The following is a 243,793-nucleotide window of genomic DNA, read 5'->3' as shown; positions in this document are numbered from 1 at the left end:
AATGTGTATCCACTACAATTTTCTTTTTATTAGTGTCACAAGTAGGCTTACATTAACACTGCAATGAAGTTACTGTGAAAATCCCCTAGTCATCACATTCCCACACCTGTTTGGGTACACTCACGGAAAATTTAGCATGACCAATGCACCTAACAAGCACGTATCTCCTCATGAACCTGCTCCTGGGCCTGGCGAATCTCGCCATTAACAGGTCCAGGCAGCGGGCGATCGACAGGATCATCCATCCTGACTATCTGCCCCATCTACCGTGGCTACATTCGGGGCCAGGTGTCCCTGGAAAGAGAGCATACAGTGTCGGCGGGCGTAGTTGATGTGTTCCACGCCTGTTGGGCACCGCAGGGGCTGGGGTGCATTACAGACTCCGATAATCATATTTTGATTTGATGTTTTAAGTTTCCTTTGTATTTCTGTTCAGGCTGTTCCCCCTCGTTTTGGGGAGCTGCCCCTTTTACTTCATCCCTGAGTTAATTTGAGTCGGTTTATTTGGTTTGCCCTAAAAGAGGTCTAACCAGCGCGACTTTCGGACTGTGGGAGGAAACAGAAACACCCAAAGAAAACCTACATAGACATGGGAAGAACAGTACCCCAAGCCAAGAATCGAACCCAGGTCCCTGACGTTATGAAGCAGCAATACTAACCACTATGCCACCATGTCACACCAAGTGACATCTATCTGGAATGCATTTACATACCAAAGACAGATTTTAGTAATCTTGTCACCAAGTTATTGGCGACCTATTACACTTCCTTACATAAAAAGGAATATTTTGAACATGGAAAAGACTTACACAAAACCACTCATATACGAGTGGCAGTTCATATGTCTGTCATTGTTGGAGCACCGATTTTCTTTTCTAAGAAAACATAATGTTTGGGAATAGAAAACAGGGAAACATTTCAAGGGCAAGAGAGAGATGATGCCTTAATTGTGATTACTGAGTGAGCCACCAGGCGTTGAGACAATCAATTCAATGAGTTGGAGGGAGAGTGGTCAATTGTTTTGGCTGCTTTCGGAGGTAGCGGAGCCTTTAAATAGAGTGGGAGGGCGGGATGAAGGAAATGACGATCCGTTTTAAAATCCGATTCATCTTTACATACCATCTGTGATTTGGAGCAGCAGCGTGAGTTAGCAGAGTTAGTCGAAGCGCAGTGCTGCTAGTGGAAATTGAAGGGATATGGACGTGGCAGTGGATGTGTATGTGGCTGTCCCACTGCTCTTCACCGTGCTGGCTCTCATCATCGCCTCTCTGTACATGAGGTCCAGAGCCCCAACTGCCAGCACTGGGGAGCAGGCGGCCGCTGCCAAAGTTGATCAGAGCGGAGCCGCCGGGGAGCCCAGGCGGAGCGGGGAGGAGGCAGCGGCGGAGGCAGCAGCAGCAGCGGGGGAAGCCGGCGGGGAGGTGAAGGCAGAGACGGCGGCTACTCCTGCTGCTGCCTCCCAGGAAGAATCCGGGAAAAGCAAGGGCAAGCTGCCGGTGGAGGAGATCGGCGCCGGAGAGGGAGAGCCCCAGAAACAGGAGGCGACCCCCAACAAGGAGAAGGAAGCGGTGCCCGCTGAGGAGAGGAGCCCCCAGGAGCAGGAATCACAGCCAGAGCCCAGCCAGCCCCAGGACAAGCTGCAGAAGGTGGGGGGAGAGCTGCAGAGAGAGAGACAGAATTAACACTCCTTTTGTTGTGGAGTGGGCTGGGCTGGGGGGGGGGGCTGCAGCTACTGCTGCTGGGGGCTGAACTTGGCCATGGCCTTTGAGGGAAGGGGGTGGGGGAGCATTTGGAAATGGTTTGTGGTGGGGGGGAGGAGAGATGTTGGTTGTAGTAGGTGGGGACTGTTGCGGGGGTAACACAATCCTTACCGGGAAGGGGGCTGCAGTTGGGTATGGTTTGGGGTGGGGTGGGGGGGGGTGTGGGTGCTGCAGTTGTTATTAGCAATAGGGCAGAGTGTCTACAACTGTTGGTTGAAGGCGGCAATGATTGGGGAAATTTCTCTTTTCACACGGTTATCTTGTACTGAAGGTGACGTGGAACAGAAAGCTGTGGCCAAGTTTTTTGTGAAAAATAATCTCTTCCTATCCCCCTCCTCCTCGGGCTCTGTCGGGGGGTTGGGGGGGAGGGGGCTGATTTCTTCCTCCCTCTCTCCCCGGGTAAGGGAGGGATCTGGGCTGCACCATTGCTGCATTCGAGAGGCGGCTAGTGCCATAGCCAATACTGGATCAATAACCTTCCAATGCCGCACTCCCCCAGCCCTGCACACTGACACAGCCAGCCCACCCTCAGTGTCAGACAGAACCCAGTCCACTCTCTCTCCTTCACCTCCCAGACAAAGCCTGCCGCCCCCCCCACAGTCAGAGACTGGGGGTATTGTCTTGAGTCAGCCAGACTTGTCAGCACTGTGTCCAGCGAGTGCTAGGCGAGCTTCGCTCTCCAAAACACCTTCATTTGTGCTGTGGTTTTGGATATTTAATTACAAGGGTGACTTTGACTTTTGTGTGCCTGTGTTTTTTTTTTAGAAAAGGGGTGGGCTTGATTCCAAGCTGGAATTGGGTGGTGGGGAATTTCCAATCACACCCAGACATTGCAGACAGGTCCCGGTGCCAATACAGACGGAACTGGACCAAGTGTTGGGAAGCACTTTCCTGGTTTGGCGGGGGGGGGGGGGGGGTGGTATGGACGGCTGGAAGTGAGCTCGGTTCATTGCCTCTGGGGCTGGGATTGTATTAGGATTCGCCCCCAAACAGAATGAAGTTTGAAGTCTGTAGTTGGCGCACCCCACCCCCCACCAGACACACAGCCAGGGGGTGTACTGTGATATCACTTTGCTGTGTTGACCGCAGCTTGGGGCATCAGTTCAGATTTCGATTTTGTTTTTCTTTTGACTTCTGGCCAGATGTTATTACCCGGAAGATCGCAAGAGTTGGACCATTTGTTTACATCGCAGCGCCAGCTTGACCTCTTGTCTGACTTGAGCAGCCAGCTCCCCATGTTAGACATCGGATGGAGTAAAACTCTTGCTGCGATATCGTGTTTTTTTTTAAAAAACGATGTTCCAGCATCTTCCTTTATTTTCCTTTTAACAATTGGCCTCAATCGAGATGTGGGGTTTTTGTGTATACAGATCTGGAGCGATCTCTGGGCAGGGGGATTCCAGAGTTGGGAGCTGCTAGTCAGCTCCTGTGTAGACTCAAGTCTTGGGACAGTGAATAGTTTGCCCAGAGAAGGGGCATCCCTATTTGGGATAGAAAAACGCTTGATTTCATTTACCCCTTTTTTTGGGGGGGGGGGGGGGGGGGAGGAAGTGGCATCCAATTCAGTGTATTGTCTATCCTCAATGTAATTTTCCAATTGTTTACTTTGAGGCAACTAGTTTTGCAACGGAAGTGATCCTTGTAGTTGAAGTCATCACTCAGATTTCTGTTTTAAATCTTTTGACCTTGGGATTTTTCTGTGGGGGCGGAGAGGATATGAAAGAGCCTAGTTTGAATCTTGCAGTGGGCTACGTATATTGATGATGCAGATTGCTAAAATTACAAATTGAAATGTGCTTCTGTCCCCTTTGGAGAGAATAAGGGGCATGTATGAAATTGATTGGTATCAAACTGTGCACAAATGTTAGATATCAGGCATCAAGCAATAGATGTGCAAATGGAGCTGCTTCAGCTATTGGTATGCTGCCTGTGCCTTAGGGAGTTTGTTCTTTCTGAGCTGACTATTATTTACATTGATAAGATGGGCTCAACATCCTGAAGCACGTACTCCCAAGGTGATTCTGCACACTTGAACAGATAAGATGGTTCCCTGTCTGATTCTGATTAGTGCTGAGTTAAACTTAAATCTGAGGACTAGCCTTGGCAGCTGTTCTGAATGCTGCTGCCTTAAGCAGGGAAAGCTTGGCTGGAGTTTCTGATCATCCTTTGATCCCTGCTGAATTTTGTGGCTTTTTTGAGATTGGGTGTGCTTTCCTCCACCTCCCTGAAGGATCCCTGAGAACAATGGACCAAGGAAAGTGGGGCAGAAACTTCTCGCTAGTAGTTAAAACATTTGATGTACAATATTTAGGAGAAGATGACACATTTCTGCTTTCTCTCCCTTGAGAGAAATTGGTGGTGTCCAATACAGCAGAATTGGAATGACTCAAATCACAAATATGCAATTATTAAGAATCAGGTGTACAAAGCTGCACAGTATTGTTGAAGAAATGCCAGTGTTGGGCTGGGGGCACAGTAAGAAGTCTCAACAACAGGTTTACTTAATCACAACCTTTCAGAGCACTGCTCCTTCAAGTAAGTCACCTGATGAAAGAGCAGCACTCCAGAAGCTTGATTCCAAATAAACCTGTTGGACTTTAACTGGTGTTCAGACTTCTTAGTGTCTCTTTGGATATGTTTACAAACATATTTCCTATGCATGTATACAAAGAGTTGCAGGTGACTGATGTTGGTTGTCAATAACACTGTTCTTGGATTTATTTCAATGGATTTTGGCTAAATGTTGGGCTATGTAACAAGTTTGGTTTTCTCTTCTGGTTTAGTAACTGCCTCTTGGTCACTTAAACTTGCAGAAATTGGTCCCAAAATGTGAATATTCTATCTGAAGTAAGTTGTGGCAAAAGTAATTGGAAAGGCAAATATTGTTCAGTCTGAAACACTCTTTCAGCAAGTTAGTTGGATCACTTTTGAAGAGTTGTGTGACAGGAAGACTAGCACTAGTGATTTTAATTGAATGAGGCTTCAAGGTCTTAAACATTTACAAATATTCTTAGAACATTAGAATTGGGATTTAGTGCTATATGTTTACTATTTCTTGCACTCATTCTTTGCAGTGAGAATTGTTAGCAGAAATTTTACAACTTGAAAATGAGGCAAGAGTTTGGGGGAACACAAATTACTTGCAACTTTGCCTCATGATTGCGTTCTGTTAATGTACCATGAACTAACATTTAAGGCCCTTGTTCTTGTAACTGCCATCTAATGATCACATTTCGGAACCTTTGTTGAGAGACCCAGAGTTGCAGCCTAACAATCTCCAACAAAAATTGTTTTTAGTTGGTGGTCCTGATTTTATGATCAACCACTTAGAAAACTTGGTTATACAGTGCCTTTATGGCTTTGGTTGCAAAGCACTTGGGACATGCCAGTGCTGTACTCTTGAGGTAGCTGCTAATGTATGAAATTAGCCAATGCTATTCCATCATTCACTAATTTTAAACTTAGTAGAGCCTGGGGCAAACTGTGTATTGAGAGGCTTTGCCAGCTGAGAGCACCTGCTGGGAATTCTGCATAACCTATGATTTTTCATGCATTAAAAGTCTTCAGTAGGACAAGAAATGAATTTAAATGGTGAAAACACAGTTGGTGCTCTTAAATGCTGTAAAACTAAGTGGTTTACCACTTTCTTGTTTCCTTCCCAAAACAAGACTGACAATTTATATGCCTTTGAACAGGTCTTGATTTTTAAACCACTGCTTGTCACAACTGCAAGATGTCTTGAGTGTTTTGTAGTCTTTGCAATAGAATGTGGGAAATATGGCAGCCAGTTTGTACACAGGAATGTGGGGATCACTTTTTAGCTTGCTGAAGGATAGATGTGGGCCAAGACAAGAGGGTGAGGATACCAGTTGAGGATTAGTAGCAATCCTAACCAGTGAAGTTGGGGAAAGTACATATAGCTTGTACAACAGTATCATAGTTAACACCAAGGTCTTTGAGGACAGGAAGTTTTTGAAACTTTTTTGTAAATTTATTTTGGGTCTCCTTGGCAGGAAGCAATCTTTTCGTGGGAATGTCTTATCTATACTTGGCCCCTTGCAAACAGCATGAAAATCTGAAGCCTTACTCATGTGAAGTAGGATTCACTTGTTTTTTGTTTTGCTCTGGGGAAAATAAATATTTGCATGCATTTGGAGTTGGTTCCCTCTATCACTAAATCTGTCCTCCAGTGTTTTTAACCAGAGCTGACTGCTGTACTGATAGACAGCTAGCTTTGCCTGCTCTAGTTGGACTCGTATCTGGAGCACCCCCACACCAAAAAAACTAGACTGTTCACAGTAGCATTCTGAAGATGAATTATAACTTCTAGGGCCTTGACAACCCTATTGGCAGGTAGGAATCCCAAAAGTGAATGCCCCCCACCCAACACACCATCCAAGTTGATCTGGTAATTGAAAAGGCTTGATGGCGGTTGAGATGGAAAGGCTGAGCAGCCAATGGTCCACATGGTTTTTTGGTTTAAGATGCATTTGTTTGCACAAGTGACAAATCATCACTTAGACTTTTTTCCCCCTCTGGCTTGGATGTTGACTGGTTTTAAATCTTAAGTAAAAGTTGCCATTTATGCACAAGAGTTTCTATAGGAGTGATTTTTATTTCTTAGCAATCTTTTCTTTAACTTCCCCTTTTTCAATGGTATTATGTTCTAAAGTGTGACTGGAAATGGCCCTAAATATTGTCCTTCAGACTAGGTGCAAATTTCTTATCTGCCCATTAACTCTTTTCTATCAGACCAAATAGCACTCTATAGTAAGGCTAGTGATTTCTTGTTCCCTGCTTCAAGACTTGTGTTGGTAACTTGGCATACACAAGGGGCATGCCATTTTTAAGGCTGAGGCATTTTTTCAGAATGGAGTTCTCTACCAGACAGCTGTATTCAATGGGCATGTTCAAGACAAAAATCAATGGATTTCTGGAGGGATACTGGGTTATAGGGGGAATATGGCATGGGAGGTATGTCAGCCATTATCTGTTTGCATTGCAGAGCAGGGTTGACTGGGTGTGACCTGTTCCTATTCCCTATATATGGCTTCAGATCTCTTTGGGAGAGACCTAACTTTAACTATTCCAATGCAATGTTCAGCTGGCATAAGGTTCATGTCTTTTAAAAAGTACAAAAAAAAGCATTTAGATGGTGCTTTTTGCAACTACTGGTTATCTCTGACTATTTGCAGTGTAGTCATTTGTCTGAAACATCAGCCAGTTTGCACATCAGCAAGCTTTTGAGGTGACCCTGTTCGAGGATAAATATTGATCAGGACACATACCATGGGTGGAATGATAGCAGTGGTTAACATTGCTTCACAGCTCCAGAGACCTAGTTTTGATTGACCCAGCTTGGGTCATGGTCTGTGGTGTTTGCAAATTCTCCTTGTGTCTGTGTGGGTTTCCTCCCACAGTCCAAAGATGTGCAGTTTAGGTTGATTGGCTATGCTAAAATAGTGTGCAGAGGTGCATAGGTTAGAGGGATTAGTGGGTAAATATGTGGGGCTTGGGCCTGGGTGGGATTGTGGTCTGCAGATTTGCTGGGTTGAATGGCCTCTATGCACTGTAGTATTTCCATGACTTCTATAACTTTTCTGCACTTCAAAATGGTCCCATAGAATATTTTTCATCCATTTGAAAACAAATGGAGACCTGATTAATGTTTAATTCCTAAAGCTGACAACTTTGATATTGCAGCACTCACTGGCTACTGCACTGAGTGTCAACCTTAGTTTTGTGCTCTGGTACTGAATTGCAATCCTGTATCTAAAATTGTGGGGTGGGGGGGGCAGAATTTTTCCTTGATTTTTAAATTTATTGTCCTACTTGATCTGTTCACAATGTGATCCATCTTCACCCTATCACCACTAATTGATGTCTTCAAAAATGAAGGAACTCTATCCAAGTTTCCCAAAAATGAAAACAAAGGGGGGGAAAAAGTCATGTATTAAAATGTAGGCTAAAGAATGGGTAAAACATGTCCTAATTTTTTCATAAATACATGGCATGTTCCTGCTCCATTCCACATCAGATTTGGGAAGTCTGGCAGGGTGTGAATATACATAAACCAGTATGTTGTCAAAATGCTGCCTGTTTAACATGTGACAGCCATATTTGACATGCAGCCCAGTTGAAAACCACATTCAGTTTGTTTACACAAGGGTCTCTGGCTGTAAATTGATGTTTTTAAAATGATCCTGGCAGTCTTAACTAAGAACATGCTCCACGTACAAAGCTGCCTTCAGTATTAGGCTGGCAAAATCTTGCATCTAACTGTGCACTTTACAGTATATTTTTTCTACTGATTGATTGTAGGAAGAATTGGAAGAAATGAAAATTCTGCCTCAGTGAGCACTATTGTTAGTTACTGGTGGGGCAGGGGTGTGTCAGATTCTGACTAGCAGCATATTTGGGCAGCTTTGAGAGCACTTGTAGCTGTGCTTGCATTGATCTTTTGTACCTCGCAAGGGTTATGGGGAGAGGGTGGGAATGTGGAACTGAGCCACGACAGATCAGCCATGATATTGAATGGCGGGGCAGGCTCGAAGAGCTAGATGGCCTACTCCTGCTCCTATTTTCTTATGTTCTTGTGTTCAGGGTCAATTGCAGTAGTGACTTAGGCAGGTGGAGAGAGAGAGAAGCCACTCAGGAAGCCTCACTGGTTGATTTGTTCAAGATAATTTTCACCATGTTTGTCACGTTGAGTTTTAGGGTTCCAGTGCATGTGTAGATATGCAAGGCTGACCCATGTTTTGAAGGTTCTGTCATTGTATTTGTGTATGTATGCTAATAGCTAAAACTAAAGGCTGGTCCTGAGTGGCAATCACCAGCAGATTGCCAGTCTGTTCTTGTCTGCTTGAGGCCTGGTCTGGTGCAGTGTGAAGCATTGCAGTTCTGTTCTGGAGCCCTTCCTCATATGCAAAAGTGTCACAGGCAGACAAACTAATGCATAAAGTGCAAAAGCCACATTGAGAAGCTGAGGGGGCAAAATGGGTGGCCAGTGAGTCCCCACTGGGGAGTTGGGGAATGTAGAGGGTTCCAGGTACAGGAATCAAAGGCATTGTTCAGGAGTTTGGGATGATGGTGAGTTTTCCCCCAAGCACATCTGGGGCTGGAGGTGGTGTACATCTGGGGTATGACTATCTGTAGGTTGGAAGTGCTGGGCTTGATGATCTACATTTAAGTAACAAGATTATCTATCAAATGATAGGTGCTTGATCCATCATGTAGTTAACATTTAGAAATCCCCATGTTTGAACTTTTTAAAAAAAAAACTAATCATCTTTGTCCAAAATGCTGGACAGTGTATTCTTTGTTTAGATGACATGCTCAGCACTAAGGAATAACTCCAATGTCTGACTCATGATGCAGAAAGCTGAGTCACATGTTAGTGATTTCAGACTCTTCTGATCTGGTTATCAGTTGAAGTTACAAGACATGTTTCTAACACAACACTCCCCAGTCTTTTTTTTAAATGGATTTGATGTTTTTGGAATGCCATCTAAAAAGGATAATCCTACTAATTTAGTTTCTAGTTTTTTTTCCTCTTGGCCTACTCAATTGCTAAGGTACCTGTTGGCTGTGAACTGCAACACACTGGACATTTGAAGTATGTGCACACAAAATAATTTGACTCTTGAAAGGCCAAACTCTTTTATGACTGTTCATAATCTTGAAGCTTGAATTCAATTCTTGTTGATTTAATGACATGTTTGGGGAGATGTGGGCAACAGAATTCTGATACCAATAAGCACAAGTCAACCCTGATGGTGTTTGGTGGGGGGGGCAGAGGGGAGAGAGAATAAGGAAGTGTAGGCTTCAGAATTGAAGGATTGTGATCCTTGTGACACAGCATATTGATAAGCTCTGAATCTATCAAATGGTTGGCTGAATTGAAGCCCTGTTGAATGTGGCCTGAGGGAGCAGCTTGGAAAACTGGCCCAGAGGCGTTGTGCCTGTTACTAACAGGAATTTTTGACTCCTTCAGTATTCTTGGTTAAATTTGATGTTGAACAATCAAGTCTTGAAGTTGCGTAGTAGGCAGAATTGGCAGATTGAGGAGGCTACCATCTAAAGCCAGGTGACAACACATCACATGGACCTTTTCATAATGACTGGAATGTTAGTAAATTCTGAACAGTTGGACAAAACACAGCTGAATGGAGAGTGAAAGTTTGAATTGAGGTGATGGCATGGTAGCATTATCACTGCACTGTTAATCCAGAAAATCAGCTGAAGTTCTGGGGACCTTGGTTCAAATCCCACCACGACAGATGGTGGAATTTGAATTTAATGAAACAAGTCTGGTATTAAGAATCTGCTGATGACCATGAAACAATTGTTGGAAAAAAACCCATCTGGTTACTGATGTTCTTTGGGGAAGGAAATCTTTGCCCTTATCAAGTCTGATTTTGGAGCCACAAATGTAGTTGATTCTATAAATACTAGCCAGTCAGCAATATTCAAGTCTCAACAGATTGAAGTCCAACAGATTTATGATAGCACAAGCCACTAGCTTTCTTTCAGAATGCTACTCCTTCATCAGGTGAGTGGGAGTTCTGTTCACACAGGGCATATAAAGACAAACTCAAATTGCAAAATGGTTGGAATGCAAGCCTTTACAGGTAATCATACCTTAAAGGTACAGACAGTGTGAGTGGAGAGGGGGTTAAGCACAAATTAAAGAGATGTGCACTGTCTCCAGGTGGGACAGTGACTGACTGTCCTGGCTGGAGATGATGCACATCTCTAACCAGTTAGTGTCACTAACTGTCCCGGTGAGGGAGCAGCACTTTGAAAGCTAATGGCTGCTATCAAGTAAACCTGTTGGACTTTAACCTGGTGTTGGGAGACTTCTGATTGTTTACCCCAGTCCAGCAATCAGTTAGCAATGCCCATGGCCCAAGAATGAATGAATATCTCTAAAAAGTAAGAGATTTAGAAGTCCAGGACAATGCTTCACATATACTTGGCATTATATAGGTTACAGTTCAGCCTTGCATACTTTCAGGTGTAATATTGAGTGGTCTGATGGGCCTTGCATGCAAATGTATGCTCACATAAGTCAGTATCTAACATGCAGCACAACCCAGACAATGACATCCCCATATTTTTCAGACATCCAGTCATACACTGGAGGTGGTGCACAATATTCTTTGCAGTGTGAAAATCTTGGCTGCTTTATTTGACATCCAAAGTGAACAATTAACAATGTTGTCTTGTTGGAACCAACTACACAACTGTTCTTGAACACAGCCAAAAAAAGTTCCCCTGTGCTCCTATTTACCTAATCCTAGTCAGCCTTTGATTCTAACTGAATATAGGCTGGAGAGATTGAGCATCCCATCCCATTGCCCAGCAAGATTTCTTCCAGTAAATGGAGTTGCTTTTTTTTTCCAGTACCCAAACAATCGAAGGGCGTTATCCATTTAATCACCATATCTCATCTCCCTTCTAGTAAAAGATTGGAAGAAAACAGTTACAGCCAGACTTAATGGGTTTGCTTTGTGGCAAGGTCAGTCATCCAGACTATACCTCCTGTTATCTCCTCAGATGCTGTCAGAGGTGCTGAGATTCTCCAGTATCTGCAACAACTTGATTTAATGGTGTGGAATTTACTTGGTGCTTTTCATGACCTCCAAAGCATTCCAATTTTATCCTCATTGTATCTGTTTTGAAATAATTGACATTCCACAAACTGGTTTGTCTCTCAATACATTTTCTTCTTTAAAGAAAGCACTTCAGGAGTGGTACAATGATTAGCACTGACTCAGTGCCAGAGACCCAAGTTCAATTCCTGGCTTGGGTCACTGGAATTTGCACATTGTCCCCAAGTATATGTGGGTGCTCCCAGTTTCCTCCATAGTCTGAAGATGTGGGGGTTAGGTGGATTGGCCATGGTAAACTGCCTCTTAGTGTCAGGGGGACTAGCCAGGGTAAATGGATGGGGTTATGGGACAAGGGCCTAGGTGGGATTATGTCAGTGCTGACTCAATGGGGTCAAATGACAGCCTTCTACATTGTAGAATTTTAACCTTTTTTTCATGAAGATGAGAGCTTGAAATGCAACAAGTGAAGATTTGAGCAACTATGATGCCAATTGGAGGATACTTTAAAGATGCTATTGAGTTTGTGGAAATTAAGGTGAGTTTTGCAGTTAATGGAGGCATAACTTGAGGTGGTGATATTGGGAATATACACTTAGCAGAATTTGAATGCACAAGGAATCCAAGAGTTGAATTGATATCCTGCACTAATCATTGTAGCTAAAATGATTTGTGGAATACCTACAGTGTGTAAGAGGTGGCCATATATGCCATTGTGTCCACACCAATAAGAGGCAATCTAGCATAGCCAATCCATCTAACTTGCACATGTTTAGACTATGGGTGGAAACCAGAGCACCTGGAAGAAGCCTGTGCAGACAAAGGGAGAATGTGCAAACTGACCCAAGGCTAGAATCAAACATGGGTACCTGGTGATGAGAGCAATTTGCATAGACTGGTGTGTGGAAGGTCGAAACAAGAACTAGACTTGATCCTCCCCCTCCTCCTACTATTGGTCAGTTTATTAAAGTGCACGTCAGCATGGGTGACAATAAAACATTGAATAAATGAGCTGCAAGGTTTAATAAAGTTCATGCAGGAGGTTACAGTTCCCCTTTGCTGCAAAATGCTATTTTTTTTAGCTAGTGGAGTTCCTTCTGATTAACAAAAACTCTTCAAACTGAAGATCAAAATTTTGTCTCAGTGAACACATTCTGTTACATGCTGGGTGGAGGCTATCAATAGCTTGCTTGAACTACCCTTTAGGAAGAGATTTCATTTGTTTCTTTCCCAACAAATCTATTACTGTGCCTAATTCAGTTGAAGTGCTTATCCCTAACTTTAACAATTATTTTGGTCATTGTCTGATTTCCTTAAGTTAATACTTGAACTGAATCAACACTTTTGAAATCAATAACTTCAAATATCAAGGCTTGATATTAGAAACATAGCTGCATTTCAAACTAACACAACATTGCAAAATTGAAACATTTTTAGCTTGCCAACTGTATGGGCACAAAGGTATTTTGCAAAAATACTAAATTGTAAAAGTACATGGTCAAATTTTAATTGTTATATGAATTGTAATACAAATTGGTTTCTTTCCAATTTTAAAATCTGCAAAGTTTGGCTCTTCTCATGGTAAGACTGAAACAAGATATTTTCTCTACTGAGCTGCCCTGTCTCCAGGCCACCTGTTATTAGTTACTCTGCTTCTGCACTCTTGCTGTTATTATAACCTTAACCCTTATGATTCTCTCCTCCTTCTCCTCCTCCCACCCCCCCCTCCATTAGCAAGGGTATTTTTCAAGTTTTTCTACAAAAATTAGTAGTTTACTTGTTAGGTATTCTTGTGCTAGCATTAAAGACATTCACTGAAAGTCTGAAGTAAGTATTTAATGTTTTGAGGGGGAAAATAGTAATATTAAGGATGTTTTTAATCACATAAGCAGGTGATGGATGAAATGTTCCTTTAAATTTGGCAGCTATCTGTTTCTTAGCAAAGATTTTTAAACCTTAAGTACAGACTTGTGTGGTGATGCTGCCTTTTGCCCTTAAATGTGAACCAAGGATGATGCAACTGATTTTATTTAAGTTCCAACTGTTTGCAAGTCGTCTTTGCTCCTAAAGTATCCTGGAACTTTCACTCACCAAATGCTGGAAGTGTTCCTCTGCAGTTCTTTGACTGCTGGAATATGCAGGCAATTTCTCGTCAGTATTTTGCCAAATGACTGAGTGGAAAATAGCAAGTTCCAAATTCTGGTGTATCCATTATTCTGCTGTGTAACATTTTACACATTGGAAGTTTCTGCACCCTTAGTTCACAGGCATTCTGTTTGGGGGTGGGGGGGGTTATACCTTGATATACTGGAAATGGCCCTGGAATTGAGTTTCCAACACTCTGTATCTAATGAGACTTCAAATCATTCTGACTCTTAAAGTCATCTAATACCTGGGTAACCATGGACCTAACCTGACTCTCTGTACACTTGGCTCCTCAGGGACCCTTAACTTCATGACAGCTAGTGCAGTGAAAAGGGATGTGGCTTCACTCATGCTGACACTGCAGCCCTGGAGGCTTCCAGCAAAATGCAGGGCAGGCCTGGGTGAGGAAGGATACAGCTCCTGACCTGGCCATCTGACAGTGGTTACCATGGTAGATATTCAGGCCCAATATTAGCTTGGAAAAGGGAGCTTGCTCACTGCTGCATGGGTGGGCTAGGAAAAATTCACTCAAGTTGTCAGTCACAGTGCTAATAGTCTTTCCTGGGTACAATAACATTTTGTCTTTAAGCCCAAAACTGTTCAATTTCTGCTAATGGATTTGTAGGTGCAAGTTTAATCTAATCAAGTCTCCATTTTCTTTGAAAAAATGATTTTTCAATGAACAGGACTGGCCACTACACAAATTAAAATAGTGCATTCTCAGTTTTATCAAATTCTCTCCCTTCACCCCAATTGAAATTAAATTTTAAAATGGAAACTGAAGACAGCCCACAAGTCAAATTTTGGGTATGGGTCACAAAATCCAAGATGGTGCTAGGATAGCACATGACTGTGTAAAACTCCATTCTGCACCCCTTTTCCTACTGCTCAATATACTCTGGTATGCTTTCTGTACAGCAAGCAAGAAACAACACTTCACTTTCTATCTGTACACATAACAAAGCAAATCTCTTGCTTTGTACTTGTAGTGCCTGTTTCTCAGAACATTATAGATGGTAATTACTTTAGTGCAGAGGTTGGGAATGTTCTTTAGATGTAAACTTGTAGTGTGCCTCTGACACTTGAACAGGAAAAGCATCACAGAACAATACAGCACTCCATCAGTGAGCAGGAGTCAAACTTTAGCTGAGAAATCAAAGACACAGCATTAGAGCTTTTTATTTTGCTTATTTTCCTCTTGTCTATGTCCTCCTTCCTGGTGCCAGATAAAGGTTAGCACTGCTGCCTCACAGCACCAATGACCTGGGTTCAATTCCTCACTTGGGTCATTGTGCAAACTCCAGACATTGTCCATGTCTGTGGGTTTCCTCCCCAGTCCAAAGGCATGCTGGTTAGGTGCTATGGCCAAGCTAAATTGTCCCTGTGTACCTGAACAAGTACCAGATTATGGTGACTAGGATTTTCAGTTACTTCATTGCAGTGTGAATGTAAGCCTACTTGTGACTAATAAATAAACATTTTGTTTTCCTTGCCTTGTATAGTGACCTTCATGTTCCTTGTCATGAAGGTCCTTGCTGTTCTGTGACTCTGAACAATGTGCAGCAAATCTGAAGTAGGATGAAGGTCTGTGTTAAATAGCATGGAAAACTGAAGCAATTTGGTTATTTAAAATGATCCAGACAATGGGTGGTTATACTCTGCTTGAATGCTGAACCATTAAGACAGAGCATAGACAAAATATAATGTCCATGATAAAATAATGGGCAGCATGGTGGCATTGTAGTTGGCACTGCCTTGTAATGCCAGGGACATGACATTCTCCCATCTCTACATGGGCTTGCTCTGGTTTTCTCCCATCGTCCAGAAGGTGAGCAAGTTGGATGGATTGGCCATGTCAAATTGCCCCTTATTGTCTCAGTGTCTGGGTTAGGGCAATTAGCAGGCTAAACCATGTGGGATGTTCGGAGTTGGTGCAGACTTGGTGGGCTGAATGGCCACCTGTTCTGGTCAGGATACTAATTCCAGACTTGTGTAAGTTTTAGTTGATTCATGTACAATGCATCTGGACAATATTTTACCAGAAAAACTTGACTTCATCCTAGAGTCTTCTGCTCAAATTTAATGAAGTAGTGACAAAAAGAAGCATTACTCTGAACAACTCTTTTCCAGGTTTTGAACTACCAGTTTTGCTTTGTGTATTTGTAGGTTGGCCACAAACATTGGTTTGGCTCAATTAATTCCTGCCCTTGAAGAAATGGGGAACATGCTCACTGTCTTCATTCTCAATGAACTGTGTAATCAAATTCAGAGCATGTACATGGTGACTTGATCTGGACATGGAAACCACATTTTTGGCCTGAATGTTTCCCTTGAATAATTCTAGAGCATTCTGATTATAATCCCTTAAATTTGTTTCAAGCAATTTTTTATTTGGGTTTTCTTCAACAGAGAAACTAGTTCCACTTAGAAATGTTGTTGGTGTGATTGGGGGAAAAACAAGCAATCACTGCAAAGGAATGTTATCCAACCAGCTGAGGTGCTTGCCTTCAGTTCCATTTCCCCACCTTCTCCTGTAACCCTTGGGTTTCCTTGCTGATTAAAAATCTTTAAACCATGAACACATTCACTACTCAAATTCCTCATGGGCACCACTTACTCTACCTCTGGCTTGAGCTTGTTCAACATGGAGGAACATCATCTCATGTGGATGAAGTTTCTCTGTATAACATTTGAGAATTATACATTGCCTCCTGACTTTTGAAGTTTTTAACAATTTGTGAATACATGAGCTAATATGTGAAAGGGGCTCACAGCTCTTGCAATCCTAATGACTGCTCTCAATCATGTCATTTGAGTAGCATGGTTATTCTGGCCTGGGTCAGTGGTAGAGTCTTCACTCCTGGAGACATTTTTTTACTTGTGGTGGGGAAAAACAAAGCATATAGGAATGTCAACATAGTTTTGGGCATTTAAGGAAATGACAATCTACCTTCACCAGTCTTTTTATTTAGAAGGAAGAAATTAGAAACTCTACAGCACAAGGCCATTCAGCCCATCAAGTCTGCACTGACCACAATCCCTCTGAGGCCACACCCCTACATATTTTGCCCACTAATCCTCTAACCTACACATCTCAGGACACTAAGGGGCAATTTCTAGCATGGCCGATCAACCTAACCTGCACATCTTCAGTTTGTGGAAGGAAACTGGAGTGCCTGGAGGAAACCCACAGACATGAGGAGAATGTGCAAACTCCACAGTGACCCAAGCCAGGAATCAAAACTAGGTCCCTGGAGCTGTGAAGCAGCAGTGCTGAACGCTGCTTCCGTGCCACCCAGTAGTCTTGCTAGTGATCGGCGTCTGAGGATTTGCTACTAACTCTCCTCGGGTCCCTATTACTATATTTGAACTATTAGTCTGAAAAGACTGGTATACCTTTTCAAATAAGGCAGGGACTGACTGTTCCTGTCTTGAGTGTGACTGTTTTTGGGCTGGTTCTTCAAGTATTTGCCTCAGGTGGTCTTCTGGGTCAGTCTCATGAGATGCAAGGATCTGGAGGTACAGTACTGCTCTGCCAGTTAAAGGCACACTTGAGATGCCATTGAGTGCCAAAGGCAGAGCTAAGGTTCCAGGTTGCTTGCTTCACGCCCTTCTGTGCTCTGGACAATCCTTGGCGCATTATGCCACTGGCTTCACACTGATCTGGCTGCTGCCAAGTCTGTGTAGCATTCTTCCAATGAAACAATTTCACTCAAGTGTAAATGGCATTTGGGCCAGTCTGGCTTTGATGGGAAGTTGATTGTCCAAGATCATGAAAGCCAGCTACTCCAGCCCTCCCAAATTTGCAAATTGCTTAGTGTGGCTAAGTTTAAACTTTGCTTCCATAGCTTTTATCTGTGCTCATGAACAATCCCAGAGATCATAGGTCACTGGTCCACCAGCTCATCATAGGTCTTGGCTGTGGCTCAGTTTTCCAAGCAGTTTAAAATTGGTTCATAACAAACAATGCAGCAACCTTCTCTCCCACAAATTGTTAAAATTCCATTACACTGGCTAAAAGCTCTAGCATTGTAGTGAGTTGAACTTCTGAGATAGCCTAGTTGAGAAAAGAATGCTTTAGATATAGGACTTGACAGTTGAAAGATATTGGAACCAGGAGGTGGCTATGATTAAGATTCTAGCAATGCATGTGTTGAATGAGAAGTCTACACTATGTGTTAGAGTTGAAGGACAACTTGGCCAGAAATAAGTGGCAGGCCCAAGAAATTGTGAAACAGTGGATAAACCACTTGGTTTGAGGACTTTCAAATTGGGGTAACTCATATAACTAGCTTTGTCATTACTGGTATTCATGTTCTTTGACTTTGGTAAGATTTGCATTTAAATTGTGGCCTTGTAACTTAAAACTAAACATTTGGTTTCTGCTGAGATCACTGATAAAGCACAGATGCAGGGCTGTTGGGTGGAGGCAGTATACTTTTTTGCTTTGTTTTTAGAGGTGGGAGTAGCCTTGGCAAAATGAACAAACTGGTATGAGAATTGCACTTGTTTTCTGTTGCTGTATTAAATGTTTTTGACAGTAAGGTGCAACAATTTAGCAAATTTGATTTCACTACAATCTGAGCAGTCATGTTTTAGCCATGGAGACAGGACTGATCCACAAGTCTCTGCACAAATGACTGTAGATTGAGTTGAAGAGATTGCAAGTACTTGGTTCTGAAGTTGGAAACAGGATGGATGGGTGAGAGGAAATGACTTGCAGTTTTTGAGATGGCTAGATAATATAGAAAAGATCATTGGAGGAATATTTCTGTGCAAATAACAAGTACAATAGTCAAATGGCGAAAGAAATTTGGGGATAATTTTGTGAGGTGCTTTAGTGATAGGGTGAGTAACAGGGAACAACCTTAAGCCATTTACTATGGGGGAGTTAATGTCATCTGTATTTGTCTTCTGCTCGTAACCTAGCAAAAGTTTATGCTCACGTATATTCAAACTAATTGAACTAGTATAATTATCAATAAGCCTGCCTTTTAAAAGGGCACAGCAATTGCTCCTTCACTCCAAACAGATGAGCTGTTATCTGTTACATTTGCTCAAGTAATTCAACTTCCAAAACACAAGTCCTACATATTTTTAGTGTGAAGGTGCATCTGTATGTCTAAAACTCATCTCATTCCCTGACAACTGACAAATTTTCTACCAATCTTAAAAGATGAAAAAAGTTATTAATTAAACCACTCATTTTCTCAGTAATTGCTGTTTGAAGTGTGGGAGAGCAGTTAAATTTGGTGGTTTCCAGTGCCTAGTAACTGGTGTCAACTCCTGCTAACTGTGCTTGTGGTCATAGGGATGACATGCTGAAGTATTTGTTTTAAGTGTTAATTTGGTGCTTGTATATCTCCCAACTGTTTACAAGTTGGAAGTAAACTGGTCACAAGTAGAGATGAGCCCAAAATGTCCTTGGAGGTGGATTATGAATAACATCTCCTGTATTGACTAGTGGAGATTAGTAGAGAAATTGGTTTAAATTCCAGCCTTGATGCTGGAGAGTTCACTAATTCACTCAGAACAAACCTGAAACTGACCTGTAGTTGCATTGCAGCTTCTCTAGATTCCCACCAATGTTAAAATAGGTCATGCTGCTCACTTGAGAGCCTAGCAGATTTCTACTGAAGTCCTGGTGAATGGTCATACTTTTATCCAATATTATGCCAGAAACAGTGATTTTTGACTATTTTTGAGCAGGCCACTAGGGTTCATCAAGCCTGCACCAATTCTCAAAGCATTTTACTCAACTCCGCTCCCCTCTGCATTTACCAAGGGCTAACCTATCTGGTCCACACTTTGGGCCACTGCAGGCCAATTTAACATGGCCAGTCCACCTAACCTGCACATCTTTGGATTGTGGGAAGAAACCCACAGGTATGGGGCAAATGTGCAAACTCCACACAAGCAACAGTCATCCAAGGCTTGAATCAAACCTGGGTTCCCAGCAATGAGGGGCAGCAGAGCTAACTGTGCTACTGAAATGTGGGTTATGCTTAAGGCTGCATCGTTTTGTCCTAAGATTGTGGGCCAATCTTATTCATGTGCAGCTGGGAGTTGCATTTCACTAAGTTTGAATTGTTATTGGCTATTCTATGAATAGTGTGGACTACAGGCACTAACTGTTCTGGTAATAGGTCACAAGACCTGAAACCCTAACACTTGTTGGGAGCTTGGCAGAGTTATCTGGCCTGCTGAAGATTTCCAGCATTTTTCTACTTGCTGTATCAGCAGATTTTGCTTTTGCGTTACTTTAGTGTCTAGCTTGCAACTGCAGCAATTTGAGCTAATGCAGGTGTTCCATCACAGCATGACTAGTGTTGAGCAGTGAAGATCAGTTTAGTTGCTCTTTGCACTTTTAATATTTGAATGCCTGCTTTACGAAAATATAGACTACTGGATTATGTGCACTGGACATTGGGTATGGCTGATCCAGTTCCCTGTTCACTTTTGTGATCACATCCTCCAGATGTCCAACTGAGTTGCTAATTGATTTACCAGGATATAGTGCTGCAGTAATTTTTTTATGCTTCTGCTCTCCTAGGACATCAGCCTTTCCCATGTCTTGCAGATTAATACATTCAACTTCACTCTGTAGTAGAAGCATGAAATGTCTTGACCTATTTTAAGAATATCATTTTTACTGATGGTAAACTGTTAGATGTAGTCAGGATTAAGGTGCTAATATTTTTGAACTAATTGGACCTGTCAGACTGAATCAAATGTAGAGATGTACCAAATCAAGTGGTGTTTTATGTCAATAAGCCTTACTCTTGCAAGGTTTACTCAAGATGTCACATCATTGCAGATGGTTAAATTTTAAATAGCAGCATTGGGATGGCAGATCATGCCACAATTAAATGCCGCTGTTTTGATTGAACCAATTCTCATGCATTAAATCAACTGTATCTAATGCCATATTTTTCTTAAACCAGCCAAATCCAGTGGAGGCAGGGGAAGAAACAAGTTTAATGTGTGCCTGTACTTTGTATATATTCTTGCATGACATCAGTTGCAAGTAACAAACACTTTTTCTTAACTCCAAATATAAACCAGCAAGCAAATACAATGATGTTTTAAATTGTAACTTCATTGGTGTATTTATCATAGAAGTGGAATGTTGCCTCAAAGTTTACTTCAGGAATGAGCAAGGTGTGTATATTCAGTTAAGTTGCCTAAGATTGAGTATTTGGATCAACAAGTCACTCTGTTCATGGAAAATGGACATAGCAGTGCAACAGCATATAATGTTCCAAGTTACTTTTTGAGGAAAACCAGAGGTTTGAAAAATCTGTTTCCAATGCCTTTGATTACAGGCAGCTCACACATCAGAACTAACTCTGGTTACAGGTTGGTGCTGCTTCTATTCCTGTGTGCAAATCAGTTGTAGCTAGGTTTGAAGGGAAAACAAGCGTAGATTAATTATTGGAACATATGGTGACCTAGTTGATTTATCCTCCCCAACCCCACTTGATTGGAAGAATGCTGTTGACAGGAAATCCAGTTGTTCAGAATGGAGAATGAAAGACTCATGGCTGGTCTGGAGCTGTTGGAAGCAGGAACCTCTCTTAGCTGATTTTGGATTGTTGTGTGAAGTCATGTCCTTTAGAGAATTGGGATTCTTTGTGCAGGAAGATTGTTATATTGCATTGTCTAACCAGACGGCTCACTGGGTCAATGGCTGGGTGCCCCCCTCCCCCTGCTTCTACTGCTACCACCTGCTTATGAGTGACTTAAAGCTGAGTCTTCTACAAAATGGTGCTTTTGTTAAAGGCAAAAGAAGCAGACTGTTTTGTAGATTAACCTTAATTTTGCTGTGCATTTAGAAAATTGTGTTCTGTTTATATGTCTGGACATGTGCAGTGTGACCCAGCTGCTGTCAGTATTCTAAATAATGGCTTGCTTTGTAATCTGCTCCAAGCATAGTCACAGCTACCAACAGACAATCTATTATTGAACCTGGCACTATTACTCAAATGAAATGCTTTCCTTAATAATTTTTTTAATGGAAGTTGAATGTTTTCATGTTTTTTGCTCTATGTAGATTGACATTTTCTCTGGAAAGGAAGACCTGTTCATTTAGACCTCCATTACAGCAAGGTAAAATGTTGAATTAAACTGTTGTAAAAAGCCTGTTTTGGCAGGGGGATCAACTCCACCCTGACTGTCCTTGACCACATTGCAGCTTGCACTGCATTTTCCACACCATCTACCATTTTTGGTTTTTATCCACCAGCTGGTGTGTATAGTTGTATAATTATTTTGTAAATGTGAACTAAATAGATCAAGATTCAAATATCTGGAGCATCTTTTCTCATCAGCTTGGATCAGTAGATCAAGCCCAAGACAGGAGGTGAAGCCCTGTCTTGGCAGCTTGTGTCAAGAATGTTTTGACTTGTTGAAACTCAACTGGACTTGATTTGGAATAGAATAAAATTGTAGCTAAGTGTCTGCAACAACTGAGTCATTCAAGTATTTTAGGTAAAATGATCACAAAACAAAGTTAATGTGGTTTTATCTCATCTCTCATTCTACAGGCGAGAGAGGGTTAGAAACCAGATGGTCTGGATATTTTTCAGAATAAGCTTTTTTGTATTTTTGGATTTGATCCAACCTAACGGATGTGGTCTTAGTAATGATGCAATATGTACTACAGGTGCCTGTATAGGAATTCTGAAATCATTTCTCGTATGACAGTCTAACTGGTTATCGTGTGATTGATTTATTAACTGCTGTCCTGAAGCTGATGACAAATCTTAAATCAGTACAACATTTTAGAATAACTTTCTCAAGTCCCAGATGGCTACAAATGGGAGATGGTTTGAGCTTTTCATCGAAAAGAGGGAGGCAAGGAAGGAAATGTAAGCTGAATGGGTCATGAGCAGTACTCAAACTGAGCAAAACTACCAAGTATTTTACTAATTTTTGATGCGTGAACTTGTTACTATCACTGTTCTGGTGCCAGTGTGGCTTTAAGATATGGGAAGAGGAGACTGAGGAAATTAATTTTTAAGTCCCCACTTCAATTTTGTTCTCAGCTTATTGTCATCTTGGGCACTTTTAGCAGTGCCCCAGAAAGCAGTGTAGACTAAGTTGGATGCATGAATGGCTAAAATAATGAAACTACTGGATTCTCTAACTATAATGGAGTCTTACCTGTTGAAATTATGTAACATGCTTGCAAAATTTGATCTGGCAGCAGCTTTCATTGAATCCCTACAGTACTGAAGGCCATTCAGCTTATCAAACATGTACCAACCACAATCCCGTCCACCATTTTACTGTAATGCAGCACATTCCCCCTCATTAAGGGACAATTTATCATGGCCAATCAACCTAACCTGTACATCTTTGGACTGTGGGAGGAATCTGTAACATGCAGGGGATACACAGGGCATGCAAACCACAGACAGTGACCTGAACATAAGAACATAAGAACATAAGAAATAGGAGCAGGAGTAGGCCATCTGGCCCTTCGAGCCTGCCCCGCCATTCAATAAGATCATGGCTGATCTGTCGTGGCTCAGTTCCACTTTCCAGCCCTCTCCCCATAACCCTTAATCCCCTCTCTTATCAAAAACCCATCAACCCGCTTCTTGAAAATATTTCGCGAGGCAGCCTCCACCACTTCAATGGGTAGAGAATTCCAGAGATTCACCACCCTTTGGAAAAAAAAATCAGACCAACCCTATTTTAAGAAAATTGGTACGTCATCACAGGTATAAAAGAGAGTGCAAGGGGAAAAAAACAGGAATTACCAACTGCCACTTCTCAAACCTCGAGAGGGACAGAACACCTATCAACTCTGAAGCTGCAATTGAACCCAGGTCTGTGGAGCTGAGAGGCAGTAGTGCTAACCACTACCATCTGTGGGAGCATTTTCTTTCACATTTCTAGTATCTACCGTTTTCTTGTAGAATTTGTAAATCTGTTTGGGTTGATACTTTCCCGACACTTTCTATTCCCATGCTTGATGCCATTTATTTCTAGTTTTCCCTGTCTAGATTAATATCTGTACAAACTTTCACCATTCAAAATAATGTCCTTGCACCAATCCTTGTTGAAGCTGCTATTGACTCAGATGCACTAAATGTTTCTCTTACAATCTCAACTCAAGTACTGGTTTTTTAACCTTTTTTGAATTTGGAATACAGTTGCTATTTTCTCCATGATTGTATTCCTATACTGATTTTTAAGTCCCTCTGTCATTGAACATGCTTTATACTAAAAGTTAAGCATACTGACTACACTGACCCTTGTGCAACAGATCAGATCAAGAGCAGATGTTAATTGGTGCAGCATTCCATAGTGGAGTGGTTCTGTGGCTGTCTTGACGTGTACAAGTGTACTTCATTATTTTTGTCACTGACTTTTTTCATGATCAAAGTACTTTTGAGGTAATGTATTTGCTTGCCCTCAATGATTTGCCCCAGTGAAGTGATTCAAGCATCATACTCCTGCAAATTCAGATTATTTCATGATGTCTCTTGCACATAATACAATCTGGAATTTGTCTTCTGTAGCAGGCCTCTCCCAATTGATGATATTTTAGCTGAAGTGGAGGTATTTTAAGAGCACAAGATTAGTTGTAATGCTTAAAATTGCTAGGAGGTCAGTGCTCAGTTGTTTGGGGGGGGGGGGGGGAGGCGGGAGGGGGGCAGGCAGAATCTGACCCAGAGCAGCTGCTGCTATCTTTTGAGTAACAAACATGGCCTACCCATGTGACCTTAAGTCCTTCTCCAATTTAAGGTGGTGTTAGACCAGAAAATGTCATCCGTTTCAGACAACCATCAAATACAAAAGGTCTGAAACCCATTGTTTTATGTAACTCCTGGAGTCTATTGTCCATGGTGGAACAGTTTTGGTTTATTTGTCTTTTTTATTTCATCCTTAACAGAAGGGTGGGCGAATTTAGGGGGCCATGATTTCCCATATTTAATTGGGGATTGATTTTGAATTTCAAGGCTCTGGAGCTGTGTATACATACATACTGTATCCATTTAAAATGGAGCTTTGGGTGTGATTTTTTTTTCTTCCTCCTTTTCCCACATATTCCCCCTTGAGGAATTGGCAAATGACAAATACTCTATCTTGGCTATATTTCAAAAATTGCAGTTACTTCATAATGCATGAGAATGCAGTCCAGCATATTTTTTAAAAGATACGTATTTTCTTCTGCACATAATGGTATATTGCTCCCCACAATATTGGAATGTGTGAACATTCTGAATTTGGGCATCCAGAGGCTAGGTTTACACTTGTGCTAGCCCATGGGGGTGATTATAGAATGGCTTATTTACATTGTGGTGATTCCTCATTTTGACAGCAGTAATTTGGTCAGGGATGACCAGTATCTGCTGTGAAACCAAAGCACAACCATAAATGGCAATGTGCTTTGAATAGCAGCAGTTGCTCTCTGAATCATGACTAAACAATATTGCTTCACTGTGATTTCACTTTTGTTCTCCTTTGTCAGAAGTGCTTTAGTTGAGGTTAGCACTGAAAGGGAGAAGCATTTTGTCTTGTCTCATTTTTAGTGTGGAAGTTTGCTTTGGATATGAAGTGTACTGAGGGGCACCACAAAGCAGTTTGTTTCTACTAACCTATTAGCTTTTAAACACAAATCCAAGCTTCTGTGTTTCAACAGTAATGCTGGATATATCCTCTTGGACATTAGAATAGGAAGTGGCTTGCAAGGGTATAAACTGATCCCTGAAATTTGTCAGATTCATTGAACCATAAAACCTTGCATGTTTTGGAATCTAACTTTTTTATTTCAGATTTGAAATGCATTTTAAGTTGCATTCAAGGCCCACTCCCAAGAAACTAGAGCACAAAACTTTGCACCCCCAGCACAATGACTTGTGTTGAAGTGCCACACTAGTGTTGGTGTTTGTATGAGACATTAATCCCAAAACCCCATTTGCTCTTGGATTGCATGTGGTGCTACTGAAGCAGGAAGTCCTGTCCAACATTTATTCCTTGATCAGCATCGTTGAAGATTTGGCTTGGTTTGCTATTTGTAAACTTGCTGTACACAAGCTCCTGTATTTGCTACATGACCATCGTAACCACTTAAACTACTTCATTAGTTGTGAAGCTCTTTGGACATAAGTCTTGAATGCCTGTACTGTAGGAAAGTTGTTTTCTTGTGCCTTCCCCCATCAGTGTTGCAGAACTTCTTGGCCTGTTCTACAGGAACATCAGTGGAGATGGATGAGGGAAGGCTTATTAGTAGCACCAAGAGCCAAAAATTATAGCTTTAGTATTCCCAACGTGCACTGTGGTCTAAACAGCAGTCATGTAAATTCATTGGCGAAGTAGTGGAACAATTAAACTTGGTGTCATTGTGTTTTTAGATGTTATCCTAGACACTAGTCATAATAGCATGCTATTTAATTTTTAGAACCATACCAACTGCAGTGGTTGAAGTGTATAGATGTCACATTGGCTTGCTGTTTGAGCTGCCCTTAAGTAAGCCAGGAAGAATTGACTGCATTGTTGGTAGATATGCATTGGCCAGCTGAATATAGTTCAGCTGTCCAATTTTCAGTACCCTGAGAGATTAAGGAACCATTTGCTCAGTGAAACAATTGTACCATTTAATTCCTCTTCTTGCTTGGTCTCCAGACTTAGAATCTTGCCATGCAGAAGGAGGCCATTTGGCCTGCATTTATCCTGGTAATTGCTTTTACTCTAGGGGCAATTTAGCATGGCCCCTAACCTGCACACATTTGGAGTGTGGGAGGAAACTAGAGCAAACCCATGGAGGATGCCATAAAACAGCCACTCAATGCTGGAATTGAATTTGGTCCCTGGTGCTGAGGCAACAGTGCTAACCACTGCCACCATGCCACCCAAATTGGGACACTTCTGTGGAAGATCCATGGTCCATTTTTTTCTTGGAATCTAATTCAATGGGAGTAGTTAGTCCATGGCTTGTGTGCCTCAAATTGAGTTGCCAGTAAGGGTTGAAATGTGCACCTTGGTAAGCTGGGCAACATTAAACATCCAATATGGCCTTGTAGATCTGTAAATGATCAAACATTGATTTTAAATATCTGCTGCACATGGCAGCTAACAGCTTCCAAATACCCATTTTCAGAAATAGACTGAAGCAATCTTGCTTGTGGAACTAAAACCTGAACACAGTCAAGTGGAACACTTCAGTTAACAGGTTGACACCACCCTTTGAGAATAGACAGCAGGTTTGCATTGCAACACCCAGTGAATCTGTTCACTTTTAAAACAAAAAACATGGTCAATTATTATTGTTTCTTGGATTGCCACAATTATGGAGAGCACATTCTATTGAAAATTTAATGAAGGGGCAAGAATCCTGCTGAATGGCAAGAGAAGTTCAGTGGTGGTGGTGCAGCTGAGGCAGAGAAACTCTTGTTAACACCATTGGGTAGATCTTTGGAACCAAAAGAGGACAGCCATGCTGAGATTGGAGATGATTTTAGCAAATTTGGTTGAAAGCTCAAGTTGTTGCTTCCCCTGTTTTCTTTTGCTTAAGGCCAGAAGAACAAAGGGCTGTAGCTGGCAAGGACAGGAAGGAAGTGATGACAGAGGACAATATTTTAATGGAACATTTGGTTGGTTTGGGTGACATGAGCTGAAAAGTAATGAAGAATCTAGACACCCACCCTGCAATGGGAAGGGAACTGGGGTGGGTAGAGGTGTGACTTTAAGCTGATCTACTGAATGTCCAGATAGTTGCATAATAGTAGTCTTGCTGTATGAATTGAGTTCTTCTGTCTCTCCTAGTGAAGGAGCAGAGGTGTCAATGCTTAGCATTGATCAAAGGAGCTTACCTAGAGATGAATGTCTAAATTTCAAACTTGGTTTCTCTGCTCCTGGTTCTGACTGGAGAGTTGCTCTTGGGCAATTTTTTTTTTGTGGCTTCACCATTCCTTTAGTGACCTTGATCAACCTACCATTGTGACCTGCTTTCCTTCCCACAGTGCAATTCCAGTTAGGAACTGAGACCTATTGGGCTGAGCCAAGCCTTCAACTCTGCCAATCTGCCCAACTCAACAAAAAATGTTAAATGCATTCTGGCCATCAATCTATATTCCTTGTAGTAAAAGTGGATACTGCTGTTTCAGAATTGATCAACTGGGCAATGGTTAGGGGGAGCTTGGGTGGTGATTGTAAGAACTTTATGGGAACTGAGACTTGAAGAGCTGAGTTATTTTCATTGCTGTGACATCATACACAACTGCCATTTGTCATTAGGAAACTAGGTTTGCCAAGAATGTTCATGCTCAGCCAGGAATTCTAAACTTAACATCAGAATATCTGAGCAGGAATTTGTAAGTGGAATCTGTAGATAACTGACTGAACAAAGCCTGATTTTGTTTTTGGGTGATTTGAATATATAGCAAAATTGACATTCTACACTTTCTAAGCTGTAGTGTTCAATATAAGCTGTGAAGACCCACTTAATGTGTTTTTTGCCAACCAAATGGTTTCATAAGTCAAACTACAACCTGTTGGGAGGTATTTTTGACTTGGTCAAAGAGTCCAAGTGGTATCTAAATTTTGTTGACTTTGAATACGTTATCAAGCCTGTTTAAACTGCATGCCCTGGCCAATTATTGACTAAGCTGCTTTGGTCAATGGTGATTCCTGGGGTGGTGATACTGCCTGCCAGAGGTGAATAAGCATACTATTGTTGGAGATAAAGGTACTTGAGACAAACTTTACTCTGCATTCATCAATGCAGGCTTCAGCTTACATGTCTGCATGCAGACATTATCTGAGGAATTGAATTGGGTTTGTGTGGAATAAAGATTCTTTTGTTTTGCTCCAACATGTGCCTCCATGTCAATCCCCTGTAGAATACTCCAAACCCTCCTGTTGAATTCCTCTGCCACAACAGAAATCCAATCCTGTATTACTTTTTTTGAGTCACAACACAGACAATGAAGACAGTTGACCCTCTGTCTGAAAGTTATCCCTTCAAAACAGAAATATTGAGTACCGGGAATGTTGCACCTCAGACCATAAGACGTAAGAGCAGAATTAAACCACTCAGCCCAGCTGTTCTGCCATTCAATCATGGTTGATTCTTTTCTCATTGCCATTCTGCCTTCTACATAACCCCTAATCAATCAGGAACCTATCTCTCAAAGTCACGTGCTCAAGGAGCTCCTAACAAACTTGCTGGAAGTGTACAGACCAATTTCATCAGGAGTAGTATGCAATTTGCATTTTCAGACAACTTTTAATCAAAGCCAGTGGATCTGTTGAGACGGTGGCACTTTACAGCATCACTCATCTCACCCACCCCAACTGTAAATTCTCACCTTTTCCACAGTCTGCTCCTTAGCTCCAACTCCAGTAGCAAGTGGGATGGTAAAATTTCAGCCAATGGCTTCCCCAAACAGCAGACCCCCACAAATTAACCCATAATGCTGAGGACTGATTCATTTTGAATAAAATGAGCATTCAAACACTAGCATCCAACAGAGCAACCATTAACCTTTCACTGGAAGTGGTACAAGGGATTTGTTTTGAATTCATTTAGCTAGAAATTTGGGACTCCAACCTTAAATTGGTTTACAGAATGTGCTTCAGCAGCTAGCCCAGCATTTGTTGGCTTTTGAGAAGGTATCAGTGAGATCTGCCTTCAACCACTGCAGTCCATGTGGTTAGATACACCCAGAGCTGTTGCTGAGTTCAGGACTTTGACTCCAACAGGTGAAGGAATGGCAATTAACTTCTAAGTCAGCATGGTGAGTGACTTGGAGAAGAAATCAAATAGCTTATCTCTAAAAGGAGCAACTTTTGCTGATCAGTTGGTCCAGTTGCATTGAGCAAAATGTGCTCTTTCAGCATTTATTATCCGTTTCAAATGCAGAGTATCGAACATCCTCAAAGTGACTTAGTGTGTACTGCTGAGATTTTAAACTCTAACTAGTTGAAAATTGAATTTTAGCAGTTAACAGCTCCAAGCACTTCACAATAACTTGGGGCTTGAGCATTTGAAAAGGTGACCGACTGGTGTGATATTTCATTAGTGGTATAATGTCAGCTCTGGCTGTAGACATTGGCAAGTTCCCAACAAATAGCTGCTAATGCTATATTCACATGGTGCTTCAATTGCATTCTTGCATTTGTTAGTTGGGTCATGATTTAAAAGTTAACAAGGTAATGACATCCCTGTAATAAAGGGCCCCCTTTAGAATTGCACTCAAAAGCCCCTTGCATGATTTTGGATGTAGTAGTTTTCTGATACTGTAACTATGGGATAATTGCAACAAGTTCCCATGCATAACTTGATGGAATGTATGACTGGCTGGCTTATCTGAACATTGGTAGTGTGAAAGCAGTTGCCTCCCCACCCATTTGGATGTAATACAGGGAGTAGGATTCCAGCATCTCACGAGTTGCATTTTGCAACTCGTTTTTTTGAGTAATGACTGTGCCTGTACCTAATTTGAGAATTTAATAATATTATTGCATTTTTCTTTACAAGATCTACATCAGTTTAATTACTTGACTTTCAAATTGACTTGCAAATATTTTGAACTGAACCCACCTCACTCATGCCAATGTGTTGCTGTGATCAAAGATTAACATCATTCTGTCACTGGCCAAAGTTCAGCTTAGACAAAATGGCCTGTTTTCAACTATGCTGGTGAGTAGGAGGAACAAACCATTCAATTTCTCATGTAGGAAGCAAAGTTAGTGTATTTAGCAGTTTAATATACAGTGGAGAGTGCACAAGCCATTCTCCCTGTTGCTAGGGAATGTGGGTGGAAAGGAGTGCAGAGGGGAACAAATGGCAGATGGGCACTAAAATGGTGGTTAAGAATGTACAAAGTTGAAATAGGCATGTCGAATTACAACAAGATGCAAGTGTGTGCTAAGTATACTCAGTTGACTGGTTTACTTAGGAACACTGCTATGATCTTTCACTTAGGAATGTTGGATAGGCAAATTCCAGAAAGCTTTTCTGTAAATGTTAATTCAATGACTATCTTTGGTTTACTTCTGGCTCTAATCTTTTACTCACTTTCCTTAAGGAGTCAGAGTCTTGGTTTTAAGAATTGCTAATTTGGGAGCTGGAAGACTAAGGAAAATGTAGCATGGAATGTAACCAAGGATTTGTACCAGTGTGGTTGTATTTCTTAAATTGAAATCACAATTGTCATTAACAAACTTGGGTATGCAAGACAAACCCATAATAGGTTGGGTAGATAGGAGCAAAGGGGAATAAACAAGTTTTGATTGGGCAAAATTGACATTCATATGGAAGGAGTTATGATTTATTTGCAACCTGGGTATTTCTTTGAGAAACGAGTTGAGGTTTATGAATCTGTGTACATAACTTGAAGTTAGTACACAGGTTTGTAATAGCAAATGAGTTTTTGAATAACAGTACCCTCTGGACTGAACTGTGGATTCCCATTTAAGTTACAGCTAGTACAGAGAATTTTAAGACAGCAGAGCTGTCACCGGCGCTCTAACTTAAATTTTAAATGAAAAGAATTAGACATCCTAACAAAGTTCTCAATTTCTATTCCTTAAATGAATGTAATTGGTTTAACCATGCAGTAAATGCAAAATAATGCACTTAACCATAAGTTGGGCTGCAATGCATTACACAAACCTCTTGCAAACAAATACTAGTCAGTCACTTGTGGTCCATTTCTCATTCCCAACTTGCATTAAATTGCCCACATCCCATGAAAGGAAGTGTAATGTCAGCATTTGTCACCCATCCCTAATTGCCCTTGAATGGAGTTGGTTTGCCACATGCACTGTCTCTGGTCATTTATGCCAGACCAGCTGAGGATGGTAAGTATCTTAAGGGCACTGAATAAGTTTTTTTACAATTGTTTCATAGTCTCAGCTTCTGAGACTAGCTTAATATTATAGGCTAATTGACTTCAGATGCAGTCAGCTGCCTTAATGGGATATGAACCCATGACCAAGAGTGTTGGAAAATGTCAGGTCTGGCAGCACCTGTGTAGAGAACAGAGCTGATGTTTTGAGTCCAGGTGACCCTTTGTTAAAGCTAAAAGTCATAGAAAGTGGGAGATATTTATACTGCAGGGTGAGGGAATGAAAGATGAGTCAGCCACAGAAACCAGGGAAAAGACTGCTCGTAGCCATCCACAGAAAATAAAGGATGAGTATGGCCAAACAGATGCTAAAATGTAGCAGGGGGAAGAGAAAAGAAAATGGATGGGACAGGAGTAAGATTTTAAAGGGAAAGAAAATTGAGACAAAGTACAGAACAGATTAAAGAAAACAAACAAAGGGTGCTGAGGTGGAGTAGAGCAAATCTCAGACCAGACAGCTGTAAAGTGCCTAGCTGGAAGATGAGATGCTGTTCCTCCAGTGTTGAGCTTTACTGGAACATTGCAGCAAACCAAGGACAGATGTGGGCATGGGAGCAGGATTGTGTTTAAAAGTCAAACAACTCTAAGGTCAGGGTCCTGATGACACTCAGCAAAGCCATCACCCAGTCTTGCTTGGTTTCTCTGATTTTTAGAGTAGACCACATTGGGAGCAGCAAATGCAATCCACTAAATTGAAAGGGGTGCAAGCAAAATGCTGCTTAACCTGAAATGGATGTTTTGGACCTTGGATGGTAAGCATAGAGGTAAAGGGACAGGTATGACACCTTCAATTGCATGGGAAGCTGCCATGAATAATGGGAGAGGTGTTGGGTATAGGGGAAGAGTGGACTAGGTTATCCCAGAGGGAATGGTTTCTGGAATGCTGATAGCAAGTAAAGGAAGATGTTTGGCATACTGGAGTTGGTAAATGGTGGCTTTTGCTTTGCGTGCAGAGGCTGATATGAAATGAGAACAAGAGGCACTCCCCCTTGGGAGGGGGAATTGCAGCACAAGAACAGGGCTGTGTGCAGTCCATTTATCAACTGTAGATGAGAATCCATGGTTGAGGGGGAAAAGGAGCATATGTGAGAAGCACCACTTTGCAAGGTGGCATCATTGCAACAAAGACAAAGGAGCCTCTGTACAGATGTTGCCAGATCTGAGCTATTCAGCATTTTTCTTTTTGGTTTCAGATTCCAGCATCCAGAGTAGCTTCCTTTTTGAACCCATGTCCCCTGAGTAATAGCCTGGGCCTCTGAATTTAATGCATGGACAGTACTGCTTTTATCCCCCACCCATGGCACTACTCAATTTAAAAAAAACTATCTGAACTGCAGTAGAATGCTAAACCTCATGCCTACCTAATTACTTAAATGTGCTTTCCATTTGGTTAACAGCACCACTGAGCTTTCATGTTGTTCAAGTGAAGCTGATATGGGGATCTTGTAGGCTGGGGTGCAGGAATTGTTGGAAAAGTATGCAGACTTGTGGCAAGAGCAGTTGTCTTTAGTTTGTTGCAGTTCCCTTGGCTGGTGTCCATGTTAATGGGGCAGCCAATCTTTTCTGAGCTTAGTGTTTTGACAAGTCAACAAGGATCTGACTTGCTAATTGAGGGATTGCTGTCATTGCTACTACAACCAGAATATTGGGCATCACAAGCTTTTTTATAAAGGAAAATGGTTTTTGAGTTCATTTGGAGTTCACAGTACCTGGTATCACCCCAGGCAATTTGACTAATTTGCTGCTCTTGTGTAGTACATTCTTCCCACAAATTAAACTTCCTTGTCTATACATATTGAATTTTGTTCAGGAAGCATTTGGAGGATTGACTTGAGCAGTAGGGATGGGTGGCTTATTTTAATCAGTAAAGATTTTTAAAATTCTGTACTTTGCATATTCCTGTTGACTGACTAATGTAAAATGTGTAGTCTACCCACAACTCTTTCCCCCCTGCCCCAATACCTGTTGCACAGCTGAGCAGTGGTATCCTTTTTAACTAATCCATTTGGGACATTGACCAGGTAGTTTTTTGTACCATTACCAACAAAACTTGCCAGCCAAGTCGATGAATGTTTTTGGGCAGATTATTTTAATGTCCTAATGTGTTTGGATAATTGAAAATTTGCATACTGGCAAACATCACCTGGAGACACATTTTGCAACACTAAGTACAAGATCAAGTCGTTGCTGTAGCTGATGGATGCATGAAGTAGCATTTGGTACTGGTATGACTAACCTATAACTGTTTTATCCAATTTGTTCTGGCACTTTTGGCAGGATTGCAATTATAACTATTTTCTCTTAACCCAGATGTAATCTACACCAAAGCAGGCATGTGGAATCTGTTGCTGTACAACATGGTGTTAGTTTGAAGGTGAATTGATGGGAATTGGGCTTGGTTTGAAGAGCTTCCGACATCTGATTTGCAGTTATTAGCACTCTTGTAAAATGAAATTGCTTGGAGTGTTTCCTTCCTGTTGTATTTTGTTTAGTCACTGTTGGAAACTTGAAAATAAATGTTCGACTTGGTGTCGAGGAAAACCAGGGGACAATCCAAAGCTGTGTACAGGGAGTGTAACTTGCCAAGTTCAATGACATTAAAATCCCTTCTATTTAAGGCAGCGCATTCTTTCCATTCATGCCTTTCTTATCATCCATTAGTAATCCTTCCTAGAGAAGGAAGTGGAAAAAGATGAATGGAAAAGTTGGTGTGGCTTTCCAATTTTGGTGCTCTGTCACTTTGGATAAAAGTGAAGAGCAGGAAGCAGGGTGGGGGTTTTGTCCCATCAGTTTCCCCCCACAAACAATGGTAACTGAGTATTAGTTGCATCTAATTTAAACCTTGCACCTGTTGTCATGCTTGAGGCACTCATTAATGAATACATATTATCACAATAACCCTCAGGTAGATTCCTAATCTTGGATTCAAATCTGTGTATATATACACTGCTGTCAATTGCTATTACATGCAAGGCACCTGCCAGCTAATTGTGTGGTGGCTAGTTAATTTTTTTGGTTTGGCACTCCTCTGCTTTGGGATGTTTTTATGATAAAAGCTACTATGCACAAATTATCCTTTCAAATGTTCAGGGGAGAAGTTCTAACAACCCTTATTAATAGTTCAGGAATTCCCAATTGTGCAACACTGTACAACCTTCACTTTACCAAGTAAATTGAGGAGAATAATGCTTGGAAGGTGTATCCACCCAGAGCACCAATTAACATGTTCACTATTTCCACTTGTGTTTTAGTGGTCTTCAAAATGGTGAAATGCATGTAGTTTCAGGTCAAGCTCGCAGTTGGAATGTAGCAAATTAACACTTTAATATTGGCTGTTATTGTGCAGTTTTAGCCAAGCCTTTACAATAAGAACTTCACTATACAAAAGTTGTGCACAGCACTGGTTATCACCAGCTACAACTATTTGATATCAAACTTCAGTTGAGTCTAAGCAACCTCTTCTGCTTAGCATTGTAGTAATGTTAAGATCCAATTGTATGGTGTCCTCTGCTTTTGGGAGTTTTATATTGATCCCTTAATTGGGTTTCTTGTTTGGGCGGGCTGAAAGCAATTTCCTGTTCAGTTGCAATTGATCATGTGACCAAACTGCCTTGGAGATTAGAAATGGTTTTTGAAGTAAAGTGATTATAGGAGTAATAGATTCTTGGCTGTGGTTCACTTTTCAAGTAGTTTGTCTACAGCCAACTTGTTCTAAACTAATGTAAAATTCCTGTTGGCTAAAAATTTTCAAAGGACTGAGCTAACCTCTGGGATGGTCATGCTCAGGGTGTGTTAGATACAAGATTGTATTAGAACCCAGGAAGCTCAGATTCTGGGATGGCTATGCTCATGATGGCCATGTACAACCATGAAACAGACTTTAGACTTATCCTTTATGCCAAATTTTCTAGTTAATCTTCCAGTTCATTGTATCTGTTGCACTTCAATAGCTTTTCGCAGTTGCTTTTTTGATTTTTGTCACAACTGTCTGATCAAAGTATTTTTGTAGTTGCTGTTTATTTTGTCCACTAATTCCTGACAAAATTCTAGCAGCAAGCTTTTGTGAACTAAATGATTTTGATCTTTGGCAATTTAAAATGTGATTCTCCCAAGTGAAAAGTAAACACAATTGGTCTGTCATATCTTTCATAAGCAGACCAGTAGTTTGTAGCTCAATTCATTTTTCAAGGTTGTCCATGCTTAATTGGGTTGTTTCAAGAGTTTAACTGTCAGTCACATGCTGCAGCCATCTTAAACAGGTTTTGGTGTTGACTTTAAAATAACTTTTAAATTCCTAATGTATGCTTATATTAGGCATGACAAGTTGTAAAGTACCAAAATCTTGTGGCTTTGTGATTTTAATCAATATTCAGGTTTCTGGCTTTCTAAAATGAGTTGCTGGTCTCGTGATTAAGCATGAACCAAAATGGTGCTAAAATTTTGTTGGAATTGTGTATGGTAAAAATGTGCTTACAGTTGTGGTGATATTGTGCCTTAATTTCTTGTGCCAGATTTGTTGTAGCAGTTGTATGAACTGAGCTGCTGTCTAAGTCATCCTGTATTGATGTTGCAACAGCATAAGTGCTTGGTTTTAATTTGCAAAATACTGAAAACAATGAGTGGAGCTTGATTGGGAGGTATGTCATGTGATGAGCTAGTCTGAACTTCACAGTAAGAAGTCTCCCAACACCAGGTTTATTTGGCAACACTAGTGTTTGGAATAAGTGAAGAGCTGTTTGTAAACAGCATATACAGACAAGCTCAAGTTACAAAATGGTTGGAATGCCAGTCTTAAAGGTACAATGAGTGGAGAGGTTAGAGATGTATGTTGTCTCCAGACAGGACAGTGAGATTTTTGCATGGGGGTTACAGATATTAGTGACATCAACCCAAGATCCTGGTTGAAGCTGTCCTTGTGTGCTGAACTTGACTATCAATCTCTGACTGTCATGTCATGAAGGCTACCTTGAACACTTGCCTGAAGATGGGAGGCCAAATGCCTGTGACTGCTGACGTGTCCCTTGACTGGAAGTGAACACATGCCTGGTTGTCAAGTGGTTTTCATTAATTTGTTGTTGTAGGGTCTTCCCAATGCACCATGCCTTAGGACATCCTTTCCTGCAGTGTATCAGGTAGATGTTGGCTGAGTTGCAAGAATATGCACCACTTACCAGGTGGATGCTCTTGTATGAGATGGCATCCATGTCAGTTTGGCCCATCTTGAGAGGTTGTGGTGGCAGGGTTGTGATGTCATGGTCACTGGTCTCCTGAAGGCTGAGTAGTTTGCTCCAGACAGTGGTCTGTTTTTGAGGTTGTGCAGTTGTTGGGAACACTTCAGCAGTCACCAGGCATTCAGCCTCTGATCTTTTGGGAAAGCATTCTCCAAAGAGGCCTCAACCAGGATCTTTGGGTTCATGTCATACACTTTATAACCACCCCCCCCCACCCCCAAAACTTGCCTGGGCTTGCAAAACCTCTAACAGCCCTGGCTGGAGACAAAACACACCACCTTTTTAACCTGTGCTTGGCCCTCTCTACTCTATACCTTTTTCAGACTTGATTACCTGTAAAGACTTGCATTTGAACCATTATCTTGTAAATTGAGCTTGTCTGTAATATGCCTGGTTTGTCAACAGCTCTTTGCTGACCTGATGGAGTCTGAGACCCAAATTAGTGCTGCCAAATAAACCTATTAATCTGTCTGGAGATGACTTTTTCTTGGAGATTCTGTTAGATGACAGTTGGAAAATTGTGGGTTTCCTCCCACAATCTGAAAGACATGCTGGTTAGGTGTGTTGGCCATGCTGAATTCTCCCTTGGTGTACCCGTAATAGGTGTCAGTGTGGCAACTGGAGGGTTTTCATCATAATTTCATTGCAAAGTTTAAGTTAAGAAATGCGTGCAGAAATGGAACAGTGATAATTATGGAGGATTTCAATCTACATATTGATTGACCCATGTCAGACATGGTGGGCTTGAGGAAGCGTTCTTGGAATGCTGCGAGGATAGTTTTCCTTGAACAGTGTAATTGAACCGACAAGGGAGTGAGCTATCTTAGATCTGGTGTTATGTAACGAGGCAGGTAGAATTAGGGATCTTGTTGTGAGGGATCCTCTTGGGACGAGTGATCATTGTATGGTTGAGTTTTTGATGTAGATGGAGGATGAGAAAGTAGGGTCCTGGATCTGTGTCCTCTGTTTGAACAGAGGGGAGTACAATAGGATGAGAGGAATTGGCGAATGTAGATTGGGGGCACAGATTGGTCGGTAGGACTGCTGAGGAACAGTGGAGGATCTTTAAGGAGATCTCTTTCAGTGCTCAGCAGAAATTTATTCTGATGGTAAAGAAGGAACATAGAAGGGATAATCAGCTGTGGTTATCGAAGGAAATAAAGGAGTATTAAATTAAAAGCTGTGTTGAGTGGCTAAAAGTAGTGAGCAAATAGAAGATTGGGAGAGGTTTAAAAATCAACAAATTGAAGATAAAGGAAGGATAGACTATGAAGCTAAACTAGCACAAAATATAAAGGACAGTAAGAGATTTGATAGATAGAGGAGGAGGCTGGCTAAAGTGAATATTGGACCCTTAGAGGATGAGGGGGATTTAGTGGTGGGAGATGAGGAAATGGCTGAGGCCTTAAGATTTTTTTTGCCTCGGTCTTCACAGAGGATGCGAATAGTTTGCTGGGTATTAAAGATGGAAGGATGGTAGGAGTTGAGGGCGTGAATGTGATTACTGTCACTAGAGGTAGTGCTTGATCAACTAGCAGGACTTATGGTGGACAAGTCCTCAGGACTGGATGGAATGCATCCCAGGGTTCTGAAGGAAATAGCAGGTGATAGTGGATGCCTTAGTGATGATTTACCAAACTTCACTGGATTCCAGGGAAGTGCTGGAAGGTTAGAAAATGGCTAATGTTACGCTGCTGTTTTTAAAAAAAAAAGGTAGCAGGGAATTATAGGCCAGTTAGTTTAACATCTGTTGGAAAAATGCTTGAATCTGTCTTCAAAGAAGAAATAGCAAGGCACCTAGAGAAGAATTGTTAGAGCAGATGCAGCACGGATTCGTTAAGGGGAAGTCGTGTCTGACAAATTTAGAATTGAGGATGTGACTAGTGTGGTAGACGGGAACCGGTGGATGTAGTGTTTCTTGGTTTTTTCCAAAAGGTGTTTGATAAGGTTGCTTCAGAAGGTTAGGGGACATGGAGTTGGGGGTAAGGTGTTAGCGTGGATGGAGGATTAGTTGCCTAATAGGAGGCAGAGTTGGTATCAATGGGTGCTATTCTAGAAGTTGGTAACTAGTGGAGTGCCACAGGGATCAGTGTTGGGGCCTCAGCTATTTACCATTTTATATAGATGATCTGGAGGAGGGGGCTGAGTGTAAGGTGTCAGTTTGCTGATGACACAAAGATGTGGAAAAGCAAATTGTGCAGAGGGTGTGGAAAGTCTGCAGAGGGATCGAGATAGGCTGGGCGAGGACCTGGCAGATGGAGTACAATGTTAGCAAGTGTGAGGTTATCCACTTTGGCAGGAATAATAGTAGGAGGGCTTACTATTTAAAGGGCAAAAAGCTGCAGCATGCTCCGGTGCAGAGGCACCTGGGGGGTCCTTGTGCACGAGTCGCAAAAACCCGATCTGCAGGTGATCAAGGCGAATGGGATGCTGGCCTTTATAGCGAGGGGGATAGAATATAAAAGCAGGGAGGTCTTGCTGCAACTGTACAGGGCACTGGTGAGGCCGCAGCTGGAGTACTGTGCAGTTTTGGTTGCTGCACTTGCACAAGGATATTTTGGCCTTGGAGGAAGTGCAGAGGAGGTTCACTAGGCTGATACCCAAGATGAGGGGGTTGAACTAAGAATAAATAGACTGGGTCTGTACTCGTTTGGAGTTTAGAAGGATGAGGGGGTTCTTATAGAGACGTATAAGATAATGAAGGGGATGGATAGGGTAGAGGTAGAGAGGTTCTTCCTGCTCAGAGGACAGCAGGACTAGAGGGCACAGCCTCAAGATAAGTGGGGGGAGGTACAGTTTAGAACAGAGTTGAGGAGGAACTTCTTCACTCAAAGGGTGGTGAATCTCTGGAATTCTCTGCCTGTTGAAGTGGTGGAGGCTACCTTTGCTAAATATAAAGACATGGGTAGATAGGTTTTTGGTGGGCAAGGGAATTAAGGGTTATGGAGAAAGTGGAACTGAGCCACTTCAAATCAGCCATGATATTATTGAATGGTGGGGCAGGCTTGAAGGGCTAGATGGCCTACTCCTATTTCTTGTTATGTTCTTTATGTAAGCCTACTTCTGACAGTTAAATTCTATGGGACATTCCTTTAAGTTGGGACATCATTAGCTGTTAAGGATTGCACTTGCTGTAAAGATGCTCATTTTAATTTTTTGCTAAAAGCTTCCTCGAGGATCATTTTTAATCATACCTGGAGTGAAACGTGTCTCACCCAAATGCCAAAAGCAAAAGTTGATCTAGACTAACTGCATAATATGCCCTGTGGAGTTTCAGGTTTGGACCTTAATAGTTTTCATCTGCTGACTTGGCTCAGCCAAGATACATAGTCTTTTCAGTTAGAACCTTGGGCCCAAAGTCAGAAGACTAACACTGCACTCTTTTTGTGTGGGAGCATACCAAACTGTTGGAAACAACAGTCATTTCCACTGTCTGAAGAAGCTGCTTTCTTTTCAAAAGGAAAGATCGTGAAGTGTTAGTAAGCCTCCTCACTATTCTTCAACTGTCAAAGGCAGGCTGGAAATGAAGTGTTTGAAAACAGTTTTTGTCATTTAAGATTTCTATATCAATTGACTCTCTGGACTGATGTGCATCTATTGGTTCATGGCAGGCTTTACTGCTTTTTGATCTCTATTTAAAGCATGGACTGACTTGTCCTAATGCACCAAGGATGAAAGGTCTAATCTGTTTTATTTATACAACACTTATTAATGCTGCAAATTTCTGGGATTCTGAGCTTGTTTGAAGAAACATGCTGTGCTGGATTTGACTGTACCTGTCAATCATATCTAATAGCACAGAAAACATTTATGGTCAGTTTTGATTCTGGACCTGAACTGTACAATGCCTGACTCATCCATTAATTTTGCAATGGCACATATGGATTATCCTTTGCCAGTGAGATGTTTATCTATCAATACATCAATCCATTCTCTGGATGAGGGTATTGCAAGTTAAGGTTAGTGCTTTTTTGCCTTTTTTAAATGCTTGCTTGTATCCTTGAAGAATGTTGCAGGACTTTGAACCCACAATGAAGGAACTGATATGCATGTGGAGGAGACTTGGATGTGCTATGACCTGATGCCTGAAGAGTTAAACTGTAAAGATGCCCTCCAGTTCAAGTCTGCAGCAAACAAACAAGACCCATACTCAACAGACCATAGTCTTGAATGTTATGATATGAAATGTTCACCCATGTGTTTTAAGGTTAAGGTTTCCTGCCTCTACTATGCTCCCAGCCAGGGAATTCCAGACTTCCACCCTTCCTCTGGGTGGGGAAACAAGTTTTTCTGATTTGTTTTTCCCTTGCCTTAAAATACCCTTGGTTATTGACCCTTCAGCTAAGGAAAACAGCTGCTTCCAATCCATCCCTTCCATGACCCTCAAATACCTCAGTCAGGTTCTCCCCTGGCTGCCTCTGCTCTAAAGAAAACAAGCCATGTTGGAACTTGGCAAAGGTATTGCTGAAATCCATATAAACTGACAACTTTCTACATGATCTTCTGACAAAGCTACACAAACTATCCTTGATCAAACTTTGTTTTCAATTGAGCACTAATTCTCCATAATCCACTCGTGAGCCTTGCTGGTCTGAAATTCCCTGGTTTATATATCACCTTTAAAATAGAAACATGTTAGTTGTCCTCCTGGCACCTCCCTCCGCGCCTAAAGACTTAAATTTGGGTTAGAGCACCTGTAATTTCCTCCCACACTGCCTGAGATACAACTCATCTGGACCTGGGAATTTGTCTACTTCTAAGCCTGCCAAAACCTCATTACTTAAGTCAAACTGTTCAAGAATCTCAGTTCATCCCCCTGAATTCTGTATTTACGTCCTTTTCCTTAGTGAAGACAACTGTGAATCTCCCCTTGTACACAATGGGCCCTACCCTTCCCCTTTTTATACTTTTTTGCTTACTTTAAAGTATAAACATACTTGAGGATCTTGATCACAAATCTTGCCCACCATTGCCACCTCTTTGCTCTCCTAATTTAAGTTTTCCCTGCACTTTCTGTATCCGTTAAGGCCTCTGTCAAACTGATCCTCTTGCACCTGCTAAAATCGTCCTTATCCAGTCCTGACTCCTCCTGGACGTGTGGAGGTGTCAGTATTGGACTGGGGTAAGCACAGTAAGAATTCTCAACGCCAAATTGAAGTCCAGCAGGTTGCTTTGGTAGCACAAGACACAAGCTTTCATTTGGAGCACTGCTCCATCAGGTGGGTGGGAGTTCTGTTCACAAACAGGGCCTATAAAGACAAATTCAATTTACAAACTTGTACTGTCTGTACCTTAAAGATTTGCATTCCAACCATTGTAAATTGAATCTGTCTTTATAGGCTCTGTTTGTGTAGAACTCCCACCCACCTGATGAAGGAGCAGTGTTCTGAATGAAAGCTTGTGGCTTGTGCGACCAAATAAACCTATTGGACTTCAACCTGGTGTTGAGACTTCTTACTGTCCCTAGACATCCAGGGTTTTCAGCTGCATGTCCCTACATTTCGCTCTAAAGGAACATGTTGGGTCTGTACATTCTGTACCCTTTGGAAGCTGTACCACCATAAGACTTATTTCAGCCATCTTTTTAATTTTTCATTTCAAACTTCAAAGCATTGTGACTATTAGAGTAATGCTTCCCCCACTGCCAAAATGAACACCTGTCCAGCTTTGTTTCCCAAACTTTGATCCAGCACTATGCTGGACCATGTTCAGATTGACACTAAGCTCAAATTTTAAGAAATTTACCCCCTCTAAACCCTTGATACCCTGACTATTGCAATTAATGTTGCTTTGAAGTCCTGTAATATAATTACCCTATTGTTACACAACAGTGAATAGTTGACATAGCTGCTACTCTATTGCCTGCTAACAATTTGGGGACCTATAATAGACTCAGCAATGTGATCGTCCTCTTATTCTTAAACTGCAGAGTCTTTTAGAGCCTTCCAGCTATCTTCACTCATGGCAGTAACTGACTCCATAACAAACATTAAACACTCCCTTGTCTCACCTGAAGATCTTGTACCTCAATGTTGCCAGTCTGGCCCTTCTGTCAGCCATGTCTGTGGTGGCAATGTTTTTCCACAAGTCAATCCATACCCTTAACTCATCAGTCTTGCATGTACTACTTCTCGTATGAAAGTAGCTATCCAACCACAACTTCTTCCTCTGTCTTGGTTCCTTTACTGTAGCGTGCTGTGTGCCCTCCCCCACTAATTTAAACTCCTGATCCTTCAAGATATTTATTAACCATCTTCAAGTGCCTTGCCAGGCTCCATTGGAGGAACTAAAATCCAAACAGGAGTTTTTCCATGCAAAAGGAATACAGTACTGACAGTGGAACCAGGTGCTTGATTTTTAAATTGCAGTCCTGGTGGATTTCTAGAGGATGTTTTCCTGGGTTAAATTTGAGCAGCTTCTGTTGATGCTGCATAGTATAAATTGTGCCACTAATTTTTCTGCTGATCTGAAGAACAGTCTGCCAGAAATGTTGAGCTGTTTGCTTTCAATAGACCTTGGTAGATCTGTTTGCTTACTATTTTAGCATAAGGGAAACATGGTAAAACTAATAGTTCTAAACTTGATGTTTCTGCATGTTCCAAGTGTCTTGCAGACAAAGTACTGTAAATGTCACATGTACAAGTCAGCCCAACCCATGAGACCTCAATGGGTTGACTGCACTGGACACAAGTGAAATGTCAGTGAGTGGTCATATCTTCCATGGGAATATCTTGACTCCTGAACAGCCCACATTGCCTGTTTGAGCCCTTGCATCAGTCAGTAAAACATGCAACACAAAAAGTGCTGGATAATCTCTGCAGGTCTGACAGCATCTGTGGAGAGAATAGAGCTGAGGTGACAATGTGATTTTGTGACCAGATAGTACTGAGGGACTGTTGCACAGGACACTGGGTGATCTCCCCTTTTCAGAAATGTGCCTTAATTTCCATCTGAGAAACCAATGCCCTCTGAATATCCTAATGAGGGCAACACAGTGCCATTTAGTATCAGCATAGATTTTATGCTCCAGCAATGGAGACTCTTTCCAGAAGTATACTCAGTGCATTCTAGCTCCTGTAGAAAAGAAGGATGTAAAATGATCTATGATTCTAGAATGCATTATATTGAACCTGGGTCATAAATTTGCCATGCCTTGGGCAACTTGCTTTTTAGAGATCAGTCTCCTAAACAGAAGGATCAAGCTTCAGCAGTGTAACAGTATTTTAAAGTTGTCACCAGATTATTTTCACAGCTGTGTTTATACAGCCATCCTATTGGCATTTGGATCACTATTCCAAACAATACATGAATTATTTTTGAAGGCTGGTCTTGAGTTAATGACAAGATCGTGCATGTTCTAATCAAATGGAGGAAACTTGGGGGGCTGAATAGCCCACTAATGTTTCAATCCTCTATATTGGTAAATGTCTTCAGGTCAGATGCAACAAGATATCTGTTAAAGAAGCTGTCCATGCAAGTAGTTGCCCCAACTACCTCCCTCAGATTTGAGGTACATAAAAATTGTCTCCCTGGTTAATGTACCTCAAATGGCTTCACCTTAAGAACGAGACAAAAATTCGCTCCCTAGTTAGTCTCGTTCTTGTTAGGGTGAAGCCATTTGCTTGTACCCAACATGGAGGCAAAATCCTTTTGCCTAACAAATTTTAGGCAGAGAAGCTACACTGTGGTGTTCCAATGAAAGACTAGTACGTACAGTTTTTTTCCTTGATGCTGACAAGGGCAGCATTTGTTGCTTACCCCTAATGACTTTCAGGAATTTGAACTGTTGATGCTGAGAATGGCAGCTCTGAGCCAGGATGGCATGGCTTGTGAGGCAGTGTGGTGTTTACACTTGTGCTGCCTTTCTCCTAGATAGAGGCTGTTGGTCAGTACTTTGTCAAAGCAGTCTTGGCTGGTTGCTTTCATGCGTGTTGTAGACATTTGATGCCACTGCAAGTGATGGAGTGCTGATCTATTGGCATGAATTTTGTCCTAGATGTTAAATATTGAAGCTGTGTACACACCAAGGCAAATTAGTCCCTCAAACTCCTGACTTGTACCTTCTACTTTGAGAGTTGGGAGATCAAGTGCTCTTGCTGCCATGGTATTTTATGGCTGGTTAGTTCAAATTTTTGCCAGTGGTGAATTCAGAACAAATTTTGGGCAGTCACTCCATTTTTTTTTGCAGCCTTGATCCAAACAATGTGTTTCATATGGCCACAGTAGAACATTGTGGTTGTGAGCAGGCTATTGAAGATCCCTAGGCTGCTTGCTAAATGTGAGCAAGTTAACCAGGTTGCTAATCAAGTACAAGCTGTACTTGACACAAGTGCAAGATGTAACTTTTTAAATATTAAAAACGTACTTTGCATTCTTGGGTTCCAGCAGATTGTTCTAGTAACACTTTTTTAATTCTCTCAATTTTGCTTTTCGGGTTCAACTTGCTACCGTTGGTTGAAGGAGAAAGAGGCAATATTTTTCTCTTGAACCATTTTTAGTTTTGCAAATTGTCTTGACCTATTCCTCTACCCCCTGTGGCCGCACCCCCCCCCCCCCCCCCCTTTGCTGTTCTCGTGCGTCACTACTGTATGCTGGTGCCTCTGGGCTTTTGATGCAAAGTGCTGAAGCGTGGCAGGCAGAGAAGAGTAAAACCCATGTCTGTCCTGAATGTGTGGGCTTTCCAAAGTGCAGGTAAAAGCATTAGACCTGCAAAGGGTAACAAGTTGCACTTTAGGATGGTGATGGGAATTTCTTGTGCTTGCCTTGTAACAGGCTTACTTGTGCACTGCAATTTTTTTTATTGTTCCTATTCAATCAAATCAAGTCCACGTCAGAGTCTCAAGTTGAGACACTCCTGACCCAAGCTGACAAGATAGGGCTGTCACCTCTGTCTTGGCTTGATTTGCATGATCCAAGTTGATTGGAGTGGGCATAGCTCTTCCATCAAGGCTTGATCTTATTTGTCTTAGCCAAAAGGCCAAGTTGCCACTTTTAAAAATTGCTTCAAATGAAGCTAAAATGTAACCTAATGACTTCAACCAAGTACAGCATGTCAATACTACACTTGGCCTACTCTTCAGTTTGTTTTTATTAACCTCCAGGTTGCTGCCTTGTATATTGCCCAGAACTGATTGTTTGTATAATTTGTACAGAAAGCCATTAACAAAAGCATTATTATTCACAGCAATCTGCTTTATTCCTTCGCTGTTGCAACATGACATCCATTTCCTTTGCACTAATTCATTTGGCAGGTTTTTACTGGCTGTATGAAATGATGGGATGCTTGAGGAGCTGCTGTCAAACTGATTTGAGATAGTAGAATGAATAGCGCTGCAGATATGCAGAACTAACTGTGTAAAAATGCTGTTCAGAACTGCAGCTTTGACCACAACAGTCCCTATCCCACCATTGTAAGTCTATTAATAGCACAGTAGGGTTGTGCCCAAATGGTGTTAAGGTGCTCATGTCTTTCACTAATGTGGCCACTGAACAGTTCAGCCTGGCAAGCTTTCTGGAAAGGCCCAAATTTTATAATGGTCAGGGTTCTCTTGAATGAACATGCTTAAACAGCACTCTTCTGTGGAATTTCATACTTCCCATTGTAAAAGTTTATTCAACACAGATGCTTCAAAATACAAACTCCCAAACTTGGTCCGCCAAGTCACACAGGAAGGCTATTGAGATAATGGCATTTGATCATGGTCTCAATGATAGGATAGCAGATAAGTAATGGGACTGAACTCCATTACAATCAATGCAGGTAACTGTTGAAAGTGCTCTCATTTTGAAATCTTGTTTTATTCAAAGTGAAAGCAGGCAACTTGCAAAACACCAAAAATAAGGTTGTGCCCACCAAACTTGGTCTTCGTTTCTCTCCCTAAACCTTTGAACCCTAATTTCCCATGTTTTTCCTAGGGGAAAATTGGATGTCTGATTATTAGCCACGAGGTTCTGTCTGCAGGATGATTAACTTAATCTTGGGTGTGATCCTGGCTGTCTCAACCAACATCAATCCCAAAGTAGGAAAAACTCCCTCCTTCACTGGTCTCTCTGCAATCACCTGTTAACTATTTGGTTTTGATGGTGCAAGTGCAATATTCTTAGTTGTCTATCTTGGGTCTGTTTGACTAATTCAGGGGGTGGGAGGTGTTTTGAATAGTGTACAATAAACTATAAAATGTGCTACCAACTTCAGCTCCAGAATTGATTCTGCCTGAGAAAGCTCATACTAGTCCCAGGAATCCCACTGTTTGGCCCAATTGACTGGTTTATCATTGTTTGAATCCTCTGCTTTTGAAGGAGATCACTACAGACAAATCTGTTAATAGAATGGGGAGGGATTTGGAATACCTGCCTTATTAAAATTAAATTACTGATTGGGCAAGCAGGAAATTTTGGGGTGCTTTTTAATAGGAAGCTGGAGGCACTCAACAAAAGGAGACATTTCAAATGAGTTGCACAAAGAGAACACAGTGTACATAAAAATGGCTGCAAGTACCTTATCAAGTACTGAGCTTCATGTAGCCCAGTGAGCACACCCCTTGCACCAGGAATCTGTCTGAAGAATTCATCAGTCCTGTACATGCCATTGAAATGAAATTGTGTACAAGTGAATTGTATTGTCTTGTAGACCTATGCAAATACGTTTCTGCGCACATGCCTTTTCCTGTCCCCTGGGGTCCATTGTTTTACAAGTGCTAGCACCTCAATTGAGTGGGATTCAAAAAATAATGAAGGATTAGCAAATAATATCAAACAAGATGTTGGCAACTTGACCAACTGTCAGCAAAACCATCCAGGCAAATTCATGTAGCTTAATGCAACTCCCAGAAGTTATCAACTTGTGGGTTGTTTTTGTAAACTGTTTCTACCTTCAGGACTTCTTGGGTTTGTTCTCTCCTGTCATGCTTAGCACTGCCAACCTTTCCCTAGCTGTGTACTTCATCTTAAATGCTCTTCAGTTACTGCATGCCTTGTCTCTAGCATTTTGTTCAAATTTTAACAGGTGTCTGTCACAACTGCAATGTGGGATTGAACAGGTGAATTTTCAAATACTGGCTAAATTATAAAACTCTGGCTGGACAAGAGGGCAATGTGGAAACAGTGCATCACTTCTTATTGCCCAATACCCCCACATGAATGATAAATAAAAACTAGGAAAGTGGCATGGATTGAAATGTGCTGCATCTCTTGTCTGGCCAATGGCCCAGCAAAGATCAGGAATGTGTTATGTAGGGATTTGCAAGCATGAACCTACATCCTGTAACCATGGGCAACTGTGGATTTATTAACAATGAGTGACCTTATTTCAACAAGATCAAAACAAAATTCAAATGGTTTAGCAGATCTTCATAAATGTGCCGAGGAGACTATTTGGCTGGAGTTTTAATTGCTTCTAGAACCTACTCCAACCTTCAGGTAAAATTAGAAAATCATCCTTGCCGTTTAACACTTGTCCCACTTCATTGAATCACTGCAAGATAAATGTTAGGTTCCAGACCAGAACCCCAAATTAAATCAGGAAGCCAGACTTGACTACCAACAACCTTTTCTATTTTCACAAATCTGAGGAAAGAATGCTTTGTTCCTGGAGTTATTCCACTGACAAATTGGGATCTTCAACTAGCTGTATTCATAACAGTTGAAGTATAATGCTAACAAAACGAAGCTGTTTTAAATGTGAAGAGAAACAACTTTCTAACTTGTCACTTTTCCAGTTCCAAATAAACATTCTTAGCCATCCATAAAGTTTCAAATCTATCTCAAATTTGCCATAAGTGTGACAGATTTCCAAGATAAAGCTTTCAGAAGCCTCCAGTTATTTTCAGCCAAACTCTGCAGGGTAGCACAATGTTTAGCACTGCTGCCTTGGTGCCAGGGATCCTGGTCAAATTCTGGCCTTGAGTGACTAGTGTTTGCATGTTCTCCCCATGTCCTGAGTGGGTTTCCTCCAGGTGCCCCAGTTTCCTCTCATTGCACAGATGTGCATGTTGGGTGGATTGGCCCCTCACCTTGGTGAGGGGGACTGGCAAAAGTAAATGTGGGGTTATGGTGATGGGGTCTGGGTGGGATGGTGGTCAATGCAGACTTGCTACTTTTGGCAAAAGCCTGTTTCTTTCCCTGCTGCCAACCCATCTCTGCACATAAAACCACATCACATGGAACAAAAAATACAGCATAGGAACAGCCCTTTTGCCCACCCAAGCCTGTGCTGATTCCTAGTCTCTAACTCATACTTATTGCCCATACATGGTTCACTCTGTTCACCTCATTTGCATCAAAACGATGCACCTTGAATGTTGCTAAAGTGCCTGCTTTCACCACCCTCAAACTTTCCCAGCACATCTCACCAAAACCTTGAACTGGTGCCCTCTTGACCTTTCCACCCAGGGGGGGTGTCTCTGACTATCTACTACTTTTTTTGTCAACTCCTTTCCATCTGAGTTTAACTGACCTCTCTTTTTGTACCTAAAACCTTCCTGTCCAGGCAGTATCCTGCAGGGTGTCGTAACCCTATCAATCATTCAACTAAAATCCCAGGGAGTAAACAGTCCATTTAACTCAGCATAACTGCTTGCAAGGTTGAAATGAGCAAGCATTCTGCTCTCCCAGCATCTGAGCTGCATGTCTACCAGACATATTGACCATCTTTAAAGCATTTTCCTGAAACATATTGGCACACTTCCATCACAGGGCACCATGGATTTTGTAAGCAAGCTAATCCAACATAGCAGTGTCTACAAGGGGGTGGTGCCAATGTTCTTGTATCCCTTTCTTCAATAACACCACTATCTCATCCTTATGGCAAGCATATTAATGGACATAGCTTTTCTCCTGTTTTTAAGTTCACATTTCTATAATGCATGGCTCTTCAATTTGAGATGCTGCATGGATTTATTTCCTTTGCTTGTGCTGCTCCCTCCCCCCAAACTTGAAGGCATTTAAGTTTATAGCATTCCAGTTGCATTCTGAGCTGTGGCCATTGCCCCTGCAAAAAAAAAACTGCCTGCCATCCATCCAGGTATTCACTTGTAGCAGGTTGTAAATTGTACTGATCAGAACAGGAACATTTGGCTGATATTTATTTGTCTCCCTCACAGCAGAGGTGTTGATTATTCTAGTCTTAAAATTTTAGTGGTCTGTTTAATTCTGCACTAACTGATTTGAACAGACATTTTTGTACACCTAAGGCCAATTCTTCCTGTCCTAAACTGCTAAAATGTGCTGCAGAGATAGTGGTGGTAAGTTACTGTAATATATCTACTTTTGTGTCTTAAGCAACCAGACCCCCAATGTTTGGGCAGGACATGTAACCTGTCCAAGATCTATTGAGATTGCATGCGTACCTTCACTGCAGAGGGTCTAAGGGAGGGACACCCCCATGGAGTTTGAAGTCATAAGAACGTAAGAACATAAGAAATAGGAGCAGGAGTAGGCCATCCAGCCCTTCGAGCCTGCCCCACCATTCAATAAGATCATGGCTGATCTGTCGCTGCTCAGTTCCACTTTCCTGCCCTCTCCCCATAACCCTTAATCCCCTCTCATCAAAAACCCATCAACCCGCGTCTTAAAAATATTTAGTGAGGCAGCCTCCACCACTTCAACGGGCAGAGAATTCCAGAGATTCACCACCCTTTGAGTGAAGAAGTTCCTCCTCAACTCCGTTCTAAACCGCCCCCCCTTTTATCTTGAGGCTGTGCCCCCTAGTCCTACTGTCTTTTTTGAGCGGGAAGAGTCTTTCCACCTCTATCCTATCCATCCCATTCATCATCTTATACGTCTCAATGAGATCTCCCCTCATTCTTCTAAACTCTAACGAGTACAAGCCCAGTTTATTCAGCCTCTCCTCATAGCTCAACCCCCTCAACTCCGGTATCAGCCTAGTAAACCTCCTCTGCACTCCCTCCAAGGCCAAAATATCTTTGCGCAGGTGCGGCGCCCAAAACTGCACACAGTACTCCAGCTGCGGCCTCACCAATGCCCTATACAGCTGCAGCAAGACCTCCCTACTTTTATATTCAATCCCCCTCGCTATGAAGGCCAGCATCCCATTCGCCTTCCTGACCACCAGCTGCACCTGCAAGCTGGGTTTTTGCGACTCATGCACAAGGACCCCGAGGTCCCTCTGCACCGTCGCCTGCTGCAGTTTTTCGCCCCGTAAGTAATAGTTCTTCCTACCAAAGTGGACCACCTCACACTTGCCAACATTAAATTCCATTTGCCATTTCCTGGCCTATTCACCCAGCCTATCTAGATCCTTCTGCAGACTCTCCACACCCTCCGCACAATTTGCCGTTCCCCCAATCTTGGTGTCATCAGCAAATTTTGACACTCTACACTCGGTTCCCTCCTCCAGATCATCTATATAAATGGTAAAAAGCTGAGGCCCCAGCACCGACCCCTGGGGCACTCCACTAGTCACCATCTGCCAATCCGAATAGCACCCGTTGACCCCCGCTCTCTGCCTCCTATTTGACAACCAATCCTCTATCCACGCTAACACCCTACCCCCAACTCCATGTCCCTCGACCTTCTGCGATAACCTCTTGTGAGGCACTTTGTCAAACGCCTTCTGAAAATCTAGAAAGACCACATCCACCGGCTCTCCTCTATCCACCGCCCTCGACACATCCTCATAGAACTCCAGTAAATTTGTCAGACACGACTTCCCTTTAATGAAACTGTGCTGCGTCTGCTCTATCAAGCAATTCCCTTCAAGATGCCTCGCAATTTCCTCCTTAATGACAGATTCTAACATTTTACCTACCACAGACGTTAAACTAACCAGCCTATAATTCCCCGCCTTTTGCCTGGCACCCTTCTTAAACAATGGCGTAACATTAGCCGTTTTCCAATCATCCGGCACTTCCCTGGAATCCTGTTTTAAAGTCCTGTTTTTTTTTAAATCCTGTTTTAAAGTCCTGCTTTAAATGGTCATTCCATTAAAAATATGGATGATATTGCAATATTGTAGGTTAGATGGGCTTTAGATTGGTTTCACAGGTTGGTGCAACATCAAGGGCTGAAGGGCCTGCACTGTTAGGTTCTGTGTATAGTTTACTTTGATTTTTGGAGGGAAGGGTGTCGTGATAGATAAACAAATGACATTCAAGCCTTAAGAGCAGAACATGGAGTGGGAGTTGGGAAACGTTTCAAATTTCAGGAACATTAGGACCAGTTCAAACTGTGCAGGTTGCACCTGGACAGGACCAGGACTGAGTCTGAGGAGTATTTGCTAGCATGGTTGGGAGAGTTTATGTAGCAGGGAATGGAACTTATGCAAGAAGGGGAATCTGGGGCCAGAACACAATGCAGAAAGAGGGCAAGAGGTGACGGGCAGAAATCGAGAGCTAGTGGGAACAGGATAAGGAATGTTAGAGCTTGAAGGCTTTGTACCTTGTGGCAGTACAATAAGAAGCTAACTGCACAAATGTAAACTGGTATAATCTAGTTGAGTTATGGAGATATGGCTGCAGGGTGACCAGAGATGGGAACTGAGTAGTCAATATTTGGGAAGGACAAAAGATGGTAACATTGCTAGAAATTGATCTAATGAGGAAAGGTAAACATTATTGGAGGCTGTAAACCCAAAACTGAAACATTGATGTTGGGAATGGCACTAAATGTAACGATGGATGTCATAAAGGAACATCAAATTCATGGGGTGTCTTTAATCTGCAAATGGACTGGGCAAATCAAATTGGTCAGTACTGTAGAGAAGGAATTCGTGGAGTGTATACAGATGGTTTTCTGGACTAATTTTGAGGAACCAACTAGATAGAGAACAGGCTATCCTTGACTGAGAAATAATTAATAACAATCTAAGATTCCTTGGATGAATGACCATAAAGTCTGAGACGAGTCCTGAATCTTGAGTTAAATTTGCAATGACGGATTGGTGGATATACAATGGCAAACATTCAAACTACACATAGATGAACGACAACAATTTGGTGCAAAAGTAAAATCGTGTGACAAAACCAGGCTTAGTGTGGGAAATTCCAGATAATATTCAGTCCAAGGAAGAGGCATACAAATTGGCCAGAAAGAACAACCGATGTGAGGATTGGGAACCATTTAGAATTTCTCAAATGAGGACTAATAGATTATGAAGGGGGAAGAAGTACAGGAATAAGTTTTTGCAGTGAACAGTTTTCTATAGGGGTGTGAAGGGAAGGAATACAAATGTATTCCTTCACTCAAACTGGGAATTTATAATTGGTAACAAAAAGGCTACCCAACTAAATACATGTTAATTATCTTCACAAAGGAGAGAGGACACATACCAATCTTGGGAGACAACAGGGTTTAGTGAGGGAGGAGCTTGAGGAAATCTAACAGCAAAATGGTGTTCAGGAAACTGGGACTGAAGGCCAGTAAATCCCCAGGGCCTAAAACTATATTCCAGCATACTTGAAGTGGCCTCAAACAGTGGATGCATTAATCTTCAGATCATATAGACTCTGGAACCAATCCTACAGATTGGCGAATAGCTAATATAACGCCACTATTAGAGGTAGAGAGAAAATGAGGAATTGTAGGCCAGTGAGCCTGACGTCAAAGTGAGAAAATTCTAAAGTCCATTATCAAAGATTTCACAGCAAAACAGTGGCAGAATCAGGTAGTCAGTATGGTTTTTGGAAATCATGCTTGACAAATCCAGCAGAATTCTTCATGTGTAACAATAGATGTGAGGGAGTCGCTGGATTGCTTAAACATTTCAATGCTTTTTGACAAGATCTCACAATAGATAGCATGTAAAATTTAATGCGTAGGATTGATGTTATAATAGATGGATACACTGGCAGGCAGTGACCAGTGGGATATTGCAGGGATGGGTGCTGGGACCCCAATACTCATGTATCTCCCAATTTGCAGATCAAAGCTAGGTGAGAAGGTGAGCTGAGGGATGAGGTTATCCACTTTGATTTAAAAGCAGGAAGGCAGATTGTTGTCTGGCTATAAATTGAGGGAGAATGTGTGCAAGGGGACCTGGGTGTCCTTGTACACCAGTCACTGAAGGTAAGCATGCAGCAGGCAGTAAAGAAGGCAAATGGTATGTTAAGAGGATTTGAGTACAGGAGCAGGGATGTGTTGCTGCAATATGCTTAGTGAGGCCACACCTGGAAAATTGTACTGTTTTGGTCTCATCTGAAGGACGCTACTGATAGTGGGGGTGTTCAGAGCCAGGGTCATGTCTAAGGATATGGAGTAAACAGTTTGGGACTGAGCAGGAGAAACTACTTCACCCAGCAGGTGGTAAGCCTGTAGAATTACCACAGTAATTCAAGCCAATACATTTGAGTTGTATAGCTCTTGGCTGAAAGGATCAAAAGATGTGGGATTGGGCTGTTGAACTGGATAGAAGCAACAAATGGCCTCCTGTCCCTATTTCCTGTTTAAATCAAGCATTGATTGAAAGCTTCCTTATATTATCTCACTGTAAATAGCTATATTAGTTGAGTATCATAGAATCCCTACAGTGCAGAAGGAAGCCCATCGTGTCTGCTCTGACTACAGTCCCACCCATGCCCTATTCCCATAACACATCATTATGCTGCTAATCCCCCAACATGAGTTAACTTAGCAATCAACCAAATGTCCATATTTTGGGAGGAAATCTGCAGATGGAGAATGTGCAAACTCTGCACTAACCTGTGAGAAACACAGCTCACAGTCAAACAATTTAGTCAAGTCAAGTTCTGAAGGAGCAAGATATTTTATTTAACGTTCTTGCAAGACCGGGTGTCCAATAAAATAGGCACACCTTTACATCGATTTGCAGCACATTTTTATACTTTTTTTACAAGCATTGTAATGGCTTTGCAATGTGTTGTTCTCCCCTAATTGGTGGTCCCTGTCCCATCTATGTGTTGTCATTCCCCTATTGGCTCGAGGTGCCCCAAGTTTCCATCCCCTCTACTCCCCATCTAACAATGTCCCCTGTTATCACAAGAGTGCATTAGCAAACTCATCCATCTTATCCAACACTGTTACATGTCCAGTTCAGATTGGCAGTAATCAATCCTTTGCCAACTTAATCACTGCTGTCCTGACTATCTGTGACCTTTTCCCCCTTTTATGCTTAGTTGTAGAAACAACACATCTTGCAGACCATTTGCTTTTTGTAACTTGGACCTCGTACATTCCTTCAAGATGTGGTGTATGCTTCACTGCACACCACACCTCTGGTGTTATTTGTACACCACAGGCAGTCTTTTTATTATCCCTAACTATTGCTCTGTTAGCAGCAGCGAATCTTATGCCCTTTGTTTGACTAAACTCAGTTGTTTCCATAATGTGGGTTATCAATGTGCCTGGCTATATCCAGTCTACCTGACTTTAAGCTATTTCTCTAGAGTACAGATGTGTTAACAGCATCTTCACCTGTTGCTCACATGACCCAAAGTTGGAATTGAACCCAGGTCCCTGGTGCTGCAAGGCAGCGGTGTTGGCTACTGTGCCATCCTGACTGTTTGAGCAAACTTCACATAAATCAGCATTTGAAATCATTTTTTGTGCTCAAGTTGCTGTCATACAATATATTGGTTGGCATTTTATGGGAACCTAATTGTGGAACTCATTCTGAATCCTCAACCAACCTTGTCTCTATTCTAATCACTATCACCTTGTAAACAATTTGGAATGCTCAGGAAATTGCCAAATCATTGCAAACACAATGGTCCCTGCAGATGCTTTACTACTTTCCACTTGTGCTGTAAGATGTAGCAAAAGCTGTGCAGATTTTCTGGATATGGAGGTGCCAGCCTTTGTGCATATTTACAGACATCAAGTCGTCTTGGAGGTGCTCTCCACTTGGAGCTGGCAGTTTGTAGTGTTTATTATCAAATAAACCTGTTGGACTTTAACCAGATGTCATGAGACTTCTAGATTTTCTGGGGCAGCAAACAGACAAATCCATGCCTCGGCCTCATTTTTCTGACTGTTGTAATTGCTCAAATATTGGCAAAACTTAAGGTAGGGAATTGCTATGTTTCCCTCATGGCTTCCTCTTGATCATCTGGCTATATACATGACTCAGCACTGCAGTCAGCTTCCCAGATGTATATGTACAAGTGGATCTGGGTATCTGGCCTTCAAGCTCAGCAAATAATGCAACAAGAGTGGGAAGAGGGGCACACCCCAATATGTTCTGCTTGGATCATGGTGCTGAGAGGTGGAGTTGCTGTTCAAGGGATTTTCTTTATCAGAGTTGAAGTAGGTTTTAAGCCACTAGCTGGTGAGGACATCTGGTTTGTACTTTGCCGTAAGTGCTGTTTTGGTTGAGTATGCATGAGGAAAGCAGTCATAGCTGTAACATTCAGGCTTGCTGTGTTTTTAATAACCAAGCAAAAGGTTTTTGCATATACAACACCTTGTTTCCTAGTTCCATTATCAAAATGGATAATGCTAGATGGTGACCTGTAGTTTTCAATATGGGCTGGGCATGGAACAATACTGTTTAGTATAACTACTGCTATTGGAGGTTTTGGTTTACAGCCAGCTACATTTCAACTTCAAGTCAAATCAACTTGCCAAGTATGTTTTTTTTTCTTGATATTCAGCAGCATGTTAAGGCAATGTTGCCAGTATTTAGTGGCATTTTACAGCATCTTTCAATGGCACTTTAGCAAACATTTGCTGCTCCTTTTGCATATTATCTGGGAAAGACCTGGAATCTTGGTTGAAACACCACTGCAATGGTCTTGGACTCCTTTTTGGATGTGATTTGTATCTTGATGTCTTTGATATCTTTTTGGCATGGAGTCAGCAGTTCAAACTATTTGAAACACTAATGTTTGTTTGACATCTGAACCCTTGCAATCTCTTGGAGATGCTTTTACTTGTAGTTCAGTTTCAAACTAGTTTTGCTAAGCCATTTGTGGTTCATTATTAGGGATTATTGATTAAGATTTAGTCACAAGTAGTCTTTAACAGTGCAATGATTTTCCTATGAAAATCCCCTACTTGCCACACTCCAGCACCTGTTTGGGCATGCCAAGGGAGAATTTAGCATGGCCAAATCACCTAACCTGATGGCCATGAAGTCAGTGTCCTGTTTGTAGTGGAATGCTCAAAATAGTGCAAAAGTAAATGTAAGACAAAAATCAATTTCAAATCATGGGTTCTGGGTGTTGCTTAAGGCCAGCATTTGTTCTCAGGAATGTGGTGGTTGGCCATTGCCTTGGGGTCACATTTTATTCATTGTGGTGAAGGTAGTCTGACAGAGTCTCAGGATTTTTGACCATGGCTGAAGAAATGTGACTCAATCTCCAGGTGGTGCTCCCTTTTGTATTGCATCCTTAGATGAAGGAACGGTCTCTGCTGTATTGGTCAATGAGATGCTGATTCAGCAGGCTTATTTTATTCTGGATAGTGAAGTTTCTTGCATTGGAGCTGCAACCCAGCTAGGCTCTTGCTCTTGTGCCTTCATGCTCCTGATCTGACTGTAGCCACAGGACTTGTGTCCAGTAAACTTGTGGGCATTAGTGATCCCCAGGGTGATAGGAGTCCAATGGAGGTGATTGACCCTTTTTCATTGGAGTTGGTCATTGTGCCACACAAAGCATGAAGCAAACATTGACTTTTGGCTGCCCATAAATGTCCAGACCTTGGTACGTGCACTCAAGATTGCAACTTGTATTCAAAAGCAGATCAGTGAATACCTAGCCTTAGGACACTGCCTTTGGGCTGTGATTATTATTGGAGGCCAATCATCATAACTGCCCTTGTATTAGGGGCCCTGGATTTGCATTGACTTAATTTTTACAACACTCCTTGCTGCTGCATTTGGCAAAAGCTGCTTTACTGTTCACCATCTTGACAATTCTGGTCGATGCAGCCTTGGTCCAAACTAAGTTCTGGTTCCAGTTGCATGCTTGAGCAGGAAGGGAATTTGTGCCGTTAAACAAAATTGCAGTATCTTTTAGAAATAGGCTAAAGGACCAGTCCAAACAATATAATGCTGGCCTTTTGAGGTGCAGGATGTTTTACTGAGGGGAAAGTATGTTCTTTAGCTAAATGGAGGAGTTTGTGGAGTTAATTGCCTTCAATTCCTTGAATGTCTGTGCTAATTGGTGTGAGAAATTGAAGTACCACGGGGATAATTTTTACCCAGTTCTTGGATCATAGCTACTTGAATGTGCTAAATGCAATACATGGTAATTTGGGGTGCACAAGCAGGTAGCATTCATGAATGTAATTCTGATCTTGTGTAATATCATTTTCACGGGTGGGGTGGGGGAGAGAATGTTTCATTGCTGAATAGCCATGTGACCAATGCAGATGTACTAACAATACAAAGCAGAAAAGCACTCCAAATTACTGTCAATTGACTTTCAAATCCTTGTAAGCACTTATTAGGAAACAGGTGGCTAATTCTGGTGTTAAATCATAATTTGGGTGAGAAGCAAATTGTTTCAGATTCCAGCATGTATATAATGTTGGAAAATGTTAGCAGGTCTGACAGCAGCATCTGTGGAGAGAACATAAACATTTTGAATCTGACAAAGGTTATCCAGACTTGGGTCTGTTCTTTCCCAGCTGCTATCATCAGACCTGCTGGCAGTTTCCAGCATTGAGTTTAATTTGATCTTTGTAATAATGGGTTGTAACTTCAGATTCTTGAAGCAAACATTTTCGGTGTTTTGGTTTCACTTCAAGCTCAAAGTTGACAGTGTGGAACTAAACTAATGTCAAGGGCCAGCTGTTGCTAAGTAACTAGGGGCCAGCTTTAAGTTGGACCCAAGCAATTCTAGCTTTTAAGCTAGATGGAAAACTGCTCTGCTAGAAGTAGAAGCCAGAAAAGTAATGGGAAGGAAGTAGAACAGAGTTCGGAATACCTGTGAAAAGTGGCCCCAGGAAGACGAGTCAAGGGAAACCAGAGTTTGAACAAGGTACTGTTCACCTGAAGTTAAAAGGAGCAGAAAGGTTTCTGGTTGAAGACAGCTGAAAGATGCAGATGAGGTGAAATCAGCTGGCAAGAAGCCAAATCTGATGTAATCCTGAGGTGATATTATGCTACAGCCTCCGGAAGCAGTAGTGTTCTATTCGTCTGGCTGGATATCAGATTGTGTGAAAACTTGAATGCATGGGGCAGTTTTATGTAGAGGATTACTGAGTTTAAAGTCCTGGCAATGGGTCCTTGCTTTACAGCTGGGGGGAGCATTGTTTAGAAGATTCTGAAGCACTTGAGCAGTTTTGAAACACTTGTGGAAGCAGGGGTGAGGTAGAGAATTTGAAAGGTTGGGTTGTGATGACATAGCCACTTTGCTTCAGTGGGTTATATCTGACCAGAGTCAGGCTATTGGTTTAAAGACTGAAATTACAAGACAGGAACAGGCCCTTTGGCCCTCCAAGCCTGCACTGACCATACTGCCCAACTTTAACTATAGCCCCCTACTCTTCCAGGAACCATAATCTCTTCTTTCCCATTCTGTTCATGTCTTTTGTCAAGATGTCCCTTAAATCACTAGTGTCTGCTTCCATTACCTCCCCTGGCAGCAAGTTCCTGGCACTTACCACCCCTTTTTAAAAAAAACCTGCCTGTGTATCTCCTTAAACCTTGCACGCGCACGCACGCACACGCACGCACATGCACACGCACGCGCACGCACACGCACACGCACACACACACACACACACCCCCACCCCTACCTTTTTAACTGTGTCCCCTGGTAATTGACTCTTCCACCCTGGGGAAAAAGCTTCTGACTATCCACTCCATCCGTGCCTCTCAATCTTGTAGACTTCTACCCAGTCACCCCTCGAACTCCATCACTCCAGTGAGAACAAATCAAGTTTCTCCAACCCCTCGTAGCTAGTGCTGTCCATACCAGACAACATCCTGGTATATATTTTCTGTAATCTCTCCAGCCTTCCCATCCTTGTAGTATGATGGCCAGAATTGAACACTATATTCTAAGCGCAGCCTAACTAAGGTTCTAAAAGCTGCAACATGACTTGCCAGTTTCTAAGCTCAGTGCCCCAGCCAATGAAGAAAGCATGCCATATGCTTCCTTGACTACCTTCTCCACCTGTGCCACTTGTGACCTGTGTACTTGTACACCCAGATCCCTCTACCTATCAATACTCAAGGGTTCTGCCATTTACTATATATTTCCTATTCGTGTTAGATCTTCCATAATTCATTACCTCCACGTCTCAATTAAACTCCATCTGCCATCTCCACCCAAGTCTCCAACTGATTCATATCCTCTGGTCCTCATCGCTATCTGCAAATCCACCAACCTTTAACTGGTTTGATTAGTAAGTTTGTGGATGACATTTTCCTCAATCATATTACAAAGGTCCCAGCGCTGATCCCTGAGGAATGCCACTTGTCACAGCCCTTCATTCAGAAATGCACCTGTCCACTGTAACCCAGCCAGTTCTGAACCCACCTTGCCAGCTCACCTGATCCCATGTGACTTCACTGTCTGCACCAGTCTATCATGAGGGACCTTGTCAAAGGCCTTAAAGTTCCTGTAGACAACATCTGCTCTACCCTCATAAATCATCATTTGTCATTCCTTCAATTCTATCAAGTTAGATACTCAGCCTCCCCTTAACAACCATGTTGCCTCTTGCTAATACATCCATTTATTTCCAAGTTGGAGTGAATGCTGTCCAATTTCCCTACCATTGACTTAAGGATCACCAGCCTGTTACCTGGATTATGCTTGCTACTCTTAAAAGAACAACATTGGCTATTCTCCAATTCTGAGACCCCCCCATAGCCAGTGAGGATACAAAGATTTCTCAAGGCCCCAGCTATTTTCTCCATGCCTCAGTATTCTGGGGTATATTCCATTAAGTTCTGGGACTTGTCTACCTTAATGTTTCTCCAGAACCCCAATACCACCATCTCTTTGGATCTCAACATGACTCCAAACTATCTACACACCCTTTTTCCCAGACCCCTCATCCATGTCCTTCTCTTTGAATACTGTCATTTAGTACCTCACCCATACATCTCTAGTTTTCCTTGGTTCTCAGAACTTGCCATAATCTTATATCCTACAATGTGCCAGTCCTGGATCCCTATCAGCTCTACTGAAACACCAACCACTGGCCAGGCTCATTCCCCAATACTGGGTCCAGTATTGCCCCTTATCTATCAGCATACTGTTTCAAGAAGCCCTCCCAGATACTCCTTACAAACTCTGCCACATCCATGCCCCTAGCACTAAATGAGTTAATATAGGGGAAGTAAGTATCTCCCACAACCATGTTACTTTTGCACCTTAGCAAAATCTACCATACTATTCTTCTATCTCCCTGCTTGCAGTTGGGTACCCTATAGTAAACCACCAACATTGACTGTTTTCCTGAGCTCTATGCATACTGCCTGACCTGTATGAAACCTCCCACAGTAGAGCTGTGATATTCTCCTTTTAACCAAAACCAACAGTGATACTCCCTCACCCCTTACATTCCACCCCCCCCATCCCACCTGAAACATTGGTATCCTGGAATGTTCAGCTGCCAATCCTGTCTCTCCCCCCCCCCCCCCCCCCCCCACTTCTAATGGCAACAACAAAGTTCCTAGCACATTGAAACAAAGGTACTTAAGTCCACCAGATCCTCCTTTCATTGGCTACTAATGCTTTTTCTGTCTTAGCAGCCTTACTCTCTGGTTTCCCTCCAGCAAATTCACCTTTTTGGTTTGCTTTGGTTGCTACCCTGTGTCAAAGTAGCTTGTATCCTCCCATGTGACACTATAGTCATAGTCAGAGGTTTACAGAACGGAAACAGGCCCTTGGGCTCAACTAGTCCATGCTGCCTTTTTTAAACCTGAAGCTACTCCCAATTGCCCATATCCTTCTATACCCACGTTTCCCATGCAACTTTCTGACATTCAACATTGTACCTGCCTCTTCTACCTCTAGCAGCTTGTTTGAGACACTCACCACCCTCTGGAAAAACTGCCCCTCTGGACACTTCTGTATCTCTTTCCCCCTAATGCTCTCTTGTTTTAGACTCCCCTACCTTTGGGAAAAGATCTTGATGATCTAGATGCCCCTCATTATTTTATACACCTAAGATCATCCCTTCTACACTCGAGAAAAGTCCCAGTCTATCCAGTGCCTCATAACTCAAACTATCAAGTTGCAGTAGCATCCCAGTAAGTCTCTTCTGCACTCTTCTTCTAGTTTTAATATCCTTTCTATAATAGGGTGACCAGAACTCTGCACAGTATTCCAAGTGTGGCCTTACCAATGTCTTATACAACTCCGAGGCATCCCAATTCCTGTAGTCAATGTTCTGACCAATGAAACCAAGCATGCTGAATGCTGCCTTCAATCATGTCCACCTGTGACTCCACTTTCAACAAGCTATGGACCTGTATCCCTAGATCTTTGTTCTGTAACTCTCCCCAACACTCCTAATAACTGAGTAGGTCCTATCTGGGTTCAGTCTACAAAAAATGCATCACCTGAATTTATCTAAATTAAACGCTGCCATTTGTCAGCCCACTGGCCCAATTGACCATGATCGTGTGGCAATCCTTGATAACCTTTACTGACCACTGCCACAATCTTGGTGTCATCTGTGAACTTACTAACCATGCCTCCTATATTCTCATCCAATCATTAATATAAATGTGCCTCAGGGATCAGTGCTGGGTCCACTTATGTCATTGGTTGCAGGCCTCCAGTTTGAAAAATAACCCTCCATTGTCTTCTGCATTCAAGCCAATTTCGTATCCATGAGATTTAACCTTATGCAACAAGTTACCATGCAATAGCTCGTCAAAGGCCTTGCTCAAGTCCATGTTGACAACATCAAGTGCTCTGCCCTCATCCACTAGGTTACTCCTTCAAAAAAACTTAATCAAATTTGAGACATGATTTTTCACTCCAAGCCATGCTGACTGTCCCTTATTGGCCCTTGCATCTCAGAGCCTGTAGATACTATCTCAAAACACCTAACAACTTGCCCACCACAGATGTCAGGCTCATTAGCCTGTAATTCCCAGGCTTTTCCCTTCAGCCCTTTTTAAACAAGGGCACAACATTTTCCACCTGTAACTATTGATTCAAATATCTCTGCTTGGACACAATTTCCTCCTGAGTCTCCTACAAACCTCTCGACCAGAATATTTATGCCCTTCCAATTTGGATGCCTTGTATATGCCCTCCCCTGGAAGAGACTCCAATGGTCTAGAGATCTGAAACCCTCCCTCCTACACCAGCTATTTAGCTACATGATCTTCCTATTCCTAGCCTCACTCTTGTGGCACAGATTGTAATCTCAAGTTTACTTGCTACTTAACTTTCTAAACTGCTGCAGGACTTCATCACTCTTCCTACCTATGTCATTGATATATATACCACAACCTCTGGCTTGTTCACCCTTTCCCTTCAAAATGCTTTCTGCCTGTTAAGACACATCTTGGACCCTGGCACCAGGGAGACAACATACCATCCTGCAGTCTTTCATATCCACAAAAGCACTATCTAGTCCCCTAATAACTATTGTAGTAGTGATCTGTCCCTCCCTGCTTAACAGCCAGCCATGGTGCCTCTGCTTTTGGCAGCTGTTGCTGTTATCCCCTGATAGGTCAAACCACACCACCACAGTATCCAAAACAGAATACTTGTTAGAGGGGGGCGACCAGAGGGGATTCCTGCACTGACCTGTTTTCTCCTTCTAGCAGTCTAATAGTGTTCCCAGCAAGTCCTTGTAAACTATCCTGTTTTGTCATCTGTGTCCTTAATCTCCAAGTGCAGATATGGATGGGATATTATAGTCAGACTTGTTCAATCTTATAAATTTAAAAGCTACTTGGCAGTTCTGACACTTCATGTTTTCCAAGAAAAGCAAGTTACTTGAGCCAGGGTTCCATCCAGCAGTAATATCAACTGGGATTGTACCACTTCGTCCTGCCTCTTCTGTTTTCAAATTGTTGCATGCTGCCACTACCTTCACCATTTTTTAAGATTACATTTTGTCATTCACTTGCTAAAAGCTGGATGTGGGCACATGATGGATGTTTCTGTTGCCAAACTCGCCATGGATTTTCTCTGCGCAGCTTCTGTTTTTAAACCAATGTAAAATGAGTCTGTGTTACAGCAACCTTGATTTTTTTCATGAAACCCTAAATGGTTTAATCTCCTGCAAACTGATTTTTAAATGTGCTTCCTTGATTTTTTTCTCCAGTACTTGGCAACTCAAATTAGCTGCCATTTGCAGGTCAACTAGACATTATAGATTTGTAATGTGATAGCTGGCAAAATGGATTGCTTCAAATGTAGTATTTCCATGTAGCTTGTGTGATGCTTGGTGTATAAGCACAGCTAATTCTCTAAGTTTACCTGACAGTGGAGAAATGCATCTTGGGCATTTGCAAATAGCTTTGAAATGGAGGGTTCTAACATCAGTGTAGAATCCAATAAATTGATTCTCTTCATCCAATGTTGTACCTGTCCTGACCTCTTCTGTAGGAATCAAGACAGCTATTGTTTATAGCCCCTATTACTACTATACTGCAAATTCCTGATTTTGGATGAGGCATTCCATCTTGTCGATGCAAAAATCCCATGAGGGGAGTTCTTTTGGCATCTGTTCACTACAGAGCAATTGGGTGCAAATCTGTATTTGTTAAGAATTACATGCTGTAAATACTTCCAGGTCTTTGCTGTCTGACCTTTTCCCTTTTTTGATTTCTAACAAGATACTGAAAAATCAAAGGCCTCCTGTGAATTGTGAACCTTTCCTTCTCTCAGATGCTGGCCATTTTTGGCTTGTATTTTGTTTTCAGTGGCATTTAACCTTCCATGGTTTTGAACAACTCTTTGAATCAAGAAAATATTGGCTATTAAAACACATGAATTACACAGTGGACCACTTCATCTTAGCAGTAACCTTTTTAAATTGCCACTCTAATTTTTTTTCATATTGTATGGGTATGAAAGAATGTGATACATATCCATGGCCTACAAAATTAAACTTATTGGTTTTATGAACTGCCTAGTTGACTTTAGCCTGTCAATAAAGGTAGATTATTACTAAGCTCAATAGCTATATGCTGTACTTGTACTCTGCCTGAGATCCTGGGAATGGCTCCTGCCACATGACACCTTGTTGCTGTGGTTCATAGACTGCTCTGTAGATTTTGCTGGAATGGGTGTAGGTCAGAACATGTCATTTTTAGTGTGGGCAATAGAATTTAGGCAAGCATGCAAGGTTGTAGGCTGGCTAGATAATTTGCAATGGCTTGCTTCCAACAAAATTTAGAGCAGGAAATCATCTTTTTGGTCTTGGGTGTTGTAACAGAACTTAAGATTTTGAGCTAATACCCTAATCGGTTTGATAAATGACTTGTGGCTTCTATCACCACCTGGCTAAGATGATGCCAGGAGCTTGCCTGTCATGGAGACTGTTCCGAGTTGAGCTGTCACTGGCTTCAGACATTTCCTGCCCTGCCCACTGCCCTGTTCAATTTTCTGGCTTGTCCATCAGCTGATGCCTTCTGTCTCAATTTACAAATGGAGTTGAAACTGTAGCCTTTTTCTTCAAATAATGTTAGGACTCTGCTTGTTTTTAGTCCCCTTGTTCAATAAAATAGTTAAACATTTGTTACAAAAGCATGGGGGTAAAAGCCTCCATCTTGAGTTGCTGTAAAATTGAACAGGATCAAGTCATGGGGATGTGGCTTGTCTCTTTCCTTTATGTTCCACTTGTGTATTTGACTTAATTTTGGGTTGAGGGAGGGGGTGTGATTTTTAAAGTCCATTTTAGCACATTGAGTATTTTGTGCATTTTCTTTTTACATGACCCTCCAGACTAAAGCATAGATTAGTTCCAAATGTACTTTTTTTTTGAAGCTTCAATGGCATTTTAAGAATCTGAAACATCTTGCAGCATTGGAACATTGTTTTCAAACTGAACCTGCCTGAAAATGATTTAAACTTATACCAGGTGGTGTTTTGAAATCTCAGGCCATGGATTCATGGGACAGATGAAGGCTTTTTCTGTGCAAATAATTAGAAATGAGTTGGCTGCAACTTGGCTCTTGGCTTAATGTCTGTAAGGGGGTTTTCCTCTGGTTCCAGGTATTGAACCAAACTTGGCTAATACAAAGGCTCAAAGACAGTCGTTGTTTATTTGACCAGCAAGTGTTGGGAGAACTGGAAGAATCCAACTTCTCCCTGACATAGCAACAGATATATCTTTTTTGTTTTTGAAGGTTCATTTCTCCCACCCAACCTGTTATCCACACCTGGATGATCCAAGTACATTAATTACCTTGGCCAATAGCATTCTACTTTTAGCTGAATTGGGACTTCATTCTTCAACTGGGCACAGAAGGTTTGTTTCCCCCCCCCAGAAAAAACATTGCCTGGCAACCTTTAGCTGCATAAATCCAGTCATCCACCTTCCAGTCATAGCAATGGAGAGTCATTTTTCTCTAGCCTGCAAGCTACACCTGATCGGTAGAAGTGGAATACTTTATTCACTGCAATTAGAAGCTAAATACATCCATTTATTCTAAAGCCTTGGCAGCTTCCAGCAGCATGGTCTTCCACTGATAATAGTAAATATGTCCTAACCTTACTGCTTCCAATTGTATGGCCTGTCTGTTTCTGCTCCATCTCCCACTATGCTTTTGGGGCAGGCTGCATCTTGGCCAAAGCTTACAACCCATTGAAAATACAGTTTAAATCTCTAATACTTAAAATTTTCTAACAATAATTGCATCCATGCAGACTAACTTTGTATAATGTGTGGGAGCTGGAAGAATCCAACTTCTGACATATTCCCAAGGGGTTTCTTTACCTGCTTTTATAATGTCTCTAATCTCTGGCCTGTAACACTTTTTTGCAGCAGTATGCTGAACTGGACTAGTCAATTAGAAAAAAGTACATTCCCTTTCCTGTAAAGGGAACTGAATGCAAGTATGAAGTTTCTCATATAAAAAATGGTGAGGCTGCACCTCAGACAGGGGACTATTTTGGACTCTACACTGGGGATATATTTGCCTATAGGGAGTTTAGGTCATGAAAGTTCACAATTCCTCAGATGTAATTGTCCTAAGAGGAGAGTAAGGCGACCACGACTATATGCCCTAGAGTTTAGCAATGCGAGATGTGATTTCATTTGAATAAAGTTGCCAAAGGGCATTAATAGGCTAGATGCCAAGAGAATGCTCTGCCTCACTGGTGAATATAAAATTACCTGGTGTTAGAATAAAAAGTCAGCCTTTTAGAATTGAAATTTCTTCAGTGCTGTGGTTCTTCGCAATGACCTGCCTCATATAATTTCAGATGCATGTATTGAGTTTTTAATACTTCAGGAATAGTTAGGGAATGAGTCTTGTTTTCTGAAACCTTTACAAAGTGCCAATATCAAAATACAATACATTGTAAAATGTGGAAATCGTTGGGAGGCAATTTTCTTCACCAGCGTTCAATTTAACTGAGTAACAGTGATCATTATTGAAGAGTTGTACTGAATTTTTCTTTTTAGTGTAGTTTACCAACCTACTCTGCCCTCCTAGGGATTAGAAATGTCTTAAATGACAACAGCAAGTATCCCAGAACAGATGACTGGAAAATTCAGCTAGTCACTGACCTTGAGGGAGTCCTTGAACTGAGGCTGGATTACCAAATGAACTGAAGACCCAAACCAAAAATATATTGCATGGGAGAAATTTATGGCATTGACATTTTTTATTGGCTACATTTCTTGAGGCAATATTTGGTTTGCACACTTGAATTATGCTGTTGAAATGGAATTTTTAATGCACGTTCAAGCCTAGCAATTAACTTAATGGCTGACCACTTTACCTTAAAATAGTTTCTTTTTTGTGAAAGAGCAATATTCATTTTAATTCTGAGGATCAGTGGTTTATTGTTTTTTGAGTACAGACAAAATCAAGTCATGAGTAAATTGTGACTACTTTTTAATGTGCTTGTTTGGCATAGCTCCCATTAACATTACAACTTTAATTAAACTAAATGTTGGCATGGTTTCAATGTAGCTAACCATTTTAACTTGAAATTTCCTTTTTGTTTTCTTCAGGAAGCTGATGAAGCAAGGATTGAAAGTACTAAAAAATCCCTTTCTGACGAAGGCACAGGTAAGTTTTATATTTGAAAACATTAAGCTTATTTTTTTTTTTGTCCCTCCACTTTAATGCATCTTGAAAGGATCAAGTGTGGTCCATTTTTTGGGTAATTCAGAGTTGAGGCTGTGGTCATATTGACTGGACAATTTTGTGAAGTACACAAATGTTTGATTTGTAGAAGGCATTCTAAAAGACTAATGTGGCAATGCAGGTCACCTAGAAGATTGGATGTGGAGCATACTAAGAACTTTCAAGATACAGAAATTTTCATTGTTATTGTGAATCATATCCTCTGCACAAACTGGTACATGGGCAGATCATTTTGAGGCACTTTTCTTTTTGGATCATCCTTGGACTGAATATGGGGTAATCACTTACTGCCCATCACTAAATTCAGGCCCTATTTTCTCTAATTTGGCTGGCATAATTAAAAGCTAAATGCACAGTTGCTATGGACATATCTGTTTTGTGCTTCTGTGATGGTGGTGTCTTTTGGGAAACCCCTCAAATCTCATTCCATCTTTATTTTAAACGTTCTATTCAACTCCTTGTAACCTTTGATTTTAGGAGCCTGTTAACTCATAGTATGTGGTTCTCGAGCAACTTGCCCAATGTGTGGGAGTTGTCTGATCACTTTCCAAGTGCATTTTTAAGAAATCTGTATTCATTGGTCCATTTGATAGATCCACCCCAAGAATGTAACTTCAGTATTTCAATGTAGATGCTCAAATTGATATGAACAGAGTACAGCACAAGAACAGGCCTTCGGCCCTCCAAGCTGTGCCAATCATGATGCCCTAACTGGTGTAAACCACCTCTTACTGTATCCCTCTATTTCCTCCCTATTCATGTACCCATTCAGATGCCTTTACACTTTGTTAATGTGCCTGCTTCCACCACATCCTCTAGCAGCACCTTCCAGGTACCCAGCATAACCCTCAATCTTGAACCTGTGCCCCCTGTAATTGACACACCCACTGTTGGAAACCAGCCTTTAACTATCCACCCTGGCTACGCATCTCATAATTTTATAGACTTCAATCAGGTCTCCTCTCCACCTCTATCTTTCCAGTGAAAACAATCCATGAACCACCTTTTGTGCACACAAGCTTCCACGTCCTTCTGATGTGACCAGAACTACACAATACTCTGTGTCCTAACCAAGGTTTTATACAGCTGCAACATGATTTCCCAACTCCTGTATCAGTGCTCCAGCTGAAGAAGGCAATCATGTTTGTTTGCTGCCTTAATCACCTTAGCCACTGTGGTTCTACTTTGGGGAACTGTGGACCTGCACTACCAGATCCCTCTTAATCTTCCTAAGAGTTCCAACACTTGCAGTATAATTCAATCTTCCCAAATGCATAACCTTATTTGTCCAGATTAAACTTCATCTGCCATTTGTGCCCAAATTTCCAATCTATATCCTGTTGTAGCCTTGCCACTTTCAGTAATTTTGCCCATCTTTGTCATCTGCAATACTTGCAAATCAGACCACCCAATCACTTGCATGTACTAGCGGACCCAACATTTAATCCCTGCAGAGCACCACTAGTTAGAGATCTGTGACAGAAGGACGTTTTTCTGAACTATCTTCTATAACCAAGCTAGCTCTGTATCCATCGAGCAAGCAACCTTGAATCCCACAAGTTGGGTGGCCAGAACAACCTTGATCTACTTTGCCCTACAATGACCACCAGGTTTCTTTCAGCAGTTCTCTAAATTGATTCCAAGTTTTTCCTTTTCCCTTTTTCCTGGGAATTGTTAACTCTGGGTAAGTAGGTGCACATAACTGCCCCTCCATCTGGCTATGGCTTAACTGTACTGGAAACACTTGCCCTGTGTAGATTTTCTTGTCCTTCTGTTCATACAACTTGTATTTCACGAGCATCTTGTTTGTGCCCATGGAATCATTGAATGAGCCAGTAGGAAGGCAGGAAACTGAAGTCTGAAAGTTTAAGGAAGTCAGATGGTAACAGCAAGTTCAGAACTTAAAGTAGGCAGCAGAAGGCAAGGTCCAAATGTTGGTGCAGGCACAGAGTGATGGAAAAATGAAATTTGTGCATTTTACCTGCATGTGGGCAGCAGAATAAACATTGGGATGTTCGTCTGGGAAGCAAAGCTAGTTCAGCAATAGTCTGGGCCTCAAACTACTTGTCACCTTATTAATGACTTGGATGAATAGCCAAATCTACTGAATACAAAGATGGATATGAAAACTAGTTGCAAAGAACCATGGCCTACAAAGAAACGGAGGTTAGTGAGTGGGCAAAAAGTGGCAGGAAGTTTGGCAAAGCTGAATATTAAACAGACTGCAGAATGCTTAGGGCTGTGTGCAGGTACAGTAATGAAGGCAAATGGAAGTTGGCCTTTATTTCAAGGTGTAGCCATCAGATATATTTAAGGCAGTTGCATTTAATTTGAGTCTAGGGTTGGGAGGCAGACAAGAAAATGGAATTGAGTCTACATCAAGTCAGCTATAATCTTGCTGACTCACCATGAAGTCAGCGCACATGCTTGCTGAACTGCATAATGTTTGGACAACAGCAATTGAAGCAGTTCATGTCTAAACATAGCAAGATCTGGACAATACCCAGGCTTGGGCTTGAAAGTAACTTGGGTGCCAAGCAATGACACCATCCCCAAAAGCAGATCTAACTACCACCCCTTAACATTCAGTGGCATCACCAGCTTTGAAACCCCTATATCAACATCCTGGGGGTTACTATTGACCAGAAACTGAACTGGACTAGTCGTACAAATGAAGGCTCAATTCTGAGCTGCTCACCACCAGACTCCCCAAAGCCTGGCCACCATTTACAAGGCACAAGTCAGTGTAATGGAGTACCCTCCACTTGCTTGGATGAGTGCAGTTCCAACAACACAAGGAGATCAATGTCATCCACAGGGCAAAGCTTGCTTGATTACCCTCTTAGAAAATTTCAATCCCTTCAACTAACAATGGTGGAGTGTACAAGATGCACTGGGGAAACTAAGGTTTCTTGAGCAGCATTTTTCCAAACCCACAACCCCCTCCCGCTTAGAAGGACAAGAGCAGCAGATATTTGGGAGCACCATGACCTGGAGGGCCCCCCCCCCCTCCAAGTCACTATCAGAAATATCACAGTTCCTTCACTGCCATTAGATCAAAATCCTAGAACTCCTCTGTAGCAGTACTGTGGGTGTACCTACACCTCAGTGACTGCAGCAGTTCAAGAAGGCAGCTCACCATCACCTCAGGTTATTGGGGCTGGACAATAAATGCACATCCTGTAAAATGAACCAAAACACCTGTTAGTATTTTTGAAGTCTAGATGGGCAATGAGGTTAACTGGGCTGGGATTAAAGAAAAATGCCTGTTAGTAAACCAACTGGTTCAATCACTGGTATTAGCCAGGTGGAGGTCAGAATTGGTGCCTATGGGTTAGAGGTTTTTGCTAAGTGGGAATGTTTCTGCTGTTTCATCATGGCCTGACAAGCCATATGACCAATTAGTGGATTTGTGAAGTGAAGCTCAGTTGATTGGTGTTCATGTGGAAATTTCCACAATTGGGTCACATAACCAAGGCAGCAGACATCTCTTGCATGACAAGAAAATATGTGGGCTTTGCTGGCTAGGTCTGCATTCATTACCCATCTCTAGTTGCCCTTGAAGGTATGCTGCTGCCTTGAACTGCTGTAGTCATTGCCATGCATACACTTGTAATGACATTGTGGTACAAATCAGGATGGTGTTATTTGGAGGTGAACTTTTAGTAGTATTTCCATATTTTCTTGCTTTTTGTCCTTCAAACAGCAGTTGAGTTTGGAAAGCACTGTCAAAGGAACCTTAGTGAGTTCCTGTTGTGCCTCTTTGAAGATGGTGTACACCACAGTTATCGTGCAAAGGTGGAGGAGTGGATGTTTATAAATGGTGTGCCAATAAAGCAGGCTGTTTTGTCCTGGATGGCTTGGATATTGTTCAAACTGTTTGCTTTTTATATTCCAACTTGTGCCTTGTGGGTGGCCAGGCTTTGGAGTGGTCAAGTTACTGCCATAGGATTCCTAGCCTCTGACCAGCTACTGTAGTCACTGTACATGCATGGCTAGCCCAGTTCAGTTTCTGGTCAATTGTTTTCTGTTCATTTTGAGGCATGCATCACTGGCTGGCCAGCATTTATTGCCCATTCTCAAGTTGCCCTTTGACAGTTGAGTCAACCACACTGGCCTGAGATTTCAGAGCCACAGCAATGTAAGATTGGCAGATTTCCTTCCCTCCAAGGGACATTAGTGAACCAGAGGTTTTTTCTGACAGTCAATGGTTTTATGGTCATCAGCTGATTCTTAATTCCAGATTTTTTTCTGAATTCAAAATCCACCATTTTCTGTGCTGAGATTTGAACCCAGGTCTCCTTTAACAATAGCTGATTCTAAAGAGCCTGGCAATAATACCACAAAGCCATCGCTTCCCCAGTTGGCTAGGAGCAAGGCAAATTCTGGAGCACAAGTCCTCAGGACTAGTGCAAAATGTTGTCAGGGCCCGTAGCTTTTTCAGTATCCAGTACCTTCAGCTTTTCCTTGTGCGGAGTGAATCAAAATTGCTGAAGACTGGCATCTGTTGTGCAGGAGACAGATGGATCATCCAATCATCTAGCTGAAAACTGTAGCAAATACTTTTGCCTATAGATAGTATGTTATTAATAACTGTGTAAAAAGTCTGACAACACCAGGTTTTAGTCCAACCTATTTATTTGATAATATACTCACTAGCTTTCGGGGTTACCCCCTTCGTCATTCACCTGACGAAGGGGGTAACCCCGAAAGCTAGTGAGTATATTATCAAATAAATAGGTTGGACTAAAACCTGGTGTTGTCAGACTTTTTACTGTGTTTACGCCAGTCCAACGCTGGCATACCCACATCATTAATAACTGTGTACAGGGAGATAGAGTAAGTGTGGGAGCAGCAACTGGGTTGTTTCTTTGGAGAGCCAGCATAAACAATGGGTGAATGGCCTCTTGTGCTGTAACTACTATGATTCTAACAGGAGCTGAGAAGCCAAACCAAGAACAGACCCAGTAAAAGCAATTCCATCAGCTGTAATAAAGATTGTTATGCAAAAGTGTCAGACTGTAGTCATGGATAGCACTGCCTCACAGGGCCAGGGACATGGTTCAATTCCCATCATGGAGTCTGCACATTCTTCCTGTGTATGTAGGTTTCCCCCAGCTGCTCTGGTTTCCTCCTACTGTCCAAATAAGTGTATTGGCCATGCTAAATTCTCCTGCGGTGTACTCAGTCAGTGTGGTGATGAGGGGATTTTCACAATAACTTTGCAGTGTTAGTGAAAGCCTACTTGTGACAAAAATTTGTCTATTACAAATGGAACAAGGCAGCATTTGAGTTGCTTGCTATGTCTTTGTGCTGTTTTCCTGGAGTATGTCTTGTCACAGGATGACATGACCACATACCCAACGTGCTGTGTAATCTCTCAACCTTTTGGGGTAGTAGTGCTATTTTGTTAAGGAACTTTCCCACTGCTACCCCCATGCTCTAAATCTCATAGCTCGTCAGTTTCACTTGGCCCTCCACCAGAGCTGGACTGTATTGGGGCCTGCAGTTTTTCAGTGCAGGCTCCAAGTAGCTTTGGCATTTGAAATTTTATCACTGTTTTAAGAGCAAGCAGATGGCAATGGCCCAATAATGAATGTTTTAAAGTAGCTGTAACTTCAATTCAACTGCCCTGCTGCACTCCAAACTAAACTGATGGGAATCATTTCTATTGGCTGTCAGGGCTGAAAATGAAAAGCCATGCAAAATAAGACATCACTTCAAGTCTTGTTTTCCCCTTGACCCTTTGATCTGTTCTCAGACTTCCCATTAGATATTTGTGCTGAAGCTCAGGAACCAAATGAGATTTATACTGGTTTCATACATAACTGATCTTTAGTAATTTACCCTATTCTCATAATGCCTCCTCTCATCTTGATCTCCATGCATAGCAGTCTCCAGCCCTCAACGTTAAATAACACTCTGTACTCGTCCCCTGGGTGACTGTCTGTAAAACATGCCTTGTCTGCAATGCTTCTTTAATTATTTCCTAACATGATTAAGTAACTTAATGCCATTCTGGCCCACTTTAACAAAAATTGTTTCTCTTCTCTGCCCAATGCCAAGTACTGATTGCATTACATCCTTGATTGATATTTATTACAGGATATGCAAAAGATATTCTAAAACTTGTATCAGATTGACCTGATTTTGTACTACTTCATTCATTCTAGTATGCATTAGACTGAAGTGCATTTTCTGGTTAAATTCCCTTGTCCCAATAATAAGGGGTTCTTAGTTATAGAATCCCTTCAGTGCAGAAGGCCATTTGACCCATCAAGTCTGCACTAACCACAATCCCACCCAGGCCCTATTCCCACAACCCCCAAATATTTGCCCTGCAAATCCCCTGACACTTGGTCAATTTAGCATGGCCAAACAACCTTACCATACATCTTTGGACTGTGGGAGGAAACCAGAGCAAACCCACACAGACCCGAGGCTGGAACTGAACCTGGATGCCTGACATTTTAGTGCTAGTAAATTTGAGACCAGTGGTGAGTTTATTGACAATAACATTTAGGTTTCTTTCATTTCAATAACTTTTTGGGTTGATAGGTCACAAATTTTACTTAGCAAGATGAATCTGTCTGGATTTTTTTGGAAGCTTCTTTACACTAAAATTGAGAGGCGAAACAAAGGAGCATTATGAACACAAATGTCAGTATTGCTGTTTGGGATTGTGTTCCAGTGTGACTTGGGCACCATTTGCCCAATTCAACAACGTTGTTCACTGGAATGCTGGTTTTGCCATTCTCACCTTATCCATAATTGGATATCATTGCCCTGCTGTCCTTTTTTCCTGCAATTGAAGCTGAACCTTGCTGCATTAACTGGTTGCTGTATTCAAAAGCAGCCCAATGGGTGGCATGGTGGCACAGTGGTTAGTACTGCTGCTTCATCTCTCCAGGGACCTGGGTTCGATTCCTGGCTTGGGTCACTGTTCAAACTTTGCATAGACATTCTCCCAGCATCTGCGTGGGTTTCCTCCCACAGTCCAAAGATGTGCAGGTTAGATTGTTTGTCTGCACAAAACTGTCCCTTAGTGAACTGGGATGTGTAGGTTAGAGGGATTAGTGGGGTTGATAGGATAGGACTTAGGGTGGGATTCAGTACAGACTTGAGGGGCCAAATGGCCTGCCCTGTTGGGCTTCAATGAAACGTAGCAACATGTTCATTGTGGAAGTGTATTGTATGTTGACCAGTTGCCACAGGTAGAATTGTCTTTATCATCTGATCAACAAATTCTTTTTGTGGTTCTCCCCAATTTAAATTATCCCAGCACCATTGTTTTAACTTGAGGTTAGTCACTTTCCCACACTTGCCCTAGAGGTCAAGATTGTGGATGAAATAAAAAGCAAGTTACTTAGTTCAGTCCTTGCTGCAGACCTCTACAGGTCTTGGGTGAATTAGCCCTTTTGGTGGGAGTGAAGGCCTTCAATAGAGGATTGAGTAATCTATGAAAGCATCTGTGTACACTTGTGAAGATAAATGGCTGTGAAGGAATATCTTGCTGTAGTCAAATTTGTTAAAATGTTGAATACTAATTGGCAGTACTGTTCATTTTAAAACTAAGTTATTATCTTTTGAGCCAGGTTCCATCTTGGGACTTGGCTTCCCAGTCATGTAACAAACAGAATTGCTCATTTTGAGATTAGGCAGAACATTCCACATTATGAAATGAACTAGATCAATTCACAAGCTTAAACTAAAGCTTGTTGTGCTTGTGCTGGCACTTTGTAAAAAGCTCTCCACTTTCTTCCCACAACTCATATCCCCACCCTCTGGTCCTGATCAGTCAATGCTGTTATACATATCCAATTCAATTTTGAAAAATTGTCACCATTTTGGGTTGTGGTCCCACCCCTGAAGATGTTTGCCCTTATCCCTTGTCTGAGAGCTCTGATTTTCCCAGTAATGCTCCATTTGTCAGAACACTTTTTTTTTTCTCCTCGTGCTCTAGCCCCCTCTGACCTCGTTCCAAGTAAAGCCTGATCTTGTGTGATCGTTTTTGGCTGTTCTGGTGAGCATCAGTTGTCTCCCCTTGTGTGGTGCCTGGAGTTGTGCACCAATTAGTCTTTTTCCAAGGGTTTCCATGGCTTCATTTTTGTAGCTGGTGCTTGTTATGAAACCAAGTATTCTGTACACTTTTCAATTCCCTTGACTTGCCCTGCCCTTTGGGATGTGAATATGCATTTCCATCCCTTGCATCGCACCTTTTTTTAAAATGGTGCAGTGTAGATTGAGGAACACAGGGTGCAAATCAAGGCCATCTGATTCCCTGGACTTCATCTAGTGATGCTAACTCGATTTGATTTTTGAACACAAGTAGTAACCATCCCCACTCTCCAACAATGTGATCTTCCTGCATTTTCATTTTCCTTTCTATTTCCCATGAGCTCCTCAATGTTCCAATGCAATAGGAATTGGAACGAAACTGGCTGATTCCACTTCATTGGCCTTTTGTCTGATCTGAATTCTGGGTTGAAGCCCAGACCCCAAAAACATCTTGGGTCAGTAAATTGTCCATGGAATTTGGCTAAAAGCAGAAATGTCCTTATCTTGCCCTTGTGTTTAAATCTCATAAGCTACTAAACTCAGTCACACAGGAAAACCCAGGTCTCAATTCAAACAAAGCCAGATAAGAGTGAGGGGTCACTTGGAGGGGATGAAAGTCCAAAAATCAGCTGGACAAATTGTTCTGCAACACTTTTGGACATAGTCAGTATGACTGGAAGGCTGGTTAACGTAGCAGATTGAAGTTGTCACCAGTTTGAGCATGTATCTTTCCTTTTTCTGCTTGATTTTGCTGAGCTATTAGGGATCCTTCTGCCACCCATCTGAAAGATACTTGACGTGCAGCAAACAAATGCACTTCAGAAGGGAAAAACAAATGCTGGAAAATCTCAACAAATCTGACAGCATCAGTCAGAGCTCTGAAGGTCAGTCAGACTGGACATTGACTCTATCCTCTCCTCAGATGCTGTCAGACCTGCTGAGATTTTCCAGCCTCTTCTTGGTTTTTGTTTGATACCACATGTGGAGTATTTTGCCTTACTACCTTGTAAGGGATGTCTTGATATAACACATCTTTACTGATAGCTGAAAGTACTGCATGAGTGTTTTGGCATTGAGCAGTAGCTAGGCAACAGATGCCATTGTTGCAAGTCTCGTCACTTGTGACATTCCAATGCCATGGAGCATGGAGATGGTGCTGGAGTATAGCCCCATTTCACCTTTCTCAAACCGTTGGCAGTGGAGCCATTGAGCTGTGCAGTGCATCATGAATGAGAAACCTTGGTGATCAACTTTCACCATCTTGCAGAGCTGTGCTTGACTGGCTGTGTCAATGCTTTGAGATTTGCACAAATAAGGTAAATGTATACCCAGAAGTGCCATACAGTTCTGGTGCTGGCAGATTGACTAACGTATATTCTCCATCAGTTATGAGAAGTGTTGGGAATCCTAGGCCCAGTAATTTTAGATACAAATTTCTAATGGGTATTTAAAATCACTGCAGCAGATAAAGCAAATGCTCCAGAAAATTGGAATAACAAACCATCTGAAATTGCATGTACCATCCCAGACAAATAGACTAGTGAATAATCTGAACTGAAATAATCCAGAAGGAAAGCAAATCTAGTGATGCTAACTCAGTTTGATTTTTGGACACAAGTAGTAACCATCCCCACTCTCCAATGTGACCTTCCTGCATTTTCATTTTCCTTCCTATTTCCCATGAGCTCCTCAATGTTCCAATGCAATAGGAATTGGAATGAAACTGGCTGATTCCACTTCATTGGCCTTTTGTCTGATCTGAATTCTGGGTTGAAGCCCAGACCCCAAAAACAAATATGCAAAATATGGCTGCATTTCTTTCCTGTTTTGTTAAGAGTTGTGGCATACATATTTTTCCAGACATTTGACTTTTGTGCTCTCTAGGGCATCACAAAATGTGTGCTTGTTAAATTCAAAAGTTTGTTTTTGAGAAATTTTTAGAATAAACATACTAATGGAAACACTCCTCATGCCTCCCAGATAGAATATTGGATGTTTTTAGACTAGCACAGCAAGCTATTTAATGGTGCCTCACTGTGCACTTTAACCATGTCACCTGTTGCAATATTGTTCTCCCTTTGAACTGTGTATGCCAATCTTTGACAAGCAGCACAGTGGTTAGCACTGCTGCCTCACAGCACCAAGGGACTTGAGCTCAAATCCAGCCTTAGGACACTGTCTTTGCAGAGTCTGCACATTCTCACCATATCTGCATCTCCCACAGTCCAGAAGGCATGCTGGTGAGATGCATTGGCCATGCTAACTTCTCCTTTTTGGTGTACCTGAACAGGTGCCAGAGTTTGGCAGCTGGGGGATTTTCATTAATTTCTTTGCAGTATTAATGTAAGCCTACTTGTGACACTCCCCTGTTTCTAATGACTTTTCAATTTATTTCATACAGCTTGATTTGGTTAGCACTTGACAGCCTTTTGGGGAGGGTGAATTAGCAGTAGGATTTACATTGACCTTCAGGTTTACACTGTCAAATACCAAAATGATAAGTAAGTGTGAAAGCATGTCAGCTTTCCTGTCTAGCTAATGCTAATGGCAACTGAGGAAAATGACAAATGGGTTACTTAGCCCATTGATAATGTTCCTTCAATAATTTGAGATTGTAGCTGATTTGACCACTCCATGCCTACCTTCTGGCCTGTAACCCTTAATAGTTTTACTTAATCAATTCCTTGACATTAACAATTCATCTAGCATTAATTGCAGTTTGCATGTTTTCCAAATCACTTTGGTTCAGCCCTAACTTAACTTTTTAGACTAGACTTAGACTCCACCCACTGCCCCCCCCCCCCCCCCCCCAAAAAAAAAATCAGTGACAGGGGAATTGTTGTCAGTGTTCTGAACAAAGCACCTGTTAACTTTCTAAAATACCAAGTACATTTCCATGGTTTGTGTAATCTTCAGTGCAGGTCATTCTGGTAAATGTATGCTGCACACCCTCCAAGGTGTGGTGACCCTCTGGTTATCAGGGACTAACTTCATTTTTCACCTAAAGCCTGCTGGATATACTCATGAACAAGCCATGTTCATGGCAGCATCCATGTTATGGTTCAAGTTCTCTAGGAAGGCTGAATCTCTTGTGGACCAAAGTGATCACCCCTCTATTTCAAAAATTAATAATGAGGCACTGACCGGAACAGACAGTTGGACAGATTGTTACAATTCTGGCTTTGGGTTTTAAACTGCAGTTTTGTCCAGGGTGGAAAGGAGTGTTCAATGATTTGATTAGCAAGTATTTTGGAGGGAGCTTTATTAACTAATTGCCTAACAACATCCTTGCTAAAAGCAAATGGAGGTCAATGCTTTCTCCCTTTTGTAAACACTCATTCATTCTCATCAATGACCACAGCTTAGGAGATATTCTGTAATTTGCTCATGGTGCAGTTGTGACAGCATCTCAGGCCACACCATTTTGTACTTGGGCTGGTTCATAATGAAGTACCTTGTGTTCTTGTATCTGTCAAATCAATGTCAGACCCTAAGTTTTGATCATTTAATGATGTCATCTTGTGTGCCAGAGTGTAGTCTGATTCTGACTTCTGATCTTGAGTGGATGATGGTTTTGGGCATCTCCTACATGGAATCCATTCATTTTGCATTCAGTTTGCTTAGATGCTAGTGCCAAATATTTGAGGTTTTAGTAAAAATGCATTCTTTTGATTTGCATTGTAGACAATAAACAGAGATTGGTTGTAGACTTTTTTGGGTTAGCTGAATGGGCTTTATGGCAAGTCTGATTTCAAGACCCTGAAGTCAACAATGACATGAAAATATTTTAACAGCATTGGGAGTTCCATATTTTGCATTTTTTTAAATCTCTGGGAGCCTTGACAAGTGGTGTTGCAGGGGGAGCAACCACTCTCCCTGTGCACATTTTTCCGACGTATACCTTTTTATACTCACTAACTCCCACCCACGTACAACCCCGTGACAGCTCAATAAACCAGTCCGCAGCATGCTTCCTCACCTGCTAACTGACAAGTTTGAGGCTGGAACCTGTATTGGGTATGTAAGTAACATCAGAACTGAATGGCAGAAACAAGTGCAGTGAGGTGAGCGGGTAAACACACCAGTCCTTGTTAGTTAATTACATGATCTTTTTAATTATCACAAAATTTGAGCCAGAAATTATCAAGTTGAAATGTCCTATTTCTCTGAAATTAACTATCTTGCAGCACTCCTGAGATCATAGTGTCAGAAATATTCATTGTCCTTCCTACTGTAAGTGTCCACACAAAGGGATTTTGAATGCCTTTCAAACCCTGTAATTAGAGCCTGTGATTTTTTTTAAAATCAATATTGTGGCTTATGGGGAAGATCCACACCCAACCCCCTGACAGCTTCAAAAAACAGTCCTCGGACAATACGTCACCTCCCCCTGCTCTGCCAATCCAGTACACAGCATCTCACTTAGTGCTGACTGACAGCTGAGTTCACCAATCACATGGTGTGTCCACAAGCTCTGCCAATCTGGACATGGCTTCTCAGCCCTGCTGTCAGTGGGACAGCCTGGTCTATGGATGAACATCAGGATTCACAGTAGTCATTCTTGAAGTGGTGCCTTTTCAAGAATCCTTAAAAGAAAAAAAATAAATTACTGAGAAGAATGGTGATTTTGTGTGCAACATGTCAGTGTGGGGTGGGGCCTAGATAGGGCAGGCAGGGACTGGCAGAATAGTAATGAGGGCAGTCATTTTTTTTATTTCAGTGCCTTTTTTGTGCTTGCTCCCCCTACTCTTTGAACCTGGCTACACCACTGGCCTCAACTCCTGGATATTGTGGATGACTATTGTGGGTTATTAATAGTTGGCAACTAAATGACTTGATAAAATTTGAATAGTGGTCCTGCAGCTATTGAAGGCTGTAAGGTTGTATTGAACTGCTGGTTGAACCAAAACATTGATTCTACACCCTGATATTTGAATGCATGCATTCAATGATAAATAAACATTGCTTAAACTTTAATGAGAGGTGAGCATTTTGTCCAAGCTGTGCTTAATACTAAATGATTTGGACTAAGCATAATACAATTAGGTTCCTGCTACAGATGGCTTTTGTCTTGCATCATCTAATGATATTGCAGTGCATTATCTTTTGGATGTCTTCCAGACTATGACACAAAGCTTTCTGGTTTGTTGTAAGCAGTCAGCAATTCCTGCTGCTACTGTTAATGACGACCACGTAACTGGTCATTTGACTGGCTTCAGTTCAACAGGAAATACAAATTGACTGTCGTTTTAGTTTTTTCAAAGTAATTCTTTGAAACTTATACCAGAAATGTTGTAATGCAGTAGCTCGCAATAAGGATCCAAGAAACCTTTTGCAAGCAGGATATTTTAGATGAGCTGGAGTAGGCCATTCAACTCTCAAGCCTTGTCATGTAATAAGATCATGTCCAACCTTATCTTTTGTCTACTCTTGTGCCAACATTGCAGACTTGTAAGGTCTAATGGGTTCATGCTTTTGATTTTAATTGAGGAAGCTTTCAAAAGTCTTTTACAGACCCTCCCAGCCCAATCCAGTTTTGTAAATTTTTAAATTCAAAAGCAGTGCAGGATACAATTTTTTTCTCATCTCTCGTAACATTTTGGGTGCCTTTACCCAATTTTAGCTCTTGATCGCTTGTGATTTTGTATTTTTATTACCAAATCTTGTATGTCAAAACTAGATGACAATAATGAACAGCACAAACTTTCTTGACTCCAGTAGATCAGTGCAATTTATGCTGAGCCTCCCTTGGGTCTGAAGTTCATTAGATATTCTAAAATTTAATTTTGCCCTATATTTGTATTTTTGACTACAACCTTCCAAACTAACCCTGCTGAACTTGTCTTAATCCTGCTCTCTAACACTAAAGTCAGTTTCCTGAACTTTGGAAAAACAGCTTTAGAAGTAATTAGTTTGCATGCATACAGCTGAACAAGTTGTGCATTTTTCGTTTGCTCAATTCCTCCCCGAGGTGTTGTTTAAAAATCAGTTTGAACTTTGCCACATTCATCCAGTTTGGGTAATATGATCCTAGGTCTGATGGCATCTGTGGGGAAAGAATGGTGTCAATATTTAGTCGAGATGACACTTCATTAAAGCCCTGACACAGGATCATTCAGATGTGCAAAATTGGCTGTATTCTCCTTAGATGCTGTCTGACCTGAGAATTTCCAGTGTTTTGTTTTCACTTTGGATTCCAGTATCCACAATATCTTGCCATTATATTGGGTGACATGTTGGTCTTTTTCTTTGCCCACTACTAGCTTTCAACTTGACAATTTTGGGATTGAATAGACAGCCTTTGAGCCGAAATGCTTTTCTCGTACTACTGAGGTCTTTTTACTTCCCTGGTTATAAGCATGAATGAGGGCAAAAGGATAAAATGTGTTGTATTGGGGGGCAGTTTGGTTAAAAAGTGGATCCAATATGACAATTGTATACTTAGCTTTTCCCCTCAAACTGACCCAATTCTTAGTGTAGCAATTTGAGATTAGAAATTCTATTTCTAGATGTTGAGCAGCAGCATTTTCTGTTTGGAGCAAAGGACAACAGGAAAAATGATTGAACCCAAAATTCTTGGGGAAGGAGAGAACAATCTGTGCATTTGGCTTCCTTGATTTGGACCATTCAAATTGCTTTGATTTTGTTTATACCTTTTTTACAGTCCAGAAATTTGTAGGATTGCCACCGGTCTTCACCTACGATTCTCAGGCACTGGAAGCAAAAATCTGCAGTGGCAATCCCAGGCCCTCTAATTTGATATCTACCTTCCATTGTACTGCCAAGGGAAACCTGATTTTTTTTTTAAAGAAAATGTGAAATAACAGCACACCTGATCAGAATTACTGGAGCCAAACCAACATGTCCAATGCAAAGATAATTTTTGTGGTTAGTTATTCCCACTTCCAGGAAAGGAAGATTGGAGATCATGGCAATTTTATTTCTTGTGACTGTTTTGGGGCCACTGGTTTTAAACTGAAGGCTCTGCCAGCAGTGAAGTCATTGGGGGTGGGGGGTAGGGAGGTTTGCATTGAAATAGGTGCAATATCAACACCCATAATCCAATTCATAGCATGCATACATGTACTAGCAAAATATGTAATTTTGTTAGTACTAGAGAGGAAGAGTATGGCAGCATTGCGATTGATTGTTAACAAAGAAATATGGTAGGTGGTGGTTTTTGGACTACTTAATCCAGAGCTGCAACTGGATTAATGACATGGAGATTGGCGTTCAAATCCCATCATGGCTAAGGAATCAAAATTGGCATTTCAACATGGAATAAAAAGCTAGTTGATGGTGGGTGCGCAAGTAGGAAACAAGTGTTATCCTTAATCGACTACTTTTTTTTGAATCCGACTACCCTCTGAAATGGCCCAGCAAGCTGCTGCAGTTGGCCCACTAACTACCTTGGGACAATTGGTGAGCAGGAAATGTTGGCCTAGTCAGTGCCGCCATATTTTGTGAACAAATTTTAAGTGCTGAGGTGAAAAATGTCTTTTAATCATACACTAAAGTATCCTGATGTACATTGAATTAGAGGAGACATTTTTGTTTCACAAAGTAAATCTTGTGCTAATGTACCAAACTATGCTTTGTTCAGCACAAGTTTGGTCAATTGAGCAGTATCAAATTTTGAAGGATTTTTCTTTTTAGCAGGCAATCCAGTCCATGGATATAAAAACCTTTTCTGTTACAGGGGAATAAAATCTGCTGTTGATACCTGGTCTGGTCCACATGTGATTTGACTTTTAACTGTCTCTGAAATGGCCTAGCAAGCCATTAGGGATGGGCAGCAAGGCAATGCCCGGATCCCATCAAAGAATAAATAGTCTACTTTTTCATGCTAATATTCCACTTGTTGTCTTTCTCTTATTTCAACTTTGCTGCTAAAGGACTGTGCTACATGCATTAACATTGCCTGATCTTGCCTTTCAGTACCCATAATCCTTGTACTGTCATTTTTATCTAATTTTTTTAGATGACCTAGTTGATGAGTACCGTCCAGGCAAGATTCGAGGCAGCAGCTATGAAAAAACACTGACTAGAGAAGAGCTGGAGGAAGAGCAACGGTATGTTCATCAAACTAAATTGCAACTTATACCATGCACAGTTTTTTAAAATTGAGTTGTCTCCTCATACCCTGCCCCTTTCCAACCATCTTGGCTATGATAATCTGTATTTGCATGTCTTCCCTTTGGGTGAAATCCTTGTAGTGAAGGTGAGTACTTGAATTTCCCTTGCTGTGGAGAGGTAATAAATGTTTGTGGGTCCATGAAAGACCAAGTTGCTAAATCCCTTGTGGCAAGATGACCTTGACTTGTGAAGTCGATTATTCAAGGAACTACTTTTTTGGTCAGGACCCTTAGCTTTTTGATGTAACAGGTAACCCACCATGAACTATGGATAAGTAGCCTCTACAAGTAGAGGGCTCACAGTGAGCATGTGGAAATGCTGGAACTTAATAACTCTACATTCCAGCTAATGTGTTAGCACAAGGTTGGTTGTGTTGATACAATTTGGATGATGGAAAGGAAAGACATAAAATGAATCACATTGTACTCAAGATAAACTAGGATAAAAATTGAGAAAGAACTTTATTTTGTGATCTACACTTTGTTTTAATTTGAACTTCATTGTTTTAACCACTATTTGAACTGAATAGATCTTGGTTTCCTGTCTTTTACAGCTTTGGTTTTCCACAACCACCACTAAATCATACCCTTTTTAACCTTGCAATTGAGTTATAGTTGACTTCCAGATTCTGCTAGTTGCATGCACTGCATGCTTTTGATGGGAAGCTGAAGAATATAAAACATCCGTAGTAGGTTTAGGAATAAATGTGCTTATTGGTTAGTTCCCATGTTTACCATGCTAGAGGTGTATTTCTTCAGATTTTCCCTTGTACAGATGAGGTGTGACTGAGATTTTGAATTGAGCTCCAAGACAAGTTCCCATTTTTCTCCTCTTCCTCTATTTTATTTTTGTCCTCTGCACATCTCTCCCTTATCTTTTGCTTTTTCACTTTCTTCACAAACTCAGTTGTTGGCATTCCAGCAAAATCATTAACTGTCCCAAATTTGTGCTGAATATGACAAGAATTTTGGGTATATGCTCTTCAATGGAAGATTCAATTATGACTACATGCAAATCTGAATGCAGCATAACATAAATCACTGATTCCACTTGCACACATCCACTTGCACTCTATAAATTCACAAGGTATGGTCATTCTGTATGTGTGTAGATTGAGTGCTGATCAAGCAGATATGTGGTATTCTGCTTGGAGCCTCAGGTGACAGTTGGCAGTTTTGTTTTTTGCTGCTATCTTGATTATTGTGGATGATAGTCATTTGCACACTGTTAATTTGTGCCAAAAAGTTCCAGAATTGATTTTCATGATTTAAATTTATCAATGGATGTCCACCATTATTCCATTTAGAGTAGAGTTGAGTACACGTGTAGAATGTCACTTCTACAAAAGGAAATCAAGATTTGGGGAAATCTTTCCCACTCTGAAATGTTGACTATCTGCTGAACTGTCATACTGGTTAACTTTTTAATGCCAGAACTGAACTGACTTCCCCAGGTGTCCCTCTGCATCAATACCCCTCATGAAAATTAGCCTGTTGGCAATCCCCCCTTTGGTATTTGGCATCTGACCCATTTTTACACATTTCAATGAGCCGCCTTATTTACTGCCTGATTTAATTGTGACAGCAGTGTTCTGTGCTTTGCCAATCCTTAGTATGTATCTTGTTACGACTTGCCTCAGATGGGGTTCTCCCAGTTGTTGATCCAGGCCAGACCCCTCTTACCATCCAACTGGGTTACCCCATCCCCAAGGGTGAGGGGATACCTGACCCTGTCTTTATTCAGCTCACTTTTTTCTGTTGGTAACCAAGATTTAACCTAACAAGGTTTCTTTTCTGAATACCTTTTGCTGGACCCATAGTGGTTTTAAAGGAATCAGTTCAACCAGGCTTTTAAAATGGAGTAAGTTTATTAACAACTAAAAAGTGAAGAAAAATGATAAAACACATTAATCTAAAATCCTACTTGTAGATGAGAATTGAGTCTAATCATAAGTGAATATGAAAAGTTATACAGAGCACACCTTGGGTTGCAAGGAGTCAACTGTGATGAATACAATTGTTTTCAATACATTTTGGCTTCTGATGTGGCAAACAGTTCATTCTTCAGTTTGGATGTTCTGTAGCTTGCTGGATTTCAGTTTTCCTGCTGCAGTTGTTCGGCTGGCTTATCAATTTTGTCAGTTTTTTTAGATGTTGCTATTAAAACTGGTCACCTTGGCAGGGTCCCTAAACCAGTAACTATATTCTCCCTGTTTGAAAGTTTCAGCTGCTTTTCTCAACACACAGCAGACTTATCTTCAGACATGTGTTCTACCAAGTAATGCAATGTATTAGCTTCACTAGGCCTTTATACCAAGGGTATGAGTCCCTTTGTCCTTGCTGGAGATGTATAACAATCCAAAGACTGAGTATGAAGTACCTTGTCTGGAAGCACAGGGAAGGGTTCCATTGCTTCTTGGTGGACACCTTTATTGTCAGTGTGGTCCATAGCTACATTATCAGCAGTCTTTAGTGTCTGTCCATATTTTTAATGTAGACTTTTGAGTTCAGTATTTCCTTTTTCTCATATATTGAACAAGCTTGTTACTTTTAAAGGAGCTTAATTTGTTTTCCAGTGGATTAGTGAGCAAATATTTTGGGGCCAATTGCTTCAGTTCACCTGTTTTTCAAAAGACCATTTCTAAAAACCAGAAGCCAAAAAAATTACCAAATTTTGGTAATTTCCTCAAACGTAGTTTCCACTGTCATTTAGTTTGCCAAATAGATGGAAGGCTGTACAACATTGAACCTTTTTCTATTACTGCAGTGATGCTGACAGTACAGCAGTTGCACAATTTTGAAAGATGCCTTGCATGAGCATCATGTTGTGATTTGTTTGTGGTCCTTTTTTTAAGATACTAAACCTCAGTTGGCACCTTTTGAAAAAGCAATGATCTGCATTCAAAAATGAAATCTGGCTGAAGAAATTTTCAAGTTAAAACTGAAAATAGGATGCTTTCTGCATACATTTAAGTTCAGTAATTACAAATACCTAAAATTGAACTTGTTTCTGTAGTGTAGATGTCTCAACTATTAATGCTGATGATTCCAGCAAGGTGCATTAGCCTCTTAAACATCCCAAATAAAATTTGAGGAAATATCCTGTGTGCATCTGGCTGCAATACTTTGAACAGCAGAAAGACAGGTTAGACAAATGTGACATAATACAAGGTAAGGAAACTTCCAGCAGTGAAATGCTGGGCTGCCCATCTGGCATTGATTCCACCTGGACAATGGAATCAAGTGTTGGGGTTAATGTCTATGCCCATCAGTCAGGCTGCCAGGTCTTTCCTGATGCTCCAAATTGGTTTTCGTCTCTGGCGTTAAACAGTTCAATCTCTAGAAGTGATGGTGCTTTCAATAAGTAATTGTAGGATTCATTAGTTACCACTGTCATGCAGGGGTGATGTGGGAAGGGTGGGGTGCAGCACTACTCTAGACACCAATTTTGGGGCATATGAGGGAGTTGAATGGTTGGAAATACTGAACCTGTGACAACCCAGTTCAATCATCTCTTGGAAATCTAAATCTAGGATTTTAAGCTCAATCCATATCCCTTTGAACTTTTTGTATCTTTGAATAATTCCTTTTTAATGGCAGGTGCAGCTATCAGATTTCTGCATGTTCCAGCTTAGCACCAAGTTTGCTATTCCAAAATGTTACTTTTCAGCACATTTCACCATAAAGAAAAGGGCAAGTCAGCCTAAATCTGAACTGTCACAATGGAGTAAAATTTGGACATTCGTAAATCATGTCAAATGCTGTTGTTACTTCGGGTAACTGATTTAGCTTTATCCAGATCTGTTTTTATTAGCTGGCTAGTTTAACCATCTGAATAATTAACTTTTTTTACAAGCTTAAAATGTTTAATCAAAACCTTTTTTATCTGGCTTGGACTAGTGTTTCTGTTTTGTGATTTTGAGTTCCCACGTCACTGTATTTGATGCCAGCAAAAAGAATTGGCATTTGCCTTGTTTGCTGGTTGCAAATCTAATGGTTTTGTGGGTTTGCATGTTTTAGAGGTACTTTTGCAGTCCAGGATTTTAAATTGTAAAGAAGCAGTATTCAAAGCACCCTGACATTAGATAGTTTAACACTAACTGCTTTTGAAAATAATTTTCCACTATAGGTCAAATCTGAGGGCTTGGGGGATAAACAGTCTGTTTTGGGAATGTGCTGTTTATGCCATCTGAAGGAAGTCTCATATAATTCATTATTTGGGTGGTTCAAGTTGCTAATTACAGTAGGGAAAGGATCACAGAGCTGTGCTTGTGCATTTTGCTAGTTGTTTAATCAAATCATTCCTCTGTAGATTTTTCAAATCCCTGTTCTGTATGTGGCAATGACCTTGTTCATTTGGTATATCAATTTGCTTTTTAAACTACAGTTCATCTTAAAATTTAAGGGAGCTGTCACTGGGTCAATCTCTTCTGAAGCTTCAATGTTTAATTTAACATTTAGCCCTACCTCAGTCATTTATAAACTTTTTACTTCAGCCAGCTTGATTTGCAATTGTCTCTTTTGCATTTCTGGGTACAAAAAAGCCAGTTGGTAAAATGATGCTTGCTCAAAAGATTGACTAATTGCCTACTCTTTAATAGCCCAATTGTATTAACAACATGCTGCTGAATGAACAAGTTCATTCTTTTAGTAAGAATCAATCACTTCATGTTAATGTGTAGTTCAATTGGTACTAATGGTATCAACTTGTTCAAATGAACAAGTTGATGCTTTTGGTTTTGTTTTCAATGCTTGTGCTGCAGAACTCAATTTTTTTGCTTCCATAGAGGTATTTGTTGACCTAATTTCTGCAGCCCCTCCCCCTGTAGATATTGTGCATATTTTCCCCTCTTCTCCCCTTTTATGCACTATTTTTCTTTCAGCTTGCTTCCATACCTGCTGACCTCTAGCCAGCTGTTGACCAGTCAGCTAGAACACTCCTGATTACACACTTAGCTGAACTGAGCTTCAGTGCTAATGTGGAACATGCAGCTGCCAGCTCCAGTGGCTTATCTTCCAATTCTATGTACCCATGGAGGTCATTTTTTTTTCTTGATCTGAGCTGGTGGTTTTAATACTTGCCAACGAAGGTGGTGGCAGAAGTGACAGGGGAATGTGCATCTTTGGAAAATACTTGTGATTGTGAGCCAAAACAATTAAGATTCAAGATTGGAGGAGATGGGAATGGGTTAAAGAACAAGTGTTAAGTATGAATGCTAAAAATGCAAGTTCCCTTGTGTTTAATTATGACAATGGCATTGATCTTGGGTTTGACTTTGCTGGATTCAGTAATAGGTTTGAGTTGTGCAGTTTTTGACTACATAGTGATGTCCTTGAGCTGTGGCTTTATATCCTTTTCCAATCTTGGTCCCTTGACATAAGGTAATACCTTTTAAATCAACTTGCCTACAAGTAGGAGTAGACCATTCAGCTCCTTGAGTATACTCTGTCATTTTAATATCATGGCTGATCTGTTGGTAACTGCAAATTTAATAACCCATCACCCCTTCTCCTCCAGCAACCTTAGTGTGTTATCTGACCATTGCTATGCACAACTGTCTTGTGGTAATTTCTTGCTTTCAGCAGCAGTGGTCTCCTGGTGCATACCTGCAATCTGCATCTTGAGACATGAAAATGCTATTTAAACAAAGATTGTGAGAATTTGGACAGTCTGGTGCAATTGGATTGGACCATCTCCTGTTATGAGCTTTGGCTTTGCTCAAATACTCTTCCCTCAGTTCTCATGTCCTCAGCTTATCATCTTACCACCCTAGGAGCCCACATGTTAGGCTGCACCTTAACTGAGTTGCATTTAACTTGCAGACAGAAATGCAAGGGCTATTATAAATGCTGTGCTCCTCTGGCCTTCTACACTAAATTGCTTGCTTTGATTTAATATTGTCACATACAGAGAAAAGTATTGGTTCTTGCGTGCTATAAGACAAAGCATACCATCCATAAAGAAAAGGAGTGTGCAGAATGTACTGTTAGTCATAGGGTGTAGAGAGAGAGCAACTTAATACAAGGTATGTCCATTCAAAAGTCGGAGCAGGGAAGAAGCTGTTCTTGAGTCGATTGGTAAATGACTTGGACTTCGGTACCTTTTTTCCCAACTTCAGAAGGTGAAGAGTATATATATCTAGGGTGCATGGGGTTGTTGATTAGGCAGTGTGAAGCGTAGACAGTCAATGGATGAGGGGGTGGTGTGCATGATGGACTGGGCTTTGTTCACAACCCTTTAGTTTCTTACAGCCTTAGACAAAACAGGCACCATACTGAACTGATACAACCAGAAACAATACGTTCTACGGTCTGCCTGTAAAAGTTGAGTTGTAGCAGACATGCCAAATTCCCTTAGCTGCCTGAGAAAAGATGTGTTGGGCTTTCTTGACTGTAGTGTTGACATGGAATGACCAGGACAAGTTGGTGCTCTGGACATCTAAACTTAACTCTCAACTATTTCCTTGGTGTTAAGAATTTGTTAAATTAACCATGGTAAATGCACAGGATAATGGGGATAGGGTGGGGGTTGCTTAGATAAATGTTCAGAGCTAGCACAGTCTCAATTGACTGGTTTCCTTCTACACTGTAAGGGTTCTAATACTAGAGTTCAAATCTTGACAATGTGAAATAGCTGGAATTGGCTTAATTTGGAAGCTTAAGTACTTGTAGATGTTGCTGGAAGATCCAGACATCCAGTAATGTAGTTGGTATGTACTTGAGTGTACTTTGACATGTGTTAGATTTAAACCAATAAATGTATGATAACTTGTTTCCTGTTCCCATTTTTAGAAGTAGTGATATGTGGCTCCCTAAATGGGTTTCATTTACACAGAATTGCAATTCCCATGTAGACCCAGTGAGTCAAGACAATACTATAGAGGCCACTCATACTTTTATCTGGACAACTGTTGCACTGGAAATGAGGATTTAACTTTTTGAATGAACACTGGTTAAATTATTTGGCATGATGTGGGTATGCTGGCGTTGGACTGGCATAAACACAGTAAGTCTGACAACACCAGGTTTTAGTCCAACCTATTTATTTGATAATATACTCGCAAGCTTTCGGGTTAGCCCCTTCGTCAGGTGAATGGAGAGTTCTGGCCTCAGACAGAGCATATAAAGCACAGATAGTTTAGAGATTACTGATTAGAATGCGAATCCTTACACCTAACCTGCTGTTCAAGACCTGAAGTGGCTGATAATGTGAGTGGAAGGAGCACTGATCACAGGTTAAAGAGATGTGTATTGTCTCCAGACAGTACAGTAAGTGAGGTTTTGCAAACCCAGGCAAGTCACGGGGGTTACAGAGTGCGACACGAACCCAAGATCCCTGTTGAGACCGTCCTCATGTGTGCGGAACTTGGCTATCAGTCTCCGCTCAGCGACTTTGTGCTGTCGTGTGTCGTGAAGGCCGCCTTGGAGAAAGCTTACCCGAAGGTCAGAGGCTGAATGCCCGTGACCACTGAAGTGTTCGCCAACAGGAAGGGAACAGTCTTGCCTGGTGACTGTCGAGCGATGTTCATTCATCCGTTGTCGTAGCGTCTGCATGGTCTCCCCAATGTACCATGCTTCGGGACATCCTTTCTTGCAACGTATCAGGTAGACAATGTTGGCCGAGTTGCAAGAGTATTTACCATGTACCTGGTGGATGGTATTCTCACGTGTGATGATGGTATCCGTGTCGATGATCCGGCATGTCTTGCAGAGGTTGCTGTGACAGGGTTGTGTGGTATTGTGGTCACTGTTCTCCTGAAGGCTGGGTAGTTTGCTGCGAACAATGGTCTGTTTGAGGTTGTGTGGTTGTCTGAAAGCAAGAAGTGGGGGTGTGGGGATAGCCCTGGCGAGATGTTCATCTTCATCAATGATATGTTGAAGACTCCGGAGAAGATGTCGTAGCTTCTCCGCTCCAGGGAAGTACTGGACGACGAAGGGTACTCTGTCCACTGTGTCCCGTGTTTGCCTTCTGAGGAGATCGGTGCGGTTTTTCGCTGTGGCGCATCGGAACTGCCGATCTGATAGCCAAGTTCCGCACACATGAGGACGGTCTCAACAGGGATCTTGGGTTCATGTCGCACTATCTGTAACCCCTGTGACTTGCCTGGGTTTGCAAAACCTCACTTACTGTACTGTCTGGAGACAATACACATCTCTTTAAACTGTGATCAGTGCTCCTTCCACTCACATTATCAGCCACTTCAGGTCTTGAACAGCAGGTTAGGTGTAAGGATTCGCATTCTAATCAGTAATCTCTAAACTGTCTGTGCTTTATATGCTCTGTCTGAGGCCAGAACTCTCCATTCACCTGACGAAGGGGCTAACCCGAAAGCTTGCGAGTATATTATCAAATAAATAGGTTGGACTAAAACCTGGTGTTGTCAGACTTTTTACTAAATTATTTGGGCCAGAGTTTTCATTCTGGACAGGCATTAGGTTGAGATGGAAATTTATCCATTTCATCAGTTAATCCCAGGCTTCTGGAAGTCCTGGGGTCTCCATTTTAAGTGAGTGGGGTGCAGCTGACTGCCTCTAGAAAATTGAGTCCCTGCCAACAGTCACAGTTGTAGGGAGTGGGTTTCCAGGAAGATGATGTCATGCTCCCTTGAGCCAGAAGGAGCCTGTTTGGGCCATCTCCTCTTCCCAGCAAGTCCATGTTTGGGGCTTGGGAGGAAAGCCACAGCTTTCACCCTGATAGGACTTGAATCAAAATTGACTGGGAATTTAATTGAACGGAGCTGCATGTTTGGAGAGGGTGTGTTGCTCTTTAAAATAAGCAGCCTAGCCATTTGTGTGAAAAGACTGGGAAACTGTAGTTTCTATTCTCATTCCATTTGGTTCAGTGGTAGTGCTTGGTTTGAAAACAGGAGCCCAGCAAACAGGTGGGCATAAGATTTCAGCACCAAATACTGTGCTGTAGCTAATGTTACAAGTTGAGGGATAAAACAAGAAAAACTGGTTAACTGTGCCATTTTTATGGCCCTTTGCGCAAATTGGCTGTGCAACTAATATCTAAATTACTTTTTGAACATCTTGGTAAGGCATGAAATGTAAGTTATTCTGGAAAGATGTTGGTTTCTAGTGCTGAGAGCTTGACTTTGAGCTCTAGTCACACTGTCACTTGACTTGATCAAATGAATTTGTTGCTTAGTGTCACCCTAATGTGGATACCCATATCATCCTCTGCCAGATGATGTCAGTGGAGCTCCAGAAATGTTCCATTCTGGCTATGCTAACATTGTATCCAATATTGTGCTGTACATTCAGCATACCATCCAATCATCTATAATCCATGAGTGCTTGTAATGTATCTTCACTTTTTTCTTTCAGTGATTCTCAATATAGACGAAGATTAATGTTGGTGATACCTGTAGACAAGCACTTGGAACCCATTTCAATGAGGACTAGATTAACGTCCAGTAAAATCAGGGTTGAAATGTCAGGCAGTGGAATGCTACACAAACCTTTTACAGCATCTGCCTCCTAAAAACATGATTAATGCCTTTCTAGACTTGCTGTTTTGATCAAAAGAGCTAAACATCAGTAATGTTATGTGGTGTGCTGGGCATAAGACTCCTACATCACTGTGGAAAGCATTTCAATCTTTTGTTTTTCAGGATCATATTTTGTGCACTCTTCATAATGCCTTTGAGTTTCAATTGCGTGTTTTTATTTTGAGCACTTTTAGCAGAATGCCTAGATCATTTTTGTTACAATACTTAACATTGCTGTGCTTTTTTTGGATGAGCTTTGCAAACCTTTTTCCTGACTTTTTATTGCAGGGTTGAGTTAACCCCTGACTTCACCTCCGTGTAGGCTCTAGGCCTGATGACCATATTTCTGTAACAATATATTGGTAAGGTTCTTTTTTCAGTATGCCCCATGCATGTCATCAATCTATCACATCGCTAACACTCTTCCTGTCTGTCATTTCTGAAGTATTGTCTGCCTAATAATTAACCATTCCTATGAGAAACTGTTGCAAACCTGTATTAATTGGTTACTTTTCAACTGTGCCATCTGGGGTGTAGTTCCAGCTTATTGAATGGAGTGTTTAAACTAGATTTGGTTGTCCATTTAATACAGGCTTCATGAGGTCATATCCACTGTGATGGAATGGATACTTAATGGAAGTAATTCCATTTATTTGCACCCAGGATTGCACTAACTGCAAGGATAGTGTTCTTCCCCCACTTCCCCCATCCACCCCAGTACCTGTGTGCCTCTTGCCCTCTGCTTGCCACCGCCACCTTTTTTTTTTAATTTCTGGATCCATTCTCCCATCACTCATTATCAGCATGATCTGGTATGGTAGTGATTTGTTCTATTGTAATTATATAGATCAGATGTTATTTCTTATTTTCCACCAGTCCCCAAAGACTGCCCAGGCATGTATTAATTTGCAAGAGTAGAAAGTGACTTGTTCCCGATGTCGTCCATCTTATTTGGCTACATTGTCACTGGTAGATTTTGTAGATATGCTTTTAGATGTGTGGCCTGCAAATTGAGCTGCTGTTGAAGGCACTGGTAAGTATGTCTAAGGGATGTATGAAAATTATTGGAGACTGTTTTTTGTTTTTGGTTGTTGCCTTGGGTTTCTTTTCTTGTGATCCCATTAATGAAGATGCAAGATAATTGAATACTAAACCCACTACTGCACTCTTCAGCTTGCGTTTTCTTAGAGCTCTAGAGTGGTGGTTCCTAACCAGTTTGCCCGGGCACTCTCTGAGCCACGAAGATCCCCCAAGTGTGCTATGAAAACAATGAATCAAGATTTATGTAATCATTTTCAGGTCTGATTTGCAACTCCAAGACAGTCTTGGGCCTCCTGTGCATGCACTGGCTGGAAAGAGCTGTACATGCGCAGGGATTTAGATTTTCACATTGGTTAGGCCCATGCACATGACAAACAGCACTTGGAGCTGAAGGAAAAGTCCCATACAAAAAGTGAAAACTCAAATTTAAGGGACATGAGAAGCAGGAGAGATGGCAGTAGCCTAAAAGGCAAGAGGGCAGAGATGTTAAAAGTTATGTTCTCAGTAAAGAAAGAAGACAGCAATAAATAGCTGTGCCTCACTTTTACAGTATGGAGGTCTGGCATGACAAAGGTTAGATACCACTGCTGTAGAGCAAAAGGGCCAGCTTAACCTGGAGTCAATTTATTATGTTACATAAGCCTGTGTCCCCTCAGAATTGGTGGAATGATTGTCTTGATTGAAGGCACAGTAAGTTGTCTCTCAACACCAGGCTAAAGCCCAACAGATTTATTTGGTATCATGAGCTATTGGAGCACTGTGCCTTCATCAGGTGAGTGACTCACTTGATGAAGGAGCAGCATTCAAAGCGCTGCTACCAAATAAACCCATTGGACTCTAACTTGATGTTGAGACTACCTTACTGTGCCCACCCCAGTCCAATGCTGGTATCACCACATCACTTGAAGGTGAAGGCCATTGATTTCTTGTCCTCCTAGTTAGAGCACTTCATTTAAACCAGAGTGCTTCACAAAAGCAACATTAAAAACTTGTCATCCCACCTGCCCAGGGATTTGTAGTGGGCAGGGCATGGAGCATACGAAGGTCTTACCTTGTGGGATTTTGGGGTGTGCGTAGCCAGGAAATCCCACTCCTGATGTCATGTATGAAGGCCAAGCGAGGTTCTAAAAACATTGAAGGAGAAAAGAGCTAGGAAAGCTTGAGGTAAGTAGAGCACTTTCGGGCCTTGGGAGCAGCAGACCTGTCCATTGTCATTGTGTATCTGTTACGAATTGCACAAGTGTCCAGCATTAATGCCTGGAGGAGGTTAGAGTTACAAGAGGTGAGATCATGGTGGGATTTAGGATGAGTTTTCAAATGGAGGTGAGAATGATATTGTGACATTGAGGCCCTACCACGCCATTACGTTGAGCACAAGATGTTTCACTCCAGGTGTGATTTGTGACCCACTAGGAAACTTTTATCAAAACAAATGTTAAGAACACAGTATAACAGAATTAGCAAAACTTTTTTACTTTTTAACAGCTAGCTATTTCTATAGTTCCAATTTAGCAATATTCCCAATAAACTGAAATCCCTCTTTCAGAATCTTGGTACAGAAACCAAAGTTGCATGTGGAGGGCTTAGATTTCTGGCCTTACACCTCTGGAAAGTAATGCAGAAAGAGAATTGTCTAATTACTGTGCAGCAGCTTCCACGAGGTTCACCACCAATCAGAATCTATAAGTAACTTAATTTCTTGGCAGATTCTAGTCTCTTGAGAAGAGATGCAGAGGAAGTGACCTCTGTAGAAATCCCAAAAAAAGCAGACTGTCAAGTTCAATGAAAGCTTGACTATATCCCAGTCATGTGACTCCATGTCAACCAAGCCCCACTGTTTTTCCCCTTGGGATATTTCAAAGCAGAACCATGCATTTGTCCCATTAAAATACAATGGAGGGCAATTATGCTGCTGCAGTGACAGAATGGATGAGTGCATAGAACAGGTCATGCAAAGAACATTTTCTTAAAGGTACAGTATCACACTAGGTTGCTCCCTTGTTGGTAATAAATTTTGAGCACCCCATCTGAAAATCTTAGTTTATAACAGATGGTGAGATAATCAGCTAAATGAGTCTCCTTGTCACTGGTAACCAGTGGTGTGTATTCATTTTTGTGCAGAAACAAAATTGCAGCCAAGTCTGGATTGTTTGCAAATGAGCCTGATTTTTTTTGCTGTGAAATTATACTTTGTCTTTAGCACAATGCATCATGTGATAGTGTGGAATATTCTCAGTACATGTGCTGTCAGTGGGTGTCTCTTTTTTGTAATTCATTAAATCAAAGATGTACTGAAGCCATGCAAGAAAAACTATACACCTGCTTCTGTCATGTGAACTTGCAAGTGAAAGATGAAGTGGGTAAATTGAAGCTGTTAATGTATTTTTAGGTTTTGGTTTTCATTACTGTAGGTGAAGGTTAGAAATATTTTTATCTTAAATGACGCCTCTCCAGAATCCTGGTCAAACTTTTACAATGTCCAACCCCTGCAGTGTTCCTGATAAGACATCAACCAGACATTGAAAACAGCCAGTGTTTAAAACATTGGCTGTTGGATAACTGAGCAGCAATTGGAAGAGTTTGGAAGTATGCTCTCTATAATGCTGTCTGGACAAAATTCAACCACACCCCCTGTGCCCACTTGTGTTCATGTCCAATAAGTTTGCTCCCTTGCAGCACAAAGGTTGACACAAATGAGTGATCTTTTTCATTGCAGGAACATTTAAGGGGCAAAAACTAAACTATATGACTCCTGGCAATGGCACTCTGAAGGAAAGGCTGTTTGATAGCTAAAACATTTATGGGGGACTTCTGTGAGATATAGAATCCTACAGGAGGCTATTTGGCACATCAAGTCTGCACTGACCACAATCCCACCCCCACAACCCAATGCATTTTGCCTTGACTAGATTCCCCTGACCAAGGGTCAATTTAGCATAGCCAGTCAACTTAACCTCCACATCTTTGGACTGTGGAAGGAAACCCATGCTGACATGGGGAGAATGTGCAAACATCAGTTGCCCAACCCAGGCCCCTGGTGTTGTGAAGCAGCAGTGCTTGCCACTGTGCCATCCCAGAACTTTGCAGAGGCATATTCAAGAATGTTGGGAGTAGTGACTAAAAGCTTGGCCCAATGCAGGGTTTTGTTTCAAGGGCTTTCGAAGAGAATGGAAGGGAAATGGAGTGCATTTGGCCAAAAATTCCAAACCGTTTGTTTGGAAACTGACTTGCTAATTAACTTATGGAGGATGTGCCAAGAATCTGGTGGAGTGGGGATGTGGGTGTAGATATTGTTGCTGTACTTTTAAACCAATAACCACCTGATGCCTGCAATGCATTTATTTAAGTCTCTCTAGCTCCTGCTGTCTTGGAGCATTCGATAGCCATGGATATCAGCTCAGAATAACTTGAGCTGCCATTTGAAATATTCTGTAATCATTGTGATTGCTGGTTAGATTAATTTAGTAAACCATTCCAGGAGATACTGGTTCCCTGCCCAATTCCCAAACTTTGGGAATTTAAAAACAGGTTGAATTCTCCACAGTTGGAGATTTCCATCTTGCTACTCGAGGGCACAGATTAGTTGTATGGATGCACTTTGAAACATCACAGGAAGGAACATAGTACACAAAAAGCACTAGAGGGCACCCAACACCTATACTGTACTTCAATAGATCTCATGTACAAAAATGCTTTAAAATTGTTTAATTAACTTTCCCCAGTTGTTTAATTCCCTTGAATTTGGAAGAAAATGAAGGGTTTCTAATCTGACAAATTTGGGAAACAGTTGCTTTCCACTGTCTGCTATATTTTGTCAAAAGCAAAAAGCTTTTGTTGGAATAATTGTATCCAAAAGCAATTCATTTGCAACTAATGCAGGCAACAGTTGCATTAAACTGCCATTTGTAGATTTTAAATGGCTTTTTCGGTTGTTTTAAAAAATCCCATGGGTTTTTTCCCTTTTGAGCATAGTATTTGCCCCCCCCCCCACCCCGCAATCTTCAGTGAAGATTCTGTTAGCAGGTGACCAGAGAATGTGACTTGATTTTAACAAATGGTCCAATGTTAACCAGGTTGTTGCAATTTTCTAGTAAAAAATATCTAATGTTGCATAAATGCAATCATTACTCAATTCATAAGTTGCTGGGTCCAGTGATAAGGTGTGATTTTAAGAGGCTATTCATGAGTAGCAGGAGAGTGCTAACCAGTTGATATCTGAATTGTGATTGAACTATTAACAAAGGCCTGTTCATAGATGTGAACACAAATATCTGAATAATTCTTCTGACCATGCTGGCTGCACATTCTGGGATAAAATTCCTTGCCAAATAGTCATCTGGGTGACAGCAAGTTGGCCATTTTCAGTAGCATGATCCAGCAGGCTCTTCTGCCCTGTTCCGTTGTGCCTCAGTTGACCCAGCTGTTCATATACACTTGCAGCAAGAGTTTGGAATTATATTGATTGAGAGCCATTGTGTTGGTGGCCTTAGTCATATGTCAATTTGAGTGTTTATCTTTTGAAAACACTTAAAACCATTGCTTAAACAACACATTCCAGTTAAAGGGGATGTGCTGTACTTTTGAACCCTCCATTTGAGCTGCATTGCAAGGCAATAGAAGTAGACCAATCACTCCCTTAGCCAACTATCCTTAATTTCCCAAGATAACTTGAGAAAATGGATGGAGAGCGACAAGGCAGATAACATGGATCAAGTTGATCAGGGACATGTTGGCATAGTGTGTAGATCCCATTTCTTGGCATGGGAGTTGATGGTCTATGGCCTGGCAAGTGCAATATCACTTGCGTTTAGGCTGTTAATTGAAATCTTCCAAATAGGAAAAAATTCTATTCTGATTTTAACCTATTTATGCATTTGAGGAATGACATTGTAGCCTGTGGACGTGAGGTATATCAGAAATCTGGTTTAGTCACATCATTGTACTCTCTCTGACCCAGTCAGTATTGTGAAATCATCACTAAAGTTCAACTTTTGAGTTGACCAAGAGACTTCCTTTGACAGCTCCTGTGTATTGATGCACAAGAGTCTGAATACTAGGGATAGAAGGCAGCTGTTGATCCTTTTTTAGAAATTTGTTTTGGCAGGTTACAAGTGCATTTGAATTCAACAATTGATTGAATTGTTAATCCATTTCCTTTCCCAACTAGCACCAAGGTTTCTTTCAAACATTTCAGGCAAGTGTCTGCATTAAAGTAAAATGACATGTTTTCTTTCTTCCTTTCTCTTGGTAACAAGATGTGTACAGATTAAGGCCTTTTAAAGGTAGGTTGGTTTGAGATGAGTTCATTAAGTGCTGCTACATGTGCAGTGTTCAGCACGTGGTGTTCTTGAACGAAGTTTGTAGTGTTAGATGTCTGAATTAAGGCCATTATACTTTGACTTGTTTCCTAAGTAGCTGTAACATCAAGTGTGGGGCTTGGGTTTGCATGCTTTCATTTTTGAATGTGCAGGGTTTTGAGTTTGGCTGCTAAAATAGTGGGAGATGAGTTGAGTTCAAAGGATAAGCCATGTTCCTCTGGATGCTTTACACATTGAGGAAGGACTAACTGATATAACAAAAAAGGCTGCTTTCGGATGGAACAAAAGTAAGTTCTCTTTCAGGCTTGTCACAAATCCTGGGCTGTCTTGTGTTGTGGAAATGTTATTACAGTAGACATGGAAAGTTGCATAGATGCTCAGGTTTGTGATGTTGGTTCATATGCTTTTGCTGAAATTATCTAATTTTGAAAGGCACAATGATTCTCAAACTTGCAAAATATTCCTCTGTTAACTATGCAAATATCCTGTGGGGAGGTTTGTATTTCAAAGAAATGTTTGATATTGCAGAATTTTTTACATTTTGGGAGGTGCATATTTAAATTTGCAAAGAAAAAGATGCTTTTTATTGGGAATGGTATCTAGAGAATGACAAGTTTCTGACTATTACACTTGCATTTCAAGTTGCCTGAAAAGACATTTAGTATTAGCTATCAGTACTTTAATTTCTATTCTAGACTTGAAGCTGATTCAACAAGTGCCCTGATCATCTATTACAGCAGTTTGGTCAGAGATTTGAGTCTGACATGTCCAAGTATAAGGTTTATTTAAACAGTTAAATGAAACATCCCACTTAATGGGCAGTTTTTAGATGTCATCCTTTTTAGATATCAGCCCAATAAGAGATAGCACTTAACAATACCATATCTTTGGAAACCAAGTTGTGCATATACAAGTTGCTTTGAAAAGACATTGCTGAAAACCAAGTTATTTGGCTGGTTAATCCAGTTTCAAATTCACCTTGCATTACTAATTCAAAAGTAGCAGAGTTTGAATTGGAATTACTGGAAAGCTTAAGTGAACTTTATTAAAAAAAATCACCAGTTTGCAGTAACAGGAAAACCTTGAAGTGCTTCTTTCACTGATTTTCTCTTTGCTTTTTTACCTCCATGATCTCCCTTCAGAAGGGAGTGGGTGTTGACAAATTGACAACTGCAGCTAAAGATCTTCCTTTGCACCCCTGCAAATCCAACACCAGGTCAAAAGACAACTTCCCAGACCTGCCTATATCTGGTAATCTAATCCCAAATGTCTCTAGTGGAGAGGATTAGTGTAAATGAGGGAGTTTTGATTTAGTGCTTGGACATGTGTTGATGAAAATATCTCAGCTGAATTTCTGATAGTCATCTCAGAATTATCACAAATGACAACTGAAGTTTAAGAGGAAGAAAACTTGCATTTGTACAGCATGTTCCATGACTTCAGGACATCCTGATGCACTTATTTTTGCAGCTGATGAAATACTGAAGTGATTATTGGTTGAGTCAGTACAACTTTAGGAGCTTGTAAGAAATGTATTGATGTATATAAACATGTATTTTCATTTTGTACTTTAAACCTCTAACTAAGTTTGTGGGAAAAGTTGATTTGCTACTAACCACCACTTGACTAGGACACTGGTTAATTTGAAGATAATGGTCCACTTTCTTGCTGCTTTCTCTTACTTCTGTTGCACTCTGCCAACATCTTCCTGCATGCATCTGTCTGCATTATTTTGCTGCACTTACCAGAGATTGTGGTGTCTCCTAGAGTATGCACCATCATGTCAAGGTAAGTCCAGGTTTTTGTACTATACTGTGTATTTGCTACAGTTTTCCTTGTTCCTCACACTGGTGACAATGTCAAATCTCAACTCCAATGCTTGCAAAAGAGGGAAGTAACTTATTTCAATGCAAAATATTGCTCCCTTTATTTTAATATCTAGTAATGATTCATTGAGAGATTCCTCCAGAAAGCTTGGAAGATGATCTTTTATCCACAAACATTCATAAATGTTGAGCTTGTCCATTAGCCAGTAGAGTTTAAAAAAAAATTGCAATGGCCTTTTTGCCTTAATGCAGTTAGTTTTTTTCTTGCTGTGTTTATCAAGTGAAAACACTCCAGATGCCATGGAAATGAACTCTTGGTTAGTCCTGAAATGGGCATCTGCGTGGGAGGTAGTGCGTTAGGATTCTGTGCCTGCAGTTCTTGCATTTGAGGAATTCCTGCCTTGCGGGAGAATTGGCAGTTGTTAATTGATGCACAACTCTAAGTGCAAGATGCTGAGTCAATTTTGACCGTTTGTTAGTGATGCAGGTGGGTTAAAGTTTCCCCCCCCCCCCCCCCCCCCCCCCGAGGTAGGTTTGAATCTAGGCATGAAAGCCTTTAAAGCTGAGGGAGCTACCATAATAGGTGGGGAGAAATGGATAATTCATGCTAACAAATTGAGTTGCTGGATTTTCTATTTGGCTAACCCATGATGTGTCTATTCTGATTGCCATTGTCTTTGGTTCCAGTCTGAACATTTCTTCCAACCTGAGTTGGAAAAATTCTGCTATCCCTTGTTTAAGCACTGCAGTGATCAGAGGGGTTCAAATGTATAGCAGGCCAGAGAAATCTTTAGTACAAAATATTGCTGCTTTTTAAACAGAAGGTGCTTTGATTCATCTGAGCTTCCTATCTGGAATTGTAATTTATTGGGTAGTTCATCTACCCTTGGGCATATTACTCATCTGTAGCATTTGGTAGTCTAATCTTAGCAAATCAAATCCTGTACTTCCCAAAATCATATTAAACCCTAATTTGGGGGGGGGGGGGCGTTACCTTATTGGCTCAATCAACATTCATCAGGTACTTGTGAAACTTCCCAGGACTGAGTGTCTCAAATGTTACAATATGATGTCTTGATGAACTTTGGGGTTGTTTTGCTGCAATGAGTTTCCTGTTTGTTTGTATTTTTGTAACCTGGCAAAACAATGCATTGCCCAGGAGGCCAATGAAATGCAAATTTTCTTCTTCCCTATGTGAGCCTCTAAAAAAGGACCCAAAAGTATAATTTCTGACCTTGAAGGGGGCAGCACAATGTCTGCTGAGGGTCTTTCAAACCAATTTGTCATGCATGACTTGTGCAATCATTGGCTACCAATGCCAGCATCAATGAAGAGACTTGTAGGATGAGTGGAAATCCCAACACTCTGGGGTTTTTGCTTAAAATACACCAAGCTCAGTTTAATCTTAAACTAATCACTTATCAAACTGATTTATTTTACAGTTTACATGGGTGGCACGCCCTTGCACACTTAAAAATTTCCATTTGTGAATCAAATTTGTGGAAGTGAAATGGGTGTTGTATCAGTTTGTTTTATAAGCTAATTATCAATTGTAACTTGTTTATAGGCTAATTGACAATGTCAGTTGTCAATCTGAAATTGCACACTCAAATGTCTATTCAAAAGCAACATTTCTATGCATAAGTGAGAAACTGAGCAGTGTAATTGTCTAAAGAGCACATAACTATACAATGCAGCCTTATGGCATTTCCTTCTGTTAAGTTTGCAAAGCATCAAACATTTAAACAGGGTTTTGTAACATTATTTCTCAAACACGGCTCCAAGATGACAGGTTTAGTGGCTATTTACAGCAAAGCTAGCAATTTAACTGTATTCCTGTCTTCAGTCCAAAATAAATGATGAATTTTAGAAGCATGGTTAAGTAAGCAACCTGTTCAAGAAGTTCAACACTGAACCTCTGACCACATCCGTGGCTGGGATTCTCTGGTGCTGCTGCAGTGCACTGAATTTTTGCTGGAACACTGAATTCTCCATTGCAGTAGAGGCAAGAGGAGAATCGCACCTTTGATATAGTTTAGCCCTGGAATTTTTAAACTCTAGAAATGCAATCACTATTTGGGGATTAGGAGTTGAAGGAAATTGCAAGGACTTGAATTAGCAGTGATTCGAATTTGCAATGCTTCCCAGTGTCTAGTAGAAAAATAACTAACAAATCTGTGGTTGTGGAATTAGGGATTGGTATAGAGCCTAACTATTATCTTGTGATCTTGATGTTGTTGGGAAGCTGCTTTAGACAACTTGATGGGTAAAGCACAGGGTGAAGTTGCAGTTGGGTTCATTGGCTGCTCGGCAAAGGAGGAGGATCAATGTCCAAGCATGTACAAAACAAAGATGCGATAGGGTTTTAACAGGCTGCTCTTGCATTTTGAGTGATTTCGCAACCCTTACTCTGTGAATAAAGGGCACGGTGCCAGAAAGTCAACTGCTGAGCCCTGTTGCAACAAGTGGTTTCTTTATGTGGAGTTGTGGATTATCAACTTGCTAAAAATTCATCTGCAAATTTTGCAGCTGAATAAGAAGCAGGTGTTTGTTTTTTGTTCTGTCTTGTCCCCATTGGTGTTGATTTAACAAGGAACTTTTTTCTTTACAGAGCGGAAGAGTAGAGCCAACCGGGAGTCTTTCTTGCACGTTGATGGAATTATCTGAGTGACTGGGGGCTTGAGTTTTGTCAGATGTCAAGCCAAAAATCCCCTAAGAAGCTTGTCCTCAGTAGGGAGGTGCTGTTAAAGATTCTGTAATAGATGTTGCAGTAGAGTCCAATGCAGTAGTATGCATTTACTTTGTCATTTATAATTCATTGCTTTCAGTTATGAGCTACATATATAATGCAGATTATGCAATACAGACTATGTTAAAAGTTTGTGCACAGCAAGCCTTATATCTTTGTGTAACTAATGCAGGACGGTCATTTTGTTTCACACAATACAGAATTGTTTGGTTTAAGCCTTAAAAGGAGAATTTATTACAGGATTGTAGTGTATTAACTATTTTTGGGGATGTTTTAGTCTGTAAACATGGATTTGTAATTCTGAAATGGCAACATTTGCTTTATCTATTACATGTGTCACTACCTTTGACGATGTTCAATAAAGTCTCAAGAGGTTACTATAAATGTGGTGGTTCAGTTTTTTAAGTCAACCTGATGGGATCTTCTCTCCTAATCAGACATGCACAGCATACCTTGTAATTCAAGTGGTTCAGTGCTTCTGGAATCTTTATCCAAGTTAGGGTGGTGCATTACTTTAGGGGTGCAAAGGCAATCCCACTCCAGGGGAGGGAAGTGCCCTTGAGTTATTGCAGTATATCCTGTACATAGCACATAATGAGTTAGCGTGTACAGTGGGAGTGCATGGAGTCTAGTGAAGCATGCCAATGAAGGGGCAGCAAGGTGGCAGTGGTTAGCACTGCTGTCTCAGTGCCAGGAACCTAGCTTCAGTTCCAGCCTCAGTCACTGGAGTTTGTGTGCCCTCCATGTTGGCAAGGGTTTCCTCCACACAAGATGTACAGGTTAGGGTCAATTTAGCATAGCCAACCTAATGTCAGGGATTAGTAGGGTAAGTATGTGGGCTTGCAAGTTTGAGTGGGATTGGTCAGTGCAGACTGGCCTCCATCTGCACAGTTGGGATTCTGAGCTATTATCCAAATGTATCAAGCATAACTTGGGACAGAAAATTAACTGGTGCCTTCTGATCAGGATCCTGCAATTCCACTTGAATAGTTGCTGCCCTACATCAATTGAATGGCTGGTTGCATACCTGTGGAATCCATTCCAGCATACAACACAGAACCAGTAACCCCAGGAAATAAGGGGATAAACATTGACACAAGGGTAAAGTAAAACCATCTAACTAAAGTTTGCTGCAAAGCAAACATTAGGCACTTAGCATCATTCGACTCATTATTGTTCCTTGCATGCAGCAGTTCAGAATTGGTTAACTTCAATTGCAGTTGAGTATTCATCTGGAATTGGTGAAATCTCTTTTGCCAAATGTTAACTTTGCATTTGGTCTTGTAATTTGATTTTCATTTTGTTCCAAATTGCATTCTATACCTTGGTTATTATGCATTGGAATTTGCCTTCAGTCACTAGTCTCAAAATGAATAATTAACCCAAGATAAAGTAAAGCCAATACTGAGGGACCATTTTATTGGAGTCTATTGGAGGTTATACAACCTGTACAACCTCCAATCTGTTTGTGTTACATGAGCCACTCAGATTTGCTCACTTATCCCTCACTTTCAGTACAATGTATTGCTTTAAGGTTTTCTCGGTCTGCTTCAATAGTTTGTGGCTGACCATTCCACATTCTAACCAATAATTTAAGGATGCATTTGTTACAGTACTGGAACCTAGGCCTAATTGGAATTAGGGGAACTGAAATTTAAGATACTTACAAAAAGGAAAGTGTGTTTTTGAATCATAGAATCCCTACAGTGCAGAAGGAGGCCATTCGAAGGCTTCATTGAGGAGTTCCCATCAAAAGAATCTTTTTTTGCACTGTAGGAATTCAATGGCTCTACGATGGGCACAAATAAATGAGGTGGGGTAGCACTGTTGATAAACGATGAGATCAGATTGGAATGGCAGTAGTTAGCACTGCTGCTTCACCTCGCCAGGGATCAAGGTTTGATTCCAGCCTTAAGTAACCATTCATGCAGAATTTGCACATTGTGGATTTCCTCTCAGTGCTCTGGTTTCCTGCCACAATACGAAGATGTGCGGGTTAGATGAATGGCCATGCTAAATTTGACCCTAGTGTCAAGAGATTAGCAAGGTAAATGTGTGTTATGGGGGGATAGGGCATGGGTGGGATTGTTATCAGCAAAGGCTCAATGGGCTGGCTGACCTCCTCCAACACTGGGATTCTGTGTATAATCTTGGAGTGCTAAATTTATTGTGCTATTGGTAAGGTGTATCTCTTGTCTCAAGATTTGAGGATGCAAGTCCTGTGTTTTGAGGACAAAATGGAAGCTGACTCTTCAGCGTAGCACCAGAAGTTCGTGGGACCTTTGCTATGCTCAATTGGCTGTGGCATTTTCTCCACTATAGCAGTGACTACACTTCAGAAATACTTCATTAGCTGTGAAGTGCTTCAGCAAGTCTTGGTAAAATGCTATATAAATGCAAGTTCTTTAAGATCAAGGGATAAAAATGAGTATCTCAAGCTGCAAGTGTTTTGGAAGAACAAGTGCATAATTGCCATCATTTCATGAACAGACCATTAGTGTAGTGTTGAAATGCACAAATAAAATCACATCTCTTGTAATTGGATGTTGAATCGGATGTGCCTGCATTTAAGGTGGTGCCCTAAATTCATTCTATTTAATGCATGTACTGCAATGCAGTTTATTTTTGCATGCTTAGATTGTCAGTAACTTTGTGCTGAAGAGCAAGGATCCCTGCTTGTCAACAGTGGGCCAATATATAACATCATGAAGTGTATTTATTGTGTAAATCATTGCAAAAAACCTGGGATATCTCAGTTAATGTTAATTAATCACAGATCTGTTTTCTGGTACTTAATAGTTGAGGTAGGAACCATAGAGCACTTTTGAGGTAAATATGAAACGTTTCATTATGCAGTTGCCACCTGACTGAAGACTTTGCTATGAAATGCATGATTGATTTTACACAATCATAGTAACATTAATCTTGTACTGTCACTGAATTGTGCATTCTGCTTTCCATTCTAGGATCCAGAGGGAGCAACTGGCTGCCATCTTCAAGTTAATGAAAGAAAAAAAGGAAACTTTTGGTAACATGTCAGAAAAAGACATGGAAGAACAGCTCAAACTTTATTCTCTTTAGATTGCAGCTCTTTACTCTTTGAAGGTTACTTATCAAAAGTAGGGCTAACATTGCCAATTGAAAGTAGGGCTTATGTGCCAAGATGAGATGAGGTTAATGTTGATGGTTGATAGGTTTAGATCTACTAACCACTGTAATTAGTAACTAATGTCTTTATTTTGAAGGAATGGAAAGCTTTCCCAAAGACTTTGTGGAAATACATGTTTGAATTTTAAGTCCATCTAACGTGTATGCCTGCACATCAATACTTGTATTCTTCCAGTCATTTTAAATTCCACGTGTAGGTTATGTCAAGTGCAAGCAAATGAGCATCATTTTCTTATGTTTAGATTATATTATAGTTGAAGTGATGAAAAGGTCCTGGGTTAATAGGGCAGCATGGTGTCAGTGGTTAGCACTGCTGTCTCACTGCGCCAGAACCCAGATTCAGTTCCAGCCTTGGGTCACTGTGTGGAATTTGCACTTTCTTCCTGTGTCTGTATAGGTTTTCTCTGGGTGCTCTGGTTTCCTCCCACATCCCAAAGATGTGTGGGTTAGGTTGCTTGGCAATACTAAATTGACCCTAGTGTCATAGAATTAGCAGAGTAAATATGTGGAGCTATGGGAATAGGACCTGGTTGGGATTGTGGTTGGTGAAGACTTGATGGGCTGAATGGCATCCTTCTGGACTGTCGGGATTCTGAAATGCAGTTGACAGATATCAAACTTGAAGTGTTCCTCATGGGACTATTTATACAAACTGCTTCTGCCTCCTGTCATGTGATACATAGTTTGGGATAGAAGTTCATTTTCTAAGCTTCAAATCGATCTTTCTGCATTGGCAGTTCTTCCATTATTGGAACGAAGTTTAATAAATGGTGGGAGACAATTTTACAAACTTACCAACATTTGAAAAATACAAGAATCTCTGTTTAACACTTTCCTGGCCACTTTGCAAAGCTCGCCTATATTGCAATCAGCCATGGTGACAGGTTACAAGGTCTCTGCCTGTACTGTCATGATCTTGCCACGTCTGTGTCAAATGGCTAATCCTACTCGCTCATCCTGTAGTCCTGCAACTGGCTTTCCCATCCGCTTTTTGATCTGTGTAGTGGAAGTAGGCAGGTCTAGTGTATTCCAGATCCCAGCCACTTTGTTTTGTTTCTTTTACCAAGCACTATAAGCCAATTACCCCTCTGTTCTAGGTCTCCCCTCTAATGGGAAAAGTTTGTCTCCAGGCTTGTACAGACTGCTGATGGTTTTGATCATCTCAATCAAACCTCTCTACCTCTCAAGGAGAACAACTACAGAATCTCCAATTTATCCATGTAACAAGTCCTTCATCTTTGCCATTCAGTCAGAAACCTTTACTCCTGTGAAATGGAAATCACAACGCATTGTTTCTCGTAGCCTTGGGGATGGGGAGGAACTGAAGGTACCAGGTTTTTTAAAAGGCACTTTCTTAAAAAAAAACTAAGGACTTTGAACGATTCTAATTAGGATTGTGCTGTTGAGCTGGTTAATGAATAATGTCAAACTGCAACCCAGATTTTGAGTAAAATCTTGTTTCTTTGTGACCTTTTCTAAAGACTTGGAATCTTTGAGATTTTGTGCAGTAATAAAAAATGAAGATGAAATGCGCTCTCATTTATCTTGATGTTCTGGTGCTGAAGCCAAGTGTTTTGTCATTTGTCTTCCTTTGTAAATTTCATTTGAAGATACTTGAATATATTGACCTTTCAATTCAAAATCCTGTGGATTCAAATCATGATAATTTCAATTGGTTAAAAGGGTTTTAAAAACCAATTTGGGTTAGACACAAAATGGTGGAACTACAAGCGTCTGATAGCACCTCTGGAAAGAAGGACAACTTCAATGTTTCAGGCTGATGGTCTTTCATTAGAATTACTTTTAAGCAAATACCGAGGCCTACGGGTGGGGGGGAAAATCAAAAGGCAAGGAGTGGGATTTTCTGGCGCACTAGTCCTGGAAAATCACGCCCGAGGTCAGTGGACTTTTGCATTGTCCTTATCCCACCTGCTACGATTCCAGTGGTGGGCAGGACAGGAAAATTTGGCCCAAGATGGTTGATTAGGAGGGAATGCAGAAACAATTGAATGACAGGGGCAACAGCACAAAGCAAAAATAAGGGCAGACAAAAAGGCAGGATGAGCCTAAAGGAGGTGTAAACGTGGACCAGCAGAAGCAGTGCCAAAAGGTGCTGGTCTGGGGGCGGGGGGGATGATGGTGGTTGACTGAGGCTGCAAAATCCCAAATTGAATAAGGATCTGGTGTTCATGAAGCTCATGTTTGAAATTCATTGGAATACCTTAGGAGGCCAAGGATAAAGAAATCAGTGTTTTGCTAAATTTTTAGTGACCAGAAGTTTTTGTGACCTACAAAGCCATCAGTCTGTTTGCTCTCCCCATTGTAGAAGCAAATGCAATATGCTAAATTGAAAGAAGTACAACTGGATGACTCTAGTGTCTAGAAGAAGTGTTTGCAGCCCAATAGAGAGACAAGTCCCTTCAGAATGGTGGGAGAGAAGGGAATGTTTGATAGTATGCCAGAGGTAGTGGAAATGGAGAATGATTCATTTGAAAAGTGGAGCTGATTAGAAGCAAAGTATTTGACCCCATGAATAAACAAACTATTGGTTCAATTGCTTTTTTAAAATTTAGATTTTGTTAAAATGTTTGGTATTAGTTTGACCTAAAATGTTTAATGTTCTGGAAATAAGTATAGTAGTTGGAAAAATGGAATGTGCACTTTATTCAAGTTTAATTAGTCAAGTTTACAGCATGGAAACAGGCATTTTTAGCTCAACTTGTCCAAGCCACCCCCTTTTTGTTTAAAACCACTAAGCTAGTCCCAATTGCCTGCACTTGGCCCACACCCCTCTAAACACCTTACCCATGTTGATTTTTAAAAGAATAAATTGTACTCGCCTCTACTACCACCTCTGGCAGCTTGTTCCAGACACTCATCACACTGTGAAAGAATTGCCCCTCCGGACCCTTTTGTATATCTTCTTCCCTCTCACCTTAAACCTATGCCCTCTAGTTTTAGACTCCCCAACCTTTGGGAAAAGATGTTGACTATCTAGCTGATCGATGCCCCTCATTATTTTATTGACCTCTATAAGATCACCCCTAAGCCTCCTACGGTCTGAAGAAAAAGTCCCAGTCTATCCAGTGTCTCCTTATAATTCAATCTATCAAGTCCCTGTGGCATCCTAGTAAATCTTTTCTGCACTCTTTCTAGTTTAATAATATCCTTTTAATAATGGAATGGCTAGAACTGTACACATTCTGAAAAGTATAGTCATTATATGCCACTGACAGGCAGGATAAGTGAATAATCAGTATTTATTGACAATGGTTACAAGCACAATTGAGCTTTTGAAAAAACATGGCTTGGTACAATTTCCGCAAGATGCATTGTTTAACATCCCTCCACTGAAGGCAATTATCTCATTTGGATTAACTGTTCTCTGATTTATTGTTGACCGACTTCTCCCCCATTCTCTGCTTCAGCCAGAGTAGGATGGGAAGATGAGTTGGTCTGCACCCCACACTTCAGGGTAGGCAGCCAAGCCCAAGGGCCCATGGTGTGGCTGAGAGCTGGCAAAATAAATATGGAATTGGGACTGAAACCTGATGCCAAATGAGATAATGTTTTACTGCTGGAGTTCCAAAACATCCATTTTTTGCAGCTTTCACAGTCGCACTGTGATTGAGAGAGAGTAAGAATAAATGGCGATTAATAATCAGATAATATTTAATGAGGTCACACTGACAAAAATGGCCTGGACCTGCGTTCAAATGCTAAACACTGTTAGAGGTGCTATTGTATTTGTTTTCATGAATCAGCAATAAATAAGTATAGAAGAGAATTTCTGCCAAGTAATCCCATCCATTAGACATAACTTTTTAATTTGTATATGTAAGAAATTGTATAAAAGCCATTATCATAACATTGTTCAGTTAGTACTTAAAGCAGATGTTATTCACCCTCTGCACAGGTTGAGAGTTATCTATTGGACCTCAACTAATGATAGAACAGGGACAGGAATGGCTGTTGGAGGTTCCAGGGTATAGATGTTTCAGTAAGAGTAGGGAAGGTGATAAGAGATAGAGGAGTAGCATTGTTAATCAAGGGTAGTTTAATGGCTTCTGAAAGGTAGTTGGAGGGCAGTCTGACTGCTGAAGTAATATGGGCTGAAATTGGAAATAGGAAAGGAGCAGTCACGTTGTTAGGAGTTTTCTAGAGCCCCCAATTAGTAATAGAGACCTGGAGGAGGAAATGACAAAGCAGATTATGGATAGGTGTGGAGGTCATAGGGTAGTTGTCATGGATGACTGACTTTCCAAATGTTGGTTGGAACCTTTATAGGTTGAATAGTTCAGATGGAGCAGTTTTTGTACAGTGCGCAGGAGGCTTTCCTGACAATGTGGATAGGCCGACAAAAGGTGGGGCCACATTGGACTTAGTACTGAGTAATGAACCGGGCCAAGTGTTAGATTTGTTTGTGGGTGAGCACTTTGGAGATAGTGACCACAATTTGGTGTCTTCCATTATTGCAATGGAGAGGGATAGGGACATACGGCAGGGCAAGGTTTATAACTGGGGGGAGGGGCAATTGTGATTCGGGAGCATAAGATGGGAACAAACTATCAGGGAAAAGTGTAAATGAAAAGTGGAGCTTGTCAAGGAACAAGTACTGCGTGTCTTTGATAGGCATGTCTCTTGGATAGGGAGGAAATGGCTGAGTGAGGGAACCATGATTCATAAGAAGTTGAATGTCTTTTCAAGAGGAGAAAGGAAGCATATGTAAGGATGAGAAAACGAGGTTCAGTTGGGTCACTTGTGGGTTACAAGATAGCAAGGAATGAGCTAAAAAAAGGGCTTAGAGGGCATGAGAAGTCTTTGGCGGGTTGGATAAAGGAAAACCCCAAGGCTTTGTACTCTTATGTGAGAAATAAAAGAATGACTGGGGTGAAATTAGAGCTGGTCAAGAATGGTCATGGGAACTTGTGCATGGAATCAGAAGAGATAGGAGAGGCAATGAATGATCTTCAGTGTTTACCAAGGAGAGGGGCCATGATTTTTGAGGATGAAAGTGTGATACAGGCTGATAGGCTGGAGGAGATAGATGTTCTGAGGGAAGATGCATTGGCAATTTTGAAAAATCCTGAGGGTCGCTAAGTCCCCTGGGCCAGGTGGGATATTTCCTAGGATTCTTTGGGAGACAAGGGATGAGATTGCAGAGCCTTTGGCTTTGATCTTTAGGTCCTCATTGTCCATGGGGATAGTTCCAGAGGACTAGAGAATGGCGAATGTTGTTCTTGTGTTCAAGAAAGGAAATAGGAATGACCCTGGTAATTATAGGCCAGTTAGTCTTTCTTCAGTGGTCAGTACGTTAATGGAAAAGGTCCTGAGGGATAGGATTTATGACCATTTGGAAAGATTCAGCTTAATCTAGGATAGTCAGCACAGATTTGTTAAGGGTAAGTCTTGTCTCTCAAATTTGATTGAATTCTGAGGGGGTAACTAAGTGTATAGATGAAGGTAGAGCAGTTGATGTCGTATCCATGGATTTTAATAAGGTGTTTGATAAGTTTCCATGGTAGGGTCATGAAGAAAGTAAGGAGATGTGGGATAGAGGGAAATTTGGCCAATTGGATAAGTAACTGGCTATCTCAGAGGGTGGTGGTGGATGGAAAATTTTCAGACTGGAGACCAATTACCAGCGGTGTACCACAGGGATCAGTGCTGGGTGCTCTGCTATTTGTGATCGTTATCAATGACTTGGAGGAGGGGGCTCAAGGGTGAGTCAGTAAATTTGTTGATGACATCAAGATTGGTGGAGTAGTGGATGAGGTGGAGGGCTGTTGTGGGCTGCAAAGAGACATTGATAGGATGCAGAGCTGGGCCAAAAAGTGGTAGATGGAGTTTAACCCAGATAAGTGCGAGGTGATTCATTTTGGTAGGACAAATTTAAATGTAGATTACAGGGTCAACGCAGTGTTCTGAGGAATGTGCAGGAACAGAGATCTTGGGGTTCATATCCACAGATCTCTGAAGGTTGCCACTCAAATGGATAAAGTTGTGAAGAAGGCCTATAGTGTGTCAGCGTTCATTATCAGGGAGTTTGAGTTTGAGCTGTGGGGTTATGCTGCAACTGTACAGGACCTTGGTGAGACCACATTTGAGAGAGTGTGCAGTTCTGGTCACCTCACTACAAAAAGGATGTGGAAGCATTGGAGAGAGTGCAGAGGAGATTTACAAGGATGCAGCCTGGTTTGGAGGGTAGGTCTTGAGGAAAGGTTGAGGGAGCTGGGGCTTTTCTCTTTAGAGGGGAGGAGGATGTCAGGTGACTTAGAGGTTTATAAACTGATGAGGGGGATAAATAGAATGGACATTCAGAGACTATTTCCTCGGGTGGATGTAGCTGTTATAGGGGGCCATAACTATAAGGTTCATGGTGGGATATATAGGAGGGATGTCTGAGGTAGGTTCTTTACTCAGTGGTTAGTGCACGGAATGGACTGCCTGCTGTGATTGTGGAGTTGGACACTTTAGGAACTTTCAAGCGGTTATTGGATAGGCACATGAAGCACACCAGAATGATAGGGAGCAGGATAGCTTGATCTTGGTTTCAGACAAAGCTCGGCACAACATCGAGGGCTAAAGGGCCTGTACTGTTCTATGTCTTATGATGACTTGGGTTGTGAATCTTGGTTTCATCATGTACTCTGAAAAGAAATGACATTTGTTAGTATAAGCAACCCAAATTTATTTCCCAATTAATGTTTGTTATCACCCACCTTTGTTCCACAATCCTCAATTTAAACTGTAACCAGGGATTTGGGTTTCTCAGTAACAATATTTTTCTTCCATGATTGATACTGTGCCATTCCTCTCCTCCTTGTCCTCCCATAATGAACTGCTTGGTTAGCTTGAGATATTCATTAACTTGTGGTGGAGGCTGCCCAGCTGAGCTGTAGGATTATAGTAGGATCCTATAGTAGTTCCACAGGCTGAGCAGCCATGTCTGAATGTAATTGGTGCACAGCCGCCCCCACCACCACCACAACCCCAGTTACCTTGGAGGTAATTTTCACCTCACTGAAGAAAGTCTGGCAATTAATTGTCCTTAAAGGAGCAGGAAACTGTCCCTTGGGCTTCTGGAGATCAGGGCAACAGGAGTGACTTTCATTCAGGACAAAACATGTATAATACAGTAACTGAACTGTATTTGGTCTGGTTGCTGTCTCTAGTAGAGTTGAACAAATTAGGCATTGTATTGAATTATAACAGTCAGAGCTAGTGGAGTGTTGCAGAAAGGAATCACATTAAAATGCTCTGTAAAAACATCTATAATGGTCATTGTTTAGTTCTGAGGGCTAATTCATACCAAGTAACATAGATTCTACGTCATCCTGAGTAGTCATTTGGTAAGTGAATTGGACTGTGCTCACTAATCGCTCTTGTTTCTGAAACAGTGTTGTGTATAAACAGACATTGTGCATGTTCCTGTAAATAAAATCAGTTAAATGATGCTGGACCAGCTCATTGTGATCAGTGGGGTGGCACTAGCACAGTGGTTAGTGCTGCTGCTTCACAGCTCTGGGGACCTGGGTCTGATTCCTGGCTTGGGTCACTGTGGAGTTCCCCGTGTCTGTGTGGATTTCCTCCAGGTGCTCTGGTTTCTCCCTCGTTCTGAAAAATGTGCTGGTTAAGTGCATTGATCTGAACAGGTGTTGGACTCTGGCGACTAGGGGAATTTCACAGTAACTTCATTGCAGTGTTAATGTAAACCTTAGTTGTGACTAATAAATAATGTTCATACTTTTACTTTAGTGTGACTGGGTCAGAGTGAGTGAGGGGCAGAATGTCAGTAACCATATGATTATTAGTCTCGTGTATTCTGTTGGAGTTTCACCTTACTTCCTATAGCTGATATACTAAGCAAAAACTATCCATTTAAAAAAAACTTAAAGTAGAGGTTACTAATTGGTATTTCATCTACTATTTAACTGGTCAAAATGTGCTTGTCACTGGTCATTTAGACCTGTTGTACTGTTCAAATTTACTGTCTTGTATCTTGTTTTTTTTTCCATCTACATATTTGCAAGAAAAAAATGAAACGGCCATCAACCATTTTACTGATTAAAATTTAAGTTCAGAGACCTGATTCTTGCAACATCAAAGGGAATGTCACATGTCCCAGGCGGGAGGCTGCTTCAGCGAGTAGCACACAAACATCTTTGAAAATGTGGCACCTGTTTTAGTAGGCGAGCAGTCTCATTTCCATCGTGTAAGCTGCAAGGGGCACAGTGCATTTCACTGTCACCTACATCATGCTGTGTTTGCAGACACGAATGTATTTGGGCAACCCTCCTTCCAGGCAAAAGGTGTTTTTAAAGTCTTGGAGCAGGTGATTGAAGTCCAAGAACAAGCATTAAATATTTCAGGTAATTGCACCATGAAACTGAAGATGAGGAAAACTGGTCATGCTCAGAATGAAGACTTTCTAGCCTTTTAATTGTTTAGAAAATATTTTGTGCTGAATTTGAAATCTGTAAACCCTCCTATAGTAAGAGGCAGCACAGTGGTTAATACTGTTAATTGAACCAAGGGCCTGGGTTCAATTCCAGCCTCGGGTCATGTCTGTGTGGAGTTTGCACTTTCTCCCCGTGTCTGTGTGGGTTTTCTCCGAGTGCTCCGGTTTCCTCCCACAGTCCAAAGATATATGGATTAGGTTGATTCACCATGCTAGGCCAATGGTGATTTGGTCTAGTGCCAGGGCATGAGCAGGATGAATATGTGGGGTTACAGGAATAGGGCCTGGGAGGGATTGTGGTCGGTGCAGACTCGATGGGCTGATTGGCCTCCTTTTGCTCTGACCGGATTCTGTAAATGGACCGAGCGCACTGGCTGATGTGCTCTGAAAAGAAAGATTCCACTGAGCAAATGGAAGCGAAATAAATGGATACTCAACGCTGGAGAATTTAACTTGGATGACTCAACTGATGAATTAGCCACAATAACAGGGAATAAATTTGATTCTGCTGTTGTTTTGTCACCTTGCTTTGGGAGAGATACAACAACTTGTAGAAGGTTTAAAAAATAGTGCCAACAGGGAGGAGCTGTTTTGGAACAATACAGTATTGAAGGTACCTGTGTCTGAGGAGAGAGTTGAAGCTACTAACCACATTATTTGTGGCCCTGAATTAAAAGTATTTTATGTCTGCCCCTGGGTTTTCTTTCATGAGCACTTTGAGATACTTACTGTCGATTGCTCTTTCTTTGTTTGCAGGCGGAATGAATTACAGCAATAACAGTAGCCAGAACTAGCAAACTAACGACTGCTGCTAAGCTTAGAGCCACCTGAAATGATGTTGACTTGGAGCTTGTATCCTGGGAGCTTGTATCCTGGGAATCTAGAAAAGAAAACAGACAGTATATTAAAAAGAACTGAAGCATTTGAATTTGCAAAAGGCATCAGAGCATGGTAAAATTCTGGTGAAATGCTTAATAAAATAAGGTTAGGAGCATTTTGAGAGGAATTTTACCCGCCTCACTGAATGCAGGTGTAGCAAAAGAATGGAGAACGTGGAGTTCTGATGAAGGGTCACTCAACAAACTTTCTTTCCACAGATACTGCTTGATCTGAGATTTTCAGGCATGCTTTTATTATGAATGGAAAGTTCCAATCTCATAATTTGTTGGTTTGATATCCATGGAAGAAAAGTATAAAGTAGAACTTCACAGGCATTTAACAGAAATTAATGCAATGATTCAAAGTGTCTGGGTTTGTGAAAGGCCAACCAGGCTGATTTTTTTTTTGAACCCTTTGGATGTGTCTATAGAATTGATGCATGGTTAATGATTCAGCCACAAAGGTATATCAGGGCCAGTGCAACCACTGGGTATACAGACTTCAGCCTGAAATGGAAAGCTCCAGGTCTGCTTCCTATACAGGTCTCCATGTATTTAAATTGCAATCTTTCTATTGCTCGTAGTTCAGCAAATTCATACTTCTACATAGAATAGAGTCAATGAATACCCACCAGTGCAGGAGTCCATTTGGCCCATCAAGCCTGCAGCTACAACAATCCCACCCAGGCCCTATTCCAGTAACCCAACATATTTCACCTATCAATTCCCCTGACCTCCCCCTAACACTTAGGCCTATCACCCTAACCCGCACATTTTTGCATTGCGGTAGAAAACAGGAGAACCTGGAGGAAACCAATGCAGGCACAGGGAGAATGTGCAAACTCCACACAGATGGTCACGCAAGCCAGGAATCGAACCCGTGTCCCTGCCATTGTGGCAGCAGTAATAATCACTGTGCTGTCCCCTGAGGATTATGAAACTGCAAATGATTAAATATCAAAAATAATTTAATGCAAATGTATAATTATCATATTCCTGTTTTCCATGTGCAATAAATCCAAGAAAAAGAAATTCTATTCATGCTAAAGCACAATTCATTTTCAGGAGTTAATGGGGGGAGGGCCAGGACACAAGGCTGAAGGTTCACCTAAGAGATCTAATACCATTACACTGGCCCTGAGATATCCTATTTGTGAATTTGGGTGTGTATTAATAGTTACAAGAAATCTAAACTGGTGAAATCTCTGGCGAGGTGCAGAAGAAGGCATTAATAAATTGAATAATTGGTTCAATGATAGAGATAAACTAAGAAATTGATCTGTGTAATGAGTACCTTCGATCTATCAGGATTGCTGCTTTTGACTCTTTAAAATGGTATTCATGAGTAACTTGGAAATGGAATATCTGAATTTGCAGAAAGTACCAGCTTGTAGAGGAGATGATATTTGAGTAACAAAATCTTGTAAATGAGACAATTAAGATTTAAGCAATTAAGGGAAGGAACAGTGTAGTGGTATTGTCACTGGACTAGTAATTCAGAGACCCAGGCAAGATTTGGGGATGTGGGTTTAAACCCCACCACGACAGATGGTGAAATTTGAATTCAGTAAAAATCTGGACTTTAATGAAACCCATTGTTGATTGTTGTAAAAAAAAAACCCTATCGAGCTCACTGAGATCCTTATTTGGTCTGGACTACAAGTGACTCCAGATCCACAACAATTTGGTTGACTCTCAGATGTCTTCTGAAACAGGATGGGTAACAAATGCTGGCCCAGTCAGCGACATCCACATCCCATAAATGAATTTTAAAAATGTTTAGGGGAACAAAATGCATATTGTAGCTACAGCTGGGAAATAAAATTGCAAAATAAACTGGAAATTTTGTCTGCAGAATGCAATATTGTTCCACACATCATAATATTTATATTGTTCATTATCAAAAATGTATGGTTGAACTTGTCCCTTACCATTAGTATCGTCCTGATAGTAGCTCAACATTCTTTGGGTATTTTCCAATGATCCATTGTTGGGCTCAGGCTGGATCTTGAGAAGTTCACACATTAGTGAATAGATGTTCACACTATCGAATGGCTCGGCCAGATAATTCTTCTTGAAGTCGGGACCAAATGCACGAAAAATCGTTTTCATGTCCATATGATCATTATCAAACCCATGCTCACCTTTGTTAAACTGGACTTTAAATCTCTGGTGGCAGAACAAGAGATATGGTACAATGTGAGAGAGAATATTGAGACAATATTACATGCCATGGAGTTCAAATGCCATAAAGTGCCAAGGACTATCAAATTTGTGGTCTATCAGTTTGATATGTTCCAAGAAGTATTTATTGTGTAATTAGGATATAAACATCAGTATATCAAAGAAGGAAGTTAGCAGCACAGAAGGAAAACATCAAATATAAAACAAATTGGAATTTCACATGGCACAGTCTAAAATGGTAAAGTTTTATGAATTGACAAAAACATTATGGTTCTTTTTAAAAATCAAATATTGGAAAATGCAAGTCAGTCCCAAAATTTGTAGAATGATCGCTACTTTGTTTCTGCTCTCCATGTAAAACAAAATGTTTAATTATGGAAGAATTAACCTTAAAGCAATATTGAAATCAGATTCTTGATTGCTGCTGTGCTTCAGTGACTAATATTTTTCTAGTTTCATTAAAGGCCTGAATCCTTAGGCACAATTCGTAGAGGTGAAAGAAAAAAACAATTACTTCCAAGTGGTAAGAGTACAGTAATTCCTTATTTAAGAGTTGTGGCAGCATTCCTGAAAATCGTGACTTGAAATTAAACAACTTTGCACAATGTTGAGACCTGAGATGCGTTGCTTTGGACATCTCTTGCCCAGTGAATATAATGCACGGGTTAAAATACTGTACCACACAGGTGCAATGCTATCATTCCTAGCAAGAAAGACTTGCCAAATGTAATCCCTGAATATATATATTAAAAAAAGTATAAATTGAAATCAGAAAATACTAAATCACTCAAGCCCTGAGCAGCGCAATGCCAAACTGGGCAGAGTTGTCAGGGGGATGCAAGGAAGCTTCAGGCTGACTTAGACAAGTTGAGTGGGTGGGCAAACAGGTGGTCAATACAACATGGTGAAATGTGAAGTTTTACACATTGGTGTGAAAAACAAAGGAAGAGTATGATCTAAATGTTACATGGGTAAATGTGGATGTACAAAGGGATCTGGATGTCCTGGTACATTATTCAATGAAAATGGAGAGGCAGATCCAGCAAGCGATTGGGAAGGCAAATGGTTTGTTGGTCTTCAAGAGGATTTGAGTTCAAGAGTAAAGATATCCTACTGCAATTATGCAGAGTCTTGGTGAGACCATACCTGGAGTATTGTGTGCATTTTTGGTCTCCCTAACTAAAAAAGGACATAATTGCCATAGAGGGAGTGGAGCAGAAGGTTCACTAGGCTGATATTAGGGTTGGTGGGACTGTCCTACGAGGAGAGATTGATTTGACTGGGTCTGTATTCACTAGAGTTTAAAAGAAGAGAGGAAGTCTACTTGAAATGCAGTGCACCTGCACTGGTTAAGAACAACCAACTAACAATTCTAATCCCATTTTCCAGTGCTTTGGCCGATTGCCTCCATGACCCTTTCAGGCAGTGAGTGGGTAAAAAAGTTTTCTTCTCTATCATCCCCCTCTAAACATTCTGCCTCTTAAATTTGATCTATGTCACTGTTCATTCATCCCTCCGTCAAGGGAAAAGTTTCTTTCATCTATGCCCCTCATTATTTTATACATCTCAATCATGTCCTTCAGTCTCCTCTGCTCCAAGGAAAGCAACCCCAATCTATCCAATTTCTCTTAAGTAAAACTCTCTAGCCTGGGCAACACCCTGGTAAATTTTCTCTGCACCCTAATGCAGCACTATTACATCCCTCTGTAATATGGATTCCAGAACTGCACAGAATACTGTAGTTGTGGTCTAAACAACAATTTCTACAATTCCATCATAACATTCATGCTCTTAAATTCTATGCCTTGGCTAACAAAGGCAAGTAAGTATACCATATGCCGCCTTGACCACTTTATCCACCTGTCCTGCTAACTTAAAGGACCCAGTGTTCGTACACACCAAGGTTCCTGTGGTCCTCGGTGCTTCCCAGGATCCTGCTGTTCATCATGTATTCCCTTGCCTTGTTTGTTCTGCCCAACAGCATATCACCTCTTACTTATCTGGATTAAATTTCATTTGCCACTTATAAGCCCATCTGTACCCTGTAATCTAGGCTATCTTCCTCATTATTTACCATCCATCAATTTTGGTATCATCTGTGAATTTACTGATTGACCCTCCTGCATTCAATTCTAAATCATTTATATAAACCACACGTAGGAAGGGCTCCACCACTGACCCCTGCAGCATCGTGGCACAGTGGTTAGCATTGCTGTCTCACAGTGCCAAGGACCTGGGTTCAATTCCAGCCTTGGGTCACTGTCTGTGTGAAGTTTGTACTCCACGCTGCCACCCCCGTGTGCCCCTGCCCCCCCCCCCCCCCCAAACCCTGCATGGGTTTCCTCTGGTGCTGCAGTTTCCTCCATAGTCCTAAGGTGTGTGGGTTAGGTTGATTGGCTATGCTAAATTGACCTTTGTGTCGGGGATTAGCAGGGTAACTATGGGGTTACAGGAATAGGGCCTGGGTGGGATTGTGGTCAGTGCCGGCTTGATGGACCAAATTGTCGTCTCCTGTACTGTAGAGATTCTATTCCGTGGACCCCACAAGATACCAACTTCCAGTCAGAAAAATATCCCTCGACCAGCACCCTCTGCTTCATTCCACTCAGCCAATTCTGATCCAATTTGCCAAATTTCCTTGGATCCCATGGGCTCTTACCTTCACTCAGTCTCCCATGTGGGACCTTATCAAAAACCAAGTAGACTCCATCTTCTTGGTCATTGCTTTAAAAGAATTCAGTCAAATTGGTCAGACATGACTGCCCGTTAACAAAACCATGCTGATTTCTTGATTAATTCCTGCCTGTCCAAACGCAGATTAATTCTGTATTTCAGCCTTTCTTCCAATAGTTTTCCCACCACTGAGATTAGACTGGCCTCAAGTTCCCTGGATTATTCCTTCCTCCCTTAGTGAATAATGATACCATATTGGCTGTCCTCCAGCACCTCCCCTGTGGCCACAAAAGAATTGAAAATTATTACCAACATCACTGTCATTTCCTCGCTTGCATCACTCCACAGCCTGGGATATATTTCATCTGCCCTGGGGATTTATCTACTTTTAAGTCTGTCAGAACACTCCTCTCTGTTCATGTTAATTTCTTTAATTGTATCACTGTTCTTCTCCCTGAATGGCTTCAACTTTCTTGGCATTCAGTGGAGGAAATTTCTGTTCATCTGTAAGCAGTCTGAAGTACAGTGGTTATGTTACTGGACTAGAATGTTACCCAGAGTCCTCGTCTTGTGATTTAAAGAAATTAGTTTAAATCTCACTACAATGGCTAAGGAATTTAAATTCAATTAATTTATAATAAATAATAGACGACAATAACATGGTTCGAGAGTTATTTCATCTTTTCTCACCAAAGAAGGGGTGCAATCAAGGTTCATCAAACTAATGGGATGGTGGGATTGTCCTTTGTGAAGATTGGGGCCTCGAGTTTAGAAGCATATAAAATTCTCAGTGCTTCACAGGACAGATACAGGACAGATGTTTCCATAGGCTGCAGTTGTCTAGAAGCAGGGGAGAGATTTCAAAATTGGGGTTCGCCATTTGGGTTTGAGACGAGGAGGAGTTTCTCCTCTGAGGATGATGGATTTTTGGAATTCTCAACCCTGGAAGACTATAGAACCTAAGTCATTGAGCATTTTTGAAACAGAGACTCATGGATTTCCAGATATTAAACACATCAAGTAATATGGGAATAGTGTGGGGAAATTCCGTGAACCACTTGAACGGTGGAGCAATCTTGAGGGGTTGAATGACCTACACCTAATCCAATTTCCAGTGCTCCCTCAAGGGTCTTTTCAGGATCTGCATTTTTTTTTGCGTTACTCCTACATTAGGGAATTAATAAGACATTTGTGTAATTTTATTGCCACCAGTCTCCTACCCTAAAGGCACTAACTCACACTGAGCTATATTTTTAAGAATATCTACAGGCATCTGCTGTTTAGTCCAGTTGTATAGACAATGAGTTCAGCATTTGTGTTCATTTTACACTTTCGTGCCCCTCAGGCCTATGGCCTAAAGATCTCAGCATGTTGTCACATCAGAAAATAACTTGTATTCTGAACAGAGAAACAGAAATGCCCCAAAGAGCTGACTCTCGCAGCCTGGAGGTAGAATACCACAGCTGCCAACAACTTGTATCTTAACTGCCCTTTATGTGAAATTGGCACAACTTGATCCATATTTCTCTGATGTTTAATTAAGGTTTTACTTATTATTGGGGAGTTACACTTTGGGGGGGGGGGGTGTGGGGAGGGCAGTTTGGTGGCACAGTGGTTAGTATTGCTGCCTCACAGTGCTACGGACTGATTCGATTCCAGCCTTCAATGGCTGTCTGTGTGGAGTTTCTCCCCGTGTCTGTGTGTGTTTCCATCTGATGCTCCACTTTCCTCTCTCAACCCAAATACGTGCAGGTTAGGTGGATCGACTATACCAAATTGTCCCTCAATGTCCCAAAATGTATAGGTTGGGGGGATAAGTAGGGTAAATACATGCGGTTACGGGAATAGGACCTGTGTATGATTCTCTGTCAAAGAGTTGGTGCAGACTTGATGAGCTGATTGGCCGCCTCCTGCAATGTCGGGGTTCTATTCAATGAAGTTACATACCTGTTGCCTCTGTTTCGAGAATTCAAACTTTTGAGTACAAAGGTTCAGTCAAACATTTACTGATAATCTTCACTTGCAGAAACAGGGTTGAATGTGGAAGTTACACATACTATAGTGTACGGGAACTATCTCACAAATGATGGAGTTTAACTTCTGCAGCTCATCGACAACAACGTGGAGATTTGTATTCAGTTTTACATTCTGAACTGAAGTCAGCTTACACCCAAAAGGTGAGCAAACACAAGAACTTAAAAAGTAAAGGTGGCTATGATTTGCTGAATAGATGCTCAATCAAGAATCCAGCATCTTTATTGTTGATGTGTCATTGTTTAGAGTATATTTCTGCTATTGTATCATATCTGGCTCAGAACAATCGGGAGGAATCAGTTCACTCGTTCCATTACAATCTAGACGTTGAGATGTGCACTTTCTCATATACTTTCACAACTCTGCCAATTTGTACCACCAAACATCGTGTTCTCTCCCAATCCGAAATAGTCCTTCTATTTTGAAAATGGGATGAGCCTCACTTTAGTGGCAGTTATTACTGGTGCAGACTCAATGGGCCGAAGGGCCTTTTCTGCACTGTATGATTCTATTACTCTACTAGCTGTACCACTCACTGATGTGTTTGTGAGCAACGTATCTCAAAATCTAATGGACAGAGTACCACAAAACATGGTATGTTGATAATGTATGGCCCAGGAAAGAACCAGTTACCTTTTGGATCCTACGCTTCCTTACAGGACCGGTTAACAATTGTAGATAGGATGAATTGACTGTTTAAAACATGTTATGGGTTGTTTTATTTTAGGATTTTGTTGTTTGTTTTAGAATACCACAACTGAGTTTAGTTGCTATATTGGAATTCATCACAGTTTTCAAAATGTGAGCAGAGCTTTCAGATGTTGTTGGATGTGGATTAGGTTGAAGCCTCCTCAGTGAGATGGAAGTCTTAATAAAAAGTTCCTTTTTTCAGCTTTCTACTTACAGAACATCGACCAGGCAGGGAAAAGCCTCAAGGAAGAACTGCGTAATTGGAATAATATCGAGTTATGATGGTGTGGTGGAGGTATGGGCTGTGCTGAGTGCCCTTTTCACTAATACTAGCTCTATTTATGCACTCACCCCATGAATAACGTAGCCGAGATCACCGTACATGATAATTGGGAGAATTCTTTCACTGTCGGAATATCGAAATCTTTTTGGAAAATCTTCCTTTTTAAAAACATTTAGATGAGGATGGGCATCTTTTAGAATCTGGTACACTTTCTCTATTCTTCCTTCTTTGGGGAGTAGCATAGCAGTGGGTCCATAATCAAGTAGTTCAAATGCAATGTCTTTGAATGAGAAGTTGGCGAATCTTGACAGCACAATTTCAGTCACTGCTGGCTCTTTCAGCACCGTAGTCATTCCATGGTCAGCAGTGATGATAACATTGAGTTTGGATTTCAAGCCATGTCTTTCAATGCTTTGCAGCAAATAACCAACTGTTCTGTCCACCTGGCGGACCATGTCCTTTCTCTGTTTCGATTCGGGTCCATGTTTGTGGCCAGCTCTGTCTGGTTCACCAAAATACAATGAAACAAAATCCAGATCTTCTGTGGTGAACCACCTCATTACCATATCAATGTTCTCTTTCCAGGCTGTTTCATTGTTGTACTTGTACATTGGAGGCTCGACAACTTTCAGGAAAATATCATCTCCATCATAGATGGGTTTGGTCCCAGGGAAGTGAACAGAACCTGTTTTTAAACCCTTCGGAAATAAAACAAAAGTAAAAGGTTTTATGAAAAATGACCCATAGAATCATAAATACAAGCAGGAGCAGGCCATTTGGCCCTTCGAGTCTGCTCCATCATTCAATTTCATCATGAATGATCAAGTTCAATATCCTGAGCCCTTTAGCCCCAAGAACTGCATTGAATTTCTGTTTTGGCCTTAACTACTTTCTGTGGCAGTGAATTCAACATATTCGCCACCCTCTGGGTGAAGAAGTTTCTTCTCACCTCAGTCCTAAAAAAAATTACTCCTTATCCTTAAACTGCAACCCCTAGTTCTGGACTCCCCCACAATTGGGAACATTCTTTCTGAACCTACCCTATTAGAATTTAAGTTTCTGAGAGATCACCTCTGATTCTTCTAAACTCCAGTGAATACAATCCTAGCCAATTCTCATATGACAGACCTGCCATCCAGGAATCAGCCTGGTAAACCTTTACTGTACTTTGCCTACAGAGAAGGACAGCAAAACTGTGCACAATGCTCCAGGTATGGCTTCACCAATGCCCTGTACAATTGCAGTAAAAAAAAGTCACTCATTCTAAATCTCCACAGTAATGCTATTTCTCAAAACATATTCAGCTCATGAACTTGCATTTCAAGGATATGCTTGGGGACCTGGCTTATGTGCATGGGGAATAGGAATGTGAGCTCTCTGGGTGAAAAGTGTTGCACTGTTTTTGTTTGTTTGTTACCAGAAGTGTAACTTCATTGTGGTGTCAAAGTTGGTTTCCAAATTATCATAGGATCTTTTAGGATTTTTAAACGTACCTGTCCCTAATTAAAATGTTTCGAGAACAGGGACTGGATTTTTGTTGGTGGACCCTGAACCTGTCATTCGGAGGAAATGCAATTGGGAACCCACACATGGAGCATCAAGAACAAGAGGGTGATTCTTGAGGAGGCAACCCATTAACTGATCTCCACTGTGAGCCCTGACCATTTAAGGATGAAGGATGATCTTGAGGGCCAATAGAAGGCCCCCCAGTACTAACATCAACAGTTGCATGGTCAGAGGGTGGGAGCTGAAAATGTCCATGAGAGAAAGAAAGGGCACCTCAAAGTGGAGGGCACCCTCCAGAATTTTTACTGGTCCTTGAAAACAAAGCGAAGGCTGCTGCCTGGCTCCCATTATGGAGGGGCCAACCCGTCCTCTAGATGATCTGTGGCCATATGCTCTGTGACACAGAAGGGTAGATGTTGGTTAGGTAGAATGAGCACCCACCTGCCCCTCCCTCACCTCTTCCCTGGTCTGCCACTGGGAAACTGCCTTCAGTCATTCACCGTGTCTCTGACCCGGTGGAGGGGGGGGGCGGTGTCAGCATGGCAACTGGAAAGCTCCACTTGGTGCTTGCAGAATGGCCTTTACAGTCCTTCTAATTGGTCCAACCAACCACCTACTGCTTGCTGGCCTATAGGCTTCATCACCACTGGCTATGTCTAAGCAATCTTCATGAAAACAGCATGGTGGCCATTATAAATTGGATTGAACTCTCTGCCCATCATATCAGGGCACCAAACAGATCAGTGTGATTGGTTTGTTTGTTGCACAGGAATTATGCACAACCAATCATTTTGATAACTGTTCATATATAAAGCACATGCATGGGCCTGAAACAAGGAGCAAGCTCCTTCCATACGTTTGCAGAGGCCTGTTTGAGGCCTCCCCTTTGCAAAATTTGTTTGCAACTGTTCACAGCGTGCAACATGTATACCAAAGTCAATATTCTTTGGTGCTTAGCACAATTCTTCAGCAGACAGCCACCAGGGTTGTTTTTTCATTTGATTTAGCTCATTATGCAGCCAGGAGACACAGGATTATGCTCCATATTAAAGTTGCTGATGACTATCATTTGTACCCCTCCTTCTCCCGTAGATTTAGATAAAATATTCCAATGATTTGGTCTACCTGTCGCTGAGCAGTGATCCAGAGGGGCAAGCTTCCATTGTCCCAATACTCATTAATACCCTGTGTCTGGTAATATGATCTTTTCTGTCCAGATGTTGTATTGAACCACATGTTGTGGATCACGCCATGGGCCTCTATATATTTTCCTTTGGAGAAAATAGAAAACAGTTTCTTATTTTGTAGTTCTAATCAAGATTCACCACAACTGAATCAACCAATGAGTGCAGTTCTCCCAGCCTATCCGCCATGCACGCACATCCCGTTATGCCCGTTAAATCTTGCGAGAGGGTCATAATGAGGTTTGCACTGGTGAGATGACTGAGTGCGATGGTCCAGGCCTTCCCTGATGACCCAGAAATTAGGACGCACGCAACTTTGATTAAATGGCTTTATGCCATTGCTTTGGACCATAACAGACATTCCCCTCCCGCCTTCACCAGCATGACATCACACTAGCGGGAAATTACTGCTGGCTTCCAAAAACACAAACCAGTTTTGATGGCCATGCTGGGATGCAAAGGTGGGTATAGTGTCTGGGAGGTGAGGGACATGGCTGGCATTGCCAGATTGGCAGTGTCAGGGGACAGGGCTTCTAGGTGATGGAAAGGTTGTATCTGCGTGGCAGGTGGTGTGAGGGACACTGAGAATGGTGGGGGGGGCTCCACCTGATGCCAGCGAAGATAGCGGGGAGGGGGTTGGGTTACCCTGATGCCTGCGTGGTGTGGGTTGGGGGGTGTGACCTGACCTTTGAGTGGCAGGGGAGAGGCTGGCCTCTGTGTTTGAGGGTTGTTGGTGGTGTTCCCCTGTCTGTGGGGGTGGGGGGAGTCCTGTTGTCTCGTGGTGTTGGGGGGGGGAGAAGGGTGACACTTAATTCACCCAATTTCTATGGAGCGGGCCTTGACAACTCTATCAGATTCTTACTGGCCAGAATGATGGTGTAAAACGTGTCTGCCTGCTTTTTTTTTGACAGTGTCATAAGGTCTGAAGTGAAAACCAGGCTGTGTTCCTGGGGAGAAACATGCTGGTTTTCAGCCAGAACCTAATTCTACTCGACGGATATGACCTCTTAGCATCGCATTGCTGCTCTCGTACATACACGGTGATTAACAACACTTACTTTATTTATTAATGGTAAACAGACATACTTTATTCAAATTTTGCACAAAACATCTTTGGATGAAAGGTTATCATTTAGTTGCTCTGTCTTTAAGATTTTGTTTCAGGAGAAACAATTTTTGCTGAATTGACGTGCCTCACGATTGTCAGGAAAAATACCTGAGTAGTTAGGAGTGGAACTAGTGTTACTCAATCATCCTTTGAGGTTTACACGTGTTCAGCTGCTGCCCAGAAGCAGTGCACAACTGACATTTTCTGCTGCAGCTCTTGACTCGTACCACTTTGAAGAGAGAGTTCACAGCACGTGTGATTTAGCAAACTATTGAAGAAAGAAATTTGCTCAAAATATCCGATCCAATTTTGTCACAGACTAGCAGTCTGATAAAATTTTACACAAAGGAGAATTGAGTAACACTGGCAACTTTATAAGATTAGGGAGAATTTTATTAAAAAAACCTTCCCACTTAGTTGCAATGCTGGTAAGGTTTATGATGTTATTGTGGTATTTTGGTCGTTGGCACAATGCTTGATTGCCCTTATTCTGTGCTTTAATCACCATCAATTAAAACTTAAACAGATAACAATGCCCTGGAACCAAAGGAGAAAATACTGGAAAACCTCAGCAGGTCTGGCAGCATCTGTAAGGAGAGAAAAGAGGCTGACATTTCGAACCCCGAAATGGTCGCCTTCTGCACTGTAGTGATTCTATGATTCTAACCCACATCTTTGGACTGTGGGAGGAAACCCACACAGACACTGGACAAATGTGCAAACTCCTACACAGACACCCGAGGCTGGAATTAAACCTGGGTCCCTGCTACTGTGAGGCAGCAATGCTAACCATTGTGCCACTGTGTTACCCCTAAACAAGATTGAATGTTACATTTACAGAAATGTTGTGCTTGGGGGAATAATAACTAACAAATATGGAGAAGCCATAGAAATCTTCCAATGATATCTATAATTAAAATGTAATTACATGTAGTTAACGCATTAATTTCACTTTTGCTGATTAACAGTTAGGTAAATAAATTACTATTCATTGATCAATACAATTATACAGGATTTTAGTTGTTTACATAATTGGTATCGGTACATTGAAAGGAAGCTGATTAAATAGGACTTACCTGTTAGCAGTGTGAAATGAGATGGAGAGGTTATTGTAACAAAGGGGGGTGTAACATATTTTGCTTTTACACCTTCTTTGACTAGTTGCTGTAAATTTGGGGTTTCAACGTCTTGGTCATAATCCCAACGAAAGCCGTCAAAAGAAATGAGTAGCAATTTGTTCCGAACCTCCTTTCCCCCTCTAGAGAGGGGATGACTGTATGTTAACGATAGCAGAAGGCTCAGGTATAGGATAGAATGCATTCTCATGGTTTCTTCCAGTTACTGCAGCAACCCAGACCTAAAAAAACCAGGTGCTAACCTATCAGCAAGTAGAGCTTATATAGCTTTATCTTATCCCAGAATAAATCTTTATTGTAGAAGAAAGACTTTGAAAGAATCTGGTTTACAGTTTTCACTTTGGGCTAGCTCTACTGGAGATTATAACTCTGTAATCTGTGCTGCATGATGTTTATCTGCTGCATAGGAGTGCCTGATAGCTTCAAGATAATAAAATTATCTACCAAATGATAAAGGATAGATCCATTTGAGCAGATTTAAAGTCATTTTGTAATATTCTTCGAACCAGGCTTAAGTATTTATAAAAAACCAAGTTGAACAAGTTCAGAACAAACTAGAATATGAACATCTTGCCCCTTGTCAGGTGCAATTTATTTGAAATCTGTTCTCACACTAGATGAGTTTGCACATTCTCCCCATGTCTACAGGGGTTTCCTCCCACAATTCAAAGATGTGCAGGTTAGGTTGATTGGCCATGCTAAATTGCCCCTTAGTGTCGGGGTACTAGCAGGGTAAATATAAGAGTTTATGGAGATAAGGCCTGGGTGGGATTATTGTTGGTGCAGGCTCAATGGGCTGAATGGCCTCTTTCTGCACTGAGAGTTCTATGATTCTAGATGACTTAGGGATGAGCCGGTTAAAGATACTGGTGTCCTTACCAGTTTGTTTTTTATGTTGCTGTATGAATGAATAAGGCAGGATGTATTCAGGAACTGGTCACATGAGGGGTAATATTTGTCCAGTTAACTTTAGAATGAAAGGGATTCTTCACATCGCAGTGGGAGAGGTTTGCCGAGCAATTCATTCCTAGTCTGCTAAAATATCATTCTCCTCTTTCCTTTTCAATTTACTTTAGAATCCTCCTGGAATATACTGAGGCAACGTTGAGAAGGGTTACATATGTTGGGGCATAGCCCTTTAAGGTCATGTGATCTGGGGTGTTGTGGGGGGAACTGTTTGGGAAATGCCCTGAGTGGACAGTCAACGTTCAGAGTGTGGAGCGAGTAGACTGAATAAAGATTTGTGTGTCCTGATGCCTGGCTGCAGAGTAGTTCTTGAGGAGACACCTCAGCAATAAGAGATTTAACAAAGTAAATGCATTTTGCTTCAAAAATGGATGACGAGGCAGCAATCAACAGGATCAAGGGGTATATAGATCAGAAAGTCTAGCCTACCATTGCCTGAATCCTCTTCTCTATGACTCCCAAAGAACTAGTGTCCCGACTCCTCCTCCCAAAGTCCCGATTCTTTTTGCAATGATATTGTGGAATCTCCAACTTTCACCGACAGGGTCTCATTCAGTTGTCCCTTCTAAAATCTGTTGGCAGTTATCTCTCAGGATTTCACTGAGCTGAGATGCTGAAGCCATTAACAAAATAAATACTTCAAATGGGGGGGGGGCGGGGGTATTAATCCCTTCCACTTGCTGATACCTTTCTGTGCCTCGTGTTGTTTCCACATTTCCCCTGCCCCATCCCATCAACCGCACCACCATCTTTGTGTGTCAATCACCTGCTCACACCCCCAATTCAGCCACTTCCTCTCGCCCTTGTCTTTCTCCCCTTTAACAACTGGTCCTGGTCACTCCTTGGGGCAGGGGTCAGTTTTCTGTGGCGAGAGAAGCCTTTCAGGTTGATGACCTCTCGCTGGAATGGGAAGCTGTTAAAAATTAACAGCTGTTATGCAAATACAGTGCCAGAGAAAAGTACCACAGGAAAAGAACAAGAGGAAGAGATCTGCAAAAGGGCAGGAGAGATTAAGTAATCAAAGTAATGGTGCATTGCCAAAGGATAACAGGACATGTATATAAAGAAATTGTAAATGGAAGAGGTCCAAGTGTTTACAGCAGAGTTTGGGGTATCATTGAATCTCTGCAGTGCAGAAGGAAGCCATTCGGTCCACTGAGCCTGCACCACCCTCCCTGCCCCCTGATCAGGGGGGAATGAATGAAAAATGTGGCAAAGAGAAAATCCCCACAATGTGGCTAAGAAATATAAGGATAGATCCCTGAGACATCCCATCAGGCATGCACCAGTAGAGGACCCACAGCTCAGTGCACCAGTCCATATCACCTCTACCTCTTATGGCACTAGTGCAGCCTTCCTCCCTGGTTATGTACTTGCTTAAGAGCAAAGAGTATGGGGAAGGGGGGGAAATGTGGAGAAGAAATGTTCCATTTGACAAATGTGACCCATGGAGTTGTGTATTTGACACTTATTGCTGGTACAAGGCCTTCCCAAGATGCCAGAAGGTTGATTATTGTTACCACAGGCAGGAATGGCTTATTTGTTTCCACTTGTTTTCAAAGATGTGCCATTTAGGTGGATTGGCCATGGTAAATTGCCCCTTGGTGTCCCTTTAGGTGGATTAGCCATGCATAATGTCTGGGGTTAAAGGGATAAAGCAGATGGAAGGGCCTAGGTTGGATGCTTTTTTGGAGAGTTGGTATGAACTTGATGGGCTGACTGGCTTTTTTCTGCACTGTAGGGATTCTAAGGTTCTTCATTACGTGGGTCAGAGTTCCCCAAAATTGAAGCAAAATAAATGGAGTTCAATGAGGGGAAAGGTGAAGTAGTGCATTTTAGGAGGACTAATATGGAAATACAATTTACTATAAATGGCATGCTTCTGAAAAGTGAAGGTGAGTAGGGAGACCTTAGTGCTCACTTACACATGTCCTTTAATGTGACAGGACAAAGTGATCTGCTGATTCAAGAGACTTATGAAGTGTAAGGATGTGAATTTAAAAAGTGAACGTGTGGAGATTTCCAAGATGATTGGAGGTTTCAGTAAATAAAGAGAAATGCTATTCCCTCTGGGAAATATAATGTGGAGATGCCAGAGTTGGACTGGGGTGGGCAGAGTAAGAAGTCTCACAGCACCAGGTCACTCACCTGATGAAGGAGCAGTGCTGTGAAAGCTCGTGATTCCAAATAAACCTGTTGGACTTTAACCTGGTGCTGTGAGACTTCTTACTCTGGAAAATAAAATCCCTGCAGTGCAGAAGGAGGCCATTTGGCCAATCAAACTTGCATCAACAACAGTCCCACCCAGGCTTTATTCCCGTAACCCTATGTATTTACCCTGCTAATCCCCCAAACACTAAGGGCAATTTAGCATGCCCAATCTTCCTAACCTGTACATCTTTGGAGTGTGGGAGGAAACTGGAGCACCTGGAGAAACCTACGCAGGCATGGGGGAATGTGCAAACTCCACACAGACAGGGATCTGAGGCTGCGATTGAACCTGGGTTCCTGGTGCTGAGAGGCAGTAGTGCCACCGTGCTGTCCAGTTAGGTCAATGATTTTAAAATCATTGATAAAAGATCTCGAGATGCAACGAGAACTTCTCAGGCTACCTTTGAATTCATTTTAAGATAAGGTTGTCATGAACCCATTGAAACGAAATGTCTCGAAAACAAATGAGTAATCTTGCTGATTTTAAAATTACAATATGGTACCAGTGTATCAGATGCACAGATCTGATAAAAGATTTGGATTATTCTGTTATTTGAGGCAATGGTAATACATGTTACAAAGTTTCATTTTACACCAGCTTAACAACAGGGAGGGTCTAGGAATGTATATTTAAGATGCAGTAATTTAGACTTGCAAAAAAAGACTTTGAGATAATAGATCCAATTAAAGGTTGTTGCAGCCTTGGATAGCTGCACCACTTAACAAGAAGGGACCAGAGACCATGTGAAGCATGTTGTGCAGGGTGGGAAACATTACCATCTGAAACTTGGAGCTACTGCAGCTGAGGATACGTTGCACCGTCGTGGTTGTTTTGAGAAAACCAGCATGTTATTAGCCTTGCAGTATCGTGCACCTGATAAGAAGATTTTGATAAAAACAAATTGCAATCTAACAAACCTTGCACCCCTCTCATAAACCAACTAACGTGAACTTTAGAAAACAATAATGTCAGCAACATTAAGCCTTCAAATTGCTTTTGAGAAACATGTTCCTGAGAAACGTTACGCACTGGTGACAGATAGTTAAACTGACCAATGTAATTCAGAGAACAAAACCAATAAATGTGGACATGTTGCAATTACACCACCAGAGTTTAATTTTAGCCCACCGTGCCTGACAGGAAGCCTTGAATTGAGCTTCGAATTGAAATTATAATTTGTCTCTCCATCTTCCCTCTGGTCACCATTTTCAAGGCTCGCTGCAGTTAGATCACCTCTGATTTAATGCAGGTGGAAACCTCAAGTTAATTTGAATTCATCTCCGATAACGTCAATGGGTAAGAGTGGGATTCGGAAAGTGGAGGGGGGTCAGAAGGAATGGAGAGCTCGCCAGCCAGCTGGCAAGAGGGTCAGAAAATGCTGGAAAATCTCAGCAGGTCTGACAGCATCTATGGAGAGAGAACAGAGCCAACGTTTTGAGTCTAGATGACCCATCGTTAAAGCTCATGAAGGCTCATTGGGACTCGAAATGTTGGCTCTATTCTCTCTCCACGGATGCTGTCAGACCTGCTGAGATTCTCCCACTTTTTCTGTTCTTGTTTCAGATTCCAGCATCTGCAGTATTTTGCTTTTAGTTAGCAAGAAAGTACCTGATGGAAAGAGCAGCGGGAAAAAGTCATTCATCGCAAAGAATTGCTAACAAAATGCAAGCTGAAGATGCCTTCCTTCTTTTCAAAAGTCCAGTGTTATGGGATGGATAGCTACTCTCCAGCTGTCACTTCATGTTGAACTATTGATATTTGCACCATTATTTGTATTTCATATCACTTGATACCTGTTTTATGGCATTATTTCTGAAGAACACTCACATTTTAAGTTCCTAAGCTTTCAAAAACGTTGGCCCAGACCTTCTGAACAAAGGCAATGATGCCTTGATTGTCAATACAACTCAATGTCTCCTGACTCAATGTTATTCTTCCCTCAGGCAACAGCGTCAGAACAAGGTAGAGTTGTGGGAAAAGGGGACATCCCCACCCCACTTTACAGCAGTAGCTGCATATAGTAAGTTTAAAGGAGTGTCCGATCAACGTGAGTGCATGGATTAGTGTATGGAGGGGGCAGGCGGGTGAATGGGTAGTTGAGTTGGAGGGTACTTGGGTTCAAATGGGTAGTTAGATTGTGGATGGGTTGGGAGGGTTAGTCAGGTTGCGGGGGGCGGGGGGGAGTGCCATTGGGTGTTTTGGGCAGTAATCGGGTCATTTGGGGTTGTCAGGTCTGGTCAGATGAGGTTGGTTGGGAGGGAGTGGTCGAGAAGGATAGTTGGGTTGAAAGGATTGTCCGGTCAGATTGATACAGGGATAAATCAAGTCGGGTTTGGCCGGAGGGGTTAGTGGGGTACCTGTGGGCTAGTTGGGTCCGGTCAGGTGGGGTAGTTGGATTGGTAGTCCAGTGTTCAGTGTGGGTGGTTGGGTCTGATTGGAATGATAGTTAAGTCTGGTCAGGGTGAGTGGAGTGGTCAGGTGGGTTAGGGTGTTTAGGGAGACAGTTGTGGAATTACCTAACTGTTGGACTGGGTTTTAAACAGTCTAACATTTCCTGTATAACTACCGAGCTATGTACCATGGAATTGTCTGAAGTCTCTGACTGTACACACATTCGGAAGGCAAATTATCTGAAAGACCCTAAATTAGGACGAGGAATATACAATCAAACTGGGCTGTCCTTGTACACCAATCACTGAAGGTAAGCATGCAGGTGCAGCAGGCAGTAAAGAAGGCAAATAGTATGTTAGCCTTCATAGCGAGAGGGTTCGAGTGCAGGAGCATGGATTTCTTGATGCAGTTATACAGGGCCTAGGTGAGACTACAGCTGGAATATTGTGTGCAGTTTCGGTCTCCTTGCCTGAGGAAGGATGTTATTACTATAGGTGGAGTGCAGAGAAGGTTTACCAGGCTGATCCATGGGAAATCGGGTCTGATGTATGAGGAGAGATCAAATTGGTTAGGATTATATTCACTGGATTTCAGAAGAATGAGGGGGATCTTATAGAGACTTATAAAATTCTAATAGGACTAGCCAGAGTAAATGCAAAAAGGATGTTCCTGATGATGGTGTGTCCAGAACAAAAGTGAATCACTTCACAGTTTTCCACAGTAAACTCCATTTGCCACCTCTCAGCCCAGCTCTGCAGTTTATCCATGTCCCTCTATAACCGGCAACATCCTTCTGCACCGTCCACAACTCCACCGACTTTAGTGTCATCCACAAATTTACTAACCCATCCTTCAACACCCTCGTCCAGGTCATTTATAAAAATGACAAACAGCAGTGGTCCCAAAACAAATTCTTGTGGTACACCACTAGTAACTGAACTCCAGGATGAACATTTCCCATCAACCACCACCCTCCGTCTTACAGCTAGCCGATTTCTGATCCAAACCACTAAATCAACCTCAATCCCATTAGTAAACCATGATTCCCTTGCTCGACCACTTCCTGCCTGCCTGACATGTACATACTTATCAAGGATGTGCAGTAGTGTTCCTTGAACAAGCTGCACATTTCAATTGTGCCCAGCCCCTGCAGTTCCTTCCACATCCTATGTATCCTAAATCTCTCCTAATCGCATCATAATTTCCTTTACCCCAGCTATAACTCTTGACCTGTGGTATGTACCTATCCCTTTCCATCGCTAAAATAAACGTAGCTGAATTGTAGTCACTATCACCAAAGTATTCACCTACCTCCGAATCTAACACCTGGTCTGTTTCATTACCCAGCACTAAATCTAATGTGGCCTTGCCTCTTGTTGGCCTATCTACATACTGAGTCAGGAAACCCTCCTGCACACATTGGACAAAACTGATCCATTTAAAGTACTCAAACTATAGCTTTTCCAGTCAATATTTGTAAAGTTAAAGTCCCCCATAATAACTACCCTGTTACTTTCGCTCCTATCCAGAATCATCTTTGCAATCCTTTCCTCTACATCTCTGGAACTTTTCGGAGGCCTATAGGAAACTCCCAACAGGGTGACCTCTCCATTCCTGTTTCTAACCTCAGCCCACACTACCTCAGTAGACGAGTCCTCATCAAATGTCTTTTCTGCCACCGTAATACTGTCCCTGACTAACAATGCCACACCTCCCCCTCTTTTATCACCTTCCCTGATCTTACTGAAACATCTAAACCCTGGAACCTGCAACAACCATTCCTGTCCCTGCTCTATCCATGTCTCTGAAATGGCCACAACATCGAAGCCCCAGGTACCGATCCATGCTGCAAGTTCACCCACCTTATTCTGTATGCTCCTGGCATTGAAGTAGACTCATTTCAAACCACCTACCTGCCTGCCGGTACACTCCTGCAACCTTGAAACCTTATTCATGACCTCACTATTCAACCTCCTGTACACTGGAACTACAATTCAGGTTCCCATCCACCTGCTGAATTAGTTTAAACCTTCCCAAAAAGCATTAGCAAATTTAGGAAAGTGTAAAGCGATTCACTTTGGAAGGAGTAACAGGAATACAGAGTACTGGGTTAATGGTAAGTTGCTTGGTAGTGTGGATCAGCAGAGAGATCTGTGTCCATGTGCATGGATCCCTGAAAGTTGGCACCCAGATTGTTAAGAAGGCATACAGTGTGTTAGCTTTTATTGGTAGAGGGATTGAGTTTCAGAGCCATGAGGTCAAGTTGCAGCTGTACAAAACTCTGGTGTGGCTGCACTTGGAGTATTGCGTACAGTTCTGGTTGGCACATTACAGGAAGGATGTGGAAGCATTGGAAAGGGTGCAGTGGAGATTTACTAGGATGTGCCTGGGATGGTGGGAAGGTCTTGTGAGTAAAAGGCTGAGGTACTTGAGGCTGTTTTCGTTAGAAGAAGGTTAAGAGGTGACTTAATAGAAGCATATAAGATGATCAGAGGATTAGATAGGGTGGACAGTGTGAGCCTTTTTCCTCAGATGGAGATGGCTAGCACGAGGGGACATCGCTTTAAATTGACCATTTAAATGATAGATATAGGACGGATGTCAGAAGTAGGTTCTTTACTCAGAATAGCAGGGGCGTGGAATGCCCTGCCTGCAACAATAGTGGACTCGCTGACATTAAAATAGTAATTGGATAAACATATGGATGAATTGGAACAGTGTAGGTTAGATGGGCTTTAGATTGGTTTCACAGGTTGGTGCAACATCGAGGGCTGAAGGGCCTGTACTGCACTGTAATGTTCTATGTAGATCCATGGGTTATAGTCTAAGGACTTAAGGTAGACTGTTTAAGACAGAGATGAAGATGACCATTCCCCCATGGAGTCATCAGCCAATGGAATTTACTCCCACAGAGAGTAGTGAAGCTAAAAGATTGAATGTTTTCATGTAGCTGCTAGATATAGGTCTTGGGGCAAAGTGGATCAAAGAATATGGGGGAAGGCAGGGTCAGGCTATTGAGTTGGATGATTAGCCATAATCATAATGAATGGTGGAGCAGGCTCAGAGGGCCGAATGGCCTCCTGCTCCTATTTTCTATGTTTTCTTTCTTTCTATGTCCCAGGGAGCAGGGAGGTTGAAACTTCCTGATGTCATGACAATGGATCATAGCCATGAATTACTTTTGGACATATTGAAATTTTAAGTAAGGACATGTGTTTTTTAAAAAAGGACGCACAAACAAAACCTGGCTGAAACTGCAAAGTAACCATATTCTGGAATTACACTTGACCAACTTGTTCAGAGAAATGGAATATTGCACATTTTTCAGACAGAGACACTTCAAAGAAGGGATGCAATATGAAAACTGAACTATAATCTCCTGTAGAGATAATAGACACTGATTACCATCTCAGCAGAAACTATCTCCTATGCGTCATTTGCCACACTATGGAAATGATATGAGTTGAAAGAAAGCCAAAACATGTTTGTTTTTTCCCTTCCAGGGGCACACAAAAAAAAGGGCTGAAGACCTCCTGCAACCCTGGTCTTGGTGTGCTAGTCTGCTGTTCTAGTTCTACTGTGCCCGTGTGCTGTGAATGTTACAGCTGAACGAAATCCACCAGCAATTCTGCACTTGCAGGAAAAATAGAATCTGTCTCTCTCTGAATGCTGGCAGCAAGTCGTAAATTGAAAAGGAAGCAGGACATCTCCTTTCAGCTAACCAAGGGTGGAATTTTCCCAGGTAATGGCTAAAAGTGCCATTTTACCTAAGAAACATGTCTGGCTCAGATCAGATTATATTCTTCCCACACTTAGTCATTTTTTTAGGCGAGGGCAGGGCCGAAACACATCAGCAAGCCTGGCCTCACAGAGATAGGATACTGTTTTTAAAGGGTTCCTCGATTTTGAAGTGAAATTAAAGCATCTCCCTCACCTTTCATTGGGGCCCTCCTAGAGGGTGCCTTCATGTCTGTCCTTCTCATCACTCACCCCTTCTCCCCACTCCCACCCTGGTAGTTTTCATCTGCCTGCCCATCTGGCATTGTCCATCTGGTGCTGGGTGGCACTGGCAGCCATGTCCCCAATCACCCAGAGGCTTCAATAGTCTCTGAGCCCCTCCCTGACATGGTGATCATGCCTGGTCCCTGTTTGTGGAGACGAGTAGTGATTCTCGCCAGATTCCAGCTACACTCGAGAATCAGGCAATCCACTAAGCAGGGAGAATCTGGCTTAAAATAGACTAAGCGCATTTGAATGCTTATTTGAATATGTTAATCTTGTTCCTGCCCTTACTGGCTGGGAGAATCCCAATGGGAGTTTGTGCTGGTGCTAAGCACTTTAGGTTCCATGCCTGTGATTCTTTGACCCTGCGCAGTCCCAGTGTGATCTGTACTGGGCACGATGCGGCCAGACAATCGCGATCCAACTCAGTTTTGTTTTTGTTTTTATCCCAATTCATTCAAATCAAGTCCAATTCAGAGTCTCAACAAGTTGAGACATTCCCGATCCAAGCTGACAAGACAGGGCTCTCACCTCCTGTCTTGGGCTTGATCTACATGATCCAAGCTAATTGGAGTAGGCATAGCACCTCCTCCAAGGCTTGATCTAATTTGCATCTTAGCCAAAAGGCCGAAATGCCGCTTTTAAAAATGGCTTCAAATGAAACTAAAATGTAACCTAATTAATTCAACCAAGCACAGCATGTCGATACTACACTTGATCTGAGCCAAAAGGCCAAGAAGTGATCCAACTCAGTTGCTCAACAGCCACTGGGATCAGCCAACTTTAGGCCTCGACATTTCACCACCCAGTCCTCATGGACAAGCCAAAGACTGATCCTTACATCTTTTTGGACTCACTCTCATTTCTAATCTGTATGTTATGTGCGCAGCATTTTATTATTTTCTTCTCACATTTTAGTAACTAATAAACTTCTTTTCTTTAACTCAAGAATGGTTAAGCTGTTTCCATTTAGAGCCAGTTTACATTTGGTTTTGGACTGGAGAAATGTATCCATAAAGGAAGAGATTTCTTTTAAAGTAACTTTGTTTCCATCCACCCGGCATGGTGACACAGTGGTTAGCACTGCTACCTCACAGTGCCAGGAGCCTGGGTTCGATTCACAGCTTAGGTCACTGCCCCTGTGGAATTTGCACATTCTCCCCATATCTGCAAGGGTTTCCTCCGGGTGCTCCGGTTTTCTCCCGCTGCCCAAAGATGTGTAGGTTAGGTGGATTGGCCACACTAAATTGCCTTTTAGTGTCAGGGGGACTGGCTAGGTTAAGTGCGTGGGTTTATGGGGATAGGGCCTGGGTAGGATTGCGGTTAGTGCAGACTTGATGGGCTGAATGGCCTGCTTCTGCGCTATAGGATTTTGTGATTCTAACCCAGAGGGTTGAATAAAGAACCAGTTCATTCCTCATCACCTGGGAACATAGCAAATTGGGGAGTTCACCCAAGGACTTGTCATAACACTGGCAATTCCGACATAGTTCTGTTCAGGATTTCCACAGGAGCCTGGTGCACGTCTTCGGTTGTATGTCCAGTCTCTGACAATCTGGAAACTTGGAGATCTGGCCTTCCTTTTCAAACCCAGATCTCAGAAGAGATACAGTTGCTATTATCTCCACATTCATTTGATTTTCAAATTGCAGCTGTAAAAATGATAATATCGATTGGAATGCTGCCCTGTATTTCTTCGCAGGTATGATTATTCATCAGTTTTATTTGGTGTCAGCAAATGTAAAGATAACATTAGATAAGTTTCAAAGTCTATAATGTTGTGTATGTATAAAGCTGGCAATCAATCTTTCTGTGCTGGCCATTCAGTTGTTGGAAGATGGCCATTTAAATTTACTAGGTAGCACAATGATTTCATACTACTGCTTTTTCCTTCCCTCTTGTGCGACCTCACCAAGACTTGAAAGAAGTGAAGACAAATTGACCCTAGTGTCAGGGGGATTAGCAGGGTAAATATGTAGGATTATGGGAATAAGGCCTGGGTGGGATTGTGGTCTGTGCAGACTCAGTGAGCCAAATGGCCTCCTTCTGCACTGTAGGGATTCTATCATTCTGTGAAAAAAATTCCGGTTAATCTCTGATCTGAATCTTTGGAATGCTTTAGCTATTTCATAAATTCCCAGTGAGACTAGAACTTTGATTGTGTCTACTCAAGCTCAACTATTACAATGACAAATATTATATCTCAATGGTTTCTGGCTTATTAGTTGTAAGCTGGAAATTCAGTGCACATACTGGAATTGTCTCATCACATTTGGTGTTAATAGCAAAATTCATGGATTATTTTCCAGTAGTCATCACTTAGCTGAGACCATTGGGACTGACGTTTTAATCTGATTTGTGAATGAGTCATTAATATTTAACGTACAGACTGATGGGTCTCAGTGCTATTAATGAGTGAATGTTTGGTACTTAGTCTGACACTTGTGTCAACTGCGTTCATTAATTGAGATTTTAATCGCCTGACCTCTTTGATATGACCTACATTGCTTTAAAAACTAGTATCTTTGTCAGAAAATGGAAATATTTTGAGTTCGACAAAGCTGATGAGACACAGGAGAATAGCGTTCCCTTGTATGGCAGCCTTCACTTCCACTTATAAAGAAACTTCATCGGACTGCAAGCTCAAGGTATATTGATTCGCAAACTGAAAGGCCAAAGGTGGCTGCAGAAATTTTATGTGAGCACAAACAATAAATAATACCTTATCTGGCATAAAATGAGAGGATCCCTTCTTCTGCAAGAGCAGATTTGCACATATAATTTGCATTCTTTTCCTGTACAGCCAACATTAACTTCATCCTTGCAATAACAGCAAATATGGCACCTTTACTGGAATAGAATATTCCAAGAAATTTCAAAGCGGTGTCATCAAACAAAAGTAGTGACAACAAGTAGTGGAAGGAGATATTAGGCAGATGATCAAAACCATGGTTAAAAGAAGTATTAAGGAGCCTCATAAATGAGGAAAGCGAGGCATTAAGATAAAAGGGTTTAGGCAAGAGAGTCCAGAGCTTGGAGCATTGGTGGTGGAAGGATTCAAATCAGGAGTGCTCAAGGCTAACATTGGAAGAGTGCAGATATCTTAGGAGGGTTATTAGTGCTGGAGGAGATTAGAAATGTAGAGAGGTAAGTTCATGGAGGAATGTTAAAAGCGATGCTTTGCTTATCCAGGAGCCATTGTAGATCAGTAAGCCCAGGACTTGATACGAGTTAGGTCATAGATGCAAAATTATGGATAATCTCAGCTTTACAGAGGGTAAAATGGGGGGAGGCTAACCAGAAGTGCATTGGAGTAGTCAATTCTAGGGGTAACAGAAGCATGAATGAAGGCTTCAGGAGCAGATGAGCTAAGGCAGGTGACATTATGGAGATGGAAATAATAATGTAACAGTGAAGGCACAAATCTCCTCATCTCATGGTCAAATGTAACAAAAAGATTACAAACAGTCTGATTCAATATCAGACAATTCCCAAGGAAAGGGACAAATTTATCAGCAAGAGAACTAAACTTATAATTAACAAAGCACCAAGATTTACAATTTGCATTTGTTTCTCATAACATTATTCTTTAAATAATTATTCATAGCTTTTTCAAGTTATAGTTGCCAGGGAAATGGATGGAGTCGGTTGCCAGGGGGACAGGGTTTGTGGTGTGGAGTGTAGACAACAGTTTTGGTCTTCTCAATATTTAGTTAGAGCTAACTTCTGCTCATCCAGTATTAGATATGGAATAAACAGTCCAGCAATGTAAAGACAGTAGAGGCATTCAGAGAAGTAATGGTGAGGTTGAGTTCGGTATCATCAGCTTCCTTGTTTACATGGTGTCGCCAAGGGACAGTATGTAGATGAGAAGGAGAGGCTCAAAAAGAGATCGCTGTGAAACTTCAGAGATAGTGTTACAGGAGTAGGAAGGGTTGTCATTGCAGGTGATTCTCTGGCTATGACTGAATAGATAAGAATTGAATTGGGTAAGGCAGTCCTACCATGTTGGATGATGGAGAGATATTGGAGAAGAATAGTGTGACCAACTGTGTTGAAGGCAGCAGACAAGTTGATAAGAACAAAGTAGGAAAGTATACCTTTGTCACGGTCACAAAGGATGACAATAATGACTTTGTGATTGAGCAGATCAGTAGTGGCAGAAGTGCTGTGGTAAATGTTCAGGAATTTGCAATTTCAATATACGTGAGATATTTCCCATGAGTGACACAGAAAGAAGTAAAGTTGGAAGCAGGGGCAGGGTGGTAGGGATATGGATGAAGACCAATACAAGGAAGTAATCAGATGTTGTCTTATTTGTGATTGAAATAATAGGGGTAGCCAGGTGAAGAGTGTTGGCTTGAATATGTGTTGGGAAGTTTATATACAGGGAGAGATTATGGGATGATTTGGGTGCGGCAGTTAACCAAGAAGAAAGAGCAAGATGAGCTCAAATCATTAAAGATGAGGCATCAATTGGTCCAGCAGTTGAATATATCTTAGTGAGAACATTCTCATGGCACTTGGGTGGGCAGTAAAAAAGGAGGACAAAGTAAAGTTTGTTTATTAGTCACAACTAAAGCTTACATTAACACTGCAATGAAGTTACTATGAAATTCTCCTAGTCGCCACTGTCCGGCGCCTGTTTAGATCAATGCACCTAACCGACACATCTTTCAGCATGTGGGAGGAAACTGGAGCACCTGGAGGAAATCCACACACATGGGGAGAATGTGCAAACTCCACACAGACAATGACCCAAGCCAGGAATCGAACCCAGGTCCCTGGCATTGTGAGGCAGCAGTGCTAACCACTGTACTACTGTGCTGTATTTTAAATAAGGTGAGAGGATTTAGGTGAGATGTGATGCTGAAAGAAGAAGATTCTAAAAGAGTAATGGGGTGGGGGGGGGTGCAGTGTTTAGGTCAGACCAAGATGTTATTTTAGATAAGGTATGGATGAGGCAAATTCTGGACGGTATAGCCAGGCATGGAGGCTTCATTAAGGGGAAAGGTGTCATCAGCCCTCAGGCAGGTTTTTGTCAAGGCCATGATGACAATGCCTCCTCTTGATGCAGTTTCCTGCAGTAAACTCATGGATGGCAAGGACCGTATTGGCAAGTGAGTTGATATTCTAGAGGGAGATGCAAACTGATTGGTTGATGCTAATTGCTTGTAATCTAATTTGAAAACTATAATTGCTTATGTATCTCAGAATACGTCACTCTGGCTAGCTACCGAGATATGTGCTGTAGCTTTCCAGTGTCCTTGCTAGAGCTTGCATTAAAACAGCTGTTAAAGAGAAGTCATGACTTGGTTTCGTTACTTGAAGAGTAAAGTTGTGATCAATTAAAAGGCTGACATCAAAGCCTGCAACACAGAGAGAGACGTGGTGAGAGTTTATCCAGTGTCCACCATGTCATCATTGGGAGGGTTGAGTGCGATGGGAAGGAAGTAGGAAAAATCAGCTCCAAGCAGGTGTGGTTGTTGAGAAAGTGCAGTGGGGCAATTAGGGTCACCCCCTATAAGAAGGCAGTGCCTAAGGGATCCCATTGGAGGATGCCACAGGAGGTACAAAGGGAATCCGTAGGCTTATCCAAAAGGGAGTCATGCCTGAGATCTAGGCAGGAGAGAAGCAGCAGGAATGTTTATTCTCCCTGTTACATGAATTTGTTCACTTTGCAAACCCTTTGAACACAAAGTAAAAGCATTCTGCTCTTTCAAAGGAGTCTTATCTCTATAGGAGCCACAACATTAATCCCATAAAATGAACATAATCCAATTTTGTTTCTTACATTCTTCTATCATCAATCGCCTCCTGTTGGATTAAAATATGAGCTATTTCTCTACTATTAGCCTTTATTTATATCTGAGTAAGCTATAATTCAGATGCTATTAATATGTCATTTTAACCAGAACTGTGACATTATCACTGCCAGCACATTGGGCTAGCATACAGCAGCGTGTTGTAGTCCTTATTTCATAACGTTTTCTATATAAATTTCATAACATTGTTTATCTCCTTTGATCTTGAGATGATGAAAGTGCTTCTTATTTTTTGGGCATCAGACAATTGAATGTAGCTACAGTGAGGGTATTTCCATTGTTAGGTCACATCACACATCTAACACTGAGATTTAGTGCCTCCACAGGCAGCTTCTAATGTGATAAATGCATTCACAGTTCATCAGATAGATTGTTGCTTTTGGGTATCTGTCTGCTTTTGCAAACTGCCAGTGGCAGATCAAACAAAAGGCATATTATACACTTTACAGAACTGGGCAATAAGACTGACATATTTCAAAAGTGAAAAAATGCTTTTAATTTATCATTAGCCTTTGCATTTCTATCAAAGCAACCTTTGCTTTGATAGAAATTGTTTACTTTGTTTACTTTGAAAATATCCAATCTACCTCCTCCTACAATCTACTTATATCAATCACAACGTGTAATGAGATTTCTGATCAAGCGTCAAATAAGCTTGGAGCTGGCACCATCACATTGGATTTATCCACTCTGATAACTTTGTGTAATAGTTTTAATTACTTAATGGGTTTCAGTATTAGAATTTTGGATTCAGTACAGGACAATTTTGATTATTACCTCTTAATCACACATTTTGGATGGTGTTAATTTAGTGCAGGGCCTCCCAGACCTTTCCAGTCCCAGAACTCCTTGTGATCTCCCAAGAGAATTGAGGAACCCTAAACATTCTTATCATGTTGAAGACGTGGGGCAGGATTTTCTGGCCGCCCTCACCCCAAGACTGGAAAATTCCGCCTAAGGTCAATGGGCTTCTGCATGGACCGCTGCCGCCGCCTCCTACGATTCCTGTGGTAGGCGGGATGAGGTGAGTGTGAACACAGAAAACAAATGCCTACTCGTCTTTTCTAGCTATATTTATGCGTATATTACCAATGAGACATTATTATCTTCGACAAATTACTGAAGCCTGACCTCCTTTTCGTCTTTAATGGGAAGAGTCATGCTGCCTCTTTTGTTCACAGATTCATTTGATATCTGGGGTGAAATTGAAGAACTGGACTCCCATATCCCTTCTGATGTTCAGTCTGCTCCCGGCTCTTTGACAATTTGCTTGCATGTTTTTTGCAATGTCTGAGCGTTGCTGTGGTGTGCTCATTTTTTTTTGGTGGAACTTTTCTATTGCATATGTTTTTTTCCCCTGAGATTTGACACGTTGTTCCCTGTACTTCCTGGAGTCCTCCTCAAAACCTCGATTTAGTGGATAAGGTTTGATCTCTCACCTTGATTGAACAGTTATTGAAATCGAGAAGAATGCAAAGAGATTGTTAAGGACCAGACCAGAAACTCCAAGTTACGTTATGAAATTAGCCCAGACCTCAGTGTTTGATTTTGGCATTAGGGGGAGCATAAGGTGCTTCACTAAATGACTCACTAGGCGGCTTTCTATTGAAACAAAACAGTTAAAATATTACAATAAGAATTAACACAACTTCTACCAATTAATATAGTTAATCAAGACAAAGTACAGTTCTTAACAGCTAGTTATCTCTATTGTTCCAATTTAGCAGTTAACCCGACAGATAATCCCTTCTTTATAACCAGATAGTACAGAAGCCAAAGATGCTTATGTAGGTACTAGATTTCCAGCCTTTTGATGCTTCTAGAAAGTGATCCAGATGAACACCTGTCTTCTAATTCTCATGCAGCAACTTCTAGAGAAAGTTTCTTTCCCAGAAGAGTAGAATCTCGGAAGACTTATTTCTAGGCAGATTCCAGTCTCTGCTTCAGACAGAACAAGTGATGCAGAGAAAGCAACTTCCCCCTAAAAATCCCAAAGCAGACTGCTGTGAGTTCTCTGTGAAAGCCTAGCTGTAACTAGTTATATGACCTTATCAGTCAATCAAGCCCCACTCTGCATTATCCCAGGGGAAAACACAACAATAGACTCCACTTTCTGACAATAGGTTATGGCACAATGTCTAGAGTGATAGAATCTTAAGCTTTTTTTACACATTGGCTTGTAATTTCCGAGCTCCCCAACAATGTGCTGGTGAATCCCTCTGAGGTTCCCAGGTATGAGTTTGCACAACAATTGTACAGAGGCACTAACTTCGCTGGATAATTGCACTATGCTTGGAAACATCCCACAAAGCGATATCAGTTGCTAACTTTGAATGGTTCTGCCAATGTTGCATTAATGGTTTGTTACACCAATAATTATTCTGAAAGCGTTAGAAGAAAGAAAACTATTTTAAATATCCAGATCAAGCCATGCACAAGACAACCCCCACGTTCCTGACCACCACCTCAACTAATCTCCACCACCCCCCCCCCCCACCCCCGCCAGGGTATTCCCCATTCCCCACAATACCCCATCCTGGGATTTGCCCCCATCCCATGTCATTAGCAAACTCATCTTTTGTACTTTAAATTTTGTTCTCTGTGCTGTACAGATTATCCTTAGCAGAGCCTAATTCCTCAAATTCCTTTAACCTCATTTTTTTTAATTTTAAGAAAATAGGAACATCAATAGACCATTCGGCCCATCAAGACTGTTCCACCATTCAACACAATCATGACTGATCATCTTCAAAGCCTTTTCCCCCCATACACTACCCCTATAGACTTTATGCAATTTTAGAAATATGTCACTCTCTACTTTTAACACACTCAATAATTGAGCTTCCTCTGAGGTAGAAAATTCCAAAGATTCACAACCCTCTGAGTAAAAGAAAATTCTCATCTTGGTCCAAAGTGGCTTCCCCATTGTATTGAAATTGTGTCCCTTTGTTCTAGATCTCCAACCAGCAGAAACATCTTACCTGCATCTATCCAATCAATTCATTGAAGCATTTTCTCGGATTCAATGTGGTCACCGTGGAATCCTTACAATGCAGAAGAAGGCCATTCAGCCCATCGAGTCTGCATTGACTCCAAGAAATCACATGATTTCAGTTAAATGACCAAGAAGGACAGTTGAGGAATTAAAAGTCATTGTTTATTTGAATTTAGAGAAAAAACTGTTGTTGCTAGGCTGTGGGCTATTGTTGGTTGCTGAAAAACATCTGCCCCAGGAGAAGTCTGGCATGTATCTTTTGAACTATGTGTGTGTCTTGGGAGAAAACTGTGATCACAGGTTCTCCTCTCTGTCTCACTCCACCCCTCTCTCTTTCTTTCTTTCTCTCTCTCTCTCTTTCTCTCTCTCTCCCTATATTGTCTGCAGTTCAGAGTGAGAGTTCCCCTTTGACCAGAATGTTATCATCTCACCTGAACTCTTCTGTATCAGAAGACTACGAAACTGCTATAAGCAAGAGTTCACACACACTGTGCTTCACAGAAGATCCTTTGGAAAGGACGTCCAGATAACTACTGTGACCAGTGCTGCATATTTGCATGCAGAAACCAAGTCAACAGCATCAAGATCTTTTTGAACTTTATCCATTTTATAAACTGTTCCCTTTTGCCAACCTCTGCAGAGACCTTATTTGTCTTGTCCTTTCGTTTTGCGTGCGCACGCGTGCATGTTGGGATTTTAAAAGGGGTAAATTGCATTGATTGCAAGTTGCGTGTTAACCAATTTTTTAACTTGTTTTAAAAATGAAGTTCCATTTCACAATAAATCAATTATTCGAGTTTATTGGAAGATGCCTAGTTAAAGTCTCTTTTATTCTGGGTCTGACAGTAATGAAGGTAAACAGTTGGTCAGTTTGGTGAGTGAATTAAACATTTACACTTATGTTGTGACCTGTGGAGTAGTGGGGCGAGAGAATCTGTGCACTCCTCCCATCCTGGTTATAACATCTTTTAGTAATGTTGTTTGGTATCTCACTGAAAGGTCTGGAGGTTGGTATGCTTGAACATAAACTGTTTATTGTTAACACATAGTGTGTGCATATCTCTAAGTTATAACCCTGTCTAGGTGCTATCTTCTTGCTGACTACTGTCATCCTCTGTCTGCACCACTCTGCCTATTGTCCTGTGACACTCTACATCATCATGTGAGCACTTCAGTGAGTTCTTCAGTCCCATATTAAACCTTGCCATGCTGAACATCCTGATACTGCAGCACCTGGAACTGACCAAATCAACAGCAGGGCTCTGTTCCAGCTAGGAGTCCCATCTACCCATGAAAAGTGTGGCAGGCCAGGGCTGGCCTCATTTCTCCAGGCCAAAAGTCAAGTAAATGTAGGTTATATTTTACTCCTTCTGGATGCTGCATTTATCCTTGTTATCATTCCAGCTCCCAGTAGTTTGGAAGTGGTCAAGTCCTCCGTGGAGATCTCCAACCCTTGTGAATGAAATTCAAAGAGTGGCATCAGGGGTCATTTGTGACCAATGGTATAGATACCTGATTCTTTGGAACAAACTCACCAGCCCACTCCTGAGCAACCCATATCTAGATAGAATCCCTTTGATACAGGAGGAGGCCATTTGGTCCATCGAGTCTGTACCAACCACAATCCCACCCAGACCCTATTCCCGTAACCCTCATTTGCTCTGCTGACCCTTCTGACATTAGGGTCAATTTAACATGGCCAATCAGCCTAACTCACACATCTTTGAACTGTGGGAATAAACCGGAGCACCCAGAGGAAACCCATGCAGCCATGGGGAGAATGTGCAAACTCCACACAGACAGTGACCCGAGGCTGGAATCGAACCTGTGTCCCTGCCGGCCTTCTGGGGAAAAACAAAATATAGCCACAGAATGGTTACAATGCACAAGGAGGCCACTCAGCCCATCCTGTCATGCTAGCTCCCTGCAAAACAAGTCAGCTCATACCACCCTCCCACTCTTTCATTGTACCCCTGCAAATTTTTCCTCTTCAGTTAATTCCTCTCTGGAAGCCCTGATTGAGTCTGCTGTCACCACTCTTTGGGTAGTACATTCCACATCCTAATCACTGGCTGTGTAAAAAATGCTTTCCTCAAACAGCTTTTGGTTTTTTAGCCAATTACTTAACTTTTCTGGCTCTCCACCCTTTTAGCAATAATAACAGTTTCTTCATATCTACTCTGTCTCAACCCCTCTTGATTTTGAATCCATTGATAAAACCTTCTCTCAATCTTCTCTTCTCGAACGAGAACAGTACCAAGTTCTCCAAACTATGCACCTTACTGAAGTCCCTCATTCCTGGAACCATTCTCATGAATTATTTATGCACTCTCTTTGATGCATTCATACCCTTCCTAATGGTTAGTGCCAAGAATGTAACACAATGCTTCAGTTGGAGCTGTACTAGTGTTATGTGGAGATTGATCACAACATCCTTGTTTTGTACTCTCTGTTTCTACTAATGAAGCCTAAAATCCTCTCTGCCTTATTAACTGTTTTCTCAACTTCCCTATCACCTTCAGCAATTTGTGCACATATACCCCAGAACCCTAGCCATAGTGACCGATAACAGTTCCAGGTAGTGGGAGGTCAAGAGAGTTGTCTAGCCTGACTCTGTGCTCTCTTCCATGTTTGTGTCTGTGCCCTTGTCTCCCTGGAGATGGAGCGTGCAGTATCCAGCAGTAAGCCTTCTATGACTGGCGGGTACTGGGAGGGTGGAGGTGGGCTCGAGTGGATTATCAACACTGAGGGAAATCACATTTAAATTTAAGTTTACTTTCAAGTTTTTAGTTTTGATGCAGTGGGTTAAAAGTATCACTTTCACAGAGGATACTTCACTGTTGCCAAAAAGAGAACATAAGAACATAAGAAATAGGAGCAGGAGTAGGCCATCTGGCCCTTCGAGCCTGCCCCGCCATTCAATAAGATCATGGCTGATCTGTCGTGGCTCAGTTCCACATTCCCGCCTTCTCCCCATAACCCTTAATCCCCTCTCTTATCAAAAACCCATCAACCTGCTTCTTAAAAATATTTAGCGAGGTAGCCTCCACTACTTCAACGGGCAGAGAATTCCAGAGATTCACCACCCTTTGAGTGAAGAAGTTCTTCCTCAACTCCGTTCTAAACCGCCCCCCCTTTATCTTGAGGCTGTGCCCCCTAGTCCTACTGTCCTTTCTGAGCGGGAAGAGTCTCTCCACCTCTATCCTATCCATCCCATTCATCATCTTATACATCTCAATGAGATCTCCCCTCATTCTTCGAAACTCTAACGAGTACAAGCCTAGTTTATTCAGCCTCTCCTCATAGCTCAACCCCCTCAACTCCGGCATCAGCCTAGTAAACCTCCTCTGCACTCCCTCCAAGGCCAAAATATCCTTGCGTAAGTACGGCGCCCAAAACTGCACACAGTACTCCAGCTGCGGCCTCACCAATGCCCTATACAGCCGCAGCAAGACCTCCCTACTTTTGTATTCAATCCCCCTCGCTATGAAGGCCAGCATCCCATTCGCCTTCCTGACCACCTGCTGCACCTGCAAGCTGGGTTTTTGCGACTCATGCACAAGGACCCCGAGGTCCCTCTGCACCGTCGCCTGAGGCATGCTCCCAGGTTTTCCCACTTCTATCTCCCTTATAGAATTGCATGCTTTATTTTATATTAATTCATTTTATGAAAATGCAACACTTCGCACTTCTCTGCTTTGCATTTTATTTGCCATGTGCTCACCCATTCTGCTATCTTGAAGTCAATTATTATTTTCCTGACAGTTCACCACACTTCCAAACTTAGGTGGCGATTTCCTGTCCCACATGCCGCAGGAATTGTAGCAGGTGGGGGGTGTTGGGGGGAGGGGGGGGGTGCTGCGGGGCAGACCGTGCAGAGGTTCATTGACGACTGATGTGATTTTCCAGTTTGGGACGGGATCTTCTGGTTTTGGGGCGAGTGTGGCCAGAAAATTCTGTCCTTTTGTGTCAATCGCAATTTTTGAAATTGTACTTAGCGAACCTGAGTCAAGGTCATTAATGTCCTTCAAGGAAATCAGGGGCTCTTTTATCGGAACCACACTTCTTCCCATCCAATAAAGCCATTCACTACTATCCTTTGTCCCGTCATTCAGCCAGCTTTGTGTTGGTTTTGTTGTTGTACTTTGTATTCCATTGGTTCTAGGTTTGTTGACAAGACTGTTGTTTGGCACAATTCAAAGGGAATCCCTGGGCCCCAGCATGTCTTTGGGGTACACCCAACACCATCACGCCCCCCCCCCCCCCTCCAAACACACACACACACTGTCCTGGAGCTCCGAAGTTAGGGCCCGAGAGAAAGTTATCACTGACAGGATTTACAGTCCGTATGGTGAAATCTGTGGTTTCTGTGGCTCATCTCTTTAGTGTAGGCAGATCTGAGACTTTATTTGGTGGCTAGGGAACAGCAAACAGTCTTGTTCTAGTGGAATTATCTATCAACTCATTCAAACTGCTGCAGTGTCTTGAGTTACAGTTTAACATTTATTACCTTCAGTGATGACACCTCTGATCTTTCGATTTTGATGCTCAATGCATGGGACAGGGTGGAAAGATGAACTAAATGATCAATAATTTCTGGACTTTGCAAACATTTTTTACAGCTGGATCTATATGCCAATTTACAACGTGTAAATTTGTGATGCCACTTCTTTCGAATCAGCCCTTCTAAATCTAAGTTAATCATTGGATTTTATATGAGAGGAAGGAGCAGGGACATTTGAGAACTGTGGGGGTGGTTGTCTCTATCCTTTAGTGAGTTGTCTCAGGCCCAGGTTAAGTGTGCTGTGGTCCAACAACAGGAGGGGTTAGAACGTCAAAGGACAGCTAATGATGACAGGAGGAGGATGCTTCAGGAAGCAGAGTTGGGTTTCCTTTGAACGTGCATGAGGAAGGTAACAGTTTAAAGTTTTAATGTTTGTTTTATTAGTGTCACAAGTAGGCTTACATTAACACTGCAATTAAGTACTGTGGAAAATCCCTGAGCCGCCACACTCCAGTGCCTGTTTGGGTACATTAAGGGACAATTTAGCATGGCTGCTGTGAGGCAGCAGCGCAAACCACTGCGCCACTGTTCCACCCATGGGGAAACCTTCTCATGTGTTCTTTTTCCCCAGTCATATTGTGGATTGAATTTGAAGATGGGACGCTGTTACGACCAGTTCAAGGCAAGAGTGCAAGACTGAGGTGTGGAGAAGTAAGCCGAGGATCTGCCCCATCTCTTCATATTGAAATAAAGAGGCTTAGTTGCAGATTCCTAATTTTTTTGGTCTGTGGTCAAAGGGTCTCCTGGCTGTGAGTCTCACTGAAGTGTCAGTCAGTGGGTTAATTTGCTCTCTGTCTGAAGTTATCAACGTGTTTAAAATGCATATGCCACCCAGTGGTAAAGGGTTGAAAGTGTCAGGTACCAGAAAATGTCCGCAGACCAGTCCGCCTGTAAAATTGCACTGCCATCCAGTGGATAGTTAGTGCTGTAAAATCTTCACTTTTATAAGAGAAAAGTGTATGAACGGAGACTGTCCAGTTGCTGCTAAAAAGTGCCTCCTAGTGGACTGCAAGGAGTGGCACTCATAACCTCTGTATCAGTCCGTTTAATTTCCATTTACCTGCTGAGTGTGGTTGCCTTACAGCGCCAGGGACCCAGGTTCAATTTCCGGCTTGGGTCACTGTCCGTGCGCAGTCTGCACATTCTCCCCATATCTGTGTGGGTTTCCTCCACGTACTCCAGTTTACTCTTAAAGATGTGCAGTTATGTGGACTGACCATGCTAAACTGCCCCTTAGTTTCAAGGGGACTAGCTGGGGTAAATACATGGAGTTATGGGGATGGGGCCTGGCTGGGATTGTGGCTGGTGCAGACTTGATGGGCTGAATGGCTTCCTTCTGCACAATAGGATTCTATGAAAATTGATTATTTTCAAGAAACAGATAGAATGAGGCAAAGGGGATCAAAGGATACGGGGGTGGGGGGATGTGGGGAGGTAGGATCAGGCTATTGTGTTGGATGATTAGCATGATCGTAATGAAATGGCAGAGCAGGCTTGAAGGCTCAAATGCTCCTCCTTTCTAAGTTTCTATTTGCCCTTTGCCCTTATCCAGAAGATACAAGATTCTTGATGATTGTCTGGACGGGGGAAAGTTCTGCAGTCCGGATAAGCATGGCACCATTCCACGTGGGGGAGTGTGGGGATGGACAGAACAGTCAGAGGGAGAGATGAAGATAATATTCTCTGTAATTATGGCTGGGAGTTTCGAAGGTTGAGTTTCCTGCCCCATAGCAGGATTAAGGACAGCTCCTTGTAGCTGCAGAGGAACTTGGAGCAGGAGAGGGGAGGGCCAGGTTGCCATGTTACGTGTTGGAGCTAATTGCACAAGTAGAACCAGGATTGAGGTTGTGTTAAGGTAGTTTGAGGAGTTAGGATTCAAATTGAAATGCAGAACTCACTGGTAATATAATCTGTGTATTGTTACCTGAGCCACAATTAAATTGGCAGAGGACAACCAGATTAGAAAGTTAAATGTGTGGCTGAAGAAATGGGTTCGGAGGCAAATTGTTTCAATGCACAAGGCACTGGGGAGGGAGCTGGACTCAACTTAAAATGGCTGGTGAAAGTGCAAAGTGCCCTGCTGAATTGAATAACTAGGGGTTTATCTTGATTTGATTTATTATTGTCACATGTATTAGTATACAGTAGAAAATATTGTTTCTTGCATGTATACAGACAAAGCATATTGTTCATAGAGAAAGGAAAGGAGAGAGTGAAGAATGTAGTGTTACAGTCATAGCTGGGGTGCAGGGAAAGATCAACATAATGCGAGATAGTTCTGATGGCAGCAGGGAAAAATCTGTTCTTGAGTTGGTTGGTGTGTATGTGTCCTCAGGCTTTTGTATCTTTTTGCCAACAGACGAAGGTGGAAGAGAGAATGTCCAGGGTGCATAGGGTCCTTAATTATGCTGGCTGCTTTTCTGAGACAGCGGGAAGTATTTTCAGAGTCAATGGATGGGAGGCTGGTTTGAGTGATGGGCTGGACTTTGTTCACAACCTTTTGTAGTTTCTTGTGGTCTTTGACAGAGCAGGAGCCATACCAAGCTGTGATACAACCAGAAAGAATACTTTCTATGGTGCATCTGTAAGATTTGGTGAGAGTCGTAATGGACATGCCAAATTTCCAGATGTGGGAGAGTGGAAAGATTCAAGAAAGAGTAAGTTTGAAAGCGATAAGAGAAATATCAAGGGTGTAGGGCAAATAAAGATTTACTTAAAACCAGGAGAATGGGTCAAGCTGGGATAGAGCTTAGCAAAAGTAAACATCAGTGGATATGGTGATACTGGAGAAAAATAGAAATAAAGGAAAGCTAAACAACAGTTTGCATTTATATCAAACCTTTCATGGAACAAAACATTCCAAGCTGCTTTACAGCAGAGTTTGGAGTTACATTTGACACTGAGCCACTTAAAAAGACATTAGGTCAGGTGACCAAAACCTCGATCAAAGAGGCAGGTTTTAAGGAGTGGAAAGGTACAGCGGAGGAGGGGGGGGTGGGGGGGGTAGAATATTCCAGAGCTTGGTAGCTGAAGACATGGTCACTGATGGTGGACTGATTAAAATCCAGCAGGCTCCAAGGACTGAATTGATATATCACAGAGATCCAGTGATGTTGCAGGGCTGAAGGAAAATACAAAGATAGGGAGGTGCAAGGCCATGGAGAGATTTTGAGAACAAGGAAAAGGATTTTAAAATTGAGTAATTTCTTAATGTTGTGATGATATTATGCTATTGATATAGTTTGTGTTCCTGTAGATTGTTCCAATTTTTTTAAATCAAAGAAGTTAGTATATCTGGAGGGAAAACAACAGATATTGGAAAGCAGGATAATTATTCATTTTAGCCCTGTTGTATTTACTTAGAATAGACTCAGAACAGAGCATTGTGCTTGAATGAGACAGCACCCCTGGGGTGATTGAAGTGAGTTAGGTATTCAGGGTCATATAGTCATGTGATACTTGAAGTCTGAGGAGTCAGATTTGTCATAGAAAAGCAGTTTTTTCTGTGTTCAATTGCTGGAGGGAGCTGTTAAATAATAGAAGCATACAAGCTGCTCTCTCACTGCAAAGTCTCTCTGGAACCTTTACAGCTGTTAACCAAGTCAGAGCAAGTATATCTGTGACTACTAACTATTTGAAAGTTATATTTTAAGTCTGTAAGATATGTATTATTTAATTGGAGTTTAAATAGCGATAAGTTTAAAATTTGGATTGCTTCCCTTTATTTTATGTTCAACTGTTAATGTTTAACCTCTTTCATGTTGTTAGAGTTATACTTAAACTGTGTTATGAATAAAGCTTGGTTTGATACAAAGGTCTCTAATTTATCAGTGGAATTACTCCTGGGGTGAAGCATCCTTTCCTCACATTTATGTCAAAATAGAGAAATTGTTGGGATTTAATCTGATTTCATAATATACCTTGGGGTTCTGGTCTGGCACCCTAACAATCTAAGTTCATGAGCATTGGTTAGATGGGCGTGTGGAACTCTGCTATTAGTTGGGATGCAGTCAGAGTTTTGAATGGCCTTAAGTTTGTACAATGTGGAACAAGGGAGGTTGTCCAGGAGTGCATGAGAATAATTAAATCTAGAGGTAGCAAAGGTATGGATGAGGGTTTAGTTGCATGAGGACGGAATTGAATTGGGCAATTTTACAGCGTTAGAGTCTTGGGGATGGTGCAGCTATGTGGTTGGAAGCTCAGTTTAGGAACAAATATGAGACTGAGGTTGTGAAGGGTCTGATTCAGTCTCAGGCAGTTGCTAGGGATAGTGATGGAGCCATTACCCTTAGAACTGGGTTTGTGACAAAGACCAAAGACAATGACTTCTTCCCAAAATATAATTAGAGGAAAGTTTTGTTTATCCAAGTCTGAACGTTGAACAAGCAGTCAGATGAAGTAGGGATTGCCATGAGATCAAGATAGGCGGAGGAATGGTAGGACTGGGCATTGTTAGTGTCCATTGCAGAATCGTGTGCCTCAATCTCAGATGATGCTGAGGGACAGCATTTGGATGATAGAGGAGGAGAGCAAGGAAAGATCCAGAGGTGACTGTGGGAGGGAGAAGAGAAGTCATTGTAGATGATTCTCTGGCAATGAAAGGCTAGTTAAGAATGAAGACAAGCAAGTGCAAATCCTCCCAGACAGAAGATAGTGGAAAAGCACTGGAGTCGAACTTTAGTGGTTACCTTTGTCAAAGTCTGCAAACAGGTCAATGTGGATGAGGAGGGATAGTTTACTTTCTTCATTGTCATATAAGATGTCAATTATGACTGTAGCTAAGAGCTGTTTAGGGTACTATGATGAGGCTGGAAACCTGATTAGAGATATTCAATTATGGAGTTCCAAGAAGGATGGGTGCAGATTTGGAAGTGAGGATATGTTTAAAAATCTTGCAGAGTAAAAGGGAGGTTCAAGATGATGTGGTAGCTTGTGAGAATGGAAGGATTAAGGCTTGGCTTTTTGAGGAGGTGGTGATGACAGTAGATTTAAAGGAAACAGGGACAGAACCTGAGGAGAGAAAAGCATTAATGGTGTCAGCTAACATAGGAACCAGGAGGAGGTTGAGTGGTCAGCAACTTTGTAGGAATGGGGACTAGGAAGTAAAAGATCGGTAGCATTGACAAGATAGAGAACGCCTATGGGGAGATGGGAGAGAAATGGAAGAAAAATGCCAATTCAGATTTAGAGAGAGAGAAAATCCTTGAAGAAGTTAGTTGCCATCAGCTCGGAAAACAAAGAGAAGTGGCAGAGGCAACTGAAAGAAGGGTCTCCATCTTTGCAACAAAAGGTCAATGAACTCAGTGCATGTATTATTAGAGGTGATGATGACGGAAGTTGGGGAGGGGAGATTGGTTGGTTTGAAAAAATGGCTTTTGCCATGAAAGCTGCTTCCTTTCATTTTTAAATATTGTTCATTGTTAAACTGATTCAGTTGTTAGAGTTATACTTAAATGCCATTTGGGGAAGAGAAGCCAAGAGCTATGTTTGCCTTCCTAAATGATCTTTGTGTATGGGATGTTTCAGTGGTGGAGTGCATTGCCCGATAATTCTTCAAGCAGTCCAGCCAGATTTGACAATGAATGGTTGAAACATGGTCAAAAACATTCAAGTCTTCCTCCCCTGGACTGAAAGGAAGTGGAGATGAGGGGTATACTGGAGATGGATTTGGGTGGGACACAGGCCTCAAAGGTGGTGGAGAGGCTGTGATTTAGCAAGTCAATACCTGCCATACTATCAGGATGAATTAAAACTCACAGGCTAGTGTGATGATAGTAGTGCAATATATATTTTCTTTTTATTTGAGGGGAATGTTTAAAAATGCAGCTTTATGCTACAGGCAGTCAGTAAATTTGGAGGCAATACAGCTCAGGCTTTGGGAGAGGAAGATAATTACTTATTTCAACCTTGCAAGTGGTCATGTTTAAGTAGAGTTAATGGAATTTTGTTTACTTAAGTTCCCCTGTGGTTTCTAATTAAGTGATTGACAGGGTCATGTGATGATGTGGTTGAGTGCAGTCTTGGCCTGTAGCAGAGAAAAAAAGGATTTCCCAGAAAGCAGTTTAGTTTGCAGCTGAAGCCTAGTTAAAGTTAGAAGGATTCTGCAGGTTTCTGGAACTCTTATCTCACTCTGAAGGCTTCAAGACTGTTAACAAATATTAAAGTAAGTATGCCTGGGTTTGCTAACTATTTATTTAAAAGTGGATCTGATTTATACACAAATGTTGCTTATTTGGAACTGGAACATTCATAAGCTAGAAAGTAAATTGCTTCCTTTCATTTTTAAATATTGTTCATAGTTAAGCTGCTTCAGTTGTTAGAGCTATATTTAAACTGTGTTATTGAATAAAGTTTGTTTTACTATAAAAGATTCATACTTTGTCAGTGGAATTTTCTTAGAATAAAACATGCTTTCCTCACGTTTCTACCAAAATAGAAAATTATTGTGGTCTTGTCTGGCCTGTTCCTATGTTTGCTATGTATGCTTTTGTCTCTGTGGTTAGCACTGCTGCCTTACAGTGCCAGGGACCGATGTTCGATTCCGGCTTGGGTCACTGTCTGTGTGGAGTTTGTACGTTCTCCCCATGTCTGTGAAAATGAACCTTCAGAATTTCATAAGGGAGTGGGGAGTGCGGATGGGTGGGGGGAGGGGAAGAGTAAAGAGTAAAATCTAAGTTCATAATGTACAAAGTTAAGAACTACCATAGTGTTCATAGTGTTTCCTTTGTTTAATTATTTGTATTTACTCTTTACCAGTCCCTAATTAGATCATGTCAGTAGGGGTAGTGTTGCTGCAATGATAAAATGATTAAGGGGAAAGCTGAGTGGGTGGTTAAGGAAGTTAATATGGAGAGAAGCAAGTGGCCAGTAGACTCAGAGGAGAGACAGGAAGAAGAGTTGAGCTGGTGGTTGAATTACCAAGGGTGAGAAGTTTCCTCAATTCAGGTACTGATCGAAAATGTAGAGAAAACCTTTGAGGAATTTGGAGTTTTTTTTCTATTTGTTTATGGGAAAGCTGATGGTAAAACTAATCTTTATTGCTCACCCTAATTAGCCTAGAGAGGTTGTGTGAGCTGTCTAAATTGCTGCAGTTGGTGGAGTATAAATGCATCCATTGTGCCCTGCTAGAGGGAGTTCCTGGATATTGACCCAGTGATGAGAAAGAAGTGATGTATTTCCAAGTTAGAATGGTGTGTGTGACTTTGAGGGGAATTTAACAGAAGGTGGTGTACCCATGTGTCTTTGTTCTCCTAACTGTAAGAGATCACAGGTTGGGAAGGTGCTGTTGGATAGGCTTTGGAAAGTTGCTGTAGTTCTCAATGTATAGTTTCTGTAGTTCTCAGTGGCACAGTTCTGCCACTGAATACCAACAGCAGAGAGAATGAATGTTTAAAGTGATGGATGGGGTGTCAATCATGTGGACTGCTTTGTCCTGGATATGTCAACTTCCTTGAGTATTGTTGGAGTTGATTTCATGCAGATAAGCAGTGAGTATTCCACCCCATTCCTGACTTGTGACTTAGAATCATAGAATCCCTACAGTGCAGAAGGTGACCATTCAGCCCATTAAGTCTCTACTGACCACAATCCCACACTCACCCTATCCTGTAATTCCGTACATTTACCCTCGCTAGTCCCCCTGACTCTAATGGGCAATTTAGCATAGCCAATCCACCTAACCCGCACATCTTTGGACAATGGAGAGAAATTGGAGCACGTGGAGGAAACTCAGGCAGACACAGGAGAACGTGCAAACTCCACCCAAACAATGACCCAATCCGGGAGTCAAACCCATGTCCCTGATGCTGTGAGACAGCAATGCTAATCACTGTGCCATTGTGTTGACCGGTAGATGGTGGGCAGGCTTTGGAGATTCAGAACATATGTTACTTGTCACAGAATATCTGGCCTCTGACCTGTTCTTCCAGGCATATGTTTATATAGTGAGTCCAATTATATTTCCAGTCAATGTTGAGACCCCTCCACCCAGGATGTTGTAGGATATTCAGTCTTGGTGATGCTATTGAATGTCAAGGGGAAATAGATTGTATTCTTGTTGGAGATAATCATTGCTGGGCATTTGAGTAGCGTGAATGTTACTTGCAATTGTTCAACCCAAGCCTGAGTGTTGTCTGGATATTTTGTCTGGATTCTATGCATGTGGGCATAGAATTGAAAAGGATCCGAACACTGTGCAATCATCAATGAACATCCTCATTTCAGGCCTTATGATTGAGAGAGGATCATTGTTGAAGCAGTTGTAAGTGGTTGGGCCTAGAAACAACATTGAGGAACACCTGCAATGATATTCTTGCGCTGTGATGAATAGCCTTCAGTAATAACATCCATCTACCTTTGTGCCAGGTATGACTCTAGATTTTTCTCCTGATTCTGATTCACTTCATTTTTACCAGGGCTCATGAATGCCACACTCTGTTAATTGCTGCCTTGATATCAAAGGTAGACACACTTACCATGTCTCTTGAATTCAGGTTTCTCTGTCCACGTTTGGACTAGGATTGTGTTGAGGTTGGGAGCTGTGTGGCCTCGGGATTCAGTTTGAGCATTGGCGAGCAGATTATTTATTGATTTATTTAGATTTTGAGTAGGTTATTGGTGAATAAGTGCTGCTGATTGCCAACCCAACACCCTCCATCACTTTGCTAATAGTTGAGAGAAGGTTGCCTATAAAGGATGGGATAAAGGCAGAATCAAGATGCAGAATCAGTTTGGCTGTTGTTAAGAAGCAAAAAAGAGCAAAAAACAATAGTGGAAGTAGCTCATGGGTAATAAGGGCACTGTAAATATCAGGAAATTCTACATGCACGTAGTAAGGATAATAGAATAATCATGGGAACCTGAATCTTTTTTAAGTTTAGGGGCAACAATGCCTTCAAATTGTTTTCTAGATCGGTATGTCAAGGAGCTAATTAGGGAAAGATTATTTTAGAACTCATTTCATGCAATGAGACAGGGCATCCTCTTGTAATGAAGGAACCTCTGGGGAAGCGCCATTACAATGTCCTAGAACTTCACAGTGAATTTGAGAACAATTTAATTCAGCTTGAAATTTGACTGAAGCAAACTGTAGGTATGAGGAATAAATTCATTGAGGTAGATTGTGAAACTAATTCAGAATTGATGATGATAGATGGACAATGGCAAACCTTTAGAAGATTATGCTATAATTTACAATGATTTTCCTTTTAGTAAATTAAAACCTCACCCGAGAAGAATTAGATTAAAGGAAGAGGCTTATAATTTTCCAGAAATGTAATAAACTTAAGAATTGGAACATTTAAAATTTTTGATTTGATTTATTATTGCCATATGTACTGAGATGCTGTGAAAATTATTGTTTCTTGCGTGCTATAAAAAGAAAAAGCATACCATTCGTAGTGTGCATATTGGAGAAGGAAGGGTGCAGAATGTAGTGTTACAATCATAACTAGCGTGTAGAGAAAGGTCAACGTAATATAAGGTAGATCCATTCAGATGTCTGATGGCAGCAGAGAAGAAGCTGTTCTTGAGTGAATGCTATAAGAAAATTGAACAAAGGATGACAAAGAAGCCTGTAAAGAATGTGAAAATAAAGAGGATCAATTGACTGAAGTTATAAAATGAGACTTTAAAGCTAGTATGGTATGTAAAAAGAAAGAGATTAGCAAGAGCAGATGCGTATCCTTTCATGATCTCTGGCATCTGTCTGTCAAAGAGATGATGGACTGTGCCCAGGGTTTATGTCACTCATGGATTGAACATCATCCGTTGTGGCTGTAGAGACCAATTCATGGGTGCCTGTCCCTTCCACAGCTTAATTGCATTGGCCCAAGGTTGATGTTTACTTTCCTTCTCTCAGGCTCGCTTTTCTGCCATCTTGTCATTTCCTCTGTCCTCTGCTTTTCCCAGATCCTTCCTGACTGCTTGTCTCCAGACACAATGGTCAGCAGCAAGTATTTCCCATGTATTGACCCTGATCCTAGTCAACTTGAGTTGTCGCCTACGAACGTTCTTCTTTCGCAGATGTTGGTGACCTGTTGGTCTTGCATGGATTGCAAGCTTGTCACAGAGGATGTCTTTGGGGATGTGGCCATATCCATTCTGCTTATGGTGAATGGAGCCGCCACTGACTGAAGGGCAAACCTTCTAAGAATCCATGCACACTGGTGCATTACTATATTCAACAAGCAGTCCTATCAGGAGATGCCCAATATCCAGCTGAGGCAGCAGAGGTGGAAGTTGTTCAGCCACTTTTCTTAGCTTTCATAAGATGTCCATGCTTCACTTGTGTAAAAGGTTACTGCACGAACCTAGTACACATGGAGCTAGAGAAAATAAGGAATAAAGAAATGGTAGAAACATGAAACCAATCCTTTTCCATCATTGAAGTCAGAAAATATATTCCAGAAATAATGGGGAACCAATGGTTTAGTGAAAATGAGGAATTTGAGGATGTTAATATTTAGTAAAGAAATAATATGAAATAAATAAATAAAGAAATAAAGAAAAGTAAAGAAATAATACATCATTGAGACGTATAAGATGATGAGTGGGATGGATAGGATAGAGGTGGAGAGACTCTTCCCACTCAGAAAGGATAGTAGGACTAGGGGGCACAGCCTCAAGATAAAGGGGGGGCGGTTTAGAATGGAGTTGAGGAGGAACTTCTTCACTGAAAGGGTGGTGAATCTCTGGAATTCTCTGCCCGTTGAAGTGGTGGAGGCTACCTCGCTAAATATTTTTAAGACGCGGGTTGATGGGTTTTTGATAAGAGAGGGGATTAAGGGTTATGGGGAGAGGGCGGGAAAGTGGAACTGAGCCACGACAGATCAGCCATGATCTTATTGAATGGCGGGGCAGGCTCGAAGGGCTAGTTGGCCTACTCCTGCTCCTATTTCTTATGTCCTTAATACTGAGGAGTTAATGGGATAAAAGCTGACAAATCCCTTGGACCTGATGGTTTACATCCTAAGGTTGTGAAAAGACATGGTTACATGATAACAAATACATTGCTTTGCTCTTCCTGCATTTTCTAGTTTCTAGAATGACCCCCATAGATTGGAAAGTAGCAAACATAACTCTGCTATTTGAGAAAGGAGGAAGAGGGAGAGAAAACACAGCTTGCCAGAAATTAGCTGAGACAAAACCCTACAATCCATTATTCAGGACATGTTAACAAAGTACTGAGCAAATCAACCAGAATTAGCCAAAGGCAACACAGATTTATGATAGGAAAATCATTAGACAATTCTGAGTATGGACGTATTCGGGTGGCCAAGGGGAAATCAGTGAATCTTGTTTATTAGGAATTAAAAAAGATTTTTAACAAGACACTGTACAAAAGATTATTACAGAAAATTAGCACTCATGAGATTGCTGGTAGGCTTGGTTGGTAGAGACAAAATAGAGAGTAGGAATAAACCAGTTGTCTACAGATTGGTAGGCTGCAACTAGGGGACTGCTGTGGCTACAGTTCTTTACAATCTATACAATGAATTAGAATCATAGAATGGTTACAGCACAGAAGGAGGCCATATGGCCTTTCATGCTGGTGTTGGCTCTGAGAGAGCTACTCGGCTAGTTCCACAATCCTGCCTTTTCCCCAAAGCCCTGCAATTGTTTTCTGAGACTTAAATAAATGGGCTGAGTGGAATGTATTTAAGTTTGCTGATGATACAATGCTGGTAGGCTGTGATGACAATGCAAAGAGCTTGCAAAGGGACATAGGTTAAATAAGCAGGCAAGAACAGGGCAAACTGAACACAATATGGAGAAATGTGAAATTATCCACTTAGATAGGAAAGATGGATAAGCAGAATATTTTTTTAAATGGTGAGAGACTGGGAATGCTGGTAATCTGAGTGTCACCATACACAAATCACAAAGTGAACATGTTTATACAGCTTAGGAAAGCAAATGGTATACAATCCTTATTACAAAGAGATTGGTGTGTAACAGTAATGATGTTCTATTGGTATTACGCAGAGCTTTAATGCAACCACACCTGGAATAATGTGCATGGCTTTGGATCCCCCATTTAAGAAATGATATACTTGCCTTTGAGGGAGTGCAGTGAAGGTTCATGAGATAGGGTCGCTCATCTCCTTGTTCAAGAAATCAGAGTGCTTCTCTTTAAATTCAGTGAGTGATCTTCTCATAATATTTGTGCACAGTAAGTAAGACCAGGTTAAAGTCCAACAGGTTTATTTGGTATCATGAGCGTTCGGACCACTGCTCCTTAATGTTTAGCAGAGAGAACAGTTGGAGATTTGATTGCTAAGGTTATATTCCAGGAAGATGCCCTTCCCTTCAAACTCCCTTTCCATCTCTCATAAGAACCTATTCTTAACAAAGCTAAGGGATTGAAAGTGACAGTAAGAATGCTGGAGGTCAAGAAAGAAGAAATATCCATTCATTTCACTGGTCTAGCTGTTAATGGATTAATCCACTTTATGTCCTCCAGCAAGGTTTGCAGAAATAGTTCCTGATTTTCCAGAGGCAATCAAGCAAAAGGCCAGGATAGAAATTGACTCCACATCTACAGTGTTCGAGTCAAGCTTTCTGTCCTTAATGACCATTTAAGGACCTGGGGCCAGAAAATGATTGTGTTCCATGGAGCATTTGATCAACTTAGTGCTTCCCAAATTTTATGTTTTGTACAGGGAATACTTTCTTTTGGAGGCTTTATGCATTTTTGGTGTTAGCTTCAGGAATTACAGGCCAATTGTAAAATGCTTTCTATTCTCTTCTGCCTGTGTGCCTTGACCCAAATCTCCACAAAGCACCCTCAATGTATGAGTATAACAATTCAATTTTCCACTCTAGCTATTCTGTGGCCTTTTCAGCCGAGATTGACACTTAACGGCCAGTTACCAGTTTAGGCAGAGTTCTGCAGTGTGCTTAATATATATTTCTGTCTGTCTGATATGAAAACACCAACTTGCATTTGTGTAGCACCTTTGACATAACAAACTATCAACTATCTCAAGGTGCTTCAGATAGGAGAGACTAGATCTAGAAATGGAAGGGGGAATGATGAAAGTATGGGTGAAATGTTGTCTGCATGTGTGTCCCCATCCCCATCCTCGCTGTTGCAGAGTGGCAGCAATGTATACCATCTAAAGATGCACTGTGGCAGTTTGCCAACTGTCCTTCGACTTCCAAACCAATGATGTTTACCACTTGGTATCAGCTGACCCGATCTTCTATAAACAGCATCACTTGTAAGTTCACCTCCAAGCCACACACTGTCCCAACTTGGAACTATATTGTGGTTCTTTCATTATTGCTGGGTCAAAATCCTGAAACTTTCTCACTGCACTGTGGGTGTATAGCACATGGAGTGCAGCTTCAAGAAGTTGGCTTATGACAAACTTTTCAAGGGCAATTAAGGATGGTAACAAATGCTGACCTTTCCAGCAATGCTCAAAAAGATTTTTCTTAAACAAGTTATCCCTCACTCCCTGATGTATTCACTATTGATTCTGGTTCTGATTCCACATACTAACTATAATGGTGAAGAAAGCAGATGCATTTTCCTGAGCTTGCACTTGCTCCAGATTTTGGCATTCTCAGGATGTATGGTTCAGGAGAGTGTGCTTCCAGTGTAAAGCAGTTGCATTGGAGCTGGTGCCAGGAGGGAGGAAGTTACATCCCATAGATGAGGAGAGGAGATGGGAGTATCTCCATGAAGTGGGAAGAGTGTTCTGTGCGATGAAGAACAAGACTAAATCTGGGGTGAAATGGAGAATAAGTAATCTAGATTGAGACAGGGAGAAAGAGGATCCCTGAGTGACATGAGTGAATTGAAAGATACACCCCTTCATTAAGTTTTCTCAAAAATAACACAGTTCTTCAATGAAATGCAATTTCATAATTTTTCTGATATCATGTCTTTTCAGCTAACAAACAAGAGTACAAAACTTTATGTAAATATGCTGGGTTCCCAAAGACTGGTGATCAAGGACTTGTAACAAACAATACTTTATTCGCTGTCTGAGCAGCTATTCTGTGCTTGTACTCTGCCTGTGCTCGGGGGGGAAAACTTCCACTTTCCTGTCATAACTCCCATCACGTGACTCCCTTAAGAAGCCTCATCACCAATCATTAGGTCACCACTCAGTTTACACTTTACAACTGCCTTTGAGTCATAGATTACAACTTCAGAATGTTACCAATGGGTGGGATTTTCCTCCCCCTCCATGCCATGTTTCATGCAAGCTGGGAATTAAACTTGGGCTCCTGGCACTGTGAGGCAGCAGTGTTAACCATTGTGCCACCGTACTACCCAAATCACCATAATCGCAAATTAACCTGACACTTCAGGAGATAATGGCACTGTTTTAGGAAATATTCAAAGTGAATTTGTGAAACAGTGTCACACTGACTCAATATTAATAGTGAGAGATTCTTTTCCTCAGATTAAGCTTGAAGCCATTGTAGGTGGGTTCCAACACTCAAAAGTACACGACAGCTCACAAAGGAGTTATTCTGTTGGCAGAAAGAAAAATCATTTTCCAACATAATTTCTCACCTTTAAATGTACAATCCAGGATAGGATGGTTCCTGGGGAGGGTCTGTGCAATACTGGGCAGTTTAGGAAATGTGATCACATAGCTGTTCATGTTCATGCAACATTCACAGTTCTTGGTTAGTCCTAACCAATACTTCAATTTCTATATTCGTCTGAAGGTGTTTACTCTGAGGAAAAAATTTACTTTTTAAAAAATTCTACATAAATCACTGTCATCCCTTGATTTTGAGAAACGTTAACGTTAGTGCCTCTTCCATCTCACTTATGCAAATCAGTACAAGTAATTAATTGCAGCTGTTGTGAGTCACCGTTTCCTGTTACACAGTGCAAGCTCACATCAAAGGACCATCTCCCACTTTTAGACTTTAATCAGCATTTGAGACATGCTGTTTTAGAGAATAATAGCTCCTTAACTAGGGAACCCACATCTACCATCTGTAAGGCTGTTGGGAGAGGGTTTGTATTCATTGAGTTACTACACTGGCCCCATCCTGTAGCAACTTTCCCAAGAATATGTCAGCAGTGACGTTGGATCATTGTGGAATCGTGTGCATGGTTGGCCATTCCAGCATTGTGAAACTTTTGCCATGTCTGAATGTTGATTCCACCCCCCACCACCCCCCCCCTTCCAGGATTTTAGTCGGTTACTTTGCATCATTGCAAGGCTGCCAATTACTATAACTCGTACTCTGAGCTTGAACTCGCCTGGTGGCTAGTTTGAAAATGCACTATGAAGTTGGAGGGTTGCACAATTCTTATCTTTTTAAGAATGATTTTTGTGTCCCTTTGGAACCTGGTGCAGAGCAAAACAGATCTGATGAGGTTAAAAACAAAAAAAAAGCAAAGTGGTGACACAGCCACAAGTAAGAACACAAATGTTACAGAATGTTGCCCTGAAGATAACATCTGATATAAGCCAACATTTCCACTCATTAGCTAATTAAGGAAAGAGCAAGGAGGATACCAAATTGTGAAGAACGGAGATTAAACTATGACAAACCCTTCTCAAGGACAATTAAAGATAGGCAATAAATGTGAGTCCAGCCAGTGATGCCCGCATTCCATGAACAAAAAAGCTCTGATATATGTTCAATATGATCCCTTAAATCCCAGCCCCTTGTTCTGCCTCAGGAATATATAATCAAGTGGAAGAGAATCACAGAACGCAATCGAAACTAGATTCAGAAGTCTGTTTAAATTAACATGTCAATGATTTGGTGATAAACTCGGTTTTCGGTTTCCATAATTTGGCTTTCACCTTGCCAAGGGTTTCTTGTACCAATAACTTTACCTCTATTGCTGACAAAATGTTTTTTTTCTCCTGAGGTGTGCATGTGTGTACGGGTAACATCAGTGTTAGTCAGGGAAAATTCTAATGCCAGGATGCAGCTCCAGTTCATTTACTTTGCACATTTCAGTTTCAGTGTCCAATTTCAATCCCCATACCCAGGCAGGAGTGGGGCAGTGACACAATGAAACTGGGAGCGTGGAACTTACTACTCTGTTTGCTCTGTCTCTCCACCTGCTGCCTTTTGATTGACACTTAAATATAAGCAACTAGAGCACCTGCCTGGAACAAGAGGGTTATTAAAGTCTGCAAATCAGGGCCCGACAATGCCAATCACTTCTCAATACCATTTTCATTACCTTTCGCTTAAAAAAAAAAGGTTTGTTTTGAATTCCTTGATAAATGAAGCATTCTCTTGGAGCTGAGGTGTTTGCTTTACTGAAGGACAGGTGTGATACCGACCGCTGCTTACCAGTTGCAGGCACAGCAGCAGTGGATGTGGAGGGTGGGGGGGAGGGGAATGGTAGGGGGAGGGGTGGGGGCGCTGCTTGAGGGTGAAGCCCATGAACCTGTAAGAAGTTCAGGACAGAGGACAGCTGCTTGCAGGTGGCCTTAACTGTGTTTGTGGGACCTGCAGGTCATGTAGGAGGAATGTGTACTCTTTATGAGAGGCTGTGTCAGAAATCTGCATAATTCTGCAGCAGCTGGAGCCCACTACCACAGCTGGCATTGTATTGCTTGTAGCAATTAATTTGAGCTCAGTCCTGAATTCCAATGCACTGGGGTCATTCCAGGTTGTGGTTGGAGACAAATGTGATATAAATACAAATAAGGCTAGAGTGCGTAAAGCAGACAAGTGTTTGTCAATGCTAATGGATGCAGCTTCTTCCTCACAGAGTCCCGAGAGACAGCAGGACAGGGCTGTGGGCTTTACAGCTTTTGCTGGATTCCCATGTGGCAGGGCACCATTGACTGTGTGGCAGTCAGGGCAACTGCCAACGAGTCTGTATCATAATGAACCACAAAGGAATTCATTACCTTAATGTCCAGCTGGTATATGACAACTGGGCAGTAGTTCATGCATGCGTTTGCCCGCTTTCCAGATAGCTCTCATGATGCCTACATCCTGCGGCAGTCTCACACTCCACCTGTCCTTGATGAGGAGCAATCAGAGGCTGGTTGCCGGGAGACAAAAGACATCCCCTCCAAGTCCTGCCTAACGTTGCACTGAAATCTGAGTTCCTGTGGACTGCCGATACAATAGTCATGACTCTAACAGCAGAGTCATTAATAGACCTGCTGCTTCCATCGCACATCCTTTCAGCTGTGACAGATTGCTGATGAGTTGGAGATGCTTTTTAATGCTCTCCACAAGCTTTCTAATTGTCCCCCATTTGCTAGACGTACCATTTCCATCCCCTACCAGTGCTCTTGTATCTAGAGTCAGCGGAATTTGCACCTGGAATTGTGAATGACTATACAAAATAAAATTAGACATGGAAGTTGCACAACATTAACCCTTGTGACTGTGGCAGATCAAAACAGTCTGAGCCAGAATTCAGGACCTACTCCAGGAGGTTGGGGCAACCTTTGTGTCGAAAACACTATGCTTGATGTATAAGCTTCTGAAACGTTAAATTTAAAAGACTAAGTCAGCACCAAAACAAAATATTATGAATATAGCCTTCGATATACAGTGAGATTTATTTCATACTGGCTAGAGGGAAGTCCATTATTTAGGCAATGCCAGCTGGTAAAAGAAGCATGATAACTGGAGACAGGAGCAGAGTAAGTTTGTTAGGGAACTTCACCTCTATTATTCAGCGACTCCTATCGAAAGACTGGATGAAGATTTTTGGAGTTTTAAATGGGCTTTTATTCAAGCTATAGCAGTGAAGTCTGCTTCCACAAGGTGGCATGCAGACCTCCTGAACGATACATTATAACAGTAATAATGGACGGAATTTTCCCATCCCCCCTGCCATGGGAATCGTAGTGGGTGGGACATGACCATTCGAAGGTCCGTTGACTTCGGGTGGGATTTTCTGGCCTGGGGCGAGTGCGGCTGCAAAATCCCACCCTGTACCTTCATTTATTTCACAAATAATCTGCATTTTGAAGTCATCGATACTCAATTACAGTTTTGATTACTTCAATCCTAACCGGCGAATGTGGTTAACCAGTTACAGCCTCTATATGCTTGCCTAATAATTAGTTACTAACGAAGCATGCCTATATGTCTACACCATTCGAAACATCCATGCCTGTTACTTTGTGGTTGTCAGAGTTCCCATCCTCTGTCTCTTGTTCAGCTTGTTGGTATAGTCCACCTATAATTGTAGGAACTGCACAGAAACACCTTCACAGCAGCTACCTGGGGAACTGTGCTGTACTCAATTCACAGGGGAATGCTACTGCATTCAATGACTTTAATCCCTTCAGTGTTACTCTTGGTTATAAGACTGGATCAAGCTTGGTTCAATATTTTTTCATGCTCATTTAGACGCAGGAACTGTTGATAGGAGGTCAGATTTGATTTTGGGACTACTGAAGTTAACCACATAGCTGCTTTCTGTATTGATCTCAAAACTTTGGATATTAACATTAGTGATTCCTTACCTGTCACATCAATGGATGAAATGTAAGCTTCATAATATCAAGAAGATCAAAGTATTTAAAACTAAGAGCAAAAATGGAAACAGGCCAGTGAATCAATCCAGTTGATATTGTGTAAAGATGTAGTTTTGATATTAAGAATGTTCTCCTATATTGAAAAACTGAAAGCTAGAAAGTAATTAATTTATCTGACAATATGCCATCATCGTTGGATGGTTGCACAAACGCAGGGTATCGTTCTAATATATTAAATATATATTTTGGTACCCAGTGACAGAGCCAAACATCTTCTCTCCTGTTGATCACTGTCTGCGTGAAGCAATTATCAGTTCATTGTGATCACAAGCAGGGTAAATGTCCTTATAGTCTGCTCTGAGTGCAGGATTGTTACCATTCTGAAAGAGGGCAGCATGTTCATTATCCACTCACACAGGGCAATGCCAGACAAATCCTACTGATTTATTCCAGAGAGATCAATGGATTTTTCTGATGCCCTGGAAGCTCATTCTGAACAATGACACATACGGACCAATGATGGTGCCAGTCTGAGCTTTCAAGATAAGCTGCTTGTGCCACAATGCATCAAGCAGAAAGCACTGCATCATTGTGGGTTCCCACTGGCACACTGGACATGGGTTCTAAGGTCTGCATAAAACCCCATGCCTTGCTGGTGCCCTCCATTGCTCTGTGACATTGCACACTAGGCTCTTGGTTCAAGTCCCCTTTCAGCATTTGATAGCCCACAGCAGGTACATTCATAACGTGGCCAAACAGGTTGATTGGCAGCTTGTTAATTCTTTCAGTGTGCTTGCTAGCAGGCAGTAAAAGCAGGCGAGTTTCCTGGTCACCCTTACAGCAGAAGGCAACAACAAACCACGGCAGTACTTTGCAGCACTGTAGTAAATACAGCATAACTATGGACCAGTCCATGGTTCCCAGCATGCTGCCTGAAGAGGAAGTACGGTTTAATGAATTGAACAATGGATGTAGCTAATGATTCAGTTAGCTGAACGTGCCATTTGACAATGAGCTCGCTCATCTTGACAACTTGTAACAGATGGTTAAATTTTTTTCTACACTACACTCCTGTTCATAGAGCAGCATTCTCTTGGCATCACCACTATTTGCTCCCACTTCCACCTGTGCATAAGTCTGGGGCAACCCACACCCCTCCTCTCCACAGACATAGTAAATATCTCCTCCTTCCAACATCTTTCACCCATCTGTCAGAAGACCTTAGCGGTTTTCTCACCCATATTAAATCTAAAGGAAAATTAAAGTATCACAATCTAGAATTTCTTTTCCAAACATCCCCTATGCTCCATGCAGCCACAATGCACTGCTCCTTGAATTAGTGGAAGCCACTAGTATTAGGGAGACTCCTGCTTGCAGGTGCTAGTTGCATATAGGGTTGCGAACCTGTAGTCTCCAGCAATTGAGATTGATCTCCAGTATGCAGCTGCTTGCAACCTTGGAGAGAACTCAATGGGACATTAAAAAAGGTTGACGTTTTTTCTTTGAACATTTCTTTTCACCAGATTAAAAAATTATTGAAAATAGGGGAAAAAAAAACTGGCTAACAATTAAACATCATCCAATTGGCTAATGAATGTTTCTTTCCAATTCATGTAGGAGGATGTTGGTCGACTAATGGTTGGACTTGTGATGAAATCCTCAGAAATACATTTAATCGTAGTTGGCAACCCTAGTTGTGTGCACAAATCATTTAAAACAACAATAAGCACCAATTTAACGGGCCGACTGTTATGTAGTAAGTAGCAGTGGGGTTAATCACACAACTGTGATCCTCATGTCTGTTTTCGGGGGTGTGCTAGTTTAACCCTCCCCAACATGTTCAAATGCTTGAGTGACTGTCTGTGCAGAGTCTGCGCGTTCTCCCCTTGTATGTGTGGGTTTCCTCTGAGTGCTCCAGTTTCCTCCCACAGTCCGAAAGACGTGCTGGTTAGGTGTATTGGCTATGCTGAATTCTCCTTCAGTGTACCCTAACAGGCGCAGGAGTGTTGCGATTAGTGGGTTTTCATTGCCATGTTAATGTAAGCCTACTTGTGACACAAATAAACTAAATAGTTTCAGAAATTGGATTTAAAAAAAGTTCCTTCACAAACTGGAACAATTCAATATAAAGCATCAGGCACAATTTTAAAAACATCTATGCAAAATAAGGAATTTTACCAGGGACAGTATTATGAAAACATCAATACTGTGGAAATCTGCATGTCTTATGTGTGTTCGGGTGCAATTTACTACATTGTTGCCTGGGAGGTAACTGGTTGGAACAGATTATTGCAGAACCAGTCTTGTTTCCATCCCACATAATTAGTAAACTCTATGACTGGAATTTAATCAAATCATTGAGTGTCTCACCACTCAAACTGAAACCAGGATCCAAGACTTTGTGGATGGATCCTGAGTGGCTTTTTACTGACATCAGCCAATTAAGAGGCCTGAACTGGGACCTCCATTCAACTCAACAGGGCGGCCTGCCTCCTGGAGCTTCTGGTCCAATCAGAGGGCTGGCAGCTCAGCAGCGCCACTGTTAGAAGTGCCCAAGGCTGGGGCTGCAGAGAGGAGAGTGCACCTCCCCATTGAGGTGCTTTTGAAGGCCGGATTATTATTTTCTTCACAGGCGGGCAGGTCCCATTGATCAGAGGTGAAGCCTCATTCTAACCATGAATTGGCCATGAAGGAAGACCACCACCCCCCTCCCTACCCCCAAATCCCTCTGGAACCCACTGGGAAATTGTCCTGCTGTACCTGCCAGTCTGCCCACGTGGTGGTGTTGGTGGTGGTGGTGGTGGGGGGGGAGGTGGTGGATGGAGGGCTTTCGCAACCCTACTACAATGCTGCTGGGGGGCAGTGAGAAGGGATCAAAAGCCCAATTAAATAGACAAATTTGCTGTCCCCTTACAGTTGATAGGCCACCATTTCCCAATCCTGAAAAATTGCAGTGGCAGTGTGGGGATGCTGGGCTGCCCTACTGATGCCTTCCATCACTAAAGATCTGTCAACCACAGACCTTCCCTTTTTCTTACGAAGATAAAATATCTTCCTAATAGAGTGTACCCCAAAAGCTATCATATTAAGATCTGTGATTCCCTGGAACAGAACGATACCATCTGATACAAAAAACATTATGGTAGTGAAGGACGCTACAGACTTTGTCAGGAACACAAAGGGCACCCATCAACAAGGAAAAGACCCCCCAGATGTTCCAGCCCCTACATGTTTACTACATGGCTTCTAGATGTCATCTGCCTGAGAAAGAACTTTACCCTTAAGAGTAATTACCTACTCTTGGTTAGGTGACCCTCTTCTGCTGTGTTGCTCTTAAAAGGACAATCACCACATTCCTTCCACTTTTAATTCTTTTATACAATCTTTAATAGCAAGTTATTCAAGCCCAAGTTCTAACTAAACAAGCTGAACAATTATAAATATATTCTTCGGGGCATTTTTCTGTTTCTTGTGGAAAGATGTAATTCTGTCGTTTTGAGATACTGCCACCTATTAGACATTAACAGGAACTGTAATAATGGGCACCTCTTCAGGCACAGGCGTTCATTAGTACTTGCTTCTACGGAGACATCAGTTAATTTCTCATTGCCAAGCTTCCTTCTTCAACTGAATCCCCGATTCAATTCTTCACGACTTGTTCTTATTTTCTGGTTGCTTTTTCATGGAGTTAAGCTTATTCTCCATTGTCTCATTAAATCTCCTTCTTAACTTCATTGTGTAATTTTAAGTTTGCTGTCAGTCATTTCATCTTGTTATTCTAATATTTCCTCTGGAGCTTTAATTCTTTTTGCTGATTCCTCTTTATGTTCAATAGTTTCTAGTTTCTTTTGAAGTCTTTAATTTCTGCATTACTTGCAAGAGGAATCCATCATGTTCTCACTGGATGTATACATATCATAAATGGAACATTCATTTCTACTTGTCTTAACTTTAGCCCAATCCTTTTTGTCTTCACTGGTTGGATCAGTCTCTGATGAAATGTTGACTTTTTTCCATTCTGCAATTCTCTCACTGCTCTTCATTTGGTCATTTATTGTCTTTCATTCCCTTCTAGGGACCTTTTATTGTTGCCCTCCTTTTGGGGGTCTTTCATTTCCAGCCTAGGGTCTTTCAGTGTCTTCCTACCAGATCTTTCAGTGCTTTCTTCCAGGAGTCTTCAGTTACCCCTTCCTGGGGTCTTCCTTTACCTCTTTCCTAAGGTCTTCATTGCCTCCTCTGAGGTCTTGCATTGCTTATGGACATTTATGAGAGTTTCCCTCTATTTAGGGTCTTTTCCAATGCCCCTGAGCATTGTCTCTGGTTTTTTTTTCGTGGCTGCTGCATTAAATGCAGTACCACTTTAAATGGACTACTGCTTTAGCTGCCAGCAGCTGCTGGTTCCCTCTCTGTGCTTTTCCCACGTTTTTGAGGTTTAGGTAGGAACTTGCTGCTCCTCCCTTGAACCTTTTATTTAAAATTTTAAAATTTCACTTCTCCACAGATAGAAAGCTCCTCCAATAATCTCTGTTGCCTTTCTTCCCTCAGGCCATTTGGAAAACTATTTCCCCTCCTATTTTTGCTTTGCAGCAACCCTTTGTCTCTTTTTTTCAAATTTAAGTTCCATCAATTTTTTTAAAAACTCGAAGTCGCAGCTCTAGCGACTTTGGGTAATTCTCTGGCCGTTCATGCCGGCGGGATTCTCCTGTCCTGCTGGTAGTGCAGCCCATCCCATAGTTTTTGCGGCGGTGTGGGGTGACATCATTGGGAAATCCCATTGACAGCAGTGGGACCAGAGAATCTCACTGCCAATGAACAGCCTGCCACCTCCCAACACCGAGAAGCACATGTCTGGGAGATAGAGAACTCCTCCCTTAATTTCTGAAGGCCATTTTCTCTTATTTGTTCTTTGTATATTTCTAAACGTCTGACTGTACCAGCCAATTCATGCTCGCTTTGTATCTGTCCCTCAGGATCTGGCACCATCTGAGCATTTCAAATGGGTCTATTCACCCAAAGACAGACATTCATTCTTTTTTCTTCAGATTTCAATTAAAACTAGATACCAACATGTTGACTATGTCACCATAATTCATGTTATACTCTGCCAATGTAATGATGCACGCTACAGACTTTGTAAGGGGCAAAGGGCATCGATAAATAAGGAAAAGTTTGGACAGAGGCTGGCAGCCCACCGGCTGCTCCAGTCCCTACGTGTCTGCTACTTGGCTTCTAGATGTCTTCTGCCTGAGACAATACTCGCTCAGTGTACAGGCACTGGAATGTGGCAACGAGGGGATTATCACAGTAACTTCATTGTACTGTTAATGTAAGCCTATTTGTGCCACTAATAAATAAACTAGTTGTCACATTTATTCACAATATCTTAATACAATATAAGCTATTTAATACAAAATGCAATACAGAGTACAGTAGATAAGTGGAACAATAATACACAATTCTTTCATTCCCTTCAAAATAACAACAGTATTTGAAATATTAGTGTCCATTCTAGAATCTGCTACGAGACTTTGATTAATGTGATGGGGATGTCTGTAGAGTGCACAAAATCCTGTCTCACTGATGTGACATAGAAGCATGCAGTTAAGTTCGGCAACTGTGGAGTAGGGAAAGCCAGCAGCACTTGTACAACTGCAGTGACATACTAGGTCAAAACAGTCCTTTTCACACTAAGTAGGCAATCGCATTATTAATCAGTTTTATCATTCAGGTAGATCTTGGACTCACGGTGATTTGTTGTCTAAATTGTGTATCTTTTCTCAGGTAGGTAGCTCGGCACTGATACAAGATTGCAAGCTCGCGTGTATTAAGTCAAAATGTGAGCAAATTGTTGATTAAATTACTTTGTGACCGTGGTTAACCAACAGTTCTGTGGGTAACTAACTGATTACTTTCTCTCACGATACTGCCAAACAAGTCTTGCATTGTCACTTTTCCTTATACTAAGACAAATGAGTTCCATTTCACATTTACAAAGTTTTGGCTTATATAACAGTTTGTCTGAAAAGATTTAATATAGAGATTTAACAGTTGCAAGTAAGATGGAGAACTGCATCTATCACAGGGCCTACTCCTGAAATTGTCTGTCTTTTACCTCTTCATATGATACATCTGCAATGCATTTCCATTATTTTCAGTTTTTATAGCAGATGTGTATCATTTGTAGGATTTGAAAAAAAATGTTACTGGGAAATACTAAGGTTGAAAAATCATAAAGGCATCAGACTATGTTAGAGTTACATGCACAGTATGATGAATTCTCTGTCATGTCTAAATTTAACAGTTTTAAAGATGAATTTTAAATTGAAAGTTGAGTGTTTCCACTTCACTTTCGTTTACACATGGACAACCTAAAAGAAATGGTTTATTGTGACTCTGCATAAGCTGACCTTGGACTTGGAGGTTGAAAAGAAATGTGACTGGCGGATGACAGATTGCTTACCTGACTGTACCTGCATTAATATATCCAATGTAAAAGGTGGCTTCTAAATTTTGTTTTTGGTCAGTGGGGGTTGGGGGGGGTGTGGTTGTGGGGTGAAACAGGCTTATATACCAGTGAGTTTGAAATTTGTAGCAGTGGGACAAAACTGTCAACCATTCTCAGCCTAAAAATGGATTTGGAGAACATTGTGTGCTGCAGGATTAAATTAGACAATGGTCAAAGTCTCACAGCTATTATGAGAGGAAAGTGAGGGGAGCGCTTTTGGAACATGGTGTTCTGCTCTTTTGCGAAATCTGTAGGGGGATAAAAAAAGAGGCCTTAATAAATTCAAGACTTGTCAAGAGAATGTATTTCAAGTAAAACAGAAGGTAGAATGTTTAATACCTCTGTACTGAAGAAGTATCAATAACTTGAAATTGATTGTAAACAGAAAAATACTGCAAATACTCAGCAGGGAAGGCTGCATTTGTGGAAAGAAGAACAGAGTTAATGTTTCAGGTTGATAAGCTTTCGTCAGAAAATCGATTGCCTGTAAGAAATTTGCAAGTGTAATCGTTCACAGGTATTCAGTGGAAAGGGGAGGAAAGAGAAATTCCAAAGCTTTGCCAATGTGCAGTCACTTACAATGCCAGAAATATTTGATTAGTTTAATTATTCCAGCCTTGGAGAATCTCTTAGTGGGAACAGTACAGCCCATAATTCCCTAGTTCCCCAGTGTCGCATTTAGGGAATAACTTAATGTTGCACTTCCTTTTGAAAGTTCCCATGTAAGGGTTTACCAGACAATTGTCCAGAAGTGCTAACTTACACTGGACAATTGTGCTAGGCTGGGAACGGTCCAACAGAAGTGATTTAAATTGCAAACTTCAGATGGTTCTGCTAGTTTTACCCTGATAGTTACTCTGAAAGAATTAGAATGAAAAAGAATCCCTTCTAACTCCTGAGTAACCATTTTAAACACCCAGATTGAGACCTGCATGGGACATCTTGCGCATACACACAATTCCCCACGTGACCCAACACAGCACCCGACTCCCCCCACCACCATCTCCTGCACCCCAGGCCTGATTTTGGATCCATGTCCTCATCACCCTGAAGAACAGATGGCAGTAGCTCGATGCTGGCACTGATTACCTCAAGGCTGGTAATGAGCCCTGCACTGGCATGGCTCACCAACTCCTGAGATGGTTCAGGTGCTTCCTGGCATCTTTATTCTGCCCATGGACCTTATAGAAGAGGGGGCTTCATTTTTATCTGTTACAATCCCGGAACGTAACTGAGATGGTCTTCAAAGTTCCTCATGTGGACCACTGATCACTGGCTTTGAACATTCTTTCTGTCATTGCAGAACCATAGTTCTCCTTCTGGTTCTCTTGTTGGGACTCCACCCTCCCCACCAGGTTTGGGAAGAGGAGGCTTAATCTTGCCTGAAGCCTCTGTCTAATGAACAATTCCGGTCGAGTTATCCCTGTTTTGTGAGGGGTATTCCTTTGGTTGAGTAAAAATCTCATTAATTTGTCTCGATGGACACTGTGGTTTGCTTCTTAATGCCAAGCTTGAAAGTCTGCACCTCCCATTCAGCCAGCCCATTTGGTGATAGGCGGTAAGGTGCTGTCCTAATGTGTTTGACTCCATTGGAAAGCTTGAAAGTCTGAAACTCGGTGCTTGTAAAAGCAGTGCCAGTGTCTGAAACCTGGACTTTATGTATCCCATGTGTGCAGAAACTGTTGTAATCTCTCAGTGGTAGCACAGGAAGTGCTGGAGCTCATGCAATGCATCTCCAATCATTTGGTGTGTGCGCCAATCATAATCAATAACTTGAAACCCATATAAGGCACAATGATGTCCACATGCACTCACACCTAGGGCCTACCAAGCCACCCCCATGGGAGACTGAGGGGGAGCGGTTTTGATTCTCCTGGCAAAGATTCACACTCTCTGACTAAGTCGGTAATGTCTGCATCAAGACTGGGCCACCATACGTAGCTCCTGGCTAGCACGTTCATCTGTGAAATCGTGGGATGGCCATGGTATAATTCCATAAATATTAGACATCACCCTGGGTGTGGGATAACCAGATGGGACCCCCAGGGGATGAAACCATCCTCAACACTGAGCTCATCTTTCTTCGTTAGATAGGGTTTCATTCCATCTGAGGATTGACGCTTGCATAGATCAGCCATTATTGTATTGAATGGCGGAGGATTCTCGATGGGCCTGGTGGCCTACTTGTACCCCTGAAGCAGGATGGCACAATGGTTAGCACTGCTGCTTCACAGCAGCAAGACTTTTTGTGTTCTTGTGAGGGCTGTCCTCTGAATCCACAATGTAATATCATATATTTTAATTTGGAGAGGACAGGATCCTTCTGTGTCCAGGCCTTGATTTACCTTGTAGACACCTGCAAGTTGTCCAAAGCATTGGTCATCACAACCTCTTCCACAGCTGGTAATGAAGCTGGGCTTATGGGAAATGGCAGATGGCTCAGTAATACCTACCTAGGTTCCAGAATGGTGCTCTTGGAGGTATTTATAAGCTGTCAGTAACAAGGCCAAGTTCTGTACCCTGCTGGAAGCAATGGAGGGTATTGCCTTGTCCTCTTTTTAAAAAAGTCCCAGCTATGGTTTATGATCACTTATAATGATGAAGTGTCAACTTTAGATGTATTGATGGAAGTTTTAATCATAGAATCCCTACAGTGCAGAAGGAGGCCATTCGGCCCATTGAGCCTGCACTGACAATAATCCCACCTGTACCCTACCCCACGTATTGACCTGCTAATCTCCCTGACACTAAGGGGTAATTCACCATGGTCAAACAACCTAATTCACACACCTTTAAAATGTGGGAGGAAATCGGAGCACCCGGAGGAAAACCCTGCAAACACGGGGAAAATGTGCAAACTCCACACCGAAAGTGACCCGAGGTCAGAATTGAACCCAGGTCCCCGGCGCTGTGGAGCAGCAATGCTTCAGTGAAAATGGGACCAGCCAGGAATGGAGACAGGGCATCCAGATACAGGCTTTGTCCACCATTTTTTAAAGGCCCCGTCTCCATGACTCTGAAAATCCGGCCTGGGTTTCTTTTGCTAGGAGCAAATTGGCTGTAATAATTTGAATAAAGATAGAAATGAAAGATGAATTAATGAAAATATCTATTGTACCTTAAGAGAAAATGCTGGAAAATCTCAGCAGATCTGGCAGCATCTGTGAGGGGAGAAAGGGACTGATGTTTCGAGTCCAGATGGCCTTTGTCAAAGTAAAGTTTATTTATTAGTCACAAGTAAGCTTACATTAACACTGCAATGAAGTTACTGTGAAATTCCCCTAGTTGCCACATTCTAGCTCCTGTTAGGGTCAGTGCACGTAAGCATGTCTTTGGACCCGTGGGAGGAAACCAGAGCACTTGGAGGAAACCCACACAGACACGAGAGAATGTGCAAACTCCACGCAGACAGTTATCCGAGGCTGGAATTGAACCTGGGTCCTTGGCGCTGTGAGGTTTTGACAAAGGGTCATCTGGACTTGAAACATCAGCTCTTTTCTCTCTTTTACAAGTGCTGCCAGACCTGCTGAGATTTTCCAGCATTTTCTCTTTTGGCTTCCGATTCCAGCATCAACAATACTTTGCTTTTATCTATTGTACCTTGTTCACTGCGTGTGCAGGAGGGGAATAATGTCTGTAATATTCCTTTAAGTCACTAGATGGTGGAAGAGGGCAAAAGAAGGAAACATTAATGCTTCTCACACAAACTGCTGAGAAATGAAATAAATCAAACTCCAACTGCTGGAAACTTATCAATATGGAAAGTAATCTGAAGTTAAGCAAGACATTGCCCTTTTAACTAAAGAATGGCAAAGTGCATAACTAGATATGATAGAATAACAGCCCTTGACTGTACAATGAAACAACAAGTAATGTTTATTCCAACTTTTTTATTGATACAGGAATATACATATCTGGGTCTGGCTTTGTAATTTTGTACATATTTCATCATGGCTGGATTGAAGATTTAAAATTTTTTCTTTCGTGTGCATTTCATAAATTGAATTTTTTCCCTACATCATTCATAAACTGTTGTTAAACCATACATTTTTTTCAGAAGTACCAAATCCAATAAAAGCTTAAAAATTAAGCATGTGTTCAGGGGTAAGCTGGCATAGAGACTGGTCATTGATTTCTGATCTAGTCTTTGCTGATAGAGGTCACAGAGGTATAATGTGGAAACAGGCTCTTTGGCCCGTCTTGTCCATGCCTCCCAGTTTTTACCACTAAGCTAGTCCCATTTGGCCCATACCCCTCTATATCCATCTTACCCATGTAACTGTCTAAATGCTTTTTAAAAGACAAAATTGTACCTGCCTCTATGACTTCCTCTGGCAGCTCTTTCCAGACACATGCCACGTTCTGAGTGAAAAACTTGCCCCTCTGGACCCTTCTGTGTCTCTCCCCCACCCCCCCCCCCACCCCACATTAAACCTCTGTCCTCTAGTTTTAGACTCCCCTACCTTTGAGAAAAGATGTTGGCTATCTACCTTATCTATGCCCCTCATTATTCTATAGGTCTATAAGATCACCCCTAAGTCTCCTACACTCCATAGTAAAAAGCCCTAGTCTATCCAGCCTCTTCTTATAACTCAAACCATCAAGTCCCATTAGCGTCCTCGTAAATCTTTTCTGTACTCGTGGAAGACCAATCACAAACATTAATAACTAATGCTTCAATACCCATCGATGAATTGAGCAAAATTTTATGGACCCCCACTGGAAGATTTCTAGGCTGGTGGGGGGCCTTGTAAAATTCCTTGGGTGATGTTTCTATAATCCACCCATTCCTGATCTGCCTGAAGTTTGATGGGGGCTGACCAGGGTCCTGCTTAAGGGCTTCTCCTTGCTCTGTTGTAATTTTGAGGCTGGCAGGAGGAGGTCAGAGATGGTCAGAAGGGTGGGATGGTGATAGTGGGAGTATGGGGATGATTAGCCTGTTTGACCCTTGAATGGGGATGCCTTCCTCACATGCCCCCTTTCCAAACTAGGCTTCCCCCCAGTTTGCCCCTTCTGTCCCAGCTTTTCCAGCTCAGCATGCGAAGCCTCTCTCTGTACGTCCAGTGAAGATAGGCTGGCAGATCTCTCAGGTGGGACTTCCTCCCAAGCAAGTGGCACAAGTTCCATCTCCAGCTGATTCATTCTCCTTGGTGGGAATGAGATGCAGGAAACCCTGTCATCCAAACAAAGTCCTGCCAGAGAGAAACTGGCGGAAAAGGTTTTCATTCACAAAAAAAAACTTTTCCAGTTTATATTCCAGAAATTTGGTGTTTTGCACTCAAAGAACAACTAACCTAAGTCTTTAACCAGCACAGAAGAATGGTCAAACAACTTGATCCTTGCCTCTGTCGGAGCATTCTTGAACTATTTATTATATAGCTGTTGTATCAGAGCAAATTAGTCACCCATGTTCAACACTACTGCCTCACAGTGCCAGGGATCTGGGTCAATCCTAGACTTGGGTGACTGTCTATGTGTAGTTTGTACCTTCTCTCCGTGTCTGTGTGGGTTTCCTCCGGGTGCTCTGGTTTCTTCCCAGAGACCAAAAATGTTTGGGTTAGGTGGATTGGCCACGCTAAATTGCCCCTATGTGTTAGGGCGGCCTAGCAGAGTAAATGTGTGGGGTTACAGGGATAGACCCTGGGTGGCAGGCTCAATGGCCGAATCACCACCTTCTGCATTGTAGGAATTTTATGATTTCCCAATACTCTTCCCTCCTGTCCTCCTTTGGGGAACTTCACTTGGTAATTTGCTCAGGTGGGTCCGGGCAAGTGTGGACTTCTCCACATGAGCAGTATCATGGCAAACCCTGATGGTGCTCTGTGAATTCATACATTTAGCACCATTGGCACACATTAATGTGCCTTTTGAAGCTTGTCATCATTCTTGCGCGTGTTTGTGGGAAATTGCTGTTTGAAGTGTTACTTTTGATTATGGTAGAAGTCATCTAATCCCTTTGGGGCAATTTAAATATTGCAGACTTGGGATTCTGAAAATCAGTGGTTTTAGTTTTATGATCACATTCTCTTCATAACTATCATATAATATTATAACAAATGAAGATGCAATGTTGGTATGTGCAAAGGTAGAATGCATGATCTTGTTTAAATACATGGCTTCCACGATCCAGAACATTGTGAAATTTTGGACTTATTTCGAGCTTCATAACAATCCCAATGGACAACCTTGGTATACTGCCCTGTACTTTAATATGCCAAGAATATTTAAACATCAAAGTTTTAGCCTGCATAATAGGGAGGCAAGCTGTTACTCATTTTAATAATTGCTCAAGAGATTAGGAACATTTATACCAAGATAATTTAGTTCCAAATCATTATGATAATTCAGCAGGCCTGAACTGGAACTTCCTAGCTCAATAAATATCATTTCTTCACAACATTGTTTTTTTTTAAAGAATTATTTTTCACAGTTACTAAAGAAAATTGAACAACAGCCGCCTTTTCACACGGTAGCTATGTGATTAGCAGAAACTATTTCAAATTACTATTTTTTTTTCCTTTGCATTTTTGACGTGAGGAGATCAGGTTTATAAAAACAATAACACAGAGAATACACAAGTTTAAATCCATTTCTGTCTTCTGTTTTTAACATGCAGTGATCAGGGCTGTAAACCAGTACTTGGGTGTAGCCATTATGAAGATGAATACATGCAAGTTTAAAGCCATTCCATGCTAATGCTCTGGAAGCGCTTGATTGTGTCTGCGAGGATTCATTGATATGCAAACAAACTTGCATTGGTGCTGTTTAGAAAATTAATAATTATGGCTCATTGACCTTCTCTTTCACATCTACATTTAATTGAGGGTTGCTGTAAGCTCACGGTATAAAATGATTTGTGGGGGACAGATTGGTTCAGTGAATTAGCACGCTGTCCTTATAATTCTGTTACTTGGGTTCAAATCCAGGCCAGATTGATGGGTTGAAAAATCTTTGTGTGTTTCTGTGTGCATATAGGTGTCTCAGCGATCACAGCACTTCAAAAAGTAAGTTTCCATGGCCTCTGTCAGGTTTCCAGTTGATGTGAGTCCACTGCATAATATCATTTATAATTCAGGACCAATAAACACTAAGTTTTCAGCCTCCATTAACAAGGTACTGAGGATTGGGAAATGGAAAAATTTACATTGATGTAGTGGAGAGTGCTGTTATAAGGTTAGGAGTAAAACATATTAGGGCAAGGCAGAAAAAGCATTACTTTCAATTTGAATTTATGCACCTGCCATGGGAGAGCTTGGAGCTGATAATGGGTGGCTGAAGTGCTGTTGCATTCCAAATATCTTAATGGCAACAGAAGTAGCCTGAAAATAATAGGTTCTAGTGATTGCCTATTGAGAAGCTGAGTTATGGAACTCAGAACAGGTCCCAGATTTGAACCCTGGTCTGTGGCGATTGGGATTATCACATGCAGGGCAGCAGGGAGAAGGGGTGACTGTATCCCTGGGCTGAGAAGGGGAAACCTGGCCTGTGTTTTTGACTGTATTTTTATTCAGTGATCCCCATTGAAATGTCTCTGCATTTGTATGTTTGTGTATGTTTTGATTTATTACTATCACATGTAATAGTATGCAGTGAAAAGTATTGTTTCTTGCGCACTGTGTAGACAAAGCATACTGCTCATAGAAAAGGAAAGGAGAGAGTGCAAAATGTAGTGTTACAGTCATAACTAGGGTGTAGAGAAAGATCAGCTTAATGCGACATAAGCCCATTCAAAAGTCTGATGACAGCAGGGAAGAAGATGTTATTGAGTCGGTTGGTACGTGTCCTAAGACATTCGTATCTTCTTCCCGACGGAAAAAGGTGGAAGTGAGTACGTTCGGGATGTGAGGGTCCTTGGTTATGCTGACTCCTTTTTCGAGGCAGTGGGAAGTGCAGGCAGAGTCAATGGATGGGACTCTGGTTTGAGTGATGGACTGGGCTATGTCTCTCTGCATTGGGTAAGGACTGGACCAGACTCTCAAATTTTTTGCAGTTCCCCATGGTGAGATAGCCTGTGGATACCAGGCACCAAAACTTGTACTGAATTTTACTTCAGGGAGATTAACAGCCAAAGATCCATATCCCGGCACTGAGTCCATCTTCAGGAGAGCATGGCATAGTGAGTGGGAAATAAAAACACTTTTAATCCCTTTATGTGGGACTCAAAATGAATTAGTCATCCATCTTAGAACTGTTATCTTTAAATAAAATGTATTTAGGTGCTCTGAGATTCAAAGTGAAATCCCCCCCCCCCACCCAACACTGACTGCAATTTTTGATTAAATGAAAATCAAATGAGGGCGTACAACATTTGGTATGGCAGCCATTTTGTTGCTTTTATGTTCCTGATTCAGTTCCAACACTGAGCAAAGCAGTCACCTTTCACTTGGTAAATATTCAGAGTTGGTCCGAAAACTAGCTCATTGTGCCGCTCTTGGTAAAAATAATCTTTACAGGAGGCCCTATTTGTTCGTTTTCACACAACATTCTGCTTATGGTGTCGAGACAGAAGGAAAATTGGAACATTCTGATTTGAGGGGCAACTGTAATTGCAACGGCGAAACATGGTGCTATCAGAAGAATCTTATTCAAATGTAAACTAGGTTCAGACTCCACTGTGAGGGTTGTTGTGGTCAGGCAGCCAGCTGCTATGACCTACTTGGACACGCGTATGAATGGAGCTCACTTGGGCAATGCAATGCTGGCTGGTGCCCTATGGAACTATATCCTGATTAAAGTATCAATTCCTTCAAACGCAAAAAGGGAACAAGACAAAGGTACTAATTCTCAACAAACGCCTGTGTCAGAATGCAGCCCTCAGGTTTGCTCAGTCTGCGGTTCATAGTTCTGAATGCTGGCATTGCCCCAGAATGAAAGAACAAGTGGCAAAAGCTATGCAGGTTTACTTGTGCGAAGTGGGTTTAGATGACAGAAGGATTAATGAGAAAAATAGCTGGTTGTTGACAAAACAAAATGGAATAGGTCATGTGGGAATCTTGTTCATTGAACAGATATTCCTGCACACACCTGTGAATAATAAAAAATTGTTGCTTTATCATTTTATACAAAATCAGTGAAAAAAAATTGTTCATACTACTCAATGCTCAAGTCAAGAAGTTGAAGGAATCTTGTATGTGCTGTCCCCGCTAACTCTTTCCTCATATTTAAATTTTAAAAATTCAGTACTTGGTTTGAAATTGCAGTCTTTTGGACCCGTTAATCGAACAAAATTTGCTTCACTTCACTTAACATTAGAAAAGGCCTGGAATTAATTGGACCTCCCAAGTTGCTGCAGTCCAAGGATTATTCTTTTCCTTCAATTTATTTGTGAAGGTGACGATGCTTTGGGAGAAGCCTCTCGTTATTTGTAGCAGTTATTCTGTGTGCCCCCCTTCTCCCCCAACCCCCCGCAAAATGCTTGCATTAAATTTATTCATCGCATTACTGCGAAAAAAATTGGCCACCTTGCTTCCGATTTGCCACTATGCTCCCTATGCCATATTCTAATTAGGTGCAGAAAAGTAGGAGAAAGTAATCACGGTGAATGAAGTGCGCGAGATGGTGAAAATTACATTTATTTTGCCAATCTTTTTGTAGAAAAATCTGAGGCACTTTTGTAAAATTATTCATTAATTAACCATCAAACTTGGAGCTAAACAACATTCATTTCCACACAGCTTTCATCAATTGAGATAATATTGCTTCCTAGTACATTTCTTCAAGTTAATTCTGACAAAATATAAACATGGTGATATGTATAACAATGCTGTGTTACAGTATTATCTTCTGAAATTTATCTGTTTACTTGAATGGCAAGTGGGTTTGAGTGTAATTATCATTGTTTAAATTGTAGAGTTAACCAAGTTCTATCCATGATAATTCTTGTGATAGAGTGGAAGATGTTTCCATTAGTAGGAGAGACTAGGATCTGAGGGCACAGCCTCAGAACAAAGGGATGACCCTTCAGAACCGAGATGAGGAGACATTTCTTCAGTCAGAGGGTGGTGAGCCTATGGAATTCATTACCACAGAAGGCTGTGGAGGCCAGATCATGTATTTAAGACAGAGATGGATAGGCTCTTGATTGGTAAGAGGATCAAAGGTTATGGGGAAAACCAAGAGAATGGGGTTGAGAAACATATCCACCATGATTGAATGGTGGAGCAGACGCGATGGGCCGAATGGCCCAATTCTGCTCCTACATCTTATGATTCTGCTTCTACAAGTCATATTGTGGAGTTACTTTTTCTTAAAATCTGCAAGTAAATCAGCATTCAAATGATGGAAAGATTCAGATATTTTTCACTGTTTGCACATGGTGGGGTAGGTCTTGAAACCGTTTTATAGTCCAACCTTTTCCTTATTGTTTTCCTAACCTAACCTTTGGATACTTTGTGTGACTGAGGAATTTAGAATGCAAGTGTTAAGCAAAGGGCACAAAACAAATGATACAGTGATCCATATCTACGTAGGATGGATAAAAATGTTTTAAAAATCTGAGCATGAAGTGTACTGACAGGTAGAATATTTTTAGATTCATAAGAACAAAATAATGAGGAACTGAATTAATGGCCATGTCAATGGCCCCCATCCACTGGTGTGAAAGCTAGGGGTAATCATACTGCAGCCAGTTTTGGAAGGGCTGAGTGCATTACATGTCAGTTAACTGCCTACCATCATGGTTTCTGTGCCTTTATAGGTGAAGAGCCCATTTCCATGACCTACTGGCTTATCAGAAGATTGGAAGCTCTGCACCACTGGGAGGGGTGGTGGCTGCTACATGGGGTCCAGAGCCACATCCATAGTGGAGGCTCTGGAGTGAAGGTAAAAGGGGACAGGCTTGCTGGGGTCACTTAGACAGTTTCCAGTGCATGTTGGGGTGGGGAGAACTGGGCGGAGAGGTGGGGGGATGGTCGTTAGTTCAGATAGAGGTTCTTTCAGTCAGGGCAGCCAGTGCTACTGGGAGTGGCTAGATGGAAGTCCCTCTGAGGGCTAAAGTGTGCTTCATTATGGTGGTCTCCTCATCCAGACCATGTAGGGAGGCCATCAGATTTTACTGAGGGTGGGGGGGGATCTCCCAGCTGTGGGAAAATGAAACCTTTAAGTGATCATTAATTAGCCACTTAAGGGCCTTAGTTGCATCCAGATGGAAAGGCCATCCTTGCCCTTCCTTCCCTTGACTTATAGTGGGGACGTAGGACACTTGGCTTCTCCTCTTGATTCTGCAACCACCCTTGCCTCCTGGCCCAGGGTGTGGGAGGAAGGAATCAACTTCATAGAATCATAAAATTGCTGCAGTGCAGAAGAGATTATTCAGCCTATCGACTCTGCACTGACTCTCTGGCAGAATATCTTACCCAAGCCCTCTTCCCTGCCCCATTGCCCTTACCTCACACATTTGCCATAGCTAATCCAGCTAATCTACACATCCTGGGGCATCAAGGGGCAATTTAGCTTCTCAAATCCACTTAACATGCCCATCTTTGGACTGTGGGAGTAAATTGGAGCACCCGGAGGAATCCCACACAGACATGGGAGTGAGTATGCAATCTCCGCACAGACCGCAGATCCAAGGCCAGAATTGAACCCAGGTTCCTGGAGCTGTGAGACAGCAGTGCTAAGCACTATGCTACTGTGCCACCCAGTTGCTGTTGCATTGTATTATCACCCAATTTGGAAGTGAATTTTCCAAGATTTGTGCCACTAGCTCTTCCACTTGTTGTGCTCAATAATGCCAAATGAATCTCCAACTTGAAAAAATACAGATAAATTACTAGAAGCCCTGAGAAAATGACCGAACAACAAGACCCAGGGAGAGGAGGCTGTAACACCAACTCATTTGTGGCTGTGATGTATACACAAATGGAATATTGTAACCCTAACTCAATTACAAGCAGTGACACACAAAGGACGTGATAATACTTGTAGTTCAATTACAAATGGTGATGGACGTATGAAGCAGGGCACTATAACACTGACTTCTATCAAAGACTAAGATGGGGCATTATAGGCTTACATTAAGCCCAAAGATATGTGGTTTAGGTGCATTGGCCATGCAAAATTGCCTGTTAATGTCAGGGGCACCAGGTGGTGTTATGGGGTTATGGAGATAGGGCCTGGGTGAGAATGTGGTCAGTGCAGACTCGATGGGCTGATTGGCCTCCTTCTGCACTGTAGGATTCTATGATTCTACAATTAACGCTGCAATGAAGTTACTGTGAAGATCTCCCAGTCACAACACTCCGGCATCTGCTTGTGTACACTAAGGGGGAATTTAGCATGGCCAATGCACCTAAACACAGTCTTTTGGACTGTGGGAGGAAACTGGAGCATTTGGAGATAACCCACACAGACACAGGGAGAACGTGCAGACTCTGCACAGTGACCCAAGCAGGGAATTGAACCCATGTCCCTGGTGCTGCAAGGGAGCAGTGTGAACCATTCTACCACCATGCTGCGAGGGCAGGGATTACCACATTGATACATTTGAATAGACAGAGACATCGTAGTGTTTTATGTTTTTATTTTGGGGATCAAATAAAAAAAATATAATCTTTTGTATCAAATTTATTTTGTCTATCTTACTAGTTTAGGTGAATTTGCTGAAAAAAGTGCCTAAACTAATACAGTTCCTGCAAATTTTGGTGCAAATAATATTGGGGAGATCTCAGAAATTTAGAGCTTGAGTACAATAATAATTTTTAATTTTTTTCTAAGGTGAGTTCTAAATCCAGTGTTATAATTGGCTATTGAGTTTGCAAACTAAATTGATTAGAATTCAATTTTTAGTCTACACAGGGATATTGGCTTCAAGATTGTGAGATAATTCTTTTTATTCTCAAGCCTAAGAAATAGAAAAGTTAAATTATGATAAATGATGGTATTCTGTTTAAACACATGTTTATGTACAGATGAATGATGGAGCTTCTTACTGTACTGGTATGCTAAACCATAGCACTGTGGGATTGGAGTGATTCCCCACAGAAGGTGTGAAATGGAACACAGCTACCAGCTCATCAACACTTCTTAATCACCTAACCATCAATGAGTTATAATTAACATGCATTGTTTTTATTGCTGATTATGGTTTTACGTGTAGATACTTATGATATCAGAGAAACTGGTGCAAAGCTGGATTAACATGCACATTTGAAGTAATCAGGGTAGCATTTTGGCTCAGTGAAAGGCAGCACAGTGGTTAGCACTACTGCCTCACAGCACCTGGGACCCGGGTTCGATTCCCTTCTTGGGTGTGGAGCTTGAACGTTCTCCCTGTGTCTGTGTGGATTTTCTCCAGATGCTCCAGTTTCCTCCCACAGTCCCAAGAATCGCAGGTTAGGTAAATTGGCTATGATAAATTGCCTCTTAGTGTCAAGGGGATTAGCTAGGGTAAATGCATGGCGTTATGGAGACAGAGCCTGGATGGTATCGTGGTCGGTGCAAACTTGATGGGTCGAATGGCGTCTATCTGCACTGTAGGACTCTATGATTCTAACCTGATTAATACATAACATGTGAATTAGGAGTAGGAGTAGGCCACTCAGCCCCTTGAGTCTGATCTGCCACTCAGTAAGATCTTGGCAGATCTAATTAACCTTGATTTCATAAACCTGCCGATCCCCAAAATCCTTTCACCCCTTTGCTTTTCAAGAATCTATCTTCTGCCTTTTTTTTAAACACTGCTCACCACCTTTTGAAGGAGAGAATTCCAAGTCTCACCACCAATTCCCTGGAGTGAAATTTATTTTCCTCATCTCTGTTTTAAATAGGTGGCCCCTTATTTTTAGACAATGACCTCAAGTTCTAAATTCTCCCACGTGAGGAAACATCCTTTCCACATCCATCCCATCAAGTCCCCATCGGGATCTTATATCTTTCAATCTTCTGAACTCCAGCGGGTACAAGCCTTGCCTGACCAACCTTTCCTCATTAGACAACCCATGGCAGGTATATATCTAGTAAACCGTCTCTGAACTGTATCCAATGTATTTACATCTTTCCTTAAAAATAAGGTGACCAGTACTGTATACAGTACTCCTCCAGATGTGGTCACACTAGTGCCCTGTACAACTGAAGCATTACCTCCTACTCTTGTATACAATTAACAATAACATTCTACTGGCTTTCCTAATTACTAATAAGAACATAAGAACATAAGAAATAGGAGCAGAAGTAGGCCATCTGGCCCTTCGAGCCTGCCCCGCCATTCAATAAGATCATGGCTGATCTGTCGTGGCTCAGTTCCACTTTCCCGCCCTCTCCCCATAACCCTTAATCCCTTCTCTTATCAAAAACCCATCAACCCGCTTCTTAAAAATATTTAGCGAGGCAGCCTCCACCACTTCAACGGGCAGAGAATTCCAGAGATTCACCACCCTTTGAGTGAAGAAGTTCCTCCTCAACTCCGTTCTGAACCGCCCCCCCTTTATCTTGAGGCTGTGCCCCCTAGTCCTACTGTCTTTTTTGAGCGGGAAGAGTCTTTCCACCTCTATCCTATCCATCCCATTCATCATCTTATACGTTAATTAGAGTGTCATCTCCCCCAACTCCATATGAACACTTTGTAATTTATCTGCTTATCTCCCTCCCTCCAACCCCACCGATCCCTCTGCATCTCAGAGCTCTGTAATCTCTCATCATTTAGATAATATCCTTCTCTTTTATTTGTCCTGCCAAAATAGATAACCTCGCATTTCTCCACATTATATTCTATTTGTCAGATCTTCACCCACTCGCCTAATCTTTCCGTACCCTTTTGTAGCCTCCTTGTTGTTGTGTATGTAGTGTCTGTCCTTTTAAGACAGCACAGCAATAGTGGCTCACCTGAATTTTTTGAGGGGCAAATGGAAACTGAGGGTCCTATTTTACCATTTTGATTCTAAGTGCCGAGCGGACTCGGAAACTGGGAGGATTTCAACTCGACTTTTAGACCCATTCTCAGGCGCGTCCATAGGCACCTCTGACTGAAAGAATATCAGTAATCTCAAATCACGCTACACAAGCCTGTGGGCAGGGCTTAACGCACAAGAACTCCTGCAGATCCGACTGGTGCCTCCAACTGCGCATGCGCAGAATAAAGAAATGATAGAATGTGGCTCCCCTGCCACATCGCTCCTGGGCTGGATAATGCCACCTCCTCTACCAGCCAGACTGATTCATGGGCCTCTCCCCTCCTTCCCCACCAACCGATTTCAGGCAGAAGGGCAGCAGACATCCACTTCCCCCTCACTGACCTCAGGCAGAGTGGCAGCGGATCCCCCTTACTGATCACAAGCAGAGTGGCAGCAGACACACCCCTTCCGCACCCCCCGCCATATCGATCTCAAGTAGGTAACCGTCGGACCCACCTTCAACTTCCACCCCCCTCCCCCGCTGCCCCAACCGAGCTCAAGCAGACAGTCTTTGGATACTTAGCACTTAATTCCTCACTAACTGGAGCGGCCAAACTGGATTTTTGCAGGATGTCTGTTTTGTGCCGAATCTGGACGGGTGAACACGGTGGTAAAGGGGGAAGTGCCGGTAAGGTTGGTGCAGCCCATTAAGTCAATTTAAATGCATGCAAATGCATTTAAATGGCCGTCGCTGTCCCGATCTTGGCCATTCCATTTTCAGGCCTTGGTAATGGGGGAACTGGCGCTGAGGCGGGTGTGGATTGTGCTACTTATCTCACGCACAACTTTACCATGTTTTCACGCCCAAAAGTGGGCGCAACTTGATGGCATTTCCCTGTGAACTATGTTGAGGCAGTTGGTCTATAGTTTCCTGCTTTCTGTGTCCCTTTCTTTTTGAATGAATGACAATGATTACTGACCTGTTAATTCAACTCCTTCACATGGCTGGAGTTCTACTGGTCGGTCCCCAATCAGGTCCTTAGCTCTTTACAATAAAAATATATAAAGATGAAAATGCAACAACCACTTGCTCTGAAATGGCCGCCATGCTTCACCTGAAGTGGCAAAAGGATTCTGAGTCGGAGAAAAAGAGATGGCCAAAAGCTTGGTCGGAGAATAGATTTTAAGGAAATCTTCAATGAGATAGAGAAATTTATGGAGGGAAATCCAGAGCTCCTGGCTTAGACGGCTGAAGTCATGATTTTGGATGGTGAGGCAATAGGTAATAGCGGGTGAGATTGTGGGTGCACATGAGGTAAGAATCCAGGGAATAAAGTAGGGGAGAAAGTTCAGAAGATTGGAAAAGGTGAGGTTACAGTGGTATTGAAACACAAAGGTGATTATTTGATGAATTGGTGGACCAATGAAGCTCAGATTGAAATGAGTTTTGGTTGAACGTGACCTAGTGCAAGGTAGCATTTGGGCAGCAGTATTTCAGACGAGCTGAAGGCGATGGAGGTAGATATTGAGAAGGCGGACAACAAGAGACGGTGGAGGGTTTGGGAGAGGTGGTTGACAGTTAGATGATGGGCTGGATTTTTAACAAGCTCTGTGAAGATCAGATGGGAGGCAGGCAAGGTAGGTGGTAAAATGGTGATGAAAGGAGTTGGTTGGCGAGTCTGACATGTTCCTGCTGCCACAGAATACTATCACAGTAAATTACTAATTAGAGTGTCATCTCCTCCAACTCCATATGAACACTTTGTAATTTATCTACTTATCTCCCTCCCTCTGCATCTCAGAGCTCTGTAATCTCTCCTCATTTAGATAATATCCTTCTCTTTTAAGTGATCGGCCTATTGATGGGCATTTTACACAAACACGCCCTTCCCCCCATGCCTTGGAATGGCCCCATGCCATGTGATGAGTTCACCAGCCATGTGGAAGTGGCCTCCTACTGGCTTTCTGGGCTGAAGGGCAGGGATATTTCTCCTTTTCTTTAGACTTCATGGCCCAAGTATGGGCTCATCAGTGGGAAGAGCCACCCCCATAGCCTTGTGTCAGTGCTGAAGTGTTCACTCCTTTTATCTACCAGGCCAGGCCCCGGTGTATATACATTTTTTCATCTATCAGCAATATGGAACTGTCCTCCCCTCCCTGCCGCCTCTACTGCAGAGCTGTGGGCCTCTGATTGGACTAGCTGCTCAGAGAGGCAGACTGCCACCTTTAATTCGATGGTGGTTCCAGTGGAAGCTTCTTTATTGGCTACCAGCAGTGAGATCAGTGCCGCAGTCTACCCATTCATTCATGTGGGTTTAGCACTCACGTTTGTTACTGGCGGAGGGACACATAGCATGCCGGTAAAGTGCTGGCCAATTTGGGAAGTTGCAGAATGTAGATGAGCAAAAATAGGAAGCTTAGAATATACTTGAGAGAAACATCAAAACCCTTTGTCTTTTATAGATGTGGACTTGCATGGAATTTATCTCTTGGATTTCTGTCATTTCCAACATTTGTAATTTTTTTACATGTGACTATCAGGTTTTTTCTCTCATGTCCATGTTAGTTTTTGATGTTCTGTTACTCGCTTTTACTCCAGTTATCTTAGAATTCAGTATTTTAGCCTACACATGTAGGTGACCATGAATTCCCCTGTATTCCCGAACCATCGTTTTCTGGGAGCGAGATAGCTGTCTTCAGTTTTTAATGTCATTTTAACACATGATTTCATGTGAGTTTTCTGATCTTCAGTAGGCGGCAGAATTACATGACCCTTGACTTTAAATGTGAAACAAATTTAGTAAGCAGTAACACAACAAATATTTTTATTGTTGTCACTGAATTAATTTGTCAAGGAGTAGATGCTACTAATTTGTAATTAATAATGTTCGGGAAATGCAGCAGGTCTGGCAGCATCTGTGGAGAGAGAAATAGGTTTTCAGTCCGTATGATGCTTCTTCAGAACTTGTCATTGTTGTAGTGAACTGTGATAAAAGTAATATTCTTTAAATCTTGTTCCTTGCTTTTTCTCCATATTTCTGGATGTCATTTACTTGATTAAGAAAGTCTTCAGGTTCTACATTTTAAAGGTAACGATTTGATAAACATTGTCAGAACAGCTTTGGCTGTTAAATTCCATGAAGCTGTCAATGAAATTCATGTTCAAACATATCACACAATACTGTATTTGATTGAGTTGGATGTTTGGCCCTTTAAACGTGAGGCGTAGATAAACTAAGTCAAAAATGGACAATTGTATATTGAAATTGATATCAGATTTCTATGGGTGGAACAAGATTTGAACTCCTTGTGTAACCTTGGGCAGAATTTTGCCCACTGTGTTTTATGCCTTATTTGTGGTTTGGCAGCCCTGGTGGCACGTGGGCCGCCATCCTATATGGGCACCATATTGAAAAGAGACTCAACATCACTGACCCATTATTGAAGAAAGAAGATAGGTCTTCTGAAAATGAAGGTGGATTCCTGGGAAGACTGAGGCTTGAAAATGGACTTCTCCAGGACATTGAATCTGGAAGGTCAACCCACAGAGGACCACCCCTGCCCCACCCCACCTACTGTCGAGTGTTCTAAGGTCCAGGTTTGCTGGTGGCCTTCATCTTGCACTCTAGAGACAGCCCAGATAATGTTCAAGTGAGTCCTGACATCTGTATGCCACACTGTTGCTAATGTATTTTGCTCCACTGGCACTGTAGGGAATTGGGCAAGTCAGGCCCTCATGTCAAATAAGTTTAATGCCGACTTCCAGTGGGCTTTCCAATCCACATTAGCGGGTACCCAGTGAAATATTCTGTTGTAAGTTCATGCTGGCGTAAAACTGATTTTGGGCCTATCCACACTCCATGGAACCTACCAATGGGGGCATGGGAGAATTCCACAGCTCGGCTTTGAACAGATGTTGCAGAAGGATGAGCGATGGGCGAACATTACAGCTGAGCAAGGCTAAAGTTTGTGGAATGGAAGGAGGGAATGCCCATCATTCCATATCTCTGATCAGCAGAAGGTGGCACAAGGGATTTGTAGATCTGGGCTAGAATTTTAGACTTGCACACTGGGGAAAAGTGACACAGTTGATGTGAATAGAGACAAGGAACTAACTGAGCTTGGCTTATTATCGGCTAGCCTTACATCCCAATCAATTGTCAACAACACCCGTTGTCACCTCAACAACATTACCCACATCCATCCTGTTAAACCTTTGAAGCTCCATGCTGTATAAACCTAAAATCAGTTAAAATACTACCTTTCTCATGTTATCCCCTCAGCCCCTTCAATATCCTCATAATCTAATACCTTAGAGTTCTTTGAAAGAATTGGAATGACATTAGCTATTACCCATTCTGTCCCCATGTAAAATGAGCTTTTAAAAATATTTTACTACAGCGACACTGCTTCAGGGTATCAGGCTGAAATATGACAGACACTGGTTGCCCCTCATAGCGAGGGGGATTGAATATAAAAGTAGGGAGGTCTTGCTGCGGCTGTATAGGGCATTGGTGAGGCCGCAGCTGGAGTACTGTGTGCAGTTTTGGGCGCCGTACTTATGCAAAGATATTTTGGCCTTGGAGGGAGTGCAGAGGGGGTTTACTATGCTGATGCCGGAGTTGAGGGGGTTGAGCTATGAGGAGAGGCTGAATAAATTAGGCTTGTACTCGTTAGAGTTTAGAAGAATGAGGGGAGATCTCATTGAGACGTATAAGATGATGAATGGGATGGATAGGATAGAGGTGGAGAGACTCTTCCCGCTCAGAAAGGACAGTAGGACTAGGGGGCACAGCCTCAAGATAAAGGGGGGGCGGTTTAGAACGGAGTTGAGGAGGAACTTCTTCACTCAAAGGGTGGTGAATCTCTGGAATTCTCTACCCGTTGAAGTGGTGGAGGCTACCTCGCTAAATATTTTTAAGACGCGGGTTGATGGGTTTTTGATAAGAGAGGGGATTAAGGGTTATGGGGAGAGGGCGGGAATGTGGAACTGAGCCACGACAGATCAGCCATGATCTTATTGAATGGCGGGGCAGGCTCGAAGGGCTGGATGGCCTACTCCTGCTCCTATTTCTTATGTTCTTAATTTTTCTTCACAGTATCTATTCAGACAAATAGCAACTTATTTCCGATACACAAAAGGAAATTTGTCTTCTCCTGTCAGTGTTCTGAAGAAAAATTATGATAGTTTGAACAACATAACAAATGCAGATCATTCAACTCATTACTTTGCAAAACAAAATCTATAAGACAAGTTGAATCTTTTGTCCTCAAATATTGCTTCTAAAATTCTGGTCTAAATCCAGTCAGATGTATAGAATGCTGCAGCATTGCTTTGAGTTGCCAGTTATGTATTCTTGATGGGATTCATGTTAGAACATAACATAAGAACTCGGAGCAGGAGTAGGCCATCTGGCTCCTTGAGACTGCTCCGCCATTCAAGAAGATCATAGCTGATCTTTTTGTGCACTTAGCTCCACTTACCCACCTGCTCACCATAACCCTTAATTCCTTTACTGTTCAAAAATTTAGCTATCTTTGCCTTAAAAACATTGAACGAGGTAGCTTCGACTGCTTCACTGGGCAGGGAATTCCACAGATTCACAACCCTTTGTGTGAAGAAGTTCCTCCTCAACTCAGTCCTAAATCTGCTTCCCCTTATTTTGAGGCTATGCCCCCTAGTTCTTGCCAATGGAAATGACTTCTCTGCTTCTATCTTATCTATTCCCTTCATAATCTTATATGTTTCTATAAGATCTCCCCTCATTCTTCTGAATTCTAATGAGTATAGTCCCAGTCCACTCAGTCCTTCCTCATAATCCAACCATCTCAACTCTGGAATCAAGCTAGTGAATCTCCTCTGCATTCCCTCCAGTGCCAGTATATCCGTTCTGAAGTAAAGAGACCAAAACTATACGCAGTACTCCAGGTGTGACTTCACCAGTACCTTATAAGGTTGCAACATAACCTCGCTGTTTTTAAACTCCATTCCTCTAGCAATAAAGGACAAAATTCCATTTGCCTTCTTAATTTCCTGCTGCACCTGCAAACTAACTCCTTGAGATTCCTGCACAAGGACGCCCAGGTCCCTCTGCGCAGCAGCATGCTGCAATCTTTTACGATTTAAATAATAGTCTATTTTGCTGTTTTTCCTACCAAAATGGATGATCTCACATTTACCAACATTGTACTCCAACTATGAGACCTTTGCCCACTCACTTGGACTACCTATAACCCTTTTCAGACTTTCGGCATCCTCTGTGCACTTTGCTGTGCCACCCACCTTACTGTCATCTGCGAGTTTTGACACACTACACTTGTTCCCCAACTCCAAATCATCTGTGTAAATTGTAAACAATTGTGATCTCAACACTGATCCTTGAGACATACCACTAGTCACTGATCACCAACCAGAAAAACACCCATTTACCCCCAGTTTTTGCTTTGTTAGTTAACCAATCCTCTATCCATGTTAATATGTTACCGGTAACACTAAGCACCTTCATTTTATGTAGCAGACTTTGGTACGGCAAATGCCTTCTGGAAATCCAGATATACCACATCCACAGGTTCCCCATTGTCCACCAAATTAGTCAAACATGACCTTCCCTTCATGAACCCATGCTGCGGCTTACCAACAGGCCAATTTATATCCAGATGTCTCGCTATTTTTTCCTTGATGATAGATTAAGCATTTTCCCTACTACAGAAGTTAAGCTAACCGACCTATAGTTACCTGCCTTTTGTCTATCTCCTTTTTTTTTAAACAGTGGCATCACATTTGCTGTTTTCCAATCTGCGGGAACCTCCCCAGAGTCCAGCGAATTTACGTAAATTACCACTAGTGCATTTGCTATTTCTCCCGCCGTCTCTTTCAGTACCCTGGCATGCATTCCATCAGGACCAGGAGACTTGTTTATCTTTAGCCCCATTAACTTTCCCAACATGAAATGGAATTATCAATAATTATGACAAATTGTCCTGAGATTGGGATTGTTGTCAAAAACATTCTCTTTTTGTGTGTGTTTGAATTCAGTGAAATACTGCTGTTAAATTTACCACAGGTTTCAGAATCCCAACATCAGGGCCTCTCTATTAGTGGGATCGACTCTCTGCCTTTGGACCAGCTAGCCAATTAAAGACAGCAAGCAGGCTTACCTGGCAGGGATGAAACCTTGACCAGGTAGGGGATGAGGCTAGCCCATTGCACTGGCTGGGGAGGGGGAGGAGAGTGCCGTCGCCTGTAATTGTGGTTTGTCTAAGCTCAGTGTAAAGGATCAAGGTAGCCAATGAGATTAAACTGAACTTTACTTGATGCGATTTTTCAAAGCCAGCTTGACCTTTTGGCTAAGGTGAAGAGTTAGGTCAAGCCTGGCATGGTGTGCAATTCCTCATCCTGTCAGCTTGGGTCTTGTTTGACTGAGCCCAAGATGGGCTGCATTGTCTTGCCTTGACAGCTTGGACCTGGTTTGTCCCTCACGTGGGGCTCATGATTGGACTTAATTTAAATTGACTTTTTTGATTTGAATTCAAGCACTGAAAGGTATCAATTTTAAAAACAAATCAGAGGAACGACTGCTCTGAAGCTTCAACAGCTTCACTGGGAGAGGCGGCCCTGGCTAAGGCAGCTAGGAGACCTCTGGAACATTCATTTTGGGTGGCTGAGTGGGAAGGTCCTACCAGTCAGAGGGGCACTTTGTCCAGTAGGATTGGTAGGGCTGCCTTTCCCAATTGTGACTCCTTCTTTGAACCTTGAAGATCCCTGGTCTGGTGGTTCTCCCAAGGTTGCTGGAGGGAGGCCACCTCCCTCAGGCTGTGAAATGCCACTGAACCCACTTAATGGATCCTACTAGGAGCCTTGAATATGCCAATAGCCTGCTTGCTTACATGGAGTTGGCAGCCATTCCGCCTCATGGTCCACTGCTGACTGCTGGGAAACCTCCAGGACTATACTAGGGAGCTGTCCCAGCTCGTTTCCTGGCTAAGTAATTTACCAGCTCTGCACCCACTCGTTCCTTTCACCCCCCCCCCCCCGGGGGCGAAGCTGCTAAAACTCAGGCCATAATCTTAACTTTACTTTTCACTTCCAATTGAACTTTGCCTTGCTACCCATTCTTTTTCCCCTAACCATTATTTAAACGATTCTCCGTAGACCTGTTGCTAGAAAAATCTCTCGAAGAGAATGAGGAACAGTACAGACATAGAAACAAGACTTCACAACAATGGCCCTTGACACTTCAAAATATCTTGTTTTAAAATCACAAGCAGGCAGGAAATAGGTCAGGAGGTTTCTCTCATTCCCACGATGGATCATATTCAAATCATTGAAATAAGCAACGAACTGAAAAGCCCAATTTGTAGAATTAGTTTTATTTAGTCAGAAATGAACCAGCATTGAATTTTAACCGCAAAGGGCAACAATATGAAGTGGTATTAAGGGTAATTTTTATCTGTCAATGCACAGGTCGTCAGGTAGGGAGATTTGGTAAAATGCGGGAGACCCCCGTGTCAGGTTTTCCCCACATGCCGTGGAGCTTTAACTACTTATGGTGTTTGGCAATGATCATGATGCCTTGACCAGAGATTCGTGTGTTCTGACTGATTCCGGTCAGATGCAAGTACTCTGCAGGAGGCTGCAAAACCAACTAGGCCTAACTCCTGACTCCGAGGGATGGGGGTGGTTACAATCTCTGATCCTGTTGGTGGGTGCGAGTCTGATAGTTGTGGGGAGGGTTGCTGAAAGGAAAGGCTCCTGTTCCTTTGGACCAGCAAGGAGTGCCGTGAAGGCACTTGCCTTCTCGTTAAGGCTATACTCGCTACATAGTTGCTAGCTGATGGCAATTAAACCTGCAGAGGAGGCAGATTAAATTCAAGGCATCCAGCCACAATAATGTGTAAAATGCTCACTTGCTTGAAGTGGGTTGGAGATGGCTTCCTACGGCACCTGAAATTTTTTCCGCTTTAATCCCCCCCACCCACTCACCCTCGTTGAAATTCCCCTATTATGAGAGTTCACAGGTATTTGGGTGCTACCATTTGCTGAGCTGTCGGATGTTATCATTTATGAGGCCGTTATTAGAGTATGATGTGGATGCCGGCATTGGGCTGAAGTGGGTACAGTAAGAAGTCTCACAACACCAGGTTAAAGTCCAACAGGTTTATTCAGTCCACTCACCTGATGAAGGAGTAGCGCTCTGAAAGCTTGTGATTCCAAATAAACCTGTTGGACTTTAACCTGGTGTCTTACTGTTATTGGAATAACTGATGAGCAAAATTCAATTTCAAAATGACTCTCAGTCCTAGAACTCACCTCATCCTGCTTCTAGCCTCTAACTGAATCATCAGTTTTGGTAATGCACTTAATGGGGCACCACTGCTGCCTCACAGTGTCAGGGACCCGGGTTCGATTCCTGGGTTGGGTCTCCATCTGTGCAGAGTCTGCACATTCTCACTGTGTCTGCATGAGTTTCCTCTGGGTGCCCCAGTTTCCCCTCACAGACCAAAAGACATGCTGGTTAAGTGCATTGGCCATGCTAAATTCTCCCTCAGTGTACCCAAACAGGCGCCGAAGTGTGGCAACTCGGGAATTTTCACAGTACCTCTATTACAGTGTCAATGTAAGCTTACTTGTGACATTAATAAATAAACAAATTTAACATGCATTAAAGTTTTAGTGTTTAGGGATTTGGACAGGGCATTTTCTATATTCCCACTTGTTCTGTTAAACTGGTACTTAACAGAGCATGTTTTCCACAAACCTCTCCCAGGCGAAGGTCCAAACAGTTATGCAAAGTTGAGTCATTCTGTGCATTAGTCAATTTAATCAATTTTTATTTTCTTTTTCACCTGGAGCAGCAGCTGATCAAATGCATTCCCTGAGAGGAGTTCCAATTGATGAACATCAGTCATGCACTGCACGGGGATCTATTGTTTGTCTTGAATGACTGATTTTTCATCTTGAGACAAAATTATATCATTACCAATTATACATTCTCTTACGAGTCCGACATATCTGTGAAAATAGCCACGCTTCACATGCGAGGTTTGCAAATAAGTGTCAACAGACCTTTAGAAAATGGGAACTATTATGTATGGACCCCATCATTGAGGTACGAAAAGTTTTTAGTAATTTTCTCAGCAGTCTGCCTGCCTTTGTTTGGGGCTGCGGTATCCACTCCTTCTACTTTGATGTACAAAATATGATATGAGATTGTTATTTTTTTAACCCTGGACGCCATCACAAATTGAAAGCACGTTTCTTACATAGAAACCCTACAGTGCAGCGCAAAAGAAAACCATTTGGCCCATTGAGAAAGATCACCGGCCATACGAGGATTGAAACCCCGACTGTGTCGTTATTAGCATCGTGCTCTTACCAGCTGAGCTAACTGGCTGCTGCCTACCCTGTAAAAGGTAAAGTTGCCACAGTCCCAGATGACCAAAGGCTGTCCTGCCCTTTGAGTGGGAGAGCTGACTAGTGGTGATCTAACCATAAGATCACCATACCTCAGGCGAGGGGTGAGTTTGAGAGTTTGAATAACTTCAGCCACTACAGGAACTGAACCCGTATTGTTGGCATTGCTCTGCGTCACTAACCAGTCATCTAGCCAACCTGGACTAAGCCAACCCCCACTGATATTCAGTATATTATTGCTAACTGGGAAATATTACTGAGAATCTTGTTAAGAGGGCAAGAATCTAATGGGGAGCATCCAGTAACAATTGAAGCAACTTCCACTGTACTTCCTCCATGTGACAATGTATTTGAAAAAATATGGGTTTAGTTTAAAGTCAATATTTTTGTTCACTAATAATGATCGTGTCACAGAAAATACATTTCTGGGCTTTGTCAAACTGAATAAAATAATAATTTTGGGTTGTTTGGCACAAAAATGCTGTGTTTACATATTTTTTAAACAGTCTCCCAAATGTGTCAATTATTTCAGCATCCAGAATGCTCAAAACCAGATGGGGGACAAAACAAAATCTTTGTACAAGGAGTTGTGAGAATGAAGAATGTGCACTGCCTCAGAGCATCAGAGATGCAAATGAATTGAAATATTTAAAACGAGGTCTTTGCAAATGAATGTTCTTGTTGTTCTTCTCAGAATGAGAGCAGATTGATGCATGTTTCACTTGCTCTGTTTTGTATGACGTCCAAAATAGGAAGTAATATTGGGCAAGGTTGGGGAATTGTAATATATGGATTAACATTTGCCATGGACTAGGTGGGCACAGTGGTTAGCACTGCTGCCGCACAGTGCCAGGGAACCAGGTTCAATTCTGGCCTTGGAGGACTGTGTGGATTTTGCACATTTTCCCAGTGTTTAAGTGGGTTTCCTCTGGGTGCTCTGATTTCCCCCACGCTCCAAAGATGTGCAGGTTAAATGGATTTTTCATGCTAAATTGAGCCTTAATGTCCCAAGATGTCAAGGGGATTAGCAAGGTAAACATATGGGCTTATGGGGATAGAGCCTGGCTAAGATGCTCTAACAGAGAGTCAGTACAGACTCAATGGGCCAAATGGCCACCTTCCGCACTGATGGATTCTATGATCAACATGCTTGATGGGCTGAATGGCTTTCTTTCTAAGCCCATGTGGAAAACAATAATTATAAACTATAAGGCTGGTCTACAATGCCCAGTTGTTTTTGTATTTTCACATTTCTTTTATGCCTTTGGGGAACAGTGGGGAAGTGTTGAAAAAAATAGGCCATTATCAACCTGTAACACCACATCATGAACATTCCTTCCAAGACCAACAAGTCCTGGGGTGGGACTTGAACCCTGAGCTTCTGGCTCCGTGGCAGAGGTTTGACCGACAGTGCTCAATAATATCAGTGACAGCTATTTTTGCAACATAAAGCACATTGGCAACCTGTAGTAACATGATGTTTCCTAGTGTTTACTTGCCAGCTTGCTAAATGAAGAGGCTGTTTCCATATAACCTCAGGTATGCCAGTGAAGACAGTAAGTGGGAGACAAGTCTTTCCCCATGGCGTGAAAATAAAAGGCTAGCCTCTCTGACCTGCTCTTACATACCTTTGTGATTCTCTCAACAGCCAGAGTGAGAGTGAAACTGACAGATGCCTTGGAGCAGATATGCTCCCTTCACTCAGCTGCTGAAGAAATCCCATAACTCTCATCTATTAATTATTGTTACTTTAACTTTTGCAAACACACTGACCTGGTATCTGATTCCCCATCATGCCTTTTTGATCATTGACAAAAATGTAAATGTTGAAAACACTGCATATATTTTTTGATATTTCCTTTTTTTTTGTTGCTTGCCTCTTTATCCTACTTTCCATTTCGTCATGATTTTTTTATGTGGTCTATGTCTGCAAATTGTGAATGAGCAGAATCTTGATCCTGAATTTCTCTCCAAGCCTAATGCGCTTTTAAAATTAATAATAGCATAATAATGTTAAATAATATATGTTGTAAAGGATGGACTTTTGTGTGGGTGGCATTTTATTTTCGTTCTTTCATGGGATGAAGGCATTGTAGGTAAGGCCAATGTTTGTCATCTTTCCTGATTGCCGTTTGGAAGGTGGTATCGAGCTGTCTTCTTGAACTGTCTCTATCCATGTGATATATGTGCACCACAGCACTATTAGGAAGGGAAGTCCAGGGTTTTGATTGATTGATAGTGAAGGAATGGTGATAAAGTTCCGAATCAGGATGGTGAGGGTACTGGAGGGAAACTTGCAGAATTTCATATGCCTCCGCTCCCCTGGTCTTTCTAGGCAAGGGTCATGAAAAGTTATTGCAAAATATAAAAGTTCATGGTGCAGGGCATAACATGTCAGTCTGGATTGAAGATTGGCTGGCCAGTAGAAATCACAAATGGGTCTTTGTCTTTTTTTTATTCATTCTTGGGATGTGGGTGTCGCTGGCTGGCCAGCATTTATTGCCCATCCCTCGTGGCCCTTACTGAATGGATTGCTAGGCCATTTTAGAGGGCACTTGAGAATCAACCACATGTAGTCCAGACCAGGTAAGGATGGCAGATTTCCTTCCCTAAAGGACATTAGTGAACCAGACGGATTTTTCTGACAATCGACAGTGGTTTCATGGTCATCAGTAGATTCTTAATTCCAGGTATTTTTATTGACTTTAAATTCCACCATCTTCGGTGGTGGGATTCAAATCTGGTTCCCCAGAACATTTAGCAGAGTTTCTGGATTCATAGTTGGATGATAATACCATGAGGCCATTATCTGCTGCTATAATCGATTGTTAGGATGTGATGAGTGATCTGTGCTGAGGGCTCAACTGTTTACAATTTACATCAATGACCTAAATGAGGGGAGCAAAGGCATAGTAGCTAAATTTGTGAAAGACACAAAGATATGTAGGAATGTATGTTGTGACGAAGATGGGTGGGGATTGCAGACGGATATAGATAGGTTAAGTGGGTGGGCAAAAATCTGGCAGTTGGAGTATAATATGGGAAAGTGTGAAGTAACTCACTCACTTTGGCAGGAAGAATAAAAAAGGCAGAGTATTACTCAAAATGGAGAATGATTGCAGAGTGCCAAAGTGCAGAGGGATTTAGGTGTTCTTGTGAATGCATCACAAAAAATTAATATGCAGGTGCAGCATGTAATCAAGAAAGCTAATAGAATGAAAGGGGAATTGAACACAAAGGTACAATTATACAGAGCATTGGATGAGATCACAACTCAAACTGTGTGTAGTAATGATCTCCTTATTTAAAAAAGAGTGTAAAGGTGTTGGAGATGGTTCGGAAGAGGTTTACTAGATTGATATCTCAAATGAGTGGGCTGTCTTCTGAGTATGGGTAGGACCATAAGGCAAAGAAGCAGAATTAGGCCATTCGGCCCATTAAGTCTGCTCCGTCATAGAATCATAGCTGACATTTTTCTCCTCCTCATTCTCCTGCCTTTTCCCCATAACCCCTGATCCTCCTAGGGTCCGTTGCCACTCTGCGGGCAATCAGTGTGGGGGAAGGGGGCAGGGGGGTCACGATCGGTCTGGGTAACCAGGGAGTGGGTGGATAATGGGGGACAGTTATGTTGTGGGGTTGGGGCAAGGTCTGTAGGGGCCTTCGCCATCAGGCTGCTTTGTCTGCTTGTTGTGGCCCAGGAGCAATGTGGCGGGAACATTTTTGAAATATTTTACTCACTGCACGCACGGTTGAAAGCTCTGATCAGAGCAGCATGCTTTGTGTGAGGTAAGCCCCGTCCACAGTGCAATTCAGACTTGAGACTTTTTTTCAGACTGAGTGTGTATGGCGGTGCTTGAGAACAAGTTTACAAGTCAGATCTGAATCATGTCCAGATTCAGCACTTAGAATGAAAATAGTTCTCTGGTAAAGGGGGAGGGGGGTTGGGAGGGAGGCCAGATTATTCTCTGGTGGTGGGAGGCAGCAGGGGAGAGGGGATCCACTGCCACTCTGCGGGCGATCAGTGTGGGGGAGTGGGGGCAGGGGGTCATGATCAGTCTGGGTAGCCAGGGAGTGGGTGGATAACTGGAACAGTTATGTTGTGGGAGCAATTTAGCTCTATATGTGCATTAATCATTGGAGCAGACAGGGCGGTAGAAAGCTTGGTTAAGAAAGCATATGGCATCTTGGGCTTTATCGATTGGAGCACCGGGTACAAAAAGAGGAAAGTTATATTGAATCTGTTGGTAGAGACAGGGGAAAGATGGTAGGGTGGTTCTCCCCGTTTATAACTGTCAACTAACTGCAGTTAGATGTTTTACTTTTTAAAGGAATGTTTTAACCCTTGAGTACTGTGACTCTCAAAAACAAACTAACAGCTTGAACATTGACACATAATAGAGTTTGTGTTTTGGCCATTTGCATCAGCTTGTGATGGAATGGGTTCCTCAAACCCATTCTTGAAATTCTGTCCTGCTGCCAAGGAGTCTGTGGGGCCATTGTGTACTAGTTTTAGAATCATAGAGAGTAGAGGTTTACAGCATGGAAAGAGGCCCTTTGGCCCAACTTGTCCATGCCACCTAGTTTTTCCCATTAAGCTAGACCTAATTGCCCATGTTTGGCCCATATCCCTCTATACTGATCTTATCCATATAACTGTCTAAATGCTTTTTTAAAAGACAAAATTGTACTCGACTCTACTATTACTTCTGGCAGCTTAATTCATCACCTTCTGTGTGAAAAGATTGCCCCTCTGAACCCTTTTGTGGCTCTCCCCTCTCACCTTAAACCTACCCCTCTAGTTTTAGACTCCCCTATCTTTCGGAAAAGGTGTTGACTATCTACCTTATCTATGCCGCTCATGATTTTCTAGACCTCGATAAAATCACTCCTAAGCTTCCTATGCTCCAGGGAAAAAGTCCCAGTCTATCCAGCCTCTCCTTTATAATTCAAGCCATCAAGTCCCGATAGCATCCCAGTAAATCTTCTTTGCACTCTTTCTAGTTTAGTTTGATAATATTCTTTATTGTTATTTTGTTTATTTTGGCAGGTATCTTTTGCACGACAGCAGATCTTGAAATTCACAGGAAAGACCTATTGCATTTTAATATTTTCTCAATGGAATGCCCCACAAGGTTACGTGCATTTTCATATCTTTACCATACAAGTGGGCTAACTTCCAGCCTTGTGCAGATTTAAGTATATTGGCAGACAAGAAGGGAGGTCACCTGATTTCTCAATGCTATATCTTTTTTCAACACAAATTGTCCATTCTCCACGATGCTTTGAAAATTGGAAGTGTTAATTTGCCAGAAATCCATGGAGACAACTGTGTGAAAGTGACTCTTTATAAAATACTGGTTTAGCCTCAGCTGGAGCTCTGGCCATTACATTTTAGAAAAGATGTGAAAGCATTACAGAAAGTGCAGGAAAGGTTCACAAAGGTTTCCAGAGATGAGGAACTTCAGTTATTTTGAAAGCTTGGAGCAGTTAGAACTGTTCTCCTTGGAGAAGAGAAGGTTTAGAGGAGATTTGATAGAAGTATTCAAAATCATGAGACCTGGACAGAACAAATAAGGAGAACTTTTCCCGTTGGAAGAATTGAGGCTACGGACTTGAGGTAATTGGCAAGATAAGCATGGAGGAAATGTTTTTTACACGGCAAATGGTTTGGATCTGGAATCACTGCCTGAGAATGTCCGGCAAGGTCGCAGTCAGTTAAGGCTTTGTAAAAGGGAACTGGATCATTATCTGAGAAAGAGAAAATGCAAGGCTCCTGGGGAAAGTCAGAGGAGCGGTACTCAGTAAAGTGACTGTTCAGCAGGCCAGACACACGATCCAAATGACCACCTTCTGAGTTGTGATCATCCCATGATTCTGTGGTTCTATTCTAAGATTCTACGACTTTGTAGGATTGATTAATAGATTCTTTGAAGTTTACAGCAGAGAAGGAGGTTTTTCGGCCCATATCATGCCCATATCGGTCAACAAAGATCTGACTACCTGAATCCCATTTCCAGCATTTGTCCCTTAGCCAAGGAGGTTATGGCAGATCATGTGAGTATCTGAATACTTATTAAATGTTACGAGAGTTTCTGACTCAATCACCCTTTCCGACAGTGAGTCCTAGACTGCCACCAGTGAAAATGTTCTCCTCAACTCCCCTCTTAGTCTCTTACCTTAAAATTATACCTCCTGGTTATTGATCCCTCTACAAGTGGATAAAGTGCCTTCCTATCCACCCTATCTATACCCTTCATAATCTTATACACCTCTCTCAGGTTCTCTCACATCCTTTGCTGCTCCAAGGGAAACAGCATCAGCCTATCCAGTCTTATCTCATAGCTCAGACCCTCTAGCCCAGGCAATATCCTGGTAAATCTCTTCTGCACTCTCTCCACTGCAACCACATCCTTCCTATAATGTGGCGACCAGAACTGCATGCAATGCTCCAGTTGTGACCTAACCAGCATTTTGTGCACTCCCAGCATGAACTCCCTGCTCTTGTATTCTATGTAAGAAGTCTCACAACACCCAGGTTAAAGTTCAACAGGTTTATTTGGTAGCACAAGCCACAAGCTTTTGGAACGTTGCTACTTCATCAGGTGACTAATGAAGGAGCAGCGGTCCGAAAGCTTGAGGTTAGTGCTACCAAATAAACCTGTTGGATTCTAACCTGGTGTTGCGAGACTTCTTACTGTGCTTACCCCAATCCAAAGCCAGCATCTCCACATCTTGTATTCTATGTCTCAGTGAATGAAAGCATGTATGCTCTTAACCAGCTTATCTACCTGGCCTGCTACCTTCACGGATAGGTGTGCCATCATTGTTTCCATTGCCTTGGTCGATACTGGGAGGTCCATCTGTTTTTATTCCTTTTCCACTTTTCTGTGGTGGTTTGTTACAACTGTGTGTCTCGCTAGGCCATCTCAGAGGACAATGATGGTGAGATGGGACAGAGATTGGAGGGTGTGATGTGCATTTTATTTGGAGAGGGTTAGCTGACATCTGAGGATCACGTTATGTGCTAAGGAGATTTCATTCCTGCAGAGAACGTTTCCTGATGTGGGGGTGGGTAACATTAAAGAATGATTTTCTCATTTACAAAGTTTGTTGGGTGAGTAGTTTGCTTGGGACAGAGGTGAGGATTGAAAGTCATTTGCAGGAATGTGAATACACGGCTAAGCTATTAGTCAGAGCTGCTGGGATATAGAGAAGCAGTAAAGTGTGGGCGACATTAATCAGGTTTGATATGGCGTCACAATGATTGATGCAAGGCTCTCCGATTTAGCATCTCATTTTATTGGTGTTCTTATTAGATATGAGATGCACAGTATGCTGTGGTGGTGTATATCTCTTAATTCTATAGAGTTATGAAACAAACACACCACAGACTTAAGAGGGATGTTGTACATATTTAAGAAGATGACATTTTGTGGAACAAATCTGAGGATTATTAATAAGACTGACTTTTTTTTGTGGTTTAACTAATAAAACCCACATGGAATCTTTCATGGGAGTGATTGGGTTGCATTTTGTTCATTTACAAAGGCGAGATTTTTCTGTGTGGATGTTGTTGGTGTTTGTATTGGCAAATGTTAGAATTAGCATATTTAAACTTTCTTTACTTCACCTTATACATTGCTACTTCCCCTGCAGTTTTAAAAAAAAACAGATTCTCTTAATTTGAAAGAATTTGCTTGGATGCAGACGGATCTAAACAGAATTATATTGCCAGATTTTCACTGTGAGAATGTCATTTTTATGCAATTAATCACAACAAATCATAACAATGGGTGATGAAAATTACTGTTTAAGCTGGAGTTGGCATTCGTGTTGGGTTTGTGTAAAAAGCTAGGCTTGCCATAAAATAGTTTGAGGATTAATTGGTTTTGGAAACGGATGTTAATTTAGGCGAGAATTCGGATGGAAAATGATTATTTAGTGAGGTCTGTTAGTTGGGAAGCAGTCAAATCGATGAAGTCTTTGGCAATGAAAGGGTACTATCTTCTTAAGAAAATGCTTACTGTTGCTTCTAAACAAACGCAGAATCTTTACAGTGCAGGAGGGGGCTATTTGGCTCTTTGAGTCTGAAAAAGCAATCTACCTGGTCCCACCCTCCTTTTTTATCCCCGTAACCTTACATATTCTTTTCAGAAAGCAATCCAATTTCCTCTTCAATGCTTTGATCAAATCTGCCTCCACCCCCAACCTCTCAGGAAGTTTGTTCCAGACTCAGCATCTTCCGGGTGAAGAATATTTTCCCTGCATCATGTCTCTTTCATCATGATGTGAATTGCTGAAAATGTGCCATCATGTCACTTGTCCATGATAAGGTGACAGGTTGGAACTAAGGCTTTGTTACCCAAACAAAATACAATTTGAAAAACACTTTTTTTTTTAGTTAGACCCCTTTGAATTGAAAATCAGAATCAAAATGGGGTTAGATTTGTCAAGGTTTGGAAAGGATGGATTGGTTTTCAAATCATGATGTGGAGTTGCTGGCGTTGGACTGGGGTAGGCACGGTAACTGGTCTCACAACACCAGGTTAAAGACTAACAGGTCTTTAACCTTCACCTGATGAAGGGCAATGCTACCAAACAAACCTGTTGGACTTTAACCTGGTATTGTGAGACTACTTACTTTCCAAATCATGACAGATTATGTGGATTGCCATGATTTTAAATTTATAAGTACAGTTCTAATCTAGTTAGACATAATGAACATATTAGATATACATATAGGACTGCATAAATACAATGACTTACTCTGAGTGCAATCCATAAACATTGGTAGGGATTTTCCAGCCACGATCACCCCAAGGTCAATGGATGTTTGCATGTTCTTGTCCCACCGGCTATGATTTCCGTGGTGGGTGGGAGGGCCTTTCTCTGTGAAAACTCAGTTGACTCCAGGATTTAGAATCTGGGAATCGCTTGTAATCCCAGACCTGGCCATCAGTGCCACTGGTGCTGCTGGGACTACTCAACTGCTGGCCAATTACGATGATTCATAGCCACAAGATCATTTGGCCTGAATGTTCAGGATGACGAGGGAACACATCCCCGCCATCTTCGGCAGCCCCAATGCCATATTATGCCCCAATCTGGCTAGCAGCTCTCCAGTTCCTCCAGGTACAGCACTGCAATGGCCAGAAGAGGTACTGGAGGGAGCTACTTGGCACTGGGAACCCAACCTGCAGTGGAAGTTGCTCCCAGTCAGAAGGGGGCTTCTGATGGAGGATCCCCCCCCCTCCCCCAGCCTAAAACTGGCAATTAAGTGGCTACCTGAGGGACTCAATTAGCTTCAAGTGCAGGCTTCCCCTCCAAGGCCCTGCCCACTCCAGTGTAAATTTGATACCAGGTTGAGGTGGGCAGGAATGTGGAGGGAATTAACTCCATGCAATTTCACGCCCCTCACATCCCTCTTCATAACTCACTGGGAGTTGTGGGGGGTGGGGTGTCAGAGAAGGAGCACTAAATTCTTTCCATAGAGTATTAGCATAAGATTGAAATAAACTGTTATGCTACGCTTGATAGCATTCATTCCTGGATTTTGTTATTTGAGCCCTAATTTCTTAGGCTTTCTGTAGAAATATTGGGAGGTGGCATGTCAGACTTGGCAATAGAGAAATGGAAAGAGTACTGGCTCCTCTGGTTCTGCGTCAGGCCTCAAGTTATGTTGAGCTTGCTGCTGGAAACCTACCGTAGAGTCAGATTGAAGATTAGATGTTCCTCGTAAGGAATGAGGTTTATTAAGTATAAATGGCTATGGATGAGTACAGAACTTGTACCAATTTCTAGAAGTTGTATTTATAACATGTGGTTGAGCCTTTCCAAAACTCTTTGCAGCAAAAATATCTCTCCAGCCATTGCTATAGTGACACACTAAGAATTGAGGGAGGGAACAATACCCCTTGACACGGGTGCAAAGGCATTTCTCAGTCTCGCATATCACTCTACCCCAAAGGTGATAGTGCAGTATAGTAAAGGGAGCTGAATATTTCACGCACTTCACACACAGTACCTGGGAAGAGGGATGACATCTGTTTTTTTTTCCCTAATTTGTTGAGTGTCTGATTGGATGATTTGGCCAGGCCTGGCTAGAAAAACAACTCTTGGGAGCAATTTCTCTCTCCCTCACTCCAACAATCTGGCAAATCCTCTTATTGAACCTTGTTAAGGTACTTAGTTTGCTGGGGGTGGATTGGGGTTTGGGGCGAGGGGTTGTGGAGATAGATTCTGTAATGGTCTCGGACTTTAGCTATCAGATATTCTAACAGATTGCAGTTTTGGCTAGAATCTATGGAATGGCCCAATTAAGACTGTACCATCAGCAAAATAATATAAAATACTGTAGTTTGGAGACCTCCTTAGTGTAACTTTTTAAGCAGTGATTGATATGATCCCTGGTATCTTGATGTGCCTCCTCCGCACATGTTGTGAAACTGCGCAGCCAGAAACAATGAATTTGCAGAAGCCTCCAGGAAATACCTCAGCCTGGATATGGAGCTGTCAGTCAACCCTTAAATCTCAGGCACCTTGTGGGACCTATTCCCACTGGAAGAAATGGGTTCCTTGAGTTCACATCTTTTCATTTGTTCCAAGGACAGGGGAATTGAAATAGTGTTGATGTAAACAAATAAAGCTGTCACTCACATTAGAGTTCAAAGACAACTAACTGAGCTTCCAGTCTGTGCGTTTTGACCCAAGCGAGGTGTCAAGCTGATGATCAGCCGCATTAAACAGCTAACACCTATGCAAATCATTTATCAGGAATTGCTTCAGGTCAGTTCAGCACTAATTGCTTTGCAATTAACAGCCATTAACATACAATGGCTATAGCTATAGCACCATGGTAGCCCAATGCGGCACAGTGTCTATAGGCTTGAATCTTTTCACATTATAATTTATAGCTAGATTTACAGAAGTGGATTCTAGCTCAGTGTGCGAATGTTTGTGACTAGCTAATTCTCAAATCATAAAAAAACAGATTTAGGGTTAACTTTCAACTTCAGTTAGGGGGCAGCCAATGAAAAGGTAAGCGAGTTAGGGGTTGTAATGAAATATACAACAGATACAGAGTCTCCAGCACCAATTTCCTGCTCTTCCAAATCTGAAAGTTATTCCTGTAGATGTATTGCCTACCCTACTCTATGAACGGTATGAAACAATATTTTTCATTGTATCCCAATATGTGTGACGAATCAATTCAATTCACTTGTAGTTAAGGCCTATTTGTTGACTTTTAACGAAGCAGCCAACCCCAATCTATCCCATTGTTCCATTTACCAGATAAGTGACCTCTACATTTATGCACTGAGGAAGAGTCATACGGGCTTGAAACGTTAGCTCTGTTTTTCTCTCTCCACAAATGCTGCCAGCCTTGCTGAGATATCCAGCATTTCCTGTTTTTGTTTCAGATTTCCAGCATCTGCCATATTTTGCTTTAATTTCAAACTGTACTGGTTATTTATAACAGGCAACCTGTTTCCCATTTAGCATTGCCCTCGCTTAAGTTTAGAGTTCTTTCAATACTGACTATGTATAGATGAGTGTCAGGCTTTGTCAGTGTTAGCATTCCTGCTTCTTGATCACAATGTCAGTGTCTGAACTCCACTCCGAAGATTTTAAGGACATAATCTAGATTTGCACTGTAACAATGGCAGGATATTCCCGCAGGCTTTGAAACCCCAGTTTCGGGACTAAATGGAGCCCTGAGGCCCGACTTGCTCCAATTTAGAAATATATTAATTCCTCTCCAGTATCTCTTCTTTTGTAGTCCTTTCTTTTGATTAAAAATTCCCTACAAAAATAATCTTTCACTGTTGCCTGCTTCATGCTTTGGGCCAAGCTAGCCATGAGTCTCCATTTATGCAAATATATTCATCATTTTAAAAACCTCAGATGAATCTATTCCGGTGAAATGATTCCAGTGCTCCAGTCTCTCCTCATGGTTACAGTTTTGCACCTGCGGTATACTGGCGTATCACTATTATTTTAATGTTTTGTTTTATTTTGAGCTAGGAAAAGGTATTAGTTTTGCGGGGTCATTCATTTAAAAGTTTAATTATCAAAGCAAAGAAAGAGCAGAAACTTCTTTCCATAGAGTTACTGGAGCGTTAGATGCTTTAGGGCGGCACAATGGCACAGTGGTTAGCACTGCTCTCTCTCAGTGCCAAGGGCCCAGGTTCAATTCTGGCCTTGGGTCACTGTGTGTGTAGAGTTTGCATGTTCTCCCTGTGCCTATGTGGGTTTTCTCTGCATCCTCTGGTTTCCTCCCACACTCCAAAGATGTGAGGTTGATCGGCCATGTTCAATTGCCCCTTAGTGTCAGGGAGATTAGTAGTGGTAATGCGGATAGGGCCTGGGTAGGATTGTTGTAGGTGCAGGCTTGAATAACCTCCTACTGCACTGTTAGGATTCTATGATTCATTATGGGAAGGTTTGAGTCAGAAAGAGTTGAGGTGGAGACTATTGTACTTTTAAGAGGAGAGGGAGGAATGAAGAAAGATATGGGGGAGAGAGAACTGCACTAAGATTGGTTTTGAAACAGCCTCGTAAAGACATGGTGCAAACATAAACACTGTGATGTGAACTTTGGTATTTAACTAAAATAATGTTTTGCTCAGGGAAACAATGAAATGTTGATCTTCTGATTAACCACTACTCATTTATTTTAAAAGTAAGTTCAAGGTTCCTTGCCAAAGGTGCGAGGTTGTGATAATTCTCCTTCATGCTAACTTAAATCAATGATATTGAAGCTTGTCTATTTTATAATTCCCTTCAGACATTACAACATATTTGCAAGTGGATTAACTGACTATTGCTCTTGTAGTGGAGGTGCTGGCATTGACTGGGTTGGGCACAAGTTTTTGGAGCGCTGCTCCTTCATCAGGTGAGTCACTGGATGAAGGAGCAGTGCTCTGAAAGCTTGTGATTCCAAATAAAACTGCTGGACTTTAATCTGGCATTGTGAGACTTCTCACTGTTGCTCAGGGGGGAGAGGCGTGGCTGACTTTCTTGTCTCCAGCAGCCATGCTGGGGCCAGTTGTTAGTTCCAGTTTGCTGTCATGGGTAGATAGCTGGAGAAAACAAAACACTCTTTGAAAAGTCTACTTGGTCTTTTCTGCTAAATCTTTAAATGTGCAAAGGCATCATGTTCATCTCTTGGTCCGTGGTGAATTGGTTGATCTCAGCTGATGTGTCAGTAGGGAAGTTCAAGTTGGTGTTAGTGCTCTTGCATTAAGAAGAAAATCAAATTGTTCCCACTCCTGGCAAGTGCTTGACGATAAGATTAGGCCTTCTATGATTATAAATTAATTAATTGGTGCTAAATCTACACTTAAAGGTATCCTGTATGAGGAGAAAAATTCTCTGTGTGATCAGAGTAAATATACAATACAGCCAATTGCTTGCTTCAGCTATTTCTGAGGTACTATTTCAGCAATCTCCCCCTCCAGAGTTTACAGCAAACATATTCAAAATAGTCTTCACACTCCTTCAGATGCATTACTTAAACAAATGATTCATTTTCTGTCCCGTCCAATCTTTTCCAATCCTTTCCTGAAGGTGTTTATTCCTGCCAAGATACAGTCCACCAATGCTGGTCACCTGCCTGGAAAGCATCCCAATAACCACTTCTCATGCATGATACTAAATAGCAAGGTTAGGCTATTCAATCACAATGGAGTAATATCCCATGTTTACCTAGTGTTCATTCACTCCCACACAGGGTAGTATAGTGGCACAATGGTTAGCACTGCTGCCTCGTGTGCCAGCAACCTGGGTTCAATTCCTGGCTTGGGTCACTGTCAGTGTGGAGTCTGCATGTTTTCCCCTTGTCTGTGTGGGTTTCGTCTCACAGTCCGAAAGACATGCTGGTTAGATGCTTTGATCATCCTAAATTCTCCCTCAGTACCTGTACCAGAAGTGTGGCGACTAGTGGGTTTCCCCAGTAACTTCATTGTAATGTTAATGTAAGCCTACTTGCGATACTAATAAATAAACTTTAAAAATAAACCTCTCGCTCATCACTCAATTCACATTTGAAATGAAACCATTGTGGTTTTCTCCCAGTCCCTTTCGCTTGAATGTTCCTAAAGCTAGTTCTGGTACTTGCTTCTCTGTCCTATTCACCTGGCACAGACCAAGAATTGAACCTGGAACATTCATAGTTTAAGCCCAAAATATTGTGGATGCTGGAATCTGAAACGGAAACAGAAAAGTGCTGGAAAATCTCAGCAGGTCTGACAGCATCTGTGGAGAGAGAATAGGGCCAATGTTTCGAGTCTAGATGACCCTTCGTGAGAGCCTCCAGAGTTTATTGGCTCAATGTCAAACCACATGATGCGGTAAGGCCATTTTTGCGTGGATTTTTTTTTTAATAGCGTCAGAACCATAAAAAAAATGAATTACTTGAGAGGCGCTAATATATTTTGGAGTAGTGACCAGCAAAGTTATTTACAATCTTTCTGCTGACATGATGGTTTAGGAGCCTGAGCTCTGCTTTGCAGGAAAAAAGAGTGAAACAATCCACTAGGGCAGGAGGAAATGTTCAAGTGGCAGAGGTTAGAATTTATTGTACTTTAATGTTATTTAGTTAGCTCTTGAAAAGTCCTCCTCTCCTGGGTGGATTAATGATTTATAAAAACAAGATAGCAGCAGCCAAAAGAATTTATTGATGGTGTAATCTCTCGACTGCATATGCGAGAGCTTCAAAGGAACAGGCTATCTCCGAGAAAATGCTATCAAAATCTTTTCATGGAGCTTCAAAGCAGTCTGGACTGCAGCAAAAGTTCTGTATTTTAAAGAGCTGATCAGTATCTGGTGTATTAAAGACAGGTGCATTCCTTCGGTCTGAACTTGCCATGTTTTACAGCAAGTATCATTATGATTTGGACAACTATCAGTTATTTAAAACCATTTCATTGCATGGCATCGTTTGCCAGCTGCCTGGTTTTGGGAGGAAAGTCCTGCATTTATACTGAACCTTTGACAATCACAGGACTTCAAAACACTTTACAGCTAATGGTGTACCTTTTGAAGTGCAGTCACTGTTGCGATGCAGCAATACTCTTTTCCCCAATCGGATACACTGGCATTTTGGAGGCAATAGTGAATTTTGTCATTTGTGTCTGCCTTCACAGAGAAGAGCATCCCGAGGTATAAGAGGTCTCACAAACGGGACTAAAATCATGGTCTACTGGGCAGCAGTGATCCCCACATTCCTATGTGCCTTAGAGATGTGGACAACCTACAGCAGCCACCTCAAAGCATTGGAGAGGTATTGCCTGCGATATTTATGGAAAATCCTCCAAATGCAGTGGGTAAGGAAGGTGGTCCAATAGCAATGCTCTCTGCCAATCAAAATTGTCGTGCATCAGGGTGTTTATTATTCATATCCCATCCTGGGACATGTCATTTATGTGCCTGACGCCAGATTCCCAAAGCAATTCCTCCAGCTTATTGCAGTGGGAGACTTCTAGGAAGGCAGTGGAAATGCTTTCAGGATGTCCACGAAGGATCCCTGAAGAGGTCAAACATACTGACCTACTCATAAGAGACTCTGGCTTGTGACCAATGAAGAGAAGGTCCTTTTGGGAAGGCACTAAGAAATTCCGATGGGAATGTGCAGAGGCAAAACTGAGGATGGAGCACGCATACCTCCAAGTAACCTACCCACTTCAAATACCACCTGCCCTAATGTGGCAGAGCCTGTGGATCATGCATTGGACTTATCAGCCATCTCAAATCCCATTGAATTGGAATAGTAGCAAGTCATCCTCGATCCCGAGTGGCTGCCTATGGAGAAGGTGCAGGAAGTATGGCCAATTTACAGGCAGCAAAACCTCCACAAACAGCAATGTGATAATGACTGGCCAATCTGTCTTTGTGATGTTGATTGGCCAGAAGACTGGGGAAAAACTCCCTCTCCCTTCAAAATAGTGCCATGGGATCCTTTACATTCACCCAATCGAGTATCTGAGGCTTTGGTTTAACATCTCATTTGAAAGACAACACCTTTAGCTGCAGAGCACTCCCTCATTAATGCAAGTCCAATTCCTGCAATAGGATTTGAACTCAGAACTCTGACTCAAGGATGAGGTTGCTACCAACGGAGCCACTGTTGACACTACTTAATGACATAGAATCCATTATATTACAGAAGATAGCGATTCAGTCCATTGAATCTGCACCAACTCTCTGAAAGAGATCTCACCCAGGCCCAAACCCCAGTCCTATCCCTGTAACACCACACACTTACTATGGCTAATCCATCTAACCTACACATTTTGGACAATAAGGGCAATCTGGTGTGGCCAATCCACCTAACACCCACATCTTTGGAAGAAAACAGGAGCATCCAGAAGAAACCCACATAGGCACGGGGAGAACATGCAAACTGTACACACAGTCACCCAAGGCCGGAATCGAACCCAGGACCCTGACGCAGTGAGACAGTGTGGGACCGTAACGCACAATTAATGGTGCAAAATAAAAAAAAATTGGCAACAATTGTTACCTAAACATAGTCCAAGTTCTGGCAGAGTAGCGAACATGAGCACCCAATCACACATGTTAATCGGAGACCATCATGGAAAGAGGGGAGTCCCTTGTCTTTGATAACTCAACACAGCAGAAAAAAGAGATAGACAGATGGCAAGAATGGAGAGAGCCTCAAAAAGAACTGCTCTGACATGCTGTACTGCAGAATGGCAGTTCACAGGTTCATACACTCAAAGCAGTAATTTCTCTATTTTTGACACCTACTCCCATCTTCCTGACCAGGGGCCATGCCGGTGAAGTGATAGCAACTGGTCTGGTGATTTTTCATGAGTCTGAAAGAACAAGAAAATTTGAAACAAAAACTGGAAACATACAGCTGTACAATCAGCATCCATGGAAAAGGCAGATAATTGATATTTTAGCCATACATAGACCTCTTCTAAATTGTCTTGACAAAGCACACATACCTGAAATTCCAATTATTCTCTTCAAAATTATTAATTAATCCCCCCAAGTATTCATTGTTTCAGATTTCCAGCAATTTGCAACAATTTCTTATTTACGAACAAGCTTAAACAAAGCTGGGATATTCTGAGATACTGGGGCACAGATATTACCTTATCGTATAGATGATGTTGTTCTTTGGCACCTACTAAATAATGTGAGTTTTGTTCATAGTTCATGGTTTTATGAATATTTATTGTGGATCTGTCCCTGGCCCTCCCCTTTCTCATCTGTGCGCTGTCCCTTGATAATATCATAAAATCATAGAATCCCTACAGTGCAGAAAGAAGCCATCTGGCCCATCAAATCTACATCAATCACAGTCCCACCCAGGCCCTATCCTCTTAACCCCATCTATTTATCTTGCTAGTCCCCCTAACACAAAAAGGGGCAATTTAGCATGGCCAATTGACCAAACCTGCATATCTTTGGACTGTGGGAGGAAACCAGAGCATTTGGAGGAAACCCATGCAGACATGGGGAGAACATATAAACTCCATACAGACAGTGACCTGAAGTCGGAATTGAACCCAGGTCTCGGGTGCTGTGAGGCATCAGTACTAACCGCTGTGCCACTGTGCTGCTAATTGTTTGTGAACCTAGAAAGGATACAAGAAATATTCTCTAATTGTTGAGATGTGACAATGGTGTTCCTCAGACAGCTGTACTGGGGACCCAGATTTTCATCATGAACATTCATGGTTCAGATGAAGGACTAGGGCCTTCTGTGTCCGAGTGTGGCAGGCAATACTCAGTTTGGGCGTGTAGCATTTTGATTTGATTTATTAGTGTCATGTATTGGGATACAGTGGATATAAAAGTAGGGAGGTCTTGCTGCAGCTGTATAGGGCATTGGTGAGGCCGCAGCTGGAGTACTGTGTGCAGTTTTGGGCGCTGCACCTGCGCAAAGATATTTTGGCCTTGGAGGGAGTGCAGAGGAGGTTTACTAGGCTGATACCGGAGTTGAGGGGGTTGAGCTATGAGGAGAGGCTGAATAAACTGGGCTTGTACTCGTTAGAGTTTAGAAGAATGAGGGGAGATCTCATTGAGACGTATAAGATGATGAATGGGATGGATAGGATAGAGGTGGAGAGACTCTTCCCGCTCAGAAAGGACAGTAGGACTAGGGGGCACAGCCTCAAGATAAAGGGGGGGCGGTTTAGAACGGAGTTGAGGAGGAACTTCTTCACTCAAAGGGTGGTGAATCTCTGGAATTCTCTGCCCGCTGAAGTGGTGGAGGCTGCCTCGCTAAATATTTTTAAGACGCGGGTTGATGGGTTTTTGATAAGAGAGGGGATTGAGGGTTACAGGGAGAGGGCGGGAAAGTGGAACTGAGCAGCGACAGATCAGCCATGATCTTATTGAATGGCGGGGCAGGCTCGAAGGGCTAGATGGCCTACTCCTGCTCCTATATTCTTATGTTCTTATGTAAAGTATTGTTTCTTGTGCGCTATACAGAAATGACATACCGTTCATGGAGTACCTAGGAAGAAGGAAAGGAAGCAGTGCAGAATACAGTGTTTCAGTCATAGCTAGGGTGCAGACAGATCAGATCATGCATTAAGCTGATCTGATGGCAGTAAGGAAGAAACTGTTCTTGAGTCATTTGGTATGTGGTCTCAGAATTTTGTATCTTTTTCCTGATGGAAGAAGGTGGAAGAGAGAATGTCCGGGGTTCAGGAGTTTTTGATTATGCTAGCTGCTTTCCCAAGGCAGTGCAAAGTATATACGCAGTCTGTGGGTGGGAAGCTTATTTACGTGATGGAGTGGGCTATGTTCACAACCCTTTGTAGTTTCTTGTCTTGGTCAGAGCAGGAGCCATACCAAGCTGTGATATATCTGGAAAGGAAGTTTTCTCTGATGCATCTATAACAATTGGTGAGAATCATAGTGGACATGCTGAATTTTCTTAGCCTTTTGAGAAAGTAGAGATGTTGGTGGGTGGGTGGCATGGTAATGCAATGGTTAGCACTGCTGTCTCACAGTACCAGTGACCCAGCTTGGTTCACTGTATGTGTGGAGTCTGAATGTTCTCCCCATGTCTGCATGGGTTTCCTCTAGGTGCTTCAGTTTCTTCCCACAATTTGAAAGATATGCTGGTTAGTTGCATTGGCCATGCTAGATTTTCCCTCAGTATACCCGAACAAGTGCCAGAGTGTGGCAACCAGGGGATATTCACAATAACTTCATTGCAGTGTTAACGTAAGCCTACTTGTGACAATAATAGTAAATAAATAAATTGTAGTGTTGACTTGGAGGGACCAGCATTGTTGGTGATCTGAACGGGAGCAGCAAGTTACAAAGTGGACGGACAAACAGGCAAAATAAGTGCGTAACACCCTGGGCTTGTAGTTCAATATGGGGATGTGTGAGGTCATCCACTTTGGATCCAAGAAAGCCAAATGAAACATTTTCTTAATAGCGAGACGCTAGGAACTGTGGAAAAGTGAAGGGGTTTAATTGCCATTAAAAATTAGTGCACGTGTATTTGTAGTTAATTTAAAAAAAAACTAATTGGATGTTGATCTGGAATACTGCATTCACTTCTTGATATAGAACGCTAGGAAAGATCTATTGATCTCAGTAAGGGTACAGTGCAGATTTGTACCAGAGCTTAACGAGTTAATTCTGAGGACAAGTTGCATAAACTTGTCTTGTATTCATTCCCTTGAATTTAGAAGATTGAAGGATAATTTAATTGAGGTATTTAAAACGATAAAGGGATTGGAAAAGGATAAGTGCGGATAAACTATTTTCGCGGTGGGAGAATTGTGAACACGAGAGCATCATTTTAAAATCTGAACGTAACAGGAGTGAAATCAAGAAGTCCTTTTTCAAGCAAAAAGTAGCAGAAATCTGGAACTCCCTTGCCTAAAAGGCTATGGGTTTTGGGTCAATTGAAATTTGAAAATAGAGATCAAAAGATTTTTAAAGGCTCAAAATGGTAAGGAACATAGAATAATGACAGGTTAACAAAATATGGACGTGGGAATTGGAGAAGGCCATTCAGCACCCCCAAACCTGTTCTGCTGAGGGAATATGAATCAAGTTTCCTCATGTTTAATGGGCATCCAAAATGGTGCCACTTCAGGTCACAGAAAGGCACATGAATATATTTTCTGTTGAACAGCAGAATTTGTATAATTGGTTCAATCTCAGTGATATATAACAACAAAGCCGTGTAGCTGAAAATGATAACTTTAAATAATGTCTCCTGATTTCCCATATTGCTGCTGACCTTCAACTTGTTCAGTCCCTTAAGCCAATTTTAAAAGCTGGATCCATGTTCCTGCACTGATCCTGAAATCTTGAGAAGAGAGATGATATCAATGACATCTGTCTGATCCAGAGAAAGACCAAAGATAAGGACCTTATAGCCTTGCATCTGTTTAACTTCTGTGAGCTCTTGGCCCTCTGTTTATAAACTAGACCTAGCTGCTGATATCTGAGCTTGTTTACTTGTAGCAAGCTGTTTAAGCCTACAGTGATTTTACGCAGCTTATTCATCCTCACCCCAGTTTATATCGCAGCACACTTATTTAGTACACCACAATCTTTAGCTGAATTGCATCTGTAGCTGTATTAAGCTGGACACAGCCACATTTGTTTTCTATTTACCCAACTATGATATTGCAACATCACTCTATTACTGAGAGTGATGGCATCAAATGTGCCATTGAGTGGATGATACAAAAACAGTAGTGTGAATGGTGTGGCTGATGTAAATGCTACAGAGAAACCTAAGAGTACATAATAGAGATGGTGGCACATGAAGTGCCACTCCCTCAAAAGGGTATGGAGTGCAAAATTGTACTGTGCAGAGGGGACAGCATGCAAACACTGCCTTCAAGAGAAACTCGAGAGGAGGCTGGGTGTGTGTTGCAACATAATCATACCCATTTCAGAAGATACCAGTGCAATATTAGTTCCGTTGAGGAGACGATGAGTGAGGAAACAGAGCAAGTGTTCCCGAATGACAGGTGGTATTTATTTACACCATTTTCTCTGTATTTCCTTCCTGGATGATTTTCCTGTACATATGGGAGTGGGAAAAACACACATAGTGGAGTGGGAGTGATGCCATGTAGTACGTACACCACACTGGAGCCTCCTTTCTGCTACAGTTCTGAATGTTAGGTTCTGGATTTGTGCTAATGATCTCTCACATGCAGAGTTCCTGAACTGAGGTGTGACTTGGTAGGTAGACATGCAGTAGAGACAAGATGTCTACACATGGAAGAAGAGAGTCAGCCTGAGCTTAACTATACTATAGCAGCCTGCTCCAGAGAATGCCATCTGGCCAAAGATGATGATTAATTTCGGTTGGAGAAAAAAAACTTCACAGTTATGATGCTTTAAATGAAAACTTTGATTTTACTAATATGCCTGGCATATTATATTTTTGGCACCCAATCCACTGTCTTAATCATTCACTCCCTCCATCACACCAGTGTGTACAATTCACAACATGCATATAAGTTTAAGTTTAGTTATTAGTGTCACGAGTAGGCTTACATTAACACTGCAATGAAATTACTAAGAAAATCCTGTACATTTCACACTTTGTCACCTGTTTGGGTACACTGGTGGAGAATTTAGAGTGGCCATTGCATCCAATCAGCACATCTTTCGTACTGTGAGAAACCAGAGCACCCAGAGGAAACTTGAGCAGACAGGGGGAGAACGTGCAGACGCCACGTAGACAGTGACCCAAGCTGGAAATTGTAAGGCAGCAATGCCAACCATTGCGCCACCGTGAAAGCAACTCATAAGTTTCCTTCAATAGCACCTTCCAAACCTGCAACTGCTGCCATCCGGAAGGACCCAACAGATCCATGGGAACACCGCCACTTGCAATTCCCCCTCCCAGCCACACACCATTCTGACTTGGTAACTTATCATCATTCCTTCACTGTTGCTTGGTCAAAATCCAGGAGCTAACTCCTTAACAGCACTGTGGGTGTAGCTACAGCACAGAGACTGCAGCTTACCACTGCCTCATCAAGGGCAATGATAGATAAGCAATAAATGCTGGCCAGTAACATCCACATCCCGTAAACAAATTAAGAAGAAATTACTGGCATGCCTTGTGAAAGTGCCACTTCCTCTTTGGATTCCATTTATTAAACATTGCTGGCTTGGCAATACAGTACACACATTTAGTGAGTACTGATACCCAAAGAAAGTGAAGTTCCCTGGAATGTCTCCATTTTTTTTCACTGCACCTCTGGTGCAATAGTCTTTCATGCAGATGAAGGTATGAATGGTGGTTAGCACTGCTGCCTCACAGTCACACAAGACTGGAATCAAACCGGGGTCCCTAGTGCTGTCTGTGGGGGTTTGCACGTTCTCCCTGTGTCTGTGCAGGTTTCCTTCAGGTGCTGTGATTTCCTCCCACAGTCCAAAGCTGTGCAGGATAGGTTGATTGGCCGTGCTAATTTGCCCCTTATTGTCCGAGGAACCAGCATGGTAAATATGTGGTGTGATGGGGAAAGTGCCTGGACAGGATTGTTGTCAGTGCAGGCTTAATGGGCTGAATGGCCTCCTTCTGCATTGTAAGGGTTTTATGATCTTTGGTTGAATCCCACCATGGCAGATAGTGAAAATTGAATTAAAAAAAGTCTAATGATGACAATGAAACCATTGTCAATTGTAACACCCCATTTGGTTAGAGAAAGAAATCTGCTGTCCTTACCTGGCCTGACCTACATGTGATTTCAGATCCACAGCAATGCGGCTGACTATTAGCAACCTTCATCTCTAGGGCAATTAAGGATGTGCAGTACACACTGGCCCAGCCAGTGATGCCCATATCCCATGAATGCTGACATCTGCAGTACTTTATTTTGAAACTATTCCTTCTTTGTTTTGTGCATCTCTCTGCAATGCAGAGTCTCTTAATCAGAGAGCAACTGATTCACTCCAAGGACAGTATTAGTGGGCCTGTGGCTCGTCAAGAGCTCCACTTCTTCGATTAGAAAAATGCATTGCCTAGAACACACAAAGCAGTGATCTGAATACTAATGGCATGCCTGTGTAAAAATCTTAAGGAAGATAAATAACTACAGATGCTAACACGATCTAACGACTTAATTTTTTTAAGCTGCAGTTCAGATGCTGAACCAAGGGTTTGTGTGAATTGTTCCTCTATCGATTCTTTTGTTCAATAGTTGATGTTGGCCCCTGCAAAACACCACAGCTCCTCAATTCTTGACATTTTCATGAATTATGCTCAACCAGAACAGACTTAATGCAAGGGAGAATAAAGGATTTTACATCAAAACATTTCTGTATATCGGAGGTAGAATGTGTTCAAAGGACAGAATTGAAGAGGTTCCTCGTTAAAACACTGGAAGATTCCATTATTCAGAAGCAAAATGTACTGGAATTTCAGGCCATTTGTTTCACTAACTGCAGTTTTGTGTACAGTTATTGCTATTATGAGTGTTACACAGCCACACTATTTGTATTCAGATCACTGTTCTGTTTTGTTCTCTCAACAAGGTCTCAAAATATCTTTTAAATTGTAGTGAAACTCTTTCACTTGGGTAACCTTAGGTCCACTATCCCAGGTCTTGCATTGGATCAGCTGCTCTCAGGTACTGCTGCTGTTTTGGCTACATCTTGAAATTTATGAAGAGGTCAGGTGTATGAGGAGCTTTGAGTTTCTGGGGGAAGATAGTGGCGTCGTGGTAATGTCACTGGACTAGTAATCCAGAGGCCTCGGTTAATGTGTCCAACACAGCAGCTGGTGGAATTTGCGTTTAAGTAATAATCTGGAATTGAACAGCTGGTCTCAGTGGTGGTGGCCATGAAACCCATTGTCAATTGTTGTAAAAGCCCATTGTCCTTACCTGGTCTGGCCTAAGACCAGTGATTCGAGCCCCAATGAAATATTGTTGACACTTAACTGCTCTCTGAAGTGTATGAAAAGCCACTCAGTTCAAGGCAATTAGGAATGGACAACAAATGCCCATGCTACTTGACAGTAACATCCTGATCCCACAAAAGCATAAATTAATAGCTTTTCAACAGGTTACACCATTGGTTGTAGAGAGAATTTGGTTCCCAAAGGATAATTTAGATTTCTGCCTGAAGTAAAGTCGAGGGAGAGACAGAGAATTTTTGCTGCGGAGGCTCAAAATGGAGTCCAGTTTGTTTTCGGCTCAGAGAATCCTCTCCCAGAAAGACACCGATTTGAAGTTAAGATTTTCACATGGGGAAACATTAATTGACATAGAGAGAAGGTTCTTGTCTATAAGGGGAATTGGTGGGCTTTGAAATTTGGAGGGCCTGTCAGGAAACTTGAGCACCCAGCTGCATTGCAATCTAAATACCTAGGAAGGTGCCACTTCCACAGGGTGCTGCCATCTCGGCCATGCTTTTACAACTTTAATTTGAAAAACAGACAAAGCAGCCACGTCACCACTATGGGTGGAGGGGGGAAGGGTGTGTATATAGGGTATCCTTCTGCAGGGTGGTCTTTGGCTGTATCCCAACCAGGCAATCGGCGTGAGCCTGAAGGCCTGCCAATAGTCCCGGCATTCTGGACCCCCACCCTCCCAATACCTCATCACGTGTCAGGAAACTGGAGAAAATTCCAGTCGGCCATCGTAAACTTTCCATTAACAGGACTGTTAACGAGGCTAATTTCCTGCTCATCTCTGAGGGGCTGCTGGCCTTGTCAGTCCCTGAACACATCTCTCCCAAAATGGCCGGTGGCAGGGCTGCTGTCACAAGACAGACATGCTGACCCCCAAAGCCAGAATTTCCCCCCGCCCCACTACCACCCACCTGCTCCCATCTCCACTTCCAACTTAAGGGGAGTGCTGAATGTTTAGCCAATATACAGAAAGCGCACCTGGGGAATTGGTAATGGAAAGTGGGGAGGCGGTGGATGAATTAAACAGGTATTTTTCATGTGCCTTCACCATACACAAGTAACATTGCAGAAATAACTAAATCAGGAAAGAGAAGGGAGAGAGGAAAATCAGGAAAATTACAATTGCCATGGCACTGAGCAAATTGTTAGGGCTGAGGGCTGACAAAGCCCTGGAGCTGGATGGACTTCACCCTGACGTCTTGGAAGAAGTAACTAATGAGTTGGTTGATGAGTTGGTTTTAATTATCCCAAAGTCCCTAGATTCAGGGAAGGTCCCATTAAATCGGAAAACAAAGTGTAACTCCTTTATTTAAAAAGGGAGGGAGACAGAAAGCAGGAAATTACAGGCTAGTGAGCTTAACATCCATCATTGTGAAAATAGGGGAAGGCAGTGGCATGGTGGTAGTGAAATTGTCACTGGATGAGTCATCCAGAGACCCAAGGTATATGGGTTTGAATACTACCATGGTAGATGGTGAAATTTGAATTCAATGAACATCTGATGTATTCAATAAAAGTCTAATGGTGACCATGAAACCATTATCCGTTGTTGTAAAAAGCCACCTAGTTCAATAACTTCCTTTAGGGGAGGAAATCTGCCATCCTTACCTGGTCTGGTCTCTGTGACTCCATAGCCACAGTAATATGGTTGAGTCTTAACTGCCACTCAGCTGAAGGGTAACTCAGGATGGGCAATAAATGCCCACATCCCATGAAAAAAAATAAAGAAAAAGAAGAAACTGTTGGCACTGAATTACATCCAAAGAAATTGAACTTTAAGTAAGATCTGTGAGGTTTTAAAAATGGACACGCAAACCCAAGGAGGATGCACAATTAGCTGCGGGGCTGGGGGAAGCAGGGTGATACCCTCAGGGATAATGGAACCTCATTCTGGTGTATGCAAACATCCAGAAACTAATTACAATCTCTGGGAGAGGCAAAAGGACATAACGGCCTTCTCATCTCAAGTAATCCTGTGAGAAATGCTCAGAGTTGTGGATTCTGCCCACCACTTGGAACATATAAAGTAGCCCCAACCAATAAAAATGTTTTTGTACTTTTATTTACATTTTCCTTACCGCTAAATGAATTTCCACTGGTATCACATGTGCTCCCTGTAACACCCCCTTTCTATAACCCACTGGTAATACAACTAGATAAACTTCAATCCATTTTTCACCTGCCTGAATACGTAAAGGTCTCCATTTCCTTATTAAGACATCATTTTACTGTAATACCACTCTGCTATAGACTCTGATACTTCTTTTGTGTTTGCTTTCTGATACAACTGCCATATCTCTGTATCTTTCTGTCGTAATTCTGCCAACTTTCCTGAACTAAAAATATTCGTTTCATACTCCACCTGTTCTTGTTTTTTATCAACCATCTGATCAAAGATTGTTTCTGATAACTGAACCTCAGTCTCCTTATTTTTATTATTTGATTTCTCCTCCTCCTCCTATGACTGTGACCTTGTTACCACATAGTTAGGAAAGATTCCAAGACATGCTTCCTGCAGCACTTTTGTTGTTTGATTTTTTTTCCACTGGCTTTTCAACCACAGTAGGCATCATTCCCACTTGTGATCCAGCTATACCATTACCTGGAATAAATTGTATCTCTGGAAAAGAAAATTTCTTTGTTATTCCTACCACCTCTTCACATTTTTCACAGACTCTCCAGCTTTGCCTTACACAGTGGGACGCTACACATTTCACTATGAATTCTACATATTACCTACTGCCTTTTCTGGCAATATTCCTTCTGACCTACATGTCTCCTCATCTCTCGCCATTAAAGATTGACCTCCTCCTTTTAAATCTTAAGATCTTAACTTCTTTACCTACTCTCCCTGGTACACATGAGTAAACCTTACTCACACAAGTAAATTCTTTAAAGAGATCTGGCACTTGCTTATCAACTAGCCCCTGAACAAGCTGTACATCTTTTGCACTTCTTTAGTTTCAACCATGATTTCCTTTGCTACTTTAACAAACCCCACTGGCTTATCCTGTTTTACCACATCTATTGTCTGAGTGTTTTCCTTAAGCCACCAACACTGCAGCTTTGTGTGTCAAACGTTATCAAATATCTAAGATTTCTTATTTCTCTTCCACTCTCTTATGTTTCCTTTTTAACCTGAGGTAAACTATCTTTACTATGTCCAACAAGATCCCCTTTGTTTTTACTGCTTATGGGTTTCTCTTTTCCCCAATTTCTGTCCCTCACAGATTGAAATTTATGTTGAAAACCAAGCCTAGATCTATGAACTAAAAATCATCTGCCACTTCTGCTGCCAATCTCATAGTTTTAACCCTTTGATCTTCTGCATGTGTTCTCGCTAATTTAGGAAGTGGATTTTTAAATTCCTCCAAAATAATCATTTCCCCAAGAATGCTATACATCTGTTCTATCTTCAATGCTCTTATTCACCTGTCAAAATGACTTTGTTTAATCCTTTCAAATTCTATATACGTGTGACCTTGTTCCTTCCTTGGATTTCTATCTGTAAATTTCTGGCACAAGTTCATGTATAGTTAAGATGGCTTTTTTCACCTCATCATGATCCCTGGATACCTCCTCAGATGGTGAAGCAAACACCTCACCTAGCTCTACCTACCAATCTAATTTGAACCAACAATGCTCACATGGTCTGTGGCTGTTTCAATTGTTTAGCTACTTTCTCAAATTAGATTAAAAAGACTTGTACATCCTTTTCAGTAAACCTTGGCAGCAATTGAACATATTTAAATAGATTCCCACTAGGCCTTTAACTACAATGGGTTGGTTCTTCCTCACTGTCCTCGTCATTACTCCCAATTTATACCTTTGTCTCTGCCCATTTAAGTTGACATTTGACTTTTCAGTCCCAGTTTTTGAAGTTCAAAAGCTCTCTCTTTTTCTCTTTCCTCTGTTTTCAATCACAGTTCAAACTGTTTCATTTCTTTTTATGATCAAAATGGTTTGATTCCTTTTCTCTTTGTTCTACAGTGATTTTTCTTTCTCTCTTCCTGCTTTTGCTTCCTTTTTTGTCATTCTGCCAGAGCTATTCTTTATTTTTCTCTTTGTTCTGCTAGGGCTACTTTCTCTTTATAGGCAATGACAAGGAGAAAGTAATTAAAACAGCTTAACTGTAACAAATGAATTAGCTTAACATTTAACAGTTGAATAATACCTAAACCTGACAAGGTGCAATTCTTAACTGCTAACTCGTCCCTATGAGTTCCAATTCAAACACTATTCCTCTTACAGACTCAAACCTGTCTTCAGAATCAGTTAACAAAACACAAGTTTACGTGCTTGTACTTAGGTTGCCAAACCCTGTAGCTCATAGACAACCTCCAAAGAGAGAGCAAAGGAGAGATGTCTTGCTTCTTTCAGAATCAGACAGGAGCTGACTTTCAAATGAAAGAGAAACTGTGTTTTTCTTCCCTGTGAGCTTAGCTTCTCCTGTCGAGCACATGATTCTGTCTCTGCCAATTCATCTAATCAAGACTCTACTCTGAAACTCTGGGGGAGAAACCAAGTAAACATAAATGTATTAACTCTGGTTTGACAAACACACCATTAGTTAAATTGCTTATAATCCTGCAGTTTCAGCACGGAGTTGCACGTTTTTCAGATAAGTCGACTCCTTGTAACAAAAGACTGCCTCTTACAAGAAACATGATATAAATATATTTCTTAAAGGTACAGTATCACCATGTTATTTAATATGTAAAGAGATCATAAGGAGGCTAAAAAGGAAAGGTTAAGTGAAAGGACAAAAATTTGGCTATTGTAGTATAATGTGGGCAGATGTGAAATTGTCCATTATGGCAGTCAGAATAAAGAAGGAGCAGGTGCAGCAAGTAATTTGGAAAGCTAATAGAATATTATTGTTTATTGTGAGGGGAATTGATTACAAAAGTAGGAAGCTTATGTTTCAGGTGTACAGGGCATTGGTGAGATCACACTTGGAGAACTGTGTACAATGTTGATATCCTTATTTAGAGAAAGATATGCATGCATTAGAAACAGTTCAAAGAAAGTTTACTAGACTGATCCCAGAATGGGCAGATTGTTTTGAGAAAAGGTTGGACAGACTAAGCTTGTATCCACTGGAGTTTAGAAGATTAAAAGATAACTTGATCAAAATCTTTAAAATCCTAAGGGGTCTTCAAAGGATGAATGTGGAGAGGACATTCTCTCTTGAATCTAGAACTAGAAGTCACTGTTTAAAAATAAAATGGTTGATCATATAAAATGGATGAGGAGAAATGATTTCTCTCAAAAGGTCACAAGTCTTTGGGATTGTCTTCCTCAAAAAGTGGTGGAAGCAGAGTCTTTGAACATTTTTATGGTCGAGTCACATAGATTTTTGATTAATAAGGGTGTGAAAGGTTGTCGGGGAGAAGCAGGAATGTAGGATTCAGATTACAATCAGATCAGCCTTCAACTTACTGGAAGGCAGAGCAGGTTCAAGGGGCCAAGTGGCCTATTCCTAACTCATACAAATGTTCATATGTAATAATCCAGATGGAGAAACGTATGATCATTCTGTATGGATGAATGGGATAACATCAATAATCCTCATGCATACTTCAAGTTTCTTAGAACAGGCTGCGTTTTATGCTTTGGCAGTTAACAGACCCTATTCAGTAATTCTTTGAAAAATTAATCCACTTCAGTTAAAGGGGATCAATTTCCCTAAGGATTTTTAGGAAAGTGATAGTTGTGTACCTGGTCATGCATCATTGAGGTAGTCCCTCTGTCATTAATCCTATTGAAATCCCATTATTTTGGAATGGACTGAGCAGATACTTTTAATATGGACTGCTTTGTGACTGGCTAAATGAAAAAACCTGGTTGATTAGTAAAATACACGCACCTTTTAAAATTTCTTGTGGTTTTGCTGTACCCTGAAAGAGGAACAGCTGCACATTCTGTGTTTTGACCTGCTCTGAGCAAAAGACCACATTTCCAGGTGCTACGAATGCCTCTGGTAGAAGATTAAGCTAACTAATCTGGGCAAGATTTTCCCACAGGCTTGACTCCAACATGAGATCAAATGGGGCTCTCGAGCCTGCTTTAGCTCAGAATGACTGGGACGAAGCCATTTCCCTGGAGGCAATGTCCTATTTGGCCATCTCCATGCTAGCCATCCAGTTAAAGATGGTGGACAGACAGCTGGGGGGTCAACAGGAAACCATCCTGCACTAAAAGATCGACAGGCCATCAGAGATGAATGCTGCTGAAATATGTAGGGATGTGCGTGACCACCTCCATTCCCAGTCGTCAGCTGCTGGTGAAGAATAAAAGAGGTGCCAAAGGCGTTAGCATTGTCAGATATGAACAGCCAAACACCCCACAGTAATGTCACTGCCATGGTTGTGGCTGTTTCTTTGCATGATCCTTTCCTCATTGAATGGAGGCAATCAGCTGGATTTCATTGGGTGCCATACTCCCTGACCACATCATCTAAGATGTCAGGGCTGTGGGTGCCTGCCCATGATCCTGGCGGCTGCCCTACAGCCATTTGAAACTGGGAGCAGTGTTAATCAGTTGGCGATGGGACTTCCGCCAATCTTTCTTGGGATGAAGACCGGCCATAGAGTGCTGATGACCAATTTGTAGCACCAATAGTGCCACCATGAGCAGTGGCCATTCTGAAACTACAGGAATTCTCACCACACTTGGAGGTTGAACTGACAGGTACATCTGTGGTCTCGCCACTGGCAAGTTGGGTTGAGGGTGTGAGCTGGATTCAAGAGGCTGGTTGGGGAGAGTTAAAAGTTGGGGGGAGAGGATTGCTTCCGATGAGCCCAGAGGGCCCATTCGGGTCACCAGCCCGCACAGCTAAAGTGCTGGACTTTCTAATTAGCGTGGCCCACTCTTTTGAGGATATAAAAGCTTCAAATGGCTTTGAATAGACCAATTAAATGCCGCAATAGGCTCAGGACCAGGCAATTGGACCACCTGATTGTCAGTGCAACCCTCCACCCCCATAGACACGTCTCTCCATTATTTTTACCAACACCCCAACCATCAGCTACTTCCTGGCACGGTGGTTAGCACTGCTGCCTCGTGGCGCCAGGAACCCAGGTCATTTCCCGATTTGGGCCACTGTCTGTATGGAGCCTACAAGTTCTCCCCATGTCTGCATGGGTTTCCTCCGGGTGCTCAGGTTTCTTGCCACAGTCCAAAAGACATGCTGGTTAGGGGCATTGGCCATGCTAAATTCTCCCTCAGTGTACCCAAACAGGCACTGGCGTATGGCAACGAGGTTATTTCCACAGTGACTTCATTGCAGTGTCAATAGAAGCCTACTTGTGACACTAATGAAGTGGCAACTATGGGGTTTTCACAATAACTTCATTGCATGTTAATGTAAGCCTACTTGTGACACAGGTAAATAAACGTTAAACTTTATAAACCAAACCCACCACCACCCAGGGCTGGTAAAATTCAGCCCTCTATTTCACACAACCTAATGCTGTAAGTCCCAGCAGTCTGGCAGGATATTTTCATAAACTGGAGATTGTTGTTCCAGGATATGTTTCTGATGAAGGATTAAGAAAGTTTGCACAAGAATCAATGGATAATTGATCCGAATGCTTTATCTGGCAAGATTACAAAATTGCACAGTGAGGACAGAACAATTCTTTCATCTGTGTAAATTTAGACTTTACCAGTGTATTAATAAAGTGGAAAATACTTCCTTTGTGTATTTCGTCACAGTGGTTCAAGGTATTTTTTTAAGAACAGACATAACCTAAAGTAATGATTTCTTCAAATTTGGAAGGAGAATAGAAAGATTTTGATTACATTCCTGGTGAAGCATTTGTAATCGCTCAAGGAAATAATTGTTCATTTGTTTAAAAGCATCAGAATCTTAGAGCAGTTCTTCAAGAAATGAAAATCAAAGATGAAATGATTGAGCCTTGAGAAAAAAGACACACAACTTTCTGTCCCGCATTTATCAGGACAAGATCTTTTGTAATCCAGAGTCACTAGACTACAAAATCTCACAGGGAATAACAATTTATACTGCATGAGAAGAGTGTGCTGTTTGGCTGGCAAGTGAACTCTGATTACCACACAAATGAGTCATGTGGTATAAAAATTTCAGTGCTGGTGTGATGCTCAGCTGTCGGTTCCAGTGAGTGATGGATGATATCGAACTGCATATTGCTTTGGCTGTTCATAACAAGCAAGGCCCTGATTATGCTGAACCAGCCCGTGCTTTCATAACACAGAACACAGGATGAGATTTTCTGGCCCCACTCACTGAAAGTCAGTGGGCTTTGGGCTGGTCTGCTAAACCTCCCGCAGAATGAAAATTCCTCTCTCTGCCAGAGTCCCATTATTCAGATTATTAAGCCTAATGGTTTGTCTCCACCGAGGTGAGTACTCAGGTGATTGACCAATCAGATAGGGGGTGTCCCCAATTAATCTCTTTTGAAGCTTTTGTTCCTGTTGCAGGCAGGCTGTCTCTATTTCAAAAATTTTGGGATGTAGATGGCACAGTGATACAAATGTGCAACCATCTTTGATAGAAAGTTGCTAGAATACAGCTTTAGTCTTTGTTTATAAATCAATTAGGAGCTCCAGCCGATATATTCAAAATCATTTTTTGATGTAAAGCATGTTTTCATAACACTTGCTTGTTGGCTAAGGAGAGTTTTCTGTTAAATATGATAGGAAAAATTTGTTTACTGAAAGCCTCACAAATTATATTGGAAGGGACCATAAACCATTTACGCTGTCAATTGAGAGATTTGTCTCAAAAAAAAGGATGGAAGTAACTCTTGTCAAATAGCTGTTGTTATTAACATAGATCGAGAAGCTGTTTTACATTTTGCAAACATCTGCGGCCTTCAAGCCAACCTGTCATCCCTTGTTGATGTTGCAGTTTCTGACAATCCTGACGTGCCAGCTATCTGTGAATTATTCCTAATGTAGTTGCTAGTAAATTAGGTTATATGTTCCACTTGCTATCATTTCCTTTGGAGGGACCACAGCACAGATGGTAGTTATGGTTACTTAGTGCTCCAAGCACTGGTTGGCAGCTTTCTACAGACAAAATTTGGAATGGAGTATTTTCAACATTATTGGACTAAAGTTCTTCAAGGACAGGATGATCCTTTTGCTGGGAATTCGCCAGAATAATTTGCAGACAATTCCATTTTGCCTACCTGCTGAATGCCTTTTGGGGCAAAATGTGCCGTCATGCCTTCAAATCCACTGTTGTCCTTCAGGGTGATAATGCACTCCAGCCCCTGTGGTGTTTACCAGTCACAGAAGGCTTCAGCATTCTCATGGGCACCATGTGCTCCCTTTCCAGGGCCATGGAAGATGAGGCATACAGTTGGATCAGATGACCCACCTTGACCGCCTGCTGCCTGTAACTGTTAATGGCCACCTTGGCCAGGCCCAGGAGCAGGTTTATAAGGATGTCCTCCTCCCTCTCTGCCCTCTCCACAACGAAAGTACACAACGGACAGGCTTTTGTTAAACTTAACGCAAGACCAACTCTCCCATCATGGACACCAACTGTTATGTTCTTAAAAATTCCTCACAACCCTATCAATTAGACATAATTCATACCTATTCTAGTATGGGTCAGGTCCCTGAACATTGGCTGCAATATCTTGACCTTTTGGAATATCAAGCACAAGGTAGTTGGGTAACCAGGTTAATTGAAATGGGCTCAGGCCAAAGCTTGCAATGGCATTCTGGCATCTAACCTAATGATCAGATAAATCCACATTTTGTCTGGGCTTTACACCAAGCCAATCTTGTATAGAACCACAGAGCTCCATATTCCACCAATGTTGTAAAACAAACATTGGCATTAGCTCATCAATGAAAGACAGATGTAGTATTTGCCAAAAAGTAGAAACATTTTGGTAGATGGGAGAAAATGGAGAATACAGATGGCAAAGAGCCTTTCTTTATATGAATCTAGTATGGGGAGACCAATTTAATTGTCTGGCGAGAATCACAAATGTATGTTGAGTTCCAAAATGTGACTCGGATAAGACATTCAAAGGATGATGGTGTGGCAAAATTACTTTCCAATACCACTGAACCTTGTTATCCCTGCTCTTGAGAAAGGTAAAGCCACTTACCACGTTGTGGTGGATCAAGTTGAGCTATTAAAAGAACCATTGATTCCTGAAAATCTGCTCCAGTGATGTCGGAATTATTTAATCTAATAAAACTATTCAAAGAGATAAGTCCACTCCCATTTTATCTACTTGACATATTCTTGTCAACACACATTTTTTTTTTAACTTCATGGGATATGGGCATTGCTGGCTGGCCAGAATTTATTGCCCATCCCTATTGGACTCTCATGTAGACCAGACCAGATAAGGATGGCAGATTACCTTCCCTAAGGGATATTAGTGAACCAGATAGGTTTTCCTGACAATTGTCAATGGTTTCGTGGTCAGCAGTAGATTTTTAATTCCAGATATCTTTTAATTAAATTCAAATTCCATCATCTGCCGGAGTGGGATTTGAACCCAGCGTCCCAGAACATTAACTGAGTTTCCTGGATTAATAGCCTAGTGGTAACATCATTAGGCTATCACCACCTCTGGAACGAAAAATAGAAAATGCTCTTTTTAATCCAGAGAAATGATGGAAGATAGACTCTGAAAGCTGTAGACCAGTATGCTAAATACCAATTAGATCAAACTGTAATGAATGATGAGCCATGTCAACATCTCAATCACAACAACCTGTTCAACTGTCACCAATTTAACACTCTCTTTCACTTATGATCCTGAACTGGAATGATAGTCCCAATTAGATTAAATGTCTCAATTTTTATAACACCTGAATTGTGACCCAAGTTGGGCCAATTCAAAACTGGATCAGAAATGCCCTTGTATTCAACTATCTTGATGCACTGCTTGTGAATTGGAGATGTCCTTGCTGAGATTAAAGTTTATTCTTTTCCTACAATGTAATAATCATGCTGTCAGTCAGGTGCAAAAAAGAGGAAAAAGTTTCAGTGCTGAGGTCTGCATTTTAGTGCAGGTATTTTTTGATGCTTTTATCTGGGGGAGAAAAATTAAACCATTGATTTTCTGTCAGTATTTATCCTGTGGGAATATTAAAATGGATTGGAGATGCTCGCTTCTGTTCAATGTTTGACACATTGCAAGGCTTGTAGTATAACTCACTGATTTGTTTTGTAATGACAGATATGAAATTCCGTTAATTGATGTGGTGATATGAATAGCCAGTGACACCATGCAAGTGCCTTTTGCTCTTGGTAAAGGCATGACTGGGGGAGGAGGGACAGTTACCTTGGTAGGTCATACTCTCCAGAATGCAGCGTGAACTTTGAAAATTACAAGGGTTTTTAAAGCAAAAGGCTTATGCTGATTAATTTGTATTACGACCTTTAGTATTTCTACACATTTTTCCTTGGACACTGTTTTTCATGTGTGTACAAATAGTGGAACTGAATACATAAATGCTGTCACATGTTACTGTAAGGGAGATCATAATTTTATTGCATGTTCATTCTTTCCTGGAGGGAAGTTTTAATTTGAGATTATATAAACAACCTGTCAATTATTAATTATTTGAATTGAGACTCACTCATCTTGATTTTAAAAAGTAACCTATTTTGATGTATAATCCTGATAAAGCGCCACTGCAGCATATTGGTAAATTGACTCATAATCTGTCTCACTCCTGCTGATTATAAATCTCAGCCCGAGCTGCTTCTTGATGTGGCCTGCTCGATGGGCCTGGGTTTTGTGGTGGTCATGACAACAAAGCTGTCAGCGTTTACAGCCAGTTCATCTCTGAAACTGACAGCGAAATCAGGAGTCCACACATGTGCAGGATAACAGAGCAACCAGGAAGTTGCTGGCCATGGTTCTGCACTCCATCACAAGGTGTGCTGCTAAACTCTGCAATGTTGAAATCACCACAGAAAATAGTGTTCCAGTGTGAATTTGCACTAATTGTCCAATTCTTACAACTTCCTCTCTGGAAAATCTTTGGATTTGTTCATAGAGATGCCAGGAGCCTGTCCTGGTGTTTGCAAATATACCACAACATGATTTATATGTAATTAACTAAGCTAAAACAACTGCAAGAGTCAGCTAACAACGTTTCCAATTTATTTTCATAAATGAATGAAATTGTTCACTTTATATGACTACATAAAACAACGCTTTCATAAACATTTATATCAACTTTGCTCACATTCATGCTATTTTCAAATTTTCACGTCCAAATGACCTTGTAAATAATTTTTTCATTCTTTTTTACACTGTGGTATTTCTGTAGGTTCTTAAGTGTATACAGGTAATCCAAAGTTAATAAGAATTTTGGAAAGATTTTAAAGATTATTTAATACTATTCACACCTCTGAAGACCCATGTTGAACTTATGGTTGTGTTTTACCCTTCTGTCAATTTAGTCACATTTTGTTATTGTGCCTTCTTTCGACTGCCTTACATGATCAGATGTTGTATTCATGTTAACTAATGCTGCTCAAACTGTGGGAATCAACACGTGCGAAAACAAAACGGGTTTTCTCATGAAGTTTACATTAAGAGGATTGACCAGTGGCCTGTTTTCTTCAAGGCTGGTGGCTTGTGTTGTCACCTTGCTCCCAACTGCAAAATACATTATACAATATCATTTATATTGTTGCAATCTGGTTCGGGAACCCCTTGTTAAAAGCAGACACAGTTTGAAACCTCAGTTACTCACTAGGAGAATGAGGCTATGAGGTTCCACAGTTTTAAATAAACAAAATAAACTCATTATACAAAGTCAGAGAAGTAAAACAATTTACAATATCTATCTTATAACCTAAAATTCAGAATTAACCTGAGGTCAGTATAAATTAACAGGCAAATTGTCATCAAACACAATACATTGCACATTAAAGATGTGACCAAGACAAATCCCATGAATTGTCAGCAACCCACCCAGATGTCAGTGACCACCACAGTCACAAAATATCTTTGAACTCCATGTCCATGGGGGATTTTAATTATTCGCTTTTAAAGACTTAGCATCTGAATTCCCCGTTAGCCACATTGATTCAGATGGCCTCAATGATTGCTCATGATCAGTTGGCTCAATTTCTTCTCTTGAGAGTGCACTCTAGGGAATTCACAAAACTGTACTCCCATCTCTAATTATCACCATAGTTGCAGCTCTTTTGCATATTAGTATCTTCACTAAGCGGATACTGTCCTTGGGTTGCTCTGAACTGTGTTTACTGAATGCAGCGAGCTATAAATGGCTCACAGGACTGAACTGAGCTCTAACTGCCTTGCAAAGAACCAGTCTCCTTCCATCACATTCTCAGCTTCCCAGGACTTATTTGAGCTGGATGTGCCTGAAGCCTGTGCACAACTATTAGAGCTTCTCTCTCAGCTGCAAACTGCAACCAAACCCCCTCTCTCAGCAAACACATAGATAAATTGAAAGCAGAGAATCTCTTTAAGATTCACCAATTTCCATGATAACATAGCCTTTCAGGGTTCACTGAGCTTGTTTTAAATTAATTTAGTTCTAGTTTCGAAAACAAAACATCTTTTCTGGACGGTACTTCTTTGTAAGCATTGTTGACATCACACCTCCAGTTCTCTAGCTAAGTAAGCTCAACCTTTGAATTGGGAACTTAGCTTTGTAGTTGTTAACCCTTTAAGGCAACATGACCCCAAACTTAAAAATACAATAGACTCCAAGCTGCTTTAGTTGCACTTATCCCATTTTCTACTGTTAAGCATTCATCTTTTCGGAACTAAAAATTACCTCATATTAACATGAACCATGAACAAGATACTTGATATTATATATTAACTGTTTTCATTGTTTTATTAATTATGGTTTCACCAGCCCAAGCAGAGTATCTACATCAAGAAATATTATTCAACATTAATATGAAAGTTCATTTCTTGAGCTATCAGTTTTTTTCACATGGCGTCTTGCACAGTGTGTTCACTTGGAGGATAATTATAATCTATAAAATATTGCTGATTTATGCAAAGGAGAATAAGCAATTTGAATTATCTTGATGTTCTGTGTGGAATACTCATAATTTGAATTTTCTGTCCAAAGAATGAAACATTTTCCTTTTGGATTGAAGGGTTGCACTGAATGCTGATTAATGGTTTACCAAAAATCTTTAAGTTAACTGAGAGCCTTTGTTTGGCTTTACTCTTGTTATCTCATTAGGATAAATATTCAGAGTGTCATGCCCAGTAAAGGCACGTGATACTCACAAATTTTAAAATATAATCTTTATTCAGTGTGGAATCTTTTGAATTGACCTTTTTACTTTAAACTGGACAATGTCAAATGACCTGTTCTATGCATCCAAGATCTAACTTACTGACTAAAAGAGATGAAAGGTGCATTCCAGACTAAAATATGTTAGTTACACACATCCTGATTTCCAGCAAAAGGCATTCCTGAAATGAATGGGTCTTTTGACAAGAAAAGGAAGTAATTATTTTAACCCTTTGAGATGAATGCCATTACAGAATAAAGCAGGATGTGGCGTATAAATTTACTAAATTCACTTTATTTAGTAAAGACAGCACAATTGTGAGGAGTCTCATGATAGCACTATATGTTTATCTCTTTTAATCTCTAAGTACTGCCTGAAGAAAGGGAGACACAGGTAAAGGCAACTGCATTTGTTCCTGAAAAAAATCCTAAGCTATTGTGTTGTAAGCTCTCCAAGTCTGTTCCATTTCAGGTCCACCAAAATAGCAATCTAACCTCCTGGTCACATGACAATGAGAGGATGATTCAGCATATGACTTTGGCAGTAGAATTAACATAAACTGCACTTCAAGTGTGAAGAAGACATTACATTTAGGCACAAGATATATCTTCTTCAAATGTGAATTATAAACTATTTCTCACTTTTATAATTTGTAAAAGTGCACTATTCTCTTCAACTGTATTTTCCTTGAATGCATTAGGGGGCAAAGTAAATCAGGGAGGCACAATAGGCCAGAATTGGATGGGCACAAATTGAATTTGAGATCTCATATCATTGTGAGTAGTTGCTGTAGTGTTAGATTTCAGAGAAAATGGTTAAATAAATCAAAACATCATCCTTCTTTACTAAAACCCACAAAAAGCTTGCTGCTGGCTTTTCAAACTGTTCACACATCAGGGTTATGAAACCCTTTGATCTTCCTCTTACAATGGACAGTTGAGAAAGGGACAGGATTCCAGCAGTTCTGTCACCCTGTCTGTAGCAAGACTTTTGTTTATGAATGAACAAAGTACATATTTTTCAGTTTACATTAACAACAGCTTGCATTTATATAGCACCTTTAACTGTAAAACATCCTAAGGCACTTCGCAGCAGTGGTATCAAGCAAAATGAGATCTGATGCTTTGCCACTTGAAAAGAATTTAGGATAGCTTGTCTAAGGGCTTTGAGGAGTATGCTACGGAAGGAGAAAGATGTATAGACCAAGGGAATTCCAAAGTTTGGGCTCCAGGCAGCTGAAGGCATGCTGCTAATGGTGGGGCAAAGGAAATCAGAGAGGCATAAGAGGCCAGAATTGGAGGAACACAATTTGAATTTGAGGCTTTGGTGGACTAGCTTGGTATGGCTCCTGCTCTGTCCAAGACCAGAAAAACGAAGCCCAGTCCATCACTCAAACCAGCCTCCCATCCATTGAGGCTGTCAACTCTTCCCGCTGCCTCAGAAAAGCAGCCAGCATAATCATGGACCCCATGCACCACGGAAATAGTCTCTTCCACCTTCTTCCATAAGGAAAAAGATATAAAAGTCTGAGTCATGTACCACCCGACTTAAGAACAGCTTCTTCCCAATCCTACTGATAATCTAGCTATGGCAGGGAGAGGCAGATGCCAAACAAATTGCCTGGCAGCTCTAGCTGTGCAGACTGGTGTTGTTCAAGAGTGGCGGGACTTCTTTTGCAGGTCCTTGTGCCCATCAGAGGCACCCCTCTCAAGGTCACAACTCCCCTTTCACCCCGCCCTCAAGCCTCACAAACCTGGCCCCCTCCCTCACCCTCCTCTTCATGCATCATCCTTGCTGGGGCCTGCCAGCCTAATCCATCTAAAATCCTATTCACTTACCTTAATATCAGCTCCAGCGATGATCTCCATTCAGGACTGCCTGCAATCCCAGCAATGGCCATTGCCTCTACCTGGCATTTGGCTTTTAAATGACAGCAGGGCAGTCATTTGTCATAGATTCATAGAAACCCCCCACTGCAGAATAGGCCATTTGGTCCGTTGAGTGCACAGTGACCCTCTCTCATCTAACCCCTCACCTCATTCTATCCCTGTAACTCCACATCTACCATGGCTAACCCATTTAACCTACACAGCTTGGGACACTTAGGGGCAGCTTAACATGGTAAAAAGTCTGACAACACCAGGTTTCAGTCCAACCGATTTATTTGATAGTAAATTCACTAGCTTTCGGGTTAGCCCCTTCGTCAGGTGAATGGAGAGTTCTGGCCTCAGACAGAGCATATAAAGCACAGACAGTTTACAGATTATAAACGGTCTGTGCTTTATATGCTCTGTCTGAGGCCAGAACTCTCCATTCACCTGATGAAGGGGCTAACCTGAAAGCTGGTGAATTTACTATCAAATAAATCGGTTGGACTGAAACCTGGTGTTGTCAGACTTTTTACTGAGTTTACCCCAGTCCAACGCTGGCATATCCACATCATCAGCTTAACATGGCCAATGCACCCAACTGGCACATCTTTGTCCTGTTCACAGGCTCCACACTGACCTTTTAGTTTAGGGGAGCTCTTAACTAAAACTCCAGCCCAGAGAGATTCTTATCTGGTTTCCTTTTTAAAAACAAACCCCACATGCATCAGTGGAAGAAGGCATTATGACTTATTTAGTTGTTGCTATGGAAGAATAATTGTATTCACATGATGCTTGCACGCATTTGTATCAGGAATGCAATTCACGAGGAAGTGAACTGCACCAATAGTACTGAGAAGCTCCTGTTCTTAGTAATCTGCAATCATTTAATCTTAATAGCAAAAAAAAA

The 243,793-nt window shown here is 41.7% G+C and overlaps 2 protein-coding genes and 1 non-coding gene across 8 annotated transcripts; 1 reads left to right on the top strand and 2 right to left on the bottom strand.

Moving 5' to 3' along the window:
• Positions 1 to 1,039: 1,039 nt before the first annotated feature.
• Positions 1,040 to 107,583, top strand: LOC145356298 (uncharacterized). 6 transcript variants are annotated; one of them, XR_013889114.1, is made up of 6 exons: positions 1,044 to 1,646; positions 67,644 to 67,701; positions 83,819 to 83,909; positions 93,755 to 93,828; positions 99,763 to 99,789; positions 107,367 to 107,390. XR_013889114.1 is itself a non-coding variant. In XM_080208878.1 (5 exons), exons 1-4 carry the CDS (start codon positions 1,197 to 1,199, stop codon positions 93,786 to 93,788), a joined length of 633 nt encoding a protein of 210 aa, XP_080065004.1. In that variant the 5' UTR covers positions 1,043 to 1,196; the 3' UTR covers positions 93,789 to 93,828; positions 107,367 to 107,385. The 6 variants fall into 6 exon arrangements, 4 of the variants coding, with proteins under 4 accessions (XP_080065002.1, XP_080065004.1, XP_080065003.1 ...); XR_013889113.1 differs by lacking the exon at positions 107,367 to 107,390 and adding an exon at positions 104,263 to 104,784; XM_080208878.1 differs by lacking the exon at positions 99,763 to 99,789 and having other exon boundaries at positions 1,043 to 1,646; positions 107,367 to 107,385.
• Positions 107,584 to 109,763: 2,180 nt separating this feature from the next.
• LOC145356297 (ectonucleotide pyrophosphatase/phosphodiesterase family member 7-like) lies at positions 109,764 to 130,376 on the bottom strand. Its single transcript, XM_080208875.1, has 5 exons — positions 129,646 to 130,376; positions 127,403 to 127,548; positions 124,840 to 125,469; positions 118,839 to 119,076; positions 109,764 to 116,909 (listed from the first exon to the last, which is right to left on the bottom strand). The coding sequence occupies exons 1-5, from the start codon at positions 129,893 to 129,895 to the stop codon at positions 116,755 to 116,757; spliced, it is 1,419 nt and encodes a 472-aa protein (XP_080065001.1). The 5' UTR covers positions 129,896 to 130,376; the 3' UTR covers positions 109,764 to 116,754.
• A 9,452-nt stretch (positions 130,377 to 139,828) lies between these two features.
• LOC145356717 (U2 spliceosomal RNA) lies at positions 139,829 to 140,020 on the bottom strand. Its single transcript, XR_013889194.1, has one exon. It is a non-coding gene; the product is annotated as a U2 spliceosomal RNA (small nuclear RNA).
• Positions 140,021 to 243,793: the final 103,773 nt, after the last annotated feature.

This window comes from Carcharhinus amblyrhynchos, chromosome 21 (genome assembly GCF_965287045.1).
Source record: "Carcharhinus amblyrhynchos chromosome 21, sCarAmb.v2.hapA, whole genome shotgun sequence".
Classification (NCBI taxonomy): domain Eukaryota; kingdom Metazoa; phylum Chordata; class Chondrichthyes; order Carcharhiniformes; family Carcharhinidae; genus Carcharhinus; species Carcharhinus amblyrhynchos.
This window is presented reverse-complemented; position numbering and strand designations above follow the sequence as displayed.

Bases quoted from the DNA above. Each gene is read 5' to 3' on its own strand.
- LOC145356298 (XM_080208876.1), top strand. From the start codon at position 1,197: ATGGACGTGGCAGTGGATGTGTATGTGGCTGTCCCACTGCTCTTCACC. The intron at 1,647-67,643 runs GTGGGGGGAGAG...TGTTTTCTTCAG, and splicing joins CCCAGGACAAGCTGCAGAAG to GAAGCTGATGAAGCAAGGAT. The intron at 83,910-107,366 runs GTATGTTCATCA...TTTCCATTCTAG, and splicing joins GAGCTGGAGGAAGAGCAACG to GATCCAGAGGGAGCAACTGG.
- LOC145356297 (XM_080208875.1), bottom strand. From the start codon at position 129,895: ATGAGAATGCATTCTATCCTATACCTGAGCCTTCTGCTATCGTTAACA. The intron at 119,077-124,839 runs GTGAGTGCATAA...TTCTGCCACCAG, and splicing joins TCGGCTACGTTATTCATGGG to AGATTTAAAGTCCAGTTTAA. The intron at 116,910-118,838 runs GTAAGGGACAAG...TTTCTTTTCTAG, and splicing joins CTATCAGGACGATACTAATG to ATTCCCAGGATACAAGCTCC.